The following is a 288,358-nucleotide window of genomic DNA, read 5'->3' as shown; positions in this document are numbered from 1 at the left end:
CCAGCCCTTTAGGAACCTGTTAGGAGTTTGATCGGTATACCATGCCCCAGGGGTGGACTGACAACTCATGGGTCCCCTGGGCAATAGGAGATTATGGGGCCCCCAGGCAATCCAAGATTATGGGGCCAAACAGTATACACACACACAGTATACACATACATGTACACACAGTATACACAGACATGTTTCTATTGGCTGAGAAGGTACTGGAGAGGTGGGGCAGCTATAATCTTGGGATTTTTAGACCAAAAGGATGTCGGTAAGGGACATTTCAGAGACGGATGTAAAAAAAACACAGATTTTTACATACTGTCCCTGGTTTTACTGAGGCTAGCAACCCTGACGGGGCCCCCTAGTGGCTTAGGGCCCTCAGCAGTGCCCGAGTGGCCCAATGGTCAGTCCGCCCCTGCCATGCCCACTCCTGCATCCAACTAATGGATTACACTGATGGTGTCATCAGGGCACTGGTCCTTTCAACTAGAAGAGCTGTTCCACAGAGACATTATGCAATGGGTGTCAAAGTGAGTTTAAGCAAAGAAGCAGCTGCAGAATGCTTACTGTAATTGGTATATCATTGTAATCGGTATTTCATTAAAAAAGGACTGAACACTGTTTGAAGGAATTCGTTGAGTCTAGGTCTACTTTTATAAAACTAACCAATTAGATACTTCATTTTATTCTTTATACTGTGCCAGGAAATATAACTGGAAACACACTGTATTTAAATGACAATATATACTTTAACCCTTTTTAATTTTTCTTTATGTTCCAAGTTCCAACATGGTGATGGGACATACTCATTTTGTGCTACCTGGAACATGATTGATGTGTAAGGGAGGCAATATCCGTGTTCACACATCTCAATGCCTATATGCCTTTGAAGCTGATATAACTGCACAACCAGTGAACACTGATTATCCTCCAGACCAGTGGTCATCAACCCTGTCCTCCAGGGCCCACTAACAGGTCAGGTTTTATGTATTACCTTGGGGGAGATGCAGACTAGAATACTGCAATCACTGAGCAGCAAATGATATCACCTGTGATGTACTTCAGTTATCTTGCAAACCTGGCCTGTTAGTGGGCCCTGAGGACAGGGTTGATGACCACTGCTCTAGACCAGTGTTTCTCTACTCCAGTGCTCAAGGCGCCCCAACAGGTCATGTTTTCAGGATTTCCCTCAGATGAAATGGCTGTGGTAATTACTAAGGCAGGGAAACTGATCAAATCACCTGTGCAAAATAATGGCAAACCTGAAAACATGACCTGTTGGGGCACCTCGAGAACTGGAGTTGAGAAACCCTGCTCTAGACCACATCAAACCTTGATTCACAAACTAACTGAGCATTTGCTCAACATCTCACCATATATCTTGGATCAATCCTGGATCTTAAATTATGTTGCTTGACAGAAATGCTATCTTTGGCTGGGTTCTATGAACTGTTAAATGCATGAGAACCCATTTGTGACCAGAATTTAATTCCATCTATCATTAGGATCACCAGCCCTACCCCATAAGAATATTATATATATGTATTAGAGATTATAGCTCATTTCCATAGCGGGGAAGGCATTTTTGCCAGGAGATAGAGGTGTGTATGTGTGATTTTAGGTGTGTTTGTTGGGTGTGGTACCAATTTTAATATTTTTTTTTTATATCTAATTATTTTTTAATAATAAAGTAACAATTTAATATAGTCCAGTGAGGTGCCATATATATGTTGTCTTTTCCTCTGGTGGTTGAGTTAAATCAGGTTTTTAAATTCAGTTTTTGCTAAAGAATCAGTTATGCAAAACTGTTTCAGAAAACGGCAATGAGCATGAATATATAGCAGAATAATACAAGACACACTATGAAAGCTAAATAAACATAGACTATTCACATTAATGTCTCTGTGGCTCTGGTAGGGTAACACATGGCTGCATAGCATAGTCTCTATAAGACTCTATAGCAACAGAGAGTCTCTAGATGAGAATCACTATTTCACCATGGCTAAGTTTGGACTTACGTCTAAACTACTGCACATCTGAAAAGAGATCAATGTTGGGAGGCAATGTGATGCCTCTTCACTGCCTGTTTTAACCCTCTAATTGCCACACCAAGGATTGTGTGGCAGTGCTTTGCTATTCATTCGAAAGGGTTATGTTCAGCTGACATTAAAAAATCATTCAGTTTTCATCTGCCCAATGCTGCATCTGTCCCCAGTCAAACACCTCTGATCACTCGGTTCTCAGAGATCCATGAGAAGAGAGCTAGTGAATGTTAGTCACCGCTGTCTGCTCTGGCCCCTACCCCCCCCCCCCCCCCCACGCTCACTGGAGCGAGGTGCAGGTCCAGGGTTGTGGGCGGATCCAACTTGATGTCAAGATTTATTTTCCAGCAGTGTTTTGTGTGTTATCCAGGGGCAGACTGGGTCAGGGGGCATGGTGACACCGACACATGCCCCCTGGGCCACTCCGCTGCAATGTAAAAAGGCCACCCTGGTGCCCTCAACACACACTCGCACACAGTCTAACATTGGCTGTTAAACACCCAAGCACACATGAAGAGCTCAGGTGTGTGTACTGCCAGGCGTGGGGTACCCATAGGAGGCAGAGAGCAATGAAAGATCCCTTCCCCACCTGTTCCGCCAGAAGTCACTATTCAGGCACAGCTTGCATGGCTTGCATTTCTATTGGGTGGAACTGGAGGATGGGACATGGCCGGAATCGCACACGGCACACCTTCCTTTGCTCTGGTGCATGTGTAAGGCTATATACTGAAGGCTGTGGGAACACCAGGAGAGAGCAACAGAGAGGTAATATAAGTTAGTTCTGTGTGACAGAACACAAAGGATGTCCATCATTTTTTCCAGTAGTAGCTTTTGTTCTGCTGGATGGCCAAATGTTGCATAACCTGTCATGCTCAAAAATTACTATACAGCATTAGCTTGCCATCATACTACCCTAGCCTGCCCCTATACTAACCTAGCCTGTCTATATACTACTCTAGCCTGCCCCTATACTATCTTAGCCTGTCTATGTACTACCCTAGCCTGCCCCTAATCTGCCCTAGCCTGCCTCTATACTGCCCTATGCTGTTCTAGCCTACCCCTATACAGCCGTATCCCAGTGGCATATCATCCATGGGTGCAATGTGTTCACTGCACATGGGCCCCGAGGGGTGGGGGGTCCACTGTGTTGATACACACTGCACCCATGGATGCCCTAGGGCGCCAATATGGGGGAGCAATAATATGGTGGTATGTCATATAATTTTGCACATAGACAAGGTGCTGTTGCATGTAAATCTCATTTCCTGATAAATATAATTATACTTTTAACTATTATAATCTAAAATAATGGCTGTGGGTGTCTTTTGATGGGTGTGATTTTTTTATTTTTTGGGGTGGAGGGCAGCATTTCATTCTTGGACCCAGGCAGCACAATGTTTTTGGCCAGCCCTGCAACTTGGGTACAACCAGCATGTCAAATTTTTCTATGTACATATATAAATACATACTGTACATGTATGGTTACTGCCAGTTGCTATAGCGCAATAGGAGCCATTCCGTTATCAACGCTGACTGTTTTGATGAGGGAATCAAGCGATTTTTCTTTCCTTCCACCCATGGAAACGTGTATTATCTATGACCAGCCTTAGTGAATGTGATGAAAATTTACATTGCAAAGAATTTATTGTGCAAGAAAAAAACATTATTTTTGCTTGAACATGATTGGATGTTGGAAATCAGCAGAGCTTCAGCTCATTCACTAAGCTAAGTGACAATTCCCTTTCATAAACAGCCTGTAAATCAACCCCATAGACTTTTATTATGAGAAAGAGCAGTAAAGCACAACCATTGTGCAGTAATGTAAGATGAAAAATAGGGCTTGCATACTGTACACCAATGTTTCTCAACTCCAGTCCTCAAGAACCAGGGGAGATGGCTATGTTGGAGTAAACCAGCATAAGACGCTGGACTCGTGGTTGACATCACCGGAAGTGCACCACTGCACCCGAAACTAGTGTGGAACGCACGGGCCGAAAATGACATCAGTAGTGTGGGAAGCATTTCAGAGCATCTGATAGGCTCCTTCTTCACACCAATAGCTATCCACAACAACCATTGCGGACATGATCCCCCCAGGACTATCCCTTCAGCTGGACTCTTTTTTACAATGATGAGTTTCCAAACCTTCACCTCTAGTAAGTGTTTTTAACCCTTTGGCAAATTAAAAGTTTAATGCTGCTGCACTTAGAGGTGCCTTCTCTTTTTTATCCTGTTTCTTCAGAGTTGTTGCTTTTCTCCTTGCCCTTATACACACGGTCGGACATTCCGACAACAAAATCCATCGGATTTTGTACGACGGATTTTGTCCGAAACTGGTGTTGCATACACACGGTCGAACAAAGTTATTCGTTACGACGGGACTACGTTCAGGCTAGTAGCCAATAACTTTGGTCTAGGAATTTAATCTGAGCATGCGTGGCACTTTGTCCGATCGGAATTCTCTACACACAATCGGACAAAGTCCAATCGGATCATGTTGTCGGAAAGTTTGATAGCCCAGCTCTAAAACTTTGTCCGTCGGATATTCCGACGGAAACAGTCCGATGGAGCCCACACACAGTCGGAATTTCCGACAACACGGTCCGATCGGACATTTTCTGTTGGAATGTCCGACCGTGTGTACAAGGGCTTAAAGTGCTGCCTCAGTGCCCTTACAGACATACATCAGCCAGAACTATATTAAACCTTTGAGGATATTTTCTATGGTCGGATATCTATGGTACGGCTAACCCTTCATTTTCTAAGGCCGCGTACACACGGGCGGATTGTCTGTCCAACTTAGTCCGCTGAACCGTGTTTCAGCGGACAATCCGCTCGTGTGTGGGCTTCAGCTGACTTTTTCAGCGGACTGTCTGACGAACAAAGTCTTACGGAATTTCCGTAATTTTGTCCCTTCAAACTTGGTTTTGTCCGTCCAAACTTGGTTTCAGCGGACAGTCCGCTCGTGTGTAGGCAAGTTGGACGGACTAAGTATGGCGCATGCTCAGAAAGGATTTACACGGCCGAAGGTTGCATTGCAGTGTATAGGACGTCGTTTTTCTAGTCCCGTCGTACGTGCTGTACACGTCATCACGCACGCTTTCAGCGGACTGTCTGCTCATTGTGTGTGGTCAAGTCCGTTCATTCAAATTTTGAACGGACTGTCTGTCGGATTGTCTGACGAACTTAGTTGGGCAGACAATCCGCCCGTGTGTACGCGGCCTTATCCTTCTAATCTAACAGAGACTATAAGCCTGTACAAAGGAATCACATGGAGCTGTACAGAACAATCAATCAGAGTTTTATATAGGGAGGAAGTTGTCCCTGGTTTTGTCCCTTTCAAGTTGGGCATCCCATAATTACTATCCTCACCCAAGTTATTACCCCCTAATTAAAAACACAAAAATAAAGTTCACGGACTGTTCACTGTGTCTGGGTGAAAGCGGGAAATGTTATGTGCCTGGCTGTGGAGCAGTGGGGAACTCTGTAACCTGCAACCCCAACTGGGGTAGTGCTACATGTCTGCAGGAAACCCAAGGGCCATACAAGAACTGCCAAAGAACCACATGCAACCTCTGAGTCGCAGGTTGGGCACCGGGGCTGTAGCTGCTCTAAAGGTCCTAATCCTGGCTGCATATAAGTACAATATTTTTGCAGGTAAAACAGCTCCCATATATGTAATTCAGCTGTGCATTTTTTTATTTGCCTGGAGTTCAACTTTAAATGCTGTACACAGCCTTCATTTGAAATGATATATTATTAACATAGCACTGACTGCATGAAAACGAACAGTTCAAGTAACAGTTTGTATTCCCTTTACGGATTTCTGTGGAGTTTGAGAAAAGATTGAACCCTGCAGCAGCAATGCATTCTGCAAATTACTCATTACTCCTGACTCACTTAAAGAAAAAGATGTTCAATAGCACATCAAGGTTACCAATTGTATTCAGTGCTGTTGACTCATACTGGATCACTGAGGAGATTCTCAAAGGAAACCTATGGTATATTGAAAAAAAATATGTTGGATGCTATTCCTCTCCCTTTGAAAATGATTATTTCCTAGTTGTTATGCTGATACAGTGGATATAATACTTTCCAAGTGACTGACACAGAGGGCACAGATCAAGAGACCTGACTTTATTATTTTTTATTGTTTACTTGAATTGTGCATGTATGCCACAAACGTCTGTAGTGCTCAATCTTCAGGCTAGATAAAAGTGTATCTGAACTAAAATAAAAGATATTGCAGCTTACAATGTTTTATTTGTGATGGATTCATTTGTTTTCTATCTCCAGGATTCCTTTTTTCTTATCCCAGTATTCCTGCAAATAACACAGTTTCTGTCTGTGGGTGGCTATGCTCATTGCCCCACTGTATATATAGCGGGAGCTTCAGTTGCCACTCAGACTAGGCTTTAACCAGTTCCGGACCACCCACTGTACATATACTTTGGCAGGGTGGCCAGGCTGCATGAAACAATGTACTGGTATGTTGTGTGTGCCCGTGGGTAGGGGGCATGTGTGCACACCCCCGCTGTCCCCACGGCGATTGATTTAATTTCAGAACCGATCAGTCTACAGGCTCAATGATTTCTGGCTTGTACCTGCTGATTGATTCTGGTGAATGACAGACTGTCTTCTGCCTGTGTAATGTAAACACAAGCAGAAGAAGTGATGTCACCTCCCCTCGTGAAGCCCTTTTAGGTTCCAGCAAGCAAGGAGAAGACATCTAGAGTAAGTACACCAAGCACTACACTGACACCAGTACACATAGGCACACTTCTAAGCCCCTGATCAACCCCCACCCCCAGTTAACCATTTCACTCCCTGTCACAGTGTCACCATGTGCAATTTCCAGATTTTTCACTGATTACTGTATTGGTGTCACTTGTGACACTAAACAGCGTTAGGGCAGTTAGTGGTAGGCCCAGGTAGGTTTAGGGTACCCCATATATTTCCCAATAAAGGTTTAACCTTTTGATCACCCCTATTTAACCCCTTCACTCCCTGATACAGTGTCACTAGTATAGTGTACAGATCTGTTTTCTGATTGCTGTATTAGTGTCACGGGTGTCGCTAGTTAGCTAGTTAGCTGGTCTGTGTCATTGTTAGCCTTGTACAGTGTCAGGGTACCCGCCATATATTTCCTTAAAAAGGTTTGATCCTTTAATCACTAGACATACAAACGATAACGAAAGTGCAGAATCCGAAAAATGAAAGATCCAACATAAATAAATGCTTTATTTTCATTTTCGTTGTGACAACAGTTCAATATAGATTGGAGATTCGACATGACACTGACAATAACAATCTGTGTCTATCTAACCCAGTGATTCTCAACCAGGGTTCCGTAGAACCCTAGGGTTCCTCCAGAGGTTGCTAGGGGTTCCTTCAGCATTGGGCAATTTCTGCCTCTCAGATAAGTTCCCACTCACACCATTGATCTTTTTAGTTATCTGTAAGGAGGTAATTCTTCCCAATGACCACAAGTGTAAGGACCATTTTTCCCACTGAGCATCACACTAATGTATCATGAGTTGTAGATTTCTAATTTTTAACAGGGGTTCCCTGAGCCCGGAGAACTATTTCAAGGGTTCCTCTGTGTTGAAAAGGTTGAGAAAGGCTGATCTAACCTGTGGTCAAATGTACCTAACCTTAACTCTATTAATCCAGGATTATTCTACATAGAGAGTAAAGATTCAACAGAGAGAAAAGATTCGACATAGAGAGAAAAGATTTGACAGAGAGAGAAAAAATTTGACAGAGAGAGAAAAGATTTGACAGAAAGAGAAAATATTACTGCTGAAATTTGGTGGGGGAAGTAAAATAAAAATAATGATGATGATGAATGTTATTGGCTGATTGTAACCAAATAGGAGGAGCAGTAACATAGCTAGAACTAAGTACACACATACAGCCAACTTACTTTCACTTATGATTGCTAGCAGAGAGAGACACACACACTGAATAATTTCAGAAGACAGTCAATTTTAGCTGGTCCGTTTGTCAGAGAACCTAAATTATTTAGCAATTAAGCATAAGCACAGCAGCAGAACAATAGTGAAGCAAGCTACAGTTCAACTTAACTTTTTCATAATAATCTGCTGCTATTGTGTTAGTGTTGTGAACTTGATAGTTATACTAGTGTTGCTAGTGTTGTAATAGCCTCAGAGGCTGCCTGTGTTGTGGGGAAGGGGGGGGGGGGGCATTTATTATTATAGATTCTATATTATAGATTGAGATTCTATATAGATTCTATATACCCTATCTTGTTACCTGTCTGATCAGTGATCACTATTACCAGTCCATTTTCTATTTGAACTATATATATTCAACATGAATGACAAAGATTCGACAAAGCAGCAAAAAACATACAAACATCGAATCTTTGGCTTATGGTGTGTGTCGAAAGTTCTAAGAAGATTCGATGGAGCAGCTAAACTATATGGAGTCATACAGTTTAGCTGCTCCGTTGAATCTTCTGTGAACTTTCGACAGACACCATAAGGCTTCAATGACAGATTCGACCTTAATTAATTTGTATTTTCGGACAAATGCAATTTTTTACGAAAAACTAAATAAATAAAAACGAATTTCGGGAGTAACAATATAAATGTATTTTTCGGACGAAAATGAAATTCTGAAACAAAATATTTCAGTGTGCACTGTCTAATAAAGTACAATACACCAGTGTAATATAACAGATATATTTATGTCATATGCTCAAGGGCTCCCCCTAGGTTGCACTGCAGTCCTCAGAGTGCACAGGGAAAAGTAAGAAGCGCTTTATGGTGAATAGTAAAGTCTTTGGTCTTCTTTCTTCAGCTAGCCTTTAAACTGCAGTATTTGTAATCCAGTAAAGATTATGTATAGGTAACTGGGTGCTTGATTATCTAAGGTACTGGTGGAACTCGTCTGAATACTGAAGGCATTCATTTGGCATTAGAGTTAGCCCTTGTACACACGGTCGGACATTCCGACGGAAAATGTCCGATCAGACCTTGTTGTCGGATAATCCGACCTTGCGTGGGCTCCATCGGACTGTTTCCGTCGGAATATCCGACCGACAAAGTTTTAGAGCTGGGCTATAAAATTTTCCGACAACATGATCCGATCGGACTTTGTCCGATCGTTTCAAGTGCCACACATGCTCAGATCAAATTCCTAGACCAAAACTATTGGCTACTAGCCTGAACGTAGTCCCTTCGTAACGAAATAACATCATCACCTTCTGAACGATCGGATTTTCCGACAACTTTGTCCGACCATGTGTATGCAACACCAGTTTCGGACAAAATCCGATGGATTTGGTTGTCGGAATGTCCAACCATGTGTACAAGGGCTAAAACAAACTCTGAAGCCCCACTGTACATAGTCTAATCAAGTGAAACCTCCCTTTGGGACTGCAGGTCCCACCAGCCTTCTGAATTTAATTTGTGTAGCAATCAAGTGTTATAATGATTTTGGGCAAGAGCTCGCTCACCACACACAGGGCCCAGATGTTTGTCCTGTTCCGCTTCAGGTGGTTCGGTCCTGCTCCAAGCTGGCGCTGCTCCATCAGATGACCGGCGACTGTAATGCAGACACCTTTGGTTTATGTCTGGTCCTCCGATCCATCTACACATTGATTCCAGCGCAGCTGTGCTCTGGAACTCTGTAGAGGCCTCGTGATTCCGCTGCACCAACCAGGCCGCAGTCACATACTCTCTGCTCCCTGCAGGCAGGTCCTCAATGGCGTCCAAGGAGGAAGAGAGAGAAGCATGGTCGTGCAGAGCCTTTTATTATCTCACCTAGTATGCAGTTCTTTAACATGGCCTTGTGGGTAGGTAAGTGAGCCTTGTGGGTAAGTAGTTCCTTGTCTGGTAATTTACATATGAGTCACTTTCTCATTGAACTACCCAGTCCACAATGCATTGCAGCGCTGTCTCTCAAGCATTGAAAGAAAAATGCCTTGACTGCAATAGCATAAACAAGGACACTAGACATACACTCTGCATCCAGTGTAGCCTATATCTACAGTGCATTCTGTGGTGTGCTGTTTCTAATAAACTTCAGGCAGTGTAATATATATATATATATATATATATATATATATATATATATATATATATATATAGTCTTGTGTATGTATGTGTATGTATATATATCTACAGTGCATTCCATGGTGTACTCTGTTTCTAATACACTTCAGGAGGTGTACACAGTATCTAATACAGGGTGTACAGTTTCTACTACACTTCTGGTGGTGTATACAGTATAAAATACAGTGCAGCCATTGTACAGTTTCTAATACAGTGCAGGCGGTGTACACAGTATCTAATACATTATGTACAGTTTCTATTGCACTTCTGGTGGTGTACACAGTTCACAATACAGTGCAGCCATCGTACAGCTGCTAATACAGTGCAGGCAGTGTACACAGTATCTAATACAGTGTGTACAGTTTCTACTACACTCTTCTGGTGGTATACACAGTATCTAATACAGTGTAGTGTGGTGTTGCAAAAACATAAATAAAAATACATCATGTCCGGAAGGCCACCAAGGAGAGGCTGATGCTCACAGACCACTAAAAGAAGGCAAGCAGCCTCTGTGTCTATAGTCAACAATGCTGGTCGTAGACATGGTGCATGCTCTGCAGTTGGCCATGGGGCCTGCTTGTCCTTTTTTTCTGCTGCTGACAGAAACATGCAGAAGAGTTGGGGGAGTAGATAACAAAGCCATCCTCATCCTCCTCATCCTCTGTCACCCAGGCTCAGAGTAGTTTGCCTTCCAACACAGCTGCCAAAGCAGGCTATTCCACGGCTCCTTATCCACAGTCACTCCTTCCATAGCCCCACCACCATGTATGGAGGTGTCCCCAGAATTATTCAACCACAGTGTCGGGTACATGCTGCTGGTGGATGTGCAGCGATTTGAAGGCTCTGATGTTGGTTCCCAGGTTGAGGAAGGGAGTAGCTTGAGCCTATAGAGAGTGGATGCCCAAGAAGGACAAGAAACTGGCTGTCATGTTCCTCCAGCTTATGCAATATTACCACTGAAACGGTGTCTGCACTGTGTGCACAAACCTGAAAACTAAAAAAACTGTAAAGTGCAACGTATCAATATGTCAATCTATAGTGCAAATTATCAAGTGCAAAATATCAAAAACTCCAGGACATAGGTATTTTACAATGATCCCCAAAGTCCACTTCAATTTAACATTTAAATTCCATGTGCATAGTGTGCACCAATTCACATCCGTGCTCTATAAACTCACCACTTCACCACAACACACTGCTGGAAAGACTGGTCTAAAGGCACTTTAATTGTGAGTGCACATTTTATACATTTTATACATTTTGGACATTTTGGACCGTTAAAGTCTATGGGACATTAACCTGAAAAATCAGAAGTGCCACAGTACCACAGCAAAATTACATTTCTAAAGGAAAAATTGTAATTTAAAACTGCTCGCAGGTGTAATAAATTGTCAGGACTCAGCAATATAGATAAAATTCATTTAAAAAAAGAGCATGAAATCATTTGGGGGTTTTGTGCTATCTTGGCATTTCATGGTCTCTGAAACTGATAGGTAGTGAGGACTGAAATCAAAAATATATGCCCTTGGAAATCCTGAAGGCGGTGATTGGTTTTCAGGGTCCTGTATGCGGTGAGACTCCCAAAAAGACTTAGCCCTTGTACACACGGTCGGACATTCCGACAACAAAATCCGTCGGATTTTGTCAGACGGATTTTGTCCGAAACTGGTGTTGCATACAAAGTTGTCGGAAAATCAGATCGTTCGGAACATGATGACGTTAATTCGTTACGACGGGACTACGTTCAGACTAGTAGCCAATAGCTTTGTCTAGGAATTTGATCTGAGCATGCGTGGCACTTTGTCCGATCGGAATTCTCTACAAACGATCGGACAAAGTCCGATTGGATCATGTTGTTGGAAAATTTTATAGCCCAGCTCTAAAACTTTGTCGGTCGGATATTCCATCGGAAACAGTCCGATGGAGCCCACACACAGTCGGATTATCCGGCAACGCGGTCCGATCGGACATTTTCCATCGGAATGTCCGACAGTGTGTACAAGGGCTTTCACATGTGGCATCCCCATACTCAGGAGAAGCAGCAGAATGTATTTTGGAGTGGAATCGCACATATACCCATGGCATGTGTAAGCAATATATAATTTCATTGATAACTTTGTGTTTTGTTTTTGTGACAAAATTTTTTTATATTCAATGTGCTCAACATGCCTCTTAGCAAATTCCTTGGGGAGTCTACTTTCCAAAAAGGGGTAATTTGGAAAGGGAAAATGTACCATAGTTTGTAGACACTATAACTTTTATGCAAACCAATAAATATACACTTATTTAAATTTTAACCCAAGACATGTGGCCGAATACATTTGGCCTAAATGTATTGCTAAAATTGAGTTTATTGGATTTTTTTTAATAACCAGAAGTAGAAAATATATAATTTTTTTCCCCAAATTTTTGGTCTTTTTTTGTTTATATCGCAAAAAAAAAGAAAAAGAAAAAAGAAAGCTCTATTTGTGGGTAAAAAAAGGATGAAAATGTCATTTGGTTACATCGTTGCATGCCTGTGCAATTACCGGTTAAAGCAGCACAGTGCCAAATTGGAAAAAGTGCTCTGGTCATGAACGGGGTAAACATGTAAAATCAGTCTGTATGTGCCAAATAGCATGCTGGCATGCACTGTGGAACTTAAGTGGTTAATCCTCTGCATTGTAGAGGATTATTGTCTGCATTGTATAAAAAGGCTGTTTTATCCTGTATGCATAGATCCTCCTCCTCCTGCACTGTCTATCTGGGGAAGGCCAGCTAACAGTTAACACAGGCAGGGTAGCCAACCTGCACATGTTCAGTTGTGTCTTTTATGCTGGAGAGAACATTTACTCTTTCTCTGAGCTAGCCAGGTCACATGATATTGACATCACACATGTGGGTGTCTGTACAGGCTGCAGTGGAAATCTTCTACCTGAAAAGCATGTGGGAAAGAGGAATGAGGGATTTTTACGGTGCTAAAATTCCAATTAACAAAGAAAAATATAACCACTTTAAAATAAATTATTTATTGAGATCATAATTAAAAAGGATTCACTTAAAAAAATGCTGAGGTTTTGACATAGAAGTTAACATTCGAGGTCCAAAAAAGGTGTTACACCGCATAAGGTGTCATTGCACATTATCCCGACATGTTTCGCTGATACGCTTCCTCAGGGGATGTGCAAGCTATAATGAAAGACAGTAAAAAAGAAATAAAAAAACAAAATACAAAAATGAATTAAAGAATAGATAAGTATAAATATTTATAACAGCGCATCAAATAGCCAGCATCAAAAACAGCAAGCGCTTACCCCCAACCAAATAACCAAAAAATGAGGACCTCAACTTGATGGATTACACCTGCCGATCAACACCTTAGAAACTGCGCTCAAAGGGTCATAGAGGGCAGAAAAAGCCAGCCTACAATAAAAAGAGAATATTGGGATAATATCTGTATTTAAGACAAATTTCTATAAAGTATGCTATGTAATCATATTCTGCTGAAAAAGAAATCAGCAGATACAAGGGAGATGCATTAAGCATCTCATTGAAAAAATACAATTTATATTAGATATAAGTAGAATACTATAAGATATATATATAATTAATTAAATTATAAAAAGGGATACTCTCTTAGGGTATGAAATAGCAAAGCATAAATAGGAGAGCAATTGGGAACAACTGCACGATGGAGCCAATAAGACTGTCTTAATCTAGAAATAAAATATTGAGGGGGACCGATAATTAAACCATATTAGAAAAGATGGATTCAAAAGACAAAGTGAAATATGATAAAGAAGTGATAAGGAGGGAGCCATTATAGTCAATTATAGATACAATGTCTAGTCTAGATAGAAATTGCTTAAGAAGAAAGGAGCCAGTCACAGAGTAAAAAATCTTGCTAAAGCACTGGAGAAACTGCCGTGGCATACTGATCATCTAAAAAAAAGTATATAGTGGCAGTATTTTAATGTAAAAAGAAGATTTATAAGCTGTGGGCACTGAGGCTGGGCAGATGAGCTATTTTCATATTACTGGATTTAACACTTTAAGTGGTTAAACATGTTTCCTTTGTTCCTTCATGTGCTTTCGTTTAATCTAGCACAGTGGTTCTCTACCTTCTAGTGCCATGGCCCCTTGATAAAATTTCCCAAGTTGTGGGGACCCCTAACAGTAAAATTATTTACGTAGCATGGGTTGTCAGCACCCAAGGCAAGACTAGTAATTTGCACCCCTAACCCATGGACATTTAGTGCTCCCTGAGTCATACAGTCACTCATACAGTATTAAAATCCCTTATGATACATTTTAGAAAGTGTAACACTTTGTTTTTGTTTTCCTTTCTTTCCCTTTTATCTCCCTCTATCCTAATTTCTCTCCCCCCCCCCCATCCCTCTCTCTAGCCATCTTTCTTGTTCTTTCTCTTATTCCTTCTCTTCCTTTCTCTTTGTTCCTCCCCCTCTTTTCCTCTCTGTTCCATGTATTCTCTATTTTTATTACTTCTCTTACCCTTTTACCCTTCTTACTCTTACTGGTGGGGGGGGGGGGAGACATCCCTGGACTCGGTGACCCCTGGCTAATCATCATTCGACCCCTGAGGGCAGGACTTAGGGTGGTGGGGGCCCCTGGGCTTGAGTCACTTTCAGGCCCTACCTTCTATACATGACTGTATTTATCAGAGTATAACACGCACTGGTGTATAACACGCACCCCAAGTTTAGGAGGAAATTTTAAGGAAAAAAACTTTTAGAAGGGAAGTTTAAGGAAAAAAATAAAATTTAAATGCCCATCAATGCATCCTTATCAGTGTTCATCTGCAGCCTTGCCCATCCATCTGCAGCCTTGTCCAGTGTCATTGCAGCCTTGTCAGTGTCCTTTGCAGCCTTGTCAGTGTAGCCTTGTCATTTGCAGCCTTCTCCTTACAGTCTTGAAGTTTAAAAATGGCACTGCTGAGATACAGAGTCCTGTGTATCTCGACGGCTCTCAGGTCCTCTCGGTGGCTCTCGGGTCCTCTTGAAGTCCCGAGCGGAGACGAGAGTAGCCGAGTGTACATGGCTCGGCTTACAGTCACGCTAATTCCCTGCGATTTTGACAAGTCCAAATATTGCCCATGGTATTCTTGCGTATCTGGGAGTTATAGGACAATATGCCATTGATTTACTGTATTAGTGCAGAAAACAGCAGACACCACTGTTCACAGCTTGGATTAATAAGAAATCTTTCAGTATTTTAATTTTTTAAAGTAATTTGCTGCAGAATATCTGTTTGTATGTTAGGTAAAATTTGAGTAAAATTACAAATCTCATTTAAATGGGAAATTGTTTTTAGATAAAACAAAACAAATTAAATACAATTGTGACACTATATTGCTCATAGTTTACAGCTTGCGTATAGTCCGCGCTAATCATATTTTCTAAATTAAATCATTTAGCCTACATATGTAAATGTTTAGTGTGTTTGAACACTGTACACGTGTGATAAACTACATAAACTGTGCATGTGTATGAACGGAATATTAAGACACATCTGTTGCTGCTTCTCCCATAAGTACACAGTGAAAATGCATTTGAAACCACAAACACAAATAAACACCAAGTGACCTACTAATTATTAAACCTGTGGGAAATATGTTAGGATTAACACAAATTTCCCTTTTTTCTGATTAGTATTCTACTACATGTTAATTTCTTAAATTTAGATAGCATTTTTGTAAAATACTTATTTCACCTATCCCACCATATTCTGAGTTTTTATATATATATATATATATATATATATATATATATATACCGTATCTTGTTTATGAAAAATTATGGGAATAATTTACTAAAGGGTTATCACCCCAGACATGATCACTTTTTTAGATTTAAAGTGTCCCTGTCATGACAGAGTCTGAACTAAAGTAAAGCAACTTTTGCGAAAAGATATGATGTGTATTCACTAACTACAGGATATGTGAGCCAACAGAAGAACCACAAATCATAGCAGGAGAGCAGGTATTCAACACACCTGGATATGTAGGTTCCTGCACCTGCTGGGGATCTGCTATGTGGCAGAGTTTTAAGTTATAGACCACTGAAAAGTAATGGCCCAGAGCAGAAAGTGCAACTGGGAAGAGGGCCAGCATGACTGGGGTGGACAGTGAGGCGGAGAAAAAGCTGGGGGTAGGGGGTATTATGGCACTTACCAGGATTGGTGGGTCCTGAGTGTGGGGGTGTTGTTGAGGGAGGTAGAGGGGTATTCTTGTCACCAGTGGTCAGTCGGAGCTTGTTTGCCACAGAGGAAGGAAGGTTTTTCCCCACCCACTATCCCATTTTTTGGTTTGTATCTTTTTGGGGTTCACCTTTGTACTTCTCTAAGTCTTCACGATGTAGGATGGTTCACACCTGGTAGGGCATTATGCTTTCCCTCCATAATAATAATGAAGGTTTAGGGAGGTTGGGCCTATCTGGAGGTATGGGTGTTCTTTCCCTTACTAACAATACAATGGTAACAATGGTTTGTAGTTGGTTGTAACTGGAAGGAAGTAACTGGTAATTTTCCCTGAGCTAGCGTAATACACGGCATGGGGCCTTTATGGGGTGTACAGATACAACTAGTTGGTCGAGAAAAATTACCCTTCAAAGACCTCTAGACCAGGCAGGTTTAAACTGAATTTTTATTTGGTTTATTGGTTATGTAAAAATGTATTATATGCATTAGGTTGTATGTTGAGAGTTTTTGTATTTCATTTTGTTGTAATAAAAAGGCTGCTATGGCGATTCGACTCCAAAAAGGAATGTGTCGTTTGGTCAATCATTGGGTTTAAGGAATACAGGGGTTGCTAGCTTCGTAGGAAACAATAGCCTCAGTAATCTGCACATTCCTTAGTCAAGGTAAGTATGCATAATCTCCAACTATAGGGTTGCTTTCCTTTAGTTTAAAGTGGTTGCAAACCCTTATATCCAGTAACATGACAAGCCTCAGGTAATACACAGAGAAGAAATCTTGCATAAGTTGTACCTGTTTATCTGCAGCCCTATCTGCTCTACAGCAGCCTAAACACACAGATCAAAGGCTATGTGGAAGGCACACACTGGAAAGCTATAAAACTAAAGCACAGAGCTCAGTGAAACCTGAGTGTAGGGAATGGACACACCCCCACACACAGAATCATAGGGAAATACAGTGGTGTGAAAAAGTGTTTGCCCCCTTCCTCATTTCCTGTTCCTTTGCATGTTTGTCACACTTAAGTGTTTCGGAACATCAAACCAATTTAAACAATAGTCAAGGACAACACAAGTAAACACAAAATGCAATTTGTAAATGAAGGTGTTTATTATTAAAGGTAAAAAAAAATCCAAACCATCATGGCCCTGTGTGAAAAAGTGATTGCCCCCCTTGTTAAAACATACTATAACTGTGGTTGTCCACACCTGAGTTCAATTTCTCTAGCCACACCCAGGCCTAATTATTGCCACACCTGTTCACAATCAAGGCATCACTTAAATAGGAGCTGCTTGACACAGTAAGGTCCACCAGAAGATCCTTAAAAGCTACACATCATGCCGAGACCCAAAGAAATTCAGGAACAATTGAGAAAGAAAGTAATTGAGATCTATCAGTCTGGAAAGGGTTATAAAGCCATTTCCAAAGCTTTGGGAATCCAGCGAACCACAGTGAGAGCCATTATCCACAAATGGCGAAGACATGGAACAGTGATGAACCTTCCCAGGAGTGGCCGGCCGCCCAAAATTACCCCAAGAGCGCAGCGACGACTCATCCAAGAGGTCACAAAAGACCCCACAACAACGTCCAAGGAACTGCAGGCCTCACTTGCCTCAGTTAAGGTCAGCGTTCATGCCTCCACCATCAGGAAAAGACTGGGCAAAAATGGCCTGCATGGCAGAGTTCCAAGGAGAAAACCACTGCTGAGCAAAAAGAACATCAAAGCTCATCTCAATTTCTCCACAACACATCTTGATGATCCCCAAGACTTTTGGGACAACATTCTGTGGACCGATGAGACAAAAGTGGAACTCTTTGGAAGGTGTGTGTCCAAGTATATCTGGCGTAGAAGGAACACTGCATTTCATAAAAAGAACATTATACCAACAGTAAAATATGGTGGTGGTAGTGTGATGGTCTGGGGCTGTTTTGCTGCTTCAGGACCTGGAAGACTTGCCGTGATAAAAGGAACTATGAATTCTGCTGTCTACCAAGAGATCCTGAAGGAGAATGTCCGACCATCTGTTCGTGTACTCAAGCTGAAACGAACTTGGGTTCTGCAGCAGGACAATGATCCTAAACACACCAGCAAGTCCACCACCGAATGGCTGAAGAAAAACAAAATGAAGACTTTGGAGTGGCCTAGCAAAAGTCCTGACCTGAATCCTATTGAGATGTTGTGGTATGACCTTAAAAAGGCCGTTCATGCTCGAAAACCCTCTAATGTAACTGAATTAGGACAATTCTGCAAAGATGAGTGGGCCAAAATTCCTCCAGAACGCTGTAAAAGCCTCATTGCACGTTATCGCAAACGCTTGGTTGCAGTTGTTGCTGCTAAGGGTGGCCCAACCAGTTATTAGGTTTAGGGGGCAATCACTTTTTCACACAGGGCCATGATGGTTTGGATTTTTTTTCACCTTTAATAATAAACACCTTCATTTACAAATTGCATTTTGTGTTTACTTGTGTTGTCCTTGACTATTGTTTAAATTGGTTTGATGTTCCGAAACACTTAAGTGTGACAAACATGCAAAGGAACAGGAAATGAGGAAGGGGGCAAACACTTTTTCACACCACTGTATACACAGCTGAGGCTGTCAATCAGATGCTGTATGCTGGAAGGGGGACCAGGCCGTCACCTGGGATGCTGTGACGTGCGCTTGGACTATTATCAGTGAATCATGCAGAAGGACAGGAGTTGAGAGAAAAATTACACTTTTTGGAAGTATCTTGGATTGAGGCAAGTACACACTATCGAAGGATATGCTTTATTCATTTTTCATTTTACAGGTTTACAATCACACACCCTATAGATGAGTGGGTTGGACAAAAAAAATGACTTCTTTCCCTATTCCACACAGTCGATGTGAATGGGGGAATACTCCCTGCTGAGCTATTGTATTCTGACATTGGGGAGACTTCCGTCAGAATACACTGATTCCCCTGTCATCTCTGTCAAGATCGATGGCATATGTATTAATCCATCCCTGCATGGCAAGATGCTAGGTGTTATCCTGCACTCTGAGCTCTTCTTTTGGCCCTACATCCAATCACTGCCCAAAGCTTGTCGCTCCCAACCTCCACAACATCTCCAAAATATGCTCCATCTTAACCAATGACACCACTTAGCTTCTACTTCACTCCCTGATTAACTCTTGCCTCGACTACTGCAACCCCATCCTCACTGTCTTATCTTTACATAGACTATCTCCGCTCAATCCATCATGAATGCTGCTGCCAGACTAATCCACTATACCAACTGTTCAGTGTCTGCTGCCCCTCTCTGCCAATATCTCCATTGGTTTCTGCTCACCCAATGAGTTAAATTCAAAATACTAACACCTTACAAAGCCATCCACAACTCTGCGCCCAGACACATTGCTAACCTCAAAAGTCTCAAAATACCAACCAAATTGATCTCTTCCTTAGGTTCACACTACAGCGGTGACGAGAATCGAATGTGATTCGCACCGCACTGCAGTGCAAATCACATCCGATCTCTGTGAAATGCGAGTTCAGCCATACAGATAGTATGGCTGAATTCGCATCGCACCCAGCCCAAACTCGCACAGGACCCTTTTTTTGGTCCGCAGCAGAATCGGATCGCATGGGTGTTCACACCATGCGATCCGATTCCTGTCCGAGTTTGCAGATCGCACTGCGATATGCGAACTGATCTGGGGGTGTCATTAACGTTTCACTTACACTCCCAGCAGTTCGCATAGGGCAGTGTGAACTGCCACCGGGAGGTATGCAATGCGGGAACCCGCCGCGGATTTGCGGCGTTCCCGCATCTCTGCAATATGAACCTAGCCTAAGTCCCAAGATCTCTTGCTCTTTAGCTCCCTTATCAACTCCTCCCATGCTCGTCTTCAGGACTTCTCCCTAAGCCTTTCCCATCCTATCTGTCTGGCTGTCTCCTACTCTGTCCACTTTTAGAGGATCCTTGAAAATCCTTCTCTTCAGAGAAGCCTATCTTGCCCCCACCTAATAACTATACTTTTATTTTCTCCATATGCTCATCCCCCACAGTTATTACCTTTTGTATCACTTGACCCTCCTTTTTAGATTGTAAGCTCTAATGAGCAGGGCCCCCTGATTTCTCCTGTATTGAATTGTATTGTAACTGTATGTCTGTCCTCATATTCTAAAACATTGTACAAACTGTTGGTGCTATATAAAGCCTGTATAATAATAATCAGTTTTGTTGGCACTGGTCGAGCGGACAAAATCCTGCCTGCCCACACATGGATCGAAATTCGGCCGGCTTTAAGCCTAATAGTGACAGGGTAAAGGAAACGCCTTATAGTTTTGTGTGCGTTACTGCCAGTTTAACGCCATATAGTTTTGTGTGTGTTACTGCCAGTTTAACGCCATATAGTTCGGTGTGCGTTACTGCCAGTTTAACGCCATATAGTTTTGTGTGTTACTGCAAGTTTAACGCCATTTACTTCTGTGTGCGTTACTGCCTGTTTAACGCCATATAGTTCTATGTGCATTACTGACAGTTTTACGCCATTTACTTCTGTTTACTACTTTTGTGTGCGTTACTGCCAGTTTAACGCCATATAGTTTTGTGTGTGTTACTGCCAGTTTAAAACCATATAGTTCTATGTCCATTACTGCCAGTTTAACAGCATATACCTCTGTGTGCGTTACTGCCAGTTTAACGCCATATAATTTTGTGTGTTACTGCGAGTTTAACCCAATTTACTTCCGTGTGCGTTACTTTAAGTTTAACGCCATTTACTTCCAGCCATTACTGAATTCAGATGTTGGTTCTGAGGTTGAGGATGACAGGAACATTAGCCTAGAGACAGGGGAGAATACTGGTTGACAAATTAGCATTCATGTTCCCCCAGCCGCAGCATATTGCCAAGTTGTCTCCAGGGGTAATGATGATTGTTAGGAACGTCTGGTATTGAGTCTGACTTGGTGGAAGGGGACCTCTCCTACGGCTCTGGTTCCGGTCTCTCTGGAATGGGGACAGGGAGACAGGAGCGCAGCGGGGTAGAAGAGTCCGGCCAGGTGCAGCAACCGGTGCTGGGTAGGTAAGGATCCTTGGAGCAGGAACTCTCAGTAGTATGGAAGAGACAAGGAGAAGGCTGCTGACTGTGGATCCTGGATGGATAAGGTCCGCTGGACGAGGAGGTAGCCGACTCAGGAACAGGCAGGAATCAAGCAGAGGTGTCAGGTACAAGCAGGAGGTTCGGCAACAGGAAAACAGTCCAAGAAGGGTCAAACAAGCCGGGGTCGGAGCAGGAGAGGTCAGCAAGGTCAAACGGAGCCGGGTCAGGTATCAGATGAGTAGCAGACAGGTAACAGGTAACTTCAGGCACTAGCTGCAGACGAGACAGCACAGAACCACAACAACTGTGCCCTTAAAAAGGGCCACTGGCGCCAATCAAGCTAACGTACGCCCGTGCGTGCGTGCGCTGCGCGTACATACGATCGTCGTGCACCCGCGCGCGTCGGAAGGCGCTCGTGCCTACGACGACCCGCAACACGAACGCGTGTGCGCGCACGGAGAGCCGGTCGAATGGAACGGACGGATTCCTGACATTGCCCCCCCACAAGGGGCAACCTCCGGGTGCCCCTAGAGGCTTTCTTCTCCGGGTGAGCAGCAAAGAAAGCCTGGATCAGTCTATTGGCATGTACATTAGAAGCAGGTTCCCAAGAATTACTCTCTGGGCCATAGCCCTTCCATTTAATAAGAAACTGACCTTGTCCCCGTCGTCTTCTGAAATCCAGAACGGCCTCAACTTCAAATTCTTCATTGCCATCAACTAGCACAGGGTCAGGTGGTCTTGTTTCTCTACCAGGGAAGGGATCAGGTACAGCAGGCTTAAGAAGAGCTACGTGAAAAACTGGGTGAATTCTCATGGAATCAGGCAGGAGCAGTTCATAAGACACCTCATTGATTTTTCTCTTAACGGGAAATGGACCCAGAAACTTGGGTGCCAATTTCCTGGAGGGGCATGCTAACTTTAAATTAGAGGAAGACAGCCATACCTGGTCCCCGACTTGAAGGATTAGTTCTCCCCTTCTTCCTCGATCGAAGCTCCTCTTTCTGTCAGCCTGAGCTTTGGTTATGACCTCCTGAAGCGTCCGATTATTCTGTTGCAGGAAGGATATCCTATCCTGGATCGCTGGAACCTGGGATTCTGTAGGGACATCGGGAAGAAAAGACAAATTAAAACCGTAGTTGGCAAAAAACGGGGACTGCCCAGTGGTGGCATGGCTGGCATTGTTATAGGCGAATTCCGCCAGAGGTAACAGGGGGACCCAATCATCCTGGACAAAAGAAGAGAAGCATCTAAGATATTGCTCGAGGGTCTGATTGGTGCGCTCCGTTTGCCCGTTGGTCTGTGGGTGGTAGGCGGAGGACAGAGCTAGTTCAATTCTTAAAGATTCGCAAAGGGCTCGCCAGAAGCGGGAGGTGAACTGGACCCCTCTATCGGACACAATATTGGTGGGTACCCCGTGGAGCCTGATTATTTCCTTAATAAAGACATGGGCAGTCTCGGTTGCAGAGGGGGTTCCCGCTAAGGGTAGGAAGTGGGCCATCTTGGTCAGACGGTCACAAACTACAAATATGGCAGTGCAGTTTTCAGAAGGGGGAAGTTCCACAATGAAGTCCATCGTGATCATCTGCCAAGGGCGGTCGGGTGCGGGAAGAGGTTTAAGCAGCCCCCAAGCCCGATTTCTGGGAACCTTATTCTGGCTGCATACGGGGCAGGTGTTTACATATTGCTTGCAAAATTCCCTCACGCCTGGCCACCAGAAGGAACGCTGTACTAGTTCTAAAGTCTTGCGGACACCAAAGTGCCCAGCGAGCGGGTGGTCATGACAGAGACCCAAGACCTTAATTCTCACGTCTTCAGGGACGAAGATCAAGTTGTCCTTCCAAAGCAGACCCTCCCTGGATGCTAGCGAGATTCCCGGGGGACCGGGAGAGGAGGAGGAGGCATTCTTGAGCAGAGTTACTAGATCTGGTTGGATGAGAAGAAAAGTATTAGCAGGGAGGATGGTATCCGGGGGTGTGGTGTCCTTAGGGCTGTCAAACATACGGGAAAGTGCATCAGGCTTAACGTTCTTAGATCCAGGACGATAAGTTATATGAAAACAGAACCGGGAGAAAAAGAGGGCCCAGCGAGCTTGCTGAGGTTTCAGGCGTTTTGCGGAGCGGAGGTACTCGAGGTTTTTGTGGTCCGTGTAGATGAGCACGGGGTGTACCGCCCCTTCGAGTAAATATCTCCATTCCTCCAAAGCGGACTTAATGGCAAGTAATTCCCGGTCGCCTACATCATAATTCCTTTCCGCTGGAGAGAGTTTTCGGGAAAAGAACCCTACGGGGTGCATCAGGTCGTCCACGCCAAGGCGCTGGGAGACTACCGCCCCTACAGCTATCTCAGAGGCGTCTACTTCTAGAATGTAAGGTCTGGATGGATCCGGGTGGCTGAGGATAGGAGCGGAGGTGAACAGGTCCTTAAGTCTCTTGAAGGCAGCCTGGGCTTCAGGACCCCAAAGAAAGCGTGTATTTTGCTTGGTAAGCTGGGTGATGGGGGAAATAATGGCAGAGAACCCTCTAATGAATTTTCTATAAAAATTAGCGAAGCCCACAAAGCGCTGGATGCCTTTCTTGTCAGTAGGGGCTGGCCATTCGAGGACAGCAGCGACCTTTTGCGGGTCCATCTTGATGCCTGCTGGGGAGATTTCGAGACCGAGGAATTGGATCTCCTGCTGTTCAAATTTGCACTTCTCGGCTTTAGCATAGAGTCCATGTTCCCGGAGCCGAAGCAGAACTCTGCCGACGTGCCCCCGGTGCTGCTCCAGGGACCTGGAGAAGATCAGAATGTCATCAAGGTATACGATGACAAAGATATCCAAGAAATCACGGAAGACATCATTAATTAAATGTTGGAAGGTGGCTGGGGCATTACACAACCCGAAAGGCATTACCAGATACTCGTAGTGCCCAAAACGAGTTCGGAAAGCGGTCTTCCATTCGTCGCCTGCTCGTATGCGGACCAAGTTATAGGCACCTCTTAAGTCCAATTTAGTGAAGATGGTAGCTGACCTCAGCTTCTGGAAGAGCTCAGGAATCAGAGGTAGGGGGTAGCGATTTTTGATCGTAACCTTGTTCAATTCCCGATAGTCCACACAGGGTCGAAGAGATTGATCTTTTTTGGTAACAAAGAATATTCCAGCCCCGGCAGGAGATGTGGAATGACGAATGAACCCCTTTTGGAGATTCTCGGAAATGTAAGCCTTCAGGGCCTCTTGTTCCTTTTCGGATAAAGGGTAGACACATCCAAACGGGATCTCAGCCCCAGGAAGGAGCTCAATGGGGCAATCATAGGGACGATGTGGGGGTAAGGAGTCAGCCCCCCGTTTACTGAAAATGTCCAGAAACTCATGGTAAGGTTCGGGGACAGATTGGCATAAGTCCAAGTCTGGGTCTAGGCAGAGGAGTGTTCTGGTGTGTGTAGAAGCCCCAGGCAAGCAGTGGTCCCGGCAGTAAGGGGAGAGGAACTTCACCTCCCTTGAAGTCCAGTCGATGGAGGGATTATGGGCCTGCAGCCACGGAATGCCCAGAATCACAGGGAAAAGTGGGGATGAGATGACATCCAGGATTAATAGTTCAGAATGTTGGCAGGGAGTAGAGGCGGATAGTGGAGGGGTCTCCTGGGTGACTCGGCCGGACTTAATCTGAGAACCATCGGCCAAAAAGATAGCAAGTCCATGAGTCTTTTTCTGTAGTGGAATCGAATGCAGGTCGGTGAAGGCGGAGTCGATGAAGCAGCCGCAGGCTCCGGAGTCAAGAATGGCATTAACGTGTATGGTTCTTCCCGGCAGCTGAAACGAGAGCAGAAGGACAACATGGAGAGGGTTGGAAGGTGGGTTAAAGGAACTGTGAGACACAGGTGAGAGGCACTTACGTGGCTTTACAGGACAGTTGGCCACGTAGTGTCCGGGGCCGCCACAGTATAGGCACAAGTTCATTTGACGGCGGCGGGCTCGCTCTTCAGGAAGCAGAGAGGGTCGGAGTAGTCCAAGTTGCATCGGTTCCTCAGGAGCAGGAGGCACACTGGTAGGTCCTCTTTGAGGAGGCGGAGAGAAGAAAGGTGTGGGAGACGAGGTCCTAGCCGTCATCCAGGCAGGTCTCAGTGGTTGGGAAGAGCGTTCGGCCCTACGCTCGCGAAGTCTGCGGTCTATTTGGATGGCCAGAGCAATTAAGTCCTCCAAAGCGTCAGGAGTGGAGACACGAGCTAATTCATCCTTGAGGCTTTCAGACAGGCCCATACGGAATTGGTGTCTAAGGGCCGCCTCATTCCACAGGGTATCTGCGCTCCAGCGTCTAAAGTCAGAGACGTAGTCCTCAGCCGTCCTGCGGCCTTGCTGGAGCGCAGTTAATGCAGACTCTGCGGTGGTAGCCCGTTGGGGGTCATCGTAAAGTTGCGCCATCCCCTCGAAGAAGGTGGCGAGAGTCTGTATAAGGGGGCTGTCATTCTCCAAGAGATGGTGGGCCCAGGACTGAGGCTCTCCTTGCAGGAGAGAAATGACAAACCCCACCTTGGTGGCCTCCAGAGAGAAAGTCCTGGGCTGGAGGGCAAAGTAAAGCTGGCACGCGTTGCGAAAAGCCCGGAACTTGGAGCGGTCCCCAGAAAATCTCTCAGGAGTGGGAACCCTAGGCTCAGGTGGGAGCATCATGACTGTTGAATGTGCAGCTGGCTGGACAGGAGGAGGCTGAGGTATGGCGTCAGATGATCCCGGAGTAGAGAGGTGCTGGACACGTTCCTCCAACCTGGAGTAGCCATCCTGAAGGGATTTCACGGCCTGGGTGAGGGCCGCAAGGTGGGAGCAAATCTCCTTCATGGCGGAGGTCCCTTCCGCAGACTCAGACATGGCTGTCTCGTACTGTTAGGAACGTCTGGTATTGAGTCTGACTTGGTGGAAGGGGACCTCTCCTACGGCTCTGGTTCCGGTCTCTCTGGAATGGGGACAGGGAGACAGGAGCGCAGCGGGGTAGAAGAGTCCGGCCAGGTGCAGCAACCGGTGCTGGGTAGGTAAGGATCCTTGGAGCAGGAACTCTCAGTAGTATGGAAGAGACAAGGAGAAGGCTGCTGACTGTGGATCCTGGATGGATAAGGTCCGCTGGACGAGGAGGTAGCCGACTCAGGAACAGGCAGGAATCAAGCAGAGGTGTCAGGTACAAGCAGGAGGTTCGGCAACAGGAAAACAGTCCAAGAAGGGTCAAACAAGCCGGGGTCGGAGCAGGAGAGGTCAGCAAGGTCAAACGGAGCCGGGTCAGGTATCAGATGAGTAGCAGACAGGTAACAGGTAACTTCAGGCACTAGCTGCAGACGAGACAGCACAGAACCACAACAACTGTGCCCTTAAAAAGGGCCACTGGCGCCAATCAAGCTAACGTACGCCCGTGCGTGCGTGCGCTGCGCGTACATACGATCGTCGTGCACCCGCGCGCGTCGGAAGGCGCTCGTGCCTACGACGACCCGCAACACGAACGCGTGTGCGCGCACGGAGAGCCGGTCGAATGGAACGGACGGATTCCTGACAATGATGATGGAAGAGATGGAGATGATGATGAGGTCACTGATGCAACTTGGGTGCCAGATAGAGCAGAGGAGGAAACTGAAGGTGAGGGGCCATAACCCCAAGGAGGCCGGCATTGAGAAAGAGTAAAGTGCAGCTGCCCCTATACCATCACATTCTGCATCTCCACTCCCCAAAGCTCAGCTGTCTGGACCTTTTTCAGCACATCTGCTGCAGATCGCACTGCTGCTTTCTGCAAACGGTGTCTCAGGCATATCAAACGTGGCAAAAACACCAGCCATTTGGGTACCGCATGCTTAACAAGGCATTTAACATCCAGCCACTCAGCCCGTTGGCAAGAGCACCTAAAAGCCACACAAAAGTGGCACACATCTGTCCCTCCTCCTCCTTACCCACTTCAGTCTGCCCCTGCCATACCGAGTTATTACCTCTTAGCAGCCTCCACTGACAGGGATGATGGTATAGCACAGGCTGTCCAAGGTAATAGCAGCATATCTGCCAACAGCACACCACCAGCTGCAGACTGTAGCTGGCAAATTTCTCTGCCCCATCTGCAGCAGAAAAAAATACAGTCCCTGCCACCCACAGCGTCTAAAGGCAAGCTTGTCAAAGCTGTTGGCTCTCCAACTTCTGCCTTTCAGCCTGGTGGTTTGCCTCCTGACCACCTGTTTTAATCCCTTAATGTGATTGTAAAGGTTTGCTTTTTTTTTTTTTAATAACAAACATGTTATACTTACCTTCACTGTGCAGCTCGTTTTGCACAGAGTGGCCCAGAACCTTGTATTCTGGGGTCCCTCGGTGGCTCTCGTGGCTCCTCCTCTTATCAGACAACCCCCTAGCAGAAACAATCTCCCGGGGGGGGGTTACCTTGCAGGCGCCCCCGACGCCCGCGTCATTGGATTTGATTAACAGCTGCAGGAGCCAATGGCTGAGCTGCTATCAATCTATCCAATCAGGAGCCGAGAACCCTGGGCAAAGGAAGAGCGCATCTCCACCTGGTAAAGTTACAGGGCTCAGGTAAGTAAAATGAGGGGGGGGGGGGGGGCTGGGGTTCCGGTGACTGCCAGGTGTTTTTTCACCTTAATGCATAGGATGGATTAAGGTGAAAAAACACGAGGGTTTACAACCCCTTAGATGCATCCTCACTATGCTGCAACTACATGCAATGCACACAGTTGCAGGGTGGTTGCTGTGCAGCCCCATTCACATAGGGATGTACTTAAAGGGTGCCCTGACTGGAAAAAGATTGAGAAACACCGATATAGAAGAACCCATCTCTCCATTTTCCTCATGCAGCCGCTGAATGCCTGTGGGAGGGAGAGGTGGAGAAGCGGCGGCAAATGGAGAAATTGGTTCCTTTACATGCAGCCACCCTTGCAACCGGGCCCTGGTGTTCCACCACCAAACTCGGAGTAAAGGGCCCTGTCAGGGGGGCCCTTCATGGTTTCTTGCATCGGGGCCCTGAAGGTTCTAGCTACGCCACTGGCAGGAAGCCAGAGATCAGCGTAGTGGAACAGCAAGCAGGATTTGGAGCCAGAAGGAATGTCAGCCAAGCAAGTCTTTAACAGGAATGCAGGAGATAGTCTCTGTGATGTTGACCAAGGGTGAACAGCTTAAGTAGGCAGGACTGACAAGCAGGATATCATCAACAGGTGAGTCACTGTGGAAAGATATGTAAGGTAGGTACTCCTGCGCTAAAAGGAATCTATAAGTATATAATATATTGAGTAAATAGGTGCTGCATACACCGTAAGGGCCAACTCGTGCCCAAATGTATGGGTATTCAGAAAAGTAGGTGGCATGTGACTTTGTGTGTTGTGACGTAACGTGTAGGATATGAGAGGCAAATTGACACCAGAAAAGACGTCCAGGTACGAGCTCGGTGCTAGTTTTTACATTGCTCAGCTTACACATGGAAAGTTTAGTTTTTATGGTCTTACTTAAATAAACTTCAACCTTTTTCCAAATATACTGCACCATGGTAGGCCTCTTTTATCTTTCTTATACCCTGATATATTGAGTATCTAAGCGATCTAAGTGATCCAAGTGATCAGAAAACAATCGCCCAGTGGAAGGAGAGGAAAGGAAAGGACCCCCCTGGTTTCACCCCATACACAGTGTGAACGCCCAGGAACAGACCGATCCGAAGGGATTCACCCCTCCCCCTAAACTTGCTGTTTACCTTACAGCAGTAAGGTAATCATTTATTATAACCACAGGTGTCAGTGACACTGAAGACACATTCCTTTGCACTTAAAGGCACAGTGACACTGGATGTCAATATATCAGCACACAGTGTTCCTGTGAAACACTTGCACATTTGCACTACTGTTGCACACTGGACCGGAAAGAATGTCCAATACTGCACTAGAGACTCTATACACCCAGCTTGTTTATTTTAATTGTATTTATTTATATATATATATTTCTTTATATATATATATATATATATATATATATATATATATATATATTTATTTATTTTCCTCTATGTTAAATTAGTCACATTCTTAATTATCCACACTCCCTGCGTATTTTGCACATTTTTTAGATTACACGTAGTAATACTACTTACCTTTTTGCGTAATATTGCAAATGTCGGATGTATGCTTTTTAATAGCTTTAATTTTTATTGCACAATAGCACTTTTTTATGGTGAATGCTCATGTCCCTTCTAACGTGTATGCTAATTTATTTATAATATGAATGGTAACATTTGGAATTTCTTAGTATACTCTTTCTGCACACTAGCACTTTATTTGGAGAGTTAAACTGATGAATGTTTATTACTTATGAACAAATCTCGTTAATTTTAATAACAAATTGTATATAAAAAATAACCCTTCGTAAGGAGCGCAACAACACCTACTTTTCTGAATACTGTGGAAAGATAGGAGCTGACAATTATCCGACAGATGAGCGGCCAGCTCAGAGGAAGGAAGGGCTGAGTCCAGCCCTGACAGCTGTACCACAATGGTAGGTTCCCAGGCACTACTACTTTTCAAGTAAGGCCATTCCATCTGTCTACCATCACATGGAAGAGAATGTTTTGCCATTGTTGGGCAAGGCAGTCAGCCATAAAATCCACCTTACTACTGACACATGGTCCAGCAAGCATGGACAGGGATGATATATTTAGGTTACAGCACACTGGGTAATGATGCTTGCAACTCAAAAGGATGCAGGACATGCCCTCCTCTGCAGAATTGTCCTGATGGGTACCCATCAGGTACCCCCTAAGCGTTCAAAGGGCTATTCCCAGAGTCAGGCTAAAGGGTGCCATACAGTGCTTCAGCTGGTGTGTTTAGGGGACAGGAACCACACCGGAGCAGAGATTCTTGCAGCTTTGCAGGGACACGCCCTTGTCAGCTAGAGCCAGGAATGGTGGTGTGCAATAATGGCTCAAACCTCCTGTCCTCCCTTAGACAGGGAGAGTTGACATGTGCCATGCCTGGCACATGTCCTTAATTTGATGGTGCAGTGTTTTCTAATTACGTACCCAGAGTTGCAAGATTTGCTAAAGCTGGCCAGAAGAGTCTGTAGCCATTTCAGACGGTCATACACAGCCAGTGCTCGGTTAGCTGAAATTCAATGTGAAATCCACCTTCCCGTAAACCGCCTGATATGTGACATGCCCACTAGGTGGAACTTGACTTTGTCAATGCTGCAGTGGCTATACAAGCAGCAGAGGGCCGTCAACAAGTACATGTGTGAATACGGCACAAAGACAGGCTCGGGCCACCTCTGCTTTTTTCCCCCACGCCAATGGCTGGTCATTAAGGCTGCATGCAGCATATTGTCACAATCTGAGGAGGCTACAAGTAAGGTGAGCTGTGACAGTGCATGCATCAGTGACAAAATCTCTGTTGTGTTCCTGCTGGATAGGGATGAGCCCAGTGTTTCGATTTGAACCCATGTTCGAATCGAACATCAGCCATTCATCCATTCGTTGAAACCAGAACTTTGTGGGCCATTGCATCAAATTTGTGTGATACGAACGGCCCACAATGCACTGCGCCAGTCGCAGTGCATTGCTGGCTGATGATTGGCCAAGCATGCACTGTGACCCCGCATGCTTGGCCAATCACAGCGCCGGAAGTGAGGAGAGCCATAATTGGCCACAGGTTGGATGCCTGTGGCCAATTATAGCTCAGGGGGTTTAGTACACGCCCCACACTATATAAGGCCGCCAGCGCAGTGGCCTTGTGTAGTGTGTTGCGGCGTTCATAGAGAGAAGGATAGGCAGGGACAGTGTCAGCTGTGCTTTACTTCTTTAGATAGCACTGTTACAGTGAGTATAGTGTTCAGGGAGAGAGCAGGATAGGCAGGGACAGTGTCAGCTTTGCTTTGCTTCCTAACCTAGCGCTGTTACAGTGGGTGTAGTGTGACTCCTGCACAGCATACACCTGAATCTACCCCCCCCTCATTGCTGGTGTTGTGTAGTTGATTTGTGCAACACAGGCATTTGCCTAATATTCAGTCAGTGTAGTGTGCCTCCTGCACAGCATACACCTGAATCTACCTCCTCATTGCTGGTGTTGTGTAGTTCTTTTGTGCAACACAGGCATCTGCCTAACATTAACATAACATATATTTGGGTGCGGGGTTCCCCTTAATATCCCTACAAGACCCAAAGGGGCTGGTAATGGGCTGGGGAAGGGGGGGTGATGGGGTAGCCATGCCATTTTTCTCAAAGATTTTCATCCATATTGCCAGGACAAGACATTACATTAAAGCCGCAAGCAGTTTTAAATGGCTTTAAATGGCTTTTTTTCCTTTACAAATGTCATTTTGTGCAGGGGCTGTTCTAAACATGGGAAACACATGCCACTTCACAGGCATACTTTAGACACCCCCCAGGTATGATATTTAAAGGAATATTTAACTTTTTTTTTTCATTTCATGCATAATTAAAATGACTGCTCCAGAAAAAAACATCACTTTTAAAACTTCTTTTTGCATTGATACATGTCCCCTGGGGCAGGACCCGGGTCCCCAAACCCTTTTTAGTACTTTTCGCGTCCATCGTAATTAATAGGGTTCTAGCGTTTCGGTTCGTTCGCAGGTTCTGGTGCGAACCGAACCGGGGGGGGGGGGGGGTTCGGCTCATCCCTACTGCTGGAGCAGACTCTGCAGAACAGGGCACTGGAGGCAGAGCAGCAGGAGGAAGAGGAGGACTTCCTTTCCTCTCAAAGCCCACTTTATTTAGACACCATCATTCCTATGTCACAGAACACACTTTCATAGGCTTCAAAGAAGAGGAAGACATGCGTCAATCTGTAAGTGATGGCTTTCCAACCCCAGGACCCCTGGGAGTAGTATGTGGCTGGGAAGTGGAAGTTCCAGATGCTGTCATCCTGAGTGACCCCGAGCAGTCTGCTTCGCAAGCCTCTGCAAATTTGAGGCGCATGGGCATCATGCTTTAAAGCCTGCAAAAGGAGTCAAGAATACGTGGCATAAAGGAGAAGACTTTTATAAAAATGAATCAGCCCTGGATTACCAGCTATGAAGTCGCTAATGCCAATGTGACTGATTAAATCTTTTTGGGAGGTGGAATCTCTGCAGGGCTTTGAAGCTGCCTATTTTTGAGGGTGTTCAATCATTTAATCTAGAAGAATGTTTTTGGTATAGGTTTAATGGGCACAATTAACACCCAAAGAGTAATTTTGAGTTGTTTGACAAGTGCATATCATTGCATATTTTTACAGCAAGGCCAATTCTTGCTTTCTTCAAAAGTACCTCTATAGGTTTATGGTGGGAAGGTGCCCCCGACACCCAAAGACCAATTTTTCTGCATCTGTTTGACAGGTGCATATCATTTTACAGCAAGGCCCTTTCATCAAGATTACCCTTATAGGGTTATGGTGGGAAGGCACCACTGACACTCAAAGACCAATTTTTACGCACACATTACTTCTATCCAAAGTCAAAGTGACACCAGAATGTACAGCCAAAGACACTGCTGTTTTAGCCACTGTTTGATCTACAATAGCCATGGTGCTGCACATGTGTTCAGTTATAACACCAGACATTTTATGGCCTGACAGTTTGGTTGAAAGCACAAGCAACTGTGATAAGTAGCATGCATGGCATGCCATGAATGCAACTGCTTTGGGAAGCCATTAAATCAAAGAGTTTAGTTCCTCTTTAACTGAAAAAGTCTGTACAGTAGTCAAATTCTTGCAGCTCCTTGAACAGGGTGGTTGAACATTTCCCTCTTTTATCAGGGCACCAGCTGAAAAAGGGGTTATGCAGTTAGATGATGACAGAAACCCCCACAACAGGCTGTACACAGGTATGGCTGAAGAAGTCTCTGGCAGAGCAGACCATGCATGAAAGAAACTCCACAGTGCCCACCAATGGGGCTTAGGTCAACATGGGGTGGTGTGTCTTTCTGTGGTCTGGGCACCATCTCTGATGTAGGTGGGACCTGTGCCTGGTTGCATTTAGCTAGTCTAATCACCACTAGGGATGAGCTGAACACCCCCCGGTTCGATTCGCACCAGAACCTGCGAACGGACCGAAAATTTGCGTGAACTTTAGAATCCCATTAAAGTCTATGGGACTCAAGCGTTTGAAATCAAAAGTGCTCATTTTAAAGGCTAATATGCAAGTTATTGTCCTAAAAAAACAGCAGTTTTTTCGGGAGCACTGATTTTAACCACTTTCAGACCGGACCATTTTGCTGGTAAATGACCAGAGGTCTTTTTACACTTTGGCACTGCGCTGCTTTAACTGGTAATTGCGCGGTCATGCAATGTTGTACCCAAACAAAATTTGCGTCCTTTTCTTCCCACAAATAGAGCTTTCTTTTGATGGTATTTGATTGCCTCTGCGATTTTTATTTTTTGCGATATAAACGTAAAAAGACCGCAAATTTTGAAAAAAAATGATATTTTCTACTTTTTGTTATTAGAAAAATCCAATAAACTCAATTTTAGTCATACATTTAGGCCAAAATGTATTCAGCCACATGTCTTTGGTAAAAAAAAAGTCAATAATTGTATATTTATTGGTTTGCGCAAAAGTTGTCACATCTACAAACTAAGGTACGTTTTCTGGAATTTACGCAGCTTTTAGTTTACGACTGCCTATCTCATTTCTTGAGGTGCTAAAATGACAGGGCAGTACAAAACCCCCCCAAATGACCCCATTTTGGAAAGTAGACCCCCTAAGGAAATTGATAAGAGGCATGTTGAGCCCATTGAATATTTTATTTTTTTGCCTCAAGCGATTGAATAATGACAAAAAAAAAATTTTTTTTTTTTTTTTACACAAAGTTGTCACTAAATGATATATTGCTCACACATGCTATGGGCGTATGTGAAATGACACCCCAAAATAAATTCTGCTGCTTCTCCTGAGTACGGGGATACCACATATGTGGGACTTTTTGGGAGCCTAGCCGCGTACAGGGCCCCGAAAACCAAGCACCGCCTTCAGGCTTTCTAAGGGCGTAAATTTTTGATTTCACGCCTCACTACCTATTACAGTTTTGAAGGCCATAAAATGCCAAGATGGCACAAAACCCCCACAAATGACCCCATTTTAGAAAGTAGACACCCCAAGCTATTTGCTGAGAGGCATGTTGAGTCCATGGAATATTTTATATTTTGCCACAAGTTGCGGGAAAATTACAAACTTTTTTTTTTTTTTTTTTTTTTTCACAAAGTTGTCACTAAATGATATATTGCTCATGCATGCCATGGGCATATGTGAAATGACACCCCAAAATAAATTCTGCTGCTTCTCCTGAGTACGGGGATACCACATATGTGGGACTTTTTGGGAGCCTAGCCGCGTACGGGGCCCCGAAAACCAAGCACCGCCTTCAGGCTTTCTAAGGGCGTAATTTTTTGAGTTCACTTCTCACTACCTATTACAGTTTTGAAGGCCATAAAATGCCAAGATGGCACAAAACCCCCACAAATGACCCCATTTTAGAAAGTAGACACCCCAAGCTATTTGCTGAGAGGCATGTTGAGTCCATGGAATATTTTATATTTTGCCACAAGTTGCGGGAAAATTACAAACTTTTTTTTTTTTTTTTTTTTTTTCACAAAGTTGTCACTAAATGATATATTGCTCATGCATGCCATGGGCATATGTGAAATGACACCCCAAAATAAATTCTGCTGCTTCTCCTGAGTACGGGGATACCACATATGTGGGACTTTTTGGGAGCCTAGCCGCGTACGGGGCCCCGAAAACCAAGCACCGCCTTCAGGCTTTCTAAGGGCGTAATTTTTTGAGTTCACTTCTCACTACCTATTACAGTTTTGAAGGCCATAAAATGCCAAGATGGCACAAAACCCCCACAAATGACCCCATTTTAGAAAGTAGACACCCCAAGCTATTTGCTGAGAGGCATGTTGAGTCCATGGAATATTTTATATTTTGCCACAAGTTGCGGGAAAATTACAAACTTTTTTTTTTTTTCACAAAGTTGTCACTAAATGATATATTGCTCACGCATGCCATGGGCATATGTGAAATGACACCCCAAAATAAATTCTGCTGCTTCTCCTGAGTACGGGGATACCACATATGTGGGACTTTTTGGGAGCCTAGCCGCGTACGGGGCCCCAAAAACCAAGCACCGCCTTCAGGCTTTCTAAGGGCGTTACAGTTTTGAAGGCCATAAAATGCCAAGATGGCACAAACCCCCCCCCCCCAAATGACCCCATTTTAGAAAGTAGACACCCCTAAATTTAGGGGTACACTAGTGAGACTAGGTAATAAATGGCGGGTGCCCTGAAACTATAAAAAAATAACTAACCAACCAGCGTCACCTGTAACAGTTATATGGTGATCACTGGTGAAAGGGTTAACTAGGGGGCAATCAGGGGGCTTTATGCGGTAGTATATGGGGGTCCCTGGCGCTATAAAAAGCTGCGGCGAACCTAAATACCTACCTGCCTAACTAGCGTCACCTGTGACACTAATACAGCGATCAGAAAAACGATCGCTTATTAGGCTGGGTTCACACTGGAGCGATGCGGGAACGCCACGAATGCGCGGCGGGTTCCCGCATCGCATGCCTCCCGGCGGCAGTTCACACTGCCCTATGCGAACTGCTGGGAGTGTCAGTGAAATGTTAATGACACCCCCAGATCAGTTCGCATATCGCAGTGCGATCTGCAAACTTGGATCGCATGGTGTGAACACCCATGCGATCCGATTCTGCTGCGGACCAAAAAAAGGGTCCCGTGCGAGTTTGCGGCGGGTGCGGCGGGTGCGACACGAATTCAGCCATACTATCTGTATAGCTGAACTCGAATCGCACAGAGATCGGATGTGATTTGCACTGCAGTGCGGTGCGAATCACATCCGTTCTCATAAACCGCTGCAATGTGAACCCAGCCTTAGTGACACTGGCGACGGGGGGTGATCACGGGGTTAAACCTTTATTGGGGGGGTTAGGGGGGTACCTTAGAACTAAAGGGGGCTAACCCTAACTGCCCTAACAGTTATTAGTCACAAATGACACCTGCCGGGTGATCAGGGGGTTAAACCTTTATTAGGTAATAAATGGCGGGTGCCCTGAAACTATAAAAAAATAACTAACCAACCAGCGTCACCTGTAACAGTTATATGGTGATCACTGGTGAAAGGGTTAACTAGGGGGCAATCAGGGGGCTTTATGCGGTAGTATATGGGGGTCCCTAGCGCTATAAAAAGCTGCGGCGAACCTAAATACCTACCTGCCTAACTAGCGTCACCTGTGACACTAATACGGCGATCAGAAAAATGATCGCTTATTAGGCTGGGTTCACACTGGAGCGATGCGGGAACGCCGCGAATCCGCGGCGGGTTCCCGCATCGCATGCCTCCAGGCGGCAGTTCACACTGCCCTATGCGAACTGCTGGGAGTGTCAGTGAAATGTTACTGACACCCCCAGATCAGTTCGCATATCGCAGTGCGATCTGCAAACTCGGATCGCATGGTGTGAACACCCATGCGATCCGATTCTGCTGCGGGCCAAAAAAAGGGTCCCGTGCGAATTTGCGGCGGGTGCGGCGGGTGTGGCGGGTGCGGCGGGTGCGGCGAATGGCTGAACTCGAATCGCACAGAGATCGGATGTGATTTGCACTGCAGTGCGGTGCGAATCACATTCGTTCTCATAAACCGCTGCAATGTGAACCCAGCCTTAGTGACACTGGCGACGGGGGGTGATCACGGGGTTAAACCTTTATTGGGGGGGTTAGGGGGGTACATTAGAACTAAAGGGGGCTAACCCTAACTGCCCTAACAGTTATTACAGTCACAAATGACACCAATGCAAAAAAAAAAAAAAAAAAAAAAAAAATGACATTGGTGTCACTGTGACTGGGGGGGCAGGGGTAATTGGGGGGGTGATCGGGGGGTAAAGGGGGGGTGTGAGTGTGCCTGGCATGTTCTACTGTGTGTGGGATGTGTTGGTGCAACTCACTGATCCGCTCTCCTCCGTGTCGGAACGAAAAATACCGACACGGAGGAGAGAATACATCACTTCCTCTCCTGTGTTTACATTACAGGAGAGGAAGTGATGTCACCGAGGATTTCCATTCGTCGGGAGCGATCGCGAGGGGGTGGCCATGAATGAATGGCCGTCCCCTCGTCCGGGATCGCTCCCGAACGAAAACCGACCGCCGCAGGCACCGGGCGGGGGCCCGATCGGGCCCCCGACCCGCGGGAGGCAAATCACGTACATGTACGTGCTTATGCCTGCCCGTGCCATTCTGCCGACGTACATCGGCGTGAGGCGGTCGGCAAGTGGTTAATGACATTTAAAGTGCAAAGAAAAAGTGAAATATTCCTTTAAATATCGTGCCGGGGGGGTGTCTATAGTATGCCTGTGAAGTGGCATATGTTTCCCGTGTTTAGAACAGTCCCTGCACAAAATGACATTTGTAACAGAAAAAAGTCATTTAAAACTGCTTGCGGTTTTAATATAATGTCTTGTTCTGGCAATATGGATGAAAATCATTGAGAAAAATGGCATGGGTAGCCCTCCTGCAAATTACCAGCCCCTTTGGGTCTTGTACGGATATTAAGGAAAACCCCGTACCCAAATTAAAAAAAGGAAAGGCGTGGGGCCCCCAGGCCCTATATACAGCAGTATACAGGCGGTGCAAACAAGACAGGGACTGTGTAGGTTTGTTGTGTTAAGTAGAATCTTTTTGTAACTTTGAATTGGTACATTTTTAAAGTGTAGCTCCAGTCAAAAAATCTATTTTTAAGCTTTTTGGAAAACATAGGGAAGGGTTATCACCCCTGTATAATTTTTTTTGCTGTCCATCTTTTTTCATCTCACTTCCTGTTGTCTCCTTCCATTTGCAAGTTGGAGATGTTTGTAAGTTGGGTGTTTGAAAGTAGGGGCCTGCCCTATATGCTCTGCAGAAATTTGGGCCTAAGGTGTTGGTGTTGCCACAACACTGTAAGCCCTCAATGTGACTCTTGGTGGGCGCTGGAGTGCCCTGCTGTGAACGATTATATCAAAAATTGTAATTACATGCCATTGTTGAACAGTGGTAGAAAAATTGGGCCTTTGGTGGTGGTGGTGGTGGTGCTGGTGCCACAACACTGTAAGTCCTCACAGTTACTCTCGGTGGGTGCAGGAATGGGTCCTGCTGTCAAATATTATATCAAAAATTGTAATTACATGCACCTGTTAAACAGGGGCTGAAAAATTGGGCCTTAGGCACTGGTGCCACAACACTGCAACCTCTCACAGATACTCTAGTTGGAGCGCAGGAATGAGCCCTGCTGCAAAGTATTGCATCAAAAATTGTAATTACATGCCCCTGTTAAACAGGGGCTGAAAAATTGGGCCTTAGCCACTGGTGGCGGCGCCCAGAACCAAAAATGTTTTTCCAAGCTATCAGCAGGATCATTGAGGAGGAAGGGGATAGTCAGTCAGCATAACAGGATAGTCACTCAGCATCAGCATAGGCAGTCTTGAAGGGATGTGATATTTCAAAAAAAATTATTCGGTTACATCAGCTTCAGGTGCTCGGTAGCTGGTGGTGATCCAACACTGATTCCTCTTTATGAAGGTCAGTCGATCAACCGAGTCGGTGGACAGGCGCACCCTGTGATCGGTTACAAAGCCTCCAGCAGCACTGAATGTGCGTTCCGAAAGAATGCTGGATGCAGGACAGGCCAGTAGTTCAATTGCATACTGTGCAAGCTCTGGCAAGTGATCCATCCTCAAGACCCAGTAACCCAGAGGATTTTCGGTGGGAAAGGGGTCCAAGTCTGACCTTGCCCTTAGGCACTCCTGCACCAAGTAAATCAGATGCTGACAATGGTTGCTTGAACCGATCTTACCTTGGGGCTGCGGACTAAAATATTGTCTGAATGCATCGGTCAGATTGCCACCTTCTCCACCGCTCCTTCTGTGACTGACCAAAACCTCAGCAGCACATTGTTCAGGACCAGGAATTTGTAACCTCCCAGTCTCTGGGAACGCGTTGCACAGACCTTTCTGCAAGGCCTCCCGGAGATGTCTCACCCTCTGCTCCCTCTGCGATGGCAAGATAAGGTCCGCAATCTTACCCTTGTACTGTGGATCAAGGAGAGTTGCCAGCCAGTAATCCCTCTCCTTGATCCGCTGAATAAGAGGATCCTTTCGCAGGCTTTGCAGGATCAGGGAGGCCATTTAGCATAGGTTAGCTGAGGCATTCGGTCCGGAGTCCTCTGGGTCACTAAGGACAACATGATCCGCAGCCACCTCCTCCCAGCCACGTACAAGTCCATGGGTTTTTTGGCACTGTAAATCATCCCTAAAAGCCTGCTGCTGATGCTGAGTGCCAGGCTTCACCTCCATGCTGACACAATCCTCCTCCTCCTCTTCCTGTGCGATCGACGGGCCAGCAGGAACACTGTCTGGATAAAGGGGGCCTTGAGAGGCAAGGCAATCCTCCTCTTCCTGCCTCTGTTCTGCCTCAAGTGCCCTGTCCATTATACCACGCAGCGTGTGCTCCAACAGGTGGACGAGAGGTACAGTGTCACTGATGCATGCACTGTCACTGCTCACCATCCTTGTGGCCTCCTGGTGGTGACAGGACAGTGCATGCATCCCTGATCATGGCCCACTGGCGTTTGGAAAAAAACCGAGCTCCCCTGACCCTGTCCTGGTGCCTTAGTCACACACGTACTCATTGATGGCCACCGTTGAGTTCCACCTGGTGGGCATGTCACAGATTAGGCGGTTCTTGGGCAGGTTCAATTCCTTTTGGAGCTCAGCCAGCCGAGTACTGGCATTATATGACCGGTGGAAATGCACACAGACTTTCCTGGCCTGCCTCAGGACATCCTGTAAGCCCGGGTACCTGCCCAAGAACTGCTGCACCACCAAGTTAAGGATGTGAGCCACACAGGGCACATGGGTCAGAGCTGACAGAATATCTGCCCCAGTGTGGCTCCTGCCCCCCAAGCACACTAGCGCAAGCACAGCATAGCATCTTTTTGCTTGCATATCTGTGTAGCCCCTTGAACGCCTATGGAGCACCGCTGGTTTCGAGGACAAAGCACAGGAAGAGGCCATGGAGGAAGAAGAAGAGGAGGGGTGGAGGAGAGAGGTGTGTCACAATCACTAGTAGTAGCATTTTGGAGGCGTGGTGCCGGAACAACCTCCAACACTACAGCACCTTGTCCTGCATCCTTCTCCGGTGCCAGGAGAGTCACCCAATACACTGTGAAAGATAGGTAATGTCCCTGTCGATGCCTGAGTCAGCGGTAATATGCACCTTACCACTGACCGCCCTGTCCAGCGAGGCATGGACATTGCCTTCCACATGCTGGTAGAGAGCCGGAATCGCCTTCTTTGAAAAAAAGTGTCGTTTGGGAACCTGTCACTGAGGAACCTCACATTGCACAAACTCACGGAATGGGGCCGAGTCTACCAACTGAAAAGGCAGCAGTTGAAGTGCTAGCAATTTAGCTAAGCTAGCATTCAACCGCTGGGCATGTGGATGGCTGGGAGTGAACTTCTTTTGATGGTCCAGCAGCTGGGGCAGGGAAATTTGCCTGGTACGATTGGACGTCAGTGTACCGCTAGCAGGTTGCCCGCTGTGGCACACCTAATTCTACACCTTCATTCCTCTCAGTGCAGGTTTCAGAGAGCACTGAACGTATAGTGGGGTTGGAAATCCCAGCTGATGAGGAGCAAGGAGAGGTCCGCTTTGTTCTTTGGTGTGGGTCTTTAAGGTACGCTTGCCAATGAACTGCATAGCAGGGCAACATATGTCTTGTCAAGCATGTGGTGCCCAAGTGGCCCATGTTTTGGCTACGCAAGATACTCTTGAGACATATGTTGCAAATAGCAGCAGTGCGATCTGATGCACTCGTCTCAAAAAAGACCCACACCAAAGAACTTTTGGAATAAGAGACAGGCGGAGCTCTGCAGTGTGATTCAGTCAGTGTACCGCCCTTAAGCTGGCCCCTGGAGGGCATCCTGCCTCATTGGAGATGTGCCTCCTCCTCTATCCTATCAGGCACCCAAGTGGAGTCAGTGACATTATCATCCCCTCCCTCCTCATCACTGGAGCAAACCTGGCAGTTTGCTGCAGCTGGTGGAACATGACTGCCAGATTGTTGTCCTTCTTGGGCATCTCCTCTCTCTGGGCTCACGCTACTGCCTTCCTCTAGCTGGGTATCATCATCAGAACCTTTAAAACACTGGGCATCCTCCTGGAGCATGTACCCAACACTGTGCTCAAACAGTTCAGGGGACTCCTCAGGAGGACATGGTGGGTCTAGGGAAGGAGTGACTGATGCCATTGAGATGATGGAAGAGGCCGCATTGGCAGCTGCTTTGCCAGTACCCTGAGCCTGGGTGAGAGAGGATGCGGAGGATGAGGAGGGCTTGGTAATCCACTCTACCAAGTCTTTGGCATGTTGCGGCTCAACACGTCCAGCTGCCGAAAATAAGGACAAGCGTGTCCCATGGCAACTTGCTGATGACGATGCACCGCGTCCACTACCAGCACTGTTGCCTCTAGACACAGAGCCTGCTTGCCCTCTTTTATTGGCTCATGACTGTCTGCTTCTCCTTGTTGGCCTTCCAGACATACTAATGGCCTGCAGGGAGATGAGAACACCAGCAATTGGGGTATCTTTAGGTGCACACTGAGCAGATGACACAGTACACCGACTGTAATTACTGCAGCTGCCTGCCTGTTGTATAGGATATGAAGAACACGAGCAATTGGGGTAGCTTCAGGTGTACACTGTGCAGGGGGCACAATACACAGACTGTAACTGCTGCAGCTGCCTGTGTTATAGGAACAGAACAACGACAGCAATTGGGGTAGCTTCAGGTGTACACTGTGCAGGTGGCACAATACACCGACTGTAACTGCTGCAGCTGCCTGTGGTATAGGACCAGAACAACCCCAGCAATAGGGGTAGCTTCAGGTGTACACTGTGCAGGGGGCACAATACACCGACTGTAACTGCTACAGCTGCCTGTGGTATAGGACCAGAACAACCCCAGCAATTGGGGTAACTTCCGGTGTACACTGTGCAGGGGACACAATACACCGACTGTAACTGCTGCAGCTGCCTGTGGTATAGGACCAGAACAACACCAGCAATTGGGGTAGCTTCAGGTGTACACTGTGCAGGTGGCACAATACACAGACTGCAACTGCTACAACTGCCTGTGATATAGGACCAGAACAACACCAGCAATTGGGGTAGCTTCAGGTGTACACTGTGCAGGGGCCACAAAACACTGACTGTAACTGCTGCAGCTGCCTGTGGTATAGGACCAGAACAACACCAGCAATTGGGGTAGCTTAGGTGTACACTGTGCAGGTGGCACAAAACACCAACTGTAACTGCTACAACTGCCTGTGGTATAGGACCAGAACAACACCAGCAATTGGAGTAGCTTCAGGTGTACACTGTGCAAGGGGCACAAGTCATAGTGCATGCTTGGCCAATTATCAGCCAGCAATGTACTGCAATGCCACAGTGCATTATGGGCCGTGAGCGCCACTCGAATGTGGCATGAACGGCCCATAAAGTTCTGGTTTGGCCAAATGGGCGAACACCCAGCTCATCCCTGGTCACCACTGCTCTATCAGGGATAGTCCCACTGGCCACAGGAAGAAGGGAGGAACTTCAATATATATCCCCTGGGAGAGTCCAGAAGTCCAGGGAAGACCAGGGACTGATTGGAGCCCAGGGGATTGTAGGAGCCTATGGGATCTTGGATAAAGGAATTAAAGTGGATATCCAGTCAAATCCTAACTATACTTAAACCTTTTCCCACCCTCATTCTATGCCCAATCTATCTACCCTGTAAATGAAAGATGTACTGTATATGCTTACCTATGCTGAGAGCATTCTGGACTGGTCACATGATCAGCTCCCAGTGCTGGCTTCAGTGTAGCAGAGGGACAGTCAAAAATGAATGCCCCATAGTAAGCCTATGGTCGACATCACTGCATAGGCTCTGCAGCCATTGTCGGCAATGTCTCCTCTTCACTGAAGCCGGCCGCTTGGAGGGCTATCCGCCCTCAGCATAGGTAAGTATAGTCATCTTTGGAGGGGGGGTGGGGGTGGCCAGGATGTGACAGTATATTTCTAGATATAAAATAGCGCTAATGGAAACAACTAGGTGATGATAAATTGCAGCTGCTGTACACAAGGTGCTAATCACTTGAATGGATGTAAATAGAAAAAAACAGCACTCACAGCACACAATATAAGTGAAATAAACAAAAAAAGTCCAAATAAAAGAAACTGAAGTGTTTATCCACAGTGGAGTGCAAGGAATGCTTCAAAAACTTGCAGGAGTACAGTGGTGCCCCTTTATGTGTCCCAGCTCCCAGCTTTGCAGTCCAGGGGTCACTTCAGGCTTGTAAATGATATCCCACACGCATGGATTGATGTCAAAACATCAGATGATAGATCGACATAGGAACATCAGATGATAGATTTCCAATAGAAGGCTCTCAACAGGATAAGCAGGTACCCAGAAACAAAAAGAGGATGGGCCAATAGTGAAATACTGTTATAAAAGTTGATTTAATGCGCATATGGATCGGTACTTACAAAAAACGCTTAAAAACAAACATGGATAAAAGACTGTGGATACAGGAAACGGCCGTACATAGCGTGCGTTCCACGGACCGGAAGTGACATCAATCGACACAGGAAATTATGTTAATGCATTTTGCATCATCACGGACCTCATTTGCTGCTGATTGAACTATTCTTATATGCTGGGAGAGAGAGTAACTACCCTATTGAAGACCAGTCAGAATGGCATTGCGACCATCTTGTTGGCTGGATAAAAACCGTTGCTCACATGGATGAAATATAGTCCATAGGAGAGACAAGGTCGCCATGGACTTGGTTAGAAAAAAATTTGTTTATTTTAGAAAACAACTTGGCGTCAATTCCGGTGGCATGGTGCAATGAAAAAAGTATATAAACATACAATAATAACTAATAAAAAATGAAAACATATAAAAATAAGTAAATAAACATAAAACTAAAAAAAAGTAAAAATGCATAAAAATAAAAAATAATAATAAAAATAAAAATAAATAAAAATGAAATAAAAATGGAAATAAAAATGAAAATGGAAATGAAAATTATATAAAAATGAAAATGAAATGAAATTCGAAACAGAAAGAAAAAATAAAAATAGGCGTGAAAATAAAAATAAAGGTAAAAAATGAAAAGAAGTAAAAATGAAAAATAAAAATGAAGGATAAAAACAAAAAAGGCAAAATGATAGAAATCACTAAATAAAACAGCAACGAAAAAACACCAAAAATAAAAAGAAACAATTCAGATCTAATTCGATGTTCAACTCCAGGGGGCTCATAGTCCCTAAACGATGGATCCACTGAGTTTCATTGCGAGAGATGGCTCTTTTTAGATTACCCCCTCTCCAATGCCCCTCTATTCTGTCAATGCCACATAACGCAAGCCCACTTACCGTGGACCAACCTGAATTTATTGGATAAGCTATGATGTTTAAAGCCCTTTCTGATTTTGTTGACATGTTCATGTAATCTAACTCTTAATGCTTGGGTGGTCCTGCCTATGTACTGAAGGCCACAGGGGCAGGACAAGAGATATGTGACATGGGTTGTGCCACATGTAATAAACTTGTTGATTTTAAAAGACTCCCCCCAAGGAGTGTGAAGTGAAATCCATAGTTTTATTTACCCTATGTTTAGATGTTTTGCACATCACACACCTCCCACAACTAAAAAAAACCCCACCTGATCCAAAAAGGTGCAAATATTCTTGGGCAGATCAACATTAGGTGCTAAGCTCAAACGTAAAGTGGGGGGTTTAGTATAGATATACTGTGGTTTGCTTAGTAGCACCTTAGCAAAATTAGTATCCTTTAAAAGAAGGTTCCAATGTTTATGAATGATTATATCCACTTGTTTGTGCTGACGGGTAAACTCTGTCATAAATGAAATACCAAAGTCTCTATTGCCGACCACTTTTGTCTTAAACTGATCGTCTCTATTGGTGCCTCTTACAGCTGCCAAAGTCTTATCCAGCTCACAAGAGGAGTAACCGTTTTCTAAAAAACGGTCAAACCAAACCTTGGCTTGTATGTAAAAAATCTTCAATTCTGGCACAATTCCAAAGCCATCGGGGGTGGTGACAGCTTCCTAATGGAATGTAACCATTTCTGTCCACTTCCTTAAAATAGGTTTTAGTGGACAGTTTCTGGTTCTCTTTAAGGATAACTAAATCTAAAAATGTAATACTTTGTCAGAGACTGTTGAGAAAGAATTATTTTATTATTATTTTCATTTTTATTTTATTTTTATTTATTTTTATAATTTTTTTATTTTTATGCATTTTTCCTTTTTTTTTAGTTTTATGTTTATTTACTTATTTTTATATGTTTTCATTTTTTATTAGTTATTATTGTATTTTTATATACTTTTTTCATTGCACCATGCCACCGGAATTGATGCCAAGTTGTTTTCTAAAATAAACTAATTTTTTTCTAACCAGGTCCATGGCGACCTTATCTCTCCTATTTTTCATCCATGTAAGTGACAGTTTTTATCCAACCAACAAGATGGCCGCAATGCCATTCTGATTGGTCTTCAATAGGGGAGTTACTCTCTCTCCCAGCATACAAGGATGGTTCAATCAGGGAGGGCAAAATGCATTGACATAATTTCCTGTGTCGATTGACGTCACTTCTGGTCCGTGGAACGCACACTACATACGGCTGTTTCCTGTATCCACAGCCTTTTATCCATGTTTGTTTTTAAGCGTTTTTTTGTAAGTACCGGCCCCTATGCGCATTGAACCAACTTTTATAACAGTACTTCACTATTGGTCCATCCTCTTTTTGTTTCTGGGTACCTGCTTATCCTGTTGAGAGCCTTCTATTAGAAATCTATCATCTGTTGTTCCTGCATTGATCTATCATCGGATGTTTTGACACCAATCCACGTGTGTGGGATATCATTTACAAGGCTGAAGTGACCCCTGGACTGCAAAGCCGGGGGTCGTCCTGTTCTGGTGACACATAAGGGACACATAAGGGGGCGCCACTGTACTCCTGCAAGTTTATGAAGCATTCCTTACACAGACTCCACTGCTGATCAACACTTCAATTTCTTTTATTTTGACTTTTTTTGTTTATTTCACTAATAATGTGTGTTGTGAGCGCTGTTTTTTTCTATTTACAGGATGTAAGCCTGACTGCACGCTTGGTGCTGCAGCTTCAATACTATTTTTTCCACAAAGCTCTTTACAGCCTTCTTGCATTGGGAACCATGCCTGCATCCTCCAGTGAGTCCATGGGGAAATTTGGGAGACCCTGATGCCCCCACCCAAGCTCCGTACAGCTCGGGCCCAGAGGAGCACTCCCTGCCCATCCTCTTCGTTGACCATCTTGGCCACACGTTCTCCGCCTACAGCCATGTCAGTCAGTACACAGACTTCCCCGGAAAAGGGAATGGAGGGGGACATTCTGGCTGCGATAACTGCATGTAAGGAGACGCTGACTGCCAAAATGAACTTTTTGGCCAAGGACATAAGTTTAATCTGACACGATTTACATAACTTTCGCTCCCATATATCTGAGGCAGAGGACCGTATTTCAGCAGTGAAGGACATTGTGCAGTTCTATTCCAGGGAACTATATGTCCTTCAGCTTCAGGTCAAGGTGCTACAGGCTACAGGCCGCAAGGGGTCAGTTCCTGTTTCCCTTAGTAAGAATGCTGGCGCCTGCACCCGGATACGATGGACGGGTCGGCTTCAGGTGCCGACATCGCAGGCTCCCTGGACAGGTAAGTGTCCTTATAATAAAAGTCAACAGTATTTGTAGCTGTTGACTTAATTTTTTTTCACCCAGGCTGGAACTCCTCTTTAACTAAAACTTAACTTTTATTGTAATAATAAAAGGTATGTAAATGACCATAACAGGTCTACCTATAGGGTGAGGTCAATGCCACTATATATATAACCAACGTTCTATCTCTATGTGGTAATATTAACATCTACCAAGTTTAATTGGTGACACTTCTCTTGCTATATACATATGGACAATATGATTGTTATAATCTTCTCTTACATTCAATCATTCAATATAAAGGCTCCAGGCAGTTTAGAGGATATATAAATTCAAGTCTACGCACCAACATCCAATTAACCTACCAGCATGTCTTTAGAGTGTGGGAGGAAACTGGAGTACCCGAAGTAAGTCCACGCAGGCACAAGGAGAACATGCAAACTCACTTCCATTTAATTAAATATCGCTTTGCTTGTTTTGGAGTCCCAAAGCCAGTAAAGTGCTAATCACATTTATAAAGTTTACTGCTGTGCTTTAACCACTTCAGCCCCGGAAGGATTTGCCCCCTTAATGACTATGCCATTTCTTGCGATACAACACTGCGTCAATTTAACTAACAGTTGCACGGTCGTGCAACGTTGTACCCAAATGAAATTGATGTCCTTTTTCCCCCACAAATAGAGCTTTCTTTTGGTGGTATTTGATCACCTCTGCAGTTTTTTTTTTTTTTCCTATAAACAATTTTGAAAAATTAAAATTAATTTTTTACTCTCTGCTATAATACATATCCAACAAAAATATATATATAAAAAAAAAAACAATGTGACCAACACTACATTTTCTTCCCAAACATTCCCCCCCCCTCTTTTTTTTTCCCTCTCCCACCTCTAAGGACATGGACCTCCCAACCCCAACCAGGGGAAGTGATTGGGAGATCACATGTCATCGTTATGTCTGCGTTTCTCCCGGACATTCAACGCCACCCGCACCTAATCCGACCCACCCTAACACATTTCCACACCACATCCACACGACTCTCGGCGGAGACTGAGGAGATAAACATCTTCCCCCGACTCAACTCAAACTCCCCCCCCTCAACCCCCCCCCTCCTACCCCCCGTATAATCCCCCCTCATCCCTCTTTCCTCTCTTTTTCATTACCTATTAGGAACCCGCCTTCATACCGGTTGCTGTTGGAGCCCTCGTAAAAGAGTGCCCAGTCAGTAACATCTGACCCCATAACTACTGATTTCTCATGCAAACCCACCACAACATTTATCTACCACCTGGAACTCCCACCTCAACAGCTGCTCCATAAGCCAGATCAGGAGAATATTTATCAACTTTGAGCTTTATAAACAAATACTTTAAAGTTAAGGTGCTGTTCTTTCCTCCACCTGACAGAGCAGCGAGACACCATGTGCGCACTGAACCATTTTCATTTGCGATGTTTTGTAAATGCCCAACCTTTGATATATTGGTATTGTCTTCACAATGACTGTTCCATGATTTCTGAATGTTTGTATGATGGAAAAAATATTTGTAATTTTGCTTTACTATATTTTCAATAAAATTTGTTTGAAAAAAAAAAAAATTATCAGTTTAGGCCAATATATATTCTTCTACATATTTTTGGTATAAAAAAATTGCAATAGGTGTATATTGATTGGTTTGCGAAAAAGTTACCGCGTCTACAAACATTGGGATAGATTTAGGGACTTTTTTTAAAAATAGTTTTACTGGTAATGGTGGCGATGCAGCGGACAAATCTGACCCCAAATTACATTTTCTTGGGGGACCAGTGACATTATTACATTGATCAGTGCTATGAAAATGCACTGATCAATGCATAAATGACACAGGCAGGGAAGGGGTTAACACTAGAGGGTGATTAAGAGGTTAAATGTGTTCCCTCAGGGTGTTCTAACTGTAGGGGGGATGGGCTGCCTGGGACATGACAGAGAAAGCTGTTCCCAATCACTGGGAACAGCAGATCTCTGAGATGTCCCCTGTCAGAACAGGGATCTGCCTTGTTTACAATGGCAGATCCCCATTCTGCCTCTGTATACAGCGATTGGGTGGCAGACATTGTGTCCCCGCAATCTCACATGCATGGACCGATATACAGGTACATCAGTTCCCGCAGGAGACCCAACCTGCCGCTGGATAAGTATGGCGGCTGGTCTGCAAGTGGTTAAAATATGTGACGCGTTTTTTTTTTAAAACAGTGGTAAGACTGCAGTGTTGTCATACCACTGCTTTTTAACCACTTGCCGACCGCCGCACGACGATATACGTCGACAGAATGGCACGGGCAGGCATATGGGCGTATATATACGTCCCTGCCTTCCCGCGGGTGGGGGGCCCGATCGGGCCCCCCCCCCGGTGCCTGCGGCGGTCGGTATTCGTTCGGGAGCGATCCGGGATGAGGGGGCGGCCATTCATTCATGGCCACCCCCTCGCGATCGCTCCCGACGAATAGAAATGCTCCGTGACATCACTTCCTCTCCTGTAATGTAAACACAGGAGAGGAAGTGATGTAATCTCTCCTCCGTGTCGGTATTTTTCGTTCCGGCACCGAGGAGAGAGAATCGGTGAGTTGCACCAACACGACACTACACAGTAGAACATGCCAGGCACACTCACACCCCCCCTTCACCCCCCGATCACCCCCCCAATTACCCCTGCCCCCCCAGTCACAGTGACACCAATTGCATTTTTTTTTTTGCATTGGTGTCATTTGTGACTGTAATAACTGTTAGGGCAGTTAGGGTTAGCCCCCTTTAGTTCTAATGTACCCCCCTAACCCCCCCAATAAAGGTTTAACCCCGTGATCACCCCCCGTCGCCAGTGTCACTAAGGCTGGGTTCACATTGCAGTGGTTTATGAGAACGAATGTGATTCGCACCGCACTGCAGTGCAAATCACATCCGATCTCTGTGCGATTCGAGTTCAGCCATACAGATAGTATGGCTGAATTCGCGCCGCACCCGCCGCACCCGCCGCACCCGCCGCAAATTCGCACGGGACCCTTTTTTTGGTCCGCAGCAGAATCAGATCGCATGGGTGTTCACACCATGCGATCCGAGTTTGCAGATCGCACTGCGATATGCGAACTGATCTGGGGGTGTCATTAACATTTCACTGACACTCCCAGCAGTTCGCATAGGGCAGTGTGAACTGCTGCCGGGAGGCATGCGATGCGGGAACCCGCCGCGGATTTGTGGCGTTCCCGCATCGCTCCAGTGTGAACCCAGCCTAATAAGCGATCATTTTTCTGATTGCTGTATTAGTGTCACAGGTGACGCTAGTTAGGCAGGTAGGTAGTTAGGTTCGCCGCAACTTTTTATAGCGCCAGGGACCCCCATATACTACCGCATAAAGCCCCCTGATTGCCCCCTAGTTAACCCTTTCACCAGTGATCACCATATAACTGTTACAGGTGACGCTGGTTGGTTAGTTATTTTTTTATAGTTTCAGGGCACCCGCCATTTATTACCTAATAAAGGTTTAACCCCCTGATCACCCGGCGGGTGTCATTTGTGACTGTAATAACTGTTAGGGCAGTTAGGGTTAGCCCCCTTTAGTTCTAAGGTACCCTCCTAGCCCCCCCAATAAAGGTTTAACCCCGTGATCACCCCCCGTCGCCAGTGTCACTAAGGCTGGGTTCACATTGCAGCCGTTTATGAGAACGGATGTGATTCGCACCGCACTGCAGTGCAAATCACATCCGATCTCTGTGCGATTCGAGTTCAGCCATACAGATAGTATGGCTGAATTTGTGTCGCACCCGCCGCAAACTCGCACGGGACCCTTTTTTTGGTCCGCAGCAGAATCGGATCGCATGGGTGTTCACACCATGCGATCCGAGTTTGCAGATCGCACTGCGATATGCGAACTGATCTGGGGGTGTCATTAACATTTCACTGACACTCCCAGCAGTTCGCATAGGGCAGTGTGAACTGCCGCCGGGAGGCATGCGATGCGGGAACCCGCCGCAGATTCGTGGCGTTCCCGCATCGCTCCAGTGTGAACCTAGCCTAATAAGCGATCGTTTTTCTGATCGCTGTATTAGTGTCACAGGTGATGCTAGTTAGGCAGGTAGGTATTTAGGTTCGCCGCAGCTTTTTATAGCGCCAGGGACCCCCATATACTACCGCATAAAGCCCCCTGATTGCCCCCTAGTTAACCCTTTCACGAGTGATCACCATATAACTGTTACAGGTGACGCTGGTTGGTTAGTTATTTTTTTATAGTTTCAGGGCACCCGTCATTTATTACCTAGTCTCACTAGTGTACCCCTAAATTTAGGGGTGTATACTTTCCAAAATGGGGTCATTTGGGGGGGGTTTGTGCCATCTTGGCATTTTATGGCCTTCAAAACTGTAACGCCCTTAGAAAGCCTGAAGGCGGTGCTTGGTTTTCGGGGCCCCGTACGCGGCTAGGCTCCCAAAAAGTCCCACATATGTGGTATCCCCGTACTCAGGAGAAGCAGCAGAATTTATTTTGGGGTGTCATTTCACATATGCCCATGGCATGCGTGAGCAATATATCATTTAGTGACAACTTTGTGAAAAAAATAAATAAAATAAAAAAGTTTGTAATTTTCCCGCAACTTGTGGCAAAATATAAAATATTCCATGGACTCAACATGCCTCTCAGCAAATAGCTTGGGGTGTCTACTTTCTAAAATGGGGTCATTTGTGGGGGTTTTGTGCCATCTTGGCATTTTATGGCCTTCAAAACTGTAAAGCCCCGTACACACGAGCGGACTTATGTCCGACAGACTTCCAAAGGAGTTCCGTCGGAGTTCTGCTGGAATTCCGACGGAGTTCTGACAGACTTTTCGGCCGAACGGACTTGGCCACACACAATCACACTAAACTCCGACGGATTCGAACGTGATGACGTACGACCCGACTCGAATAAGGAAGTTCATAGCCAGTAGCCAATAGCTGCCCTAGCGTCGGTTTTAGTCCGTCGGAGTAGCATACACACGAGCGGAGTTTTCGAAGGGGACTGGGTCCGGCGGAGTTCCTTCGGGAAAATTTGAAGCATGTTCCATATTCTAAAGTCCTTCGGACTTTGGCGAGTCAAAAGTCCGTTGCAGCCCACACACGATCGGATAGTCTGACGGACTCAGTCCTTCGGACTTTGGATGTTGAAAAGTCCGCTCGTGTGTACGCGGCATAATAGGTAGTGAGGAGTGAAGTCAAATATTTACGCCCTTAGAAAATCTGAAGGCGGTTCTTGGCTTTCGGGGCCCCGTACGCGGCTAGGCTCCCAAAAAATCCCACACATGTGGTATCCCCGTACTCAGGAGAAGCAGCAGAATTTATTTTGGGGTGTCATTTCACATATGCCCATGGCATGTGTGAGCAATATATCATTTAGTGACAACTTTGTGAAAAAAAAATAAAAAAAAATTAAAGTTTGTAATTTTCCCGCAACTTGTGGCAAAATATAAAATATTCCATGGACTCAACATGCCTCTCAGCAAATAGCTTGGGGTGTCTACTTTCTAAAATGGGTTCATTTGTGGGGGTTTTGTGCCATCTTGGCATTTTATGGCCTTCAAAACTGTAATAGGTAGTGAGAAGTGAAATCAAAAATTTACGCCCTTAGAAAGCCTGAAGGCGGTGCTTGGTTTTCGGGGCCCCGTACGCGGCTAGGCTCCCAAAAAGTCCCACATATGTGGTATCCCCGTACTCAGGAGAAGCAGCAGAATTTATTTTGGGGTGTCATTTTACATATGCCCATAGCATGTGTGAGCAATATATCATTTAGTGACAACTTTGTGTAAAAAAAAAAATTATAATTTTTTTTTGTCATTATTCAATCGCTTGAGGCAAATAAATAAAATATTCAATGGGCTCAACATGCCACTTATCAATTTCCTTAGGGGGTCTACTTTCCAAAATGGGGTCATTTGGGGGGTTTTGTACTGCCCTGCCATTTTAGCACCTCAAGAAATTAGATAGGCAGTCGTAAACTAAAAGCTGCGTAAATTCCAGAAAACGTACCTTAGTTTGTAGATGTGACAACTTTTGCACAAACCAATAAATATACAGTTATTGACTTTTTTTTACCAAAGACATGTGGCTGAATACATTTTGGCCTAAATGTATGACTAAAATTGAGTTTATTGGATTTTTCTAATAACAAAAAGTAGAAAATATCATTTTTTTTAAAAATTTGCGGTCTTTTTACGTTTATATCGCAAAAAATAAAAATCGCAGAGGCAATCAAATACCATCAAAAGAAAGCTCTATTTGTGGGAAGAAAAGGACGCAAATTTTGTTTGGGTACAACATTGCATGACCGCGCAATTACCAGTTAAAGCAGCGCAGTGCCAAATTGTAAAAAGACCTCTGGTCATTTACCAGCAAAATGGTCCGGTCTGAAAGTGGTTAAATATGCTCCTAATGCAAGTTTAATAGTTTTTAGCCATATTCCCATACAATATAGAAGAAATGCAATAATAAGTATTTTGTCATTATTAATTTCCCTTATTATAGAAGGTACGCTGATTATTTATACAGCAGGCTTTTGACTACAGGCTACAGCATAATTTATTTCACCTACTTTTCCTGTCAGAAACATGTTATACATTAATGGTAAAAAATATAAAAATATATTACAATACAGAATTGTTACTAAGAGTCTTTCTGCTCAGAGTAAAATTACAAAGGATTTTTTTTCTATCACATATCTATCACATATATAGATTTAAAATAGTAGATATAAATATATAAAAAAAAACTGTGACCAGCAGTGTACCAGAAAACACAATAGAGACTGTATACATATTTAAAACTGTTATGTAACTGAAATATATTTACATTGCAGTATTAAAAACTTTGTTGCAGATTCCTACCTTTTGTTGTTCTGAAGAAACTAGCTGTTTTGTTTGTTTGTGTCCATGTAGAAAGACAATCCAATGGGAGTGATTTTTAAAATGCTCAATCAGCTTCTGCCCTTGCATGGTTCTAATGAAGAAAGTTGCAAGGTCTGCATACCTTTAGATGTAATTTCCCTTTGGGAGTATTTCACCAAAAATAAAAAAAAATTGCAGAGGATACCCAAAATCAGATTTTTATCTTAGTGCAGACTTCTTCCAAAGTCAATGAGCCAATCACACAAGCATCACATTATTTTTCTCTTGGGGGGGAGAAAAGAACACCTCCAGATAGCCATACTGCATTGCATTTTACAGAAAATGACAGTGCTGCAGATTGAAAAGGAAAGTAAAATTTTAGTAACAATAACATTACATTCAATTAGAATATGACTTGTGTCTCAATTGTATATGTTGTAATTATATATTATATTATTATTATTATTTTTTCCAAGAAAGGGGAGTTACCCTTTCATTTTGTATATATAATATATTGATGCATAAATCCATGTGCTTCTATGGCTATAGTTACTATATAGATAAATAGATATGTAGCGCTACCCCCGTAGAAGACGCTGGATAATGCCTGACCTCTGGTGCTGCCTTGACCCTGTAAACTCCTCAACCCTTCTGACACTCTAGGCTCAGACATAGTTAGACAAATAATGCTCATCAATAAAGTCCATGATGATCCTGCGCAAACAAACTAATGTATAAAACAATGTGGCAGTTATAAAGTGACAAGTGCTGATAAATAAAGACGAAATGAAAATACTAATAATAATCCAAAAGATTCAGGAAAGTATGCACCATTTCGTATAACCATATGAGTGAGTCTCTTAATAGCTTAAACCACACAAAAGGCACTAAAACTCGTTCTCATGAGAAAAGAAGAACAATGAATGGAATCAAAGTATGGGCTCTCAGAACTCTCACCTCCACTCCTTGATTATAACCACATCAAGCATAAATAAATCTTCTGCAAGGGGCGGTGTCATCGGTTGATGTCACATGGGTTGATGTCACATGGTGACCCCGCCATCTTACGATGCCACAGTCCCGGATGATGCTGGGACTGTTGCCATGTGACATCAACCCATGTGACATCAACCGATGACACCGCCCCTTGTCCCTATATAAGTCCCCGCACAGCGCGTCCCTGGCATTGCAGCCGGAGAGAGCTTCGAGTCAACATCTCCAGGAGAAGAAGGAGAAGAAGAAGAAGAACGGAAGGCGGCGGCGGCGACAGAGGGTCAGGCCACCGCCTGTAAAAGAGCTATAAGAAGGTGCGGCGGCCCGGCAGAAGAACCGAAGACAGGGACAAGACCCCCGAAGTCGGAAGAAGAGGCCGCGGCGACAAAGAAGAATGCCGGACTCCTCCGCTAGCAAAAGAGCTACAAGAAGATAGCGGAGGAGTCCGGTGAGAAGACCCCCGAAGACGGAAGACCCCCGGAGCTGTGCAATAAATTATTTTATCTTGTGTGTTGGGTTTTTTTTGTACTTTTTTTCACAGGTGAATGGGTAGGGGTACATTGTACCCCATACTCATTCACATAGGGTGGGGGGCCGGTATCCGGGGGCCCCCTTATTAAAGCCCCTCGCCCGCAGACCCCGACAACCAACGGCCAGGGTTGTCGGGAAGAGGCCCTTGTCCTCATCAACATGGGGACACGGTGCTTTGGGGTGGGGGGGCCGCGCGGCCCCCCCTTCCCCAAGGCACCCCCCATGTTGAGGGCACACGGCCTGGTATGGCTCAGGAGGGGGGGGCGCTCGCTCGCCTCCTCCTTTCCTGGCCGGCCGGGTAGCGTGCTCGGACAAGGGTCTGTTGTGGACTTGGGGGGACCCCCACGCCGATTTTTTTCATTGTTGGGGTTCCCCTTTAAGTCCATACCAGGTGGCGGGGCCAGCGACGTCTCGTTTGCGGGCCCCGCCTACCTGGAGACCCGCTCGAAATGAAAGTCAGTTAATTTCAAAAGTACGGCGGACAGGCAAACACACGGCCGGATTGTCCGCCAAAATGCGAGTCCGGCGGGAAGATGGAGTGTAAAACTACTTTCTAAGTCCGCCGTACTTTCGGGTCAAAAAAGTATGCCGGAGGGTACACACGGGGGGATTGTCTGGCGGACTTCAGTTTGCCGGACTTTTCCACCCGCTTGTTTGATCGTGTGTACGCGGCATTAGTAGTCATGATCGGCGTCCTTTTAACCCCCGGCGTGACGATTTCATTTCTAAGGATAACTTTTAAAAATGCAGTCCGGCGGTTTCCATTTTCACTGTGGGCGTTTGAAGCCCACAAGCATTTACTTCCTGGATGCGATGACGCTGTGCTCCCAGGATCCACCGCTCCATCTCGCGCATGCTCATTGATAGCAGTGAGCAGCGCTGTAAAAGATTCTGGTTGCCATCGCAACGGGCAGCGTCCTCGGAAGTTCCCGTCCTGTTGTGATGGCAACGAAACGAAAGTAACAGAAGACGTCACGTCACGTGACCGGCGTCCTCCTTCCGAAATCTCACGAGATTTCAGCAAGACTGTGTCCCCCACGGATTCTTGGGAAATAGCTAAAAAAGTTCCCAGGGACCATTGCGAAGCCGATAAACACGCCTACTCCCACGGGAGGAGAGCCCGGAAGTCGGCATAAACATTACAAATACAAGGTAAATACTGCATATTATTTTATTCATCATTTATATCAATGCTCATAACTGCATCTATGTTCCAAAGCGATTTGGATAAGATGAACTTGAAATTTTCTGTACAAAACCGCTTTAAATTGATAACAATTGGACTCTCATATTGATAAAAAACAGTAACAGCTCATAAGAAAAATGACTTCCTGGCGTCTTCCAACAGTCTTACGTCACTTCCGGTATTGCATTCGACGCACGGCCACTCCCTAGGCGTTACGTCAATCACGTGACAGTGAAGCAGAGCTATGAGGATTGATGGATGACAGCGAGAGGCAGCAGTGTGGCGATCTGGGACACCGCTATGCAGATGTACTGGATCAGTGTCACTATCACAGGCTAGGCCGCTGAGTTCCGCTGTGGCTGAGTGTGGAACAACAGCCTCCAACCATCCAGTTTCAAGTCCCCGGGGCCAAGAGAGCGATCCTGACAGTAACAGTCAAATACATAGGCTCTCCCACAATCGTTTAGTTGGGCATCTTTCTGGGGTGTGTAGTTCAGAAATGGCTCTGAATTACAGTGATGATTAGCTGGAGGACTACAAATCCCAAAATCCTCTGCTCTGGTCCAGAAAGAAGAACCCCTCTTCTATGCAGGCAATTAGTGATGCAACAGTCGTGAGTGGTGGGCACTAAAAGGGAACTAGCTAGTCTATGGTTATGTTGGATTGTGTCCTCTTGATTCATCTTGCACCTGGAGATAGATAAATAGATAGATAGATAGATAGATAGATAGATAGATAGATAGATAGATAGATAGATAGATAGATAGATAGATAGATAGATAGATAGATAGATAGACTATATTACCAAAAGTATTGGGACACCTGCCTTTACATGCACATGAACTTTAATGGTATCCCAGTCTTAGCTTGTAGGGTTCAATATTGAGTTGGCCCATCCTTTGCAGCTATAACAGCTTCAACTCTTTTGGGAAGGCTGTCCACCAGGTTTAGGAATGTGTCTATCGGAATGTTTAAATATTCTTCCAGAAGCGCATTTGTGAGGTTAGGCACTGATGTGGATGAGAAGCCATGGCTCGCTGTCTCCGCTCTAATTCATCTTAAGGGTTTTCTATTGGGTTCAGGTCAGGACTCTGTGAAGACCAGTCAAGTTCCTCCACCGAAAACTCGCTCATCCATGTCTTCAACCAGAGTCGGGGCACTCTAATACAGAAGGTATATTATTGGCCAGATCACCAAACAGAGGGAGAAAAAAGCCTGAAAAAGATGGCTAATGCATCTAAGGATTGGTAAGCTGCAATATATTACATTTTTGGTTTGGGGTTTAATACCACTTTAAAGTCCATTTATAACTTAATGTCCCTATGAAAATGACTCTGTTTAGCGACTGATAATGCTGATGTGCAATTTCACAGCAGAATCAAAAATGTTATCTCACTGTTACAGGAAGTAGACAGTCAAAAGGTCTGGTGCAGAATTAGCCAATAACCAGTAATAAAACTATATCTCAGTGTGAATAAATAAAAATCAATGCTGTTGGCAGACTGCATGTTAAAGCTATTGGCTGAATACAACTTATTCTGTATCTCACAAAAGTGAGTACACCTCTTACATTTTTTTAAATATTTTGTTATATCTTTTCATGTGACAGCACTTAAGAAATAGCACTTTGCTACAATGTAAAGTAGTGAGTGTACAGCTTGTATAACAGTGTAAATTTGCTGGCCCCTCAAAATAATTCAACACACGGCCATTAATGTCTAAACCATGGGCAACAAAGTGAGTACACCCCAAAGTGAAAATGCCCAAATTGGGCCCAATTAGCCATTTTCCATTCCCAGTGTCATGTGACTCATTAGTGTTACAAGGTCTCAGGTCTTAAAGGTGTGAAAGGGGGGCAGGTGTGTTAAATGTGGTGTTATTGCTCTCACTCTCTCATACTGGTAACTGAAAGTTCAACATGGCACCTCATGGCAAAGAACTTTCTGATGATCTAAAAAAAACCTCCAAGACAATGACTACCTTGCTAAAGAAGCTGAGGGTAAAGGTGATGGACTGGCCAAGCATATCTCCAGACCTAAACCCTATTGACCATCTGTGGGGCATCCTCAAATGGAAGGTGGAGGAGCTCAAGGTCTCTAACATTCACCAGCTCCATGATGTCTTCATGGAGGAGTGGAAGAGGACTCTAGTGGCAACCTGTGAAGCTCTGGTGAACTCCATGCCCAAGAGGGTTAAGGCAGTACTGGAAAATAATGGTGGCCACATAAAATATTGACACTTTGGGCCCAATTTGGACATTTTCACTTAGGGATGTACTCACTTATGTTGCCAGCGGTTGAGACATTAATGGATGTGTGTTGAGTTATTTTGAGGGGACAGCAAATTTACACTGTTATACAACCTGTACACTCAATACTTTACACTGTAATAAAGTGTAATTTCTTCAGTGTTGTCACATGAAAAGATATAATAAAACATTTACACAAATGTGAGGGGTGTGCTCGCTTTTGTGAGATACTGTATATGATTTTTGCTTTTGCCTTTAGTTTTGCATTAAGGCTGAGTGCTTTGACCTGCTCTGACTGGGGAAATGGTGGTGGCATTATACTAAAATATTACATAATAAGAATAATGTTGATTGATGAAAGGTTTAAAGGAAGTAGCATAAGGCATGCACAGTGGGGGACACTAGGTGGATAGCAGTGAGGAACCCTGGAGTAGAATGTGAAGGGAATAGCGTGGCATAGGCCAGAAGTGTAGGTGCAATATTTTAGCCAGTGGGGTATTCTAATAGAATTGCAGCAGAAGTTTGAGCTTGGAGTGGAGGACAATTGAGAAGCCAACATGAATCCATGTTATTCAGAGGTCATAGTGACTTAAGAATTCTCACATATGAGTGGCCAGTTCCATGGCTATTTCTGCCATTAGTGCATCATAACATTGGATGGCTTTTCCATAATCTCCACAGCTCTTCTGCTCTATGTGGCTGCTAGTCAGTTGAGTGAAAGTGCATTTAATTTGTCCTGAACTGGAGGAAAATGTGGGAAATGGTAATAGTTGCTGGTAGTAGGTAGGACATTGTGCAATTTAGCATCAGTTTTAAAGTCGGAGAAAGGGAAACGTCTCCAGTAATGCTTTAAGTACATTTCAAAGACACTTATCTTACATATTTTCATGAGTAATTGTTGCATGATTCTAAATCAAATTGCAGTGCAGCATGCTTTAGCTGAAATTGCTCTGTACATATCTAAGGAGACATACAGAGAAAAAAAAAATTCTTATCTTTTTAACGTATTCCTGTACTTTTTTGACTAGTAGGCCTGTTACAACCAAAAGTGTGTTTGCTTAGCGGGCTATAATACATCATTCTTGCAGTTTGAAATGTGTTCTCTATTAGATAGCCGTCACCACCACCTTCACTGTTTGATTTTTCCAGAGGCTACAGCAAAATGACTATTGTGCTGTTACAAATAGGTTTTATTTCTCTCTCTCTCTCTCTCTCTCTCTCTCTCGCTCTCTCTTTGTCTATTTCTCTCTGTCTGTATCTCTTTCTTTTTCCCCATATACTGTATTCTAGCTGCTACAACTGTTGGGTAATCGGGAACATGGCTTCAGTCAGCCTGGTGGCTATAGTCTTGCTCTCCTCCAGCACTTCCAACCTTGTAAAGAGGTAATAAACAAGAATGTGTAGATGTGTTAAAGGTATATATATATATATTTTGTGTGTGAAGACTTGGAAGCTGTTTTGAAAGTAATATCAGTGTTGGCAAATTAAGTGATGGTACGAATGTTAATCAGTGAGATAGGGGAGGAAAAAATCTGCAGTGGGTTAGTATAGCAGGACTGACAGAAGACATACAGTTGAGAGCGAAATTAAGGGCATGCAAAGTATAGCATGGCAATGCCAAAAGGAACTTCAGTCTTGGCAGTGTAGCACCCTCTAGTGCAGTGATGGCGAACCTTGGCACTCCAGATGTTTTGGAACTACATTTCCCATGATGCCCATGCACTCTGCAGTGTACTTGAGCATCATGGGGAATGTAGTTCCAAAACATCTGGGGTGCCAAGGTTCGCCATCACTGCTCTAGTGTGTGCTAGTTGGCAGTGTAGGTTTGTAGTGTAGGTCTGTTAGTGTAGGAAAATTTAGTTTTAAGCCTGAGCTGTGAATCTGGCTCAGGGTTCGGTGGGTCAGGGCTGGAGGACTCACCCTGACAGCTCCTCTGGTGCCTCCCCCTGGTCAAGAAAGTTGTAGAAACTTCTAGAGCTAGTAAGTGGAGGTTAGGAGGAGCTGTTTGTAATATTTATAAGGGCCTTAGCAATACCCAGTAAAGGGATGGCAGGGGACAGGTTTACCTCATAAATAGTCATGAGCCATGCCAGCAGGTGCAGACGGTGGAAGATGGACATATAGTGCTGTGGAGACTGTCAGTGGCCCTCTGTGGGGCCCTCTAGTCTGGGAGGGGGGGGGGGGTTACCTGGGCCAGGGCTTGGATGCTCGAAAGGTCCTGCCACAATGCACAATGCATCCCTGGGAGATCTCCTGCAGAGTCAGCTGGGTGGGCTGGTGAAAGAGTCAGTCTGAAGGACTACTGTGAGAAGTTAACCTGGAGGGCTAGTGAAAGGTACAGCAGCAGCCAGGTGGGTTGACATTGCCTGAAGATGTGGTGCTAGGCTCAGTGACCACAGAAAGGAAGTGAAGGAGAAAGTGTAAGCTGTGTCACACCAGTGTATTGCTGTTAAGGGACTGCCAGTTTCTGCTTGTGATGGGCTGTTGCTGAGCTGGCAATCAGGCCTTGTCAGCTTCCCTAAAGGAGTGAGCCAGCATGACACCAAGTGTGTACAGGAGGCTGAAGAAGAGGAGGCTGTACAGTATCTCACAAAAGTGAGTACTCACATTAACTCACATTTTTGTAAATGTTTTATTACCGGTATATATTTTCATGTGACAACACTAAAGAAATTACACTTTCTTACAGTGTAAAGTAGTGAGTGTACAGGTTGTATTACAGTGTAAATTTGCTGCCCCCTCAAAATAACTCAACACACAGCCATTCATGTCCCAACCGCTGGTAACAAAAGAAAAAAAAATGTCCAAATTGGGCCCAAAGTGTCAATATTTTGTGTGGCCACCATTATTTTCCAGCACTGCCTTAACAGTCTTGGACATGGAGTTCACCAGAGCTTCACAGGTTGCTACTAGAGTCCTCTTCCACTCTTCCATGAAGACATCATGGAGCTGGTGGATGTTAGAGACCTTACGCTCCTCCTCCATTTGAGGATGCCCCACAGGTGCTCAATAAGGTTTAGGTCTGGAGACATGCTTGGTCACTCCATCACCTTTACCCTCAGCTTCTTTAGCAAGGCAGTGGTTGTCTTGGAGGTGTGTTTGGGTTTGTTATCATGTTGGAATACTGCCCTACCCTGCGGCCAAGTCTTCAAAGGGAGGGGATCATGCTCTGCTTCAGTATGTCAAAGTACATGTTGGCATTCATGTTTCCCTCAATGAACTGTAGCTCCCCAGTGCGGGCAGCACTCATGCAGCTCCACACCATGACACTTCCGCCACCATGCTTGACTGTAGGCAAGACACACTTGTCTATGTACTTCTCACCTGGTTGCCCCCTCACAAGCTTGACACCATCTGAACCAAATTAGTTTATCTTGGCCTCATCAGACCACAGGTTCCAGTATTCCATGTCCTTAGTCTGCTTGTCTTCAGCAAACTGCGGCTTTCTCGTGCATCATCTTTAGAAGAGGCTTCCTTCTGGGACGACAGCCATGCAGACCAATTTTATGCAGTGTGCGTGTATGGTCTGAGCACTGACAGGCTGACCGTCCACCCCTTCAACCTCTGCAGCAATGGATATGTCACTGAGCACGTACACTCTTTGGTCGACCATGGCAAGGCCTGTTCTAAGTGGATACTGTCCTGTTAAACTGTTGTATGGTCTTGGCCACCATGCTGCATCTCTGTTTCAGGGTCTTGGCAATCTCCTGATAGCCTAGGCCATCTTTATGTAGAGCAATAATTCTTTTTTTCAGCTCCTCAGAGAGCTATTTGCCACGAGGTGCCATGTTGAACTTCCAGTGACCAGTATGAGAGAGTGAAAGCAATAACACCAAATTTAACACACCTGCTCCCCATTCACACTTTTAAGACCTGAGACCTTGTAACACCAATGAGTCACATGACACTGGGAAGGGAAAATGGCTAATTGGGCCCATTGGGGGGTACTCACTTTTGTTGCCAGCGGTTTAGACATTAATGGCTGTGTGTTGAGTTATTTTGAGGGGACAGCAAATTTACAGTTATACAGGCTGTACACTCACTACTTTACATTGTAGCAAAGAGTAATTTCTTCAGTGTTGTCACATGAAAAGATGTAATAAAATATTTACAAAAATGTGAGGGGTGTAATCACTTCTTTTATGAGATCCTGTATGTAAAGAAAATCTTTTTTATTTCCCAATATCCCCCTAGGCTTCAAGTTAGAATGGAACTGAACCCATCAATTAAAAGCATAAATGAAGGGTTAATACTCACCTGTGAAATGGTCCCTCATTGGTAGAAGTATTTTCTTCTGTGTGCTGGTCTTCCGGTCTCTTCATTAGCCAGCAAGAAATAACATCACATTGCATGTCTCCTCTGCAGTAAAAGCCTGCCTGCTCGCTGTTTGCCACAGCAGAACTTCAATTCCTCTTTAACAATTTCCCAAAACAGTTATATTCAAGGCATGCTATGAATGAAAACTGTCACATTTGTTTGTGCTCTCAACTATCCTTTTAAACCATCAAATGGATGGTGCCATAACTGGTCACACGTTCAGCACCATGGCAACTGTAGATCAAACAGACGCTAAGATGGCAGCTTTCTTGCCTGTAAAGGATAAGTATTATGTTCTGTTTAACAATGCTCTTTATTCAATATGTGTTGGCAAACTAATCAATATTTTTTTCAGTGCATGCTTGATGTACTTTTGCTGTTATGGCATATTGGAATATCTGTCTACATAAATAGAAAAACAGATGTATTATTATCATGCACACTATTGTTACAATAGAAATTTCGACCATCTGCTAAAATGTTGCAGAATAGATAATCTGTGGGTTTTACATACAGTAATTGAATGCAAGTAATACATTTTTCCTTTATTATATTACACTGTATGGAGAATCATATATACAGACCTTATAGCCTGAGGCAGATATGAATAATGACACACTATTATATAGACATGTACGTAGCTGTAGTGCAACGTAAGCGTAGGACATACATGACAGGGTGCAAGGCTTACGCAGGGGAATGGTACGAGGGGTTAAGAAAGTTACAAGGCTTACCTGATTGGAGGATGGTGTAAGAGGGGGTGGAGTAGAGTTGATGTGAAGGCACGTGAGTCTAGGAGGGTCAGCAGTCTGGAGCAGCAGGTCAGGAGGAACGTTCCCGCCCGCCCGCCCTGTTAATGGGGAGGGTTGGTTGGCTATGGGGTGACCATGAGTACGAGTGGCGTTAGGGTCCTTGACGGCTGGTATGCAATTTATCTGTTCCAAATTAGGTTTTGGAAAAGTTAGGACCCATCATGGGTATGGAGTCCTCCCGGTTGGTCTGGCGGCTGGCCAGACTGACGGGCTAATAAGTTGGGGGTCTGTGGTCAATTGGTAAGTCCCCGAGGCAAGTTGGCGGCTGGGGACGAATGCCATAAAAAGTTGGGATTACAGGCTCAAGTTGAAATGGGGTCGTCAGGGATCAACAACTGTTTATCTGATGAGCTGGTTTTGGTTACAAGAAAATATATGGTAAAATAAAATGGTTACAGAAGTTTTAAAGAAAAAGTTTTAGTTTGGTTTATTGTTTAAATAAAGGCCTGGAAAGGCCATTTACATCCAGCAGGTGTCTGTGTCATTTTTTATAAGAAAAGGTATAAAAGGGGTGTACATGTATGGATTGGCGTAGTAAGGTATCTGGCTACCTTGTCAAGGTTTAGTTACATTGATACTATAAAGAAAGGAAGAAAAAAAAAGTACACGCTTGGAATCTACAGTGTTTCTGTTTTACATGTAGACCATTCACCATCCAATACAGTTTATCAGTCAAGAGCCTATAGTGCTTTAAATAGCACTTAATAGTTCTTATTGCTGACATTCAATGTCAACGAGATGTATCTCTGCTTTATTTTTTAGAGAGAAAGACAATTATCCCTCCCAAATTTTTTAAAATAAGCTTTACCGCAGTTGCTGTCCATGCATTCAAATGCTTTCCTTTGGATGGTAAGGCGGAGTATGGGTTAGATGCCATTTGTACAAAGACATTATTGTGGATCAATGATCTGAATCTTCAGCAGGAAGTAAGTACCGTACTTAACACAGCAAATTACTGCCTGCTATAGTCTCACATTTTATATTTGCTTCTAATGCCGCATACACACGACAGGACTTTCCGTCGGACAATTCGATCGTGTGTGGGCTCCAGCGGACTTTTTCTTCCCAAAAGTCCGGCGGACCTAGAAATAAAAATCAAATCTTTCCGACAGACTCGAGTCCAGTCGAAAAATCCGGTCATCTGTGTGCTAGTCCGATGGACTAAAACTGACGCTAGGGCAGCTATTGGCTACTGGCTATGAACTTCCTTATTGTACGTCATCACATTAGAATCTGTCGGACTTTTAGAGTGATTGTGTGTGGCCAAGTCCGTTCGCTTGAAAGTCCGGTGGACCTCAGCTGCAAAGTCCATCGGATTGTCCGTCGGACCAAGTCCGTCAAAAAGTCCAGTCGTGTGTACGTGGCATAAGGCTAAACACTTTTGGCCTGGGTGGAAAATGCAACCAACTGGTCTTTTCATGGTGCAGAAAGTTTCCAAAGACCGCACAAAGTGTGGCATGGTTTTGTAGTGATTAGTGGTCATGGTGATGGATGGGAATTTATTGTAACACACCTGGTAATGAGGGACTTGCAATAAATGAGATATGAGCGAGGAAGATGACTCCTGCTCTTTGAAAGTGACACGGACTCAACTAAATAAAATACTAAATAAAATATCAAGCTATCATGGCCAATAACCCTTTTCTTACAGCTTCCTTTAACAAAGGCAGAACACATTCAGGCTTTTGCATTCTTTGAAGCTCTCTGAACTTGGTCATTAGAGATGGGCTGAACACTCCCCTGTTCAGTTCCAACCAGAACTCCCAAACAGAGAAAAAGTTCAGACTCGAACAGCGATCCCTATTAAAGTCTATTGGACCCGAACTTAAAAAATCAAAAATCTCCATTTTGAAGGCTTTTATACAAGTAATTGGCCATAAAAAGGGTATGGGGGTCTGGGAACCACACAAAATATTGACACTTTGGGCCCAATTTGGACATTTCCACTTAGGGGTGTACTCACTTTTATTACCAGCGGTTTAGACATTAATGGATGTGAGTCTGTTATGCAAGCTGCACACGCTCACTACTTTACTTTGTAGCAAAAGTGTAATTTCTTCAGTGTTGTCACATGAAAAGATATAATAAAATATTTACAAAAATGTGAGGGGTGTACTCACTTTTGTGAGATACTGTGCCTATCCTCCCTAGAGTGCCAAGAAGCAACCCTTTTCAAAACTAACAGGAGTTCACATGCAGCATTGCCATTCTTTTTTTTTTTTTCATAAAAAAGACTGATCAAGACCAATTACTTCTGTAAGGACACAAGGAAATTTGGGCACTCCAATTATATACAGTAAGTGAAAGTGGTCTGAAGTCCTCATACATCATTGAACGACAAATTGTGTTTGCGTTGCCTATAAAAAAAAAAATCAACATTTTAGCTTTTATTTTAATTATAATCCAGATTGAAGGTAAACATTTTATGTTTTTATTTATATACTATATATTAAGGTTTCTTCATATTGCGACTTACCCAACAGGAGCTAACATGTAAAAAAAAAGATGTAAAATTGCTGATCCTAGCAACAATATTTTTTTAATTTATTTTAATATTTGCAGATAAAAACTGATAGGTGGAATTTCATCGCCATTCAATTTTCCTTTTGCACACTATTTTGCAAGTGTCCATCAGTATGTTATCATTCATTGTATCATTATATTATCATTATTTTTTAGCACCAACAATCTGCATAAACAGAAAAAAGTCTATTTGTCAATGGGGTTTATTCCCGCCAATATATTGCATTACAGCAGTCTTTCTCAACCTCTTTATCTTTGAAGAACCTTTGAAAAAACATTTAGGTCTCAGGAGATCCCTGAAATAATTTTCAGTTCTACACCTCAGTGTATTTTAGCATGATCGGTGTGTTGCTATAAAAACAAATAAAGGCCCTCTGATGACCAATGCTGGAAGGGACAGGCTAATGAAGTACAGAGGACATATAATGGGTTTTGGTTTCCTGTGTTTCTGGCTGCTCATCACTAGCAGACTCACCCTCCAAAGAAGTCAAGGCCTTTACTGTCAAGTATGCCAACATAGTCAGCCCCCCTACACACATTTGCCTGTGCTGCAAAAACTTTTTTGCCTCCAACAGGCTTGGCACATCAGTCCTCCTGGGCACGTCTCCTCTCCCTGCTCTGTCACCTCTAGTGGGGGAACACCTTGGGACTTCTTGTGAAGCCCCAGATAGGAAACTCCACGTACGGGTGTGTTAAGTAGAAGTCCTGCATGCTGCATTTTGTGCGTTCATCTGCAATTTGCACTTTTAAAGGGGACCCCTAGAAATGCATCATAACACAATTGAAAATGCACATCATCTCACGTTGTACATTAATGCATGCAGTCTGGCATGGAAAAGCCTTTACATAACAAGTTCTCACACAGTTCTGGTCAATACAGTCATAGCTTACCACTAAGCTCAGCTGTGCTAACATCACTAAAGACACCTGTTCAATATTTGACATGTAAATAATGGTAGATTTAATTTTCACTGACTAACCAGGTCACCAGAGTCATGTTTACTGTGTGCAGTAACAGCTGTACAGAGATAAATAGAGATAGGCATTTCACACCAGGCTACATCATAAATTGGAGGAATAATTGCATTTTCCTGCATCACAGCGTGGACAATTTAGATCTACAGGTGTAACAGTTAGAACTAAAAGCTGTAGCTAAATCAAGACAGAACATAAGCTTTTAAAATCATACAGTTACCACCCCTCTTAAAATATTAGACCTTGAAATAATAATTTAATTTACCATTATGTATATAAGGCATTTAACTGGCATTTTGTATAAATAATTTAATCACTTTAATTTGTTTGGAACAACTATACGCTGACCAGTGAAAATTACATACATTTTAATTATAATTGTAATTATATGATAACAGGCTCAAGGTTTGGTATTCTGTCCATATAACTGTATTTTTTTTATCTCTTTTTTTTAAGTCTTTTGTGCATGGTGCGCCTTTGTTGCCACTCCACAGGCTATCATCATAGTTCTTAACAATGCATTAAGCTATGAATGCGTACCTTCCTGCTAATAGGGGCACTGGTGGTGACAAGTTGCAGAAGTGTAGATAGATCAGAACTGGAGGTGAAGGAAAGCAGCTGTTAACCCTTGTACACATGGTTGGACATTCTGACAACCAAATCCGTTGGACGGATTTTGTCCGAAACTGTTGCATACACACGGTCGGACAAAGTTGTCGGAAAGTCCGATTGTACATAACGTGATGATGTTATTTTGTTACGACGGGACTAGGTTCAGGCTAGTAGCCAATAGCTTTGGTCTAGGAATTTGATCTGAGCATGCGTGGCACTTTGTCCGTCGGAGTAGGCTACACATGATCGGAGTATGTCCAATCGGAGCATTTTGTAGTAAAATTTTACGGACAAGTTGGAAAACTTGGTCCGTCGGATACTCCGATGAAAACAGTCCGATGGAGACCACACACAGTCGGATTATCCAAAAAACGGTCCAATAGGACACATTCCGTCGGAATCTCCGACCGTGTCTACAAGGGCTGAGGCTCTAGAGAACAAGGGGGCACAATGGGACACATATAGTATATAAATGATAAAACATCCATATGTAAATAATGTTAATAGCTTTTGCTAGTTATGAATTGATGAGTGGTTACCATTTTTTTTGGCTTAATATATTTGGTACTAATTAGACACACACTTGGTGTCTAGTCTTTATATGCCTTAAGCCTAGTACACACGGGCAGCATTGACCAGCCAACATACAGCCCTTGCGTACTGAAATCGGTCCAACAGAAGCCGGAACTGTCGAAGGGGCATGACCTGAAAAAAATCTGCCAATTGGTAGCCAATCAGCACTCTTCCCCAATGACTGAGAGCGCTGACTGCAGTGTTCTGGCAGGGGGAGCTGTCCCCCGTCAGAACTCAATAGCACAGCAGGGTAGATCCCTGTACTAACGTCATATAGTTGGTATAGGGCACCTCCTGAGCTGTAAGGTTTTTTTTTTTCTTCGATCAGCCCTGCTGGGTTGAACAGAAAAAACCTACTGGTGTGTACTAGGCTTTAAGTAGGTCTGTACTTATAGAGTATTGTTGACGGTAACCTCCAAGATAAGTTTTCTCTCTCAATGCAATCTAAACAACTTTGGCCAACGTTTGACGCAAAAGGCTTTATATGACCTCTGAATTGTGCAGGTTATTTTACAAAGGTAAGAGAACATCTTAATTGAAGCACTGCAGTACAGTAGGAGTGGAGTGAAGAACTGGGGATATTTGCACAGAGTGATACGAAGTGTTTTTTTTTTCCAGTACTTTGGACTGATTTAATTGCTGTTTTGGATTTTCACTTTGTACACTGTATAATTACTTGGTGGTTGTGGCACTGCACTAGTTAATGCTTGATACCATATAAGCACATACAATATATTTTTAAAAATGTTTTGGTTTTATGTATAATATATAAATAATTATATTAGGATTAGCGCTTCACAGCTGCACTTACATACAGTACATATAGTACATACTGCATCTTTGTTTGTGAAACACATGATGGCGTGAGCTGGATAAGTATAAATATTCAAGGAAGAAACAACAGCATATACGTTTAATAACTGTAAGAGAACTGCTCTGGCGCACACACCTGCACGTGCACACGCTCACGGGCAACAGCGGACTTCCAGGGAGCTGATGCCCATGCTCGTGCGCAGCGGACTGCGTGCATGCGCAGGAGCGCATCCCTGACAGGTCTTCAGCTGTGTCCTGATCTTCTGATTCCTGTTGTACTCTGCCTGATACCTGTTGCAGAACCCGGCTTTCCCTGACTTTGCCTCTGGACTCTGATACATCCCTGATTACCAGTTCCTGATCTGCCTGTTACCGTACCCGGCTATCCTTGAGACCCTGCTCCTGGCTCAAACAATGCCTGTTGTCCTGCCTGTGCCACCAAGCGTACAACTCCATCTGTAAGTTCTGCAAGCAACACCTACAGGCACTCAGGTTCCTCCTGGCCCAAGCCACCATCTGTTCCACCTTCAGTGGGGCTTGGGCTGGAAATACAAGGAAGGCCGACCTCATCATATCAGGCTCCTACAGGTACCTGACAATAACTCAATATTCTGCCCTGTCTTTGTTATTATTTCACATGCACGGTTCCAGATAGCTAGGTCTGTGCTAGCGCAGAAAAGATAGGCTGACTCTGAATCCACTACCTCAGTTCCAGCCCCACACCATAGTTCCTGCTATGAGAAGCTCTGTTCCATGCTGGTTGGACAACAGTTGAGGATCTCACTATGACAGCAGATGTTGTCTTCAGGTCTCTGACACAAAGATAGATGTCACATCATCCTCAGGGGCCCCTGCAACTTGACTTTGCTGCAACATTCATCAGAGGTAACCCTTTAATAACTATATATACAGATAAATGTGCATAATTCCACCAGGATTCCTATTGGAATGCCATAATTAATTTCTTATAAAAGCTTGTATTATTACTCTTAAATTACTAATTAATTTTCCAGGAAAGGAATCCTCTCTGTTCACAGAGGCCCTGCCCTGGGTGGAGGCACTGTCAACTTTATTGTCAAACCCACTTTTCCATTTAGCGAAGGTCCTGATTCTCTTTCACAAACAGGTTTAGTGCAATATTTTGCTTAGGCAGGGCCATTCCTCATAAACCTCCAAAAGAGGGCTACACACACATATGCAGGGAACTGAAAATAGTACGTGGACTAGGAGTTTTTTCAGGTAACACATCAACTTTAATGACCTCATGGCTAACAACAAATCTCCTAAAAAAATGTAGGGTAGGGTAAAATTTGCAAATGCCTGGAAGTTATCAAGCATACCAGGCCAATCTTTTTGATCACTAAACACAAACATAGTTTGAAATGGATGATATAGTGATGGAAAAAGGATTTAGAACAAAGGTGACTGTAGCAATTGCTATTATATAACCTCTGATGTCTAAGGCAAACACAATAATTCAGTTATTTCCCAATTTCTGATAACTGTGTCACTTAGAAAAAAACGTATACCCACAAACCCATGTAAAATTACTCCTATCTATGGATTTAAGCAGATTGAGGGGGTGGAGGCTGGAGCAGTGCAATAGCTGATTGCCATCAGTTGGTTTGACATAAAGATTGCTATCCAGTGATTCATTACCTAGAGGTCTGAGTGTCAAGAAAGGCAATCAGTTCAGCACTGTAGGGCAAACTGAATCTCAAATCATGCATTTTTATTTCAAGAAGCTGTGAAGCTGTGGGAAGACTTGATACATTAAAATGCCAAGTCTTTAAATTCCAAACAGATCATCAATAAATCTGTAACAGTTAATATGTGCAACTTAGAAATGCATACATAGAAATGCATACATATTTTTACATTCCCTTTTACCTGTTTACCATGTGTTTATCCAAAAGCTGAGCCCTGAGCACATAAGCCTCAACTAACTGCTGTTAGCCTAAGCCAGGGGTAGGCAAACTTGGCCCTCCAGCTGTTTTGAAACTACAAGTCCCATGAGACATTGCAAGACCCTGACAATCACAGGCATGACTACTAGAGGCAGAGGCACGATAGGATTTTTAGTTTTATTACAGCAGACCTGACCATCATCTCTGGCCGGTTACCCTGTGTACTAGCACCCATGTCTGTCTGCTGCCTGTGGCTGCTCGATGTGTTGCTTGTGGGCAGCCACATTTTTCATACAGACATAAGAAGAGCAGGCTTATACAGGGCACAGACCATCATAACTCTCCCCCTCAGCTCTGCCCCATCCACAGCCACCCACAGCAGTGGAGGTGGGTGAGGGTTTATTGAAGTAGGAAGAATTCACTAACTAAACAAGGAGACACTAGCACAAGAGATACATCACACTGATGGTAAGTTAAGTTCTCTGTGCTCTTTGTAAACAAAATTGAGGTTTTATCTACAGTTATGAAAACGGAAAGAAGGATTCCTCTTTGTTTCAATAATCAGCGTACGAAAGTGTTTTCAGTCATAAGCAATTCTATCTACTTTAGTCCAAAGGAGCTGCATATGAACTGGGTCCCCCACTCCTGCAGAGCCAGACATACCATTTTTTTTACAGGTACTCCAGAGACAGAGAACAGTCTGTGACTTTGTTTTTGTTATTAATTGATGGTTAATAAGTTGAAGCTGTATATACAGCTTCAACTTCTTCCTTCAGCACAAACTTGCTTGTTCCATCTATGTCACTCTGTGATAGTCTGGCAGCCTCCAGTCTGAGGTAGCAACAGCACATTACAGGCAGGGACTCGCAGCCCCTATAAGTGTAGAACTTTAGAGTGACACAGCTTGTACTATCACATCACTTCATCTCTGTGGTCACCATCTCTTCAGGCACTGCCAACACACTGTCCGCTGCTGCTCCTTTTACTAGTCCTCCATGCTAACTCTTCACCAGCCCACCCAGCTAACTTCCTATTCAGCCCACCCATGGTGACTCTCAGGAGATCTCCTGGGACAAAGGACAAAAACGTAAGAACACCGCTGTCTTCAGGGATTAGCGGCTACATGTGTCTCCCCCTTGTAAATCCCCAGTTACTTAAACCCCATACAAACTATCAGATTTTCTGCTGATTTGTTGTCTTCAGATTTACCAAAACCATGTAGTGCAAGGGCCTGCCTGATTGCATACAAATTGAAACTCCCAGGGTTTGACCTCATATTATATGGTTTTGGTAAATCTAAAGGAAAAATCTGCAGAAAATCTGATAGTGTGTATGGGGCTTTAGTCAGGCTGTCCTCTCTCTTGCATCCGTGCCTCCAGGAAGGGATTCCTCTGTGTATTGTGGCAGGATCCTTTCAGCACCAGAGTCCTGGCCCAAGGCAGGAGACTCTCCCCCAGTCTAGGAGTATCCCTGAGAGCCACCGACAGCCTCCTCAACACTATATCTCTCTCCTCCACTGACTGCCCTTGCTGGCATGGCTCATGTCTATTTATGAGATAAGCTCTACCCTCTGACAGCCCACTCCTGGAGATTGGCCTCATAAATACTCCAGGCAACTCCTTCTAACATCCTCACACTAGCTCTAGAACATTCTCCAATGTTCTAGAAACAGGGGGAGGCACCAGAAGAGCTGTCAGGATGAGTCACCCAGCCCTGAGTCAATGAACCCCGACCAGGATTCACAGCTCAGGCTTAGCCCTGAGCTAAATACATTTACCTACACTGACAGAAACCTATACTACATTTAACACACGCTGGAGGGTGCTACATAAAGAAAGAGATGGGAACCAGTGGGCCTTTCACTCATATTCCAACACACTAGACAAATTTTTGGCAAAACAAATGTTGAAATATTCATGCAGGGCTTGTTTTGTCAATGTTTTCTCTTTACTGAAGTAAAACATGTAAATAGTTAATGTTAATGCAAACCACTCAAGGACCGAAGATTTTCCCCCTTAATGACCAGGCTATTTTTTGCGATATGGCGCTTTAACTGACAATTGACGCTGTACCCAAACAAAATTTACGTCCTTTTTTCCCCCACAAATAGATTTCTTTTGGTGATATTTGATCACCGCTGTGGTTTTTATTTTTTGCGCTATAAACAAAAAAAAGAGCCACAATTTTGAAAAAAAACGAATATTTTTACTTTTTGCATTTTTATTATTTATTTATTACTAGTAATGGCGGCGATCAGTGATTTTTTGCGGGACTGCGACAGATTGGATACCTAATTGACATTTTTCACACTTTTCTGGCAACCAGTGATATTATTACAGTAATCAGTGCTCAAAATATGCACTGTTATTGTATTAATGACACTAGCAGGGAAGGGGTTAACACTAGGGGCGATCAAGGGGTTAAATGTGTTTCCTCAGTGTTTTTACTAACTGTATGGGGGACTGTGTGACTGGGGAAATAGACAGATCTGTCTTCCTGCAAAGCAGAAAGATAGGATCTGTGTGATCTCCCCTGTCAGAACAGAGATTTTTCTTGTTTACAAAGGCAAATCCCCATTCTGTCACTGCGGGGAACGATTGAGGGTGGTCGGCGGACATCAAGTCCCTCCCACCCGCTGATTGGCACCCCTGCTGGCCAGTAGGCGGCATGCGTGCCCACAAATCACTGTGTACGAACCGACGTACAATGGCGGCAATTCGCGGGAACCAGCCACATTGCGTCAGTGCAACTGCAGCAGCTGGTCCTGAAGCAGTTAATGTCCCTAAATGAGGTGTTATGAGCTCAGCAGGGCTTATTATGACATGGTGTGTACTCTGGCATGATAAGTGCTTTTCCGAAAAATCCATTATTTAACTCCAAGGTGTCCCAGTTAGGGTTGCCACCTGTCCGGTTTTGACCTGGACAGTACGCGTTTAAAATGCTGTGCCCGGGTTTCCCTCTGCCTGACACCCGGACCTCAGTGCCGCTGACAGGGGGCTATCATAAGGCCTACTGTAGGGGCCCCAGCACACAGGGGGACCCTGACATCAGGGGGATTGGAGCAGCGGGGGCGGGGAGGGGTAGCGTCAGGGGCAATTACAGAGGAGTCAAAACATAAGCAAGAGAGAGAGGCAACAGGCAGCTGCTGGTGTGGTAGTTTTTAATAAATGAAATTTTTAAAAACAATCCACTCACTCTCCATGTCAGAGCTGTAGGCATGTCTGTCTGTGAAGTCCGCTGCCCCATTCTCCCGATCCACACTGCTGTTTCACTGAATCGCTGGAGGAAGCCAAGGATACAGAGCCGCGGGGAAACTGCAGTGAGCTGTCAGCCTGGGACGCTGTGACCAATTAGAGCGTTCCGGAGGCTTAACTAAGCCTCCATCATCAGAGGCTGACAGTTCACATGAGTTTCCCGTGGTTCTCTCTTTCCTCCAGTGATTTAGTGAAACAGCAGCGTGGATTGGAGGGGAGAATGGGGCAGCGGACTTCACTGACTGACATGTCTATAGCTTTGACATGGAGAGTGAGTGGATTTTAAAAATGTAATTTATTAAAAACTACCGCACCAGCACCTACCTGGCGCCTCTCTCTCCCCCTTATGTTTTGACACCTCTGTAATTGCCCCCCACCTGCCAATACGATCCCCCTGCTGTCCGGGTCCCCCTGTGTGCTGGGGCCCCTACATGAGGCCATATGATACCCCCTGTCAGTGGCACTGGTGTGCGGGTGTCAGGCAGAGGAAAACCCTACAGGAGGCCCTGTGGTACCCCCTGTCGGTTGCCATGGGGGTATTGGGGGAGGAGGATTTGTGCTGGTAGGGTAAGAAGATTTGATAAGAAAAACCACGTAGTATGTCACTGTTAGGAAATTCCCTTGTGATCAGTAAAAACTTCAGGTGTTCTGAGAAGCAGGAAAATTTATTTCTGATGTGGCCCACAACAGAGAGACATGCTTACAACACGAAAGCTGAAGAAAAATGTCTGCCAAAAGACTGTGTCCCGCCTTCACATAACCCATAAGAATAACATCTCTATGCTTCTATTGGCTGAGGAAAACATAAATTAAGTTGTCATGGTACGAACTAGTACCTTTATTCAATGAGCTTATGTTTTCCTGTACATTCTTAGGCTATCATATTTAGTTAAATCTAATCATCCTACTTACTATGGAGTTAATTAGGACAAAACAATACAATGAGTTAATACAATAATGTGCTCAGAAGTAAGTTTTTTAACAAATCAGTCTCAGGATTATTGTTTTTCTAATAGTCACACAATAAACATTTAAAACTTTTCTAACATTCCCTCCTCTTTGTGTGACTATTTTATCTCAACACATTTTGATGATAGTCCCTGTGTTATACACTTTCGGACTGTATGTCATTAAGTTGAGCTTCAATGTCCACATAGGTATCCTCAGAGGTAGAGAGGGTTTGATACATTGTTCTTGAGACTGCAGTTTCAATGAGTTTTTGTGAAAGTCCTCGAATACAGGGAATGCAGCAGCATCCGCAAGTGACCAAAACGGCCAAAGCCACAGCGATTGAGATCAAACATGATATGATAAATCCAGTCCATTTACCGAACCATCCTTCAAGCCAAGTTGTGAATGGATCATTAATACCTGAGTTTTCCGCCAATTCATTCGATAGCGCAGTCAGTCCTTCCAAGGCTCTGGTCACTGTTCCTCCAGGAGCTGTATTGTTGGGGATAAATGTACAACACATGCTACCAAACATTTTGCATACCCCTCCTCTTTCAGCTAAGACCATATCTAAAGCCATTCGGTTCTGCCAGGCCATTAGAGATGTGGGGGCCAACTGTTCTGCTAGGCCCTTCACAGCATCCCTAGTATAGTTTACAAATCGTTGTTGGTTATAATATATATAATTAATCCAGTCAACATTTTTATTTATAGTCACCCACCAGAGAAGAGACTCAAACCCAGCTGTCACCTGATTCCTGGCTTTAAACTCGTCCGGCACCCCGCGAGAAACCCCAATCTCATCTATGTAGATCTGAGAATCAAATGACCCCAAGGGAGAGGTGTCCCTCCGATACTGTCGGTGACTCTTAGTCCACGGGTATTCTGACAGGATTCTCAGGGGCATAGCCAGCTGGACCATAGCGCAATCCCCTTGGGCATTGGCTGGTAGTCTAGCTCGCAGTTTCTTATCCCCACACATCCACCAGACATCAGCTCTCTGAATGTCATGTTCAACCCAGTCACCGTTGTCCGTGTTAATCCTCTCCACACAGTAGTCATCAGGTAGTGACCCAAGATCCACTGCGCTACGGTTCCCTGGGAGTGCAAAACAAGTAAAGTTGCCTGGATAAGCGGTAACCGCTGGAGGTATCTGAGGTCTCTGTACTGGGGGAAACAACAAACTCAATGTGTGACAAGTAGAATTTGCTTCAGGTTTATAGCTCTTATTATACAATTGCAACATACATTTTAAACCTTCTGGTTCTGTATTGTGATCTAGAGGAAAAGGAACTGTTGCTAAATGTGGTCTGGCTCCGGCACAAACTAAACAGTTTTCCTTTTTCAGAGTTATAACCGTGTACCTCAACCATTCTAACCACTCATTTTTTTCTTGGTAGCCCGTCTCCAAGGCTATGGCATCTTCTATTGTTAGGTTAGTGAATCTTATAGTTTTACTCAGAACTTCTATTTTAGTATGGCCTTCTTCTTTCCCTTCTTCTTTCCCTTCTGAGTCTACTTTTTCCTGTTGTTTAATTTTATTAGGAGGTAATACCTCAAGGAAAAATGTTCCTGAGGGGTCAGTTCCTGACACCCATGCTCCCATGGAATACAACCGCTGATCTTCCTTCCTCGGCTCCGTTAATGTTATTAATAGTTGGTTACAGTTCTTACTATTTGTGCAGGGGGAGTTGGCCGCTTTTGTGATTATGAGTCTCTCCTTTATACCACTCTTTTTAGCCCCTGGTTGATTATACCCCCAATCTTGATGCGCTGTAGTCCATAGGGCCTGATCCCATGCTTGACCTCCTGCCTTATTCCAGAGCCAGCAGATATATTTATCTGCCCATAGAAGTCCTCTAGCCCCAGTTGTATCCCCACAATCTGCAATCTGACAGAAGTCTACCAGTATAGTGCTAGTTATTCCCTCTATAAAGGTTAGATTTAATGCTTTTCCTGTTCTTTCCCAATCCAAAGGTTCCTCTACTCTTCCATAGCGCCTACCCCCTCTTATGGATGCCTCTCCTAGAGTCACCAGTAACCCAAGGATAATTACTGTCCCTTTCATGCTAACCAGCTACAGAGTTCCAGCGGATAGGATAGGGGAGTTGGAAGGGGAGGGAGACTTCACCGGTTTGAGACAAGTCCCACCTTGTGTGAGACCTCCCTTTGTAGCCGGACTTTCTGGACCTCTTGTAGCCAACTGGCCCTACTCTGCCTGTAAAACCTTCTTACAATGGGACTGGTGAATCCAGGTAGACCTCTCTGCAATCCTTATCACAGTAGGGGTAGTTAAAAGGACTTTGAAAGGACCATCCCACCTTGGGGAGTACCACTGCTTTTTTCTTATTACTTTTTATTGAGACCCAATCTCCCACATGCACCTTTTTCATCTTCTTTTGGGGGTGCGATATACATACTGGTCACAGCTACTAGTAAGCAATACATCCAATTATTTTTACCTATTTGTTCCATAACTTTTCTCAGTTTGCTTTTTAGAATGCCATTATGTCTTTCTACCAATCCAGCTGATTGGGAATGATAGGCACAATGGTATTTCCCTTTAATTCTCATCACTTCTATCAAATGTTGTATATTTTTTAATTACAAAATGGGGTCCATTATCACTGTAAATCCTTTCAGGGATTCCAAATCTAGGAATAATATCTCTTAGTAATGCTTTGGCTACAGTCTGTGCATCTGCACTTCCTGTCGGGAATATCTCCACCCATTTTGTCAGGGCGTCTATAATTACCAAACAATATTTCTTCCCTTCACATTTGTCTAATTCAATAAAATCCATGCAAATGTGTTGGAATGGATATTGTGGTGTAGGGAACTTCCCTTTCTGTGGTCTTATACCTCCCTGAGCATTGTGTCTTGCACATATAAGACATTGAGAGCAAAAAGTTTTTTTTTAATAATTTGTGAATCCATAGGCTGTACATACTTTATTTAACATCTCAGTCATCCCCCTGTTTGACACATGCGTTACTCCATGTGTCAATACTGCTGCATAACCAAATAAAGATTTTGGTAATACCGGTTTCCCTTCAGGTGATGTGTAAATGTCATCAATTATTGTGTAACCCTTTGTTTTCCAATATTGTTTTTCCCCAGGGGGGGCATTTTGCTGCATATCAGTAAGGACTGTATGATCTATCACTATGATTTCTCGTCATTATTTTATGTGCAGCTTCATCTGCCCTTTTATTTCCCTTTGAGATGGGGTCCGTATATTTTGTGTGTGCTTGACATTTACAGATTGCAAGCTTTTTTGGTAACTGTATTGCATCTAGGAGTTCTAAAATGAAGTCCGTATGTGAAATTGGTTTACCACTGGAGGTGACCATCCCCCTGTTTTTCCATTGTTGTGCGAAAACATGCACTGTTGAAAAGGCATATTGACTGTCAGTGTATATGGTTACAGATTTTCCTTCTGACAGTATACATGCTCTTGTCAATGCTACAAGTTCTGCAACTTGTGCTGAATAATGTTTTGGTAGTGGCCCCGCTTCCAAAATCTCATCCTGTGTCACTACTGCATATCCTGTTGCATTTGTGCCATCTGGATTTTTCTTACTAGAACCATCAACAAAAAGTATCATGTCAGGGTTAGATAATGGTACATCTTTCAGATCACTTCGTGGCAGTACCTTTTCAGCGATGGCAACAGTGCAGTCATGTTTATACCCGTCAGTAGGAAGTAGTAGTAGCGTGGATGGTTTTAATGTAGTACACCTCTGTATTGTTAAGTGAGGTTGTGTCAAGAGTATTGTCATACAGGAAAGGTGTCGTGCTGGGCTCAAATGTGATATCTTTTGCTGTAACAGGATAACAAACACTGCATGTGGTACCTTTTCAGTTAGTAAAGTTGAATAAAGACACCAGTCCATCCGGTTCAGCCTGAGTGAGTGTCTAGCCTCTACCCCTGTACACCCACATCGTTCTCCACCCCCAAGGATCCAACGTCCCCATTCATATACCAGGGCCAAACCAGAACAGAAGCCAATCAACCCACCTGCATGTCTCCGGAGTGCGGGAGGAAACCAGAGCACCCGGCGGAAATCCACGCAGGCACAGGGAGTACATGCAAACTCCAGGCAGGCAGCGTCATGATTAGGATTCGAACCAGTGACCCCCTTCACTGCTAGGCGAGAGTGCTAACCACTACACCGCTGATGCTACCAGTGCTTGTACACAGGGTGGAAGTACTCTCGTTGCACTGTCTATTTCTGTAGAGTAATCCTTCCTCTATGAGACCCCTCTGGTTCTGCCTCAGCAGTGTACTCTTCTGCATCCTCCTCCCTTTCATCACCTTGCATAAGAACCTTTAATTTCACATTCTTTTTTGCTTTCGCTTTCAAATACTTCTCAGAATGCTTAGCATATTGTAAAACATCTAAAACTGATGCAGTTCGGTAAGTAACCATGTTTTAAACAATGTAATCCTTATGATCCTGTTTCAATCCATTTAAAAAAAGCAATCTTTAGCTGTTGCTAATATGCACTATTCACATCTTCAGCTTCGGGGAGCCCGGAGAACACTCTAAAAATCTCTCGTAATTTATTTAGGTAGTCACTGACACTTTCTTTGTCTTCTTGTACTGTCATATTTATTTATTTATTTATTTTTATTTTTTTTCTTTTTCTGCCAATCAGTCCGTTGTACCCATCTAAGCTGGCATCTGTTCAGTAGGGCAGTCAACCTGTTTCCTAAGTCTGGGCTTTCTGGAGGCAATGGATCCCCCCATCCATGTGCATTTGCTGGGGCGCAGGGGTCCCAATCCCCCTTTACCGAAGCCCAATCTGATCCTAATACTCTCCTCAGGGCTCTCTCTACTTCCACCCCATTCAATTTATAACTGTTCCGTAATCCCTCTATGTTTTCAATGAATTCAGCTGGACCTAATTTTGGATGTTTTATGTGTTCTGTAGCCTTTTGTATATCACTGTCAGTCCATGGTCGAAAAACAGTCATAGTCAAGGGATATGGCTGGCCCAGTGCATCATTCTGTCCTCCCCTTGGGTTTGGGACCTCTATCAAGGGGTATTCCTCACCGTCCTCCACACCATACCTAATAGGAGGTTTACTTAGTCTTTTGGCTCCTGCTGGGGCACCCAGTGCATGAGTTATGGCGTCAGTTAATGTTTCAAGGATCGATCTGTTCATCTCCAGGACTGAACTACTGTCTGGAGAGATTGAGGAAGTGGAGTTGGGGTTTTGTTCAGAGGCGGTTCCTTTGACAGGGGTGGATGTCACAGGGAAGGTGTTACCCTGGGCAGTTACTTGCACCTGAGGGGGAGGACCACCATAGGGAGGTGGTCTCTGGGTACAGCAGATGAGATCATCCTCTTTGTCCACTAGGGGCAATTGGGCTTGGCATTTTTCCTTTGTCCTTTGTCCTTTTACCCTAATTTTAGCATGCTGAAGCCAATACGCCGCCATTTTTAACCCATACTTTTTTTTGAACTTTGCCTTTGACTTTATAAATGTACCCAAATATAAACAGCATTGCATCATTAACACTTCACAGTTGAAAGTCTATGAATTCTAAAAATAACTCCAATCCAATATAAATATTTACTTTAAGACTATTTTTCAAACTCTTTTTCCCACCAAAAGTCCTAATATTTTCACAGATGCACAAATTAACCTCTGTCAGGCAATCTGCATTTTCTTGTTTCTGAGAAACAGCTTCTTGACCTTCGTAGCAATGAAAAAATCCTCAGCCTTTTTTTTTTTTTTTTTTTCATTTCTTTTCACATTCATCAAGCCACCTGATAATTCTACAACATTCATTCTATTTACTCCAAAATGCCATCTACCTTCTTTTTATTTTATGCTAAGTTTCAATATATACAATATAACCCTTCTGTATTGTCATAGCTAATCAAGGGTTAACTTTACCACTTCTTAAAGAAAACATCCTTCCATGAGGGGAGGGGGAGGGGGAGTGCAGTGCTTAGGTGAAGAATGATTTCTTATCTGCTTAGAAATATGCAGCACAAAAACCATGTCAATACAAGAGAAAAAAAAACATCAACAAAGATAAAGTAAACACACACAGAAGAAAATTAGCCTTGCGATCTTTGTAGATCACTTAACTAAACAGCGCTTAAAATAAATAGTCAGGCATTTAACCTCTGACATTCGGTATACCACAAATCTTTTTGTTATCTGTCCGGACAGCGGGCGACGTAATTTTTTACCTTAGACAACGTCCCCAAGTGTCTCTGTCTACGAGCACTGGATCATCTAGATATTATACGATCAATACCAATGTCGGCAATTACAACACATTAAACCAGAAGCAAGAGAAAGAGAAGAAAAGACTCAGAAAGAATTAAGAATAATTTAAATTATCTTACCTCTCAAACACCTGGACTGGATCACACAAGGTTCGGAAACAGACAGTGGAATTCAGATCTATGGCCCCGCCCCTTTTTCACCAAATAACATTGATTGGGGGGACTTGTAAGGTTCGGTGAGCTTCAAAGTCCAATACTCACCGAAGATTTGTCGGGCCGTCTGATCTGAAAACCAGCGTGTTGCTCCCGGCTCGAAAGACCAAAAATGTTAGGAAATTCCCTTGTGATCAGTAAAAACTTCAGGTGTTCTGAGAAGCAGGAAAATTTATTTCTGATGTGGCCCACAACAGAGAGACATGCTTACAACACGAAAGCTGAAGAAAAATGTCTGCCAAAAGACTGTGTCCCGCCTTCACATAACCCATAAGAATAACATCTCTATGCTTCTATTGGCTGAGGAAAACATAAATTAAGTTGTCATGGTACGAACTAGTACCTTTATTCAATGAGCTTATGTTTTCCTGTACATTCTTAGGCTATCATATTTAGTTAAATCTAATCATCCTACTTACTATGGAGTTAATTAGGACAAAACAATACAATGAGTTAATACAATAATGTGCTCAGAAGTAAGTTTTTTAACAAATCAGTCTCAGGATTATTGTTTTTCTAATAGTCACACAATAAACATTTAAAACTTTTCTAACAGTCACTATGTTTGTGTTTGTTGGCTGACAATTGTGTGCCGCTTGTATGCAAGACAAGTTTGGCGCCAACGCCCTTTGGACAAAAGTCTAAGGCCGCGTACACACGGGCGGACTGTTCGACCAACCTTGTCCGCTGAACAGTGTTTGGGCGGACAGTCCGCTCGTGTGTGGGCTTTCAGCGGACAGTTTCAGCGGACAGTTGGACGGACAAAGTCTTTCGGAAATCCCGAAAAACTGTCCGCTGAAACTGTGTTTGAGCGAACAGTCCGCCCGTGTGTGGGCCTGTCCGCTGTAATTTCGAAATGAGCGGACTGTTCCCGCTCGGAAAGTCCGCCCATTTCGAGCGCGTGTACAGGTAGGCGGGGCCCACGAAGGAGACGTCGCGGGCTCCGCCGCCTGGAATGGGCTTAAAGGGGAACCCCAACGCCGAAAAAAATCGGCGTGGGGGTTCCCCCAAAGTCCACACCAGACCCTTGTCCGAGCACGCTACCCGGCCGGCCAGGAAAGGGGGGCGAGCGAGCGCGCCCCCCCTCCTGAGCCGTACCAGGCCGCGTGCCCTCAACATGGGGGGTGCCTTGGGGAAGGGGGGGCCGCGCGGCCCCCCCACCCCAAAGCACCTTGTCCCCATGTTGATGAGGACAAGGGCCTCTTCCCGACAACCCTGGCCGTTGGTTGTCGGGGTCTGCGGGCGGGGGGCTTATCGGAATCCGGGAGCCCCCTTTAAGAAGGGGGCCCCCGGATACCGGCCCCCCACCCTATGTGAATGAGTATGGGGTACAATGTACCCCTACCCATTCACCTGTGAAATAAAGTACAAAAAAAACACAACACAGGGGAAAAAATATTTTATTGCACAGCTCCGGGGGTCTTCCGTCTTCGGGGGTCTTCTCGCCGGACTCCTCCGCTATGTGTGTGTAGCTCTTTTACTAGCGGAGGAGTCCGGCTTTCTTCCTCCCCGCCGCCGGCCTCTTCTCCCGACTTCGGGGGTCTTGTCCCCCTCTTCGGTTCTTCTGCCGGGCCACCGCGCCTTCTTGTAGCTCTTTTACAGGCGGTGGCCCGGTCTTCTGTCGCCGCTGCCTTCCGTTCTTCTGTCGCCGCCTTTGGTTCTTCTGCCGGGCCACCGCGCCTTCTTGTAGCTCTTTTACAGGCGGTGGCCCGGTCTTCTGTCGCCGCTGTCGCTGTCGCCGCCTTCCGTTCTTGTTCTTCTTCTTGTTCTTCTTCTTCTTCTCCAGGCGATGTTGACACGTCGCTCCCTCCGGCCGGAATGCCAGGGACACGCTCCGCTGCCACTTATATAGTGACAATGGGGCGGTGTCACATGGTATATGTCACATGGGTTGGTCACATGGTGACCCCGCCCCCTTACGATGTCATAGTCCCCATGTGACATCAACCCATGTGACCAACCCATGTGACATATACCATGTGACCCCGCCCCATTGTCACTATATAAGTGACCGCACAGCGCGGCTCTGGCATTCCGGCCGGAGGGAGCGACGTGCCAACATCGCCTGGAGAAGAAGAAGAAGAACAAGAAGAAGAACAAGAACAAGAACGGAAGGCGGCGACAGCGACAGCGGCGACAGAAGACCGGGCCACCGCCTGTAAAAGAGCTACAAGAAGGCGCGGTGGCCCGGCAGAAGAACCGAAGGCGGCGACAGAAGAACGGAAGGCAGCGGCGACAGAAGACCGGGCCACCGCCTGTAAAAGAGCTATAAGAAGGCGCGGTGGCCCGGCAGAAGAACCGAAGAGGGGGACAAGACCCCCGAAGTCGGGAGAAGAGGCCGGCGGCGGGGAGGAAGAAAGCCGGACTCCTCCGCTAGTAAAAGAGCTACACACACATAGCGGAGGAGTCCGGCGAGAAGACCCCCGAAGACGGAAGACCCCCGGAGCTGTGCAATAAAATATTTTTTCCCCTGTGTTGTGTTTTTTTTTGTACTTTATTTCACAGGTGAATGGGTAGGGGTACATTGTACCCCATACTCATTCACATAGGGTGGGGGGCCGGTATCCGGGGGCCCCCTTCTTAAAGGGGGCTCCCGGATTCCGATAAGCCCCCCGCCCGCAGACCCCGACAACCAACGGCCAGGGTTGTCGGGAAGAGGCCCTTGTCCTCATCAACTTGGGGACAAGGTGCTTTGGGGTGGGGGGGCCGCGCGGCCCCCCCTTCCCCAAGGCACCCCCCCATGTTGAGGGCACGCGGCCTGGTACGGCTCAGGAGGGGGGGCGCGCTCGTTCGCCCCCCTTTCCTGGCCGGCCGGGTAGCGTGCTCGGACAAGGGTCTGGTGTGGACTTTGGGGGAACCCCCACGCCGATTTTTTTCGGCGTTGGGGTTCCCCTTTAAGCCCATTCCAGGCGGCGGAGCCCGCGACGTCTCCTTCGCGGGCCCCGCCTACCTGTACACGCGCTCGAAATGGGCGGATTTGCCTCCGCCTTACGTGGGCAAGTCCGTTCATTTCAAAAGTTGAGCGGACTGTTTGGCAAACAGTTCGTTGAAACAGTCCGCTCGTGTGTGGGCAAGTCCGCTCATGCAAATTTTGAGCGGACTGTTTGCCGAAACTGTTTGACGAACAAGGTTGGGCAAACAGTCCGCGCGTGTGTACGCGGCCTTAGGCTTTGTCTGCAGAAAATCTGATCGTGTGTGCGAGCCTTAAATCTGTAGTTGTTGCCATTCTTTCTTTTGCTGCTAGGTGGCCGGGTACCTGGTGGCATTAGATACGAAAAGTGCAATGCAAGGTCAGGTTATGGGTATCCCAGCCAATGGGCAGGAGTTTTCTTAAATCCCTTGGCCTGCTGAGAGAACCTATATATTTGGGTGGAGTCAAGTGATCGGTGTTCTGTGCCACCTGGATGGCTGTCTGGGTGGATGTGTGTTGTATTGCCTGGGCTGCTAGGCCAGAGTTTGGGCCTATCCCCGGCACATCTGACTGCTAGGCTGTCTCAGGGCCTACCCAGAAGCAAGAGAGCAGTGCAGGGTTGGGATTGCGGCTTGCAGTCCAACCAGAAGTGACGGTTCTGTCGGCTGGAGAACCTGTTGTGGTCAGAGGTAGAGGGGAAGCTGTCACCACTAAGGAACCCACCACCTTATTACCAGGGACCACAGTGAGTAGCTTAAGCATGTACTGGAGCAGAATTCTCACCAATCGGGGATGGTGAAGAATCTGTAAACTTCAGTGGGTATCAAGCCAGGGACCCATCCAGCAGAGGTGATGCTTGCAGAGCAGCTTTGTGTGTCAAGCCAGGGACCAAGCAGGCCAGTGGGGTGAAGCTTACGAAGTATCTTGAGTGCCAAGCTAGGGACCCAGCAGAGAAGCGGGGGTGATGCTTGAGGAAGATACTACAGTAAAGATTAGAGGAGCTCATGGGATTCATTGGCAGTGAATCATCTAGTCTAGTGCGAGAGACTGGGAGCTCAGTGGGCTGAAGAACTACAAAAAGTGATTGTAGTGGAAGTGAAGGAACTGTTACACCTTGTGTTAGAAACTGTTAAAGACTGTTGCCATAGGAGACAGCATTCCTACACATGCAGATATGGCATCTTGCTGGAGGCCTTTCCCTACATGGCTGTCCTCCTGTTGAAGTTTCTGAGTCTGCCAAATAACATTGCAACTACCTAAGGTTGGCCTGACTCTAACCCTCTCTCCCAAAGTTCTGTTAAGAGAAATAAAAATCTCTTTGCATTCAAGAAGTGTCTGGTGCCCAATGAATCTACCTTGCATTACACCCACTATGCCTTACAACCCACCACAGACAGAAGGATGTCAGCTATCTCTGGCCCTGCAGGTCCTCATTAGGCTGAAAGAAACCTTGCTACACACACACACACACACACACACACACACACACACACACACACACACACACCATAAAACAATAGCTTACAACACATAGAATACCCCTAAAGGACTATATTTTTCCCTTTAACCACTTCAGCCCCGGAAGATTTGGCTGCTCATTCGTGCGACTCTGTATCCAAACAAAATCAACGTCCTTTTTTTCCCCACAAATATAACTTTCTTTTGTTTGGGTTTGATAATCTCTGTGCTATAAACATATAAAAAAGGAGTGACAATTTAGAAAAAAACACAATATTTTGTACTTTTTGCTATAATAAATATCCCCATTTAAAAAAAAATGTTTTTCTCAGTTTAGGTCGATATGTATTCTTCTACATATTTTTGGTAATAAAAATTGCAATAAGCGTATATTGTTTGGTTTGCACAAAAGTTATAGCATCTACAAAATAGGGGAAAGATTTATGGCATTTTTATTTTTATAATTTTTATTTACTAGTAATGGCGGTGATCAGAGATTTTAATCGGGAGTGCGATATTATGGCGGACAAATCAGACAGTTTTGACACATTTTTGGGACCATTAACAATTATACAGCAATCAGTGCTATAAAAAATGCATTGATTACTGTCTAAATGTTTGATGGAGGCTTCTTAGCCAGAATGCGCCAGCGTAGCCTGTACCCGTGTACCCATGTAACCAAATAAAGGACTTTTATTCAAGAACATCCGAGTCACCAGCCCTTTTCTGATTCAAGTACTGTGTAAATGTCACTGGCAGGGAAGGGATTAACACTAGAGGGCGATCAAGGGGTTAACTGTGTTCCCTAGTGTGTGTTCTAACTGTAGGGGGATAGGAATGACTGGAAGAAATGACAGATCGGGGTTCCTAGCTAGTAGGAACTCCCAATCTGTCTTTCCTCTCTTCACAGAACAGAGATTTGTGTGTTTACACACACATGCCCCTGTTCTGCCTTTTATTCCCGTGATCGCACGTGACCGGCGGTCATCGTGACGGTCAGCCACACACATCAGAACCACCGCACCCCTGCTATCCCGCTTAAAAAGACTGTCTACAGCTACAACTGTTTGCGGGATCGTGCCTACTTGCTGCAGTAAATGATGGCGGCTGGTCGGCAAGCGGTTAAGCCAGAATAGTATAAAAGGTAATGGTTGGGGCTGACATTAGAAAATCTGGAAAGATTTGTCAGGTATAGCTCAGGACAGGCAGCAGATAGCAAATATATGTTCAGAAAAACCAAAGCATTTAAGATAACCATAAAAAATATTCACTCTTGACACACTTGCACATCACAAGTATGCAAAAACATAGCTTTGCTACATTTTTCAAAGTTCCCACTAGATGGCACTGAAGAATAGTATGCATGGGCCACATACTGTACATGGGCAACAGAGGTGGCCCCAAAGCAAAAGGACTGCTTATATGAGGTAAGCAAGAACTTTCAGTCCTTTACACATAATAAAGTGTTCCCCTTGCAATGGTATCGTTATCTGAATCATTATATCAATATACTGTAGTTATTCTTTACAGCATATCCAAATTTTCCATTTCCTTTACCACTAACTTTATAGAGGCAATTATAGTATTGGAATTGGCAGTCTGGATAGGTGGATCTTGTAAAAATAATTTTTTTATTTAAGAGCAGTGCTTAGCAGACTCAGCTGCTTGACCAACTATTGTTAAGGGCAGATCTTCAACGGGGAAATGCCAAGACAAAGAGAATGATTGCAGCTTTCCGCTAATCACCATCCTTATTTTAGAGCTGAACATATAATTATATTAAAGCAAGTGGTCTAATAGAGATAGGTTAATACAGAGTATGAATCTGGGGAAACAGGAAAGTCAGTTCAGTATTTCTCACCAGGCACTAACATATCTGTGGCCAAAACAACATTTACACTTTGGGGTGTATTTATTAAAAATATACATAGCAATTCACCTGGAGTGCATGTACATTCATTCTGTAAAAATGGGGCAAAAAAAACCCCCAAATGTTGCAATGCTATTTCCTGTACTGGTCAAATATTTTTCATTGATTTAAAATGGAAAATACTGTATTTGCCCACTAGACGTCGCTAGGTATCATAAGCAGTTCTTGTGTAACTTATCATCCGGTGTACAATACAGTGTTTTTAGTCAATCACCGCAGGGATACCCGTGATCCTCTCATGGGGAGGAAGAACGGGGAGATGCTAATGTAAACAAGCATCTCCCAGTTCTGCCTAGTGACAGTGTCACTGATCTCTGCACCCTGTCATCGGGAGCAGAGATCAGTGATGTGTCACACACAGCCACGCCCCCCACAGTTAGAAACACGCCCCTAGGACACACTTAACCCCTACGCTGCCACCTAGTGGTTAACCCCTTCACTGCCAGTGTCTTTTACACAGGAATCAGTGCATTTGTATAGCACTGATTGCTGTATAAGTGACAATGGTCCCAAAAATGTGTCAAAAATGTCTGATGTGTCCATGGGCGTCCGCAGAACTTTTTCCAAGGGGGGGCATCATTTTAAGGCCACTCATGCTCCGCCCCTTTTCGACAATCTCATGAAAATCTTTCCACTGGTAATACATATGTGTTATATAACAGATAATTCATCTTCACTTTGTATTGGAAGTTATTCTGGTGGCTGCGTGCCATGCCCATATAGCCAAGAGAATGTACATCTTTTTACATTGCAATACATCTGTTGTGGCCATATGTTGATCTCATACTGTCACTGTATAGGCTGTTTTCATCAAGATAAAAATATGGCAACAACAGATGTATTGCAATGTAAAAAGATGTACATTCTCTAGGCTATATGGGCATGGTATGCAGCCACCTGAGTAACCTTGCGGACACTCTGGAAAAAATGTCATACCAGCCTCGCAGCATTATTATACCAGCCCAACAGCATAACATCATTATTTTCTTGTTCATGAAAGGGAAAACCATACATTTTACCAGTTAATAGTGGTAAGTGATCAATCATCAAGGGGGACCCCAGGAACACAGAACGTGGGGGGGGGGGACCACCTTCTGCAGAAAGAATACTCGAAGGTGAGGGGGGTGGGTTACTAATATAAGGAGGAAACCCTTTATATCAGTGCCCCTTACATTATCGTATTCACTCCCCCCTTACATCAGTGACCCCCCCCCCCCCGACTGGCCTGGCGGTGCTTTCACTGACCTCCTCTCAGGTGCACTGTGCAGGGCTCAGTCAGTCGGCTCCAGCTTGGTGGCTCTGGTTATCCTACAGTCTTCTCTCCACAGTCCACACAAGTCTGACTTCTCCCATGACCCCCATCCTGGCAGTGCCCCCACTCTTGACTCCTCTCCAGACTCCCTACAGGAGATGGTCAGAGACTGCAAACTCGATGCAAGAGCTCAATGCAGCCTCACCAGTGCCCATCAAATGCAGCCTCACTGTGTCCATCAAATGCAGCCTCACCGTGCACATCAAATGCAGCTTTACTGTGCCGTGAATGCAGCCTCACTGTGTCCATCATTGCAGCCCCTCCTGTGCCCCATGTCCCAGTCTGCAGCTCCTGTCTGTGGGAAGGTGTGTTGTTGATGCTTGGTACGGTACCTTGCATGCCAGCAGGATATCCATGATGGCCAGCAGCAGGCAGGGTCTGTTCTCGTTTTGGATGGGGACGGTGATCCATCCAGAGGATCTGTCTGCTGTGAGATGGAGTGGTCCCTGGCCACCTGGACCTTCAGCTGTCCTCATTTTCCAGCCCCAGTCAGCCTGTCCTCTGGTCCTGGGGAAGTGGAGAGCACTGGGTTGGGAGTTGGAGAGAAGGGGGAGCAAAGAGTACTGGCGGGGTTGGAGAACACATGGGTGGGGGTAAAGAGCGAGGGGGAGTGGAGATCACAGGGGTGGGGAGCGGAGAGCGCTGGGGGGGAACCTGAGAGTACTAGGGGTCCAACAAGAACAGGGGTAGAGAGCACGGTAGGCTGAGAGCACTGGGGGGCTAAGAGTGTGGGGTGGTGAAGAGCACTGGGGGGGCAGAAAAACAGGGGTGGAGAGCACGGGGGCTGGAGAGTACTGGGGGGGGGCAGAAAAACAGGGGTGGAGAGCACGGGGGCTGGAGAGTACTGGGGGGTACAAAGAGCAGGGGGAGTTGAGAGCAATGGGGGGGGGGAGCTTGAGAGCACCAGTGGGGGCCAGAAAGAACAGGGGTGGAAAGCACGGGGGACTGGAGAGCACTATGGGGGGTGGAGAGCACATGGGTGGGGGCAAAATGCAGGAGGAGTGAAGAGTACAGGGTTGGGGAGTGGAGAGTGCTGGGGGGAGCCAAAAAGAACAGGGGTTGAGAGCACGGAGGGTAGAGAGCACTGGGGGGGCTGGAGAGCACCAGGGGGGCAGAAAGAACAATGCTGGGAGAATGGGGGGGCTGGAGAGTACTGGGGTGGGGGTTGGAGAGTGATGGGGAGAGCTGAAGAGCACTGGGGGGAGAAAGAATAGGTGGGAGAGCACAGGGGGGAGGGGAGAGCACTGAGGGGAGAGCACTGGGGGGGAAAGAACAGGGGGAGAGAGGAGAGCACTGGGGGGAAGAACAGGGGGGAGAGCACTGGGGGGAGAACAGGGGGGAGAGCACTGGGGAGGAGAACGGGGGAGAGCATGGAGGGGAGAGGACTGGAGGGAGTGGAGAGCACTGTGGGGGGAGAACAGGGGGGAGCACTGGGCGGAGTGGAGAGCACTGGGGGAACAGGGGGGGAGAGCACTGGGGGGGGACGGGGGGAGAGCACTGGGGGGGGGGGCAGGGGGGAAAGCACTGGAGGGGGAGAGCACTGGGATGGTGGCTAGAGAAGGATGGGGAGAGCTGGAGAGCAGCAAGAACAGGGGAGCAGAAAACTGGGGGGGGCAGGAGAGTGTGGCGGTGGAGGAGAGCACTGTGGGGGGGGCAGGAGAGTGTGGTGGAGGAGAGCACTGGAGGGGGCAGGAGAGTGTGGTGGTGGAGGAGACCACTGGGGGGGGGCAGGAGAGTGTGGCAGTGGAGGAGAGCACTGGGGGGGGGGGGGGGGCAGGAGAGTGCGGTGGTGGAGGAGAGCACTGCGGGGGGGGGGGGCAGAGAGTGTGGTGGTGGAGGAGAGCACTGGAGGTGGTGGCAGGAGAGTGCGGTGGTGGAGGAGACCACTGGGGGGGGGGTGGCAGGAGAGTGTGGCGATGGAGAGCACTGGGGGGGCAGGAGAGTGCGGTGGTGGAGGAGAGCACTGGGGGGGCGGAGAGTGCGGTGGTGGAGGAGAGCACTGAGGGGGCAGGAGAGTTAGGTGGTGGAGGGGAGCACTGGAGGCAGGAGAGTGTGGGTGGTGTTGGAGGAGAGCACTGGGGGGGGGCAGGAGAATGCGTGGTGGAGGAGAGCACTGGGGGGGGGCAGAGAGTGCGTGGTGGAGGAGAGCACTGGGGGGGGGGGGCAGGAGAGTACAGTGGTGGAGGAGAGCACTGGGGGGGAGGAGAGTGCGGTGGTGGAGAGCACTGGGGGGGAGGAGAGTGGTAGGGAGAGCACTGGGGGGGGCAGGAGAGTGCGGTGGTGGAGGAGAGCACTGGGGGGGCAGGAGAGTGCGGTGGTGGAGGGAGAGCACTGGGGGGGGGCAGGAGAGTGCGGTGGTGGAGGAGAGCACTGCAGCCGCCCCCCCCCCCCCCCGATCCTCCCATCCAGGCACTGTGGCACGGATGGGCATCTACTCCTTTGGATCACAGCGATGGGATGGCTGTGTTCGGCGGCTGCTCTGTAACACAGTCCCGCCCCCCCAGACCGGCTCATGTGATAGGCGGAACGTGATTCTCTCTACTATCACACGAGCTGGTCTGGGGGGGCGGGACTGTGTTACAGAGCAGCCGCCGAACACAGAGCCAGAGGAGAGAGCGGAGGATGGAGCATGGCGGCGGCAACACCTTGGGGATTCCAGGGGGGGGGGGCACTTGACCCCCCTTGCCCCCTGCTGCGGACGCCCATGGATGTGTCCACCATAATGTCGCAGTCATGATAAAAATTGCTGATCGCTGGCATTACTAGTAAAAAAAAAAAATATTAATAAAAATGCCATAAAAAACGATCCCCTTTTTTGTAAACGCTGTAACTTTTGAGCAAACCAATCAATAAATGCTTATTGCAATTTTTTTTACCAAAAATATGTAGAAGAATACGTATCAGCCTAAACTGAGGAAAAAAAAATGTTTTTTTTTTTAGATATTTTTGGGGGATATCTATTATAGCAAAATGTAAAACATAATTGTTTTTTTCAAAATTGTCGCTGCAAAAAATAAAAAACCGCAGTGGAGATCAAATACCACTAAAAGAAAGCTCTATTTGTGGGGAAAAAGGACCTCCGTGCAATTGTCAGTTAAAGCGATGCAGTGCCGAAAAGCAAAAGTGGTTTGGTCTGGTCTTTGGCCAGCAAAATGGTCTGGGCTTAGTGGTTAAAGTGGTTGTATACTTCTATTTTTTCCACTTTTACTTACAGGTAAGCCTATAATAAGGCTTACCTGTAGGTAAAAAAAATATCTCCTGAACCTGTATGGTTTTAGGAGATATTCCCCTGGCAATGAGCCGCTGATTGCAGTGGCGCATGCACACAGGGGTTTTGTCGGCTGGAAGCCTGGCAGACGCCGGACCCTGTCGGAAAGAAGTTACGATATCGCCGCTCCGGCCACTCTGGAGCCACGATAGCCGGAAGACACGCCGAGGGAACATGTCAGCTCCCACGGCGTGTATCGGGCGAGATGTCGGGGCCTCGTTCTAAGGTAAGTATTTCATAATGAGCTAGAAGTGCAGTTTCTGTATTTTTATGATAATGTGTTCACAAACATTGCAAGGGCCACATAAAAAAGGCAAAATTCCTTAAGTAACATGCCTGCTTATGAAGTGGTGTTTCTGTACAAGATCTACAGCCAACTGCAGGAAAACTGTCATTTACAAAGAAAAAAAATGTGTTTATTGCCAGTAAGTGACAGGAAGAGGGGAACATAATAGGCACAGAAAAGAGAGAGGAAAGCCTTCCATGGTGAAGTACTGTTTATTAGATAAAAAGTATAAAAGGGGCACAAATGAAGTCACCAGAAGCCACCGGGTAGTGTTTGTATCACATTAGATTAGAATTTTTTTTCTAATCTTTTGCTTTTCATCAGTGCGCAGGTAACAAGCCCTGTTTGGTGGGTATTCAATGGATATGCCCGGTTATGACACACATCTCTCTGTATATTGGTATTGTATTGAATGTTTACAACTGTATTTTTGCTTTGTGTAGTTATACATCCACTTTGTCTTTCAACAAATATCCCCTGAGGAAGCCCCAGTGGGGAAAACATGTCGGAACACAATTGTTGAAAGACCTCAATTCATCTATACTTTATGATGTGTAACTATACTGCGCCATTTTTTCACCATTTATAGCCACTGTGATTGGTTTTAAATGTCTGTGTTACGTTTGAATAAATTTTTCATATAAGTTATATGGTTTCTTTGTTTGTGTATTCGGCACCTGGAAAGTCCCACTAAACTACTTCCTGAAATCTCTATATTAGATTAGAATAGTGTTATAATATTATTCGAGCACCACATTTTGTACAAAATTTAGGTGGATAGCTCTGTACCTTTCAGCAGTTTATTGTTAATTCACCAAGTTGCCTAAGCACTTTACAGCAGCTAGTCAGTTTGTTACAAATGTATTTCTATTTTTTATTTTTTTTGTGCAGTGTGGTTTTTTTTTAGCATTAGAACAAACATTCTGTGGCCAGAATTATCCCCCTTTTGCTTTTGCCAGGTAGTAATACCTGCTGAATGCAACCTATTGAACTCAAGTGGTTGCAAGGGGTGGTGTGGGCTTTTAGGGGTTAAAACAGACAGTGAGTAGGTGACATAATGCCTCTTCACCGCCTGTCAAATGCCCTCTAAGACATGACCCACCACAGATAACTCTTTACAGGGATAAAGCCAGTGTAAACTAAGCCTTAGAGCCACACAGGACCACTTAGTTAAGTGTACCCCACAGGGCCCCCACCCTCACAGCTCCCCTTCCTCCTTCAGATCACTGCTTAATCAGTCCTCCTGACACCTCCTAAACAGGAACCTTTTTTTCTTTCATGTGACCCCACTAACACAGGGCTTATTTCTCTTTCCAGAGACAACACTGGCACAGAACATTTTTCTTTCCAGTGACACCATAGAAACACATGAATGACAGCCATTGTTTATTATTTTGCATGTGATTGCTGTGATTGGTCAAGGCGATCACATGGTACCAGGGCCAATCACATCTGTGATCAGCTGTGTCCAGTGGACATAATTGGTCACAGATCGTGCTACTACATGATCCTAAGGCTGCGTACACACGGGCGGACTGTCTGCCCAACTTAGTCCGCTGAACAGTGTTTCAGCGGACAATCCGCTCGTGTGTGGGCTTCAGCGGACTTTTTCAGAGGACAGTCTGACGAACAAAGTCTTACGGAATTTCCGTAAGACAGTCCGTTCAAACTTGGTTTTGTCCGTCCAAACTTGGTTTCAGCGGACAGTCAGCTTGTGTGTAGGCAAGTTGGACGGACTAAGTATGGCGCATGCTCAGAAAGGTTTTACACGGCCGAAGGTTGCATTGCAGTGTATAGGACGTCGTTTTTCTAGTCCTGTCGTACGTGCTGTACACGTCATCACGCACGCTTTCAGCGGACTGTCTGCTCATCGTGTGTGGTCAAGTCCGTTCATGCTAATTTTGAACGGACTGTCTGTCGGATTGTCTGCCGAACTTAGTTGGGCAGACAATCCGCCCGTGTGTACGCGGCCTAAGGCTGTGCATAAGTGCCACAAGTGGGAAGACTCCCAGAACGACACTTGTCCCACCCAGCCACATCTGTGCATTGGCCAGGCAGGTTAGGACTTAGGACAGGGTGGAAACAAAGGTAAGTACAGGGTGGAAACAAGGATAAGTACAAAATTCATATTTTGTTATATACAGTATATCTGTCTGGAGTTCAGCTTTAACTCAGTATTGATCATAAACCAAGGCCCGGAGTGCTGATGTTTTGCCTTTGTATCAAACATAGAACTTCAGATCGTGCAGCACTATTTGTGTCTCAAGATCAATGAATATAAATTGGTCACTGAGGGCTTACTAATTACCTCCTATGTGTAGCAGAATCCAGCGCTACAAATCAGTGTGCAATGTACATAGTGTGTGGATTTGAATAGGCCCAAAACAAAATAAAATATGTGAATAGCTCCCAACTGTCCCTGATTTCAAGGAACTGTCCCTGATTTGGAGCAATGTCCCTCTGTCCCTTGTTCCTCCTCATTTTCCCTCATTTTGGTCTTATCTATATAGATGTTTTTATAATGCACTTTTTATCTATTAAAATGTGTTTTCAGTGCTAAACCTTTCATCTGATTTCTAAAATGCTGCATTTGTAAATTCCAATAGGCAATATAAAGGAATAGTAGTGGTAAGAAACGCTTTTTTTGTACAATTCTCCTTTAAGGGGGTGTGGAAGGGTGTGTGTCCTATGCCTGATTGCTTTTGCTGATAGGTGTTCCCATCTCAAAAAGTTGGGAGGTACCTATGTGTAAAGGTTTAAAAACTAGCAGTCTATAAGGGAAACAGATTCACAATAGGTCATTTACCGTAATATCTATTAACTTCATGAAATAAGTAATGACACAACCAGAAGCATCAAATTATAAACAGCAAAAAACAACTTTCTGAACGTTTAATGTCTTAACAATTAAGCAATCTCCAAGTGTGATTTTCATGGGAATAACTATACAGAAGAGTACAATTGAGTGTCACTTGGCTGCATGTTTGAAGACATTATTATTATTTGGGCATCACATAACTTGTCCATAGCAATCAGCATTTTGCAGGCATTTGCTGTGAATTAGAATGTAGGCCTTAGTAGCTGAGGCGAGTAATCAGTCAGTAGAGAAACCATCACGCCCTAAGGAGAACAAGACAAAACACTGTTATAGAGGAGAAAAAAATGGCAAGTAATCTATAGGATGATTAAGGTCATTGATTGAGATGCCTGTCTAGACTGAGGGCTGCTTCACAACACAACTTCTGTTAACGTGTGTTTCTGCATGTACGTTTTTGATGCATTTTAGTGTGTTTCTGATACAGTGTGTTTTACCCCCCCCCCCCCCCCCCCCCCTTTTTTTTCTTCATCTCAATTGAGGACATGTGCGTTCAGGTGCATTTTTTATGTGTTTTATCATGTTCTAATGCGTTCCATACAGGAAAAAAAAAATTCTACTTTGGATTGCAATGCACTGCTGTGAAATAGGGCCATGGCAATCCATGTTAAACACTGTCCATCTTTTTTTGATGCAGAATAAAAACATACTGGACTGCAGCTGATGTGAACCAGCCCTCAAGGTTCCATCCATGGGTAGCTTGATCTTTTGTATAACTGGTCAAACTGGGCAGAATAACTGGGTCTTTAGCTGAGTCATGTAGGGAACAATGGAAGTAGTTCTACAGTGACCCCACACAAGGGCTACAGGGGCAGGTGCAGTTTTCCTAGGATTGTATATATATGTATGTGTGTATATATATATATATATATATATATATATATATATATATATATATATATCATTTTTTTTTGTTTTGTTCTAAGTCCAAGCAGATACTGATCCTCTGGAAGGATGGAGAAATAGTTGCTACCACAAAGTATTCAATATATGAGCAATTTCAGATTCAGATATATAAAATTTTACTTGGTAATAATTTTGTACAATCTGTGACACATGTCTGCAGGGCTGGTGCAAGGATTTTTGACACCCTAGGTGAAACCTCATTTTGCCGCTTCCCTGACTCCACCCCCTTTGCCCTGCCCATGTATACCCCACCTTTTTAATGAAGCGCCCATCAAATGCAGCCCTCCAGCACCCATCAATGCAGCCTACCAGCGCCCAGCAATGCAGCCTCACCAGTGCCCAGCAATGCAGCCTCACCAGCGCCCATCAAATTCAGCCTCAGTAGCGCCCATTAAATTCAGCCTCACCAGCGCCCATCAATGCAGCCTACCAGCGCCCATCATTGCAGCCTCACCAGCGCCCATCAATGAGCCCATCAAATACAGCCTCCCCAGCACCCATCAATGTAGCCTACCAGTGCCCATCAGTGAAAGTTTGCTTGCTTCCATTCATTCCAGAGTCGAGACACAGACACAGTCTGACACTATGTACGAACGGAGCGGTGGCTGCCTGCTGATGCTGAGACTTAGTTGCTTGCTGCAGAGAGAAGAGAGTAGGAACACCAGTGGCCGGGCTCCCTAGGCAGCAGTGCACCCTAAGCGGCTGCCTAGTTTGCCTAGTGGTAGCACTGGCCCTGCATGGCTGTGGCTACATGAAATGCAGAAGGGCTGGGTGATGTCACTGTTTAGAATTCAAGGAAATTCTGACTGTCATGGCTGTAGCTGGGCCTGCAGATCTTCCAAAGCCTCCAACACGATGTATTTGCATTTGTACATCATTCTACTCTTGGTCATCTCTCTGTCTTCCTGATTAATGTCCCTTGATAGAAGGGAAATCTTCCAATGGGGCCACTAGTTCTGGTGACCTGGGGAGTCCCCCAAGGGATTCCCTTAATTTTCTGAGATTTTCCCCTACTTCCTGTTTTGACTATGGGACAGGAAGTTGAAGGGAAATCTCCCCAATGGGGACAGAGGGCAAACAAATAAACCATTCTAACGCTTCCAATGTTAGTGCGGTGGTCTCCCTGAGCTGTAGTGCTCTTACAGGGGGACTGCTCCCCCCTGCTCGCCAGAAAACACAGCCATTGGCTGTGAGTACGGATGCCTGCTGAACCGACCATTTTCAGCCAATTTTCAACCAGCATGTACCCAGTCTAACCTTGAGGTAATAGTGAAGGTGTCAAAAATTGCACACCTCCAGGTTACTGTACTTAAACAATGGCCCTGCACATATATGCAAGCCAAAAGCAGTCATTTCCTGCCATGGTGTCTGCAATACCTGATAATAATCTTTTTTTGGTTTTGTAGAAGAGTTTTGAATGCATTAAAAACGTATTGCTTTAATATGCAAAATTAATGATGAGGCAACAGCATGATCTGGAACCGACTAGTCCCTTTGAGACCAACTAGCTAGTCCCAGATGTATCTGCTGGTTACAAATCATTTAGCTTGTGTAGTACAGTACCATTAAAAACCCCACAAACAGTGCTGGCATAGCACATTGCAAGAAACCTGTACACTTTCTAAAATAAGTAATGGCAGATCGGTGAATAACACATTTGGAATCTGAAAGGATTATTGAAAATCATCTCCAGCCAAATAATTTTTTTCAGTTTTGTAGTGTGGAGTGGAAAAGTGATACAGTAGATCCTCTGTCTGGTATTAACTGGTGTCGGCATTGGGTATATTTACAGTCACCTCTTGAGCAGTTGACAAGTTTAACCCAGATTAAGAAGCACATTTCTTACAGTGTGTAAGGGTTAGACGCTCTGTCTGGTTTTTATTGCACTGCGTCTTCCTGCTCTCACTCATTTCTTTTCCAGTGACAATGAAATATTAACTGTGGAGAAACGTTTCCCCATGGAGGGCACAGACATCAGAATTGCCTTGACAGAGACTCTGACTCTTACTCACTTTATTGAAAATTATAAAATGATTTTCACTATAGTTCAGCTTTAAAGTTGAATTATGGAAGTATGATATTTTTGCATACTTGCACTGGTTTAGCTTGGACCACTGAAGGTATACATATTCCATAGATTTAGGACCACTGTGGAAACAGAAAATTGCTGCTGCAGCCACCACTACTACAATGCTCCTCAATAGAGATGGATGAACTTCCGACAGGACGTTTTGCAAACGCGAATCACGAGCGCGGCCAAAAGTTCGCGAACCACAGAGTTCGCGGTGTGCCCCATTAACTTCAATGGCAGACGAACCTTAAAAACCTACAGGTCATATTTTCAGCCACAATATACTTACTAGCTGTAGTGTGCACACATAGTCCCACAACATGGGCACCTGCATAACAAAAGTATGAAGTGAATCTGGGATCGACAACAACAAGTATTCTTTTTTTATCTGTGAAATTTTGACAATTCAGGACTCAGGAGCACATGAAGGCAATGGGCGAGAGGAAAGGTCAGGGTAGGCTATGAAGTGAGTGCAGGAGATGATCACCAGCATCGTGATAGAGAGCACTGACACCAGCACCGTGATAAAGAGCACTGACACCAGCACCGAGATAGAGAGCACTGACACCATCACCGTGATAGAGAGCACTGACACCAGCACTGAGCTAGAGAGCACTGACACCCCACCAGCACCGAGATAGAGAGCACTGACACCACACCAGCACCGAGATAGAGAGCACTGACACCAGCACTGAGATAGAGAGCACTGACACCAGCACTGAGATAGAGAGCACTGACACCACACCAGCACCGTGATAGAGAGCACTGAGACCACACCAGCACCGAGATAGAGAGAGAGCACTGACACCAGCACCGAGATAGAGAGCACTGACAGCAGCACTGATACCAGCAACTCGCTGCGGGACCCAAAAATATGACACCGCTCAACCTCTTCAAACAGGAGGGTAGGGGCATTTAGTACGGTGTGCTTTTTTTGTACAAGGAAGTGAGCCAAAGGTAGGAAAAAGGTCAGTGTGCTCGATTAAATAAATTGTTTATAGAGTTATGCATATACATGGTCTACTGGTCACATGTGTTGAATTCCTCCAAGATCCATGCCTCATTCATTTTTATAAATGTGAGGTAGTCAACACTGTCGTGAGCTAGGCGAGTGTGCTTATCGGTCACGATCCCCCCTGCTGCACTGAACGCCCTTTTGGACAGGACACTGGACGAGGGGCAAGCCAACAGTTCCATTGCAAATTGGGAAAGCTCTGGCCAGAGGTCAAGCCTGCCCACCCAGTAGTCCAGGGGTTCATCACTCCTCAGAGCATCCACATCGGCCGTTAACCCGATGTAGTCGGACACCTGTTGGTATAGGCGGTCCCTGATGCTGGATCCGGATGAGACCTGTCGATGGGTCGGCTGAAAGAATGACCTCATATCAGAAGTCACCAACACATCTTCAAACCGCCCTCTTCTTGCAGGCTCTGTTGGATTGGTACCCGCAACTCTTTCTCTGGGAGTGGGAATTCCTCCTCTGCCAGCGCAGGCAAAAGCAGAATGCAGCATTTCTCTAAGCAAGGCCTGTAGGTGCTCCATTCTGACAGCCCTCTGTGACAGTGGTAACATTTCCGCCATTTTGTGTTTGTACCGGGGTCTAAGTACGTTGCCACCCAGTACTGGTCCTTGACCCTTATGCTTTTTATACGGGGGTCCCTGTTAAAACACTGGAGCATGAAGGCCCCCATTTGCACTAAACTGGTAGAGATGTGGTGGCCTGGCTCCTGCTCATCATCCAGGATAATGTCATCCTCCTTGTTCTCCTCTCCCCATCCACGCACAACAACAGGGATCCCAGAAAGGTTTAAAGCATGCTCTTCTTGCTCCTCCTCATCCGCCCGGCACCATCCTTCTCTGACTCCTCTTCAGACTCCTGTTGTTGACTTGTCTCAGATAGAGTATCCCCCCCTGGGAATTCATTCCTGCTCCTCCATGGCTTGATCAATGACACAACGCAATGCACGCTCCATAAAGAAGGCATAAGGTACCATGTCACTGATGGCGCCATGGCTGCGACTGACCAGTATGGTGATCTCATCAAATGGCCGCAGAAGTCTGCATGCGTCGCGCATGAGCAGCCACTGGCGCGGTGAAAAAAATCCAAGCTCCCCAGAACCTGTTCTGCCGCAGAGTTCATACAGGTAGACGTTAACTGCACGTTTCTGCTGGAGCAGCCTATCAAGCATATAGAAAGTTGAGTTCCATCGTGTCGGGCGATTGCAAATAAGATGTCTAACTGGCAGATTGTGTCGCCGCTGAATGTCAGCAAGGCGAGTCATGGCCGTGTAAGATCTTCTGAAATGGGCCGAGATTTTTCTTGCCTGCCGCAAGATGTCCTGGACCCCAGGGTATTTGACAACGAATCGCTGCACGACCAAGTTTAAGTCATGTGCCATGTATGGTACGTGCATAATTTTGCCCTGTTTCAATGCGCTAAACAGTTTGGCACCATTGTCACACACCACTTTACCAACTGTCAAATTGAGCGGTGTTAGCCACTGATCTGCCTGTGAACGCAAACCTGAAAGGAGTGCAGGGCCAGTGTGGCTCTTGGCTTCCAGGCCCAACAGACGCAGCACATCATGGCAACATCTCACTTGGCATGTCGAATAGGTTCTGGGGAGCTTGGGCGGCGCAGCGGAAGAGACACTAGCAGCGGAAAAGGAGGAGTCAGCCGAGGAAGAGAGGGAGGAGGATGGAGTAGGAGGAGGAGAAGAAGAGCCAGGCCTGCATGCAATCGGTGGCGGTAAAACCAAATCTACATGGGTGCCACGGGTTACATGCTTGACGGCCGTCAGAAGGTTCACCCAGTGGGCAGTAAAAGTAATATACCTTCCCTGCCCGTGTTTGCTAGACCACGCGCCTGTGGTCAGATGTATCTTGGCACCGACACTGTGTGCCAGAGATACATTCACTTGCCGCTGAACATGGCCATACAACTCTGGGATGCCCTTCTGTGAGAAATACTTCCTTCCTGGGACCTTCCATTGTTGTGTTCCAATGGCCCCAAATTTTCGAAAGGCCTCAGAGTCCACCAGTTTATATGGCTGTAGTTGGCGGGCTATCAGTTCTGACAAGCCAGCCGTCAACCGTTGGGCAAGAGGGTTATCCGGAGTCATCATATTTTTATGCTCAAACATTTGGCCCACGGAAGCCTGCCTTTTTCCAGAAAAACGTGAGGATGGCACGATGGAAGGTGGAGTGGAGGACAATTGTGAGGAGAGAGGAGAAGGAGAAGTAGAAGATGAAGCTGGACGGTGAGAGCCTGGAGTGTGGCTTTGTGTGTTCCGTTGCTCCCACTGGGCTCGGTGATGGCAGCTCATGTGCCTTCTTAAGGCGGTCGTCCCTAGGTTAGTGTTGGGCTTACCGCGACTTATGCGTTGACTGCAAAGATTGCAGATGGCAACATTATTGTCAGCAGCGAACACGTTAAAAAAAGTCCACACTGTGGAGCCATGTGCCGGTGTCCTGGGAGCGCCAGGTGTGACCGTACATGGTTGATGCCTCGCTCCTGATACATTAGCAGTCTGCTTTGTCCCTCCTGTGCAATGTAAGTTCTTCCTGCTTCTCCTCCCTATCTGCTGGTCCATATCTCCCTCTGAACTCCCCTCCTCTTCCTCTCTTGTGGGCACCCACGTGACATCACTAGGCATGTCTTCATCGACGTCACCTTCCCCACCGCTATAATTAGAGATCTCAGAGTAGGCAGCAACACCGGGGACCAACCTCCTCCTTGGGCTGATCTGGGTACTGTCGTCAGACTGCTGAGTGGTGGTTGCTGCTACCTCCTCTTCCTGATCCAATGCCAAGAGTGGCTGCGCATCGGAAATGTTTTGATATGGATCGGAAAATAATTCCTGAGACTCAAGCGGAAGGTATATGGTGGTGGTGGTGGTGGTGGTAGTGTCTTTGGGGGTGTACACAGCAGAGAGTGAAGAAGAGGGTGCAGATCGAGAGGATGAGGAGGGTGCAGAAGAGTAAGGCTGAGTGAGCCACTCAACCAAGTCTTTTTTTTTTTTTTTTTTTTTTTTTTTATTTCCACGTCAGAAGACCTGTGCTTGAGACACAATCATATTGCCTCTCATTTTTATCTCAGCATCATATCTCATCATCGTGGGTTATAATTCTTATTTTCAATGTTTTTTTTTTTTTTTTTGCTATTGCTATTACAATATCCGACAAAAAAGTTACCCGCCTTCCTGAGGCCTATCTAGACAACAACAATCTACCTAAATTTTATCCCTTACCCGCCCTACCCCTGCCCATCCCAAACCCCCCCCCCACATCCCTCCCTTGCGCCGTTTGCACATAAACAACAATATGCTACCCTTATGTCTCCTATTCATTCTAGTCTATTGGGTATCCCATCTCGGTTATCCATGGAGACCATATTCCCTTCCATACTCTATAATTTCCTCTCCTTACGAACAAAGTCTTCTCTTTCCAAACTAATTCATTAATACTTTGGGTCCATTCTCCTACTGTAGGGGCACTATCAGCTTGCCATCTTTGCGCGATCAATCTGCGTGCCTGAAACAGGCATCTTACCACTGCCACCGTGACATATTTCCCTTCTCTTGGCTCTTGCCTATATCCCAGTACGCACAAGATCGGGTCCATTCCCAATTCTAACTTAAAGATCCTATTGATACTCGCCATCACTTCTCTCCAATACCGAAAGAGCTTCGGGCAGCGCCACAGCATGTGTAAGAGATCTCCCTGTCCCCGACATCTAGGACATCTGTCATCTGTTCTTCTACCCATCTGACGTAATCTTTTAGGGGTATAATAAGCTCTGTGCACCAGCATCAATTGTGAGATCTTTTGAGAAGGAGAGAGCGAGGTCACTGGCCCTAATTCCATTATTCTCCTCCACTGCGTGTCTAAGATTTCTCCTAAGTCCTCTTCCCATTTCCTCTTCAAATTCGGGTGGTCTATTTCATCATTAGAATTCATACCTAAATGATTGTAAATACCTGAGATGGACCCCTTTACACTATCTGAGGTGAGCAACTTCTGAAGTGGAGGTATTTTGTCCCACGGTGGCATTTTTCCCCCAAACTGTGCTGCTAAAGCATGTCTTATCTGCACGTAGCTAAAGATTGAGTGTTGTGGTATATCGTAGACTTTTTTTAAGTCCGAGAATGTCCTTAAGACCCTTCCATCATAAAGGTGGATCAGTCTGGTTATACCCTTCCTTTCCCAAGATTTAATCTTACCGATACTAAATATTTCAGGTAAGTTTTTGTTGCCCCATAGGGGTGTGGTTTCTAACAGCCCTGAGAAACCCATTTTTAATTTCACCGCTTTCCAAACCTTACCTATCATTTTAGTTATCGAATTACTATACTGAAAAGAGTCAGCCTCCAGGACCTCAGCTATAAACTCATGCGGGGCTCCTATCATTCTAATCCCTTCTTTTAGCTTTCTTCCTTGCTCCGAGTCGTGACCTGCCAGGTGCTGCATCTGCGCCGCCAGGTAATAGTTCCTAGGATGGGGAACAGCCAGGCCTCCTCTATCTATTGGCATCTGCAACGTCTGGAGTCGTATCCAGGCCGTACCCTTTTTCCAAATAAGTTCCCGAAAAAGGGTGTCTACTTTCTTAAACCATTTTTTGCATATCCATACGGGCGCATTATGCAAAACATACAGCAGCTGTGGCAGCCAGATCATCTTGATCAGGCTGCAGCGGCCCATAACTGAAAGCGGAAGTTTGCTCCAGACGTCGCATTTGCACTTAAATTTATGCAGAAGAGGGATTAAATTTTTATTAATATATTGATCGGGGTTCAATGTCAAGTATATGCCGAGGTACTTCAGCACATCCACCTCTCTTACTCTTATCCCCGGGTACGGAACTGCAGCATCCTGGGGGTCAACTCGAAGCAGTTCAGATTTCTCCCAATTAATAGCCAGCCCTGAGAAGTTTCCAAAACCTTCTACTAAAGTTACTGCCTGCGTCAGAGATGGTCCGGTATCTCCCAAAAACAATAACACATCATCTGCGTATAAGGCAATCTTTTCCTGTCTCTCTCCGCTTCTTTGAAATCCCTCAATCCCAGAGTTGGCCCTAATAGCTATGGCTAATGGCTCTATGGCCAATGCAAAGAGCAGAGGGGACAGGGGACAACCTTGCCTTGTCCCTCTGCTCATTTCAATTTTTTCTGAGTACCTACCAATGGCCCTTACCCTGGCGCTAGGGGCATTATACATCTTTTTAATCCAGCCTATAAAGGTGGGGCCCATTCCTACTTTCTCCAACACCCGCCATAGGAAGTTCCATTCTAAACTGTCGAAAGCCTTTGAAACATCCAGGGACATTATGGCCCTCGCCCCTGCATTCTCTACTGGGATCTGCATATTTAGGAAGGTTCTTCTGATGTTCATACTTGTAGATCTTCCCATAATAAACCCAGTTTGATCTGGGTGCACTAGCTTTGACATGAACTGATTCAGCCTATTTGAAAGTACTTTAGCTAAGATTTTTTCATCCGCATTCAGTAATGATATTGGCCTATATGAGGCCACTTCCAACGGGTCCTTATCCGTTTTGGGGATGACTATGATCGTTGCCTCTGTCATTGAAGCCGGAAGGTGTCTCCCTTCCGCTGAGTCTGTTCAAGTTTTATGCAACTCGGGAAGTAGCAGTTCTCCATAATATTTGTAAATTTCTACCGGGAGCCCATCCGGGCCGGGAGCCTTATTGTTTGGCATCCCAGCCAATGCCTGTTGTAGCTCATTAATGGTTATCGGGGCATCTAAGATTTCCCGTTCCTCCTGAGTGAGGGTCACCATTTCTAAATTTTCCAGGAAACTATCCATTTCCCCCTCCTCCCCTGAGCCTCGTGACTGATACAACTCAACCAAGTCTGGTGCGTCCTTTGACATAATCACACGCACCTTCTGCAATTTGCCACTTTGGCTCAAGCCTGTTGCTCCTGCCCTACCCCTTCCACCTCTGCGGAAGGGCCTGCCTCTTCCTCTGCCTGTCATTTTTTAAATGACCCTGTGACAAAAGTCTCTAGAGAAGTGCAGTATGCATGTGGAAGAAGGTATATATCACCCCGCTTCAATCTGTCGTTTTTGGGGGTCACTGGTCTATCACACCAGTTATAATACTTTTTTTTTATTGCGTTTGTCACTCTTTGTAGTATCGCTGCAGAACTGCTCAGCAGTCACAATGCTGCACAGTGGAAATGCACTATACTATGCTTTCTATATGTGCAAGTATTTTATACGTGTATTACACACCTATATACTACACACCAAATAGTACACCTATACCAGTCCTTAAAAGGACCTTTGTGGACCTAGTAGCTAGTGATTTGCAGACTGTCCTTCAGTCGCTACCCTGATAAAAGACAGCTGCAGAAATTAGCAGTAATCTGCAGCACAGCAGTGCATCACAACCCTATATATTGTACACCCATACCAGTCCTTAAAAGGACCTTTGTAGACCTAGTAGCTAGTGATTTGCAGACTGTCCCTCAGTCCCTACACTGATAAAAGACAGCTGCAGAAATTAGCAGTAATCTGCAGCACAGCAGTGCACCACAACCCTATATATTGTACACCTATACCAGTCCTTAAAAGGAACTTTGTGGACCTAGTAGCTAGTGATTTGCAGACTGTCCCTCAGTCCCTACACTGATAAAAGACTGCTGCAGAAATGAGCAGTAATCTGCAGCACAGCAGTGCACCACAACCCTATATATTGTACACCTATACCAGTCCTTAAAAGGACCATTGTGGACCTAGTAGCTAGTGATTTGCAGACTGTCCCTCAGTCCCTACACTGATAAAAGACAGCTGCAGAAACTAGCAGTAATCTGCAGTACAGCAGTGCACCACAACCCTATATATTGTACACCTATACCAGTCCTTAAAAGGACCTTTGTGGACCTAGTAGCTAGTGATTTGCAGACTGTCCCTCAGTCCCTACACTGATAAAAGACAGCTGCAGAATTGGGGCAGCAGTCAGCAGCAGTGCACCAGCACCCTATATACTGTACACCTATACCAGTCCTTAAAAGGACCTTTGTGGACCTAGTAGTAATAGCTAGCTAGTGATTAAACTGACTGTCCCTGCTCCACACAGCGTTCTGTCCCTACACTGACAAAAGACAGCTGCAATCACCAGCACAGCAGTGCACTGAACCCTATATACTGTACTACACCTATACCAGTCCTTAAACGGACTTGTGTGGACCTAATAGCTAGTGATTTGTGTCACTACAGTCTCTCCCTGCTCCACACAGCGCCCTGTCCCTACACTTAAATAAGACAGAATGTAAAATGGCCGCCAGATCAGGTCTATTTATAAGTTAGGGGGAATGTCCTATTGTCCATGTGCTGAAATGTCTCAATTGGCTGTCCTGTACCCCATGATGGATGTGTCATCATGGGTCAAAGTCCTTTCACACTGTAAACACATATGTCCGCCGGGCGAACAGCGCCAATAGTCCACTGGTTTGGCGAATCACGAACACGCAAAATTCGCCGTGAACCGACCAGCGGGCGAACCACGAGGCCATCCCTACTCCTCAATAACCTTCAGGTCCCATGCACAATTCACAAAATGCCTTGTATTTTTCTTAGGAACTCTTTGCTTGGACAAGCTCCAACAGATAGATAGATACTGCAGATCTATTCTCCAAACCATTTAAACTTTCTTTATAGCAACAGTACAGTTTGTACACCTAACTTCCTAGCAGGGGTGGCTCGTCCATACTGCTCTCCTACATGTAAAAATCATAATTTTTTGCTAGGAAATTACTCAGAACCCCCAAACATTATATATGTTTTTTTAGCAAACACCCTAGGGAATAAAATGGCAGTTGTTACAAATTTTTATGTCGCACAGTAACTTTTCAAACTCGTTTTTTTGGGGAAAAAAACATTTTCATGAATTAAAAAATAACAAAACAGTAAAGTTAGCACAATTTTTTTAAAGTTAATAAAAAAAAATTGTACAATGTGAAAGATCATATTATGACGAGTAAATCAATACCCAACATGTCACACTTTAAAATTGCACACACTCATGGAATGGCACCAAACTTCGGTACTTAAAAATCTCCATAGGCGGCGCTTTACATTTTTTTTACAGATTACCAGTTTAAAGTTGCAGAGGAGGTCTAGCTCTAGAATTAAAATAAATGTAACTACCGGCGCTCAAAAAACGACCTATTTTTTTGTGTATTGGTGCGCTGCAATCCCAAGTGCCCCCTCACCTGGATGGGGAAAATATGTATAAACTGTGTTTGAGGATTGTGCCCCCTATTGCTTTTGTGTACAACACAAAACTTCTATAGTACATGTAATATAATTATATCCCAAAGAATTATTAATTTTTAGCAATCATTCCAGTGACTCACAACATATATTATTATGGGTGTGATCCTCCCGGCCGAGGACCACTCCAAGTGCTCAACAAAATCCCAAATAAAATAAATAAATAAATAAAAAAAATGAAAAAATAAATAAAAAACAATAAGTTAATCAATGATGCCACAATTGTCCTCAAATGCAATGGTCCTTATTTATGTGCCAGGGCCCCCCCACTGTTATGTGGGTTCAGTCCTATCTCCAAATTGCAATATATTGTTAAATCAAAACACAAGTCCTTCTTTGTCTATGTGCCTTATTTTCCACCGTCCAAAACTATTCGTGCCACCACCACCTTATAAAATGGCCACTCACCAGACTTTAACGTTACAATACGCCTTCGGTTCATTCAATGGATAACCACTCCTTAACTCACTTTCCCGTCAGCAATTCCTCGATTATTGTATGTTCATAAAAAAGGTATATGGAACCAACATACACAAAAGCAATAGGGGGCGCAATCGTCAAACACAGTTTACACTAGTGCTAGAATTGTTGCTCTTACTCTAACGTATGCGGCGATACCTCACATGTGTGGTTTGAACAGCGTTTACATATGTGGGTGGGACTTTTGTGTGCGTTCGCTTCTCTGCGGGGGTGCTTTAAATTTTTTACATTTTTTTATTATTGTTTATTTTACTTTATTTAATTTATTATAACAATTCTCTTACATTTTTTTATTTGATCACTTTTATTCCTATTAAAAGGAATGTAAACATCCCTTGTAATAGGAATCGTTTGTGACAGGTCCTCTTTATGGAGAGATGTGGGGTCTATTATTAGGTCTCCTTGGGCTGGAAAGCATAAGATCAAAAAAAATTTAATTACCGATCCCGTGCTTTCCAGCCACGATTGTGGATTTGTTTACAATCCCGGCCCAGATGTGAGGTCATAACATCGCGCCTGGGCCTCCAACGGTCATAGAGATGACTGGTGACCATCTGGTCACCAGTCATCTCTATGGTCGTCATCTAGTGGTGGAGGATTCTTTCTCTGGGTCCCCGATGGCATGGGAGAGCCAAGAGAAACCACCGGAGGGTGGCTATCCCCTCCCGTCACCTGTAAGAACGAACAAGCTGCAGAACTGCTGCTATTATCATTCTTATGGTGCACAGAATCGCTGGCACTCAAAGATGATATCTGGATGATGCCTGTAGCTGCATCTCATCTATTCTGTGTAGAGGTTTTTTTTAGAGAACAAACAGCTTCATGAAGGCCAAGGAACACACCAGACAGGTCAGGGATAAAGTTGTGATGAAGTTTAAAGCAGGGTTAGGTTATAAAAAAATATCCCAAGCTTTGAACATCTCAAGGAGCACTGTTCAATCCATCATCAGAAAATGGAAAGAGTATGGCAGAACTGCAAACCTACCAAGACATGCCTGTCCACCTAAACTGACAGGTTGGACAACTATTAGTAGTGCACTCCACAAATCTGTCCCATTTGCAGTTTGTGAGAAGCTAACATGTGGAAGAAGGTGCTCTGGTCAGATGAGACCAACAATGAACTTTTTGGCCAAAAACCAAAATGCTATGTGTGTCAGAAAACTGAGAGAGAGAGAGAGAGTTGTGTGGCATCTTGATATAGCGCAGTCATTTACCCCAAAGGATCTTGATGCGCTTACAAACATACACATGCTAAGGCCAATTTATAGACAGAATCTGATTAACCTGCCAGAATGTCTTTGGAGTGTGGGAGGAAACCCATGCAGCCACAGGGAGAACATGCAAACTCCAGGCCGATGGTGTCGTGGTCAGGATTTCAACCAGCGACCCTATTGCTGCTAGGTGAAATTGCTAACCACTACACCACTGTCCTGCCCATAAAACTAACACTGCACATCACCCTGAACACACCATCCCCTTGCTTTTCTTCTGCAGGGACAGGAAAGGTGGTCAGAGTCGATGGGAAGATGGATGGAGCCAAATACAGAAAAATCTTAGAAGAAAACCTGTTAGAGTCTGCAAAAGAATTGAGACTGGGCCAGAGGTTCGCCTTCCAGCAGGACAACGATCCTAAGCATACAGCAATGGTTTAGATCAAAGCATATTCATGTGTTAGAATGGCCTAGTCAAAGTCCAGACCCAAATCCAATTGATAATCTGTGGCAAGACTTGAAAATTGCTGTTCCCAGAAGCTCTCCATCCAATCTGAGCTATTTTGCAAAGAAGAATGGGCAAAAATGGCACTCTCTAGATGTTCAAAGCTGGTAGAGACATCTCTTGCAGCTGTAATTGCAGCAAAAGGTGGTTCTACAAAGTATTGTCTCAGGGGGGCTGAATACAAATGCATGCCACATACATTTATATGTAAAAAAAATGTTGAAAACAATTTTTCATTTTCCTTCCACTTCACCATTATGTGCCACTTTGTGGTGGTCTATCACATAAAATCCCAATAAAAGACATTTACGTTTTTGGTTGTAACATGACAAAATGTGCACATTTCCAAGGGGTATGAATTATTTTTCAAGGCACTGTATTATGAAAAGAGCGTTTATAAAGCCAGGAACTGATGTTGAATGAGACCGTTTCCAGTTCATTCTGAAAGTGTGATCAGAGGGTTGTGTAGGTTGCTCGGGACCCTCCACACCAATTTTAACAAACAATAAAATATGTCTTTGTACTGGAAACACCTAAGCGTGATGATTTGGAGATGTGCATGTGTCCACATATTTCTGGCCATATAATGTATTGCTTACACTTGTGGGGATGCGGAAGGTCTGGTGTCTCATTCAGTAAGTGCCTATATAGTACTTGTAATAACATACCATAAACTCTCCTTACAACTTACAGAAAAAAGGCTGTTTTTTAAATTCTGTATAGGGTGCAGATAAAGGGTCTATTGGACTGAAAAACGTTCATTTGCAGAGCCCTCAAAACATTTGCGGTAGCAATTTGAATAATCAACCTTACTCAATTAGAAACTGCAAAGTGTTAGGGTCCACTCAGAATACTGGGGGTTATTTACGAAAGGCAAATCCACTTTGCACTGCAAGTGCACTTGGAAGTGCAGTCGCTCTAAATCTAAGGGGTAGATCTGAAATGAGCCGAAGCTCTGCTGATTTTATCATCCAATCATGTGCAAGCTAAAATGCTGTTTTTTATTTTCCTTGCATGTCCCCTTCGGATCTACAGCGACTTTACTTCCAAGTGCACTTTCAGTACACTTTCAAGTGCACTTGCAGTGCAAAGTGGATTTTCCTTTAGTAAATAACCCCTACTGTATTGCTATTTTTTGCATTATCACAATGGCCATCAACCCACAGCTCTATGTATTACAGTTACACTCATTGTGAACACCACTCCAACTCACAGTACAGTAGACACTATATAACAACTGGTACCATACCACAATGTACATACCATGGATTGTTGTCCACTCTGATGAACAAAAAAGGTAATTTCTTTGTCGATCGCAGTGCATTGGAATTTTGTTAATGCAGTACATTTTAATGCACCACATATCCCACAATGAACCGGATACTTCTGATTGCACCCCCTAGGGTAGTCTTAAATATTGCTTCATTGTGTGTGGCAATAACCAATATGCAATAAAAGCCAGTTGGGTTTGGAGTCAGCCTGTCAAACCCAAAGAAACACTACAAATAGTTGTAGTACAGTATTGCATATGATATATAAGAAGAGGTGCATCATTGTAAACAATATCAGAGTAAATCTAAATAGAAATTTTCCAGCTGTGGTCATTCCACTCTGACCAATGCCAGAATAATAAAGTATCTTCTATCAGGACCCCAGTCCAACTTATCTTTTTAGTAATGGCCCAGTGAAAAATTACCCCTTACCCCTTTTCTCCCCAGCTCAGTCCTCCCCTGAACAGACCTATGAAAAATAATTTCTAATTAGGTGTGTTTACTGACTGCCTATTTTATAACGGCTTAGGTCTTATTTTCTACAACTACTGGCGCTATAATTAATATCTTGTTTGAAATGTATCAGAATTACCGCTAAACAACCACGTTAAAACCCTTACATATACCCATTGAAATGACAAGCCTTAGGTGATACACAGAGATGAACAAATCCTCCTACATACTGTAATTTGTACATGTTTTTATGCAGCCCTCTCTTCTCTACAGCCTCCTAAAGCACACAGATCAAAATCTACTTCTCAGCTCCAGCAGGCAGCAGGTGAGGATCTGATGTCACACATTACACATCACAGAGCAGGGCAGAAAAACATGCACAGCTGACAGAAATTGCACTAGGTTGAGGCAAGTACACACTATAGAGGGATGCACTTTGTTCATTTTTCATTTCAGAGGTTTACAAGCAATTTAAAGTGGAGATACGTGCCACTGTGCCAGTTTGCAAAGTATAAAGAAAAGGAAAGAAAACCAAAGTGCGACCTTTACTAGAGAACCAAATATCTGCTTGTTACAGTTTTCATCTTATGTACAGTACATACAAGCATTAAGCTGGAATAGCTAATAAGTGCATATACATTAAAAACAGAAATTGTATGTAAAATAAGCTATTGCTTGAGCAGGACGGCCTAGTGTAAACATTTTTCTTATTGATCATACCATGATAGTCCACTTTCTGTTTTCTGCTTCTTGGAAAACTAATGATTTGGGACAGTAGAAAACCTCATTATCAACTTCTTCAGGCTTTCTTGGCAAACAGTGAAGAAATATCCAGTTGGGAGCAGCTAATTTTGCAGTCTATGGAAAGAAAAGCAAGAGGAAAATATGGACTGTATAAGAAAGAAAATCAGCTGCAAAATATTATCTTTGATATATTATACCACAGATTGGTTTGGACTTGATGCCTTTCAACATAGTGTTATATCTTCTAGTATTGCCAATAAGGTATTTTATAGTATGGTATTGTAGTATTTATTTTAGCGATAGTCCAATTACAGTCATGATTATAATGTCAATAAGACCATGAAGAGCCTTACTGCTCCCAAGCTCCAAAACTATGTCCTCCACTGTGGGCATGCCAGGCATGCAGACAATATTCAAAAGGCTGCAAACTGGTTACCTAAGTTCCTTCCAAAATCTTTATTTAAGTGTAGCACTAACCCCCGAAGGAGCTGCTGGTTTTATTTGGGCTTACCGTTACCTCACCTGCTTGCCACTCCGTCACAAGGGTCCCGTTGGAAAGTAGCCCAAATGATGTTGAATCCAACACTTAGTCCTTTTTTTAACATTAATTCAGGATAAGCACAAAAATCCTTCAATAGAGGGTCAAAGAATAAAGTGGGAGTTCAGGCACCTAGTAATTGTGGGTTAGAGGTATTGGTCAGATCCAGAGGACAAACAGCTCCACAGACTGGATCCAGCAACCGCCTGATAGGGCCCTCTCACTTGATCTAGCAGCCGATGAGATGCTGCTCAACAAAGTCTCTGCCACAGACTTGTCAATTAAACGAAGAAATCTTGAGAGTTTAGAAGAACTACCATACAGTACCAGTTTCTTTCAGCCGACTCGGCGATACTGTATGGGTGTTGATCCGAGTTGCGTCCTCTATCTGAGTTTCCAGGCTCCTCCAGAGATACCAGCCTTGCGCTTGGTCCTCTACTAGGAAAGTCCTCCAATGAATCCTTCAGTTTTCTTGGCTTCTTACCGCAGGTGAGACAGCACAGGACCACCCCTGGATCAGTAGGACCCTAGACTTTTCTGGGCCTACCCTCTCAGTTGCAAAGCCTCGGGCCAGCCGGCCCCGAGGCACAGGACCATGCGACACAGACCCCAGGCCAGGAGGGCCATGAGGTCGGGATAGCGGACCCCGGAAAAACCACCACCAAAAATGGTGTCGGTACCTTAAATACCTTCTCCCAGAATGCGTAGCAGGGAAGCCACTCCCACTGAGTTATTTCCGTGCAAGAGGTAGTATTCAATACATCCAGCCTGCTGCATTTCCACACCTATCGGCGGTGACTAGGCTTGTGCAATTCGTTTCGTAACGAATCGAAATTCGGCCGAATTTAATTATTTATTTCGAATGCGGTTGAAATAATGTCGAATCATGTTGAAATAATTTCGAATGCAGTTGAAATAATGTCGAATCATGTTGAAATAATTTCGAATGCGGTTGAAATAATTTCGAATCATGTCGAATTCATTAGTTATATTTCTTTCGTAATCGTTGTAATTTGTTATTTTTTTATTCGGACATTCTGATGCATCCGAATGTCCGAATAAAAAAATAACAAATTACAACGAATACGAAAGAAATATAACGAATGAATTCGACATGATTCGAAATTATTTCAACATGATTCGACATTATTTCAACATGATTCGACATTATTTCAACTGCATTCGAAATGATTTCAACATGATTCGACATTATTTCATCCGCATTCGAAAATATTTTGTGACCCGACTTTAGGGCCATGTATCTCAGGGTCACTTGGTGCTAGACACTTCAAATTTGGATATGTTGTAGTGCTAGTACCATTGTGTTTGCATACCAAATTTGGGGTTTCTAGCTATAAGTGACCCAAATTCGGGTCGCAAAATGTTATTAGTTAATAGAGCAGAGAATGACATTTTGCGACCCGATTTTGGGGCCACATATCTCGGGGTCACTTATAGCTAGAAACCCCAAATTTGGTATGCAAACACAATGGTACTAGCACTACAACATATCCAAATCTGAAGTGTCTAGCACCAAGTGACCCCGAGATACATGGCCCTAAAATCGGGTCACAAAATATTTTCGAATGCGGTTGAAATAATGTCGAATCATGTTGAAATCATTTCGAATCCGGTAGAAATATTTTCGAGATTTTGTTGAAATATTTTCGAATGTGGACGATTTTTCGAATTCGGTAGAAAACTAAACGAAATCCGAAAATGAATTTAAGGAAGTTAACGAATATAACTAAACGAAATTAATGAATTAACGAATTAAAACGAAACGAAACTAAACAAATTTTTTCCTTTTGCACATGTCTAGCGGTGACAGCGACACCTACGATCAAATGGGAACCAGTACAACCCAGCTGGACTAACACAGAAACCAGAACTTTTTAGGAAAAATTAGCCTGAGCCTAACTGCAGCTTCAGACAACTAAATTTGAAATATAATAGCATCTGCCCTTAGGAGAAGGGCGCTACATAATATTACTACATACATTATTAGTAAAATGGTAAAATCGGACTCTCACATTATATAAGAAAAAAACACAGCAAGAGAAGTTAAAATGGTGGCATGGTGTCTTCCCCCAGTCCTACTGTACTTCCGGTACCTCCTACGGCCACTCCCTACGCGTTACGTCATACCACGTGACTGATCCCCATGAAGAAGTCACGTGGTATGACGTAACGCGTAGAGAGTGGCCGTAGGACGTACCGGAAGTACAGTAGGACTGGCGGAAGACGCCATGCCACCATTTTAACTTCTCTTGCTGTGTTTTTTTCTTATATAATGTGAGAGTCCGATTTTACCATTTTACTAATAAATTGATTATTTGATTCGCTATATACTACACCATTGGGGCCTCCTCTGTTTCTCTCTTCCCCCTCCTCCTCTTTTTTTGAGCTATCCATCACGAATCATCACGTTTTGGTCATCATTATTATACATGAGTTATCATGGCCCTCTAGTGGCTGGATATAGAAATGATCTTCTATCTGGCACAGTAAAAGGATCCCTCTGATGACTGAATATGAGGAATGAAGTGAGATATTTGCAGAATTTGTGATGAGCCTGAATTTCCTTTCTTAACCACTTGGGTACCGCGCTATTGCCGAATGACGGCATTAGCGCGGACCTAGATTGCCGGGACTACGTCTATTGACGTCGTCCCGGTTACGAGCGGCCTGCGCGCCCCCTGAGGGGCGCGCGCGGCGCGCTCTGTGATCGGCGAGTCCGTGAGACTCGCCTGATCACCGATCCGTGTAAGGGGTCGATCCCGACCCCTTATCACGTGATCAGCTGTCAGCCAGTGACAGCTGATCATGTGATAAAACGGAGCCGGTAATCGGCTAGTATTCCTCCTCGCGCTGACAGCGCGAGGAGAAAAAAAAAAAAGCCGATCGCCGGCGGCCGTGTTCGGGACATCAGTCCCGATCACGGCCAACAATTCAAGCGGACACCTGCCCCCTGCCAGTGCCCACCTGCCACCCGCAGTGCCATCCTGAAATAAAGTAAGTGCCCCCCTGTCAGTGCCACCCAGCAGTGCCCATAGTGCCCACAGTGCCACCCAGCAGTGCCCACAGTGCCACCCAGCAGTGCCCACAGTGCCACCCACAGTGCCACCCACAGTGCCACCCACAGTGCCACCCAAAATCTGCCTCAAAGGTGCTGCACCCCAGTGCCGCCCATCAGTGCCCAGCAGTGCCGCCCATCAGTGCCCAGCAGTGCCGCCCATCAGTGCCCAGCAGTGCCACCTATCAGAGCCACCTATCAGTGCCACCTATCAGTGCCCATCAGTCCCATCTATCTGTGGTACCTATCAGTGCCCATCCGTGCCACCCATCCGTGCCACTTATCCGTGCCACCCATCCGTGCCATCTTATCTGTGCCCATCTTTGCCCATCAGTGCCGCCTTATCTGTGCCCATCGGTGCCGCCTTATCTGTGCCTATTAGTGCCGCCTTAACTATGCCTATCAGTGCCCACCAGTGCAGCCTATCAGTGCCCACCAATGCAGCCCATCAGTGCCCACCAATGCAGCCCATCACTGCCCACCAATGCAGCCATCAGTGCCGCCTAATCAGCGCACTTCAATGAAGGAGAAAAATGACCCGTTTGCAAAATTTTATAACAAACTATTAAAACATGATTTTTTTTTTTTTTTTTTTTGCATCTTTTTTTGTTTGTTTAGCAAAAAATAAAACTCCGAGCTGTAACTAAATACCACCAAAAGAAAGCTCTATTTGTGGAAAAAAAAATGATAAAAATTTCATTTGGGTACAGTGTTGTATGCCCGCGCAATTGTCATTCAAAGTGCATCAGCGCTGAAAGCTGAAAATTGGTCTGGGACTGAGGGGGGTTTAAGTGCCCAGTAAGCAAGTGGTTAAGGTGAGAGTTCTGTGAGCCCTTTCCCCTGGGATTGTTTATCACCGTTTGTCCATCCATTTCTCATCGTTGGTGTTTATGAATATATGGACTATCTTGTTACACTATTAAAAAATTTTCACACAGTTTTTTGCACTTAGCAATTTCAGGACTGTATTATTTTGGCATATTTTGCGCAGGACTTCATTTTGTACTTCACTGTATTTGGTAGTTTGTGTTCACTATCTCGTCTTGCTGCATTTTTTGAATTTTTTTGCACGTGCACTTTGTAATTATTTATTAGTGTTTATTTGCTCTTATTGATTTATTTTTAGAGGTATTTATATACCCTATTTTTTCTTCTACGTAGTAGCGCGAAGGTCCTTTCTTTTATATACTACTTAATTTCTGCATTCAATTAATTATTTATTTCCTTGTGTGAATGGATTTTAATGTCTTTTCATGTGGTATTTACTGATTGAATAAGTGAAAAAAGTGAGCTGCGCTAAAAGAAAAAACCTCTACTCCAAAAATCTCTAATCACAAAAATACATCAATAATCACAAAGGAAAATAGTGACAAAAAGGGATACAAAATTTGGCTTGAAAGATTAAAAATGTAAATAGATTATATCAGTAAGTAATATCTAAACATATAAGTGACAAAAATTAATCAGTGCCCGTAATATAATTAACATTAATTATATATCCCTTATATAAAAATCACATAAATTATCAGTAATAATGAAAATAAAACACACACCACCAATTCATTATAATAAATAAGCAAAAAAATCAACCAAAAATTTTTGAGAGAATAAAATCTGAAAAAGTCCCAGAAAAATGATCCAAAGGATAGTGATGATTCTTCCAAAGTGAAAATATGGAATTGACACCCACAATGTTCTGTGTTAAAGGAAATCCAAGCAATCACCTCCACCAGTGAAAAGGGGGGCCGCTTACCAGAATTATAGATCTCAGTGTCAGTGAGTATATGTACGTCTGAATGAACACATTGGGAATATCCGTAGGGGGTATACCCAACATTCGGTTTCCAAACATTATCTCTTGGTGCACAATAGGGACCCCACTAACACCATTTTTTTGGGGATTGATAAGTTTAATCCCCATTGGAGGGGAACCCATTTGGTGAGAAGCATCTCGAAACTCGAAATGATGTGGATACACAAATTAAAAAGTTATACCCCTCATGGCCTTAATATTGAAGTGGACGTAAATGCGTTTATTGACAATGCATGATATTTCCTTTCCTTTTTGGAAAAAATTCTTTACATACAATGTTTAACTGTCTGGAATAGTTTGTCTATTTTAGGCCTTTTTTCTCTTTTTGCTGTGAACTTGGTGTGAGTTCCATGAGTCTTTGTTAAGCGATTTTTATGGGGTTCTCGTTTTTAACCAGGTTTATTATTACATTCCTTTTTTATGAGGTTGGCATCCTTGCATATACAACTGTTAATAATTTTTTGCAGTATAAGCCCCTTGCTTACCCATTTAGATGGTTTTGCTCGGGTCGATTTGTATTTAATTTTTATGCATTATTTTTTTATTATTCAAATAAATATATTTTTTAATAAAAAAAAACAATTTTTTTTGAGGGGACATTTTTTCTTCCTTTTTTAGACATATATATATGTGTGAAATTTTGATTGAACCTCTTTATGTATATGGTCTTTTTTGATTATAAGAAAGAAGTAAATAAAAAAAAATTTTTTTAGGTGAAAGAGAATTTATTTTAGCATGGTTTTTACATGCACTGTGGATTTATGCGACCCACAGCTCTAACTCGTGGCTCCCAGCTAATTTTGTTGGTTAATGATATATCAACAGGTCTAGCCTATTGTGGCAGTAGGGCATTTTCTGTCCTCTTTCCCTCATGTAATATGGCAGATTGGGAGGCAGTAGGGCATTCTTTGTCCTCTTTCCCTCATGCAATATGGTGGACTGGGAGACGATATGGAGCTCAGACCGAGGCTGCTTGTTTTTTGTTTTGGTATATAGGCGGTGCGTCAGAACGCCGTCCCGCATCCCATGAGCACGTCCGTTTGTGACGAAACGCGCGTAGGGAGGTACGGCGTGCTGACGTCACTGCGTTCTACGCCCAACCAGGAAGTGCGGACGGCACACGAGAGCCGGCCGGCTCATTTTTTCTGCTTATACGATCATATTCTTCTGTATACATGTGAGTGCAATATTGTCCACTTTTTTATTTCCATTAAAATAAGAGGTTTTACGCTATGCGAGTGCTTTTTTGATTTTTTATATGATACACAATATCCTCGTTCCGTGTCTGGAGGTTTTGCATCAAGGATAAAGGCTGTGTGGCTCATGTGACGGTTCATCCAGAACTCCTGTGCTTTTGCCTTGTTGATCTCACTGACACTGAGATCTATAATTCTGGTAAGCGGCCCCCCTTTTCACTGGTGGAGGTGATTGCTTGGATTTCCTTTAACATAGAACATTGTGGGTGTCAGTTCCATATTTTCACTTTGGAAGAATCATCACTATCATTTGGATAATTTTTCTGGGACTTTTTCTGATTTTATTCTCTCTAAAATTTTTGGTTGATTTTTTTGCTTATTTATTATAATGAATTGGTGGTGTGTGTTTTATTTTCTTTATTACTGATAATTTATGTGATTTTTATATAAGGGATATATAACTAATGTTACCGTATATACTCGAGTATAAGCCGAGATTTTCAGCCTCTTTTTTGAGGCTGAAAGTGCCCCCCTCGGCTTATACTCGAGTCATCGCTGTCTGCCCGCTCGATCAGCGTGTCGAGCAGACAGACAGCAGCCATTCTATTCAAAAGCCGCGCCTCCGGCTCCGCCTTCGCCTGTGATAGGCGGAACACTGAATTTCCCAGCAGCCTGTGTTCCGCCTATCACGGACATCGTATCATCCTCGTACTACGGACGAGGATGATACGACGTCTGTGATAGGCGGAACACAGGCTGCTGGGAAATTCAGTGTTCCGCCTATCACAGGCGAAGGCGGCGGCGCAGCTTTTGAACTTTACAATGGCCGCCGACGAAGAGGGCACGGGACGGAGGCAAGGCAAGGCACGGCACGGCACGGCACGGGACGGGACGGGACGGGACGGGACGGGGGCAAGGCAAGGCACGACACGGGACGGATGCAAGGAGGCAAGGCACGGCACGGGACGGAGGCAAGGAGGCAAGGCACGGGACGGAGGCTCGGGACAAAGGTAGGCTGGACACACACACACACACACACACACACACACACACACACACACACACACACACATGGATGGAGACACACACAGGGATGGATGGATGGATGGATGGAGACACACACACACAGGGATGGATGGATGGATGGATGGAGACACACACACACAGGGATGGATGGATGGATGGAGACACACACACACAGGGATGGATGGATGGATGGACACACACACACACAGGGATGGATGGACGGACACACAGGGATGGACGGACACACAGGGATGGACGGACACACACACAGGGATGGACAGGCATGTCTCACCCTCGGCTTATACACGAGTCAATAAGTTTGCCAGTTTTTTTGGGGGTAAATTGGGGGCCTCGGCTTATATTCGGGTCGGCCTATACTCGAGTATATACGGTAATTATATTACTGGCACTGATTAATTTTTGTCACTTATATGTTTAGATATTACTCACTGATATAATCTATTTAAATTTTTAATCTTTCAAGCCAAATTTTTTATCCCTTTTTGTCACTATTTTCCTTTGTGATTATTGATGTATTTTTGTGATTAGAGATTTTTTGAGTAGAGGTTTTTTCTTTTAGCGCAGCTCACTTTTTTCACTTATTCAGTCTATTATCGGAGTATTACGATTAGGGTTGCTACTTGTAGGGGATTTATTTACATTTTTTAATTTTTTTTGAATAGTGCGGTTTACTCTTTATATGGTATTTACTGATTGTTTTCGGCGTTTCTCTTGAAAGCGGTCTAGTTAATTGACAGTTTCAGGACTGCATGTGATATTTTGCCAAAATGTGCCCTGACACATATAACATCTGATGCGAGTTCATTCTGTGAATGCAGTCCATTATAACTTAGCATGTTTTGTAATGTTTCTAAATGCTGGATTAACCTTGAAAAGTCTTTACATACCTTATCAACACAGGAAAAAAAAGATCCATGAGTCAAGCTGTAACAGTGCTGAAAGCCTAATGTTCCATTAAGTACTATTCAAAACTCTAATAATTAGCCCAGAGCTGTGTACCTCTTGCATTCTTCCTGAAGTGTACAAACCTGTTGAGTTTAGAATTATTGCACTTATCATCTGCTGGATCATTTTCTGCATTAGGCCTTGCTCACACAGGACATACTATAGGGTGCACCCATGCAAGGGCCCATGTAGGCAGTCCTATTAATGTCAAAAGGGATGGAGCAGGTGCACGGACAAAGCTGCTGCTCCCAATCTGCCATCTGCCATCTGTGTAGGTGTACAGCCCCAAACGCAGACAGTGTGAGTTCAGGGACATGCACCTGCACCCACACAGATGTCAAGTTGAGAGCAGTGGCTGCGTTGGTGCAGCTGCTGCATCCCAATTGACATCAATGAGAATGCCTGCATGGGGATGAACAGAACACCTGTGCTTCACTGTGTGAATAAAACACAGCCTTGCATGGGCGTACACTGTAGTATGCCTCTCATGAACAAAGTTTCACTGTGTTATCATGCTTCAGGTGAACATCTGGCTTCATCAGGGCAGCTTAACCACTTTCAGACCGGACCAATTTGCTGGTTAAAGACCAGACCACTTTTTGCGATTCGGCACTGCGTCGATTTAACTGACAATAGCGCGGTCGTGCGACGTGGCTCCCAAACAAAATTTACGTCCTTTTTTCCCCACAAATAGAGCTTTCTTTTGGTGGTATTTGATCACCCCTGCGGTTTTTTTTTTTGCGCTATAAACAAAAATAGAGCGACAATTTTGAAAAAAACGCATTATTTTTTACTTTTTGTTATAATAAATATCCCCCAAAAATTCCCTCAGTTTAGGCCGATACGCATTCTTCTACATATTTTTGGTAAAAAAAAACGCAATAAGCGATTATTGATTGGTTTGCGCAAAAGTTATAGCGTTTACAAAATAGGGATAGTTTTATAGCATTTTTATTAATAATTTTTTATTATTTTTTTTTTTACTAGTAATGGCGGCGATCTGCGATTTTTATTGTGACTGCGACATTGTGGGGGACCCATCGGACATTTTTGACACATTTTTGGGACCATTGTCATTTATACAGTAATCACTGCTATATAAATGCAGTGATTCCTGTGTAAATGACACTGGCAGTGAAAGGGTTAACCAGTGGGTGGCAGTGTAGGGGTTAAGTGTTCCTAGGGGTGTGTTACTAACTGTGGGGGGGTTGGGCTTTCATTTAGTGTACACTGATCTCTGCTCCAATCACATGGAGCAGAGATCAGCGTCACTAGTTGCTAGGCAGAATGGAAAAATGTTGTTTACACAGCATTTCCTCCATTCGGCCGCTCCGTGAGACGATCGCGGGGATGCCCGCGGCGATCGAGTCCGCGGGTCCCGCGACCGGACTCACGGGGGTCCCGACCAGCGCGGGAGCACGCCGCCGGCGGCGCGCTCCCGATGGCAGGGCGGCATCGAATATTGGACGTACCTGTACGCCAATATGCCTGCCCGTGCCATTCTGTCGACGTACATCGTCATGCGCTGGTCGGGAAGTGGTTAATCTCAGATTAGTGCCTGTTTAAAGGAGTCATCTGGAGTTGCCTGGCTGACATTGTGTATTAAGACAATGGAAGATGTACAACTTGGCTTGTACTCAGCATCTGTCTCTCAGGACATCCTTGGAAAACACCCTCGTTACAACTTGAAATGTTATTCACCTTAACACTATGTGTTGGTCCTCCCTGAAATGTTGGCTATCTCCATAGCAAATTCAGAGGGTCACACTCTAGTATCTGACTGCAGCCCAACATTAGTACCAGCAGCAGCAGCTCTAGAGAAGAGAAGTCACCACAGGTACAGTCTTCTGCTGCTATCGGTGACACAGAGCAGAGACGTAACTATAGGGGTCCTAACTTCAACCTGGCCTCATGCTTTGAGGGCTTGTGAGCCCCCCGTCACATTTGTCTACATCTGGATGAGAGGGACAGCAGGGCCGGCAACATATAGCAGAACTAATTCCCTGCATTTTTCTCCTACAGCCGCTGAACACCTGCAGGAGTGAGAGGAGGAGAAGCAGGCAGTCAGTGGCTGCAGGAGCAAAATTCAGGGCATTGATTCTGCTATACGCTGCCCGTCACGCCTTCTATCCAGCTTGGTGCTAAGTGTTTCTGGCAGTCGTAAGTTTCCAGGACTGCCGGCTCCGCCTGCATGCTCCACCTCCAACTCCAGCTCTCGCTTCTTGCCTCTAGGCTTCTCCTAAGGTAGGCCCGTCATCTGAGCATACTGTGCCCCCTACCATAACAATGCCTCCTCTTATCACACTGCCCCCACCTGTTTCTCTGCCCCCACCTGTCACACTGCCCCGTCATACTGTCCCCGTCACACTCCCCCCACCTGTCACACTGCCCCCATGTCACAATACTCCCCTGTCATACTTGCCCTTCAGTTACAGTGCCCCCATCATTCTGCCCCCTCTCTGTCATACTTTCCCCTCCTCCTGTCACACCGCCCCATCAAACTTACCCCTCTTCTTACACTGCCCCCTTTCACAGTGCCACCCTCTTTACACTGCCCCTCTCTTGTCACACTTCCCATGTACCCTTCTCCTGCAACACTGCCCCCTCTTGTCACAATATCCCCCATCATACTGCCCCCCTCTTATCACACTGCCCCCATCATACTGCCCCTTCTTGTCACACTGCCCCTCCTTTCACAGTGCCCCCTCTTATCACACTCGACTCTTCTGGGGATCGATACAGCACTTACTGAGTCCATTTATAACTGAAGCATAGTAACTGTGTTTTCTGTGCTTCGATTTGGGAATGAATTGTAAGCTCTTTACAGACCTATTCCTGTCCATTCATTCTGTACAGCTGAGGCTGTGGAGATGGAGATTGAGGGCTCCGGGCTTGGAGGAAAGGACCTTTGTCAGGGTTGGGGGGTCTTTCATGGTTTCTTGCATCGGGACCCTGAAGGCTCTAGTTACCCAGCGGGCTGAATGAAAAAAAAAGAAGAGCTAGGGAGGAGCTGCTGTACAAACTATCCAGCCATTGGCTGGGAGCACTGATCAGATGTTTTTTCAGTTATGCCCCTTAGATCAGGGGTCATCAACCCCCGGGCCGCGGCCCAAAGCCGGGCCGTACCGCCTCTCTAGGTGGGCCGCAGCTCCAAGGACACTGTCAGGTCCGAGATCATCAACCCCCGTGCCGCGGCCGGCTAAGGTCAGCTTCGCAGCTGACGGAGAAAACTGTCAGCGATGCGGCCGAACAAGCAGAGACATGACCTCATCCCTCTGCGCTACGCACAGGCGCGCCGCTGTCCCGCCCTACCATAAGCTGGCTACACAGAGAAGCGGCGGCTAATGAGAGAGAGAGTGTGACCTCATCTCTCCCCGCCCACCCTCACTGAACTTACTTTCCCGCAGTCTCCAACGGCTCCTCCCCTCACTCCCATGCTGGAACAGTAAGTACAGTGCACTCTGCACTCCTAATATTTTTATAATGGGAAATTAATATTATTTCTGCAATGGGACATTAAATATTTTTTCTGCAATGGGACATTTAACATTATTTCTGCAATGGGACATCAAATATTATTTCTGCAATGGGACATCAAATATTATTTATGCAATGGGACATTAAATATTATTTCTGCAATGGGACATTTATTATTATTCATGCAATGGGACATCAAATATTATTTCTGCAACGGGACATCTAATATTATTTCTGCAATGGGACATTAAATATTATTTCTGCAATGGGACATTTAACATTATTTCTGCAATGGGACATCAAATATTATTTATGCAATGGGACATCAAATATTATTTATGCAATGGGACATTAAATATTATTTCTGCAATGGGACATTAAATATTATTTATGCAATGGTATCAGGATGATTGAACCGATAACGCACCACATCGCGATTCCCCCCCCCACCCCCCCCCCCCCCCCACCGGGCCTTGGAAAAATATTCTTCCACAAAACCGGTCCTTGGTGCCAAAAAGGTTGGGGACCACTGCCTTAGATAGAAACCGGACATTCGGACAGTTTCTGTTGGACCAGATACCATACACCTGGGCCGAATATTGGCTAATTTATATTGAGCCGGCCGACACCACCCCCCCAGGGTGACACAGAGGCTCACTCCTTGACAATGACTAAGGGAAACAACTAATATTTGCTTTGCACAATCAACACTGCAAAGGCTAATCATTATTTAAGTTACTTTCTTCCTGGAGAGAATGCACCATTGACCAGAATTAATTAGCAAGAAAGGAGGAAATTCTCTTGGTAAATATTCAATCCTGGCGGTGAGCAAAAAAAATCCAACCCATAAACATTTGCGTCAGGGCAACACAGCAAACTTATCTTAATACAATACAATCTGGTCGCTCTCATACATTCTCATTACAATCTACAGATGAAGATCTACAGATGAAGAGAATTCCAATAATTTAAATGCCTAATGCCCCCGTACACAATTTCCGTCTGAAAAATCTTGGATGGTTTTTCTGACGGAATTCCGTTTAAGCTTGGCTTGCACACACATGGTCACACAAAAGTTCACTGAACTTTCGACTCTATGACAAGCCGAGAAAATTAAGTTCAATACTTCAAATTGTTTCCAAGCATGCGTAGGAATTTTGCGCGTCGGAATTGGTACAGATGATCGGAATTTCCGTTTGGAACTTTTTGTGACTGAAAAATCGAGAACATATTCTCAATCTTTTGCTGACAGGAATTCGGCCAGCAAAAGTCTGATGGAGTATACACACGATCGCATTTTCCAACCAAAAGCTCTCATCGGACTTTTGCTGGCGGAATTTCTGATCATGTGTATGGGGCATAACAGTAAAAAAAAACCTTTAGCACCGATGACATAGTTCTTGCTGATTATATAGCTTTCTCAGTTGGTAAATTTACCTTTCCAGAGTTATAAATGATTCTGAAACAATCTATTTTTCATAGCAGAAGATATATTCTTAATGAGATACCATGTTTCACTTTTTCTTTTCCTCTGGAATATACAGACATTTAAGCCATTCATACCTAATTAAAACATTCACATTTAATTAGGACATTCACACTTGTGCACTGCGGTAATTTACATGAATGACTATTATTGAAACATCTGGCAACACACCTGCTGCATGTGTAGTGTGTTGCTATTCAATGTGGTGTGCTGCGTAACAAATAACGGGTCAGGTTTATTTTGTGTCCATTGCGGTGTGTTGGCAGCCCATTCATATTGGATGGTCTAACCTGTTGCATGTTAACTAGCAACGATAACTATATGATGTCCCAAGCCCCTTACTGCCACAAGTTATTGTACATTGGGGAGGATTTACTAAAACTGGAGCACTCAGAATGTGATGTATTTGTGAATGGTAGCCAATCAGCTCCTAATTTCAGCTTGTTCAATTGAGCTTTGATAATAAAACCTAAAAGCTGATTGGTTTCTATGCAGAGATGCACCAGATTTTGCGCTCTCCAGCTTTAGCAAATATTTCCCATTGGCAAATACCATTGGTAGCTTTTTCTCATATATTTATGAAGCTCTGTGAATTTAACAATTTTACTAAATAGTTCCATCCTTACAGATTTATTCCAAAGCCCCCTACAGAAGTAATGGCTTTCAAGTCCCGATGGCTGCCATGGACACAGCATCCCAGATAAACAGTTGACAATTACAAATACATGATCAGTTAGGGAGTGATTCAACCTTACAGCAGAGTAGTTGTGCTGTTAAGCTGGTCACAGGAGAGAAAAGTGGTCTGAACAAAAGAAAAACACTTGATTTCCCCATCCACACTAACAGAATGGATGGACAATTTTCCTGCTGCTGGCTGTTATATTCATATGTCCAGGACCTTTAGTTGTCAGAATATACCAACAGTGACTGCAGTTAACTGGCTGTAGTAATAGTTCAGCTGACTTTTTTCTCCCCCGGCTCCTTTCATTTTTCAATCAATGTCTGTAGAGCCGGGTGGTGTCTGCAGGGCCAATTCTAAATTAAGAATGAATTCTTAATTTTGAATTAGGAAGTTGTTTATTCTGCAACCCTTTTCCTCTGTTACGTATAACAAGCAGTATATAGCTTTATCTGACTGCTAAGGTTAAAAGTGGTTAAAAAGTGTTCTACTGACAAGGTCATTTACTTTTTTTTCCCAAATACCAATATCATTCATCATGTACCTTCATTGTGATCTGATAACCTTTGAAATCTAGCAGACGTTTCTTCTTTTCCTCTTCTTGGCCCATGCTCACCCACGTGTCTGTAACCAACACATTGGCTCCGTTGGCAGCTTCCAAAGGATCATTTGTCATGAGAAGCTTGGTGCCACACTAGAAGACAAAAAGTTAAGTTAAGTCTAGCTTTCTTTTTATTGGTGCACGTTAACATTATATTACACAACCCCTTGGGACATTAACGGTAAAAGCCTTGGTGTATACAACCCTACATACTTAAAGTACACTCAAAAGTGAGTATGTTTTCCGTAAATGTGTTGATTAGGGATGAGCCAAACACCCCCCGAGACACGAACATGAAAAATCAAAAGTGCTCATTTTAAAGGCTTCTATGCAATTTATTGCCATAAAAAGTGTTTGGGCACCGGGGTCCTGCCCCAGGAGACATGTATCAATGTAAAAAAAAGCTTTAAAAACGTGACCAATGATTTTAATAATGCTTAAAGTGAAACAATAAAAATGAAATATTTCTTTAAATATCGTGCCTGGGGGTGTCCTTTGTATGCCTGTAAAATAGTAATTTTTTCATGTGTTTAGAACAATACCACAGCAAAATTAAATTTCTAAAGGAAAAAATTTAATTCAAAACTACTCGTGGCTGTAATGCATTGTCGGGTCCCGGTGTTCTGCCATATAGTGTCCGGCCATCATATAGTGTCCGCGCCGTACTGCTGAACATGAGTGGAGGTGGTAGCCCCACCATCCAAGCGGACATAGGGTTCTGAATATTAGAGGGCACCTCGCGGGCGAGCTTAGCTCGGCACGCTTCGGGCTCGGCCTCGCTGCGCTCAGCTCTTTTATCTTGCTACTCTATGTCCACTTGGATAGTGGGGATAGAACCTGGACTCACGGCGCAGGCGCTGTTCATCCTCGGCAATTTTCGGAATCTGTGTTGCTGTATACTGCGCATGCGCAGTACGCAGCGGACACTATCGGATGGAGGACCTTATATGATAAGACACCGGCAATATAGATGAAAATCATTGAAAAAAAAGGCATGCACCCCTCCCCCCCCCAGTCCATTACCATGCCCTTTGGGTCTGGTATGGATATTAAGTGGAACTCTGCACCCAAATTTAAAAAAAATATGGCGTGGGAGGGGGCCCCCAGGACCTATGTACTCTGAACAGCAGTATATATACTATACAGCCTGCCCTATATACTCTGCAGAAAGTTGGGCCTTAGGTGTTGGTGGTACCAGGACACTGTAAGCCCTCACGGTTACTCTTGGTGAGTGCAGGAATGAGCCCTGTTGTGAAATACTATATCAAAAATTGCAATTACATGCCCCTCTTAAACAGGGCCAGAAACATTGGGCCTTTGGTGGTGGTGGTACCAGAACACTGTAAGCCCTCACAGTTAATCTTGTTGGGAGGAGGAACAGGCCCTCCTGGGAAATATTATATCAAGAATTGTAATTACATGCCCCTGTTAAACAGCGGCTGAAAAATTGGGCCTTGGGTGGTGGTGGTGGTGGTGCCACAACACTGTAACCCCTCACAGCTACTCTTGTTGGGTGCAAGAATGGGCCCTGCTGTGAAGCATTACATCAAGAATAGTAATTACATGCCCCTGTTAAACAGGGGCAGAAAAATTGGGCCTTGGGTGGTGTTGGTGCCACAACACTGTAACCCTTCACAGATACTCTTGTTGGGCTCAGGAACAGGCCCTGTGTTGAAATATTATATTGAAAATTGTAATTACATGCCCCTATTAAAGGGGGGCAGAAAAATTGGGCCTTGGGTGTTGGTGCCACAACACTGTAACCCCTCACAGATACTCTTGTTGAGCACAGGCAGGGGCCCTGCGTTGAAATATTATATCAAAAATTGTAATTACATGCCCCTGTTAAGGGGGGACAGAAAAATTGGGTCTTGAGTGGTGGTGGTGGTGCCACAACAATGTAACACCTCACAGATACTCTTGTTGGGCACAGGAACATGCTCTGCTGTGAAATATTATGTCAAGAATTGTAATTACATGCCCCTGTTAAACAGAGACAGAAAAATTGTGCCTTGGGTGGTGGTGCCACCACACTGTAAGCCCTCACAGGTACTCTTGTTGGGCACAGGAACAGGACCTGCATTGAAATATTATATTGAATATTGTAATTACATGCCCCTGTTAAACAGGGGAAGAAAAATTGGGCCTTAGGCAGGGGCGGATCTGGGGGAGGGGCAATGGGACAACTGCCCCCCTAGAAATCAGTGATGGCCTGGCCAGTCAGAGAATGAGTGAGTGGGCGGGTGACCGTGCGAGCTGGTTAATGAGCGGACGGACCAGTCAGCGGGGGTCGGCAGGTGAGTGTGCAGGCAGGTGGGCAGGGTAGCCATCGGGTGTGTGAGTGGGCGGGCCAGTCGGCAGGTGAGCAGATGTGCTGGCCAGTCCATGTGCAGGCATCATCTCTCACTACCCGCCTTCACTGCAGTTCCACCCTCACCGTGCAGCCGCGGGCAACAGGGAGATTACATCATCTCTCTGCTGCCTGTCTTCACTCTGGCAAGTGACAATTTGCACCTTAGCAGGCCAATGACAATCAGCAATGTGTGGCAAGTGACAGTCAGCAACATGTGGCAGGTGACATCGCAAATGACAATCTGCAACCTGTGGCAGGTGACGTATCAAGTGACAATCAGCAACGTGTGGCAGGTGACGTGGCAAGTGACAGTCCACAACCTGTGGCAGGTGATGTAGCAAGTGACAATCAGCAACATGTGGCAGGTGACGTGGCAAGTGACATTCTGCAACATGTGGCAGGTGACATGGCAAGTGGCAATCAGCAACGTGTGGCAGGTGTTGTGGTAGGTGACAATCAGCAACGTGTGTCAGGTGATGTGACAAATAGCAATCAGCAACATGTGGCAGGGGACATGGTAAGTGACATTCCGCAACATGTGGCAGGTGACATGGCAAGTGGCAATCAGCAACATGTGGCAGGTGACATGGCAAGTGACAATCAGCAGCATGTGGCAGGTGACGTGGCAAGTGGCAATCAGCAACGTGTGTCAGGTGACGTGGCATATGGCAATCGGCAACATGTGGCAGGTGGTGTGGCAAGTCACAATCCACAACGTGTGGCAGGTGACATGGCAAGTGACAATCAGCAACATGTGGCAGGTGATGTGGCAAGTGACATTCCGCAACTTGTGGCAGGGGACGTGGCACGTGAAAATCCGTCACCTGTGGCAAGTGACAATCTGCATCTGGTGGCAGGTAAGTGGGAATCCGCAACTTGTGGCAGGGACGTGGCAAGTGACAATCTGCATCTGAAGGCAGGTCGACGTGGAAAGTAACAAACTCAGGCCTCTCACTGATTCAGCAGTATGGTGAGTTGAACCATCATTTGATATTACAATGTAATAATAGAAATAATGAGCTTCAATCATCCTGACACCATAACAACCATGGTGCAGTGATGATGAAAGCGCTAACACCAGCCATTGCCCCGATAAATTGCCCGCAAAAAAATATATTTTCTGGCAGTGCCACTCCCGAGACTAGACTCTGGATCCACCCCTGGCCTTGGGTGGTGGTGGTGCCCTAAGCCAAAAATATTGTTGTAAGCTAGCATCATCAAGATTCAGGAGGAATAGGATAGTCAGCATAGGCAGTCTTCAAAGGCTCCCACATCCATAACAAATTCAATTAGTTACATCAGCATCAGGTTCTTGATAGCTGCTGATCCAAGACTGATTCATTTTTATGAATGTGAGCCTATCAACGGAGTTTGTGGACAGGCACACTCTTTGATCCATTACAAACCCTCCAGCAGCACTGAATGTGCATTCAGAATGCATGCTGTATGCAGGACAGACCAGAGCTCAATTGCATATTGAGCAAGTTCTGGCCAGTGGTCCATTCTCAAGACCCAGTAACCCAGTGGATGCTTTGTTGGAAAGGTCTCTAAAGCCCCATACACACTATCAGTTTTTCTGCTGAGTTTTTCCTTCAGATTTACCAAAACCATATAATATGAGGTCAAACCTTAGGAGTTTCAATTTGTATGCAATCAGGCAGGCCCTTGCACTACATGGTTTTGGTAAACCTGAAGGAAAAACTCAGCAGAAAAACTGATAGTGTGTATGGGGCTTTAGACTGCTCTTGCCCCTAGATATTCCTGCACCAAGTAATGCAGACACTGGCGATGGTTGCTTGAACCAATCAGACCTTGGCACTGAGGACTGAAAAAGTATTTAAAGGGCCTCGGTCAGCCAGCCACCTTCTCCACCGCTCTTCGTCTGACTGAATGAAGCCTCAGCAACACGTTGTCCAGCACCAGGAAATTTGTAACCTCCCATGGTCTGTAAATGCATTGCACAAACCTTTCTTCAAGGCCTTCTGAAGATGTTTCATCTTCTGCTTCTTCTGCAAATGCAGGATGAGTTCTGCAACCTCAGCCTTGTAACATCAAACAAGAAGGGTTGCCAGCCAGTAATGATCCCTCTCCTTGATACCACAAATCCTAGGGGCCATTTCGCAGGCTTTTGATTCCGAGTCCTCTGGGTCACTAAGGATCACATGATCCGTAACTACCTGCTCCCGTACAACTCCTTGGGTTTCTGGGGACTGAAATCCACCCCTTGAAGACTGCTGCTGAGTGTTGTCCTCTACATCCATGCTGACACAATCCTCCTCCTCTTCTTCCTGTGTGTTTGGCGGGCCTGCTGGAATGCAATCTGGGTAAAGGGGGCCTTATGAGGTAAGGAAGTCCTCCTCTTCCTCCCGCTGTTCTACCTCAAGTGCCCTGTCCATGATTCCACAAAGAAAGTGCTCCAACAGGAAGTCTAGAGGGACAGTGTCACTGATGCATGCATTGTCCCTGCTCACCATCATTGTGGCCTCCTCAAATGGAAACAGGACAGTGCATGCATGCTTGATCAGTAGCCACTGACATGGTGAAAAGAAGCCAATCTCCCCTGGCCCTTTCCTGGTGCAATACTCACACAGGTGCTCATTGATGGCCCTCTGCTGTGTGTTCAGCTGCTGCAGCATTGCCAACGTTGAGTTCTACCTGGTGGGCATATCACAAATGAGGCGGTTGGTGGGCAGGTTGCATTCCCTTTGAATGTCAGCCGAGCACTGGCATTGTATGACCGGTGGAAATGACCACAGACTTTTCTGGCCTGCCTCAGGAGATCCTGTAAGCCTGGGTCCCTGCTCAAGAACTGCTGCCCCACCAAATTCAGGTCGTGTGCCAAACATGGAAAGTGTCCCTGTTGGAGGGCAGAGAGAAGGTTGGTGCCATTGTCGCATACAACCATTCCTGGCTAAAGCTGGCATGGTGTCAACCACCTCTGAGCCTGCCCCTGCAGAGCTGACAGAAACTCTGCCCCAGTGTGGCTCCTTTCCCCTAAGCAGACCAAGCATGGCTTCTTTTTGTCTGACTGCCAGCATAGCCCCTTGAACACTTACGGAGAACCACTGATTCAGTGGACAAATCTGTAGACGAGGCCATAGAGGAAGAAGAGGAGGGGGTGGAGGAGAGAGCTGTGGCAGAATCATCACTAGCATTTTGGAGGCGTGGTGGCGGAACAAGCTCCAACAATACTGAACCAGCTGCCAGTAGACTTGCCCAGTGTGCCATGAAGGTAACGTCCCTTCCTATGCCTGCTGGACCATGAGTCAGCGGTAATATGCACCTTACTGCCCTGTATAATGAGGCCAAAACATTGCCTCCCACATGTCGGTAGAAAGCCAGAATGGCCTTCCCTGAAAAGAAATGGCGTTTTGGAATCTACCACTGAGGTAGAGCACATTTCACAAATTCATGAAAGGGGGCAGACTCTACCAGCTGAAAAGGAAGCAGTTGCAGTGCTAGCAATTTGGCCAAGCTAGCATTTAGATGCTGAGCATGTGGATAGCTGGACTGAATTTCTTTTTTAGGGTTCAGTAACTGGGGTAAGGAAATTTGCAGTGACTAAATTTGCTATGACTAAGCACCATATCTGGAGTGAAACACATCGGTAACTGTGCAGTTAGTCTGTATTGCCCTGTGATGCTTTGATATACATTTTTTAATAAAGGTGAACTTTTTTTAGGGTGCAGCTATCCAGCGTTCTATTTTTCCATTATCTCTGTTGAGCCAGCACCCAGCCTGATTGTGGAGCAGCTGTTCTTAGGAGAGGTGATCACTTTGGAGCAGTGCACTCTCATATCCCACACTGTGGTCGAATAATTCTGGGGATGCCTCCATACATGATGGTGGGGCTACGGAAGGAGTGAATGTGGACAAGGAGCTTGTGGAATAGGTCGCTTTGGCAGCTGCATGGGAAGGCAAACTACTCTGAGCCTGGGTGGCAGAGGAGGAGGAGGATAAGGATGGCTTTGTTATCCACGCCCCCAACATTTCTGTATGTTCTGGCTCAATAACATGGTCAGCAGTAGAAAAAAAGGACAAGTGTGCCCCACAGCCACCTACAGAGGATGTACGACCAGCACTGTTGACTGTAGACACAGAGGCTGCTTGCCCTCTTTTAGTGGCCTGAGAGCATCTGTCTCTCCTTGGTGGCCTTCCGGACATGATGTATGTTTTATTTTGTATATTTTGTTTTGCAACACCACACTGTATTGTGTACTGTGCACCATGTTAGCAACTGTACTATGGCTGGAATGTATTGTGTACTGTGTACAGCACCAGAAGTGTAGTAGAAACTGTACACATTGTATTAGATATTGTGTACACCGCCTGCACTGTATTAGCAACTGTACTATGGCTGGACTGTATTTTGTACTGTGTACACCACCAGAAGTGTAGTAGAAACTGTACACAATGTATTAGATACTGTGTACACCGCCTGCACTGTATAAACAGCTGTACTACGACCGCACTGTATTGTGTACACCACCAGAAGTGTAGTAGAAACTGTACAGACTGTATTAGATACTCTGTATACCGCCTGCACTGTATTAGCAACTGTAATGTATGTGTACTGTGTACACCACCAGAAGTGTAGAAGAAACTGTACACACTGTATTAGATACTGTGTACACTGCCTGCACTGTATTAGTAGTTGTACTATGGCTGCACTGTATTGTGTACTGTGTACACCACCAAAAGTGTAGTAGAAACTGTACACACTCTATTAGATACTGTGTACACCACCTGAAGTGTATTAGAAACAATACACCACAGAATGCACTGTAGATATAGGCTATACTGGATGCAGAGTATATTAATACACTGCCTGCACTGCTTGCATATTGAGTAAACACTGAATATATAGTCTATGCTAAATGCAGAGTATATATATATATATATATATATATATATATATATTAAATCAAATACACTGTCACTAACTGAATAACCTGCCCGCTTAATCTAAATCAAGCTATCTCTCTGTCCACACCAACAACACTACACACGGCCGCTGTGTAAGCAGCCTTATATAGTGTGGGTCCTGGACTTAGTCCCCCTGAGCCATGATGGGCCAAAGGACCCTGCCTTTGGCCAATTATGGCTCTCTTAGCAGAGGGTGCTGTGATTGGACAAAGCATGCAGGTCACGTGCATGCTTTGGCCAATCATCATACAGCAATGCACTGTGATTTTGCAGTGCATTATGGGTCGTACTTGCCAACAGTTTCGGATTGCCCTGGGTAGAATCCCAAAAATCCTCCTCTGTCATGGACAGCCGTGCTAGTGAGTAAGATTGGATCTCAGGCGCTGCTGGGCAGGGTGCCAAGAGACAGAGAATTAGAACCATTGATTTCTGGTCTATCCCCCCCCCCCCCCCCCTGCTGTCCCTTCAAAATAACTCAACACACCATTAATGTCTAAACTGCTGGCAACAAAAGTGAGTACACCCCTAAGTGAAAATGTCCAAATTGGGGCGAATTAGCCATTTTTCCTCCCTGCTGTCATGTGACTCGTTAGTGTTACAAGGTCTCAGGTGTGAATGGGGAGCAGGTGTGTTAAATTTGGTGTTATTGCTCTCACTTTCTCATATTGGTCACTGGAAGTTCAACATGACACCTCATAGCAAAGAACTCTCTGATTATCTGAAAAAAAGAATTGTTGCTCTACATAAATATGACCTAGGCTATAAGAAGATTGCCAATACCCTGAAACTGAGCTGCAGCACAGTGGCCAAGCCCATACAGTGGTTTAACAGGACAGGTTCCACTCAGAACAGGCCTCGCCATGGTCAACCAAAGAAGTTGAGTGTACGTGCTCAGTGTCATATCCAGAGATTATCTTTGTAAAATAGATGTACGGTATGTGTGCTGCCAGTGCCAGCATTGCTGTAGAGGTTGAAGGGGTGGGGGCTCAGCCTGTCAGTGCTCAGACCCTATACTGCACACATCATCAAAGTGGTCTGAATGGCTGTTGTCCTAGAAGGAAGCCTCTTCTAAAGATGATGCACAAGAAATAGTTTGCTGAAGGACTAAAGACATTACTGGAACCATGTCCTGTGGTCTGATGAGACCAAGATCAATTTATTTGGTTCAGATGGTGTCAAGCGTGTGCGGTGGCAACCATGTGAGGAGTACAAAGACAAATGTGTCTTGACTACAGTCAAGCATGGTGGTGGGAGTGTCATGATCTGGGGCTGCATGAGTGCTGCCAGCACTGGGGAGCTACAGCTAATTGAGGGAACCATGAATGCTATCATGTACTGTGGCATACTGAAGCAGAGCATGAGCAGCTTCTTTCAGGGACTGGGCCACAGGGCAGTATTCCAAAAGGATAACGACCCTAAACACATCTCCAAGACGATCATTGCCTTGCTAAAAAATCTGAGGGTAAAAGTGATTGACTGGCCAAGCATGTCTCCAGACCTAAACCCTATTTAGTATCTTTGGGGCATCCTCAAACGGAAGGTGGAGGAGTGGTCTCTAACATCCACCGGCACTGTGATGTTGTCATGGAGGAGTGGAAGGGGACTCCAGTGGCAACCTGTGAAGCTCTGGTGAATTCCATGCCCTAGAGGGTCAAGGCAGTGCTGGAAAATAAAGGTGGCCACACAAAATATTGACACTTTGGGCCCAATTTGGCCATTTTCACTTTAGAGGTGCACTCACTTTTGTTGCCAACGGTTTAGACATGAATGGCTGTGTGTTGAGTTATTTTGAGGGGACAGCAAATTGACACTGTTATACAAGTTGTGCACTCACTACTTTTCTTCAGTGTTGTCACATGAAAAGTTATAATAAACTATCTACAAAAATATGAGGGGTGTACTCATTTTTGTGAGATACTGTATATTACCACATTTCCCACTATGTAAGTTATCTCAGACTCTAACCACACCCCCTTTAAACAACTTTTTGCAGCGGCACGCTACACATTTTTAAAGTCCTGCTAGGTCATGCCCGCAAAGGTATGCCACGCCAATAATTTTAAATAATACTCTGCCTACATAGAGAAAAGTGTCACTACATTTTTTTTCTGAATATTGGCAACTATGACTATGCAGTGCATTGTGCCTGTCACAAGAGAAAGTCATATGCTCTGACATGAACACTAAACTTACACAGGTCTTTTTACTAGAGGATCTTGTGAAGAAGGAGGCAAGGGAATGTGAGGGGGTGTAAGTATCAGCAACAGTATAGGTGAACTATCAACAGAAACTGTTTAGTGAATTTACTGTTCAGCAGAGAGCTGGTCTTTTTAATTAGGTGTATGGAGCAAAATTAAAATTGCACAATTCCTTTAAGTAACTTGCCTGTGAATTGGCTTAAACCTGCATTTGAAGAAGTGCACCTGTAGGATGTGCTCAGCAAAAGTGACATAAAAAAAAAACTATTGCCATTAAATGACAGTTCTCATCTCCATCCTGCAAAGCAAATGTAATCAAAGCAGTCAGAAATCCTGGATGATATCATTGACCACATACTGTATGGTCAGGATCATGTCGACCATACCTCCCTTACCTGGATAAGGGTCTGGTGTGGATGTTTGCTTTTGTGTAGGGTCCGCCTTAAAAATCTATACCAGGTCCCCATTTAGGACAAGGTTCTAGCATGGATTTGGAAGGTATTCCATTCTTTTTTTTTTTGTTTGTTTGTTTTTGTGGTCCCCCTTAAAAATCCATATCAGATCCTTAGCTCCTATTCACCCCGGGTGCGACTTTTCATATCAAAGTGGCATGACTATCGCACCCTATTTGTCGCTATGGAACTATGTAAATTGGTGCAAAGTGAGTCGCAGCGATTTTGAAAAAGGTTCCCGCACTGACATCTGTATATGAAGTTACACATATGTCAGCAAGCTGCACATAAAGTCGCACTGATCGACGGCTTTGAACTAGCATGACTTCAAAGCCATCAGGCATGCAGCCTGGTTGACCAGTAAAGGAGGGGGTAGAGGGTGTGCAGCCCCTACACCTGAAACATACCAGGTCAAATGCTCTGCAGAGGAAAAAACAATGTAAGATTCCCCCTTCAATCCATACCATAACCTTAAACTAGGTTGGGGTCTAGTATAGATTTTGAAAGCAGACCCCCTTCAAGTCCATACAAGACCCTTATACTAGATAAGGATCTGATATAGATCTTTGGTAGGGGCCTCGGGCAAAAAACCCCCAAAAAACTCATGGAGTCTCCCCCAAAAATATATACCAGACCCCTATTTAGGCATGCAGGCTGGATGGCCGGAAAAGAGAGGGGCAACGATTGTGCAGTCATCCCTTCCTAAACAATACCAGGCCACATACCATCAACATTGGCAGGGTGTCTGACAAACATATTGTCCACATGTTGATGAGAACAAGGGTCTTCTCTCCACATTCCTTGCACTATTTAATGTGGGGGTCTGCAGGTAGGAGACTTACCAGGAACTGGAAACCCTCTTTTGAATAAGAGGCCCCCATATATGCACATCTTGTTGCTCATTCACAAAAAAAAACTAAGTAAATAAACACACAGACACTGTAGAAAAAGTCTTTTATTTTAAAGAAAAACACATGTTCCACAATGTAAATGCATTGTCAATCACGTCACCTATAGAAGACACGAAGAACAATGCTCTGATGACCTGCAAACACAAACATAATGACCCGTGCTGGTGATCCTCTCCTGCTGGACTCTTCACAAAAATGACAGCTCCCTGTCTGGCAGTTGAATGTCAACAAACCAACTGGGGAATGCAAGATGATGTTATTGGCTAAATTTGGTCATGACCATATCTGGCCGGGATGCTTGGAATGTAGTAATACCGTTATTAAATGAATGACTGGCTGCAGCAACTGGAGGGTGGCTGGATGGGCGAATTGGCCAAACCGGACCACTAAGCTCATCCCTTCTGCTAACTGTTAATAGTGCAGGTTTGGATAGAACAGATGGTCGTCCCCTACGTTCATCCCTGATGGATATTGATCAAGTATAGTTAGTTTTGCAAGTAGTATTATTTTCTAAAACATTTAACTCCTCTTCTAGGTTTAATCAGGAAGAAGAGATCTAGAAGAGCTCTGAATTCACCTAGTGGTACATGTACAATTACATTGAAGATAAGAACTGAAGAGTAGAAGAGAGATCAGAAACCTGGAGGGCAGGCTGCTCGTCATTTATTAATACTTCAGAGCAGCAGAACACTATGTGGTATTCTTCTGGGCTTAAATTGCTGTATTCATTTTTCTTACTGCACTGACTGTGAGGAATTGATACTTGTACAAGATTGGTCAAAGACAGGAATATTTATGTATTCATCAGGCAATATATATGTGCATTGGATTTAGACGATGTTACTTAGTAGAAATAATATATAAAAGGTCCTGTTATATAAGATTACAAACAAGGGGATCCCATCACAAGACCTAGCAATAGGACAGACAATGTAAAATATTATCTGAATGCTTTATATTCTAGGTAGACAAGGTAAAATCTGTTTTAAAGGGGAAAGTGTGAGATCTAACTTGGCCAGATGTGCTACCCATGCTGTAAAATTAGAAAAAACCTTGTGAGCTGCTATATAATTCCTAGAACCTGGAAAGAGTGGAGATCAATTACGTCCAATTGGAAGAACAAGTGCAAACCTTAGCCACCGTTGCAAACCCTTCTTCAGTCTCAACCCCTTCCACTGGTGGGGCACCAGCAGCAACTACTACCACACCCACTGTGATGATACTGCCTCCTGAACCAAGGGTCACCATTCCAGAGAGGTTCTCTGGGGATCTATGCAAATTTCAGGCGTTTCGCAACACATGTGAACTATACTTCTCATTACAACCGCTGACTTTTTCATTAGAGGTCACTAAAGTAGAATTCATCATCTCTCTGCTGCAGGGTGCACCTCAGACTTGGGCCCATCATCTGCTTGAAGAACGCCATGTAGTTCTGGACTCTTTGTCATCTTTATTCAATGCAATGGCCCAACTATAGGACAACCCCCAAAGGACTTTCACCACAGAGGCTGCCCTCCACGCACTCCAGCAAGGCCGTAGAGAGGTCGAGGACTATGTGACTGACTTCAGATGCTGGAGCGTGGATACACAGTGGAACGGTGCAGCCCTGCAGCACCAATTCCACCTTGGTCTATCCGAGGGTTTAAAGGACGGGCTAGCTTGGGTCAGTGTTCCAAATACTATTATGGCTCTAGTCACCTTGTCTATCAAAATAGACAGACGACTCTGGGAGCGCAGAACAGAAAGAGCTACCCAGCAACCCGGTCCAGCTTGGAGCTCCTGCTTACCCTGCTCCTGCCAGTCCTATTCCAGCTAAACCCATACCTGTTAACCAGATGCCTGATACCTCCGAACCAATACAGCTAGGATTGATGAAACCTTCTCTGTCTGCTGAAGAATGACTACGCCAGCGACAGCATAACTTATGCCTGTATTGTGGGGAAGCCGGCCACTATGTTCGCTCATGTTCAGCAAAACTGCGTAGGTGTTTGTCTAATTCTCCGTCCAACTACCCATCTTCTTCTGCCAACACCACTCACCTGGCTTTACCCATCTTTTTCCAGCTTCGCGGAAGAACAATACCGGTTACCGCAGTAATTGACTCTGGGGCATGTAGTTGTTTCATTGATTTGAATTTTGCAGCTCAACAACATATCCCACTCCAGCCCAACAATCAAGGACTTTCTATCTTTTTGACAGATGGGTCTCATATAAAATCCGGATTAGTGACCTAGGAAATCCCTCCTCTACCTGTAACTACCCCCACAGACCATAAAGAACTGTAAAGCTTGGATGCAATTACGTCCCCTCTGTTTCCAGTCATCCTGGGTCTACCCTGGTTACAAGCCCACAATCCACAGATTGATTGGGGCTCCAGAGACATTAAGTTCCAGTCATCTTATTGCCAGCATCATTGTCTGCCTTCCCATCCCAGCACTTATGATCTTCTGTTGTGCCTGGAATCTGATTCAGAGATACCTTCAACTGTGCCACAGCCATACCATGGATTTTTGGCTGGCTTCAATAAACGGGTTGCTGAAACTCTTGCTCCCCACCATTCATATGATTGTCCAATCAAACTACTCTCAGAGGCTGAGATATCCTTTGGATGAATCTTTCCTTTATCTGAATAAGAACTAGAGGTGCTAAAGGAACATGTGGATGAAAACCTCAAGAGGGGATTCATCTGACCTTCCACTTCTCCAGCAGGGGCAAGAATCTTTTTTGTGGAAAAAAGGACCACTCTGTTCGGCCTTGTGTGGACTACCGAGAAATAAATGAGATCACTGTCAAAAACCGGGAACCACTGCCCCTGGTGCCTAAGGACTTCTTCTGTATTTACCAAGCTAGACCTGTGGGGGGCTTACAACCTGGTCTTCATCCGCGCAGTGGATGAATGGAAGACAGATTTCCTTACCAGGTTTGGCCATTATGGATACCTGGTAATGGCCTTTGGCATATGCAATGCCCCTGCCACCTTCCAACATTCAGTCAATTACATTTTCAGAGACTGTTTGGATATCTTCGTAATTGCCTGTCTAGAAAATATTTTTTTTTTTCCACATCTCTGGAGCAGCACCGGGAACATGTCAAAAACGTACTCTGCCCGCTCCCTCAGCATGGTCTATATGCAAAACTAGAGAAATGTGAATTTGAACAGTAGAGTATTAAGTTCCTAGACCGAGTAATATCTACAGAGGGATTCCAGATGGATTTACGAAAAGTTGCAGCCATTCTGGACTGGCTTGCACCTTCAGACAAGAATTGGGTGCAGAGCTTTCTAGGCTTCACAAATTTCTACAGAAGATTCATCAAGGGGTTCTCCGCTATTATTTCCCCGATTACTCAGCTAACAAAACAGAATATTTGGTTTCACTGGACTTCTGAGGCACAGGCTGCCTTTGCAACTTTAAAGGGACTTTTAACATCTGCTCCTATCCTGAGTCACCCTGATCCTACTTTGCCTTACCTACTCTAGGTGGACGCTTCAGAGATAGTGGTAGGGACAGTTATTTCCCAACGCCAGGGTTTCAAGTAGTTGATGCACCCAATAGCCTTCTTCTCCCGCAAGCTGAGAAGAATTACGTTATGGGGGAGGAAGAGCTCCTGGACATCAAAGCTGCACTTGAGGAATGGAGGTATCTGTTGGAAGGTATCTGTATGGCGCATCCCATACTCATTTACACCGACCATAAGGATCTGGAGTACCTGAGAGCTGCCAAACATCTGAGACCATGCTAGGCATGGTGGGAATTGTTTTTTTCCAGATGCTCATTTCCCATTTCTTACTGGCCGGGCTCGAAGAACGTCAAACCAGATACCCTTTCTCGCATTTTTGATGGTCCAAAGGAAGTATCAGTTATAAATACCATTTCCTATCAGAAGGTAACTTCCTACTCTTACAAACAAACATGATTTCTGACTTGAAGCAAGCTTCAGCAAGAATGCCCGGTCCTCCAGTTACCCAAGGAAGGACAATAAGATCTTTGTGCCATAAGATATCCGGGTAACAGTGTAAGGTCTGTGCCATGACCATCCCCTGGCCATTTCGGTATAAATAACACCCTTAAATTAATACAACGTGGCCGGATCCTAAAAAAAACTGCAGGGAATATGTGAATTCATGTGCCACCTGTACCCAAAGTAAGACTGCTAGAAGCAAGGCCTGGGGTCTGCTCTGGTTCCTTACAGACCTTGGAAAATTATTGCCATGGATTTTATAACGGAACTTCCCCCATCAGAAGATTGGTCGGCTATTTTTGTAGTGGTTGACCATCGGTCTAAGATGGTTCACTTTGTGTCACTGAAGAATACACCCTTTGCCATGGAAACTGCCCAGGTCTTCATAAAGGAGATTCTAAGGCTACACGGGGTCCCAACAAACATTGTTTCGGATAGAGGGGTGCAGTTCACCTCTCCCTTCTGGAAAGCATTGTGCATGGTCCTAAAGATCGAATTGTCTATGTCCTCTGCCTATCACCCTCAGATTAATGGGCAAACCGAGAGGACGAACCAAATGCTTGAGCATTATCCTTGATGCTTTAGTACATTTTTCCAGGATGATTGGGTAACATTATTGCCCTTAGCGGAGTTCACCTTCAACAATGTCAGTCACTTGGCTAGAGGTCAATCTCCATTTTTTGCTAACTATAGATTCCACCTGGCCTTCCTACCTGATCTCGTTCCCAATTCCACAGTTCCAGCTGTTCAGAACACTGTCGATTTCTTGAATCGAAATAACAATTTAATACAGGAAGCCATGCTCAAGGTACAGGCAACTAATAAAAGAATGTTTGACAGGAAGAGGAGAGGGGAATTGTGCCTTCAACAGGGCAATCAAGTATGGTTGTCTACCTCTAACCTCAGAATGAGTTGCCCCACAAGGAAACTGGCACCCAAATTCATTGGTCTCTTCCCAGTGAAGAGGAAATTAAATTAAGTTTCATATGAACTTTCACTACCTGATTCACTGAAAATCCATTCAGCATTTCACGTGTCGCTACTAAAACCTGCAGTGCCGGATCCCTTCCCAAACAGGGATCGGGGCTACCTTAACCAAGAAATCCTGATTCTGTGCTTGTATCCTGTTCCAGTATTGACCCAGCTTCCTGAACACGCTATGATCTCCAGTCCTGACCTTCGGCTTATTTGACCCTGCTTCCTCCCCACTGTATGGTCTTGGTCACCGTGTTGCACCTCAGTTTTTACTTAGGGATGTACTCACTTTTGTTGCCAGCAGATTAGACAACAATGAATGTGTGTTGAGTTAATTTGAGGGGACAGCACATTTACACTGTTATACAAGCTGTACACTCACTACTTTACATTGTAGCAAAGTGTCATTTCTTCAGTGTTGTCACATGAAAAGATATAATAAAATATTTACAAAAATGTGGGTGAGATACTGTATATACAGTGGTGTGAAAAAGTGTTTGCCCCCTTCCTCATTTCCTGTTCCTTTGCATGTTTGTCACACTTAAGTATTTCGGAACATCAAACCAATTTAAACAATAGTCAAGGACAACACAAGTAAACACAAAATGCAATTTGTAAATGAAGGTGTTTATTATTAAAGGTGAAAAAAAATCCAAACCATCATGGCCCTGTGTGAAAAAGTGATTGCCCCCTAAACCTAATAACTGGTTGGGCCACCCTTAGCAGCAACAACTGCAACCAAGTGTTTGCGATAACGTGCAATGAGGCTTTTACAGCATCCTGGAGGAATTTTGGCCCACTCATCTTTGCAGAATTGTCCTAATTCAGTTACATTAGAGGGTTTTCGAGCATGAACGGCCTTTTTAAGGTCATACCACAACATCTCAATAGATTTCAGGTCAGGACTTTGGCTAGGCCACTCCAAAGTCTTCATTTTGTTTTTCTTCAGCCATTCGGTGGTGGACTTGCTGGTGTGTTTAGGATCATTGTCCTGCTGCAGAACCCAAGTTCGTTTCGGCTTGAGTACACGAACAGATGGTCGGACATTCTCCTTCAGGATCTCTTGGTAGACAGCAGAATTCATAGTTCCTTTTATCACGGCAAGTCTTCCAGGTCCTGAAGCAGCAAAACAGCCCCAGACCATCACACTACCACCACCATATTTTACTGTTGGTATAATGTTCTTTTTATGAAATGCAGTGTTCCTTCTACGCCAGATATACTTGGACACACACCTTCCACTTTTGTCTCATCGGTCCACAGAATGTTGTCCCAAAAGTCTTGGGGATCATCAAGATGTGTTGTGGAGAAATTGAGACAAGCTTTGATGTTCTTTTTGCTCAGCAGTGGTTTTCTCCTTGGAACTCTGCCATGCAGGCCATTTTTGCCCAGTCTTTTCCTGATGGTGGAGGCATGAACGCTGACCTTAACTGAGGCAAGTGAGGCCTGCAGTTCCTTGGACGTTGTTGTGGGGTCTTTTGTGACCTCTTGGATGAGTCGTCGCTGCGCTCTTGGGGTAATTTTGGGCGGCCGGCCACTCCTGGGAAGGTTCACCACTGTTCCATGTCTTCGCCATTTGTGGATAATGGCTCTCACTGTGGTTCGCTGGATTCCCAAAGCTTTGGAAATGGCTTTATAACCCTTTCCAGACTGATAGATCTCAATTACTTTCTTTCTCAATTGTTCCTGAATTTCTTTGGGTCTCGGCATGATGTGTAGCTTTTAAGGATCTTCTGGTGGACCTTACTGTGTCAAGCAGCTCCTATTTAAGTGATGCCTTGATTGTGAACAGGTGTGGCAATAATCAGGCCTGGGAGTGGCTAGAGAAATTGAACTCAGGTGTGGACAACCACAGTTATAGTATGTTTTAACAAGGGGGGCAATCACTTTTTCACACAGGGCCATGATGGTTTGGATTTTTTTTCACCTTTAATAATAAACACCTTCATTTACAAATTGCATTTTGTGTTTACTTGTGTTGTCCTTGACTATTGTTTAAATTGGTTTGATGTTCCGAAACACTTAAGTGTGACAAACATGCAAAGGAACAGGAAATGAGGAAGGGGCAAACACTTTTTCACACCACTGTAGTTGTAAAACACAATTTATCTTTCAAAAAGTGTTTTCTGTGCTAAACCTTTCATCCAATTTCTAAATTGCTCCATTTTTAAATTTCAAAAGTCAGTATAAAGGAATATAAGAGGTAAAAAATAATGACTTGTTGGGCTAACTAATAATTTTTTTGGCATTATTCTCCTTTAAGGGGACATGGCATGGTTGTGTGTCCTATGCCTACATACTTTTGCTAATAGGTGTCCCTCGTTCCCATCTTGAAAAGTTAGGAGGTATGCTTAAACGTCAGTAAGATATTTTTTGTAGATTGTGCTCCCCCAACTCAAGAGAATAAACCACATTATGTCCTGGAATCACATTCAGTCATGAGATGTGGTGAGCGGGAATCTTTCTCATAGGGACAAACACAACATTAAACTTAATTTTCTTTACTTTTTAAAAGAGTGGGGAAGCGTTATAATCACTGTCTCATTTTTTATTGTTGCCTGTGTCTCCTTAACCACTTGCCGCCCGCCCTATAGGCAATTGACGGTGGCAAAGTGGTTGCATAATCCTGATCAGACGTCATATGACGTGATCAGGATTATGAGCCGCTACGCGCCCCCGGGGGCGCGCATCGCGGCGATCGTTGTTGCGGAGTGTCAGTCTGTCAGACGCGAGTAGAGGAGAGCTGATCGGCTGCTCCTCTGACAGGGGGTGTCTGTGCTGATCGATAATCAGCACAGCCCCCCCGAGGATGCCCACACTGGACCACCAGGGACACCACCAGACCACCAGGGATGCCCAGCAAAAGGTAATCCTCCCTAGACCACCAGGTATGCCAGTCAGTGCCACAATGGATGCCAATCAGTGCCCATAATGGATGCCAATCAGTGCCCACAATGGGCATCACTGATTGGCATGCATTGTTTGGCACTGATTGGCATCCATTAGTACAGTATAACATAATACAATGCCACCTATGAGTGCCCACCTGTGCCGCCTATCAGTGCCCACCTGTGCCGCCTATCAGTGCCCATCCATGCCACCTATCAGTGCCCACCCATGCCCATCTGTGCCGCCTATCCATGCCCATCTGTGCCGCCTATCCATGCCCATCTGTGCAGCCCATCCATGCCAATCCGTGCCAGCTATCAGTGCCAATTTGTGCCATCTATCAGTGCCCATCCGTGTCGCCCATCAGTGCCGCCTATCAGTGCCCATCAGTGCCACCTATCAGTGCCACATATCAGTGTCCATCAATGCCACATCATCAGTGCCACTTCATTGGTGCCACATCATTGGTGCCCATCAGTGCCGCCTTATCAGTGCCCATCAGTGTAGCCCCATAAGTGCCCACCAGTGAAGGAGAAAACTTACTTATTTACAAAGTTTTGAAACTAAAACAAAAAAAAAACATATTTTTTTTCAACATTTTCGGTATTTTTTTATTTGTAGCGCAAAAAATAAAAACTGCAGAGGTGATCAAATACCACCAAAAGAAAGCTCTATTTGTGGGGAAAAAATGATAAAAAATTTCATTTGGGTACAGTGTAGCATGACCGCGCAATTGTCATTCAAAGTGCGACAGCGCTGAAAGCTCAAAATTGGTCTGGGCAGGAAGGTGTTTAAGTGTATTGAAGTGGTTAACGGAAAAATTCCCTTCACTTCTTGTCCTGTAGACAGGTAGTGTCATCTGATGTGATGGGAAAACCAAAAAGAAATACAGACAGTAATAAGTTGATAGACGATTTAACCCTATCCAAAATTAGAAAGAGGTTTTAGCACAAGGTTTATCCTAGCATAATGCTAAATAAAACGTATCAGCACACATAACATGGCTTCGATTTTTTTCATTGTTTGAGGCACAAAGATGACAATATACCATTTTATGGTTTACTTATTTACCTCTTTCGAAAACTGTTTAGCTGCCTCTGTTAATGAAGAGTTTGGTTCATATCCCTAGAAAAGAAAAAAAATAGGGCTTACTAGTAGTCTTTTTATATTCCAGATGAATTTTCCAGAAATGGGGAGAATGAGAATGTGCAGTGTCCCTCAAATTACAGATATACTGTATGTATAGATACATTTTTTACTGCAGCGTGTAATGAATAAGCATGCCAATGAAAACACTGATGACATTAAAAACAAAATCTAGATTTGTATTTTAAAGCCATTATACACTTTAATTTTTTTTGTTCTAATTAGGTATTAGTGTAGTTATAATCCCTTTGTTGGTTGTTTGCCTTACCTTGTAATGATTGGCTACCATGTCATGGCTGAATGATTCCAACATATCCATGTATTCATTCACCAAGCTTGTCCCTGTTCACGAGAGGGACAGACAACTTCTTCTTCTTAGGGGAAAAACAGCATCCACTGCATGCCTAGCCATTTCCACCTTTGTAGCTGTACAGATTTGTTTATTAAATCCATGGGAATGCTTTATGATTACAAATACTTTATAAGACTGCCATCTTATATCTTGGTGTGGTAAGACTGCTCTAAGCCTCCATTCACACTGTCATACATGGACTGCTCTAAGTATGACAAACATGGCAAAGAAGCTCAGATATCATTTCTGGGCCCTATTTACACTATGACACACAATGTCAGATGTTGTGTGTAGCCAAGTCCCAGACCCCCTTTGGTCTAATGAGAACCTCTAGAGTTAGGGATAGCTTTGTAGAGTGGGTTACATGGCATGGTGAGTGCAGTGCAAGATAGATTCATGGCGCCAGATACTTCTTGAATGCAAAGAGATGTATTGTCTCTTAAACAGAACTGAGGGGGAGAGGGTTAGGGCCAGGACACCCTTTAGTAGTTGCAATGTTAATTGGCAGACTCCAAGACTTCTATAGGTAGAGACAGCCATGCAGGGAAAGGCACTCAGCCGGACACAACATTTGTAGACATGCTGTCTCCTATGGCTACAATCTTCAACAGTTTCAAACAAAGGTTACAATGAACTCCTTCACTTCCTCTACAGTCTCCTCTTGTAGATCTTCACTCAACTGAGCTCCCAATCTCTCTCACTAGACTTGGTGATCCACTGCTACTGAATCTCCTGAGCTCTTCCAATCTTCTGAGTGTCTTCCCCAAGTGCCACCCCTGCGTCCCTGCTGGGTCCCTAGCTTGGCACTCACAGATACTCCTTAAGCTTCACCCCACTGGCCTGCTCGGTCCCTGGCTTTACACGCAAGGCTGCTCTGCAAGCATCACCTCTGCTGGCTGGGTCCCTGGCTTGACACCTTGTGAAGTCTCCCAATTCTTCACCGTCCCCGGTTGGTGAGAATACTGCTCTGGTACTTGCTTCAGCTACTCATGCTGGTCCCTGGTAACAAGGTGGATGGTCCCTTAGTGGTGTAAGCCTCCCCTCTACCTCCGACCACAACAAGATTTGTGCTGGTAGGGGGATTTGGGGGAAGGAGTTTTTGTGCTGGAGAGTATTGGGGGAGGGGAGGATTTGTGCCAGGATGGGGGGGTTGTGCTGGGAGAGGGGATTTGGGGGACAGGATTTGTGCTGGGATGGGGGATGCTGTGGTGGGAGGTGGATTTGGGGGAGAGGATTTGTACCAGAACTAGAGAGGATTTGTGCTGGGGGGATTTTAAGGGGAGAATTGGGGGGGGGGGGTTGTACTGGGGGATAATTTGAGGAATGGAAGAGAATTTATGCTCGAGAGGATGGGTGGGTGGGGGGGGGGGGGGGTGCAGGTCATCATTTTACAAGTTTTACACACTTTACACTGAATATTTATTGCAGGCCAATAGGTTGTTTAAGGAGATAGCTAATAAGGGAGGTATTCTTCGCTGCTGCTCATAGGAAGTGTGAAGGTTAACGTGTAGGCATGAACAGTTTGTATTATTATTATTATTATACAGGATTTATATAGCGCCAACAGTTTGCACAGCACTTAACAAAATGAAGGCAGACATTACAGTTACATTACAAATTGCTAAAAGAGGAATCAGAGGGCCCTGCTTGCTAGAGCGTACAATCTAGGAGGGAGGGTCAATTGATACAAAAGGTAATAGCTGTGGGGGATGAGCTGATGTTTAAGGTAAAAGAGTGTATTAGTTAGAAGCAGGATAAGCTTCTTTAAAGAGAAGGGTTTTCAGGGATCACCTAAAGATGGATAAATTAGGAGACAGTCAGACAGATTGGGGTAGGGAGTTACAAAGGATGGGAGAAGCTCTGGAGAAATCCTGTAGGCGAGTATGGGAGAAGGTGACAAGGGAGCTAGAGAGCAGGAGGTCTTGGGAGGACCAAAGAGAGCGGCTTGGTTGGTATTTTGAGACTCGGTTAGTGATGTTGCTAGGGGCAGAGTTGTGGACGGCTTTGTAAATTATTGTTAATACTTTGAATTTTATTTGTTGAGTGAGAGGAAGCCAGTGCAGGGATTGGCAGAGAGGGATGGAGGACACTGAACAGTTGGTAAGGTGGATGAGTCTTGCAGCAGCATTCATTATGGACTGAAGGGGGATAGTCTATGTAATGTTAGTCCAATGAGGAGTGAGTTGCTGTAGTTGAGGCGAGAGATGACCAGGGAGTGAATTAGAAGCTTGGTGGTTTCATTGGTTAAAAAGGGGCACATTCTAGAGATGTTGCGGAGGCTAAGTTGGCATGATTTGGACAGGGATTGGATGTGGACCTAAAAGGACAGTTCAGAGTCTAGGGTTACCGCTAGCACCCTGGCATGTGAAGATGGACTGATAGTTGTGCCATTGATCTTGACAGAGAAGTCAGGGGAAGGGGCACGTGGGGGAGGAAATGTTATAAGCTTGCTTTTAGATAGATTCAGTTTGAGGAAGTGGTGTGACATCCAGGCTGATATGTCTGTTAGAAAATCAGTGATGTGTGAGGAAACTGATGGGGTGAGCTGAGGGGTAAAGAGATAGATTTGGGTGTCATCAGCATGCATAAATGGTAGTGGAAGCCAGAGGAGGCTATCATCTGACCCAGGGAGGATGTGTAGATCCAGAATAGTAGAGGTCCAAGGACAGAACCTTGTGGAACCCCAACGGTAAGAGGGGTTGGAGAGGAGGAAGTAGCGTTGTGACACTGAAAGTGTGGTGAGATAGGTGAGATTCGAACCAACGGAGAGCACAGCCATGGATACCAAGCAAATTGAGTTTTCTGAGGAGGAGGGGGTGATCAACTGTATCAAAGGCAGCAGAGAGGTCCAAGAGTAAGGTTACAGAATAATGAAAGTTGGTTTTAGCTGTTAGTAAGTTGTTTGTGAGTTTTAGGAGAGCAGTTTCTGTGGAGTGCTGTGGACAAAATCCAGACTGAAGGGGATCAAGAAGGTTATTCTCAATGAGATGGTCGCTCGGTCGGTTGTAGACTGAACGTTCAAGGAGTTTGGAGGCAAAAGGGAGTAAGGAGGTCGGTCTTAGGTTGTTAAGATTGGTAGGGTCCAGTGAGGCCTTTTTTGGGATTCTGTATAAAGTTATTATGTGTTATGAGTCTTTAATTGTTGGCTGGTGCATGCAGGGGGTTAATGTCTTTGTCATTATGACATGTCTTCCCCCATATGTGTGTCACTTTCCTTTTTGAAGGCTATAGTGTATATATAGGGAAAGCTGCTCTTGTAGAAGCAATACAGTGAGGACCTGTGAACCATGGAAGCTGATTTACTGGCAGCGCCAACCTTTAATTGGACTGAATCATGGGCACCTTTATGAATAGACTTTCTGTGTATGGACTTTCCTAACTGTAAAGTATGAGCAACACCACTAGAGGGGTCGGCACAGCCAAATGTTAAGCAATGCACAGCCATTTAAATATAAGCAACAGTTCTGTGATGCTGAATGTCATATTTACTAGCTCAATTGTAAATTTACAAATTTGTTTAGTAAAACAAGTTCTTATTTAATGAAGATGTTGCCTGGCCTCCATTAATGATGGAGGGGAACAAGTAGGTCACAGCTACAGTGTATTCTTGGTGTATCTAAAGAACTGAAGAATTGGGAAGTAAAGCCATGGTTAACCCTCTGGATTATGAGTATACAGTGAATATTAAAGGTAACCTTTTAAGAAAAAGTAAGAAGAGAGAAGGAGAAGCAGTCAGCTGGCAGAGGAAACAGTGGCGGTGCCTGGGGACGGAGGTTTTGGTTGTGAGGGGTAAATTAATAGTTCATAGACCTTACTTCATGGCAGGGTCTCAAAGCAAGACTGAGCCTGTAAGTCATGGTGTGCAAAGCTATGGGTAGAATACAGTTAGGTGCATGTGATGAGTCATGACAAGCTGGTGACAACTCTGTGCTATTTTCTCAAAATGTCCTCTGAGTTATATGTCAGAACAGGTAGGAATAGAATATGTCACTGACTGAAGATGAGATGCAGTCCTTCCAAAATTGTATGTGAGGCCCTGAAGTGTAATGAAGCCTCTGGTGTAAGGGTGGCACCAACCCACACTGAAGTTGAGTTACCGGTCAGCGGTTATGACTTGTAGTTTTCCAGAATGCCGTTAGGAGGCGCCCTGCTAACAAAAGTTTATTTTCTGTATTTGCTAAAAATGTTCTTAGGTTTAAAGAAAAAAGAAAACAAATGCAGCCCCACCTAAGTGTTGTGAGCTGTAATATATAACATTTTTGTTCTTAGGTTTAGTTATTTAAGACATTTAACAAAAAAAAAAAAAAAGAAGGAAACATCAAGAAAACAGGACATGCCTGATTAGATGCAGCAAGGTGTTTCTGCCAAGTCTCTCCGTGTCCAGATGTAATACTAAATTGATTATTAGCATTTTGAAAAAATATTGCCAGTGTTCAGGATGAGACACCCCCCCCCCCCACTCTCAGATAATTTATGCCATAGACAGAGCCCTAACACAATTCCAGCCAAGGTATATTCTTGGTTTTGGATAGAGAGGGTAAGGGACAATTTTAAAACTTTAAATGGTTTTTGCTGTTCTTACTGTAGCCATAGGGGAGATTCTCCTTTACTGCCTTTCCTTTGACAACTCACTTCATGCTCGGTTACCTGGAGAGGAAGTGAGGAGGAAATCTCAACGGGGACAAAGATTGCAATAAAATCTGAAAGTGGTTATAAACCTTTCCCTTGCAATCCAAAACCAGAAAATATATTTTGGCTGTCCTTGGGCTTTAACACAAATACTGTTGATATTTCAGTTACTTAGCAATGGAAGCATGAATATAAATTGTAATGTGATTTCCACGTTGTTTCTGTCTGCTATTTACTGTAATCATGCTTGATTTATGACAGATCTACACAGAAAGAAAACTTTTAACTAAATGTATCTTGGCTCTAGGATAAACCATAGTCTTGGAGCTATGGGGCATGAAAATTACACTTCTGTATTGTTAAAATGTTACTATGGCACAGCAAAAGAAAACACATTGACAGAAAACATGTTTTGTCACACCAGTAATGGATATTTTCTCTTCACAGTGTTGAATAAAATAAGTCTGTGAAATAATATAAATAGTGGAATAGCAACAATCAGGCATATTATATAATGATATACAATTATATAATAATGTACATATAAAAAAAGTGCAAGGATTCCTTAGAGCAGCCTTTGTCAATCTTTTTACCATGGCGGAATCCTTGAAATAATTTTCCGGTCTCTGGGAAGCTTTGCTAATATTTACTATATCTACCAGTCACAGTACATTGGTGTGATAGTTAGAAGTAAGAATGACCCATACATGGGTAGACATTGGGAAGAATCCCTCACTTACAGATACTGTAGCTGAAAATATCATTTGCATTAGTAGTTGTTTATCTGAGAATTAGAAATTGCTTATTGCTTAGGGAACCCCTAGTAACCTCTAGAGCAGGGGTCTAAAACTCAATTTCATCACAAACTGCATTAGCAGTTGGTTGCCCACAAAGGGCCAGTTGTATCTGGGGTGCACTATGTACAGAGTGCAGGGTTCAGGAGTGCATTACATACAGAGTGCAGGGTTCAGGGGTGCCCTATACACAGAGTGCAGCATTCAGGGATGCAGCATGTACAGAGTGCAGGGTTTAGGGGTATGCTACCTAGTTCAGGGGTGTGCTGTGTACAGAGTTCATGGTGTAGGGTTGGGCTATGCACAGTGTGGAATCCCAACCCCCTCCCCCAAAGCTTCCTCACATCTCTATTTCCTCCTATCTGGCTCTAGTACCTTCCTGTGAAGGCGGCTTTAGTACCACCCTGTGTAGGCAGCTCTGCCTCACCTCAGAGTGCAGTTCTACCACATTCTGAATTACTGGTTGTGAGGGCCACATGACAAGACCTGGGGAGCCGAATTTGGCCCTCGGGCCTTGTGTTTGACATATATTCTCTACAGGAACCATGCTTGAGAAAGGTTTATGCTCCTAAAACCAGAAAAGTGTAGTATTTACTACTCCTAACTAATAATTAAGAGCGCACAGACGTTGCCAGCCAGCTGCCTCCTATCCGGTTTTCCACCTGACTGGAAAAAAAAAGCTGGAAAATGCAAAATCAGGCTCACTTCTGCATAGAAACCAATGAGCTTCTAACTTCAGCTTGTTCAATTAAGCTTTGGTAATAAAAAAAAAAGTGTAGTATTTACTACTCCTAACTAATAATTACGAGCGCACAGACGTTGCCAGCCAGCTGCCTCCTATCCGGTTTTCCACCTGACAGGTAAATGTGTGATTTGTTATCAATAGGAAAAGGATGATAAAGCCAGTATTTTTACCCTGAAGTGTTGGAAATTCTACCCCCTACAGTGCTTTCGAGACCTGGTAACTGTAAAGGTCTGATGCACTAATTAAATAAAATTGTGATTGTATAATACAGAACAGTGGTCTTCAAACTGTGGCCCATGGTCCGAATGCGGCTCTTTGTTTGCCTTTATACGGCCCTTGGCACGCCGTTTCTCCCACTGATACGAACAACAGTGGGGCACTAGTCAACCCACTGACACAAACTATGGGGCATAATTCCTTCCACTGATACCAATGATGGGCCACTATTCTTTGTATTGACACTAATGGTGGGGGGTAATTGTTCCCATTTATATAAATAACTGGGCATTCATTCTTCCACTAATACCAATGATGAGCCTCCATTCTTACTGACTATAGTTTCTATTTTATTTTTTTACTTCCACTGACCACCAAGCCTGAGACATTGTCTACTCCCATTCCCGCTTGGTATTTTCTACTCCCACTGGCCACAGTCCAACTCCCTTTAAGTCTGAATGACATGAAACCACCCTTTGTTTAGAAAGTTTATAGATCCTAATATGGAATAAATTACTCTGATGTTGAGCTCAATGTTACATAAATCCACTGTCAGTTGCTGAAAGTATTCCTTCTAACAATATACAGGCATACCCCACTTTTAAGTACACAATGGAGTTTATTTACTAAAGCTGAAAAATGCAAAATCAGGCTCACTTCTGCATAGAAACCAATGAGCGTCTAACTTCAGCTTGTTCAATTAAGCTTTGGTAATAAAACCTGGAAGCTCATTGTTTCTACCCTGTTTCCCCTAAAATAAGACCTAGTGTGATTGTCGGTGATAGCTGCAATAAAAGCCCTACCCCCCAAATAAGCCCTAGTTAAAGTCCTTGTAGGTCTTCTTTTCAGGGTAGGGCTTATTTTTGAGGAAACAGAGTAGGGCTTATTTGGGTGGTAGGGCTTATATTGCAGCCAACACCGACAATCACGCTAGGTCTTATTTTAGGGGAAACAGGGTATGCAGAAGTGAGACTGATTTTGCCCTTTCCAGCTTTAGTAAATAAACCCCATTGTGTACTTAAAAGTGGGGTATGCCTGTATGCTCAAGTAATATATGGGACCCACAAGGAACAGAAACAGCAATAAAAATCTAGCAAACCTAAAAACCTTGCCTTTCCATACTCGAGTTTAAAGTTAATTATTCATATTACAGATGTTTTGCTATAAATCCTCTCTTCCCTAAATTATATTTAAAATATTAGAACTGTTAGTATATATTGTACAAGCTGCAAGCATCTGATCACTTATAGTACAAGGCACTGAAAGACATGTGTCATTACCTTTGGTGTTGCAATATGTAGGTGCATTCCAAATTTTGCAGCACTCATCATGATGGAGTGCAGGACATTGTTTCCATCACCAATCCAGGATATGGTCAGTCCTTTCAAATGGCCATAGTGTTCCTGATTAGAAAATTAAAAATGTGAGCAGGAGGGGTAACAATAAAACTCCTATAATAGTACAATAATGCAGGGCAGATTTCCACCATTGGAGACCATAGGCAAATCCGTTTTGGCTCCCTAAGTAACTTTCATTTTCTAGTGTCCCTTCATTTACAAAGAACATTTCCTGGTCCTGACTTGGCATACAATATGGTGATAACATGCAAATAAGCCTATATGAGATTTCTATTTCCACTAATAAATAGGGAAAAGTCACCTAATCTTGTCTGTTGACTATGGGGGGTGATACTTTCTGTTCCTAATATTAAATCCAGCCCTTATAATATACAATATATCCGCTATTGCATGAGACCTCTGAGAAAAGAGGTCTAAAAAACACATTTTTTATGGCTTATGTAGCACAGGGGTTGTCAAGATCAGCAGCTAGGGAGACCAGACACGTAGCTACACAAGGGAACTGAGACCAAACAAAGGATATATATATATTAAAGTGATATTTATTTATAGTGAAACACAGCAAACCATTAACACAGCAAACACAGCACACAGTAAAATGTGAACATAAACAAACCCCAAAAGACAAATAACAAAGGAACCTAACTACTAACTATATACAAAAACCATCTAAAGGATAAGAGAATGCAATGTTGCACGGAAGGGGGATCTCAACAGGGTACTCAAATAGAAGCAAGGCAGGAACACGGCAGAGCGGTACAGACTGGATCAAGCTAGACACAGCCAGCAAGGAAGGGACCAGAATCATGACACGCCAGGGGAAGGGAGGAAAAGCCTTAAGTAGCCCCCAGGCAGCTGAACATTAATTAGCCTGATTACACCAGGCTGCTGGCTCCTGGGTGACACCTTCTGGTGGACACTGGAACTGCAGCAAATAGCCCAGAGCAGGATAGTGCCACCAGCAGGTGAACTTAATCCTAACAGGGGTGTTTGCCATCTAAGTTACTATGTAAATATGCAATGTTCTTTAAACAATAGCTTGGCACCCTCTAGTGTCCATTCTAATTAATGTTACTAAGACTTTTGTTTGTGTTTCATTAAGTCATAATACAAAGCATTGTGGGAGATATAGTGAATAAGGAAGTGACTCATATGTTTAAAACTATTCAAGGAACTACCTACCCACAATACCCCACTTACCTACCCACAAGGCCAAGCCACCAAACAGTCTGGTGGGTAAGGAGATATAAGGGACAGGCGTGGCACGTTTCTGTCTCTGGCTGGGATGCCATTAAAGACCTGCCTGCAGGGAGCTGTGGGGTGTGATTGAAAGACTGCGGCCTGTGTGGCGCGGAGCGGAATTGTGTGGCCTCCAAGGAATTCCGGAAGACTGTGTGCTGGATCAGCGTGTTGACGGATCGGAGAGCTCAAGATAACCCTAAAGTTTCCTGCATTGCAGTCACCAACCATCAGAAGAAGGGTGTGGTTTGATGCCGCCAGCTTGGAGAGGGACTGAGATATCAGAAGCGGAGCAGTACAAGCATCTGGGCCTTGTGTGGTCAGTGGGCACTTGCCCAGATTGATTTAATGCTTTGTTACTGTGCAAATAGGTCTCAGATGGCTGGTGAGACCTGTAGTCCCACAGAAGTGGTTTCACTTATTCAAAGACTGTGTGAAAACTTCAGAGTTCATTTTCCCTGTACTACAGAGCTAATTTTGAGTTGCATGTTTCAGCAAGGAAGAAGTTCTACAGGTGATTTATATAACTGAGCACACAGTTATCTACACATCAGGTGTAGCTACTATGTAACTATCACCTTTGCGTGCTATGATTTGCTACTCACTTGTTTCCTGGATTACAAATACTGCAGTTTAATAAGCTAGCTGAAGAGGAAGAAGACAAGAGACTTTACTATTCACTATAAAGCATTCTTACATTGTTATACATATCCTGAAAACTGCATTACAATCTAGGGGGAGCCCTTGGACACATGACATAAATATATGTACTGTATTACACTGCTGCATTGTATCTGATAGTGTACTGCCTATTCAATGTGTATATGCTCTGAGGAGGGAGTGGGACTGTGTTCAATATAAGGAATTTATCATATTGGCCTGTCTGCATATTCTTCTCAAGTGACTATTGAGATTTGGGTTTCACCTACACTTTGATTGTTATTACTTTTATTCTTTATATTGGGATTATCGTTGTGTCTAATGTATTGAACAAATTTCTCTCAGTAAACTGTTTATGTGGTTAATTTACAATTGGTGTAAGATTCTATCTGTTGCTACAGCTGGTGGAGTGACGGATACCTGGGGGACGGTAAATATACAATATATTGTGTCATTATTGTGTTGCTCTTTATCATTGGGTTTTACACTAACATTACTACACAGTTGTGCCAAAGGGGTCAAGTTAATTTTCTGTTCCTTAGGGGGTTAGTGCTACACTTACAATACCAACACTGCCAAGTCAATTTCTAGGAAGGTTTAATCTATTACAAAAATTTGCAAAATATAATTGACTTTTTATATTGTCAGAAATGATGTTGATGAGTTATTGGTACACTTATACTGATCATTATCTGTTGTATTCTATTGTATTCCTTGTGTTGCAAATATCAATAAAACAGTTTAAAACAAAAAGTCAGTTTCCAGGCCACAAGTGAAATATATATTTTTAAATAATAACATGAGCTAGAAAAGCTGGGGATTGTCATGTTGACCTTCTTCTGGAAATAAAATCATGCCAATTCAGTGGCTTTAGTATTTTGACTCATTGATCCAGAATAGAAGTGTTTTAATAATGTCAATCTTCCTAAGCTGCTAGGCCCAGGCCATTACACACCACTGTATGTTTACAAAGAGTGGTTTGAAAAAAAAACAATATTTGCACATTCGATCGCTGCGTGTCTCAAAGTCCAGTTGCAAGTGCTTACATGCAAGAAATACTGCTGGTATTATAATGATACATGTTATATTTTATTTATTATGCATGCACTATATTGTGACGCTAGTAAATTATGTGTTTATAGTATTAGTATGAATGAATTATGCAGCATTCATTTGCAGGTGCGCAGCTACAATTATAAAAACATGTAAACATATTATTTATATACTGCATAATTTGTGTTTAATAATGTTATTTTATTGAACGGTATACTTGATATATTCCTAACTTTTGTACTGCTAGGACTAATGTTCAGCGTCTGAGAGTGTTTGAATCAGAATGTTGAGCAAAAACTGTTCTCAGCTATTTTTTAAGTACATCCTCATAGGGGTGTATTTTTTTTTTAATAGGGCAGAAAAAAAAATTGAATTTGTGTTGATCGAATGTTTTAATCCACTTAACATGGAAAATTCAGCATTTGACCACTAGATAGCACTATAGCAGTAACTATCATAGGAAATAAGGAGACAGCTGCAGGGTTCAGTAGTCGTCCTGACCTTAAGACCCCTTTCACACCACACCGCCCTTTGCGTCGGCGGTAAAACGCCGCTATTTTTAGCGCATTTTACCACCAGATTTGCGGCGCATTTCGACCGCTAGCGAGGCGCTTTTACACCCCGCTAGCAGGCGCAAAAGGGTTAAAACCGCCGGAAATATGCCGCAATAGCGGCGTTTTGCCGGCGGCATTAGAGTGCTGCCCCATTGATTTCAATGGGGAGCAACGGTGGAGGAGCGGTAAACACACCGATCCTTCACCGCTCCAAAGAAGCTGCTGGCAGGACTTTTTTCTGACGTCCTGCCAGCGCACCGCTGTAGTGTGAAAGCCCTCGGGGCTTTCACACTACACACAATGGTGCAGCTTCTTTAGGGCGGATTGCAGGCGCTATTTCTAACACTATAGCGCCTGCAAAATGCCCTGGTGTGAAAGGGGTGTTAGATCTTCTAAGGAAAGGTGGGGGGGAGTGGGAGCAGAGGGGGTCTCCGTTAGCTGGGTTGCCCAATAACCATTATCATTCTGACAAAACAGTAGGACCAGGGAAGTACTGAAATATGTATACTGATATTCATCCCATAATCATTGATACCCTAAAATATCCTGTCCTTTCCAGCCAAAGAAGCTGCCATCTTAGCCTCTGTTTGATCTGCAATTGCCATGGTGCTGCACATGCTGTGAATTATGGCACCATTTGATGGCTTGACAGGTTGAGAGCACAAGCAACTGTGATAGCATTCACGGCATGCCTTGAATGTAACTGTTTCTGAGAAACAATAAAGTTGACAGGTTTGTTTCCACTTTAAAAGTGTTTTTGTAGGCTGCTATTATTGTATCAACATATCAAACCTAAAGAATGCAGGCAGTGAGCATCTGCAGTGGATATCTTTTCTGGGGCAGTTAAAAGATGGTTTCAAGGGTTCAGGGGGTGATATTGCCACCTCTAAATGCCTTTTCTTTTTTATTGCGATTCAAAGGGGGATATTTACACTGAATTACCAGGCAGCAATCCTATGCCAACCATTTGGTACACATTTGGAGCGTGGCCCTATTGACTTCAATGGGTGAATTATGCCACCAACTGCCAAACGTGATGTGTGGAGTTACAAATTTTCCACACTGTGAAGCATTGCAGCTGCAGCAATGTGTATGGACCTGAATGGCCATCATGTTATTTGTAGAGGGAGAGGTAAAGATGTTGATCATCTACTTATTTTTACTGGCCCCTTGCCATAGTGTGTGCCACTGCTCTATACATACATCAGTGATCAAGGGAAGTGTTTAAATATGGAGATGAGGACACTGTTCACTGTTGGCAAAAAGTCATCTGCACATCAGTAACAAGAAGAGCATTTAAAGCTGAATTCCTTTAAAGCTGTAAAAGCAAAGGCACACTATGAATTAAGCCCAAGGAGGTGCATGATATCTCCTAGGCTTATCACTGTTATTTACATCTGTGAGTTTCATTGCACTCCTACTGATTTTCCAGGTCTAGAAATCTTTAACATTAGAGTCGGTGCAGCTGCTATGCCTGCCCTACCCTTCTTCCTGCCTAATCAAAGAAGCCTTTGTATTATGTGAAATCGCTCACAAAGGCTTCCCCTGAATGGGCAGCAGAGCGGTGGACATAGCTGCTCTGTGTGCCTCTCTCTCTCTCCTCTCTCACAGCCCCTAGTGTCAGTATATGTTCTGACAGAGCCATAAACCTGTCAGTTATAAATAATAGAGATTAGTTCAGGCGATAGCATGCAACTTCTTGGACTTAACTCATCATGTGCTTGCATTTTTTACAAAGTGGCTGAATTCCTGGAATATGGCTTTAGCATAGCTTATTGAATAGATTATGAGGACAGAGTGCTAATAGAAATCTAATTTAATGAATGCAGGACCTTCCTAATTTATACAACACACAAATTACATACAGCACAAATGAAAATTGCTATTTCTAATAGGAACAAGGGTGCAGGAATTGATGTGCTTGCAGAGGATATTAGTCACAGTATAGAATTGCTTAGCAACAGAGAGCTGCAACCTAACTCCCACTGAGAGAAAGTCTGATTTTAATGCACACCACACCATATGCACTGACTCTGCTAAGGAATTCCCAGGATTGTGTGCTTTGTGTTAGACAGAGAGGTTTTAAAGGAATAAGGACAAAAATACATGTTCTGTCATAGCTACTCACCTGGATTGTGAGATAATCTGCCAAGATCTGAATAGGATGATAGTCATCAGACAGTCCATTCACAATTGGAATTGATGCTTCTTCAGCCAAAACCTCCAAGTCAGATTGGTGATAAACTCGAGCTAGAACAGCATCAGTCATGCCAGACAGCACCCTGATAGAACGATAAGACAATAAATGTGGTGCTAAATTGAGTTATAATGCTTAGTATGCCAACATGAAAGGATATACTACAGATTATATCCTGCAGCATAGGCGTGTGCAAAGAGTGTGCTGAATGTGCCTGGGCACACCATAATCACCCCATGCGCATTAGCATTACCGCTCTGTGTGCTGACAGGAAGATGGTAAAGCCCAACTTCTTACTTCTCTTTTATCAAGATCAATGAGTCAGGGTCATGTATATGTAGACACACACACGTGTTTTTGAGCTTTAGGGTGCACACCCTAAAGCGATAGGCTGCACACACCTATGTCCTGTAGTTTGTAACTTACCATTAACAAAGGTGGAGATTATTTTTACTGGAATATGTTAGACTGACTCTAAATATAAGGTTTGAAGGCACTCTTGGGTGTCCACAGAAGAAGAATCGGGACAATGTATGCACTGTCTGCCTTGGTAAATTGTTGGTCTGGGAAAATTGTGCTAACACTGGGAGGCACTTAAAACTTGAGCCTACATACAAGGTGCAGGGGCCAGAAGTATGTAATGTACAGAGTGCAACTGTCAGGAGTATGTAACATACAGAAAGCATGGATCAGGAGTGGATAACAAACATATAACAGTGGCCAGAGGTATGTAATGTACATAATACAGAGGTCATGAGCACAAAATGTAAATGGTGCAGGAGTCAGGTGTTTGTAATGTACTGTACATAGTGCTAGGGTCAAGTGTATAATGTACAGTATCTCACAAAAGTGAGTACACCCATCACATTTTTGTAAATGTTTTATTATATCTTTTCATGTGACAACACTGAAGAAATGACACTTTGTGACAGTGTAAAGTATTGAGTGTACATGTTGTATAACAGTGTAAATTTGCTGTCCCCTCAAAATAACTCAACACACAGCCATTAATGTCTCAACTGCTGGCAACAAAACTGAGTACACCCCTAAGTGAAAATGTCCAAATTGGACCCAAAGTGTCAATATTTTGTGTGGCCACCATTATTTCCAGCACTGCCTTAACCTTCTTGGGCATGGAGTTCACCAGAACTTCACAGGTTGCCACTGGAGTCCTCTTCCACTCCTCCATGAAGACATCATGGAGCTGGTGGAGGTTAGAGACCTTGCGCTCCTCAATCTTCCGTTTGAGGATACTCCACAGATGCTCAATAGGCTTTAGGTCTGAAGACATGCTTGACCAGTCCATCACCTTTACCCTCAGCTTCTTTAGCAAGGCAGTGGTTGTCTTGGAGATGTGTTTGGGGTTGTTATCATGATGGAATAGTGCCCTGCAGCCCAGTCTTTGAAGGGAGGGAATTATGCTCTGCTTCAGTATGTCAAAGTACATGTTGGCATTCATGGTTCCCTCAATGAACTGTAGCTCCCCAGGGCTGGCAGTACTCATGCAGTCCCACACCATGACACTCCCACCACCATGCTTGACTGTAGGCAAGACACACTTGTCTATGTATTTCTCACCTGGTTGCCCCCACACACACTTGACACCATCTGAACCAAATAAATTTATCTTAGCCTCCTCAGAAAACAGGACATGCTTCCAGTATTCCATGTCCTTAATCTGCTTGTCTTCAACAAACTGTTTGCAGCTTTCTTGTGCATCATCTTTAGAAGAGGCTTCCTTCTGCAGACCAATTTGATGCAGTATGCGGCGTATGGTCTGAGCACTGACAGGCTGATCCCCCACCCCTTCAACCTCTGCAGCATTACTGCCAGCACTCATAGGTCACTAATAGGTTTTCCCAAAGACAACCTCTGGCTATGACGATGAGCATGTGCACTCAACTTCTTTGGTCGACCATGGCGAGACCTATTCTGAGTGAATCCTGTCCTGTTAAACCACTGTATGGTCTTGGCCATCATGCTGCAGCTCAGTTTCAGGGGCTTGGCAATCTTCTTATAGCCTAGGTCATCTTTATATAGAGCAACAATTCTTTTTTTCATATCCTCTGAGTGGTCTTTGCCATGAGGTGCCATGTTGAACTTCCAGTGACCAGTATGAGAAAGTGAGAGCAATAACATCAAATTTAACACACCCGCTCCCCTTTCACACCTTTAAGACCCGAGACCTTGTAACACTAATGAGTCACATGACAATGGGAAGGGAAAATGGTTAATTCGGTCCAATTTGGACATTTTCATTTAGGGGTGTACTCACTTTTGTTGCCAGCAGTTTAGATATTAATGGCTGGCTGTGTTTAATTATTTTTGCAGGGACAGCACATTTAAACTGTTATACAAGCTGTACACTCACTACTTTATATTGTAGCAAAGCGTCATTTCTTCAGTGTTGTCACATGAAAAGATATAACAAGATATTTACAAAAATGTGATTGTTGCACTATTTTTTGTGAGATACTGTATATAGTGCAGGGGTCATATACAGAGTGTTGGGGTCTAGAGTAGGTAATGTACCAAGTGTAGGGTTCAGGAGTGGGTAATGTACAGATTAAAGCGGTCAGGTGAAGGTAAAATGCACAGTGCAAGTGTAAAGAGTATATATTGTTTTTGTCACCACCACCCCCTCATTCATAGCACAACAGTACCACCTCTGAAAACACAATGTATACATATATACACACTGTAAGCACACACACACACACACACACACACACACACACACACTGTGTACACATACTGTATGTACACTGTATACACATGTGCTGTCCAGCCACAGGCAATAAAGAAACATGGCTTGTGGCAGCATTGGGACTGAAGGCATCAAGCAAGAGATGCAGGGCCTGGGTGCCTATGCCACAGATACTCTGGAAAGGGGGGTTCGGACAGTGGCCTATCATGGAGCATCAGAAAACTACTATTTAAGCTGAACTGCAGGCAGATTTCATTTCAAGCTGTTTAGTCCTTTAAAAATATTGTAATGTACTGAATTTATCTGGGCATACATCTAGCATAACTAGCTGATCCTGCCTTTATATTAGCCTCCTGTCACTCCTCGCACAGTAGCCTATATGTGGGGCCTCAGTTAGGCTACCTGCTCAGAAAGAATCAGACACACAGGACTTTTAACATCATCGAAGTTGTATAGGGTACGTTCAAAGTTATGACGGTCATGGTAGAATAATGTCACTCGCTCAAAGCATGCCTGAATGGCGCTGGATTCCCTATTTAATGGCTCCCTTGTTAAGATTGCCACCTGAGCTCTCAGAGGAATTTGACATCAAATCAGATACCTACCTTCCCACAGAGGACTGATGAAGTTCATAAAGGGATAGGTTCCCTTCACAGACTCCTCTTTTACTGTAGTAAGTGCCCTTTACAGACAAGAAGAATGCCCGCACCTGCCTACAACACCTCACACTGGGAGGACCAGCACTAGTAGCCTCGGCTGCATACCTATGTATTGAGAGGGGGAAAGTGCAGACTGGCAGTGCAGATGACTTATCAGGGTGCTGCTGCTTAGTCATCAGGCTGAGTGCAGAAAAGCGATGCCACTTTATTTTTTAATGTCAAGAAAGATAAAGGTAAAAGTGATGTTGCCCGTCTGGCAGAAATATATTAATCACAAAGTGGCTGGGCAGAATTACAAATCTCACTTAAGGCACATATGTGTAAATAAATGCTTGCCTGGAGCTCCAATTTATGGCTGGAAAATTGAATTGCCTTGTAAAATTGCTGTTGCACATGCTTTGCATGAAAAAAAAAAAAGCTGTAGAATCCTAAAATAATGTGGCCAGTCAATCAGTCAATAGGGAATATATTGTATATTTTAAAATATCTGTCTAGTACCAATGCAAAAGCTCACAGAAACACAGTGAACATTTTGTGAGCTAGAAATTTAGCTTTTTATGTTCATTAATACCCATAAATCTTAATTCATTCCTGGATTATTACAACTTTATATCATTGAAAATTTGGGAACATAAAAAATAAACATGCAGCTGCAAGAAAAATGTTGTGAGCTCTTTATCAGGATTTCTTAAAGTGGTTGTAAACCCAGTTTTTGGACTTCAACCTATAGGTAAGCCTAGGACAGGGGTCTTCAAACTACGACCAAACTACAATTCCTAATGGGATGAGTAGTTCTGCAACAGCTGGAGAGCCATTGTTTGAAGATTCCTGGCCTAGAATAAGGCTTACCTATAGGTAGTGGAAATATCTCCTAAACATGCGCAGTTTAGGAGATATTTCACTTGTAGTCTGCCGAAAATCCCTACGGTGCATGCGTGGGGAAGAAAGGAAACTAAGTGGCATTTCTTCCATAACCTTATGCTGTTTGTCGCGGCTCCCATGCGCATGCACAGGAGTGACGTCACGTGGCTCCGGAAAATCACAGAGCCGGAGTCCACAGCCCAGAAGGAAGAGGGCCAGAAGATGGACGGTGCCAAACAGGGGACATCGTTGGATTCTTTTGCGATGTATACTAACCCATTATGCTTTTAATTTGCAGGCTGCAGCAGTGAGCAAAAGAGGAAGTAAAACCCATCAGGTTTTTTTTTCCAATAGTTTTGGATAGAGTTAGACCAGCTGTCAGGTTTTTATTGCTGTCTGTGCCCCCCCCCCCCACACACACTCTCTCAATTCACCCTGCTACTGTTTTTACCAAGAGTGAAAGTGAAAGAAAATCCAAAATTGTCATTTATCACAAGTTTATAATGCAGGTGACCCTGGTGACAAAAAAAGGAATCCCTCAACTTTTAGCTATGGGACAGAAGTGGAATAGAAATATCCCCAATGGGCCCTTCTCTCCCTTACAATTGTAAACATTCCAACCCAATTCAGGAGCATAGTAATTCATGTACTAATAGCTGCCAGATTGACAATCACTTCCAAATGGAAATCTAATTTAGTACCTAATACTAAGGAGGCAATTCAAAGGGTAAATTTGCAGCACTCTTATGAAAAACATTTCGATACTCGGTCTCAGTCGTTATTAACTTTTGATAAACAATGGGGACTCTGGACTGGACATCCAGATTCTCCAATACAGGCTAATCTTCTCCTTGAAAGTGACCTATCAAATGGTATTAGTGCTCTAGTTTCCACCCAGGTTCAGCTAAGTTTCTTTATTCTTTATATTGTTATTTCCCTTTGTTTATTGAATACTTAAGTTAAATACACAATCAACCTATCATATACGATAATACTATGCTAATCAGAAGCATGATCATTTATTGATTTCTCTTTTTATGATAAGTGTATCCCTTCCTGCTCCGTACCTATTAGGGGGCGGTAGCATCCACATTGAGAAGTATTGCGCATTGTGCAATAATAAAGAAGTAGGCAGGTATGTCAAGTTACAATGTATATGTAATTTTTGTATCGAAATGCATATTGCACTCTGTACATCAAACCATATTAATGTATGTATTTTTTCTATTGAAAACTAATAAAAATAATTGAAAAGAAATGGGACAAAGATAGTAGAAAAAAAAAAACTAAAAATAAAACAATTGACAGGTGACCCTCCCTTCATCTATCCAAAATGAACATTTTGAAGACATTCTTTAAACATCGACAGTGCTGGTTGGAAAAATGTATGTGAATACATATATTTGCTAATTGTTAGTAAATATAACAGCTATAGCCTCCACTGATGGAGAAACATTGTAACCTTACCACTTAATATTTTTGGGATCCCATGTATTAACTTCAGATCATGCCACAGCATCTTATTTAGGTCAAGGTCAGATCTCGAACCATTTTAAGATGCAAATGTGCTTGCCTTTTTTTTTTTCAAATATTTGTGCTTCAGGGTCTTTTTTGATCATTCAGTCTTTATAATGGTACTCTTGTTACATTGCACATGTTACTAAGCTGGCCCCAGAAATCAAAAGCATACACTCACACATTTTCAGAGCTTGATAATTAACTAAAGTGCCCTGAATTCCAGAAAGTGCTGATATTTAAATGATGGCACTTTGTAGCGTTGTTGACAGCTGGATCACCCACGCCACGTTTTGACCAACAGGCTGCCTAACATAGTGATAGGCCAGTAGGACAGTGTGGGAGTTGGAATGGCCAGGCCAGCTATTTATACTCTACGGAAACATTCAAATTTGTATATTAGAAAAGTAGGATCCCAAGGGCATTTTTGAAACTCTACTTAGGTATGTGTAGTGAGCTGAGGATACATTGTTTCATTTCTATGGCCAGTTAAGGTGTCACAGATCAGCTGCGGAGCTGACCTGTGTCTCACCTTTACTGCAGTGGGTCGGCTGGCATCTGTTGTCCACTGTCAGGTGTTCAGCTCTGTGCACTCTGCAGCTATGGGCGTCGATGCCCTTCACCTGTTGCCTGATACAGTGGTGTGAAAAAGTGTTTGCCCCCTTCCTCATTTCCTGTTCCTTTGCATGTTTGTCACACTTAAGTGTTTCGGAACATCAAACCAATTTAAACAATAGTCAAGGACAACACAAGTAAACACAAAATGCAATTTGTAAATGAAGGTGTTTATTATTAAAGGTGAAAAAAAATCCAAACCATCATGGCCCTGTGTGAAAAAGTGATTGCCCCCCTTGTTAAAACATACTATAACTGTGGTTGTCCACACCTGAGTTCAATTTCTCTAGCCACACCCAGGCCTGATTATTGCCACACCTGTTCACAATCAAGGCATCACTTAAATAGGAGCTGCTTGACACAGTAAGGTCCACCAGAAGATCCTTAAAAGCTACACATCATGCCGAGACCCAAAGAAATTCAGGAACAATTGAGAAAGAAAGTAATTGAGATCTATCAGTCTGGAAAGGGTTATAAAGCCATTTCCAAAGCTTTGGGAATCCAGCGAACCACAGTGAGAGCCATTATCCACAAATGGCGAAGACATGGAACAGTGGTGAACCTTCCCAGGAGTGGCCGGCCACCCAAAATTACCCCAAGAGCGCAGCGACGACTCATCCAAGAGGTCACAAAAGACCCCACAACAACGTCCAAGGAACTGCAGGCCTCACTTGCCTCAGTTAAGGTCAGCGTTCATGCCTCCACCATCAGGAAAAGACTGGGCAAAAATGACCTGCATGGCAGAGTTCCAAGGAGAAAACCACTGCTGAGCAAAAAGAACATCAAAGCTCGTCTCAATTTCTCCACAACACATCTTGATGATCCCCAAGACTTTTGGGACAACATTCTGTGGACCGATGAGACAAAAGTGGAACTCTTTGGAAGGTGTGTGTCCAAGTATATCTGACGTAGAAGGAACACTGCATTTCATAAAAAGAACATTATACCAACAGTAAAATATGGTGGTGGTAGTGTGATGGTCTGGGGCTGTTTTGCTGCTTCAGGACCTGGAAGACTTGCCGTGATAAAAGGAACTATGAATTCTGCTGTCTACCAAGAGATCCTGAAGGAGAATGTCCGACCATCTGTTCGTGTACTCAAGCTGAAACGAACTTGGGTTCTGCAGCAGGACAATGATCCTAAACACGCCAGCAAGTCCACCACCGAATGGCTGAAGAAAAACAAAATGAAGACTTTGGAGTGGCCTAGCCAAAGTCCTGACCTGAATCCTATTGAGATGTTGTGGTATGACCTTAAAAAGGCCGTTCATGCTCGAAAACCCTCTAATGTAACTGAATTAGGACAATTCTGCAAAGATGAGTGGGCCAAAATTCCTCCAGGACGCTGTAAAAGCCTCATTGCACGTTATCGCAAACGCTTGGTTGCAGTTGTTGCTGCTAAGGGTGGCCCAACCAGTTATTAGGTTTAGGGGGCAATCACTTTTTCACACAGGGCCATGATGGTTTGGATTTTTTTTCACCTTTAATAATAAACACCTTCATTTACAAATTGCATTTTGTGTTTACTTGTGTTGTCCTTGACTATTGTTTAAATTGGTTTGATGTTCCGAAACACTTAAGTGTGACAAACATGCAAAGGAACAGGAAATGAGGAAGGGGGCAAACACTTTTTCACACCACTGTATATGTTTCCTTCCTGCTACTTCCCGTCCAGCCCCTCATGTGCTTCTCTATTTAAATCCCTAACTTGCTGCCATTGCTTGAGCAACACTTGTTTCTGAAGCTCTCCTGTGTAACCTGTTTTACCTGACTTCTCGTGAACTGATCTTCTGTGTACCGACCCGGCTTGTTCTGATTACGTTGTCTGCAGCCCGCCCTGACCTTGGCTCACTACCTGGCTTTCCTTGTTTCATCTATCCATCCTTGTCTACAGTGTAAATAATGCTGGTTGTCCAGGATCTGGCCTCTCGTCTGGATCGTCTGCAACTCGCTGCAACTTCAGCTCCTCCCGTTCCTGCTCCTGCTTCAGTTGCTTCGGTCTTACCTGCTGCACCTGGCAATCCCTGCCTGCATCTGCCGTCACCTCCTCGGTTCTCCGGTGATTCTAAGGCTTGTCGGGGCTTCATTAATCAGTGTTCCATCCACTTCGAACTTTCCAGCCACCATTTTCCAACTGATCGCACCAAAGTCGCATATATCATCTCTCTCCTCTCCTATAGAGTTACGCATTGGGGCTTTGCATAGTGAGGAGATCTCTTTCCTAATATTGCCTAAATCCTCCAGTCCCATCATCCTGGGCCTTCCATGGTTGCAGAAACACTCTCCACATCTTGACTGGAATTCTGGACAAGTATTGGCTTGGAACCCTCCATGCCAACAACGGTGTATTTCCAGGGTGCTACCTCCTCCTTCCATTCATCTTGCTGAGACCTCCACAACTCCCATGTTGCCTGCCCAATATCAATCCTTCCAAGATGTTTTCTTCAAAAAGGCCGCCGATCGCCTTCCTCCTCATAGAGACTTTGCTCCATTGAGCTTTTACCTGGGACCTCTCCTCCCCGTGGCCGAGTCTACCCTCTATCTATCCCCGAGACACAAGCCATGTCTGAATACATTTGGGAAAACCTGAAAAAGAGTTTCATCAGGAAATCTAACTCACCTGCTGGTTCTTCTTTGTAGCGAAAAAAGATGGTTCACTCCGTCCATGCATTGACTACAGGGGTCTTAACGCCATCACCGTGAAGAACCGATACCCTCTTTCTTTAATTTCCGAACTCTTTGACAGACTGCGAGGTTCTCATATCTTTACTAAATTGGATCTTAGAGGGGTCTTCAATTTAATAAGAATCTGGGAAGGAGACGAATGGATGACCGCCTCTAACACCAGGGATGGGCATTATGTGTATCTTGCGATGCCCTTCGGCTTATGCAATGCCCCAGCGGTCTTCCAAAATTTTGTTAACGAGATCTTTCTCGACCTTCTGTATGTCTGTGTTATTGTATATCTGGATAATAGTCTAATTTTCTCGCCAGTTTTACCTACCCATCATCTTCATGTAAAAACTGTGCTACAGCGTCTACGGGACAATTGTCTATATGCAAAATTGGAGAAGTGTCTATTTGAACAAACACAAGTTCCATTCCTGGGCTATATAATCTCGTCACAAGGTCTCCTCATGGACCCAGCCAAACTTCGGGCCATCTCCGAGTGGCCTCAGCCCTCTGGTCTTAAAGCCACCCAATGCTTTTTGGGCTTCACCAATTATTACCGCCAATTCATTCGTAACTACCCCACCTTGGTGGCTCCTATTACATCGCTCACCCGCAAAGGTGTAAATGCTCGGCTCTGGTCCCCTGAAGCCATTGAAGCTTTCTGCAAACTCAAGGCATCCTTCCTCTCCTCCCCTATTCTTCTACGTCCAGACATTACTAAATCCTTTTCTTTGGAGGTAGATGCCTCTTCTGTAGGAGTCGGGCCGTCCTACTCCAAGCTCAGCATGGCAAGTCTCAACCTTGCGGATTCTTTTCCAAGAAGGTTTCTGATGCTGAGAAAAACTATACCATTGGGGACCGTGAGCTACTCGCCATTAAACTAGCTCTTCAAGAATGGCGACATCTTCTAGAGGGTTCTCCCCATTGTATTACCATCTATACTGATCATAAAAATCTGCAGTATTTACAATCCGCGAAACGCTTGAACCCACGTCAAGCTCGCTGAGCCCTCTTTTTCGCCCACTTCAATTTTAACATTACTTTCCGTCCAGGTACCAAGAACCTTCGAGCCGATGCCTTGTCCAGGTCGTTTGATGTCAATGATTCTGAGAATCACCTAGATCCTGGTCCCATCATCCCTCCGCATCGTATTCTAGCCACCACTCAGCTCCAGTCTACGCAGCCTCCTCCTGGTAAAACTTTTGTAGCTCCTGCACTTCGTTCCAAACTCCTTGCTTGGGCACATGACTCCAAGTTCTCTGGACATCCTGGCATACCTCGTACTTGTGACCTTCTTCAACGTCATTATTTGTGGCCCTCTCTTCATAAGGATGTCAAGGAATACATTCAAGCTTGTTCGGTTTGTGTACTTTCCAAATCTTCCACGTCCGCCTCTGCTGGGTTGCTTTTGCCCTTACCAGTGCCCGATGTACCTTGGCGTTGTATTGCCATGGACTTTATCTCAGATCTGCCTCCCTCAACAGGTTCTACAGTCATCTGGGTAGTGGTGGATCGGTTCTCCAAAATGTGTCACTTGATTCCTCTCCCAGGTCTACCTTCTGCTCCCAGTCTTGCCACAACTTTCATTAAGGAGATCTTTCGCCTTCATGGGATGCCTTCCCATATCGTCTCTGACAGAGGAGTTCAATTTACTGCCCGGTTTTGGAGAGCCTTGTCCAGCTCCTTTTGGGATTAAATTGGATTTTTCATCTGCCTTTCATCCCCAGTCCAATGGGCAAATGGAACGTGTCAATCAAAATGTAGAACGTTTTCTCCGTGCCTTTATTTCTGCTCACCAAGATGACTGGGTGGACCTTTTGCCCTGGGCAGAGTTTGGCTTAAACCATCACGCCAATGCCAGTTCTGGGAAATCTCTTTTCTTCACAGTTTATGGGCAGCATCCATCTGTTCCCTTTCCTGTTCCCATTTCTCCTGTGGTACCAGCAGCAGCTGAGACCCAAAGGTCCTTCAACTCAATCTGGAAAGAAGTCTCTGGGAATCTTCATCTAGCTGCTTCCAGGCATAAAACGGCGGCAGATCGTCATCGCCATCCGGCTCCTAAGTTCCTGCCTGGCGATAGAGTTTGGCTCTCTACCAAGCACATCTGACTCCGGGTACCCTCGATGAAATTTGCCCCTCGCTTCATTGGTCCATTTCCTATTCTCCGCCAGATCAATCCAGTGGCCTTCAAGCTCCGTCTACCTTCTCATCTCAGGATACCCAACACCTTCCATGTCTCCCTGCTCAGGCCACTGGTCCTCAATCGCTTTTCTCGCCCTTCTTCTCACCCCACTCCTGTGGCTGATACCTCGGATCAGTATGAGATTAAAGTAATATTGGACTCCAAGTACTCCCGGGGGAAGTTATTCTATCTCATTGATTGGAAGGGCTATGGTCCGGAGGAGAGGTCTTGGGTCCCTGCCACTGATGTCTCTGCCCCACGTCTGGTGACCAGATTCCATCAGAAATTTCCCTCCAAGCCAGCCCCCAGACGTGTAGGGAGGCCTCGTAAGAGGAGGGGTACTGTCACAGATCAGCTGCGGAGCTGATCTGTGTCTCACCTTTACTGCAGTGGGTCAGCTGGCATCTGTTGTCCACTGTCAGGTGTTCAGCTCTGTGCACTCTGCAGCTATGGGCGTCGATGCCCTTCACCTGTTGCCTGATATATGTTTCCTTCCTGCTACTTCCCGTCCAGCCCCTCATGTGCTTCTCTATTTAAATCCCTTCCTAACTTGCTACCATTGCTTGAGCAACATTTGTTTCTGAAGCTCCCCTGTGCAACCTGTTTTACCTGACTTTTCGTGAACTGATCTTCTGTGTACCGACCTGGCTTGTTCTGATTACGTTGTCTGCAGCCCGCCCTGACCTTGGCTCACTACCTGGCTTTCCTTGCTTCATCCATCCATCCTTGTCTACAGTGTCTTCTGGTACTTCCCTAGCGAGCAGGGTGAACCCGGACCTGGGGTCAGCACGCAACTAAGTCCAAACCTTCATGAGAGGGTCCCTGGCGGAACACCGGCTGACTCTTAGATTCCACGCCCTGGGAAATCCCGTGTCACCTGCTCGCCTGTGGTTTCGCTGTAAGTAGTACTGTGACATAAGGTACTGTGACATGGTTAAATGAGAGCCAATCGCACTGACATTCTCCAGTTTCTTAAACTATATCTTAACCAAAAAAACACAAAAGGTTATATATAAAATCCCATTATTCCTCTATTTGTGGTGGCTGCATTTGTGTTCTTTGTTCAGCTCCTCTTGTTTTTATTTTTACCTGGTAATTCCTATCCCTGAGTGACCACTCAAGCTACTCACTCACTCCACTGATACTTAAAGTTATTGTAAATGATCACCTTGTAAAGCATGTTAGTTGATGTAAAACTTGATCCTCGTGATTAAGCTCAGAGGGGGGAGTGAAATGTGTTTTGGGCATGGCCTGGCGGGAGTCCAGGCTGAGGTTGCCACTTGCCACCCTTACATCGATTCTAGGGACTACATGGATGTGCGACTACAGGGATCCTTCCCTTTTGTACAAACCTTGCAAAACAACCCACTCAGTTTAAAAAATAAATGAGTCAAAACATTTTTGCATAGATATAAAAATACATTGTAAATATGTTTTTTTCCCTTTGTTATAAGTGATCACATTCTCTCTGCTCTCAGTTGCATAAGAGCTGGAGGGGAGGAGATGCAGCAGCCCACTGAGCTTCTCAGTGACAGGTATCAGGACATGTCTCAACATGGCTAGAGAACTAGACGTGCACTGTTTCATTTGTTATCTTTTTGTTTTTCAGGTCATTTGTTATGAATTTGTAAATTCATAAGTTTGTTAATTTGTAAATTCGCAAATTTGTAAAGTCCAAAATTTGTTAATTCGTAAATTTGAAAATTCGTAAATTTGAAAAATCAGAAAATTTGACAGAATAACTAACTAATAAATAACTAACTAATAATAACTAACTATTAAATTATAGGTATTGGAAATTCTTTTCAAATTTGGCTGTTAGTGAATGTAACGAATACGAATTTATGAATATACGAATGCCGCATCTAAACAAATGGAATGTAACAAATTAATAATAAATAATAATAATAAAAAGTTATTAATGTTATTTATTATTATTAATTTGTTATGTTCCATTAGTTTAGATACAGCATTTGTTATTTCGGATAATTCGTAACTTTGGTATTCGTATTATTATTTTTTTATCGTATTATTCGTATTCGTTATGTTCACTAGCAGCCAAATTTGAAAGGAAATTCCAATACCTATAATTTAATACTTATTAATAGTTAAGGTATTATTAGTTAGTTATCATTTAAGATTTTAGAATTTTCGGGTTTTCGGATTTTCTAATTTACGAATTTTCTAATTTAGGAATATTAGGAAAAATTTGTTAAACGGGTTTAACTAATTTGTCAATATTCGTTAAAAAACTAATTCGGAATGAAACGAATTCCACATGTCTATAGAGAACTGACCACGGTGTATTCCCCTGCATAGTGTGGTCAGTTTTTAATCGGAAAGCATGAGGATTAGCGGGAACACCAGGGTTTTCACACAAGCAATACAAAGAGAACAGGATACTTTCTCATACAAGTACATGGTACAGCAGGCACATATCAAGAATATGAAATATTTGGGTAACAAACGCTTTAAGCCAGCCATACATGAATCAAAATTTGCCTGGTTCAGCCGACTGGTTGTCCCCAAATCGAAATTTGCTTGAATAGTTTATTCTGAATAACATGCAACCTATAAATGAATACATTCTTATTTCTACAGTTAGTAAATGAATTAAACATGAAATCATGTATGGTAGGTAGCTACAATAGCGGCTTTGAGTATTTTTTATGTTCTGACATTATTTTAATTACAAGAAGCGCCCAGTGGATTCAACTCTGGTAATGTAGATTGGGTTAATAGAAAACTGCATTTCTTTCACACAAACAGAAGAATCTACAGGGAACATAAAACATGAAAGAGACCTTGCTGTGTCCTTCAGGCTTTCATTGACTCCCAAATGAATATCCTGCGTGGTGAGAAAAGAAGGATGTCCTCCCAATAAAGCAAATCCTGTAAGTACAAAATATTACATAAGGAGCAGCAAAACAAAAGACAAAAGTTCACATTGTTGAAGACTTTCTATACACAATGAAATTTCATTAAGGTGATTGTTTAGGTTAGAAGAGTCATGTACCTGTGAAGCTGAACCTTCAAAAATAACACAAATAATCTTGTTAAAGCAGAAATATACATTTGTGTACTGTCAAAGGAAGCAATTGTAATTCTGTCCAGTCTCTATTTAATTAATACCGACAGCACAACCAGGCGGGTGACACCACTTGTTAGAGTTTAAGAATATTGTTTTGTAATCGCTCCACCTGCAGCTGGCTGTTCGGACTATTACTAAAGCTGGCCATACACTCTAATGGACCATACATGCGATCAGACTTTGCGACTGGAAATGTTCGATGACAGGCTGTTGGCGGTATATCCGACCGTGTGTATGCTCCATCGGACAATTGTTGTCGGACTTTCCGCCAACAAATTTTTCAAATTTTTCACGGACAAATGTGTGTTGTGGGATTTTCGGAGCGTGTGTACACAAGTCCGTCGGACAAAAGTCCAAAGTACTCGGAAGCGGTCAGTCTTGTAAACTAGCGTACATAATAAAGAATTAACATTCGTGATGTGGCAAATTATGAAATCTCCAAATGCAGCACACATTCCCTTCTTCTTTAACCACTTCCCGACCAGCGCACGACGATGTACGTTGACAGAATGGTACGGGCAGGCATATTGGCGTACATGTACGTCCAATATTCGTTGCCGCCGTGCCATCGGGAGCGCGCCGCCGGCGGCGCCCTCCCGCGCTGGTCGGGACCCCCGTGAGTCCGGTCGCGGGACCCGCGGACTCGATCGCCGCGGGCATCCCTGCGATCGTCTCACGGAGCGGCCGAATGGAGGAAATGCTGTATAAACAACATTTTTCCATTCTGCCTAGCAACTAGTGACGCTGATCTCTGCTCCATGTGATTGGAGCAGAGATCAGTGTACACTAAATGAAAGCCCAACCCCCCCACAGTTAGTAACACACCCCTAGGAACACTTAACCCCTACACTGCCACCCACTGGTTAACCCTTTCACTGCCAGTGTCATTTACACAGGAATCACTGCATTTATATAGCAGTGATTACTGTATAAATGACAATGGTCCCAAAAATGTGTCAAAAATGTCCGATGGGTCCCCCACAATGTCGCAGTCACAATAAAAATCGCAGATCGCCGCCATTACTAGTAAAAAAAAAAATAATAAAAAATTATTAATAAAAATGCTATAAAACTATCCCTATTTTGTAAACGCTATAACTTTTGCGCAAACCAATCAATAATCGCTTATTGCAATTTTTTTTACCAAAAATATGTAGAAGAATACGTATCGGCCTAAACTGAGGGAAAAAAATGTTTTTTTATATATTTTTGGGGGATGTTTATTATTACAAAAAGTAAAAAATAATGTGTTTTTTTCAAAATTATCGCTCTATTTTTGTTTATAGCGCAAAAAATAAAAACCGCAGGGGTGATCAAATACCACCAAAAGAAAGCTCTATTTGTGGGAAAAAAAGGACGTTAATTTTGTTTGGGAGCCACGTCGCATGACCGCGCAATTGTCAGTTAAAGCGACGCAGTGCCGAATCGCAAAAAGTGGTCTGGTCTTTGACCAGCAAATTGGTCCGGTCTGAAAGTGGTTAATGGGATAATAATGAAGCTGCTTTGCTGGTGATACTGATGGAGTTATTGCAAATTAATTTTAAAAGGCTTTTTTTTTCTAGTGATATCAAGAATAATATTATTATGCTTTTTTTCTTTATTTGGGCAAGTTAAAACAACACCATTATCCTGTAGTTTTTAAGATCAAAGGTACAACTACAGTGGTGTGAAAAAGTGTTTGCCCCCTTCCTCATTTCCTGTTCCTTTGCATGTTTGTCACACTTAAGTGTTTCGGAACATCAAACCAATTTAAACAATAGTCAAGGACAACACAAGTAAACACAAAATGCAATTTGTAAATGAAGGTGTTTATTATTAAAGGTGAAAAAAAATCCAAACCATCATGGCCCTGTGTGAAAAAGTGATTGCCCCCTAAACCTAATAACTGGTTGGGCCACCCTTAGCAGCAACAACTGCAACCAAGCGTTTGCGATAACGTGCAATGAGGCTTTTACAGAGTCCTGGAGGAATTTTGGCCCACTCATCTTTGCAGAATTGTCCTAATTCAGTTACATTAGAGGGTTTTCGAGCAAGAACGGCCTTTTTAAGGTCATACCACAACATCTCAATAGGATTCAGGTCAGGACTTTGGCTAGGCCACTCCAAAGTCTTCATTTTGTTTTTCTTCAGCCATTCGGTGGTGGACTTGCTGGTGTGTTTAGGATCATTGTCCTGCTGCAGAACCCAAGTTCGTTTCAGCTTGAGTACACGAACAGATGGTCGGACATTCTCCTTCAGGATCTCTTGGTAGACAGCAGAATTCATAGTTCCTTTTATCTCGGCAAGTCTTCCAGGTCCTGAAGCAGCAAAACAGCCCCAGACCATCACACTACCACCACCATATTTTACTGTTGGTATAATGTTCTTTTTATGAAATGCAGTGTTCCTTCTACGCCAGATATACTTGGACACACACCTTCCAAAGAGTTCCACTTTTGTATCATCGTTCCACAGAATGTTGTCCCAAAAGTCTTGGGGATCATCAAGATGTGTTGTGGAGAAATTGAGACAAGCTTTGATGTTCTTTTTGCTCAGCAGTGGTTTTCTCCTTGGAACTCTGCCATGCAGGCCATTTTTGCCCAGTCTTTTCCTGATGGTGGAGGCATGAACGCTGACCTTAACTGAGGCAAGTGAGGCCTGCAGTTCCTTGGACGTTGTTGTGGGGTCTTTTGTGACCTCTTGGATGAGTCGTCGCTGCGCTCTTGGGGTAATTTTGGGCGGCCGGCCACTCCTGGGAAGGTTCACCACTGTTCCATGTCTTCGCCATTTGTGGATAATGGCTCTCACTGTGGTTCGCTGGATTCCCAAAGCTTTGGAAATGGCTTTATAACCCTTTCCAGACTGATAGATCTCAATTACTTTCTTTCTCAATTGTTCCTGAATTTCTTTGGGTCATGATGTGTAGCTTTTAAGAATCTTCTGGTGGACCTTACTGTGTCAAGCAGCTCCTATTTAAGTGATGCCTTGATTGTGAACAGGTGTGGCAATAATCAGGCCTGGGTGTGGCTAGAGAAATTGAACTCAGGTGTGGACAACCACAGTTATAGTATGTTTTAACAAGGGGGGAGGAAGGGGGCAAACACTTTCTCACACCACTGTATGTTGGTGTCCCTTGTCAATTTTACATTGTATTTTTTTTTAAATGTAACTGCCTACTCCAAAACTGTCATTTGAAGTAAAACACATAGCCAAGTATCATTCTCCACAATTTTTTTTATGGTGCATTAAAAAAGAAAACAAAAAAAAATTAGACATGCTATCTGCCCATAGAACTTAACCAAAAAGTGTATTCTATGCATCCAAAAATATTAAAAAATATACCAAATCAAATAATTATTCAACCAAAACAATAATGCCAAAGCAATAACTCCAAGGCCAATAATAAATAACACGTTATCTTCTCTGATTCCGCAACATGTCTGGTTGACAAACGCCCATTCAGAAACAAACTGAAAGCCACGAAATGAAAAGTGCAAAATAAAAAGTGCGAAATGAAAAGCACGAAATGAAAAGCGTGAAAAGAAAAGCATGAATCAACACTCATCAAACTCATTCCAGACCCAAACCCTTCAGGTCTGGTATGGATTTTAATGGGAACCCCACACTAATTTTTTTAAAAAAATGGGATGGGTCCCCCCAAAAATCCATACCAGACCCTTATCCGAGCACGCAACCTGGCAGGCCGCAGGAAAAGAGGGGGGACGAGAGAGCATCCCCCCCTCCTGAACCGTACCAGGCCACATGCCCTCAACATTGGGAGGTTGCTTTGGGGTAGCCCCCCAAAGCACCTTGTCCCCATGTTGATGGGGAGAAGGGACTCATCCCCACGACCCTTGCCCGGTGGTTGTGGGGGTCTGCGGGTGGGGGCTTATCGGAATCTGGAAGCCCCCTTTTACAAGGGGACCCCCAGATCCTGGCCCCCCTGTGTGAATTGGTAATGGGTACAAATGTACCCCTACCATTTCACAAAAAAGTGTCAAAAATTTTAAAAAAGAAAATAGATGGTTTTTGACAATTCCTTTATTAATGTCTTCTTCTTTCCCTGCTTCTTCCATCTTTTTCTGGTCTTCCTTCGATGTTCTTCTTCTTCCTCCATTTTGTTCTTCCCCCGCTTCTTCCTTTATCTTTCTCCACTTCTTCCTCCAGTCTTCTCGTCCGGCATCTTCCTCTGGCTTCTTCTTCTCCGCTTCGTCCTCTGGACGATCCGCCTCAATGGGAGTCTCCCGCTTTGTGATGTTTCTGTTCAGGTGACAGCTCTTATATTCCCTATGGCTTCCCCCATAGTGTCAGAGGGGGCGGGGTCACCAGTTTACCTTTTTTTTTTTTTGGTGCGGGGTTCCCGTTAAAATCCATACCAGACCTTAATGGTCTGGTATGGATTTTGAGGGGGACCGCCACGTCATTTAAAAAAAAAAATTGGCACAGTGTTCTCCTTAATATCCATACCAGACCTGAAGGGCCTGCTATGGAATCTGGGGGGTCCCCCACGCATTTTTTAAAAAATTTGGGTTCGTGATTCCCCTGTGGGGGAATCCCATGCCATTTTTATCAATGAACTTTTATGTGTATTGCCGGGACCGACAATTCATTATAGCCGCGAGTAGTTTTAAATTACTTTTTTTTCCATTAGAAATTTAATTTTGCTCTCAGACTGTTCTAAACATGGCAAACATACACCATTTTATAGGCATACTATAGACACCCCCCAGGTACGAAATTGAAAGGAATATTATACTTTTATTGTTTCACTTTAAGCATTATTAAAATCACTGCTCCCGAAAAAACTGCCACTTTTAAATTTAAACTTTTGCATTGATATATGTCCCCTGGGGCAGGACCCAGGTCCCCAAACACTTTAAGACAATACCATGCATATAAGCCTTTAAAATTATCACTTTTGATTTTTCATGTTCCTGTCCCATAGACTTTAACAGTGTTCGCCTTCTTGAACAAATTTTGTTGCCTGTTCGCATGTTCTGGTGCAAACCGAACGGGGGGGGGGTGTGTCCAGCCCCTCCCTAGTTGAGACTGAACCAGCTGATATTAATTTACACTGAAAAGGGGCAGGGTTGATTTATAATTACTGATATATTTCAGCTGGTGTCTTGGTTTTTCATGTCTTTCATGCACCTCCCCTTCATGTGATCAATACTTTTTCCTTGTGCCATTTTATTACACATAATTTAATTTCTGAACTTATTTGTTTTGGTTTCTTTGTATGTAGGTATGTATGTATTGCGTGGGTTGTTAACGACATGTGGTGAAAATTTCATGTAAACAACACCTTTAGAAATATATTTACCTAGATAAATGGTGATGTGTTCAATACTTATTTTACCCATTGTATAACAACTGTCATGATTGACCGGTAGATGTAGACTAACATATGACCAGCTGAAGGCCAGATTAGGCATATGTTCTGATTTAATCAGTAGATACGTACTAACATATGACCAGATAATGGCATTACAAGAACATAAAATGAAGGTCATCTATTTCAACTGTATAGCAGGTGTCCACGAAAGGAGAAAGGACGTGACAGTCTTCAGGTTAGATAATATGGTCTTTAGCAAAATGGCAGTTATTATTATTATTATTATTATTTTTATTATTATAATACAGGATTTATATAGCACCAACAGTATACGCAGCGCTTTACAACATTAGGGTAGACAGTACAATTACAATACAATTCAATACAGGGGGGAATCAGAGGACCCTGCTCGTTAGAGCTTACAATCTAGGAGATAGTTTGAGCAGGTCAGTCTTTCTTATGCTGAGAAAAAAAAGACCTGCAAATGTCCATCATTTTTCTGCAAAATTAACATCAAGGGTTTGTTCTGTTGCCAAAAACCAGTAACCTCAAGCCTAATGGTAGCCATAGTTAAAGTAGTATTAAACCGCCAAACCAAATGTAATATATTGCAGTTTATCAGTCTTTTGATGTGGTGGCTGCATTAACTTTCTTTTTTTTTGCTATTTCCTTTTGTTTTCATCTAATGATCTAGCCAGTAACATACTCCTGTATTAGAGTGCCCCCACTCTGGATGAAGGAGCACAGAGGCACCTTTGGACAACAGCATTGTTGGTCTGGGGGTAAAGGAGTGTTAGATGGACTAAAGCCTTGTACACATGGTCCGATTGTTGGCTAACTGAACAACAGATTTTTGTCAAAAGGGTGTGCACCAGGAACTTGTCTTGCATACTAACGGTACACAATTGTTGTGCAACCCTCTACATTGAGTGCCACCCTTTGGGCCCCTACTGCTAATTTCCTGTTTGGTGAGCATTGATTCTGATCATGCATGTTTGTACTTTCGTACTTTTGTGTGACGGATTTGTGTACTGACATACAAAAATCTGACGTCAAACCGTTGTCCGCTGAAAATTTACTAGCCTGTCATCCAACATTTGTTAGCCAAAAGTTGGACAACAATTGTCAAACAGAGGGTACTAACGATAAGATTTTAGGACAACGGTCTGTCAACAGATAATCCCCTGCCAACAATCGTACCATGTGTGCGAGGCTTAACAGATTTAGAGACACAAACAAATTGATGCCAACTCCAGCTCACACTGCAATTACATAAGCAGTTGCAGCAACAGTTTTTATTCTCTTTTGGGAATAAGGTTACACATTTATAAAGAGAAACTGACCAACTGACCACCACAGTCAGTAGTAAATGGTTAGCCTCGACACTCTACTGCATTTGCAGGAGAGCTTGTTCTGTTGAAAAACAACACTTACTGGCTGGATCACCAGATGAAAAGAAAAGGAATGCATGCTTAACCACTTCAGCCACGGAAGGTTTTACCCTCTTCCTGACCAGAGCACTTTTTACAATTTGGTACTACGTCGCTTTAACTGGTAATTGTGTAGTTATGTAATGCTGTACCCAAACAAAATTTGTGTCCTTTTTTTGTCACAAATAGAGCTTTATTTTGGTGCTATTTGATCACCTCCTGTGGTTTTTATTTTTTGCGCTATAAACAAAAGAAGAGCAACAATTTTGAAAAAAAAGCTATATTTTTTACTTTTTGCTATAATAAATATCCCCAAAAATGTTTTAAAAAAACAAATTTCTTCATCAGTTTAGGCTTATAAATATTCTTCTACATATATTTGGTAAAAAAAAAATAGAAATTTGCACAAAAGTTATAGCGTCTACAAACTATAGGAAAGATTTATGGCATTTTTATGGTATTCTTCTTCTTATTATTTTTTTTACTAGTAATGGCGGTGATCTGTGATTTTTAGCGGTATTGCGACATTGTGACAGACAGATTGAACACTTTTAACACATTTTTGGGACCATTGATAATTATACAGCGATGAGTGCTGTAAAAATGCACTGATTACTATGTAAATGTCACTGGAAGGGAAGAGGTTAATGCTAGGGGGCGATCAAGGGGTTAAATGTGTGTTCCCTCAGTGTGTTCTAACTGTATGGGGATTGGACTGAGTAGGTGAGGAGACATATTGATGCTCCTACTTACTAGGAACAAACGACATATCTCCTCTCCTCTGACAGTAGCTGGTGCTCGTGCATGTAATCGCGTGTGGCCGGCAGCAATCGCATTTGCCAGCCATGTGCATCGAGTCCCCCGCCGTGCAGCGGGCATGTGCGTGCCCTCTGGTGGCCCATAAAGGAAACCCCATAAGGGTATGGGGTTTAGCACAGGGATGCCGTTCTGCCCCAGTAAATAGACATGAGCCGGTCGGAAAACAGTTAAAAAGAAAACAGAACGCAGCGAATTACATCTAGGAACTAGTAAGCTACATTAAAATAAATGTTTGCACTTTGGGTTTAATATTGCTTTAAACCCTATTGCTAATACTACACCTAACCCAAACCCTTTACCTTTATTTTGTTATGTGATCTTCAAGACATTAAAGTCATAAACAATAAGCCTAGGTTTATCCTGACAGGCGATAGGGCAAAAAAGCACAGCCAGCCAACACAAGAGGTTCCATACAAATAATTCAAACTGTACAACTTCTTGGAAGTAGGGATGAGCTTCGTGTTCGAGTCGAACGTACGTTCGACTCGAACATTGGCCGTTCGGCCGTTCGGCGAATTCCGAACGTTTTGGCCGTTCGCGTCAAAATTCGAGTGACGCGCGCGCGGACCACAATGCACTGCGTTGGCGCAGTGCATTGCTGCCCGATGATTGGCCAAGCATGCACTGTGACCCCGCATGCTTGGCCAATCGCAGCGCCGGCAGCGAGGAGAGCCATGATTGGCCACAGGCATCCTGCCTGTGGCCAATCATAGCTCAGGCTGTGTAGTGCACGCCCCACACTATATAAGGCCGCCTTTAAGGCGGCCTCCTGTAGTGTGTTACTTTGCATCTGAAGCAGTGGGTGTTCTGTGTACCTTCAACACAGTACACACCAATCGTTTTTGGCTGATTTCCTATCTTGCTGCTGTGTAGTGGTTGTTGTCTGTGCCCTGACTGCAGTATACACCACTATATTCACCTCACCTATATAGCTAGTGATCTAGCTTTAACCACTTAACAACTGCCCATTGCCGATTAACGGCTTCAGGGCGGTTGTTTAACTCAGAGAGGCCGTTAATTAACGGCCTCCCAGAATTCTGCTCTCGCGTGCCCCGAGGTGTGCGCACTCGAGAGCATCCGTGACCGCCGGGTCCATAGGACCCGGCGCATCACGGTAAACGGCCGCTCATAGCGGCCGTTTACCACGTGATTGCTCCGTCAAATGACGGAGTGATCACTTGGAAACAAACCGGCGTCATGTTATGACGCCTGTTCCTCCCTCCCCTTTCTGTACCGATCGGTACAGCGGAGGGGAAAGAGATCGGTGTCAGCAGCGATGTGGGCTGCATCTGCAGTGCCCACATCGCTGCTCACTGAATTTAACCCCTCAATTCCCTGCCAATACTCTGCAATACCAGTGCATACTCTGCAGTACCCTGCCATTACTCTGCAGTACCCCGCCATTACTCTGCAGTACCCCGCCATTACTCTGCAGTACCCCGCCATTACTCTGCAGTGCAGTACCCTGCCATTACTCTGCAGTGCAGTACCCTGCCATTACTCTGTAGTACCCCGCCATTACTCTGCAGTGCAGTACCCCGCCATTACTCTGCAGTGCAGTACCCCGCCATTACTCTGCAGTGCAGTACCCTGCCATTACTCTGCAGTGCAGTACCCCGCCATTACTCTGCAGTGCAGTACCCTGCCATTACTCTGCAGTGCAGTACCCCGCCATTACTCTGCAGTACCCCGCCATTACTCTGCAGTGCAGTACCCCGCCATTACTCTGCAGTGCAGTACCCCGCCATTACTCTGCAGTGCAGTACCCTGCCATTACTCTGCAGTGCAGTACCCCGCCATTACTCTGCAGTACCCCGCCATTACTCTGCAGTGCAGTACCCTGCCATTACTCTGCAGTGCAGTACCCCGCCATTACTCTGCAGTGCAGTACCCTGCCATTACTCTGCAGTGCAGTACCCTGCTATTACTCTGTAGCACCCCGCCAATACTCTGTAATACCCTGCCATAAATTGCCATACCCAGCCATACTCAGAGATACCCAGCCATACTCGGTGATACCCTGAAATACCCAGCCATAGACGCCCCCCACCCCTCACCGCCCTCCGGTGCTTCTACCAACTCGCCAGTACGATCAAAGCCAGAATCTTTTTTTTATTTTTTATTTCAGGCTTCCCAGCCTAGAGGTGAGATGTGGGGTCATATTGACCCCCCAGATTTCACTGTAAAGAGGACCTGTCACCCCATATTCCTATTACAAGGGATGTTTACATTTCTTGTAATAGGAATAAAAGTGATCAAAAATATATTTTTGGGAAAAAAAATGTCAAACTAAAATAAATAAAGTAAAATGAACAATAAAAAAATAAAATAAAAATTAAAGCGCCCATGTCCCCATGTGCTCGCATGTGCCACAATGTGAGGTATCGCCGAGAATGTTAGAGCGAGAGCAATAATTCTAGTCCTAGACCTCCTCTGCAACTCAAAACATGTAACCAGTAAAAAAATATTTAAAGCGTCGCCTATGGGGATTTTTTAAGTAGCGACGTTTGGCGCCATTCCACGGGCATGTGCAATTTTGAAGAGTGACATGTTTGATATCTATTTACTCAGCATAACTTCATCTTTCACTTTATGCAAACATTGGGCTAACAAGTGGTTAATAATAGAGCTTGCAGTCAGTAGTGTTAGGAGATAGTGCGTGCTGTCTGCGTGCTCTGTACCCAGTACATACCGCTATAATATAGGGCAGGCCCCTACTTTCAAACATCCAACTTACAAACATCTCCTACTTGCAAACGCAAGGAGACAGCAGCAAGTGAGATGAAAAAAGATGGACGACAAAACAAATTATACAGGGGTGATAACCCTTCCCTATGTTTTCCAAAAAGCTTAAAGATAGTTTTTTTGACTGGAGCTACACTTTAAAATGTACCGGTTGAAAATGACAAACAGATTCAACTTAACACAACAAACCTACACAGTCCCTGTCTTGTTTGCACCGCCTGTATACTGCTGTTCTGAGTATATAGGGCCTGGGGGCCACACGCATTTCCTTTTTTTAATATGGGTACGGGGTTCCCCTTAATATGCGTACAAGACCCAAATAGGCTGGTAATGGGCAGGGAGGGCTACCCATGCCATGTTTCTCAATGATTTTCAACCATATTGCAGGAACCAGATATAACATTAAAACCGCAAGCAGTTTTAAATGGTGTTATTTCCGTTTAATGTCATTTTGTGCAGGGACTGTTCTAAACACGGGAAACACGTGGCACTTCACAGGCATACTACAGACACCCCGCAGGCACCATATTTAAAGGAATATTTCACTTTTTTTTTTTCACTTTAATCGTCATTAAAATCAGTGCTCCCGCCAAAACGGTAGTTTTTAAAACTTTTTTTTGCAGTGACCCATGTCCCCTGAGGCAGGAGGCAGGTCGCCAAACCCTTTTTAGGACACTATCTTGCATATTAGCCGTTAAAATGAGCACTTTCCAATTCGAACGTTCGAGTCCCATAGACTTCAATGGGGTTCTAACGTTCGTACCGAACGCGGGGGTCGTTCGCAAGTTCTGGTGCGAACCGAACCGGGGGGTGTTCGGCTCATCCCTACTTGGAAGTAAAATTAGTGCTGAAGAGCCAGCGGGGTTTATTTACTAAAACCGGAGAGTGCAAAATCTGGTGCAGCTCTGCATAGAAGCTTCCAGGTTTTTTTTTTTTGCCAAAGCTTAAAGTGGGTGTAAAGGCAGAAGTTTTTTTATATTAATGCATTCTATGCATTCCTGGTGGTATTCCCGTGTGTGGCTCAAGGTTAAACTTCAGTACCATTAGCGGTAACCCAGAGCCACACTTGGGATTGCATTGCAGAATCCTGGTACAGCATACTTACCTTGTCACCAGGATCCTGCAATGTCGTCCCCCCCCCCCGCTGTGTCCTCCGTCGGATCAGCCGCCTAATGCTCTGTGTTCCATGCTCTGTTTGCTGTGAGCATTGGGACGCATGGGGCAGAGTCCAGCGGCAAATTCAAAAAGTACAAAAAACAGAACACATACAGTACACTTAATCTTACAGAGTGCATTACTGTATAAAATCATTTCACCTCCCTTTTGTCCCTAGTGCTTTGTCCAGTGCCCTGCATGCACTTTTATATTATATATATACTGTTATTTCTGCCTAGACACTTGAGATTGTCTATGGCAACCAAAAAGTGTCCATTTATGCCAAAAGTGGTTTTAGACCAGCTAGAAAATAGCGATAGTAAATTAGAACACTTGCAGAATTGAGCGATAGTGAATCGTGGGGAAATTAATTTTATTATTATTATTATATTTTTTTATAATTATTTATATTTATGTATTATATTTTAATTTATGATTTCATGTTTCAAACTTTATCATACACTGGATGTCTAGGACAGATTTAAGTGTGTTATTCCTAAGAATTACAGGCCAACAATATATAAACACCAAATTTCTATGCAAAAAAAGTACCACCTTGAGATTCAAAAATCTCACATAATCATACCGCCAGGGAGGCTACGATTTATTGCTTGAAAAACTTGAAACAGAAGAGGGATCAGGGCATGAGATACTCAAAAAACAATTAGCAAATAATAGAGGACAATCTTCTCCCAAAGTAAATGTGAATACAAAACAGTCTACTCCCAAACAGCTGAAGACTATAGGGGGTGGCAAAATACACTGGCATCTGGTTACCTTTCTCCAATGTATACTTGTTGGTACACAGTGATATCTTGAAGACACTACACAATCACAGGGATCACTTAGAGTCTCTACTCACAAGTCCCCAGGGCCGCTGCCTCCTTCCAGCCTCCTCCAGACACCATTTAGTGACAGTAACAATCCTTCTCCAGACCAAATACCTTGAAGAATGCTTGCAGTCAGATCCAAGCTGCTTCTAGGTCCCAGCTGCCTCAGGGGCAACAGGTCCCTCTGAGGCTGGGAACTCGAGTTCCTGAGAAAAGACAAGCTCTCCAGGACTTCAGACTATTTATCAGCTGCCCAGCCACCATTTGGGTGCACCTTCCCTGGGATTGGCTAGGCCCTAATCAATATTCAGGCTTGTTATTTCAATTCTAACTCCCTAAGCTCTGGAAGCTTTTTCTAGAGGCAGGGGGAAGCAATCAAACCCCTAGCCCGTGAAACCCTGAACAGACAAACCAAATAATCTCTGCTCACTTGATTACACAAGTAGCCCAAAAAGGAATTTTACCTGGTAACCTAACTAGGAGGGTTCTACAGCAGTAACGATAGCATTTGAGATAGATAATCCGAAGAAAGAGTATATCAGAATAAATCAGTCCCAGAAATCAAAGGATAGAAGTTATGGAAGTATAAGCTGATCTCTGAAAATGACACTATATGATATGTGCAATATTTGTAATGAAATAAATTCACATAATAACATTTACATGTCATTTGGGTTTGATGTGTGAAATAGTGGAGTTTATTACATCCGCAGTGGAGCTCATAAATATAAACATTGGAAAATTCAATTGTAAGCTAATTAACATATATGTTTTTGGATTGTAAAAGGAAACTGCACAAAAGCACAGGTTTGGGAAAAGGGGGACAGATTACAAACTGCATTGAACAGTAACCACAAGACTGCACAGCCACAATACTGACCAAAAATTCATGATATAATATATAATTAAATAAGGTTGGCATATTGCCTGAATAATACAGATGTTCTAAAAGACAGCTGTTAAGCACATGCTAGGAGGCTATGGCATATGTTGCTGTAAAAAATATAAATGCATTAAGCCACTGGCTAAAGATAATTGAAACATCTGCGTTAGAGATAAAGTAACAACTCTTACCAGTTTCTGTAGAAAGTCTAGTTCTGGTACTTCTCTTTTCAAATATCATAGCAAGAGATTTTCCTTGTAGCAGCGGCAAATACTAGAAACAAAAGGTACATTGGGAGTTTAGCTGTTCTAGAGTTAGAAAAGATGACATGTTGCAAATACATTGTATACATAGACTATGAATACAGTGGTGTGAAAAAGTGTTTGCCCCCTTCCTCATTTCCTGTTCCTTTGCATGTTTGTCACACTTAAGTGTTTCGGAACATCAAACCAATTTAAACAATAGTCAAGGACAACACAAGTAAACACAAAATGCAATTTGTAAATGAAGGTGTTTATTATTAAAGGTGAAAAAAAATCCAAACCATCATGGCCCTGTGTGAAAAAGTGATTGCCCCCTAAACCTAATAACTGGTTGGGCCACCCTTAGCAGCAACAACTGCAACCAAGCGTTTGCGATAACGTGCAATGAGGCTTTTACAGCGTCCTGGAGGAATTTTGGCCCACTCATCTTTGCAGAATTGTCCTAATTCAGTTACATTAGAGGGTTTTCGAGCATGAATGGCCTTTTTAAGGTCATACCACAACATCTCAATAGGATTCAGGTCAGGACTTTGGCTAGGCCACTCCAAAGTCTGCATTTTGTTTTTCTTCAGCCATTCGGTGGTGGACTTGCTGGTGTGTTTAGGATCATTGTCCTGCTGCAGAACCCAAGTTCGTTTCAGCTTGAGTACACGAACAGATGGTCGGACATTCTCCTTCAGGATCTCTTGGTAGACAGCAGAATTCAAAGTTCCTTTTATCACGGCAAGTCTTCCAGGTCCTGAAGCAGCAAAACAGCCCCAGACCATCACACTACCACCACCATATTTTACTGTTGGTATAATGTTCTTTTTATGAAATGCAGTGTTCCTTCTACGCCAGATATACTTGGACACCCACCTTCCAAAGAGTTCCACTTTTGTCTCATCGGTCCACAGAATGTTGTCCCAAAAGTCTTGGGGATCTTGGGTGGAGTTAGTGGCCCTTTATAGGCAAGTTGTGGATGGAGCCCAGTGAGAGTAGGGTATGGGAACAGGATAAATTGGGTGTGTCAAGATGTAAACTTGAGTTATAGCTGCTGTAAAGCTTGAGTGGTACAGAACATGTTGGGACTATCTTGAGTCACCTTGTCTATCCCTGACCTCATTCTGCAGGTTCTGTAGATTGGTGTGTTTGGCTTTGGGCCTGTGCAAGAGTCCTCTAATGTGTGTGGTAGCAGATAACATCAGGGAATGTGCCTGGCCAGGCAGGACTAGCGAGTGAACATTGTCAGAGTAACAGTATGCTGATGGAAGGACCATGCCACCTCTAATGGTGTACGATGACCTTGAGTTCAAGGACTATCATACTATTGAGAAGTTGTCCCATTTCTGTTGTGTTTCCTAGAAGAGGGATAAAGGGAAGATGGATTATGTTGTATAATTGTGCTCTGCTCTGATAAGACTGCTGCATGATAATGTGATTGCTGTTAATATTCTGCACTAGAGGTCTGCCAATATGTCAATGTTTTTATTGAAGAAGAAATAATTGCAGTAAAGTGGTGAAAATGTATGTGGGAGTGAACATTCCTTTATTTCTATGTGGGCCTGTGGTTGGTGATGTTGTGAGCGAGTCTATGGCCAGGAGATGTGTCAAAGATGGTGGACCCAAGGCAGGTATGTCGAGGTTCTTTCAAAAAAGAGGGGCAGGACCTGTGACAGCTTAGAATATAAATAATCAGGAGAGTTTGGCCCAAGAAGTGAGTTGATATGGGTTCTAGTTAAAATGGGTTATCAAACCTTTGGGGAAAAATGTCCTCCAATTGGAAGCTAGAGTTATCTGAGTTTAGAAGCAACCCTTAAGAGAGACTAAGTGAGCTCCTGAGTCACCCAGAAAGGTGGAAAATATTTGCTTTGTTGAATGATCCTTGTTTAACCTCTATGATGGAGATTGTTTTTCTTAAATGGAAAGACTGTAAAGTTTAATATCTTCTGGAGTAAAGCTTAATGTTTCTTTCAAGAAAATGTGACTATACCCTCTTCTTGCCGAGGGTGAGGAGGGCACTTAGCACTAAAGTGGTCTCTGTCTGTAAAGTGAGGGGTGGTGTGCCTGGTGTCTGTCATCTCCATGGAAGGCATATAAGTAAGTGCTGTATCTTCCACTCATAGCCTCTGCCTGGATAACTTATTGATAGGGTCCCTGTAACGAGACTGTAGGTGGAACCTAAAGAATACAGCCTGTGGACTTTGTGGCCTGTCTTGGAGGAAGGAGCTCCTCCAGAACTTGGTGTCACAAGTTGAGGTTCTGAGCACTTGCAAATCAGAGGACCCCTGAGGTCAATAGAAATGTGGTTGGCATAAGCTAACATCTTACAGGCCTAATAACCTTGACAAGTTAATATGTTATGCAAGCAGCAGATTTTTCCCTATGTGCCAGTGGACTTAAGAGGCAATAAAGAATATGTATTTTGCAAGTAATAAGCTTATTATTGTATACGTATACAATAATAAACTCAGATAACTCTAGCTTCCAATTGGAGGACATTTTTCCCCAAAGGTTTGATAACCCATTTTAACTAGAACCCATATCAACTCACTTCTTGGGCCAAACTATCCTGATTATTTATATTCTAAGCTGTCACAGGTCCTGCCCCTCTTTTTTGAAAGAACCTCGACATACCTGCCTTGGGTCCACCATCTTTGACACATCTCCTGGCCATAGACTCGCTCACAACATCACCAACCACAGGCCCACATAGAAATAAAGGAATGTTCACTCCCACATACATTTTCACCACTTTACTGCAATTATTTCTTCTTCAATAAAAACATTGACATATTGGCAGACCTCTAGTGCAGAATATTAACAGCAATCACATTATCATGCAGCAGTCTTATCAGAGCAGAGCACAATTATACAACATAATCCATCTTCCCTTTATCCCTCTTCTAGGAAACACAACAGAAATGGGACAACTTCTCAATAGTATGATAGTCCTTGAACTCAAGGTCATCGTACACCATTAGAGGTGGCATGGTCCTTCCATCAGCATACTGTTACTCTGACAATGTTCACTCACTAGTCCTGCCTGGCCAGGCACATTCCCTGATGTTATCTGCTACCACACACATTAGAGGACTCTTGCACAGGCCCAAAGCCAAACACACCAATCTACAGAACCTGCAGAATGAGGTCAGGGATAGACAAGGTGACTCAAGATAGTCCCAACATGTTCTGTACCACTCAAGCTTTACAGCAGCTATAACTCAAGTTTACATCTTGACACACCCAATTTATCCTGTTCCCATACCCTACTCTCACTGGGCTCCATCCACAACTTGCCTATAAAGGGCCACTAACTGCACCCACAACATCACTACAGAAGGAGTTCCTCTAAAAGGGAAGCAAATACCTGCTTATGATCTTCCCCTTCCAATGCATAATAGCAACAGAGCCATCTACTGGCAGGCAAGCACCTGCCTACATTCTTACTGGTCTGTTAAAGGGATCATGTAGATGTCAATCGATGACAATTCTATAACTGTATTTGACCTGATTTGTGTTGTGTGCTTTTGGACGCAGCCAGTCCTATTGAGATGCAAAGCAAATTAAACACAGCCGTTTGCTCCATTTTAACTTCAAAGGAACAAGGCTTCATTTAATAACTCCTTGAGGGGAGAGAAGCAGCAAGATTGTGGGGGAGCCAAGCGACAAAATGTGAATGTCAGGAGAGAAAACAACAGGACTAGATTGTGGAGTAGAGAAAAAAAGGTGGAGTGAGACCAATGAGTGGAGATGGGGAAAAAAGAGAAAGTTAGACCAGAGTGTAGAGCAGGGCATTGGAAAAAAGACAGTGATACTGGAATTTGGCAAAAAGGGAAATAAAGGGGGCCATTAACCTAGATTGTAGAATGGGGCAAAAGGAGACAGCAGAACTGGAGTATGGAGGGGAAGAGAGTGTAGCAAGAACTGCTTTTCATATGTAGTTCCACAAAGGATATTCATAATACTATAAAAATTGTGCCTTATCTGTTTAAGTAGATGAAATACCTGATTTCTACTGCCATGGCTGTGGAATGTAATGTGTAGCACAATGTACATAGTGCAATAGTCTGTGGTACATCATATATTGTTACATTGGAATAAATAGAAACGTGTCTGTACAGTTGTGGTTTGTTTAGAAGTGTGTCAGTACAGTGGTTGTCTATTCTATAGTGTGTTGTTGTTGCCTGGGGTGAAATGTGTCAGTGCAGTGGCTAATTGGGAGAAATGTGTCAGTACAGCAATCTGTAAAGAAGTGCTTCAGTACAGTGGCTGTCTTTGGAGAAGTATATCAGTATAGAAGCTGTCTGTGAAAAAGGGCATCAGTACAGTGGTGGACTATAGAGAACCGTGTTAGTACAATGGTGGTCTGTGGATGAGTGATTTGGTACAGTGGAGGTTGAGGTATGAAAAAATGTGCCTCAGTGCAGTAGTGGTCAGTGGAGACACATGTGTCAGTGCCATGGATTATGGAGGGGAAGATTAATGCAGTGTAGCAGAGCTCCCACCATGCTCAGATGCAAGCAAAGGCCCCATTAACACCGTTTTCCACAACCCCCTGGGTTCCTAGACACGCCCAAGGATAATAAGTATCTCTGCTTCCCTTCCTTAGCAGTTCAGAGAGGCTACAGCAGAAGAGGTAGGTAGAAGGTGGCTGAGCAAGTGATTTTCAGCCAGGTGACTGGACCTCCATTGTCATAATTGTAGTGGGGTCAGTCAGACGGGGCCCAATAGCAAACAGCTTCTCCAGAAGACCCAGTTACCATGGGAAGCATCTTCTCATTTGCTACCAAAGTACAGTAGTAATAGTGAGGGGGTAACCCCCTGTGCCCTTCGGCCTTAGATCCCTCCAGCTATTCACCTGTATTAACACAGCTACCCTGGACTTCACTGAGAGGGATGCTGTTTATGAGGATAAAAGCAAGTAGTGATTTGTGTTCTGAACTGTTTTAATGAATAGTAATTGTCAGGTAGACTCTCTGTTGCTATAGAGTCTAGTAATTAAAAATAGTCTATGCTATGCAGCCACATTACCCTGATCGAGCCACACAGACACTTCCGTGAAGAGTCCATGGGGTTGATTTACTAAAGGCAAATAGCCTATTCACATTAAGAGGGAAGTTGCACTTTGCAATGGAATTCACCTCAGAACTTAATGAATGTGGTTAAGTTTCACTTTTCAAAGGATACCAATCACGTGTATGTAAAATAAACAAAACAGTATTTTTGCTAGCACATGATTGGATGATGAAAGTCAGCAGAGCTTTACCTCATTCACCAAGTTCTAGGAAAAATTCCCTTGCAAAGTGCCAATTCCCTTGCAAAATTAACAGCCTATTTGCTCATAGTAAATCATCCCCTATGTTTATGCAGCTCTCGCAATCTGTTTTGTATCATTCTAAAGAAGCTTATTCTAACTGCTAATTTTTGTACTTATCATAAGATCTTTTTGTTGGAGTCCATGAAGGACCCAGAAATAGTAAATATTCTTAGACCACTTAGCCCTTGTACACACGGTCGGACATTTCGACAACCAAATCCGGCGGATTTTGTCTGACGGATTTTGTCCGAAACTGTTGCATACACACAGTCGGACAAAGTTGTCAGAAAATCCGATCGTACTTAACGTGATGACGTTATTTGGTTAGGACGGGACTACTTTCAGGCTAGTAGCCAATAGCTTTGGTTTAGGAATTTGATCTGAGCATGCGTGGCACTTTGTCCGATCGGAATTCTCTACACATGATCGGACAAAGTCCGATCGGATCATGTTGTCGGAAAATTTTATAGCCCAGTTGGAAAACTTGGTCCGTCGGATACTCCGACGGAAACATTCCAATGGAGCCCACACACTGTCGGATTATCCGACAACACGGTCCTATCGGACATTGTCCATCGGAATGTCCGACCGTGTGTACAAGGCCTAAGACATACTACTGCCTTTAGGGGGTTTGGACACTGGCAAACAACAAACATTAAGTCAGCCCCCTATATAACCCCACCTCCAATCATCATGTCCCAGTTTTGTGAATAAGCAGGTCATAAGGCCAAACACACAGAGAAGCAGGACCTCTGTCCTTCAACGGAGAAAAAGATTTTATGGTACAGTAAGTGCAAAAAAAAATCATAATTTCCTTTTTGTCCACTTATGGACACAGAAACAGTAGATAATCTTAGAATGACGGGATATCAGAAAGGAGGCGATATCTGCTAAGAAATTCAGCAAACTGGAAATCATACCATACATAGTATAGAAGAATTCAATAACTTAAAGTGGTTGTAAACCCTTAAAGACCACTTTGACCTCATGCCGTTAGCAGCGGCTCCCGCGTCATCGTGGCTCCGGTCAATCACAGCGCCGGAGCCGCAATACCCGGAAGGAAGATGGACACTTTGTGGAAGAGGGCACAGCGGTGGCATCACTGGCTCCTGTGTCAGGTAAGTGGCACATAATGGGCTACTATGCATTACCTTTGCAGGGAAACAAAGAGGAAGTAAAACCCATCAGGGTTTACTTCCTCTTTAAAAAGAGAGGGCAGAACCTGTGTCACAGACTATGACACAATCAACCCGGGAGGAGGGGAGGGAGGGTAAGACTGTACCTAAGAACTATAGGCCTCTAAAGAAGATAAAAAGAACAGTTCACTGATATAGAGGTGAAAACTGAAACCTGAAAAAGTAGGAGAATTAAACCAAGTAGCAAAGTGGTCAAAGGAGAAAGGCTTGCGCCTAGCGTACCTTTCCTCTTTGACTTCAGGGAAACTTGGATATACAAGACATGTTTAGATGGAAAACAAATGTAATGATCTGCTAAGGCTCAGTAGACAATCCTAACTCTAAACTTTAGGGAGAGGAAGATCCATCTCAAGGTAATGAAAATGATATTTAATATTTAGACTGCAATACTATGTTCAGAGAGCAGACTGGTTAAAAGGATCATGGGGAAAGTTCCTGCCTCTTCCACAAAGTGCAAATCTCCAGTAACTGACTGAACTTAGACCTCAGTTCATTCAGAAATAGAATTTTGAACTGAATCAGCTGAAATTCAAATGTGGGTGGTGCTGTCCGTTTCAATGTCAGTTTAAAAACTGCTGAGCTAGGTGGAAAATTGTCAGCTGAACAGTGACTTCAACTTTTTAGATGCATTCACTGTTCAGGAATTCAGGTAGTTGTAGGTGCTTATTGAATGCAATAGCCAGAAATGGAGATTTCCCCCTTATCGCTGTTTAGCTTAGCCATACACACACACTATATTACCAAAGTTTTTGGGATGTCTGCCTTTACATGCACATGAACTTTAATGGCATCCCTGTATTAGTCCATAGGGTTCAATATTGAGTTGGCCCACCCTTTGCAGCTATAACAGCTTCAGCTCTTCTAGGAAGGCTGTCCACAAGGTTTAGGAGTGTGTCTATGGGAATGTTTGATCATTCTTCCATTTGTAAGGTCAGGCACTGATGTGGACGAGAAGGCCTGGCTCGTAGACTCAGCTCTAATTCATCCAAAAGGTGTTCTATTGGGTTGAGGTCAGGACTCTGTACAGGCCAGTCAAGTTGCTCCACCTCAAACTCACTCATCCATGTCTTTATAAACCTTGTTTGTGCACTGGTGCGCAGTCATGTTGGAACAGGAAAGAGCCACCCCCAAACTGTTCTCACAAAGTTGGGAGCATGAAATTGTCTAAAATGTCTTGGTATGGTAATGCCTTAAGAGTTCCTTTCACTGAAACTAAGGGGCCAAGCCCAACCCCCCAAAAGACAACCCCACACCATAATCCCCCATCCACCAAATGATTTGGATCAGTGCACAAAGCAAGGTCAATGAAGACATGGATGAGCGAGTTTGGGAGAAACCCAGGGAAACCACATGAGAGAGCTGCATGTGGTAATTGCTCTTTAAGAGAAAGACAGTTTGCAAAAAGCTTGTTTTGTTGGTGACTGCGAGAAGCCAATCACCTGCCAGAGAGGGATCTGTATGGTTTAGTTAGTAACTGGATGATAAGAATTTTTTTTTTCTGTTTTGTTCTGTTTGTTTCTATTTCAACCCTTTAAAAATAAAACTGACTACAAGTCAATATTTTAAGAAAACTTGTCACCTGGACTGCCTTTTTCAACGGGGAAGTTGATTCCTCATTTGTGCTAACTTTGTGTAGCTAGCTGTGAAAGGGTCCTTTCACACGGGGCGGATCAGTGCTGATCCACCCCGTGGATATCCACTTGCTCAGCGGGGATCACCGGAGCGTTCTCCGCTGAGCAGGAAGATGACAGGTCCGTCTCTGCACACTGCGCAGGGACGGACCTGTCACAGCGCCGCTCTCCCCTATGGGGGAGAGCGGGTGACGACGGACCGCAGTGGCCGTTGTCACCCGATCCGATCCGATGACGGATGGAAAAATTGCTTTTTCCTCCGTCACACTTTTTCGGATCGGAGCGGGTCGGATGTCAGCGGACTTGTCACCGCTGACATCCGACGCTCCATAGACCTCTATGGAGCATCCATTCAGGTCCACCTGAAAAACTGACAGGCGGACCTGAACGGATCATCCGTGTGAAAGGGGCCTAATTGTGTGGAGTGGAGTTCAGCTTGACTGGTCTTCATTAAAATGAAAAGTATTTTTTTGGACTGGGCTATCGCACTTTATTAAAGTTAACTGCTTTTTTTGAGAATTTGCCAACTCAGGTGTTAAAGTAACACAGCTTGACACTGTTCAATCATCCTTTTTAGACACTTGTCACCAGGGCCAGCCCTACCATGGGACCTGATGGAGCGAAGGCTCCAGGTGGCACTTTCAGGGGGGTGGCAAATTGTCGCCCGCCAGCCAGCTAGGGTTGCCACCTGTCTTGTTTTGACCCCATCTAGAGGGGCTGTGCGCATGATCCTGGGCCCACCGCTATCACTGTCACATAGCGGTGGGCTCTGAGCCAGCGGGTGCCCTGTGATTGGCCGAATGGGCTGTCACTGTGAACAATATCAAAATTCACTGCTATTGTGAATGAAGAGCATGCGCTATGTTTTTTGAAATTTAATGTTACACCTGAACTGCAGTTTGGTTTGGGTATAATTATTCCAAATTTTGACCTCAGCATCAGTCTGACTGGACTATACTGTGCCTGGCCATAGGGGGCACTGTCTCTTCTGGCAAGCATGGAAACACAGTCTGGTTGGGTGCTTTAAGGTTACTTTCTCTCGGAGCCAGACCAGTGGGAATGTCACTCTTGCTTTGCTTTCTGGGAGAGGTTACTTAAGATGTGGATGTCGCATGGTTCGGGGTTCCGGTCCAGAAGTATGTTCAGACTCCATGGACCTGGTCCTCCTGACCAGCCCCCAGGAAGGCTATGGCCTGGGGTGTGGATCCACCCGACTTTATGTCTTGGGGCTGGCTAAGGAAACTAAGGAAAGAATTTAGAGGTGGTCCGGTACTGTCTCAGGTTGTGGAGAGGCCCAGCAACTTCGTAGCTATCCAGGGGAGGACTCTTCAGAAGAAGGCTACGCACAGGTTGGCTTCTTAGTAAGAGCCTGGTAAGGCTGAAGGACCTAAGTGAATCCAGTCTCATGGGTATTGCCGAACCGGCTGAAAGATACTGGTACCGCATGAGTGTTCTACAAGTCCTAGTTTCCTACATGTTCTACTACAAAGTCTGTGGCAGAGATTTATTCCTACGTGTTCTACAACAAAGTCTGTGCCAGAGACTTATTCATAATTTAAGCACCCTGTTGACTGCTAGGCCTTGTGAGAGAGGGACTATCCAACTAGAGTGAACATCCAGCTGTGAATGGCTATTCTCTGGATTTAGTCAAAGCAATAAAGTTCTTTATTGTTGACTTTGATACTAAGAGTACCTGGACTTTTCTCCTAACCCTCTGATCCCATACTAAGAGACTGTTCGTTAATTAAGTTTTTGCAAATAAAAATCCCTTTAAGCGAATCTGTCATCAGTCTCTAAAGTTTGTGGGCCATCTACCACGGGAAACCCCTGGAAGTAAATCGAGGTGAAGAAGGTAACGGTAAGCCCAATCAAACCTGCAGCTCCTTCGGGGGTTAGTGCTACACATATATACACAAAGATTTATAGCTGGGATATGCTTTTAGCCACAGGGGAGCAATTTTAGTTCAGTTTTGCTCTGAATGCATATGACAACAACCACTGTTGATCAAAGAGGTTAACATAGGTTCTCTTGAGTTTGGCAACATTTTATCATGAGTGTACTAGGTGTTAACCTGCATGGTATTGATGCCTACACACACATGATGTTTTTCTCAAATAATACTGACACAGACATTCATATAATCTCTTGATCCTTCACTCTGTCAAGGAGTTAATTTACTTGAAAACTATTCACAACCTGAACAGATATATGAGGAGGATACTGGACAGCAAGTACTGAAATCTCTATGACAGACTCAATTATTGAAAACAGATTGTGGTACTTCCAGCTGTAAAAACCAGAGACATGCATTCAAATGTCAAAACGACTACATTATTTTACACTTATTAGATTTCATCATGACAAAATATGATTTTGGCATCTGTAATGAAAACCATGCACAGGTTCAGACAACGTAGTCCTAATCTTGAAATGTTTAATAGACAATATATTTATGCTTTTCTCGGTAACAGTACCATGGCCATACCTCCCAACTGCCCCTGATTTCGAAGGACTGTCCGAGATTAGGGGCAATGTCCCTCTTTCCTCCTCATTTGTCCCTCATTTTGGTCTGATCTATATAGTTGTATATAAAATACATTTTTATCTTTCAAAACATGTTTCCAAGTGCAAATCCTTTCATCCAATTTCTAAATTGCTGCATTTTTACATGTAAAAAGCCAATATAAAGGAATAGTAGTGGTTAAAAAAAAGCACTTGTGGGTTTAATCTTTTTTTTGGGGGTTAATTCTCCTTTAAGGGGGTGTGACAGGGGGCGTGTCCTATGTCTACATACATTTGCTAGTAGGTGTCTCTCATTCCCATTTCAAAATGTTGGGAGGTATGCCATGGCTTAGGGGTAACAAAGTGCATTCTCACCTCTCCCTTTTCTTTTATCCTGTATTTCAAATCAGCTGCAACCCAAAGAAGATACTTGATTTCTTCAGCACTGTAGTTTTTAAGGGTTAATAGATCACGTCCTTTCAACTGTGAATGAGTTTGGAAAAATCTGTAATAAAAAATTTATATTTATTGCAAACAAACTGTAGAGCTTATATGGTTTTACTTCACTTTCTGACATGTTCATTTCTTAAGACTGCTTTTAGCACCTTAGTACTGGCTTTGAAATTCAGAAAGAAAACACACAAAACTAGTGTGCAGCTAGGACCTGGAATTATGTTGGGCACTATTGTGTACCTTGGATCCTAAAATATTACAGTATGCTACACCGTCCTTAGAAAATTTTGATATTCCACACAAGAGAGTGGCTATATGTTCAAGTACAGTGAGATGTGCTAATGCTCAATGTTCTTTGTGAGGCATAAACCTATCCATGCTCAATCCTACTTCCAGAATACCCCAAAACCACTGGAGTAGCATGAAGTGGTGCAGGAGATGCCATAGCGACCCTGTACTCCCTGCTCTCTTTGTACATGCTGTTTTTTTTCAAACACAAAATCCTGGAAACAGAATCCAGGTCTGATCCGCCTTGTGTCTCCCTGGGCCCCAGCTAAGCTCTGTAATCCAGTCCAGAGCTTCTAGTTTGCCTTCTTCCCAGACCCCAGACCACACCCCTCCCCTGCTCTCATTGGCTGTAGGCGAGAAGTCTGAGTTAATTAGCAGCCTGGGAGAGGAGCTTCTGTAACCCTGGTAAGAGACACGCTGCTGTGCAGGAGAGTTCTCTCATGTGGGCACAGACTAGAACAGCCACACTGACATAGCACCTGGCCTGCCAGTACAGATACAAGACAGACTCACAGACAGAAACGTTTTGTAATGTAATGATCTTAACACCTCCTGAGGGGCCCCCTCCCTCCACCAACCCTAAATGGGGACTGATGTTGAGAGGTACTATGATGTGATGGAGGGGGCTCTAATGTGATAATGGGGGCTCTGATGTGATGGAGAGGGCTCTGATGTGAATGGGGGCTATGATGTGAAATGGGGGCTCTGATGTGATAATGGTGGCTCTGATGTGAAATGGGGCTCTGATGTGATAATGGGGGCTCTGATATGATGATGGGGGCTCTGATGTGAAATGAGGGCTCTGATGTGAGAATGGGGACCCTGTCCATTGCTCTACTGACTGCCAATATCCAATAAGGTGGGCTAAGTTTAGATTTTTGCAGCGTCATTTGTTTTATTCTTTCTCTCAGACCCCTTTAACACTGAGGCAGTTTTCAGGTGTTTTAGCGCTAAAAATAGCGCCTGTAAAGCTCACTGCCTCTTATGCCTCCCCAGACTTAGACCGTGCGCTTGTGGGACATTGAAAAAAGTCCTGCAAGCAGCATCTTTGGGGCAGCTTGGGAGCGGTGTATACAGCACTCCCGAACCGCCTCTGCCCATTGTATTAAATAGGCAGCGATTCCGAAGTGCCTGAAAAGTGCGTTGGATGCGCCGCAACACAGCCATTTTAACCTCTTCTTGTTTAAACAATCAGTGCTTTACTGCTAATGCAGAACGGCACTTTACTGATAACGCAGAGCGTCCTCAGTGTGAAAGTAATTTCCTCAGTGTGAAAGTAGCATAAGTTTTCCCTAATATTAATTTTGCCTTGCTGATTAATTTCTTAAATAAGGATGCTGAACCCCAGAGATCTGTGATAACTTTCATATTATTAAGGTAGGTCTCCACTCCTCAGAGGTTGTCTGCTCTGGATTACACCATGTCAGTGGGGAAAAGTGCTTGCTACGTCACCTTGTGTAGGTAATTCAGTAAACGCAGGGGCCCACCAAGGCCGATCCTGGGCACTCCGAGTGTCCAGTTTCACCGAGACAGAGTGACGGGGCAAGAACGCTGTAAAAGCAGCAGATGGTAATGGGGGGGGGGGGCCGGGTCAGCTTTTGCATCAAGGCCCACAAGCTTCAAGCTACACCTCTGCCCAAGGCTATACCCTAGGGCCCAATACATTGCATCATGTCTAGATAGATGCTATAAATGTACCATGCCATGCAATATGGGGACAACGTGAATAGCTATATACATGTAATTGGGGCAACAGCAGTACTGACTTGAGGAAGAGCAACTGAATTAAACAATATTAATTTACAACAAAAGTCTTAAGAAAAAAACATATTCTTCATATATAATATGTTAATCTTGGCCCCCACTAGACTAGGTCAAAAAATGTATATACCGTATTTGTTTTAAATACAGTAAAGCCCATATTGAGAATATTTGTTTGCATTAAATGGTCAAATTGTATGACTTTTTTTCAGGTACAGAAGTTTCCTCTAGTGATGGTGGTAGAGCACCTTTTATTATTTCACCATGGTTTGTTACCACCACAGCAAAGCATCCTGAACCTCCAAAACTGGGCCAAGCTGGAAGGTTTTAATAGACCTTTTGTATGTATTGTGGCAATACCACAACAATATCAGTACCTCAGAAGAGGCAGACGAATGGATGACAATTAGTGATGGACGAACTTCCGACAGGATGTTTTGCGAATGCGGACCGCGAACGCGGCCGATAGTTCGCGAACCGTAACGTTCGTGGCGGGCCCCATTGACTTCAATGAGAGGCGAACTTTGCAAACCTACAGGTCAAATTTGCAGCCACAAAATAATTACTAGCTGTGCAAACATAGTCCCACCACATGACCAATGACATAACACATGTATGAGGCGAATCTGGGATCGACAACTACAAGCATTCTTTTTTTATATGTGAAATTCTGACAATTCAGGACTGTGGAGCGCATGAAGACAATGGAGGAGAGGGAAGGTCAGGGTAGGCAAAGAAGAGGGTGCAGGAGATGATCACCAGCAGCGTGACATACAGCAATGACACCTGCACTGTGATAGAGTCATCTGACACCAGCACCGTGATAGAGAGCACTGACATCAGCAGCGTGACATACAGCAATGACACCTGCACCGTGATAGAGTGATCTGACACCAGCTCCGTGATAGAGAGCACTGACATCAGCAGCGTGACATAAGGCAATGACACCTGTACCGTGATAGACTGATCTGACACCAGCACCGTGATAGAGAGCACTGACATCAGCAGTGTGACATACAGCAATGACACCTGCACCGTGATAGAGTGATCTGACACCAGCACCGTGATAGAGAGCACTGACATCAGCAGCGTGACATAAAGCACTGACACCAGCACCGTGATAGAGTGATCTGACACCAGCACCGTGATAGAGAGCACTGACATCAGCAGCGTGACATACAGCAATGACACCTGCACCGTGATAGAGTGATCTGACACCAGCACCATGATAGAGAGCACTGACATCAGCAGCGTGACATAAAGCACTGAGACCAGCACCGTGATACACAGCACTGACACCTGCACCGTAAGCAGCCCCAGGAGTAAGTCAGCATAGCACAGGGATGGTGGGAGCCCCTCATAATGAGCATAGCACAGGGATGGTGGGAGCCCCTCATAATGAGCATAGCACAGGGATGGTGGGAGCCCATCATAATAAGCATAGCACAGGGATGGTGGGAGCCCCTCATAATGAACATAGCACAGGGATGGTGGGAGCCCCTCATAATATGCACAGCAGAGGTACAGCCCCAGGAGTAAGTCAGCATAGCACAGGGATGGTGGGAGCCCCTCATAGTAAGCAGCCCCAGAAGGAAGTCAGCACAGCACAGGGATGGTGGGAGCCCCTCATAATGAGCATAGCACAAGGATGGTGGGAGCCCCTCATAATATGCACAGCAGAGGTACAGCCCCAGGAGGAAGTCAGCATAGCACAGGGATGGTGGGAGCCCCTCATAAAAAGCAGCCCCAGGAGGAATTCAGCATAGCACAGGGATGGTGGGAGCCCCTCATAATAAGCAGCCCCAGGAGGAAGTCAGCATAGCACAGGGATGGTGGGAGCCCCTCTTAATGAGCAAAGCACAGGGATGGTGGGAGCCCCTCATAATGAGCATAGCACAGGGATGGTGGGAGCCCCTCATAATGAGCATAGCACAGGAATGGTGGGAGCCCCTCATAATAAGCAGCCCCAGGAGGAAGTCAGCACAGCACAGGGATGGTGGGAGCCCCTCATAATGAACATAGCACAAGGATGGTGGGAGCCCCTCATAATATGCACAGCAGAGGTACAGCCCCAGGAGGAAGTCAGCATAGCACAGGGATGGTGGGAGCCCCTCATAATAAGCAGCCCCAGGAGGAAGTCAGCATAGCACAGGGATGGTGGGAGCCCCTCATAATGAGCAAAGCACAGGGATGGTGGGAGCCCCTCATAATGAGCATAGCACAGGGATGGTGGGAGCCCCTCATAATGAGCATAGCACAGGGATGTTGGAAGCCCCTCATAATATGCACAGCAGAGGTACAGCCCCAGGAGGAAGTCAGCATAGCACAGGGATGGTGGGAGCCCCTCATAATAAGCAGCCCCAGGAGGAAGTCAGCATAGCACAGGGATGGTGGGAGCCCCTCATAATGAGCATAGCACAGGGATGGTGGGAGCCCCTCATAATGAGCATAGCACAGGGATGGTGGGAGCCCCTCATAATGAGCATAGCACAGGGATGGTGGGAGCCCCTAATAATATGCACAGCAGAGGTACAGCCCCAGGAGGAAGTCAGCACAGCACAGGGATGGTGAACTTTACAAACCTACAGGTCATATTTACAGCCACAAAATAATTACTAGCTGTGCACACATAGTCCCACCACATGGCCAATGACATAACACATGTATGAGGTGAATCTGGGATCGACAACTACAAGCATTCTTTTTTTATATGTGAAATTCTGACAATTCAGGACTCTTGAGACAATGGAGGCAAGGGAAGGTCAGGGTAGGTAAAGAAGAGGGTGCAAGAGATGATCACCAGCACCAGCACCGTGATATACAGCACTGACACCTTAGGTTGTGATTAGCAGACTGTACCTCACTCAACCCTATATACTGTAGTACACTATACCTTACCAGTCCTTAGAAGGACCTTTGTGGAACTAGTAGGTTGTGATTAGCAGACTGTACCTCAGTCCCTATACTGATAAAGGACTGCTGCAGAATAGGGCAGCAGTCAGCAGTAGTGCACCTCAACCCTATATATTGTGGACCTATACCAGTCCTTAACCACTTGACCACTGGGCACTTAAACACCCTTAATAACCAGACCAATTTTCAGCTTTTGGTGCTCTCACATTTTGAATGACAATTACTCAGTCATGCAACACTGTACCCTTATGAAATTTTTGTCCTTTTTTTTCCACACAAATGGAGCTTTCTTTTGGTGGTATTTAATCACCGCTGGGTTTTTTATTTTTTGTGCTATAAAAGAAAAAATACAGAAAATTCTGTAAAAAAATGAATTTTTCTTCGTTTCTGTTATAAAATTTAGAGTAAAAAGAAAGGGGAAAACACAGCGCTATACCAAATAAACAGAAAAACCAGTGAGAAAAACAGCTGCCAACACTTCAAACAAACAAAGTCAAACAATTAAAACAGAAAATAGTGTAGCGCTTCTTTTAAGTGAATGTGTAGTCCCATGAGGAAGATCCAAATGTGATCACAAAAAATCAAATTAATCGATAATCACAAGGGAAAAATCAATAATCACATGGGGAAAGTCCATATACAATCACAAATAATAATAAATAAAGTCCTCTATAGTGTGACTGGTGCACAAAAGGTGTGATGAAAGTTCTTCAGAAAAAATAGGCGTTTCACTAGTCAAGTGCAACCCGATATGTCAGCTTGTCTGGAGATATCAAAAGAGTGAATAAAATACTCTTACCGAATATGGTGGACTCACACAGTCTTACGACAGTTGAGTCGGAAACGCTTAAAGTCCAGACCTAGGACCAGGAGGTAGATTGGTGGGGGTCCAGCCAAGTGTTGAGAAGACTCCAAACGGTTAAAGGCCCTGGGAGGTGTCTCACGGGAACTTCTCCGGAACATTCCTCAGGGTGTCCAATTCGGATGTGACTCAGATGGATTTGTAACTAGGGCTCGCTTTTGGCACCCCACATTGCTTTTACTTAATTTTTTTGTGATCACCAGTCATAATAATTGTTACTTAATTATATGACCTTTTAATAAAAACCGGATGGTTAATATTTTTTTGACCCACACCATGTGGAGCTTTCTTTTTTCTTTTTCGTTTGAAATCCTACAAACTCACATCCGAATTGGACACCCCGAGGAACGTTCCGGAGAAGTTCCCGTGAGACACCTCCCAGGGCCTTTAACTGTTTGGAGTCTTCTCAACACTTGGCTGGACCCCCACCAATCTACCTCCTGGTCCTAGGTCTGGACTTTAAGCGTTTCCGACTCAACTGTCGTAAGACTGTGTGAGTCCACCATATTCGGTAAGAGTATTTTATTCACTCTTTTGATATCTCCAGACAAGCTGACATATCGGGTTGCACTTGACTAGTGAAACGCCTATTTTTTCTGAAGAACTTTCATCACACCTTTTGTGCACCAGTCACACTATAGAGGACTTTATTTATTATTATTTGTGATTGTATATGGACTTTCCCCATGTGATTATTGATTTTTCCCTTGTGATTATCGATTAATTTGATTTTTTGTGATCACATTTGGATCTTCCTCATGGGACTAAACATTCACTTAAAAGAAGCGCTACACTATTTTCTGTTTTAATTGTTATAAAATTTAGCAGATTAGTAATTTTTTCTTCATAAATTTTGGCCAAAATTTATACCACTACATATCTTTGGTAAAAATAAGTACAAATTGGTGGATATTATTTGGTCTTTGTGAAAGTTATAGAGTCCACAAGCTATGGTGCCAATATCTAAAAATTGATCACACCTGAAGTACTGACGGCCTATTTCAATTCTTGAGACCCTAACATGCCAGAAAAGTACAAATACCCCCCAAATGACCCCTTTTTGGAAAGAAGACATTCCAAGGTATTTAGTAAGAGGCATGATGAGTTTTTTGAAGTTGTCATTTTTTCCCACAATTCTTTGCAAAATCAAGATTTTTTTTACTTTTTTTTTCTTTTTCACAAAATTGTCATATTATCAGTTTATTTCTCACACAGCATATGCATATGCATATGCACAAATTACACCCCAAAACACATTCTGCTATTACTCCCGAGTACGGCGATACCACATGTGTGAGACTTTTACACAGTGTGGCCACATACAGAGGCCCAACATGCATGGAGCGCCATCAGGCGTTCTGGAGCACCCAGGACAATTCTGACATTTCTCTCCTACATGTAAAAATCATCATTTATTTGCTAGAAAATTACATCGAATCCCAAAACATTATATATGTTTTTTTAGCAAACACCCTGGAGAATACAATGGTGGTCGTTGCAACTTTTTATCTCGCACGGTATTTGCGCAGCAATTTTTCGAATGCTTTTTTTTGGAAAAAAAACTGTTTTGTGCTTAAAAAAAAAAAAAAAAAACATAGTAAAGTTAGCCCAATTTTTGCATAATGTGAAAGATGAAGTTACACCGAGTAAATCGATACCTAACATGTCACTCTTCAAAATTGCACAGGCTCGTGGAATGGCGCCAAACGTCGCTACTTAAAAATCCCCATAGGCGACAATTTAATTTTTTTTTTACTGGTTATATGTTTTGAGTTACAGAGGAGGTTTAGGGCTAGAATTATTGCTCTCACTCTAACGTTCGCAGCGATACCTCACATGTGTGGTTTGAACACCATTTTCATATGTGGGCGGGACTTACGTATGCGTTCGCTTCTGCATGCGAGCACATGGGGACAGGGGCGCTTTAAAAAAAAAAAAAAAATTATTGTTCATTTTACTTTATTTATTTTAGTTTGACATTTTTTTCCCCAAAAATAATTTTTTTGATCACTTTTATTCCTATTACAAGGAATGTAAACATCCCTTGTAATAGGAATATGGCATGACAGGTCCTCTTTACAGTGAGATATGGGGTCAATAAGACCCCGCATCTCATCTCTAAGCTGGGAAGCCTGAAAAAAAAAAAAAAGATTCTGGATTTGATCATATTGGCGAGTCGGTAGAAGCACCGGAGGGTGGCGGGAGGGGGGGTGTCTATGGCTGGGTATTGCAGGGTATCACCGACTATGGCTGGGTATGGCTGGGTATCTCAGAGTATGGCGTTGCAGAGTATTGTGTTGCAGAGCATTGCAGGATATTGGAGGGTGTTGCAGAGCATTGCAGAGTGTTGCACGGTATTGGCGGGTGTTGCAGAGCATTGCAGAGTGTTGCAGGGTATTGGTGGGTGTTGCAGAGCATTGCAGAGTGTTGCAGAGCATTGCAGAGTGTTGCATGGTATTGGCGGGTGTTGCAGAGCGTTGCAGGGTATTGCAGAGTGTTGCAGAGTATTGCAGAGTATTGCAGAGTATTGCAGGGTATTGCAGAGTATTGCAGGGTATTGCAGAGTAATGCAGGGTATTGCAGAGTAATGCAGGGTAACGCAGAGTATTGCAGGGTAACGCAGAGTATTGCAGGGTAACGCAGAGTATTGCAGGGTAACGCAGAGTATTGCAGGGTAATGCAGAGTATTGCAGGGTAATGCAAAGTATTGCAGGGTATTGCACAGTAATGCAGGGTATTGCACAGTAATGCAGAGTATTGCACAGTAATGCAGAGTAATGGCAGGGTATTGCAGAGTATTTGCAGGGAATTGAGGGGTTAATTTTCGGTGAGCAGCGATGTGGGCACTGCAGATGCAGCCCACATCGCTGCTGACACCGATCTCTTCCCCCTCCGCTGTTCCGACCGGTACAGAGAGGGGGAGGGAGGAACCGGCGTCATAACATGACGCCAGTTTGTTTACAAGTGATCACTCCGTCATTTGACGGAGCGATCACGTGGTAAACGGCCGGTTTGAGCGGCCGTTTACCGTGATCCGTGATGGACCCGGCGGTCGCGGATGCTCTCGAGTGCGCGCCCCAGGGGGCGCGCGAGAGCGGAATTCTGGGAGGACGTCATATGACGGCCTCCCAGAGTTAAGAAACCGCCCTGTAGCCGTCATTCGGCTATAGGGCGGTTGTTAAGTGGTTAAGGATTAGCAGACTGTACCTCACTCAACCCTATATACTCTAGAATGCTATACCTTACCAGTCCTTAGAAGGACCTTTGTGCAAGGTTGTGATTAGCAGACTGTACCTCAGTCCCTATACTGATAAAGTGACCTCTCCCTATAGTGACATATGAAAGAATGTAAAATGGCTGCCGGATCGGGTCTATTTATAAGTTAGGGGGAATGTCCAAGTGTCCATGTGCTGTAATGTCTCAATTGGCTGTCCTGTACCACATGATGGTAGTGTCATCATAGGTCAAAGTTCTTTTACACAGTAAACACGCAAGTCCGCCGGGCGAACAGCGGCAATAGTCCGCCGATCGGGCGGACCGCGAACAGCCAAAATTGGCCGCGAACCGACCACCGGGCGAACAGTTCGGCCATCCCTAATGACAATGAAGATTTATTTTTTCTTAGGAAAAGAACAAAGCATCCTGAACTTTCAAACTGGACCAAGCTGGAATGTTTAAATTGAAGAAAATTTGGAAAATTAAAAAATGTTTTAAAAAAAAAAATCAGATTTATACATGTTCTCTTTCTTTGTTATCATGAGGATTAAAAAAATTGCCTTTCTTTTTAGTCTTGTAAATATGAAATATTGCATATTAAAATAATGCAGTCAGCTTTTAAAAAGTCTTGAACTTTTAGAACATGGGGAGGGGGGGTTTAACAACGTATTAATTAATTTCTTAGCTGCACAGTTGTTAACAGAACTCGGTGAATCATCATAGATGTGACATCCATTCTCAGCCAGCTTAGTCAAAGATTTTAAACAGACAAACGGAGCTGCAAAGCAAGCTCCTTTTGCTAGTTCTTTGGGAATTGTTTGTCGTATACTGCTTATTTGTAAAACATGAATTTTATGTTGATTAACTCAAAGGTGACATACATTTCAGTTTTCTCCAGAGTTCCAACGCAGCAGATAGTAGCTTGCATTGCAGTGTGTGTGTAATTTAGGCCCCATGCACATATAGGCCATCTGTGTTAAACCCAAGAGTAAGTATCTGGTAAGTAAAAACATTTACGGTATATGCTCCTGCATTTAGATGTTTCTAGGTTTGGATGTCTTTCGCTATGTAAATCCAGGCTAAACAGTCTTGAGATGCAAAAAATGTATACTTGTACAAACGCAGCTGAAAAACTAGGTGGGCATTCAGTCACAGCAAAGCATCTACATGCTTCCAGATGCTTTAGAAATGAGCTCCAGTTGCACTCGGACACCTGTATTTTAATTCCACTGAGCATGGAGCCTAATATGTTGTTTTCCCTGGCCATAAATATTATAAATCAGTGCCTAAAAAGGTTTTGTCCCTAACTTTGACCCTAGACATGTATGATTTTTTTAGTTATGATTCGGAATAAAAAGTAAAATAAGATGTTGATTCCTACTTATAGAATAGAAACAAAAAATAGGATGGAATAGAACGTATAAAGTAAAACAGAATAGAATATAAAATAAAATAAACAAATAGAATAGAACAGAATATAAAATAATAGAATAGAACATAATATAGAATAGACCATCATGAAGAAAGGCATCAGGAGGCATGCAGTTAATTAAGAACGGAGATAGGTAAACAAGTTGGTCTTTGATTGGTAAGGTTTTAGTGAAGAAAGATGACCAATTGAGCTTTAGGCGTGATGGAGTGCCGCTGGTGGACAGGTTGGTGTCAAGTTTTTCCTTGTGCATTAGGCTTGTGAGGTCTTTTTTGACATCTGAGATTGTGGGTGGGTTGCCAGAGGACCACATTTTGAGGATGGTACATTTGGCCAACATAAAGCATGTTCATAACTAAGCTTTGTTGTGGTGTGTGATAGTCAGTTGAGCTTTCAAATTATTGTGGAAACAGTTTCTAGGTTGCCAAAGAGCAAAGAGAAAATGTATTTTGTCGGGGAGCGGCCTGTGACCGTTGTGGCTAAGTTTTCAACTTGGTCACAGAAGAAGGCAATGTGGGAGCAGAGCCAGAGTCTGTGGAGCAAAGTTGGCCTGTCCTACCCACAGAGGGGGCATTGACATTTGAGTGTTTTTTGTGATGACCTGTATAGTATGTAAGCCTGGTGAATTATTTTAAACTGTTGTTCACACCAAAATTTGTTGAGAACAAGAAAACAAGTGGAGTTGTACCCAGCCAGGATCCAGTCCACGGCCTCCGGGGAGTTTAGTTCTTTATTCAAGCATGCTGCCAAGGTGGCTTGTAGAGGTTTGCTAAGGCATATATTTAAAGGCTTGTACATATCCAATATTTTGAATTGTTGCTTTTCCAGTAAGGTGTCCAAAATAGTGGGATGAAATCTTTGGAGTTTGTTTGGACATAGACTCGAGATACGGTGAACTGCTTAGGTAATATAAAGGAAATGATGATGTGGTAGATTGAAGAAGGATAACATTTGAGGAATTGGTATGGCAGAGCCTGTGGTTGGGTCAAAGAGTTGTATAAAATGCAAAAGTCTCTGGGAAACCCACACAGTGTAGCCCATGTGCAGTTTAGTGCTCAGGAAAGATGGGTAAAATTAGCCTTTTTAATGTGTGCCTATGTATGTCTCATATGACATGAGAATTATTAACAATTATTAGTGAACACTAAGCACTAACAAATAGCAAATGCACTGTCTGTGATTGACACTTGCAAAGATCATCAGGAACCAAACTGACACAAGCTAAATAGGACATATCCAATGAGGAAATATGTGTTATTTGGGTCAAAATCAGGTTTAGCCACATCTGTTTCTTCATCTGTAAAGTGTAAATTGAATGTACCCTTGCTTAAAAGAAAAAAAAAGACAAATAAACATTTATAAAGCACAGAAATAGAAAATGCAAACACAATAAAGTGAATAGGAGTTTGAAAATAAGCCAGGAGGTGAGCCAAGTGACGTGACCTTTCAAAGTCATTTGACCGTCTCTCCTCCAATAACAGGGTTTTCTTCTCTGCTGCAGACAGAGGTAGCATTGAGTAAGACAGCCCTCCCTTAACCACTTGCTTACTGGGCACTTAAACCCCCCTCAGTCCCAGACCAATTTTCAGCTTTCAGCGCTGATGCACTTTGAATGACAATTGCGCGGGCATACAACACTGTACCCAAATGAAATTTTTATAATTTTTTTCCCACAAATAGAGCTTTCTTTTGGTGGTATTTAATCACAGCTGGGAGTTTTATTTTTTGCTAAACAAACAAAAAAAGATGCAAAAAAAAAAAAAATCATGTTTAATAGTTTGTTATAAAATTTTGCAAATAGGTAATTTTTCTCCTTCATTGAAGTGCGCTGATGAGGCGGCACTAATAGGCTGCACTGGTGGGCACTGATAGGCTGCATTGGTGGGCACTGATAGGCTGCATTGGTGGGCACTGATAGGCTGCACTGGTGGGCACTGATAGGCATAGTTAAGGCGGCACTAATAGGCACAGATAAGGCGGCACCGATGGGCACAGATAAGGCGGCACTGATGGGCAAAGACGGGCACAGATAAGATGGCATGGATGGGTGGCACAGATGGGTGGCACGGATGGGTGGCACTAAGGGGCACTGATAGGTACCACTGATAGATGGGACTGCTGGGCACTGATAGGTGGCACTGATAGGTGGCTCTGATAGTGGGCACTGCTGGGCACTGATGGGCGGCACTGCTGGGCACTGATGGGCGGCACTGCTGGGCACGGATATGTGGCACTGGGGTGCAGCACCTTTGTTTAGGCAGACTGTGGGCACTGCTGGGTGGCACTGTGGGCACTGCTGGGTGACACTGTGGGCACTGCTGGGTGGCACTATGGGCACTGCTGGGTGTCACTATTGGCACTGCTGGGTGGCACTGACAGGGGGGACACATTGTTTATTTAGGCAGGCAAAGCAGGGGGCAGGTGGGCACTGGCAGGGGGCAGGTGGGCACTGGCAGGGCTGGCCGTGATCGGGACTGATGTCCTGATCACGGCCGACGGTGATCGGCTTTTTTTTTTCTCCTCGCGCTGACAGGAATAATAGCCGATTACCGGCTCCGTTATATCACATGATCAGCTGTCATTGGCTGACAGCTGATCACGTGATAAGGGGTCGGGATCGACCCCTTGCACGGATCGGTGATCAGGCGAATCTCGTAGACTCGTCGATCACAGAGCGCGCCGTGCGCGCCCCTCAGGGGGCGCGCAGGGCGCTCGTGCACGGGACTACGTCTATTGACGTCGTCCCGGAAAAGGAGATCCGCGCTGTAGCCGTCATTTGGCTATAGCGCGGATCTCAAGTGGTTAAAGCAGAGTTCCACCCAAAAATTTAACTTCTGCTTTAAGGGAGGTGACGCCCTGACATGCCACATTTGGCATGACTTTTTTTGGGGGGAGCGGATACCCTCTTTTTAGAGGGTCCCAGCTCCCATTTCCTCCCTGTGCACCACGGCCCTGGAAGGGATATCACCTCTCCCCCCTCCCTCTCGGCAATCATCTGGGACACATTAAAGGTCCCAGAAGGTGCCTGGCTAGTCACGGCGCGCACAGCCGGGCTCCCACAGTTACAATGTCGGTGCCGCAGAGAGGAGGGTGAGACGAGCAGGGCATTGTTCGCCCGCATCGCTGTACTCTGGGACAAGTAAGTGTCCGATTATTAAAGGTCAGCAGCTGCAGTATTTGTAGCTGCTGACTTAAATTTTTCTTTTTTTTTTAAGCAGAACTTAGCTTTAATGAATAAGCACCATAATGAAACTAAATTAAACATCTCTTTCTACACTGTTCATTTGGCTGGGTATTATATACAAGCAAATTGCATAGTCCAACATTGCTATATATATATATATAACATCTATAAATCATTTTTACATGTTTGTATTAACCACTTGCTTACTGGGCACTTAAACCCCCCTCAGTCCCAGACCAATTTTCAGCTTTCAGTGCTGATGCACTTTGAGTGACAATTGCGCGGTCATACAACACTGTACCCAAATGAAATTTTTATCATTTTTTTCCCACAAATAGAGCTTTCTTTTGGTGGTATTTAGTCACAGCTCGGAGTTTTATTTTTTGCTAAACAAACAAAAAAAGATGCAAAAAAAATAAATAAAAAAATCATGTTTTAATAGTTTGTTATAAAATTTTGCAAACGGGTCATTTTTCTCCTTCATTGAAGTGCGCTGATTAGGCGGCACTGATAGGCTGCATTGGTGGGCACTGATGGGCTGCATTGGTGGGCACTGATGGGCTGCATTGGTGGGCACTGATAGGCTGCACTGGTGGGCACTGATAGGCATAGTTAAGGCGGCACTAATAGGCACAGATAAGGCGGCACCGATGGGCACAGATAAGGCGGCACTGATGGGCAAAGATGGGCACAGATAAGATGGCACGGATGGGTGGCACGGATAAGTGGCACGGATGGGTGGCACGGATGGGCACTGATAGGTACCACAGATAGATGGGACTGATGGGCACTGATAGGTGGCACTGATAGGTGGCTCTGATAGGTGGCACTGCTGGGCACTGATGGGCGGCACTGCTGGGCACTGATGGGCGGCACTGCTGGGCACTGATGGGCGGCACTGGGGTGCAGCACCTGAGGCAGATTTTGGGTGGCACTGTGGGTGGCACTGCTGGGTGGCACTGTGGGTGGCACTGTGGGCACTGCTGGGTGGCACTGTGGGCACTGCTGGGTGGCACTGTGGGCACTATGGGCACTGCTGGGTGGCACTGACAGGGGGGCACTTACTTTATTCAGGATGGCACTGCGGGTGGCAGGTGGGCACTGGCAGGGGGCAGGTGTCCTTTTATATTGCTGGCCGTGATCGGGACTGATGTCCCGAACACGGCCGCCGGCGATCGGCTTTTTTTTTTTCTCCTCGCGCTGTCAGCGCGAGGAGGAATACTAGCCGATTACCGGCTCCGTTTTATCACATGATCAGCTGTCATTGGCTGACAGCTGATCACGTGATAAGGGGTCGGGATCGACCCCTTACACGGATCGGTGATCAGGCGAGTCTCACGGACTCGCCGATCACAGAGCGCGCCGCGCGCGCCCCTCAGGGGGCGCGCAGGCCGCTCGTAACCGGGACTACGTCAATAGACGTAGTCCCGAAAATGTGGGTCCGCGCTATTGCCGTCATTTTGCAATAGCGCGGATCCCAAGTGGTTAAAAGAGGGCAGCACCATGTCTGAGTGGTTAGCACTTCCTCCTAGCAGCAATAGGGTCATCAGTTCGACAATCCCGATTACAACACTACCTGCCTGGAGTTTGCATGTTCTCTCTGTACCTGTGTGGGTTTCCTCCAGGTACTCTGATTTCCCCCCACACTCCAAAGACATGCTGGTAGGTTAATTGTCCCCTGTCTAAATTGTCCCTAGTATATATTGTAAATTAATGAGAGTTAGGGACCTTAGATTGTAAGCTCCTTGAGGGCAGAGACTGACAGTGCTACATAAGTATCTATATAAATAAATAAAAGGTATGTGCATCTACTGAGAATGTTTGCATTTTTAGACTGCTGTGCAAAAACTCTGTTGGGTAAAAACTGATATGTGTGCTGCCCTTACATGAAAAAGAAAATAATACAATGTTAAATAAAAGGACATTATACACTGAAAACCTTTAGGGAGCAAGTTGTGTATGCTGCTGTTGCTATAGGCCAGAGATGAAGACTACTTTGATTATTGACATATAGTAATGTTCTGTTGACTCTTATGACGCATGGCAAGAATAACAAGACTATGGCAGATTTTTTTTTTTTTAAACACAGATGTCCTGATATTGACCAATTTTACAAATAATCTCTGGCTCCACAAACACAATTAACTACAATTAAAGTATAGCTTAAAGCACTACTAACTCTAAAACTTCAAATGAGGCAGTCTTTGCAACTCATTTTATTACTCGACAATTCTCTGCCAAAACGATAGACTTTGTTTATCTGCTTGAGTGAAAGAATCTGTTATTCATACCCAAAGCAGGTACAGTAGCTGCAGAAACAAAGCGGCGTAAGTTTATGTAGACCTCTACATACCTGTGACTGCTAGTGCATGTAACTGTGTCGAAGTCACTGGGATCATTTACCCACACAAATTATCAGCACTTGTCATCTAAGCATATTTAAGGTAGACTTAAAGTAAGCTCCAAAAATAAAACAGACCTGTGCTTTGCCCATGCAGGCAAAGCATACTTACTTTAACCCCGTTCCCAGCAGCACATACTCAACGCTCCCTCACTCCCTTGTTGTTCTATTCAACTGCTGGAAGTGAAAGTTCAAGAAAAAGCCCAACTTAAGCCTTGTACACACGATCGGATTTTCCGTAGACAAAACCTTGGACTTTTGTCCGAAGGCATGTGCCTGGATTTTGTCTTACATATACATACATACAACAGCATACATACATACAGCCGAAAAAGGAAGTTCAAAAGTAAGGCACCACCCTTTGTGCTCCTTCTGCTAATTTCATGTTAGTAGAAGTTTGGTGAGTGTTGATTTGCGTTTTTCAGTTCGCACTTTTCAGTTTGTTTCAGTTTGTTTCTGAATGGCTGTTCATCAACCAGCCATGTTGCGGAATCGGAGGAGATAACGTGTTATTTATTATTGGCCTTGGAGTCATTGCTTTGACCCAAGTCCAGTCCAGGAACAGGAGGAGGATTTCTTGGACAAAAAAATGGTTGCTTTATTAATCGTGACCAATTATCATATGCCTTTGATGCGGGAGCTCCAGGAGAATAATCCGGATGATTTTTGGAATTATCTCCGGATGACGGACCCCTGCTTTCACCAACTCTTGGCATTGTTGACCCCTTATGTTAAGAAGCAAGACACATGCATAAGGCTTTTATTAAAATTTTGGGTTGAATAATGATTTGATTTGGTATATTTTCTATATTTTTGGATGCATAGAATGTACTTTTTGGTTAAGTTCTGTTGGCAGATAATATGTATAATTTTATTTGTTTTCTTTTTTTATTGCACAGTAAAAAAATTGTGTAGAATACTTGGCTATGTGTTTTACTTCAAATGACAGTTTGGGAGTAGGCAGTTCCATTAAAAAAAATACAATGTAAAATGAACAAGGGACACAAACATAGTTGTATCTTTAATCTTAAAAAAATACAGGATAATGGTGTTGTGGTAACTTGCACCAAAAAAAATAAATAAGAAGAAGCATAATAATATTATTCTTGATATCATTAGAAAAAAAAACCTTTGAAAATTTGTTTGCAATAACTCCATCAGTATCACCAGCAAAGCAGCTTCATTATTATCCCATTAAAGAAGAAGAGAATGTGCGCTGCATTTCAAGATTTCATAATTTGCAGAGTCACGAATGTTAATTTGTGTCTCTGCAAATTACGCTAGTTTACAAGACTGACCGCTTCTGGCTCATCCTTGTTTCTGAGTATGTGTGTTTGTACTTTGGACTTTTGTCCAACGGACTTGTATACACATGCTCGTAAAATACGACAACAGACAGTTGTCCACAGAAAATTTTAAAGCCTGCTATCCAACATTTGTCAGAGGAAAATCCGACAACAATTGTCCGATGGAGCATACAAACAGTAGGTTTTTCCGCCAACAGCCTGTAATCACACAATTCCCGTCAGAAAATCACATTTTGTGTACGAGGCTTTAGTAAGAATTTATAGCCCTGTGTAAGCTATGACTTGAGCAACAATTAGTTTACATAGGGCGGAATCCCTGCTTCCTTAGATGGATGGAATGGAAGGGGAGCAAAGAAAAGACAAGTATATGTTACTGGGTGGGAGGAGAGAATTGCAATGAACCCGTTGCTTTTCCCTTAAATGGAGTATTCGTGAAGTACACTTTAGGTAGTGTTTAAGGTCAGTTTTGCTTAGATTACAATGGGGGTGATTTACGAAAGTGAGGCGCAACGCACATTTCCATGTTTAAAAAATGGTGAGCTGGTAACAGAGCTTGAATCCCCCATTTACTATAGCGATCTCGGCGCACAGGAGAATGCAATCTGTGTGCCAATATGGACATGGCGCACGGCATCTCCAATTTAATATTGACAGAAGATGGAGGTGCCAATATTATGGGGTGATAGGAAGTTTGGCAACAATTGTGCAAGTAACAAATGTGCCCAAAATAGAATGAGGAAGTAACTTTTTCAGAGAAAGCTTGCTGTGCCTGCAAGTATGTTTAAAACTGCGTGAGATGTAAGCAGTGCACATGCGCAAGCGGCTCTTGCGCTCATTCACATGAGTTTGGTCCCTGCATGGCCAAAATCTTAGAAATGTTAAGCAACGTACATGCAATTGTATAAGTTTAATGGGATCACCTCTAATCTGGAAATTTTTTTTTTTTACGCTCATTTACCTTTTATGTATTTTTTTAAGGAGATTTGTACACAGGTCATGTTAGCATGATACGTTGCCAACATGTGACATGCACCTTGTTAAAATTATGTAAAAAGACTCTTGCTCCTCTGGCCCCTCCTAAAAGGGCATTTAACCTTCTCCCTCTAATGCAAATGATTTCCTTGGGCTAGCTTTTGCTTTTAAAGAGGAAATCCATACTCCATTCTCTAATGTTCTTGTCTCCCCCCTGTAACCCCTTGGATTTCCATTGGCTAGCTTTTGCTCTTAAAGGAGAACTCCACACTCCATTCTCCAATGCTCCTGTCTACCCCCTGTAATCCCTTCGATTTTCATGGGCTAACTTTTGCTTTTTAACGGGAACTCCATTCTCAAAAGGCTGTGATCTTTTTTCACCCATCTAAACCACATGCTTTTTCAGAGCATACAACAGGGCCAGCTAGGAAAAGGGCACGAAGAGCGATCACCCAATCCCCTCCTGAACCATACAAGGCCACATGCACTCAACATAACTGGCTGCCTTTGGGGCATGTTGGGCTCAGCCCAATACCAACCACAAAGCACCTTGTACCCACTAGTTTAAAGGGGTTTTACACATTCCGTAAAGCCTCTTGTCTGCAGCCCCCCACAACCCCAGCCTAGAGTTTTGTGGAAGAGGCCCTTGTCCCCCTGAATATGGGAACAAGGTGGTTGACTTTTAGAGTGCCTGAGCCCCTCCTGACCCTAAGCATCCACTCCCCTTCATGGGCTGGCTTGCTGTGTGTTTGGCTAGGGGTTTGTTAGTGTGTGGGAGGGGCACAATATTTTTTTAGTTTGGGATGGTATTGTTCACGTGGGGGTTCTCATTTTAAGCCTTAACAGACCCAATTGGCCTTGTATGTAATGGGGGGCAGGCTATTTTTTGTGGGGGGTAAAAATCAGCTGCAATGTGGATTTGTATGTTTTCTCTAAAGGCGTAAATCTTTGAAGCTGAATTTTGGATACATTCTACAGATGCACCACTTTACAGGCATAGTAAGCTCCCCCTCCCTCAGTTACTAGCTTTTAAACAATTTTGCATTTTTAAAGGCATTTCTCACTGTTTCATTTTTGGGTTAGTCCAAATTGGTGACATTGATATATGTCCCTCAGGTTGGGACCTGGGCCCCCATACCCATTTTAAGGCCAATAACTAGAATATAAGTAAGCTAAGTGGGGACTAGCAAAATCAACACTTAGCACTTGGATTTTTATGTGCATGCTCAGAGAGTGTGTTTTTTGGATTAGTAATTTAACATCCTTAAAGTGGTTGTAAACCCTTACAAACCACTTTGACCTACAGGTAAGACTAGATTAAGGCTTACCTGTAGGTCCAAGAGATATTTACTAAAAGACAGTCACCGCTGTCTATGGCACATGTGCCGTAGACAGTGGCGCGCAGGTGCACTATCGCCGTTAGCAGCATGCCGCTGCTAACAACGATATGCCATTAGTGGAGGCTCCCGAGCGCATGCGCGGGAGTGACATCATCGCTGCTCCGGCGCTGTGAGTGGCCGAGCGGAGATATCCGGAAGAAGATGGGCGCTCCTTACTACAGGGGACAGCGGTGACATTGCTGGCTCATGTGTCAGGTAAGTGACACATAATGGGCTACTATGCAGGGAGACAAAGAAGAAGTAAACCCATCAGGGTTTACTTCCTCTTTAACAGGTGTACCCACTTTGAAGTAATGTCTCTACTCTCGGTGAACTTGCATTTTGTGTGTTTCATAGACTGTGCATGTGTTTTCAATTGCCTCATTAGAACGCAAATCTATGTTATATAAAGTGTGTGTGTGTGTGTTTTCTTTTAGAGCAAGCATTTTTTACTTTTGTTTCTTTATTTTTCCCTGAAATATTTTTGATGTTGTCAATGTGTGTCATTTGTAGGGTGTTAGTTTCACTCTGATTTACTTGTCTGTGCTGCATTATTTTGCAAAATCTTCCTCAAGATGTTGTGACTAATAAATGTTTAAATTCTTAAGATACTGACCTTTCAACCAAAAAGTCCTTTTAACTCCTGTCTGCAAAATAGTCAGACCTCAAAACCATATTCTGTTAGTGTCTCAAATTAACATACATGTTTTTTTCTGCTTTCCTTGCTCTTTTCCAATTCTAATTTGACCAATAAAATCTGAAGCAAATTTTCATATTTTATGTGTTTTGTTAAGAATTTTTTTGCAGATGCATGCTCAATCCAAGTAATGCATCTTACACTCCCCCCCCCCCCCCCCCCAACAATTTTCATGCAACAGATTTCCCAGCTGCAGCTTAACTAGGCTGATTGGCATGGCAAAACAAAAAAGGTGTGATTTGTCTAAAAGCTACTTTCCTGGTGCCTTCATGGAAGCATATGCATGGATTGTGTGTTAGCTGCCATGGATAGGCACCAGGAAAGGAAAATTACAGGGAGGTAAGTATTCAGTTTTCCATTTTAGAGCAGTGGTTCTCAGCCTCAGTCCTCAAGTACCCCCGACAGGACATGTTTTGGAAATTCTTTGTGTCCCTTTTCTGAAAATTATCTTCACTTCCTGTCACAGGAAGTGAGGGTAAAACTCTACCAATGTCTTTCCTTGGGGACACAGAGGTCAATCTAACTAGTATCCCCATTAGGAAAATTGCACTCTAGCACTTTGTTGTGTACAATACAACTCTGCAATACAAGTGTACTCGCTGTAAATCTGAGGGGAAGCACTGGTGATTTTTATCATCCAATTGTGTAGAAGCAAAGATGCTGTTTTTTTTATTTTCCTCTGCCCCCAGCAACTGCACTTCCAAGTGCACTTGTAGTGCAAAGTGGATTTGCCTTTAGTAAATAAACCCCAAAGTCCAAGATACCTAATAATTTGGGGTGTACACAGCAAAATGCTAGAGTACAATTTACCTAATGGGGGAACAATTTAGAATGACCTGTGCGTCCCCAAGGAAAGACATTGGTAGGGTTTTACCTTCACTTCCTGTTTGGCTATATGACAGGAATTGAATAAATTGAAGGAGAAACTGGCAAAATTGGGGAGGTGTCCCCAAAAACGAACAAGACTTCGAATCCCTCTGCACTCTATCCCCAAGAAAAAATAAGAAAGGATTTAATTTAGCTTAACTTTGCAGACACATTCCTAATTTCAACTGTGATACATGTCAATGGCCAATTTAGACCTTGTTTAATAGAAAACACCAGTTGCCTTTCACTAGAAACATTTGTTAGTCCAGTCCTGAATCTGCATCTGCTTTACTATTAATTTCCATAAAAATTGGGTTCCTGCAGCTAGATGCGCCAAATGCATCTAGATAGGCAACTGCTGTGTGCAAGGTGGTATGTACCCGTGGCGCATATCTGGTTCTGAAAGAGGCTGAATGACATCACATCCCTCCAGGAAGCTGCTTGTCCTGCTGCTAATTTCTTCCCACCACAATACCCCGCTCACTGTTCTCTGAAGAAGAATTAATATCATTTTTAAGGTATTTTTACATGGGGTGGTGTTTGTATGGGTCATGTGTGTATGTAATAATTTGGCCTCAAAACACTCACCTACTTCTTGTGTACAGATTCACTTCTGGGCCAATGTATATTGCTTCCTGCTTCAGTGTTTGTGTGTATATATAGCTATAGCTATATATATCAATAGATGTAGGATCTTGTGTCCACCAGCAGAGAGAAGTTGGGTAGATGCCACACTCCTAATTCTGGAAGTATAATAATGGTCAAACACAGGGGTCTTCAAACTACGGCCCTCCAATTGTTCAGGAAATACAATTCCCATCATGCCTAGTCATTAGTGATGGACGAACTTCCGCGGGACGTTTCGCGAACGCGGCCAATAGTTCACGAACCGGAACGTTCGCAGGGGGCCCCATTGACTTCAATGGGAGGCAAACTTCGCAAACCTACAGGTCAAATTTGCAGCCACAAAATAATTAATAGCTGTGCAAACATAGTCCCACCACATGGCCAATGACATAACACATGTATGAGGTGAATCTGGGATCGACAACTACAAGCATTCTTTTTTTATATGGGAAATTGTTGTGACAATTCAGGACTGTGGAGCGCATGAAGGCAATGGAGGAGAGGGAAGGTCAGGGTAGGCAAAGAAGAGGGTGCAGGAGATGATCACCAGCAGCGTGACATACAGCAATGACACCTGCACCGTGATAGAGTCATCTGACACCAGCACCGTGATAGAGAGCACTGACATCAGCAGCGTGACATAAAGCACTAACACCAGCACCGTGAAATGCAGCACTGACAGCAGCACCGTGATAGAGAGCACTGACATCAGCAGCGTGACATACAGCAATGACACCTGCACCGTGATAGAGTTATCTGACAACAGCACTGTGATAGAGAGCACTGACATCAGCAGCGTGACATAAAGCACTAACACCAGCACCGTGATATACAGCACTGACAGCAGCACCGTGATAGAGAGTACTGACATCAGCACCGTGATATACAGCACTGACACCTGCACCGTAAGCAGCCCCAGGAGGAAGTCAGCATAGCACAGGGATGGTGGGAGCCCCTCATAATGAGCATAGCACAGGGATGGTGGGAGCCCCTCATAAGGAGCATAGCACAGGGATGGTGGGAGCCCCTCATAATGAGCATAGCACAGGGATGGTGGGAGCCCCTCATAATAAGCAGCCCCATGAGGATGTCAGCATAGCACAGGGATATTGGGAGCCCCCCATAATAAGCAGCCCCAGGAGGAAGTCAGCACAGCACAGGGATGGTGGGAGCCCCTCATAATGAGCATAGCACAGGGATGGTGGGAGCACCTCAAAATATGCACAGCAGAGGTACAGCCCCAGGAGGAAGTCAGCACAGCACAGGGATGGTGGGAGCCCCTCATAATATGCACAGCAGAGGTACAGCCCCAGGAGGATGTCAGCACAGCACAGGGATGGTGGGAGCCCCTCATAATAAGCAGCCCCAGTAGAAAGATGACACCGCTCAACCTCTTCAAAGAGGAGGGTACGGGCATATAGTACGGTGTGCTTTTTTTGGACAAGGAAGTGAGCCAAATGAAGAAAGAAGGTCTGTGTGCTCGTTTAAAAAAATTGTTTATAGACATATATATGGTCTACTGGTCACATGTGTTAAATTCCTCCGAGATCCATGCCTCATTCATTTTTAGAAATGTGAGGTAGTTAACACTGTCGTGAGCTAGGTGAGTACGCTTTCGGACAGGACACTGGATGAGGGGCAAGCCAACAGTTCGATTGCAAATTGGGCAAGCTCTGGCCAGAGGTCAAACCTGCCCACCCAGTAGTCCAGGGGTTCATCACTCCTCAGAGCGTCCACATCGGCCGTTAACCCGATGTAGTCGGACATCTGACGGTCTAGGCGTTCCCTGATGCTGGATCCGGATGACACCTGTCGATGGGTCGGCTGAAAGAATGACCTCATATCCGAAGTCACCAACACATCTTCAAACCGGCCTCTTCTTGCAGGCGCTGTTGGATTGGTACCCGCAACTCCTTCTCTGGGAGTGGGAATTGCTCCTCTGCCAGTGCACGCAAAGGCAGAATGCAGCATTTCTCAAAGCAAGGCCTGGAAGTGCTCCATTCTGCCAGCCCACTGTGACGGAGGTAACATTTCCGCCATTTTGTGTTTGTACCGGGGGGGTCTAAGTACGTTGCCACCCAGTACTGGTCCTTGACCCTTATGCTTTTTATACGGGGGTCCCTATTAAAACACTGGAGCATAAAGGCCCCCATTTGCACTAAAGTGGAAGCGGTGTGTTGGTCTGGCTCCTGCTCATCATCCAGGATAATGTCGTCCTCTTCATTCTCCTCTCCCCATCCACGCACAACAGGGATCCCAGAAAGGTTTAAAGCATGCTCTTCTTGCTCCTCCTCATCCGCCCCGGCACCATGCTCCTCTGACTCCTCTTCAGACTCCTGTTGTTGACTTGTCTCAGATAGAGTAGCCCCCCCTGGGAATTCATCCAGCATTGAGACTTCCTCATCTTCCCGCTCCTGCTCCTCCACAGCTTGATCAATGGCATGACGCAATGCACGCTCCATAAAGAAGGCATAAGGTACCATGTCACTGATGGCGCCATGGCTGCGACTGACCAGTTTGGTGATCTCCTCAAATGGGCGCAGAAGTCTGCATGCATCGCGCATGAGCAGCCACTGGCGCGGTGAAAAAACCCCCAGCTCCCCAGAACCTGTTCTGCCGCAGAGTTCATACAGGTAGACGTTAACTGCACGTTTCTGCTGGAGCAGCCTATCAAGCATATAGAAGGTTGAGTTCCATCGCGTCGGGCAATTGCAAATAAGACGCCTGACCGGCAGATTGTGTCGCCGCTGAATGTCAGCAAGACGAGCCATGGCCGTGTAAGATCTTCTGAAATGGGCCGAGATTTTCCTTGCCTGCCGCAAGATGTCCTGGACCCCAGGGTATTTGACAAGGAATCGCTGCACGACCAAGTTTAAGACGTGTGCCATGCATGGCACGTGCGTGATTTTGCCCTGTTTCAATGCGCTAAGCAGATTGGCACCGTTGTCACACACCACTTTACCAACTGTCAAATTGAGCGGTGTTAGCCACTGATCTGCCTGTGAAAGCAAAGCTGAAAGGAGTGCCGGGCCAGTGTGGCTCTTGGCTTCCAGGCACAACAGACGCAGCATGGCATGGCAACGTCTCACCTGGCATGTCGAATAGGTTCTGGGGAGCTTGGGCGGCACAGCGGAAGAGACGCTAGCAGCGGAAAAGGAGGAGTCAGCCGAGGAGGAGAGGGAGGAGGATGGAGTAGGAGGAGGAGGAGAAGAAGAGTCAGGCCTGCATGCAATCCGTGGCGGTAAAACCAAATCTACACGAGTGCCACGGGTTACATGCTTGACGGCCGTCAGAAGGTTCACCCAGTGGGCAGTAAAAGTGATATACCTTCCCTGCCCGTGTTTGCTAGACCACGTGTCTGTGGTCAGATGTATCTTGGCACCGACACTGTGTGCCAGAGATACATTCACTTGCCGCTGAACATAGCCATATAGCTCTGGGATGCCCTTCTGTGAGAAATACTTCCTTCCTGGGACCTTCCATTGTGGTGTTCCAATGGCCACAAATTTGCGAAAGGCCTCCGAGTCCACCAGTTTATATGGCAGTAGTTGGCGGGCTATGAGTTCTGACAAGCCAGCCGCCAACTGCTGGGCAAGAGGGTTATCCGGCGTCATCATTTTTTTACGCTCGAACATTAGACCCACGGAAGCCTGCCTTTTTGCAGAAAAACGTGAGCTTGGCGTGATGGAAGGTGGAGTGGAGGACAATTGTGAGGAGAGAGGAGAAGGAGAAGTAGAAGACGAGGCTGGACGGTGAGAGCCTGGAGTGTGGCTTTGTGTGTTCCGTTGCTCCCACTGGGCTCGGTGATGGCTGCTCATGTGCCTTCTTAAGGTGGTCATCCCTAGGTAAGTGTTGGGCTTACCGCGACTAATGCGTTGACTGCAAAGATTGCAGATAGCAACACTATTGTCAGCAGCGGACACGTTAAAAAAAGCACACACTGCGGAGCCATGTGCCGGTGTCCTGGGAGCGCCAGATGTGACCGTACATGGTCGATGACTCGCTCCTGATACATTTGCAGTCTGCTTTGTCCCTCCTGTGCAATGTAAGTTATTGCTGCTTCTCCTCCCTATCTGCTGGTCCATATCTCCCTCTGAACTCCCCTCCTCTTCCTCTCTTGTGGGCACCCACGTGACATCCCTAGACACGTCATCATCGACGTCACCTTCCCCACCGCTATAAGTAGAGATCTCGGAGTAGGCAGCAACACCGGGGACCAACCTCCTCCTTGGGCTGATCTGGGTACTGTCGTCAGACTGCTGAGTAGCGGTTGTTGCTACCTCCTCTTCCTGATCCAATACCAAGAGTGGCTGCGCATCAGAAATGTCTTGATATGGATCGGAAAATAATTCCTGTGACTCAAGCGGAAGGTATGTGGTGGTGGTGTTGTTGGTGGTAGTGTCTTTGGGGGTGCACATAGCAGAGAGTGAAGAAGAGGGAGCAGATCGAGAGGATGAGGAGGGTGCAGAAGAGTAAGGCTGAGTGAGCCACTGAACCAAGTCTGGTGTGTCCTTTAACCACTTGCTTACTGGGCACTTAAACCCCCCTCAGTCCCAGACCAATTTTCAGCTTTCAGCGCTGATGCACTTTGAATGACAATTGCGCGGGCATACAACACTGTACCCAAATTAAATTTTTATCATTTTTTTCCCACAAATAGAGCTTTCTTTTGGTGGTATTTAGTTACAGCTCGGAGTTTTATTTTTTGCTAAACAAACAAAAAAAGATGCAAAAAAAAAAAAAAAAAAGATCATGTTTTAATAGTTTGTTATAAAATTTTGCAAACGGGTCATTTTTCTCCTTCATTGAAGTGCGCTGATAAGGCGGCACTGATAGGCTGCATTGGTGGGCACTGATGGGCTGCATTGGTGGGCACTGATAGGCTGCATTGGTGGGCACTGATAGGCTGCACTGGTGGGCACTGATAGGCATAGTTAAGGCGGCACTAATAGGCACAGATAAGGCGGCACCGATGGGCACAGATAAGGCGGCACTGATGGGCAAAGATGGGCACAGATAAGATGGCACGGATGGGTGGCACAGATAAGTGGCACGGATGGGTGGCACGGATGGGCACTGATAGGTACCACAGATAGATGGGACTGATGGGCACTGATAGGTGGCACTGATAGGTGGCTCTGATAGGTGGCACTGCTGGGCACTGATGGGCGGAACTGCTGGGCACTGATGGGCGGCACTGCTGGGCACTGATGGGCGGCACTGGGGTGCAGCACCTTTGAGGCAGATTGGGTGGCACTGTGGGTGGCACTGTGGGGTGGCACTGTGGGGTGGCACTGTGGGTGGCACTGTGGGTGGCACTGTGGGCACTATGGGCACAGACGGGGGGCACTTACTTTTACTTTTAGTTCTACTTCAGGATGGCACTGCGGGAGGCAGGTGGGCACTGGCAGGTGGCATGTGGTGCCTTGCATTGCTGGCCGTGATCGGGACTGATGTCCCGATCACGGCCGCCGGTGATCGGCTTTTTTTTTTTCTCCTCGCGCTGTCAGCGCGAGGAGGAATAATAGCCGATTACCGGCTCCGTTCTATCACATGATCAGCTGTCATTGGCTGACAGCTGATCACGTGATAAGGGGTCGGGATCGACCCCTTACACGGATCGGTGATCAGGCGAGTCTCACGGACTCGCCGATCACAGAGCGCGCCGCGCGCGCCCCTCAGGGGGCGCGCAGGCCGCTCGTAACCGGGACGACGTCAATAGACGTAGTCCCGGAAATCTAGGTCCGCGCTAATGCCGTCATTCGGCAATAGCGCGGATCCCAAGTGGTTAAAGTAATTGAACGCACCTTCTGCAACTTCCCACTTTGGCTCAAGCCTGTTGCTCCTGCCCTACCCCTACCACCCCTGCAGAAGGGCCTGCCTCTTCCTCTGCCTGTCATTTTTTAAATGATCCTGTGACAAAACTCTCAGTCCCTATACCGATGAAGGACTGCAGCAACCCTATGTATTGTGGACCTATACCAGTCCTTATAGAATGGCAGACTGTACCTCACTCAACCCTATGTACTGTAGCACCCTAGACAGACCAAGTTACCAGTCCTTATAAGGACCTTTGTGGAACAAGTAGGTTGTGTGTGACTGATTAGCAGACTGTACGTCAGTCCCTATACCGATGAAGGACTGCTGCAGTATAGGGCAGGGGTCAGCAGTAGTGCACCTCAACCCTATGTATTGTGGACCTATATCAGTCCTTATAGAATAGCAGACTGTACCTCACTCAACCCTATGTACTGTAGTACCCTATACCTTACCAGGCCTTATAAGGACCTTTGTGGAACAAGTAGGTTGTGTGTGACTGATTAGCAGACTGTACGTCAGTCCCTATACCGATAAAGGACTGCTGCAGTATAGGGCAGCGGTCAGCAGTAGTGCACCTCAACCCTATGTTTTGTGGACCTATACCAGTCCTTATAGAATAGCAGACTGTACCTCACTCAACCCTATGTACTATAGCACCCTACACCAGGTTATTACCAGTCCTTATAAGGACCTTTGTGGAACAAGAAGGTTGTGAATGATTAGCAGACTGCAGCAGAAGGGCAGCAGTCAAGTATAATATTCTTTCCATATTTGGAAGAAAGAATATTGTACGTGTACAAGCCTATTACCATACCACTGATACCAGTCCTGAAAAGAACCTTTGTGGACCTAATATAGTAACAGCTACTGATTAAACTGACCCTCACTGCCTCACACACTGCTTCCTGCCTGTTCCTATATAAACTGACAAAACAGAGGCTACTGGAACAATAACTGGAATAGCACTTTTGTGGACCTGATAGTAACAGCTAATCACTAAACTGACTGTCCCTACAGCAGACACACCGTCCTGTCCCTTTCTCTAAACTGACAAAAGACACTCAGGCTGCTGCAACAATCAGTAGCACAGCAAACCTATATCCTGAACTACACCTAACACCTATACCAGTCCTGAAAACAACTTTTGTGTACCAAATAGCTAGCGATTTGGGTCACTGCAATCTCTCCCTGCTCCACACAGCAACCTCTCCCTATAGTGACAGAAGAAAGAATGTAAAATGGCCGCCGGATTGGATCTATTTATAAGTTAGGGGGAATGTCCAAGTGTCCATGTGCTGTAATGTCTCAATTGGCTGTCCTGTACCCCATGATGGATGTGTCATCATAGGTCAAAGTTCTTTTACACAGTAAACACGGAAGTCCGCCGGGCGAACAGCAGCAATAGTCCGCCGAACGGGCAGACCGCGAACAGCCGAAATTCGCTGCAAAACGACCGCCGGGCGAACCGTTCGGCCATCACTACTAGTCATGTCTGTGAATGTCAGAGTTTTAAAATGCCTCATGGGATGTGTAGTTCCACAACAGCTGGAGAGCCATAGTTTGAAGATTCCTGATCACTCTAGCATGTTTTGAAAAAAGGTGGTTTCTCATATGCCTTGTATAATGCCCAAGAAATATTGTTTGGAAAATAAAAGGGAGTCATGGCATATCTACATTCCAAATTGGCACTTAAGATGGGCATGCCCTGTGCAATCTAATCGGCCAATCTCTGTGCAACTCAATATTCAGGCAAAATAGGTAATAGGAAGATGCACTTGAACAATTAATTCAAATTATAGGAAATCAAACAGGCTCTTACAATAAATCTAATTTATTTTAGATCTGATTGCAGTATATGGTCACCTTTAAAGATCAAGATCTGAAAATATTAATTTATTGGGTTTAGAAACTCGTCTCTGTTCTTTGTAATGTATTGAAAGATTTGGGTAAAAAAATAAAAAAAATAATTTCAAAGATATATTAGAAGTGATATGAATGAGATTGGCAAGGGTTCATTGACTGAAAACACCTACTAATTGCCTACCAAGACACATCGAATGAGATGAAATGAACCAATTGTACTGGGTGTGTGCAATTATCAATGAGAAAACTGAAGTTACCCTAGTGACAGTTGCAGTTTACATATGCGGGTACATATGCGGGTGCTCTATTGGATTACGATCTGGTGACTGTGGAGGCCATTTGATTATAGTGACCTCATTGTCATGTTAAAGAAACCAGTTTGAGATGATTTGAGCTTTGTGACATGGTGCATTATCCTGCTGGAAGTAGCCATCAGAAGAAGGGTACACTTTAGTCATAAAGGAATGGACATGGTCAGCAACAATTCTCAGGTAGGCTGTGGCATTTAAACAATGTTCAATTGGTACTAAGGGGCCCAAATGTGGCAAGAAAATACCCTGCACACTATTATACTACCATCACCAGCCTGAACCATTGATACAAGGCAGGATGGATCCACGCTTTTGTGTTATTTGTGCCAAATTCTGACCCTACTATCTGAATAACGCAGCTGAAATCGAGACTCCTCAGACCAGGCAATGTTTTTCTAATCTTCTATTGTCCAATTTTGGTGAGCCTATGAGAATTGTATCCTTAGTTTCCTGTTCTAGGCTGACAGGAGTGGCACCTGGTGTGGTCTTTGGCTGCTGTTACCTATCTGTTTCAAGGTTCGATGTGTTGTGCATTCCGAGATGGTATCCTGCATACCTTGGTTGTAGCAAGTGGTTATTTGAGTTACTGTTGCCTTTCTGTCACCTCAAACCAGTCTGCCCATTCTCCTCTGATCTCTGACAGCAACACGCCATTTTTGTCCACACAACTGCCACTTACTGGATATTTTCTCTTTTTGGACCAATCTCTGTAAACCCTAGAGATGGGTGTGTGTGAATGAAAATCCCAGTAGATCAACAGTTTTTGAAATACTCAGACCAGCCTGTCTGGCACCAACAACCATGCCACATTCAAAGTCCCCCCCCCCCCCCGTTTTACTTACCTGAACCCTCAAACTTGTCCCACGGGGACATGCCTTCTCTCTGCTAGGGGGTTCTCGGCTGTTGATTGGATAGATTTATCGCAGCGCAGCCATTGGTTCCTGCTGCTGTCAATCAAATCCAATGAAGTGGAGCGTGCCCGCAAGGTAGCCCCCCCAGGAGATCGCTTCTCCCAGGGGGTTATCTCATGCAGGGAGGAGCCGAGACAGCTGCAGAGAGAACCCAGAAGACCAGGATCGGGGGCCACTGTGTGCAAAACGAGCTGCACATTGGAGGTAAGTATGACATGTTTGTTATTTAAAAAAAAATAATAATTACCTTTAGTGTCACTTTAAGTACATTTTACACATCCCACAATAAAAACAAATAGCACAAATTCTATGAAAATGTTGGCGTACTGTATACTAAAGGTTTTTAGGTTTGTGTCCTTCTTCAAATTTTAGGCCTAATCAGAATATGACAAGGGGACCTTTGTATCACTAGAACCTTTCCGTTTTGACTAAGTAAGGGTTAAAACCCCTGTCATTTTTATTTTTTAGTTCCTTTTGTACAGTTAAAATAGAGAGAAAATCTTCCAATTGGGATACTAATTCAATTAAAGCTTTCCATTAGGGGATTTGCCCTTACTCCCAACATCCCCAATAGATTAGTGTCATGTCTAACCATTCCCTACACTATCCAAAACTAAAAAAAAGAAAAGTTTTGTCTTTAGGTACATTTTGCAGACTGAAAAAGGTGTCTACTAATTCAGAAATGTATCTGCACAGTTAAATGTTTTGCAATCCTGGCTGGCCTTAAAGGTCAGTCCGGAGACAATATGCTTATGTCACCTGCATCGCTTACTCTCTTCATTTCCACATGACCTTAACATTAAGAGTAAGTCAACAGATGGGCAGGAAAAATCAGGTTATGAAATTTCCACAAAAAAGGAGCAAAAAGCAATTGATATAAGAAAATCATTGAATTTCTTTTTCTACCATAAACCACATGTATTCAAAAGCCTCTTAGTTTTAGCTTTTAATTTACTGCAACTTGTTAAAAACAAATAAAGTAAAAGAAATAAAGCAGGAGAAAGTAGTAAGAGCAAAAAAAATTGGAAACACCAGTGGTCTGGACTAGGCAGTGATGTGCAGTAAAAACTGAGCCAGAGGCTATTCGTTGAATATTTTTTGTTAAAGAATAACTTGACAAATTGAAGATCTGGGAAAATTAATGTGTGTTATTAAAACTCCTATGTGCATAACTTTCTGAATTGCAGCATCAAAGGGCCGCTGCCGGAGCAACACTTTGGGTGGTCTTTTTTAAATGTGCTTTTCTATATACCACAAATAAGATAAATAAACAGATCCTACAGATAAAATATTAAGCGGGCCATAGATGGTTGAAATCCCTGCTGATTTGGCCGAGATGCAATCCCTTTATGGGCAGGCTGATTGTACCCAAGTCGATCCATCGATCAACTTGGGTACAACTAGCATGTCGGGTTTCTTGCATGCGATTATTGCCCTCGGGTTTAGCCACTATCAACAATCAATGTGATCTCCCGGGAGGGATGGCTCCCCCTGCCCCACTCCCCAGCTGGGAGAACACAATAGCTCTGCGGAATCAATTCAGTCAGTGTTGATGGGGGAATCTAGTGATTTTCTTTCCTGCAACTCGTGTTTACAGGAAAGAAAATCGCATCATCTACAGTATGGCCTGCCTTAATTTCCTCATTTTATTTTCTTAAAAGTTCTAAGTAACACATTGTGGGGTAGTAGGTAAGAAGGTGAGGTAGTAAAAAAGGATCAGTGATTAAACTTGTTTAATACTGCCCATCTCACATTATAACCACACAAATACTACCACTTTTAGGCTTCAAAAGAAGATTACTTCCATACAGAAATATGTAACTGTGCTTAATGAAGGACCAAGTCCTTACACACATCACAATGAACTGTGCTTACTGAAACACCAAATCTCAGTATACACAGGACCGCTTTCAAGGCAGGGCAAAAGGGGCAGCTGCTCTGGGCCCCATCATACTTGCCAACTATCCCAGTTTAAATTCCCTTATCCCTTGAAGTTTTAGTCCCATGCCGTGTCCCGATATCTCTGTGAAAACTTCTGCTGCTGCTGCCCAGCTCTGCCCTATTGCCATGTGCAGATGACTCACCTGCAGACCCTGTGTTTACATGAAAATAACCTGCATTGATATGTAAATAGTTACAGCATTAATATGTAAATAATTGTGGAATATGGCATTGATATGTAAATAGAGGCGGCATTCATATGTACATCATGTCCCCCTGAGGTCACATCCACCATTACTTCTGCTGAATGCTGCCCACTGGGGAGGTAAAGGGGCATGCTTGAAAGTCCTGCCTACAACTGTGGTCATTAAGCCTAAAATCAGCCTGTTCTGCAAAAGTAAGCAAATTGGAGGTGGAACCCTTCTTCAAAATAGCATTTTGGTGCATGCGAATACGCAGGGAGGCAGTGAGGAGATTATGTGCTGTAATCTTTAGCAACCAATCAGTGAGCAGTAATGATGTACACTAACCTCTTGCAACCAATCAATGAGCAGCAATAATGTGCAGTAACCTCTAGCAACCAATTAGTGAGTAGTATAGATGTTCAGTAACCTCCAGTAATCAATCAGTGAGCAGTATTGATGTACAGTAATATCTAGCAACCTATCAACAAGCAGAAGTCATGTTCTGTAACCTCTAGAAAATAACAGTGAGCCATAATGTGTGCTGTAACCTCTAGCAGCTAGTCAGTGAGTGGTAATGATACACTGTAACCTCTGGCAACCAATCACAATCACTGCCTGATCTGAATCAGTAAACCGATTTTGAGTCTAGCTGCTATTTATTCTATGTCTCAAAGCATGTGGATAGCGAAATTGCGTGGAAGAGGGGGCCCAAAAAATGTTTGCCCAGGGTCCAGTCAATATTAAATAAATGTATGCTGGCCCTGAGTATACATCACAGAGAACTGTGTCTATTGAAAGACCCAGTCCCAGCATACATTGTAGTGAACTGTGCTTATTAAATGACCTAGGCCTAATATACTACAAGGTGAACTGTGCTTATTAAAAGACCCAGGCAAAGTATACATCACTCTTGCTATACATACAGCTTACTGAAAAAATCTGTCCCAATATATTTTGAAGGTGATCTGTGCTTAGTAAAAGAGCCAGCTGTACAGTATACTGTACAGTTAATTGTGATTACCGAAAGACCCAGTTCCAGTATATATCACAATAAAGGAAACTTATAAAAACATTCAGTACCAGTTTACAGTACCTCATCAATATTTCTGTCTTCAGTACATTCTGAGCAATTGATCCAAAATAAAACAAACAACAGTAGAGTCAGACTCATGTCAGAACTACCGATCTGAATACTTGTTCCAGCAGAGTGAAGAAAGTATTTAAGACATTGGAGAGAATATACTAAAACTGGAGCAGACATAAACTGGAGTAACTTTTCACAGCAACCATTCATCTCCTATCCTCAGTTTGTTCAGTTAAACTTTGAAAATTAAAGATAGTTGATTGGTTTCCATACCTACAGTATCTGCTCTAGATTCTAGTTGCTCCAGTTTTTATAAATACCCATTGGCGGACACTCCAATAGGGGCACAGGGGCACCACCCCCGCCCCCCAATCCATGCGCACGGCCCCTAATCTGCATGCATGGCGCCGAACGCATGGATTTCAGTGTTTTTTTTCTAAGCACATGATTTAAGCCTGAGGCTCTAATTGGCTTCAGAAAGGTTGGGCTCGGGGTGCAGATATTCACAATATTCACTATTGTCTTCCTGCTTCTCTTTTCTTTCCTGGCAATCAGGAAGTGGGTCTTTACCCGACTGGCTGAGAGGAGAAGCGATCACATTGGCCCGGCCGGGAACAGAAGCAAAGAGAAGCTTCTGAGGAGGAGACGCATGGGGTAGCAGCAGAAAACAAAGAGAAGCACACCGTTCCGGGCAAAATCACAGGTGAGGACCTCGGCTCACCCCCGTGGAAGACGAACAAGACAAGGAATTGGTCACACATTGGAACTCCAAATTATCTTGATGTTATCTCTATTGACAGATACAGGCAATGGTAGACCTTTCACAAGCGATAGCTTGCTTGTTCACAACCCAAGTCAATGAAGCTGCACGTCACCTGGATGGGGTAAGTGCGGGGCCTTTTGGGGGCAGATGAGTGAGCAACAGGGTGGGGGGGGGGTTGTTGGCTGAGCAACCCATTGATGGGGCGGTCGGGTGGTTTGTTTGATGCCCCCCAACAAAAATATGGAGCACCAGCTGCCACTGTAAATACCCCTCACAGACACAACACGACAGCCAGACAGCATTTTTAGAAACAAGTCAGCAATGATAGAAATAAATATATATAGTTGAGATGATTAAAAATAAAACTCACCCAAACTGACGAACAATGCACTTATTACCATATCTCCATGAAGCATTAATGATAGTTCTCATATGATGTAGCATTTTGAGCTGCTTGCAGATTTTTCCACTAGTAAGCACACGTTTGTAGTTTATTGTAAACGTTTTTCAGTTCTGTCCAGAATCACTTAAAGCTCAGCTTTTCACATGTGTATGAACAATTATAGTGATTTCCCAATTGATCAAAGTGCCAGATCTGTACTGGACAAGGGAAAAAAATCTCTTTGCACAGTCAGTTGTCTTGTGTAATATTTACCTTATCTGTGGAAATACAGATTGCTGTTTAAGCTAACTGATTAATTTTTGTCTCATAAAAATAACAGAACATTCAGCCTCCTTTTTAAATTGGTAAAGAGATTACATCAACTGCACATTAGGATTGTAGGGAGGCACTGTCACAATGACAGTGTCTTTTAAAAGTAAATCTGTATTTCAGTTAAATGTTTCAAAAGAGAAAGTGTTGCTAAGAGCAGATACTACGGGATGTCTGGTATTACTTGTACTGGCCATGAAAGCTGCATTAGAATCCCATTCTGATTTAATTTCAGTCAAAGTCTGAAATTCTCTGGCTTCAATATAAATCTAAGCTCTACCTTGTATAATCTGCCTCATCTCTACCACTTTTACTGTGACCTAACCAAGCTGTTTACATACTTGCCAGCCACTGAATGATATTTGTGGCTATTGTCTCTCAACTAAGAAATGTAAATGTTTATTGTAAGATAAAAATTCCCTGGTCTCTTGTTATTTGCTGCCAATTTAGGTTGTTTGCATACTGTCCTGATGTATGTCACTTTCTAACAAACACATACCTAATTTAGATAATCTGAATATTTTGGAATAATGTGAGATACAGGGATGAGAGGGGGTTTGGAAAATGTGGGGTTGTGGTTGTGAAGTGCTTTTTTGCCCTCTGTCTGGACACTTTATTAAACGCTTAAAGTGGAGGGCCACCCTGAAAAAAAAAATACATTAAAATTTAGAAAAAAATCAGAAAAAAAAATGAAAAAAAATGTTTTTTTTTAACTTACCAGAAATGCCTGTTGCTAGGCACATCGTCCTAATCTGCCTCTTCCTCCTCCGCAGTGATCTTCTGTCTTCTCTCTTCTGTGCGGCGTCTTCTGGGTAATGGGTCGCGCTGTGTTCTGGGAACTGTGTGTCCCAGAACACAGTGCGCCCCATTCACAAAGAGCTGCACAACTCGAAAGGCTCCACTGCCTGTTTCCCTTAGCCAAAATGGCGGCGCCGGGACCCGAGAGCCGAGGGACGGCTCAGCCTCGGGCGGCCGACATCGCGGGCGCCCTGGACAGGTAAGTGTGCTTATTAAAAGTCAGCAGCTACAGTGTTTGCAGCTGCTGACTTTTAAAAAAAAAAATTTAAAACCGGCCCTCCTCTTTAAGAAATTAATTATTAACACCTCATCAATCTGCTATCGGCCAGACGGGACTTTCCTAATTCTGAGTGGATGTGATATGATGTCCTCTCAGAAGGCTCTGTTCGCACAACTGTGCAGTAGCTCAATCTGTCACCGGCTGTGTCCAATGGACACAGCCGATGACTGATCACTAGCCTGCTGCCAATGCCATGAGATCTGTGACCAATCATAGCAGATCACATGACAATTGTAAACAATAGATGGCTTTCTTTAATACCATCCATTGTATAAAATTGTGTCACTAGCTGTGATTGTTCACAGTGATCACATGGTACAGACAGGGCCAATCACAGCCCATCTGTGTCATGTGATTAGCTTTGGCCAATCACAGCTAATCACAACAAAAGATACTGAATGAATCAGTTTTATTCAGGAAAAATGGTTTCTTATACCAATTAAACTCACTGGTATAAGTAATCATAAAGTCTTAAAAAAAAAATCCTGACCACTTCCCTAGAATAGTACAGTAAAAAAATGTTTAAATTTTTAAAAATTAATAAAAAAAAGGAAAAAGAAACTTTGGAAAAAATAAATAAATAATATATATATATATATATATATATATATATATATATATATATATATATATTTTTTTTTTTTTAAATTTTATTTTTTTTCAAAAAACTTGCCATGCCTCTTAATAAATACTTTGGACTGTGTACTTTCCAAAAATGGGTAGTTTGAGGGATATTTTTGTCTGTCCTGCCATTTTTGGGACTCAAAAAATGAGGTAGGCCGTCAGTACATAAGGATTGATAAATTGTCAAATATTCAGTATATACCATAGTTTGTGAACTATAATTTCCTACAGACTAAATGTCTATAATATATAATAAATAAAAATAATATATACTGATTTGGGTTATTTTCATCAAAGAATCATAGCAGAATACATTTTGACATAAATATATGAAGAATGGTTATTTATTTCTTAAATTTCATACCAGAAACAAAGAAAATTGGTTTTTGTTAACATTTTTGATCTTTTTTTTGTTTATTTAGCAAAAATAAAAAACCCAGTGGTACTTAAATACCAACAAAAGAAAGCTACACTTGTGTGAAAAAAATTATTAAAATATATATTCAGGTTTTATGGAATTCCAACAAAAAGTATAACAATTGGCATGTACATTGTAGGTATATTTGCAGACTGGAGGACGTCACATCTTAAATTCTTAACAACTTGCCTACCGCCCTCCACAAATATACTGCTGCAAGGCGGCTCAGCTGCGCAAACCGGTCCATGCTTGTGGTATTGTGGGGTCCGGCTGACTTGATTGCTGTACAGAGAGGCAGAACGGGGATCTGCCTATGTAAACAGGGTGGATCCCTGTTCTGACAGGGGAAAACTCAGAGATCTGCTGTTCCTAGTGATCAGGAACAGCGATCTCTGTGTTGTTCTAGTAAGCCCATCCCCCACAAAGTTAGAAAACACCCAGGGAACACAGTTAATCCCTTGATCATCCCCTAGTGTTAACTCCTTCTCTGCCAGTGTCATTTATACATTGATCAGTGCATTTTTTTTAGCACTGATCACTGTAATAATGTCACTGGTCCCCAAAAAGTGTCTCTTGGGGTCAAATGTGTCCGCTGCAGTCCTGCTGAAAATCACAGATCGCCGCCATTACTAGTAAAAACAATTTTAAAAAATTAAACGTCCCTAAATCTATCCCCTATTTTGTAGACACTATAACTTTTGCGCAAACCAATCAATATATGCTTATTGCTAATTATTTTTTACCAAAAATATGCAGCAGAATACATATTGACCTAAACTGATGAATAAATGTGTTTTTCTATATATTTATTTTTTGGATATGTATTATAGCAGAAAGTAAAAAATATAGTTTTTTTTATTTTTTATTTCAAAAATTTAATTTTTTTTGTTTATAGTGCAAAAAATAAAAACCGCAGAGGTGATCAAATACCACCAAAAGAAAGTTCTATTTGTGGGAAAAAAAGAAATACATTTTGTTTTGGTACAGCGTCACACAGTGTCACAGTAAATCACGCAGTAATGCGACGCTGTACCGAAACAAAATGTATGTCTTTTTTTCCCACAAATAGAGCTTTCTTTTGGTGGTATTTGATCACCTCTGCGGTTTTTATTTTTGGTGCTATAAACAAAAAAAAAGACACGACCGTCAGTTAAAGCGACGCAGTGCCGTATCGCAAAAAATTACCTAGTCATTAAGGGGGTAAATTCTTCAGAGGCTGAAGTGGTTAACCAAGGAAACACATCAAATGCGAAGAAATAAATGAGCTAAAACACTCTTGGGTAGGTCAGTAGGTTATTCTCATCAGAAGCCGTGAAAACCTCACATGGGTGTATGTTCCCAAAACAGTGTTTACTTGTAAGCAGTGGCTGCTGGTGCTAAATATTTTTGGCGGCGGCAAACAAACCCCCCCAGGTCCGCACTCAACCCTGTAGTGGTTACTGTGCCACAGCTTCCCCGGCTTCTTCTCCCAGCCAACCCAGTCTTCTTTAGTTTTGCCTGCTGTCTTGATTGACAAGGAGGAGAAGCTGGAAACCAATAGAAAATATTGATTCGCTAGTATCATAAGTGGGAGGGTTCAGGGCGCAGGGCACTGCCCAAGCCCAACCCTTTTCAAGCCAATTAGAGCCTCAGGCTCTACTCATGTGCTTAAAAAAAAAAGACCTAATAGAAAGGTGCCCTTTATGAACTGTCCGCCGCTTGTAAATCTCGATCAGCCTTACAAACGTAGGTGTAAAGAAAGAAAAGGTGGGAATGGGGGAATATATGGTGTATAGCATCTAAACTGGGGGAAATAGCATGGGCATGAATAATGGCCTAAATGTGGAGCAAGGTACAGGGCCTGAGGACTGGAAGTCTGAGGTCCCATATGTTCGCTCAGCCTGGTATAAAGACTCTGTGGGTGTTATGTATCTGCAGTAATGTTTCATGCCCTGTGTGTCTGCTTACCTCTGGTCTGTGTATCAGCTTAGGGACCGCGCTCTCACATCTGCATGTTTAAGTAATCTTTTCTCAGAATGGCTGCACCCAAGCCTCTAACAGGAAACACTATTTAACACTGTGCACGGCAAGCCACCCTTGCCTGAGTAATAATGTGTTTAGGCCCCCCTGTGTGTTTCTTGCCATGTGCTCTATGTTTGATTCCGTGAACCGATATTGGCTTGTTCTCCTGACTATCCCTGTCTGCTTGTTCCCCCGACCTTTGGCGTGTTCTCCTGACCATCCCTGTCTGCTTGTTACCCCGACCCTTGGCTTGTCCTTCTGACTATTCCTTGTTGCCCTGCACTGCTGTTTGCTCTTCAACCACCAGAGCCTGCCATAAGCCTCAGGGCTGCAACTTGGAGTCAGCTGCAGTGAAGTCCATCCTCACACTCAGAGGCTCTAGTGAAAACCTGCTGGCTCTTATACCCTGCGCCCTGGGGAATCTATGCTCTAGCTCCCTGTTGGATCTGTGTCGGTGCTCAGATGGAGCTCCTTTCCCAAACCACCCAGAGTTCCCTTCGCAGCACTCAGCCGAAGGGTCCACAAGCTTAGCGGTGCGCTCCTGACCCCAGCTGTGTGCATCTGGCACCTAGCCTCAGGTGACCTGACAGTGGGATTGTCTAGTGCGAAGTCCACCTAACAGGGTGGTGGAAGAAAGGAGAGAGAGAGAGAGAGAGAAAGAGAGAGAAGAAGAAGGTTGGGGAATGGGGAGACTAGGGAAAAGATTAAGGTGGAAGGAAAAGGAAGAGAGGGGGCAGGAGTTGTAGTATTAAAGTGGAAGGCAGGGGATCAGATATACCCAGTTGTGAGGACAAAACAAAGAGAAAAAAAAGGGGGGGGGGAGGAGGGGTATATAAAACTTAATAATGAAATTAATCATATTGGGCTGGTGATTCTATATCTAAGCCAAGTAAAGTTAAAAAAATCATTTACACATCCACAATATGTAATGCTTGAATATGGTGCCAGAATATGGAATTGGTCGTGCTGTCTATAAAGTTTGCACTGTTCAATAGCACCATAAACAGTTGAAGACACCTTCCATGTAATTTAAAGGATTGTTTTTTCAAAGTCTCATTAACCACTTGACCTCCGGAAGGTTTTACCCCTTTATGACCAGGGCATTTTTTGCTATTCAGCACTGTGCTACTTTAATTGGCAATCAGGTGGTCATGCAACACTGTATGCACATGACATTTATATAATATATTGGGGGAAATAGAACCTCATAAACTCTGTAACAGTTGCACCCTTTTAGTGTAGCACCTGCCAGCAGCCTCTTTAAGCTGCTTGGAAGGATGTTCTGCTGAAGACCGTTGCTCTCCCTGGCCTTGAAGGACAGCACAGAAGAAGGGGAGTCATAATGAAGGACTGTATTTGGCTACTGCTGCAACCTAGAACTGTTTGACTGTTGCTGCAGCCTAATGAAAGCCCCCCTCCTTTCGCTTTGCTGGAAGGAACTGTATTGACCACCATTTTAGCCCCACCCACCAAACAACAAAGCACAGTTTGTCTGGGACTTACGTGGAGAGTGGGGTGCCTGGATCAGTGTGTGTGCCTGAACTATAATTCATTTAGCTTGGCAATCTGTGTACAGGCAGTCCCTAAGTTACAAACATACGACTTACAAACGACTCATACTTACAAACGGAAGGAGACAACAGGAAGTGAGAGGAAATCTACCCCTAGGAATGGAGATTCACTCCTATAAGTGTTATCATGGGAAAAGGTGTCTCCACTGAAGATTATCACCAATCCTTGTTTCCTCGACAACACAACATTTTCGAAATCCAATTGTCACAGGGACAGAAAGTGAGGTGACATTTTCTGAACAGGGGCACAGACAGCAAAACAAATGTTACAGGGGTGCTAACCCTTTCTTATGCTATCCAAAAAACTCAAACATTATTTTTAGCTAGAGTTCTATTTAAAAAAAATGTACCTGTTCTGACTTACATACAAATTCAACTTAACCACTTACAGACCGGACCATTTTGCTGGTCAAAGACCAGACCACTTTTTGCGATTCGACACTGCGTCGCTTTAACTGACAATTGCACGGTCGTGCGACGTAGCTCCCAAACAAAATTGACGTCCTATTTTTCCCACAAATAGAGCTTTCTTTTGGTGGTATTTGATCACCTCTGTGGTTTTTATTTTTTGCGCTATAAACAAGAATAGAGTGACCTCTTTTAAAAAAAACGCATTATTTTTTACTTTTTGTTATAATAAATATCCCCCAAAAATATATAAAAAAACATTTTTTTCCCTCAGTTTAGGCCGATACGTATTCTTCTACATATTTTTGGTAAGAAAAAATTGCAATGAGCGATTATTGATTGCTTTGCGCAAAAGTTATAGCGTTTACAAAATAGGGATAGTTTTATGGCATTTTTATTAATAATTTTGTATTATTTTTTTTTTACTAGTAATGGCGGCGATCAGCGATTTTTATTGTGACTGTGACATTGTGGCGGACACATCGGACATTTTTGACACATTTATGGGACCATTGTCATTTATACAGTAATCACTGCTATATAAATGCAGTGATTCCTGTGTAAATGACACTGGCAGTGACACTGGCAGTGGGTGGCAGTGTAGGGGTTAAGTGACACTGGCAGTGGGTGGCAGTGTAGGGGTTAAGTGTTCCTAGGGGTGTGTTACTAACTGTGGGGGGGTTGGGCTTTAATTTAGTGAACACTGATCTCTGCTCCAATCACATGGAGCAGAGATCAGCGTCACTAGTTGCTAGGCAGAATGGAGAAATGCTGTTTACAACGACATTTCTTCATTCGGCCGCTCCGTGAGACGATCGCGGGTATGCCCGCGGCGATCGAGTCTGCGGGTCCCGCGACCGGACTCACGGGGGTCCCGACCAGCGCGGGAGCGTGCCGCCGGCGGCGCACTCCCAATGACAGGGCGGCAAATTTAAAGGGACGTACAGGTACGCTCATTTGCCTGCCCGTGCCATTCTGCCGACGTACATCGGTGTGCGCTGGTCGGCAAGTGGTTAAAGTGGTGTTGCCATCAAAAAATTAAAAAAAAAAATTAAATTCTTATAAAAAAAATTGGTAAAAAAAAGATTTTTTCTACTCACCTCTAAATACCTGTTGCTAGGGGGTCCCTCGTAGTCTGCCTTCTTCCTTGCCCGGGCTGGTGACATCACTTCCCCTCACGCCGCACAGTCACCTGGGACCTGTCACGTGTCCCAGGTGACTGCGCAGCATATAACGGCGCCCTGGGCCGCTCGTGCTTGCGCAGTGGGTGCTTGACTGTGAAGCCACAGCTGGGTGCCCACAGTACGAATGACGGCGCCGCGAGCGGAGCGGGGAATGAGGGGGGGCTTCGTTCCCCCACATCGCTGGACCCTGGGACAGGTAAGTGTTCGATTATTAAAAGTCAGCAGCTGCAGTATTTGTAGCTGCTGACTTATAATTTATTTATTTTTTGTTAGGGGGTACCCCACTTTAAGAACAACCCGGGGACTGCCTGTGCAGGGTTCAGGGGTTTAAGTGTTGGTAGGCTAGCCATAGATTATGCCATGTTTTTTCTTTTAAACACAGGTTGAAGGAAAGATAATTGCTTGATTCTGCAATCAACACAGTCAGTAATGAGGGACAGTGGGAGGTTTTCCCGCCATCAGAATACAGTGAACACTGCTGCCAGCTATCGCTGCCGGCAGTGATTGTATGGACAAAAAAAAATCCCTAACAATCTGGTTGTACTGAAATCCATCAACAGATCGATTTCAGTACAACCAGCCTTCCCTCAGGTGGATCAAAATTTTAATCTGTCTATGGTCGGCTTTATTGCATGTGCCCCGAGGTGCTAGATGTGCCAAGTTCAAGTACTGAAGCTGGTGTTCCTGGAGAGCTTCCAGTGTACTGTTGTCCCCTGATCCAGAGAAAGAAGACCATATTATGCTTTTATTGGATGCTGGCTTCAGAGGGCTGTTCTATTGACCATCCAAAATTTTAGATTTTATTGACAGGTGTTCTAATGCCTATCACTATAAAAGTTTTGACTTTAGTTATACTTTAAATTAACTAAATAAATGGATGTAATGCGTGTTCTGTAAATTCATTTATATTTTACAAACTCTACTGTGCAGGAACTGAGGTTCCATTGGAGGTCATACAGTGTTTCTCTTGATTCCAGCTACTATGTTTCTAATACCCTTCACTCAGTCCCTGAAGAGACTGCTTACGTGATATGTCATTCTTGTTCTCCGCATAAATAATGTATATAGGTTGATTTTCAGAGATAACACTGTCTGTTACTTGAACCTATGTGGCTGTAAATATTCCCTGCCCTGTGCTCATCAAAATCTATCTTTCCTATTTCAGAACTTCAGGAAAAAAACTGTGACAGATAAATAAAAAACATATTGATCAAAGTCATTGGTAAACAATTCCCACTGCTGACTAAGGCTCCATGCACACTGAAGCTCAAAAAAGCTATTTCTGGACGCCAGATTGCTGTCAGAAAACGCTGGTTGAAAAACCTGCTTTTAACAGCGTTTTATACTAGCGTTAATGAGCGTTAATGAGCGTTTTACAGCGTTAGCGTTAATGGGCGTTTTTTATAAAAATACACAGAGGACACTCCAAAAATCCCACAATGCATTGAAAAATAGAATGCCGAACACTAATGAACGAGCGTTAATGAGCGTTAATGAGCGTTAATGAGCGTTAATGAGCGTTTGTCGTTTTTTGCCGCTGAAAAACGGCACTTTGAACGCGAATTTCTGGCGTTCAGAAAAAAGCCCATAAACTCCACTGCTCATTAAAGCTGAAAAACGTCCATGTGTGCATGGACACATAGGCTAACATAGAGTGGAGTTTATGGGCTTTTACAAAAAACGCCCAAACTCCAATAAACTGCAGTTTATCAGCTTCAGTGTGCATGGAGCCTAAAAGTAAGAAAAGACAAAAAGCTGACTAGTAGTTGCTTAAAAATTAAATATAATATTAATGATTCAGTTATATTATGTAACATATCTGTCTGTCATATAGTATACTATATGTTGGCAGTCGTCACAGTGCATAAAAGCTTGTAGATATTAAATAGAAATTTGAGTAAGGAACAATTTGAGATGAAGAAAAAGTCATAGATCGGATGTTATTTTCTAAATAATAGTGTTGTTGTATTTTTTTGGTTAAGAGTTAAAATATAGGGGCTTGTTTAAAATTCATACATACTGGTGCATCTCATAAAATTAGAATATCATCAAAAAGTTAATTAATTTCAGTAATTCAATTTAAAAAGTGAAACATATATATTTTATTGAGTGATATATCTTAAGCATTTCTTTCTTTTAATTTTAATGATTATGGCTTAGGCCGCGTACACACGCGCGGACTGTTCACCCAACCTTGTTCGGCAAACAGTTTGTCAAACAGTCCGCTCAAAATTTGCATGAGCGGACTTGCCCACACACGAGCGGACTGTTTGACGAACAAGGTTGGGCAAACAGTTCGCTCAACTTTTGAAATGAACGGACTCGCCCACGTAAGGAGGAGGCAAATCCGCCCATTTCGAGCGCGTGTACAGGTAGGCGGGGCCCGCGAAGGAGACGTCGCGGGCTCCGCCGCCTGGAATGGGCTTAAAGGGGAACCCCAACGCCGAAAAAAATCGGCGTGGGGGTTCCCCCAAAGTCCACACCAGACCCTTGTCCGAGCACGCTACCCGGCCGGCCAGGAAAGGGGGGCGAGCGAGCGCGCCCCCCCTCCTGAGCCGTACCAGGCCGCGTGCCCTCAACATGGGGGGTGCCTTGGGGAAGGGGGGGGCCGCGCGGCCCCCCCACCCCAAAGCACCTTGTCCCCATGTTGATGAGGACAAGGGCCTCTTCCCGACAACCCTGGCCGTTGGTTGTCGGGGTCTGCGGGCGGGGGGCTTATCGGAATCCGGGAGCCCCCTTTAAGAAGGGGGCCCCCGGATACCGGCCCCCCACCCTATGTGAATGAGTATGGGGTACAATGTACCCCTACCCATTCACCTGTGAAATAAAGTACAAATAAAAACACAACACAGGGGGAAAAAATATTTTATTGCACAGCCGGGGGTCTTCCGTCTTCGGGGGTCTTCTCGCCGGACTCCTCCGCTATGTGTGTGTAGCTCTTTTGCCAGCGGAGGAGTCCGGCTTTCTTCCTCCCCGCCGCCGGCCTCTTCTCCCGACTTCGGGGGTCTTGTCCCCCTCTTCGGTTCTTCTGCCGGGCCACCGCGCCTGGTCCGGTGGCCCGGTCTTCTGTCGCCGTCTTCCGTTCTTCTGTCGCCGCCTTCGGTTCTTCTGCCGGGCCACCGCGCCTTCTTGTAGCTCTTTTACAGGCGGTGGCCCGGTCTTCTGTCGCCGTCGCCGCCTTCCGTTCGTGTTCTTCTTCTTGTTCTTCTTGTTCTTCTCCAGGCGATGTTGACACGTCGCTCCCTCCGGCCGGAATGCCAGAGCCGCCCTGCGCTGTGACTTATATAGTGACAATGGGGCGGGGTCACATGGTATATGTCACATGGGTTGATGTCACATGGTGACCCCGCCCCCTTACGATGTCATAGTCCCCATGTGACATCAACCCATGTGACATATACCATGTGACCCCGCCCCATTGTCACTATATAAGTGACCGCACAGCGCGTCCCCGGCATTCCGGCCGGAGAGCTCGTCGAGTCAACATCTCCAGGAGAAGAACAAGAAGAACAAGAAGAAGAACACGAACGGAAGGCGGCGACGGCGACAGAAGACCGGGCCACCGCCTGTAAAAGAGCTACAAGAAGGCGCGGTGGCCCGGCAGAAGAACCGAAGGCGGCGACAGAAGAACGGAAGACGGCGACAGAAGACCGGGCCACCGGACCAGGCGCGGTGGCCCGGCAGAAGAACCGAAGAGGGGGACAAGACCCCCGAAGTCGGGAGAAGAGGCCGGCGGCGGGGAGGAAGAAAGCCGGACTCCTCCGCTGGCAAAAGAGCTACACACACATAGCGGAGGAGTCCGGCGAGAAGACCCCCGAAGACGGAAGACCCCCGGCTGTGCAATAAAATATTTTTTCCCCCTGTGTTGTGTTTTTATTTGTACTTTATTTCACAGGTGAATGGGTAGGGGTACATTGTACCCCATACTCATTCACATAGGGTGGGGGGCCGGTATCCGGGGGCCCCCTTCTTAAAGGGGGCTCCCGGATTCCGATAAGCCCCCCGCCCGCAGACCCCGACAACCAACGGCCAGGGTTGTCGGGAAGAGGCCCTTGTCCTCATCAACATGGGGACAAGGTGCTTTGGGGTGGGGGGGCCGCGCGGCCCCCCCCTTCCCCAAGGCACCCCCCATGTTGAGGGCACGCGGCCTGGTACGGCTCAGGAGGGGGGGCGCGCTCGCTCGCCCCCCTTTCCTGGCCGGCCGGGTAGCGTGCTCGGACAAGGGTCTGGTGTGGACTTGGGGGGAACCCCCACGCCGATTTTTTTCGGCGTTGGGGTTCCCCTTTAAGCCCATTCCAGGCGGCGGAGCCCGCGACGTCTCCTTCGCGGGCCCCGCCTACCTGTACACGCGCTCGAAATGGGCGGACTTTCCGAGCGGGAACAGTCCGCTCATTTCGAAAGTACAGCGGACAAGCCCACACACGGGCGGACTGTTCGCTCAAACACAGTTTCAGCGGACAGTTTTTCGGAATTTCCGAAAGACATTGTCCGTCCAACTGTCTGCTGAAACTGTCCGCTGAAAGCCCACACACGAGCGGACTGTCCGCCCAAACACTGTTCAGCGGACAAGGTTGGGCGAACAGTCCGCCCGTGTGTACGCGGCCTCACAGCTAGCGAAAACCCAAAATTCAGAAAAACTGAAAATTCCCTATCAAATACTTGTCATTTTCCTTCCTGCCATGGAGTCCATCAGGAAAGGAAAATTAGGATAAGTATTTCACAGGAAATTTTCAGTTTTCCTGACAGACTCCATGGCAGCATACATGGTGGGCAGATTGCTGAACAAATAAAAATTTAATTAGCATCGCCAACCGACAGTACTTGTAAGCCAAAAGTAACAGAAGATAAATCAGCTGTTTTAACACAGTAATGGGACATAAGTGTGTTGATCGAAGACCAAGAGGCAGCTATGCAGATCACTTTGGGGGCAACACGTCGCGAGGCCGCCCTTGATGTTAAGACACTTCTGGTTGAATGTGCTGTCACCGCCTCTGGAGGCGCCAAGCCCTTCACTTTGTAGGCCCATTGGATAGACTGTACAATCCAAGCAGCGATGGATCTGATCGAGGCATGCAACCCCTTGTTCTGCGGAAGAAGACAAAGAGATACTTGAACTGTCAAAAGGGAGCCATGGCCTTCAGGTATTATCTCAAGGTATCCCCCACATCGAGGGGATGCACCTCCAAGCTTTCAGCTAATCTAAAGGTGGGAAGCATGATTTCCTGATTCTCATGGAAGATTGAGGTAACTTTGGGGTTAGCCCCCAGCATTGGAATTAGCAACATTCTGTCTGGGGAAAAAGGTTAGGAAAGGCTCTTTTGAACCCAAGGCTTTCGGATATTCTCTTAGCTGATGCGCTGGCTAGCAAAAAGGTAGCTTTGAAAACAAGTTCCTTGATCAAGAGTGGCTTGTCAAGCTGTGAGAAGAAATCAAGGACTTCCTGTGGGGCCTAAGTCTGACTGCCCTTTTGAATTGACAAACAATTGCCTGCCTGGCCCATGGCCCTCCAGTGAAAGCAGAAATAGCCGATACCTGTCATGGCTAGCCCAACTGCAGGAATCCTAGGACATCCTGGACCGCTGGGGCACTACATGGGTTGGCTCTGGAAGACATATGGTTTTTAAATTTTGCCCATATCTGCTCATAGGCCTGGTTGGTGCTTCTTCTCACACTCAGGAGTGTAGGAATGACCTTTTTCAGTCAGCCTAACACCTCCAGCCTTCCCCTCTCAAGAACCAGGCCTTCAGGGGGCAGGTGAGCCGGGCAGGGGTGTAGGGCCATGCCCTGAGACAACAGGTCTGGTCTGGTCTGAAGGGCAGGGGAACTGGATCCGATAGCTGAGAAGTGTTCTGAGTCTCTGTAGGAACTGGAGGATAATTGGGACTGGAGGAAAAGCAAAGGCCCTGCGGAACCTTTTGATATTGATCCGTGAGGGCATCCATCCTGTAGGCCTGAGGGTCTTGGAACCTGGAATAATATTTTGTTGTTGCATAGGGACATGAAGAGGTCAACTTCCAGAGAAATCCTCAGGGTTAAGACCCACTCGAACACTTCCTTGTGGAGAGCCCACTCGTTGTTGTCCAGCCTGACTCGTGAGAGAAAATCCACCTAAACATTCTGGACCCCTAGCACATACGCTGCCGATATGTTGACCAAGTTCTTCTGCGCCCAGTTCATAATCGATTCTACCTCCTGCAGCAGGGACAGGCTGCGAGTTCCCCCTGTCTCCTTATGTAAGCCACTGCTGTTGTGTTGTCCAATCTGAGCATCACAGAGGAACCTGCTATTAAATGGTGGAACCCTGGAGAACCTGGAGCGCTGCCCAGAGCTCTAGAATGTTTGACACTATCCCTCGAGAGGGTAAATCCCAGGAGCCCTGCACCACCTCCATTAGACAATGAGCACCCCAGCCCTTGTTGCTGGCATCCGTCGTTATTGTAATCCACATAATGGGGACAATGGAGTGACAGTTGCATAGATTCTTCCGCTTGAGCCACCAGAGGAGCAAAGCCCTCATGGCCGGTGTCAGATAGAAGCGCTGGTCCTTGCTGTCTGATCACCATTGTTGGAGGATCCTTTCGGGAAGGTTTGCATCCTCCACTGTGTCCACTTCACCATGGGTATCGTGGCACCCATGGTGCCGATAACTTTCAGACACTGAAGGGCACGAAGATGGGCTGATGATTGATAGATACTAGCTAGTCTCCTGTTTGGACCGACTGCTGGATCATGGCCAGTATATCCATCTTGAACCTCTTTTTTTTTGATGAAGCAGTTCAGGTGGGACACATTTATGACAGTCCTCAATTCGCCATTCTTCTTTTGAACCAAGAAGAGAGGAGAGTAAATCCCCTAGCCCCGTCCATTGCCTGGAATGGAAATTACAGCCCCTTGTTCTATCAGGGAGCATTGCTGAAAGATCAGGCGTGGCCTGATGATACTGTTCTGACGGTCCAGAAGTCCTGGATTGAGACCGCCCAGACATGACGATAGTGGAGAAGATGAGCCCCCACCTGGCCTGTCTGAGCACTGGTGTAGCCAACCTGGGTTTCTTGAAAGAAGACTGCCTTGACTTCCAGGGTCTAACAAATTCGCATCAAGGCTTATAGCTATGGGCCTCTCTAACACGATCTGCATTCTGCCTTCTTGGGAATGCTCGTCTCTGATTCTGACGACATTGGTACCGTGGGAGGAACCCTAGCTTACCTCCCGTGGCTTGTGTTGCCTAAGAGGGAGGAGCATTCAAAAGTAATTCAGCACCATATCTGTTTAGATTTCGGGTTGGCTGACCACGCGCAAAGCCACAGAGCGCACTTGGCCATGACAGATGAAAGCATAACCCAGGCCACCAGGCGGATGATGTCAATGGAAGTCCTCCCCAGGAAAGTAGACACCAGTCTCATTTCCTGAATGGGTTAACTTCTGGCCAATTCTTCCAAGACACTTCTGAGCGTCTCATGTCCGTCCAGATCTCCATGGCATTTGACATTGCGGCTAGAGCTAGCGCTGGCTTGCAAGCCATACCTGCCATTAGGTAGATCCTCCTAAGGTTTAAGTCCATCCGCCTATCCAAGGCATCTTTAGAAGAGACCGTGTCTTCCAGAGGAAGGGTCACATGTTTGACCAGTCTTATCACAGCTGCATCCAACAGGGGGATTGATTCCAGATGCTTAACCTCTTCTTTGCTGAAGGAATAAAGCTTTAAAATTTTGGAAAGCATGGAGTTCTTCTTCTCTACTTTGCTCCACTCGCCTGTACATACTTCCCCCAGCTCACTAAGAAAGGGAAAATTCAAACGCTCCTTACTTAGCTGTTTAAATAACTTCCTCTGTTTAGGAGGGGAGACCACAGGTTCTTCCCAATTTAAGGCTTTTCTTACTGCCCTCACCAGACTAAAAAGCAGGGCAAAATTGAAACCCACACATGGATCTTCCACCTCTGAGTCACTGTCCAAAAGGACGGCAGATGGGAGACTTGTCTGATAGTGTTCCCATGTTTCCTGTGCTTATCTCCCTTGCTGGTGAACATAAAAGTTCTGCAGGAGGTTTATGAGTCTGGCAGGGCCTCATCTCTTTCAGGGAATCCTAAATGACCCACTTGACAAGGGACTCCAAGTGTTGGTCCGTACCACCTCTCTCACCCGCTGTCCTGGTGTAGCAGGGGTCACAGAGGGATCTACCACCGGTACTTGGGACCTACCTACACCTCCAGTAGGAATTTTCATCTGAACGGCTGGAGTGAACCGTGGGAGGGCGAGCCAGGTCTGTACTATGGTGCCTTGACCCAGAGGGTGAACTGTGGTGGCCAGATCTGGAAGAGGAGTGCTGGTGATGAGATTTAGAAGATTCGCTTCCCTTGCGTGTGCGCTGAGGATCAGACCTAGAAGGGCTATAGGATGGAGAATGGAGAGGAAGAGAGAGAGCCAGTCAAGACATTTTAGGAGAGACAAAGTACCACTGACCGTCATCTCCCCCCACCCCCATGCAGGCCATACCCAGGGGAGACCCTCACAACCTAAGTACCTGTTGCGAGAGGGCTGGCCACAGGCAAGCAGTGACACATCCGTGGTCCTGGAGGACTCCATCAGGGGCTTCAAAGACAACATCATGTCAGCACCACACACAGACTGTGTGAGGGGGAGAGGAAACATCACCCTACCTTATAACAGAAGGCTGAGGCCTGGGAAAAGTTGCCGCATAAGCCCACAAGCATTCCCAAGGCTTGCAGGCTCTTTGCCCTATTTAAAACTGGCGCCTCCGTGACGTCTCATGCGCGACCACCACCATTTTGAGGCAATGCGCATGCATAAACCAAGCCTTGCTTCCATTCCGCGACCGTCTGCGGAAGTGAACCCAGAAGAGAGCGGTGGGAGAGGGAACCAGACGTCGGCTAAGGACACGAAAAAAAAACTCAGAAAAAACACAAACTGCTGCCAAAAATAAGAAGAACATAATACATCTCACCACTCTTGTCATGATCACACCAGGTTAAAGTAGGATACTCATGCCGGACTTTTGGGGGCAGACAGGTCCACCTGCTAGTGGCTAGGCTATCTGGCCAATGCGCTGCTTGCCTGCCAATGGCCAGGCTTCAGCTCTTCCAGTGCCTCTTCCACTTGCCCACACCATACCCCGCTAGTAGCTAGGGCTTATCGGAGTATTGCGACTCTTCTACCTCGGGTCGCAGCTTGGCCGGTCTTGACCGTAGAAGGAGAAAAACCTCAGGTAGGAGGACAACCATCTCAGTCCTTCAGAGGAAGACATGAAAGGAACATGGCCGCTGGCTCGGAGCAAAGATTTATGGAAGTAGGGTCCTATAGGGTAGGAATGGAGAAGGGGCGGGGCTACATGTATGCTGCCATGGAGTCTGTCGGGAAATTAGAATATTACTGTACATAAGACCAATGAAATAAAGAATTTTTAATACAGAAATGTTGGCTTACTTGATCAGGGCTCCTTTTGTACAAATTACTGCATCAATGAGGTGTGGCATGGAGGCGATTAGTCTATAGCACTGCTGATATGTTATGGAAGCCCAGATGCTTTGATAGCAGCCTTCAACTCATTTGCATTGTTGGGTCTGGTGTCTCTCATCATCCTCTTGACAATACCTCACAGATTCTCTATGGTGTTTAGGTCAGGCGAGTTTTCAGGCCAATCAAGTACAGTGATACCATGATCAGTAAACCAGGTATTGGTACTTTTGTCAGTTTAAACAGGGGCCAAGTAGACATGTGCAATTCGTTTTGTTCCAAATTAGTTTTTTGATGAAATTTGACAAATTCGTCAATTTGGAAATATTCAAAAATTAGTAAATTTGTAAATTCAAAAATTCGAAAATCAGAAATAAGAATGAAAATCTGAAAATTCAAAAGAACAACAATCCGAAAATAAGAACAAAAATCCGAAAATTAGAAAATTCCAAAATCCGAAATAATAACTAACTGACTAATAATAATAACTATGACTAACTATTAAATTATAGGTATTAGAATTTCCTTTCAAATTTGGCTGTTAGTGAACAAATTTAGGAATTATCCGAAATGATGAATGCCGCATCTAAACGAATGGAACGTAACAAATAATAATAATAAACAATAATAATAATAATAATAATAAAAACATGTCACTATTATTATTATCTATTATTATTAATTTGTTACGTTTCATTAGTAACTTTGATAAATTTGCATTTGTTACATTCATAAACAGCCACATTTGAAAGGAAATTCCAATACCTATAATTTAATAGTTAGTTATTATTAGTTAGGTATTATTTCGGATTTTTGAATTTTTGGATATTCAAATTTTAGACTTTTCATATTTTCACATTCTCACATTTTTAGAATTTTAGAATTTTAGAATTTAAGAATACCGCATCTAAACGAATGGAGCATAATGAATTCAATTTTTTATGAAATTTTCAATTTATTTGAAATAACTAATTTAACATTGTCTAGTGCCAAGTCCTGCTGGAAAATTAGCTCTAGAATTGCTCTAGAATTTCCTGGTAGAGGGCTGCGCAGACTTTGGACTTGATCAAACACAATGGACCAACACCAGCAGATGACATGACTCCCCAAATCATCATGGACTGTGGAAAATTTAGCATTTCATTTGGAAATCAAGGTCCCAAAGTCTGGAGGAAGAGTATAGAGACACAGAATCCATGTGTACAAATAAGTTGCACTTTTATCATGAATAATCCTGTGTAAACCAATGAAAGACACACGGAAAAAATGCACCGTTGCAATAAAACAAATTCTGAATAAACAAACAGTGAATAAAAATCTGTATGTGAAAGTCTGTATGAAAAACTCTTTATGAAAATAATAATAGCAATTGAGTTTGTGAATAAACTTTGAAAAAAACAATAATCCCCAAAAAAGTTAGTAATAAAGTCCAAAATCCTTTCACCTTCACCGACAAAGAAAAAAGGGGGGAGAGACAAGGAGAAGGAGAGGAAGATCCTCAAGTCAAAGGACAAAAAACCCCACTCCATGTGTAGGTATCTTTAGTGGAACCAGTCGACCCCCTAAAGAGCAGGTCTTCTCTTTTGCGCAAGAAGATTTAGCCCTCTGAAGAGTCTAAAGAACAAACCTCTATCCATCTAGGTCATGCTGAACACAGCGAGAAGTCCTTCATGGTATCCTGATTGGGAATGAAGAGTCCGGTCTGTGGAGTGCACTCCTCATTGGAGGGAGCTCCATCCTCTCACCCAGCAGAAGCACCACACTAGGGACTGCCACTGCAGCGTTGAGCTGTGGAGGGGCGGGGAGCGTCTGTCTCAGGCTCTCAGTGGCTCGCTGAGAAGCTGGGATGGGTGTCAGTCCAGACATTGGTGGCGTCAGCAGAGAGTGGACTTCAGCCAGCTCTCTGCTGAAAACGGGTCACAGGAGTGCAAAACTCCTTTGGCTATACTTCTCCTTTCAATTTTAGATTATGCGACCTCAAGCCCCACCCAATTTGCACCCTGAAGGGTGAGAAAGAGTTAACATGACTACAACTTTAAAATAGCTGACAGACAAATGTCTTTATTTTATGAGATGGTTTGTTGCAATGACCACAGGATAGATAAGGTCTGGTAAGAACTGGTTTTGAAATTATGTCTTCAGAAAAAGTTCAACGTCAGCATTACTGATTTAAACTATGTCTGCAATGTTATGTCTCATGTGATGAACTTTGTCCTTCCTCCCTCCCTTCCCTATAAGTTGAGCAACTTTTTCTTTGTCTTTATTTTGTATAGGTACAGCCCATACAGCCCATACTGCCATTAAAGCAAACATTCTTTGATAACCATTCTGTGTTGTATGTGTATGTGCATTGCATGCTTCTGAAGCTGCTCCTATAGATTCTCACTGATTGTCCAGGAACTAAGCAGAATTGGCCCTTTAAGCGCTGGTGGCAGTGAGTGGAATGCGATGATCATCTGAGGTAAGTGGAATCCGTCTATTTTGTTGATGCTGTTCTTCTTGCCTTGGCTCTGACAATGCCACATCCTTGTATAGTGCAAAATTGTAGAGAGGTTAATTGTAAACTGCCGTTGTTTTGGGAAGCAAATTAAAGTAATAGTCTTTGGGAGACTGATTTGAAAATAGTAAAATAGAGGCTCTTAAGGAAAGAGCCAGAAGGACAATCAGAGGGATTCTACCAAATCTTTTTGCTTCTCTTTCTTTTGCGGTATAAAGTATAAGAATATTGTTTAGAGCTTATATCATTGTTGTACATTGCAAGAGGGTCTTGTAAGGTGAGACAACGACCCTCTGTAAGTTTGTATAAGTTGTTTGTAACCAAATTAAGAATGGGTAAGGGAGGAAGTAAAGAATACCCCCCATCTAATCCCGGAGACACATGTAAAGACTATTTGGCCAGAGTATGTGGAATGGATTATCTTTTGATAAATCCTATTTGACAATCTGGCCAGATGGACTGAAAGTATGTGCAGTAGCTCACCCTTCCCATGCACAGGCCAAATGACCAATTCTCTATGGATATGGTGAGGGGACTCTGTTTGGGGGATAAGAAAGCTTTCCCATGGTACACAGGAGACCCAGAGTGGGACATAAAGTACATGAAGGAGGTAGGAGAAAACTGACTTTGTCACTAGAACTGTATTCTTACATCATTCATTCAGCATAATACCTTCATGCCAGGTAAACCTTTTAGGAAGAGATTTAATTGGAGTCTCAGAAATTAAAAATTTCATGACTCGAAGAGGGGGAGTGTCCATAGCATCACCACTGTTCTTTCAAACTGAAGTCCCTCCCCCATTTTCACAGGACAACCCCCTCTGGGCTAAAGACAGTCTTGATGTAGGATACATTTCATGTACCCCTTACAATGCCAGACTAAAACAAGGAGTATCCCCAGTTTACCACAAGCAGTACCATCTTTCCAAAGAGAAGGAGAAAGGCATCAGACCCATTATTGAGCAATTCCTGAAACAAGGAATTTTAAGATCCATAGATCATACAGGTTTGTCCAGGATCTCTGAGCCATAAATAACCTGGTGATTCCAATTGCCCCTATCGTACCTGATGTACCATCTCTCATTATCGCGATACCTGCCTTTAGGCAGTGTGTTTTACAGTTATTGATTTAAGTAATGCTTTTTTTTTTCCCTCCCTGTCGACGAAGAGACACAGCTACTACAAGCTTTTTCTTATAGATGGCACCAGATAACCTAGAATCACTTGCCATGGCTATATAGACTCACCTGCAGTCTACTCAATAGCTCTCCAGGCCACCTTACAGTCTTGGGTAACTAGTCATGGTTCCGTCCTTCTTCAGTATGTCAATGACCTACTGTTGTGTAGTCCCTCCCAGGAAGCCCATCAGAAAGACTCTGTTTTACTGTTAGAACATTTTAGCATACACGGGTCACAAAGTGTCTAAGAAAAAAAAAAGCTGCAATGGTGTCAGGTTTTAGTGTTGAGTGTCTTGGTTTTACTCTGTCTCATGGTGAAAGGAGAATCAGTCACAAGCGCTGCGGCTCTCGTGGGTCTGCCCCGCCCACATACAAAGAAGGGAGTGTGAACCTTCTTAGATATAATTGGTTAACCAAAAAATTAGAAATAATCAAACACCAGATTGATACCTCTCCCTCAGCGCTCATAGAACAACACTATTTCAAATAACATAAGCATCTATTATAATAATAAAACAATGAACCAGAAATATTTCACCGCAAAAAAAACAAAACAGTAGTAGCACTAATCAATCATATTATTTTTAAGATTGTGATAAAAAGTCCACTTTATAGATGAATGTGGATAAATATGACTAGTAAATTGTCCAACAAGGAAAATCCATGCAGGGTTAACTCCAGTCAATCACTTTCACCACATCGTGTGTGCAACACTCCCCCAAGGTAATGAACTTACCAGATGGCACTAGGTCATATGCTTGTGTTTGGGTAATCACTGACAGCAATCACTGCACCACTCCATCTAAGTTGTTGCTCATCACAAGCAAAAAAAAGGGTGCACAGAGCATATTGTAATTACTTGTAATTTTTATTTAAAAATAATCCCCATACAGATGTGCACTTACAATTTTTAAAAGGTAAAAAAGCATGTATCAAGTATTGAATACATCAAAGGTCACCATGCAGCAACCCACGTCGTTGAATCCTTGGTTCACCTTATCCGGGAACACCGCTGTATGAGAGACCAGTCGAGCAGTGAAAGGTAGGCGGGAGATAGCGACATGATTCTTTGATGTATTCAATATTTGATACATGCTTTTTTACCTTTTAAAAATTGTAAGTGCACATCTGTATAGGGATTATTTTTAAATAAAAACTACAAGTATATGGATAATGCTATGTGCACCCTTTTTTTTTTTTTTGCTTGTGATAAGCAACAACTTAGATGGAGTGATGCAGTGATTGCTGACAGTGGTTACCCAAACACAAGCGTATGACAAGTGCCATCTGGCAAGTTCATTACCTTGGGGGAGTGTTGCACACACGGTGTGATGAAGGTGATCGACTGGAGTTAACCCTGCATGGATTTTCCTTGTTGGATAATTTACTAGTCATATTCATCCACATTCATCTATAAAGTGGACTTTTTATCACAATCTTAAAAATAATATGATTAATTAGCGCTACTAATATTTAGTTTTTTTTGTTGTGACTTATTTCAGGTATGATTGGTTACTTACCACCAATGCATACCTAATTGCTCCTACTATGATAACTTGCTGAGACAAGCTGCTCTACCTGTCAGTCCTGACCTTGTGAAATGGAATGATGAAATGGTTAATGCTTTTGTGTGTCTTAAAACTGCAATGGTAATGGCTCCTGGTTTGGGATTACCTAAATTTGGTAAAGTATTTAATTTGTTTGCAAGGGACAACTGTAAAACCATGGCTGAGCTCTTTGCACAAAAGCATGGAGGAAAGCTGAGACCTGTAGCCTTTTTTTCTAGAGGTGTCCCAGTTCTGGTACAAGGGGTGTCTGAGGGCTTTGGCCTCTTGTGCCATGGCTGTAAAAATGGCTACATCATGTACATTAGGTCACTCTGTGGAACTACACACCACACACCAGATTGTGTATCTGCTAAAAAATCTTAATACCTAACACATGTCTACACAACGATTAACTGGGTATGAAGTTATCCTCATGAGCAACCCCTCCCTGCAGATCAGGTACAGTGCCGGGTCCTGCCCCCATCTTGAATGCCCTGCTTGGGATAAAAGGTGAAACAGATGAATTAGTCCCCTCCCATGACTGTATAGACATTGTACATCAGGACACATCACCTTGAGCTGATCTACTTTTAAGCCCCATAGACGGAGCACACACTGTGTTTGTGGATGGGTCTTGCTCCCGCCCCAATGATTACACTTATTCAGGCTATGCAGTGGTAACACTACACTGACATAGTAATAGAGGCAAAACCCATCCCTTATCAATCAGCTCAAACAGCAGAGCTTATTGCTCTCACTAGAGCGTGTCAGCTTTTTAAAGGACAAGAAGTGAACATTTACAGAGATTCCAAATATGCTTTCGGAATCGTACACAACTGCGGAGTAATTTGGCAGAGGCATGGTCACATTACAGCCGATGGAAAATCCGTCCCATTCTTCCCTAGTCACCAACCTCCTTGATGCTATTACATTACCTAGTAAGATAGCAATCATTCACTGTAAAGTGCACATACACAGTACTGATGACATTACAAAGGGAAATGCACTGGCCATCGCCACTGCTAAAAAAAGCTGCTTTTACAGTCCCAGCTTTTATCCAATTGCCCCCCCCCCCCCCCCCTTACACCTCCAACTTTGCCCTGGGAACAGGTTTTGCAGGACCTACAGGCTATGGCTTCACCAGAAGATCTGGCCTATTGGCATACACATGGTCTGACAATGAGTCCTGAGACTGAACTCATTGCCAAAGAGGGGAAACCAGGCATACCAAAAACAAGTGCACCATTATTCATCTCACAGTACCGTGGCATAGGACATAAAGGATGGGAAAGCTACAGCTGAAATGTTAACACAAGACTTCCACATTTTACATTTATTACCCCTATGTAAATGTTTTGTGCCCAGATGCATTGAATGTATCAGAAATAACCCAAATATACCTGTAGCGGCGGCTCCTGAAGAGCAAGTGCTATGCGTTTTTCAAAGTTAAACTTTGCCTAAACTGCAGTTTGATTTGGGTTTATTTGTCTAAATTGGACCTCTGCATCAGTCTGACTGGACTGTGAGATTTTCAGCCTGGCCACAGGGGGCACTGTCTCTTGTGGCAGGCGTGGAACTACGGTCTGGTTGGGTGCTTAAGTTACTCTCTTTCAGAGCCAGGTCAGTGGGAGTGGCCCTCTCGCTGTACCCTCTGAGAGAGGGTATTTAAGATGCGGACATCATGTGCTTTGGGGTTCCCGTCCAGTATGAAGTGCTGATTACCTGGTCCTCCTGACCAGCCCCCAGGAAGGCTATGGCCTGGGGTGCGACTTTGATGCCTCAGGGCTGGCTAGCCAGAGCCAGCAAACTAAAGGAGGATTCTGAGGTGGTTGGGTGCCGTCTCCGGTTCGGGAGAGACCCAGTGTACTTCAAGCATTCCAGGGGAGGACTCTTTAGAAGAACACCATGTACGGGTTGGTTTTCTTAACAAGAGCCTGGAAGGGCTGAAGTAACCGAGAGAATTCGGTCTTGTGGATATCGCCAAGCAGGCTGAAAGATCCAGGTATCCTACAAGTGTTCTGAAGCTTAGTTTCCCTACATGTTCTGCAACAATGTCTGTCACAAAGACTTTGTTCCTGAGTAAGCACCTTGTTGGCTGCTAGGCCTTGTGAGAGAAGGACTGTCCAACTTGAGTGATCATCCAGCTGCGAATGGCTATTCTCTGGATGCAGTCAAAGTAAGCAAGTTCTTTAACGTTTTTGGACTTTGAAATTAAGAGTACCTGAACTTCCTTTTCCAATACTCTGATCCCAAGTTTAAAGACTGTTCAATGATTTGAGTTTTGCAAATAAAATCCATTCAAGTGGAACAAGGAGAATGGAGGGTAAAAAATTATGGCAATTATACAACAGATGAAGACTCTGAAAAAGATGACTTCACTTCTCTCACTATAGACTTCTGGGAAAGCCTTGTGCCTATTCTGTATGCTGAATAGGGGAACTTGTATTAACCCTGTGAGTTTTGTTTTGAACCAGTTGACTATGGCCGCTGTTTCTGAAAGTTTTCAGAAATACCATAAGCCAGTGACCATTTTCCCTAGGGGATAGTGTATATGTATGTTGCAGCAAGGAATTCTATCCATGGATACCGGGGTGGTGTTATTTGGCCTCATGGATTCCAGTAATGGGAATCATAGGGGATAAAAAAGGAAAGCACCAACATCTTTTGAAAGCTAGCGCATACGCAAATACCCCCTTAAAAACATAGAGAAAAGAGACCTATTTCTTGAAAAGGACCAAGCCTGGGCATGGTTTCCCCCCGTGGACCGGATGGAGAATAGAAATAATGAAAAGACTAAATGACTACTCCAAAATTATGGATGAAATTATGGAAAATAATTCTGTAGACATCAAACTGTTAAGTATCAAACAAAGGGTTTTTCGTAAACAACTAGATATGCAGGAAGCAGCTATCAAATCCATAAGTGCTGCTCTGACTGGACTCTTTATATATACTGTGAATTAACGGAGGACTATGAGTGCTGTACATGGATTCATAATACCAGTATTGAAATACCCGATTATAATGATATAATTGATAAACACCGAAAGGCAGTGTCAAACCTCTAAACTGAAGCCAGAGATATTGCCAAAGGTCCCTTTAAGGGACTAGGAAGTTTTGGTGATTTTTTTGGTTCCATTTTCTCTTGGTTCTGACAGGCAGGAATGCTAATTTTAATGTGCCTGGTTTTCATCATTTTTATATATATATTGTTCAAGCTTATTCAATGTATCTGTAATTTTACAAGGCAATGAGAGGATCCCACACAGAGGATATTGAGTGACCATGGTGAAATCACTTTGTGATTTAAGAGGGGATTGAATGGTAAACTATAAAATGGTTGACAGACAAATATCTTTTTTTAGGGTCTTGTTTGTCACAATGACCACAGTATAGATAAGGTCTGGTAAGAACTGGTTTTGAAATTATGTCTTCAGAAATAGTCAAACGTCAGTATTTAAACTATGCCTGAGATGTCTCATGTGATGAACTTTGTCCTTCCTCCTTCCCTTCCCTGTAAGTTGAGTAACGTTTTCTTTGTCTTTACTTTATATAAAAGGTACAGCCCATACTGCAATTAAAGGCAGGCATCCTTTGAAAACCATTCTGTGTGTGCATTCAATGCTTCCTGAGATGCTCCAACAAAAACTCTCACTGATTGTCCAGGAATTGAGCAGAATTGACCCTTTCACAACCCATGTTATTAAAATGTGATAACAAAGATGGCATTATTGTGCTGCAAAAATGAATGTTTGTGACATTTGGTTTTAGAGATATTACTCATAATAGTTGAAGAAACCCCGCCCACTTTGAGATATTGGAATTCTAATTTAGATTATGTAACATCAAGCCCACCCACTTTGCACCCAATGTTATTAAAATTTCAAAACAAAGATAGCATTCATTTGCACTGCATCTGTGCTGCAAAATGAACCCATGTGCTGGTTTGGTTTCAGAGATGTTGCGCAGTTGATGAAACGTTTCCCACTTTGTACCACGTTTTTACATTTTAAAAACAAATATACCTATAAGAGCCTAGACTTGAACCTGGGACCTCAGCTATGTCTGTGTGCTGAGCCACTTGGAACGCTGGACAGCTTACTGGACAATTCCTTGAATGATACTGGTGTGAATCTTATTTGCCTTGAACCTTGAACTCTTTGCTCCTCCCATGAACTTCCTGATTTAAGCCATGTTTCTGCATGTCCTGGTTGCCAGAATAATGTGCCTTCTCTAGACAATATCTCTCTTTTATCTCTCCTGCGGCCGTCTGTATCTTCACTATTATTCATTACCAACATTTAGTTTGCTCCTCGACTACGTTTATGCTTAATCCCAACCTGCAACTTATCGTTACCAACCTTTGGCTTGTTCCTCGACTATGCTTCTGCTTGATCCCAACCTGCAACTATTCGTTACCAACCTTTGGCTTGTTCCTCGACTATGCTTCTGCTTGATCCCAACCTGCAACAATTCATGACCGACCTTTGGCTTGTTCCTTGACTACACTTCTGCTTGATCCCTATCTGCTACTGGACCCCGGCTTGCTCACCTCCTGATTGGGCAATCCTGAGGACCAATATCTGGTGCTAACACGCAGCAAAATCCCTCTCCACCATCAGGAGCTCTGGTGAACACCTGTTAGTACCTGGTGAACACTGTTTAGTACTTAGATTCCACACCTCAAGTAAGCCTGTGGCATCTGCCAGGGTGACCAACCTGTGTTCCTATCCTGCTGGTTTCTGTGTGAACTTCCACTGCTATACCAACTGGTCTTTGCAAGCCTGACCCCTTGATCGTTACAATACCATTTATTTGTGCTGCATTTGTGCTGATTTGCACCACATAAACAAACTTTCTGTTTGTTCGGTTTTTGAGATATTTCACATTCAACGTTCACACTTTAAAGTGCAAATTACTTACCTAAAAGGCTTAAAAAAAAGTTAATACATTCTGTGTTCTATGTTCTTTACAGATATACTGTATGTTGCATGTGTGTGTTTCAGTTTGATTTCTTAGCTTTTTCTTTTTTTTTAACCACTTGCTTACTGGGCACTTAAACCCCCCTCAGTCCCAGACCAATTTTCAGCTTTCAGCGCTGATGCACTTTGAGTGACAATTACGCGGTCATACAACACTGTACCCAAATGAAATTTTTATCATTTTTTTCCCACAAATAGAGCTTTCTTTTGGTGGTATTTAGTTACAGCTCGGAGTTTTATTTTTTGGTAAACAAACAAAAAAAGATGCAAAAAAAAAAAAAAAAAAAATCATGTTTTAATAGTTTGTTATAAAATTTTGCAAACGGGTCATTTTTCTCCTTCATTGAAGTGCGCTGATTAGGCGGCACTGATAGGCTGCATTGGTGGGCACTGATGGGCTGCATTGGTGGGCACTGATGGGCTGCATTGGTGGGCACTGATAGGCTGCACCGGTGGGCACTGATAGGCATAGTTAAGGCGGCACTAATAGGCACAGATAAGGCGGCACCGATGGGCACAGATAAGGCGGCACTGATGGGCAAAGATGGGCACAGATAAGATGGCACGGATGGGTGGCACGGATAAGTGGCACGGATGGGTGGCACGGATGGGCACTGATAGGTACCACAGATAGATGGGACTGATGGGCACTGATAGGTGGCACTGATAGGTGGCTCTGATAGGTGGCACTGCTGGGCACTGATGGGCGGCACTGCTGGGCACAGATGGGCGGCACTGCTGGGCACTGATGGGCGGCACTGGGGTGCAGCACCTTTGAGGCAGATTGGGTGGCACTGTGGGTGGCACTGTGGGGTGGCACTGTGGGTGGCACTGTGGGTGGCACTGTGGGTGGCACTGTGGGTGGCACTGTGGGCACTATGGGCACTGACGGGGGGCACTTACTTTTGCTTTTATTTTACTTCAGGATGGCACTGCGGGAGGCAGGTGGGCACAGGCAGGTGGCAGGTGGTCCCTTGTATTGATGGCCGTGATCGGGACTGATGTCCCGATCACGGCCGCCGGTGATCGGCTTTTTTTTTCTCTCCTCGCGCTGTCAGCGCGAGGAGGAATAATAGCCGATTACCGGCTCCGTTCTATCACATGATCAGCTGTCATTGGCTGACAGCTGATCACGTGATAAGGGGTCGGGATCGACCCCTTACACGGATCGGTGATCAGGCGAGTCTCACGGACTCGCCGATCACAGAGCGCGCCGTCATTTGGCAATAGCGCGGATCTGTAGTGGTTAAAGATGTTTAAATTTACATTTGATGCTGCTTTAATAATGTTAAATATGGAATACTTTATAAATAATAATTGTTAGTTTATTTTAAAAGCCTGTTTCATGAGACTATTCCTTTTTTTTTAAGATATTATTGTATTATTATTATTATATAAAAACCTTCAAACATATATCAAATACATTTGGAAAATAAGTTTAACCAACTTAAAAAAATTAAGTTACAAGAAAAAATAAGTTAATATCACTTAAAACTCTGGTTCCAGACAAGTTAATGCACTTTTATACAGTGTGTAAATGTATACTCATGTTACTTTTTGGCTGTTAGACGAAAATTGTCTCCCCTAACATCCAACCACCTGCAAGGGCATATACAGTAGGTTCTTTCCTTTGAGTAATACTTGGGAACATTTGCATGAGAGTAAGGGCTGTTTTCAGTGTAGTACTACCCCGTAGGAGCTGCTGGATAGGATTGACCCTCTGTTCTTTGCCTTGACTTTCTCAAGAACTTCAACGCCTCTGACATACCAGGTTGAATGTACAAACATACTGAAAGTAATACTTACAGTAGTAAATCATTTATAAGTGCTACAGTGTATACAGTGCTCCCAAACCACCCCAAAGATGCTGCTTGCAGGACTTTTACTAACGTCCAGCAAGCGTTCTGCCCCTTTGTGAAAAGTCACACTGAAATGAATGGAAGGGGATTTTTAAGGCTTTATTTAGAGGCTATTTCTAGTGCTAAAACGATTGAAAACCACCTCAATGTGAAACTTGCCCCAGTTGTAACATGACAAAATGTGGAAAATGTCAAGGGGTATGGATACTTTTTCAAGGCACTGTATATATTATTCATTTGGTTTTCTTTATATATGATCTAATTTGTATTGTTCATCTTTTTGCACATATGGCATGTTAGCACTTTATATATATATTTTCTGTATTTTTTGTGTTTATACACAAGTCCATTTTTGAGAGGATATATTTGTGCACTTTATAGCGAAAGGGTTTTTCTTTTCTTTTCTTTAAGCCCTTTGCTTTTTCTCTTTATATTTTCTGACTTTTTGGTTTAACATAGGTGGCACATAGGTTAGTGAGAACCTTTTCTTTTGCTATAAGGACTTAAAGGGGAAGTATTTATGTTATTCTTTCTTAAAAGGATACCACATTATTTTTTTAAATAAATAGAACACACTCATATCACATTATTTAAAGTGACAGTACACAATTTCTGAAAATCATTACACACTAACAGTAGGCATCCACACCTCTCTTCTTATATATTTTTTGCTTATCCAACCGATTGTGGAAGTTCTGAGGTAAGCAGCAGCCACAATATATAACCACGAAATGCAAAACTTTGAATACTTACAGTAGTACCAGTAGTAGTATATATAAAAAAAACAGGCACCAAACCAGGTTGTAATAACCAAATTTGGTAATAGCCAAATTTAGCATACAAAGTGATTAACAGTAAGGACTAGGCATAAGCTGACATTTGGTGTCTAGATCAGCATAAACAGTATCAAGGCCACTTCAAGTGCAGAAGTGAGCAGTAGTAAATCTAGCAAGTGCTAGAATTATACTGCCAGAGTGCATTTATGGTGGCAATGCTAGTCCTAGACTGACTGGGCATGCACTATCCGAAAGAAAAGGAGGATAATAGCAGAGGGGGCAAGAGAACAAAGGGAGCTTACTGACTAATTGTTATGGGAGGGGCAATCTTTTGAGATGCTCTTCTGACAGCTATCGCAGGGGCCCTTTCAGGGCGTCTTTGCACTTAACGACAGTCCTAGTTAACCTGCATATAGTATAGGTACGGTATAATACAAATACAGGTGCAAGGTAGATGTGGTTCAGATGCAGTAAAGGTCGGCATAATGCCATATAGGGTTTGTATCGGTGCAGTATGGATGCGGAATGGATTGGGTACACTTGGTGTCCTGCTCTCAGCTCTTATTTTTGTCATCCCTGTTTCATGGTTTTCTTTTTTTATTTTTTTATCTCTGATCTGCTCTTTCTTCCTCACACACTATTTCCCTTACACTCACTTGTTCACCTGCACCTTGGTGTTGGGCTCTAGCAACTTGCCACAATATAGAGTATTTACAGTATATCCAATATATATTTTTAGATATGATGCCCACTCACACCACTATCTGAATCTTTGTCCTTCATTTTCTTGGGGATCATGTTTATGCACCTGGTCCCTCTTCTGCAGCTTCCTATACAGACAATTTGGACAGCCTCTGACGCCTCATCCCCCATTTTCCAGACTTATTACGATGTAAGTACTCATAGGGATGAGTAACTCTCTCCCTTTCTTTTTGTACATATCCTTCCCATTGAGGGGTACAACATTGGATCATACTGGTCTCATGTTTTTTTTTGTTTTTTGTTTTTTTATAGATTTGCGTGCACCTGCCCCCGAAGAGTGATATTGTCCACAAAACGTGCCAGTCTAATTTGGAGGCACTTATTCTCATGCAGACGTCTACCATGTAATTTTAAGTGTTTTTACTACATCCAGGATCTGTTCCATACCACACAGTGGTTGACTGGTTGCTACTAATGTTTGTTTTTATATATGGTCTGTAATATGTGAGTGCCAATTTTATTCATTGTTGCATGTATCATGGAATTTTGCCATGTTCCTTGTTTCCCAAATACAAAGATGTTTTTGATATCTACTGATCTTCTAGCCATGTGTACTCACCTCATTTAAAGTCCCAAAAATCCCCCCTTTCTTTTTTCTCTCAGCAGCTCAGTCCCTGCTAGCAGTATCAGCCCCCTGGGATGCTGCCGTGACCTCTCCCTGTAGAAGGAGGAACCCTCAGTCTCTGCCCAAAAGCCTCTAGTGATCATTGGTGGGAAGCAGATGGTGAGTGGACATTCCAGTCACCCTGCTGCAGCAGTGCAGGTGCTGTAATGTAGGCAGTGCGTGTCTGAGTGTGTCCTGACTTCCAGTCCCAGGCTCGAGTCACAACTGACAGAGGTGCTCTCCCTCTAACTCCCTCGGTAGTAAGAGGAAGAACTTTCCTGGGCAGTTTAATAAAAATCCTCTCTCCACTCCTCTTACTGCACAGTCCATATTCAGCTGTGTAGTGTAACCATTACAGTATAGCCATTACATGGATGCAGTTCCAAACTACAACCCCAGCATTCTCAGTGCTCTGCATAGATGTCTATAAGCTTGCTTGGCTTTAGTTCTCCCCTGGCTGGCCAGAGGAGAATGGTGCAGCATAACATCACTATCATAGTAGGGGGAGAGAGGCAAATAAAGAGCAATGTCTCCTTCTCCATGTTGTTGTAGACCAGCACCTAGCTACCTCAGTCATGGAGCTTCTTTAAAGAACTTAAATCTGTGGTTCTCCATTATCAAATTCAAAACGGAACAGTGACTTCAGTAGTAGGATTGCTTCCAAATATGTCCTGGGAATTTTAGCACCTAGCTATTCCAGACCAACAGAACATCTCTAAGGTCCATACAAAAAGTTTTATGATGCTTTTCAGGGTAAGACGTCATAAACAAGCAAATCATTCCTATCTCTTCTACAACATTTTAGCTGAAACTAAAGCCTTGTACACACGATCGGACTTCTATCAGACTTTTCCATGGATTTTTGTCCAAAGGGGCATTGGCCGTGAACTTGTTCTGCATATACACAACAGAACTTTTTCAGCCAGCATTCCTCAAATCACGTGGTTTTCAGCTCTTTACCGCCACCCTTTGGGCAACTTCTGCTATTGTTGTCTGATCTTTAGCATTGGTTCTGAGCATGCGTGTTTGTACTTTGGACTTTAGTCCAATGGACTTGTGTACACACAATCGGATTATCCTTCAACGGACATTTGTTGCCAGAAAGTTTGAAAGCATTCACAGTGAACATTTGCCGTATGAAAAACCTAAAACAATTGTGCAATGGAGCATACACACAGTCAGATTGTTCGATAAAATACATCCGTCGGACCATTTGTCTCAAAAAGTCTGATCACGTGTATAGGCCTTTAGAGTATGTTTAAAATTGAATGCTTTTTTTTGTCCGGATAAAACTGCCAGGGTTATTTTGGGCATCTCAGTTCTGGTATCTTTGAATTCAGCATAGTTAAAAAATAAACTTATCACTTCCAAAAAACTAATACTAAGCAAATATGTTCTTCTTTATTTCTCTCTGTTAAAAAAAATATGTTCTTCTTGATTTTAATTAAACCTCTAACCTTTAATTTAAAATTAACCACTATACATAACCCTTAAAGTGAAACTATACTCACCACGGCTCCAGTGAGGCGGTGTCCCCAAGCTCCCTGCCCGGCCACTGACACATAACATAAGGAAGGTGTTCTGTAGTCCACAAGGAGAACTAAAAGCAATGGTAACTAATAACAGCATAGGCACAGTGCACATGGACTTGCAAGCTCACTAGATCTCTGGAAGGATCTGTTTTTGCTCTTACGGCAAAGATCTAACAAAACACTTTTAACTGTATTTTTAACCACCTCTCATCCAACCACTGTGTATAAAGGCCTTTATGGGAGCAGCGCTGATGCAAGATCTGTATGTGGATTATGGATCCGGGCCGCTGTGAGCTGGTCATATTGATCACAGGCACAGTAGTAAACAATGTTCTCATTGTTTACTACTGTATGAGCTCTGTGATTGGTCACAGCGATCACATTGTACCAGGGCCAATCACAGCGGCTCTGTACAATGTGATAGCTGTGACCAATCACAGCAACATAGTAGTAAAGAAGGTTTGAATGAAACTTTTAGAAAGTCTTACCAATTGGTTATTACAGTGATCATCACATAACAATTTTCAAATATGCCGTATATACCGTAGTTTGCTGACTCTAGAACTTTCTAACAGACAAAATAATTTACACTGATTTGGATTATTTTTTTACCAAAGAAATGTAGCAGAATACATTTGACCTAAATTTATGAAGAAAGATTATTTATTTGCAAAATTTTAAAATAGAAACATAGAAAAAGAGGGAGAAGGGAATGCCGGCTTTCAGCTGCTGCAGGCAGAGACACGCAGAAGATCAGTTCCAGTAATTTCCTCCACCCGCCACACTGATCACCCGCTCTCGCCAATTACAATTCCTCCTGCCGGGATGGGGGGACCTAAAGGGGCAAAGGTTGTAGCTTAAAATGTGGCATGCAGTTTTTTATTTCTGGTTTTCAGAAATCACCCACTTTATGGTTTTCAGTGGTTTAGCATGAAAAAACATATGCAAATTAGAGGCTAAACACATGGAAACCAGAAGCCCTGGAAATCTGCAACTGTACCTTTGAAACTAGGTAATAATACGATCGGACTTTCCGACAACAAAACCGTGGATTTTTGTTTGAAGGATGTTGGCTCCAACTTGTCTTCCATACACATGGTCACACAAATGTTGCGTACATGATATCTCCATTAAAAACGCTAGTTATATATTCTGGATCGTACTTGATTCTGAGCATGCATGGACTTTTGGCCAAAGGACTTGTGTACATACGAACGGAAAGTCCGACAACAAAAATTTGTTGGCGGAAAATTTGAGAACCTGACAACAAATGTTTGATGGAGCATACGCATGGTCAGACTTTCCGCCAACAAGCTCACATCCAACATTTGTTGTCGGAAAATCAGACCGTGCGTACGGGGCATAAGATATTATGGGTAATCGCCAATGAGACATTGTCCAGTATACTTCAGGATACCAGCTGTTACCTGTAAGTTATATTTGAGATTTATTATCGCTCAGGTATGATTTGGGTTTAGTGAGCGTTCTTTGACAATGAGTGAAAGCTGTAACGCAATAACAAAAATGTATTGGTAAGTAGTAAGAAGGTCTAAACTAAAACAGCAATATATCTATTGTACAAGAAAAGGGTAAAAATCATGGATTACATGAAGAAATACAAGTATATTCAGTAAAACATTAATCTACAAACAGTAGGACATCAAAGACATAAGACAAACATTTAGATAAGTACAAGGCAGATGTTCCATAGTTAGCATACTACTATCCACAAAAGGTTCCATTCTGGTGACTGCCCTGCCAGAGAGTGTGCACTCTCCCCTCCTATCCAGTCTGTTTATATCATTACAGGCTGATGCCTCATTTGTTGGCCTGGTGTGGCTCTGATTGGTGGGCCTCCCTATTCCTGGTTAAGGATTGGCTAAATCTCCCATCACTATACTTTACATAAGTCCGCCTCCTTTAATGCAAATCCTTGGCACCGACTATTTTGAGTGGGAGATTTAGCTTGTAGGTACATGCCCTTTTCAGGAAAGTTAAGTATTGATAATGGGCTGGCCACCTTTATTACATATCTAAATGAGGGATCCTTTGAAGTGTAGGCACCGAATCATCTGGGAAGCAATGATACACCCCCACATAGACACCACTCTAAATTAAATATATTCATAATTACAATTATTTTACAGCTATTAATGGAGATTTCACATAAACTCATGAGACAACACAGCAATGGTACTGCTGGTATACATTCCTAACATTATTGGTGTTGTTATTTTTCCTGTTTTCCCAATCTTAGTGCATTACAGTTTTTGAAAAAAATGTATAGTTCTGGATAAACATAAATTATTAGTGCCTACAAAATAGGTTATTGATTTATGACATTTTTATTCTTTTTTTATGAATGCAGTATGTTTTTTTTTTTTGTTGCAAAGATTTTATTAGGTTTTTATAATAACAAAAACAGAAATATAAGTTGCATGGATACAGCAGTACCCGTTATAAAAGTCAGAATTGTACAGTAGGGCAATAATAAAAATAACACGTCTTTTGTAAGCAGATAATCACTTGGCTATTGTATTTTGCGCATTCTAGGTAGGTCCATGCGTATCCTGCATGCCAGTTATAAGTTCATATGGTGAGGACTGCAAAAAGAAAAAACGAACATAAAAGAACATCTCATAGGCTATCGTGATGTAAAGGGTATCAAGAATTCTTATGCCCCGAAGGGGTACCGTATGTAGGGTAATAAATAGACAAACTTCGGCAGGCCCTCCCAACATCTGCACACCCCTAAGGGGAAATAACTGTGCACAGGTGGGGGGCAGAAAGAGGTGTTTGGTATTTAGTTTGCATGTGGTTTGTCTGCAGTCAGGTAGTGCATGAATGCAGTATGTTATAAAAAAATACTGGAGGAACATTTGCATTCATCATCCTGAAAGCTGCTCATGGGACGTACTTGGACATTCTAACATGACAATGATCCAAAACACAAGGCCAAGTCGACCTGTCATTGGCTACAGCAGAATAACGTGAGAGTGGCCATCTCAGTCTCCTGATCTCATTATCATTGAGCCACTCTGGGGAGATCTCGAACGTGCAGTTCATGCAAAACAGTCCAAGAATTTACAGGAAGCGGAGGCTTTTTGCCAAGTGGAATGGGCAGCTTTACTATCTGAGAAGATAAAGAGCATCCACAAATACCACAAAAGACTTCAAGCTGTCATTGATGTTAAAGGGGGCAATACACGGTATGTAAACTTTTCAGTTTCTGTTGCCATGAATGGCAGTCCGTCCATAGGGGGCGCATGGGTGCGGCCCCCTCCAGACAGCCACAAGCACAATGGAAATTTTTTTTTTTACCTGCCACTTTAAAAAAATGCAAAAAAAGTTCCTTAAGTGCACTGTGTTCGTACACCGGACACAGTGCTCTTATGGGAAGCACCACGTCTATGCAATCACGAGATTGCAGAGGTGGCACTTCATTTGCAGGCGTTTAGCCCACCTTGCAGCGCTTTCTGAAGCGCCAAGTAGCTTCCACCCGGCGCTCGTAGTATATATTACTGCGGCCGGGCGGTTTGATTGACATCTGAGTTAGATGTCATTTCCTGTTTTCTCTCTCTCCCATTGGGCCTGGGAGAGAGGAAACAGGAAGTATGCCGCTGCCAGTGGAAGGAGACACCGCTGGAGAGGACAACAGCAAGGTAAGTACCGCTGTGTGGAGAATGGGACGGGGGTTTGAAGTGACAGAGGCTGCATTTAATGGGACACAGGTAGGCTTCATTTGGGGGCACTGAGGCTGCATTGGGGGGACACATGCTGCATTTGGGGGGACAGAGGCTGCATTTGGTGGGACAGAGGCTGCATTTGGTGGGACGCAGGCTGCATTTGGGGGGACAGAGGCTGCATTTGGGGGGACAGAGGCTGCATTTGGGGGGACAGAAGCTTCATTGGACAGAGGCTGCATTTGGTGGGAGAGAGGCTTCATTGGACACAGGCTGCATTTGGTGGGACACAGGCTGCATTTGGGGGGGTCAGAGGCTGCATTAGGGGGACACAGGCTGCATTTGAGCGGGCAGAGGCTGCATTGGGGGGCATAGGCTGCATTTGGTGGGACAGAGGCTGCATTTGGGGGGCAGAGGCTGCATTTGGTGGGACAGAGGCTGCATTTAGGGGACAGAGGCTGAATTTGGTGGGACAGAGGCTGCATTTAGTGGGATGCAGGCTGCATTTGGGGGGACAGAGGCTGCATTAGGGGGGACAGGGGCTGCATTAGGGGGGACAGAGGCTGCATTAGGGGGGACAGAGGCTGCATTTGGTGGGACAGAGGCTACATTTGGGGGGACAGAGGCTGCATTTGGTGGGACAGAGGCTGTATTAGGGGGGACAGAGACTGCATTTGGTGGGACAGAGGCTGCATTTGGTGGGACACAGGCTGCATTTGATGTGTCCGCATTTGATGTGACACAGGCTGCATTTGATGTGGCGGCATTTGATGTGACACAAGCTGCATTTGATGGAACATAGGCTGCATGTAAGGAGGGACTCTGCTGGGGGCACCTGATGTAAGGATGGACTCTGTTGGGTCGCCTGATGGCATCTGGTGGCAGGCGAAATGGCTAGTGACACGCTCAGGGCTCCCACTGATTCTGCATTATGGTGAGTTGAATGATTTAATTTTATATTACAATGTAATAATAGAAATAATGAGCTTAATCATGACACCATAACAACCATGGTCCGGGATGAGTGAAGTGCTAACACCAGGTGTTTAGAATATCTTTATCTGCTGATAAACTTTCTAGAATGCACATTTCTATTGTTGTGTAGGATCTGGGCCTGCTGTCCTCTCTCCCTCTCTCCCTCTCCCTCCATCCCTCGTTCATCTCAGATGCTACACCACCTTAGAGCCACGCCCACTATTTTGCTCAAACCACACCCGTTTTCACCAAGTGGGAGGGGTCAAAAAGGAAGGGCGGGGTCTGGAGCCCCCCATCCTAAAACTTCACCAGCCACCACTGGTTGTCATTATGATTTAAAAAGAGTAAACACAGTTGATTGGTAATAAATGGCTTCAGCCAAACACTAACCATGAGTGAAAGAAAAGTTTTTGTGTTATTCATATTCTCTGATAAATGGGCAAGAAATCATAAATTCTGTAAATGTATGAGCACAACTGTATATATATATATATATATATATATATATATATATATATACACACACTAAATTTCTTCAAGGCTGTATTTTAATGCCATGTACACACGATCGGACTTTCCGCCAACAAAAATGTGAATTTTGTTTGATGGTTGTTGGCTCAAACTTGCATACACACGGTCACACAAATGTTGGCCAACAATTACGAATGTGGGAACGCAGTGACCTACAAGACGTACGACGAGCCAAGAAAAAGGAAGTTCAATAACCAGTGTGGCTCCTTCTGCTTGATTCCGAGCATGTGGGAAGTTTTGTTAGACGGACTTGTGTAGACACGATCAGACTTTCCGACAACAAAGTTTTGTTGGCGGAAAATTTGAGAACCTGCTATCAAACATTTGTTAATGGAAAGTGCGACAGCAAATGTTAGACGGAGCATACACAAGGTCAGACTTTCTCACATCCAACATTTCCCATCTGAAAATTTTACCGCGTGTACGCGGCATTAGACTATTTTATTGGACCATACAAAATCTGATTCTTATCACAATAGTAATATGTGCACAATAAAAGTCACCAAAATGTAAATACTTTGTTATCTCACCAGTCTTGAAAACAGAAGGAAATGATTAAAAAGAAAACCAGAAGCAAAACAAATGTCTTTTTAAATACAACTGTGGAAATGGGCCTTAAGGCTTTTTCCCTTACATTCTCAGAAATAAGTGACAGAGCTATCCCATTAAAGTGCTGCTATTAATGAACTGAACGTTAGATTATGTAAATTAGTTTCCTTGCTAACAACTTGTTTTTGTATATACTGAATCTGAAACAAGGGTGTTGTAGCAGGGAACCATATATGTTTTATCACACAGTTGATTTGTGCCCAGAAGAATACTCATAACAGTCATTTTCAAATGTCCAGTAGGCTGGCTTCACACCTTTCCATTGCACCATTACCAAACAATGAATGCAATAGTATATATGAATGGCACCCCAGTGCACTAAAGCAATGAAACTAAAGTTGCAGCTCACTACAACACATGGTAAAACACTACTATGACCAGTGGTGCCCTACATTGCTAAAAAAAAAAATGGTCAGATGTGGTTTCCTGTTTGCTAGGATTATGGAAGAGCCCTGGGGCCATCATAAAAAAAAACAGAATTATGATTTTGAAAAATTATTATTATATTTTTTTTTACAGAATTCTCAGTTTGAAAGTCAGAATTCTGATTTTCAAACTCAGAATTCTGAGACTGAAAGTCAGAATTGCAAATTTAAAAAAATTCTACAGAATTCTGAGTTTTAAAGTCAGAATTCTGAGATTAAAAGCCAGAAGTCTGAGATTCAAAAGTCAGAATTCTAAAAGTTTAAAAGTCAGAATTCTGAGTTTAAAAGTCAGAATTTTGAGATTCAAAGTCAGAATTCTAAGTTTAAAAGTCAGAATTCTGAGATTCAAATTCAAAATTCTGAGTGTCTAAATATAGTAGTTTTAGGACCAATGAACTATAATGTAGTAACATTATGTAACATTATGTAAATCTATCTTAATTACAGAATGCAGTATAGGCAAGCAGGCAGCGCTGGGTTCTCTGGTTCCTCTACTGTATTAATAGTTCCTAGGTTTGCTGTCTTATCCTTCTTCTCTGCCATCTGCTCCAACATAAAGAGCCATGCTGAAAACGTGTGCATTGTGTGTGAGTGGGGGGGACACAGCTTCCATATACAATGGCTAGTACAGCTCTGCACCCCAACTTGTAGGAAACATTGCACTATTGCCCCTACAAGAGGGAATTGTGAATGGCTAGAAGACAGCAGGACAATCTGTGGCTATGGTCATAACGGTTTGATCATAGCAATTACTTGTCTGGACTAATAAAGTTGTTTCACAAACAATTAACCTCATATTAAGCATGAATAACTGATGTGAGTTTGCATAGTGGCTAGAGTAGCAGGCTTATATTGGTGAAACGCTTGGGTTATAATCAAGGTGAGAGTACATTTTTTTTAAACACATATATTTTAAAATATGAGATTGTGAGGGCCTAAATTGTATTTTATCAATATCACCAAACTGATTTGAAGGTATGTTAACAAAGACACAGTGATATACTGAGCACACAAAACTGTTGCATATGCTGACTAGTATTAATTAGAGTGTAGAGATTTAAAAGAAAAAGCTGTGTGTATATTAGGGTGATCAGACTGGATCATTAGGGTGTCATCTTCAGTTTCCTCGGGACAGTTCACAATTTCAGGAGACTGGTCATAACATATCGATCATAGCAATTACTTGTCTGGACTAATACAGTTGTTTCACAGAGAATTTATCTCATATCAAACATAAAAAGCAGTTATTGAGAGCCCTTAAGGGATAGCATAGTGGTTAGAGTAAAAGGCTTATAGTGTCAAAGATGAACAAAAAACGATACAGCGCTACTAAATCAACTACTAAAAAGGCTGCAACTAGAAAGTGAGCTATACACCAAATAAAATCATTCAAAAATAAAGCTGGACTGTGAAAACCTAAAAATAACATATTACTAATAACACATGTGATAATAAGACCTATATATGTGATAGATATAGGCAAATAATTCAATAATTGTCACTCGGCAACTAAATATCTGAGTAACATGTGAGTGTAGTATAGAAGGTACATAGAGGAAAAAGTCCATGAGTGAGAAAAAGAGTTTGAAAAATATCAATCCACTAGTCCCCAGGAAGTATGTAAAACGATCCAATAACACACCAAGTACACCTCCACCATATACATTGAAGCCTTACCAGAGGCAAGCTATAGCAAGCCTGTGGCTATAACCCAGCCAGGACCCTTGGTCCAAGAATGTGACAGCAACACATCAAATGGTCCAGGAGCATAAGCCACAACAAATCAACTGATGGATGTTTCATGGATGCTCATGGTCCAGATTAATCAGTGAGTTACCAAAAAGTGAAAAAAGGAACTCGCATAGTATAAAACCGTAACACATTCCAGTTTATTTAAAACAAATATTTCACTTATATGTTATCAAGCATCATAGGATAAAAAAGAAAGCCGGCAAACAGGCGAACACCCCTCCACATATGAGGGCAGCGTGAAGGCATCAGTACGTCCAACCTCCCGACGCGCGTTTCGTCATACAATGACGTTGTCTTGGGGCATCACCTAACACCACCTAGCCTCTGCTGTTGTAGAATGATATTCTGCCTCTGTTGAAAATAAGCACCCCTCTGCAATGTGTGCATGTGCTGCTTCCAGATCGCCCTGCAACTTGTAGTAATCTTTTGGGACCTGTGGGGGGATGGGGACATTTTACCCAGTGACAGTCTACTGAAATTGGTAACTGCCTCCAGGGAACTATAGATGTCACACTAATCACCCTAATATATACACGGATTTGTAAAAAAAATCCTACTCTCTAATTAATACTAGTCAGCATATACAATAGTTTTGTGTGTTCAATATATCAGCGTATCTTTGTTAATATACCTTGAAATTAATTTGGATATATTGATAAAATACAATTTAAGCCCTCACTATCTCATATTTTAAAATATATATATAAAAAAATGTACTCTTACCTGGATTAGAACTCACAACTATTACCAATAGAAGCCTGAAACTCTAACCACTATGCTAACTCTCACCAGTCATCTAGACTTGCTTGTATGTTTAATATGAGATTAATTGTTTGTGAAACAACTGAATTAGTCCAGACAAGTAATTGCTATGATCAATCCGTTATGACCATAGACACACATTGTCCTGCTGCCTTCTAGCCATTCACAATTCTCTCACGGTGGGAGCAATAGTGAAATGTTTCCTACAAGTTGGGGTGCAGAGCTGTGCTGGCCATTGTGTTCTGTGGAGGCTGTGTCCCCCCCCACTCAGACACAATACACACATTTTCAGCATGGCTCTTTATGTTGGAGCAGATGGCAGAGAAGAAGGATAAGACAGCAAACCGAGGAACTATTAATACAGTAGAGGAACCGGAGAACCCAGCGCTGCCTGCTTGCCTATACTGCATGCTGTAACCAAGATACTGTAGATTTACATATCCATATAAAGAGCAGAAGACATGTATGTCTGCAGAATGAGGGTCTGTGGGTGTTACTACATTATTGTTCATTGGTCCTAAAATCTTCCTAATAGAGACTACTATATTTAGAAACTCAGAATTCTGATTTTGAATCTCAGAATTCTGACTTTTAAACTGAGAATTCTGACTTTAAATCTCAGAATTCTGACCTTCAATCTCAGAATTCTGAAATTGAAGCTCAGAAAACTGACTTTTGAATCTCAGAATTCTGACTTTTAATTATCAGAATTCTGACTTTGATACTCAGAATTCTAACTTTTAATCTCAGAATTTTGTAGATTTTTTTTTAAATTTGCAATTCTGACTTTCAATCTCAGAATTCTGACTTCCAAACTCAGAATTTTGTAAAAAAATAAATAAAATTAAACTCAGAATTCTGTAAAAAATTCAAAATCGTTAATGTTTTATTTTTATTTATTTTTTTATGATGGCCCCGGGCTCTTTCATAGCACATAATCTGTGCAATATAGATATTTATCCACACATAGATAAGTGAAAGAATATATATATTTTAAGTAGTATAAGTTCAAATCATTAAGCTCACCAATCATTACTTACTACAAGTTTCTTCTGTAATACAGTAAGTGCCAAAGACAGCTGAAAATAATAGTCACATGGTTAAAAAAAGCAAAACATACCGTAATTGCAAATAACATGCATCACTGCTTAGTTTATTGAGCCTCATGTAATAGTGGAGGGAATTTGCTTTTATTATTTGGTGTGAATGTATCCTTTATGTCTTGTCAGGCTAGGATAATATTTATAACAATATATCTAGGCACTGCAGTAACAACATTTCTTGTTTAATAACATGTTCCTCAAGATTTGTGGTCCAATTTGTGAATTAAGAGTTCCTTAATAACTTTCGGTGTCTACAAGTATGGTATTATGTCCAATACATTTAATGCTGTGATTCATGCAGTACGCTACAGCAGACATAATAATGTTGCTTTGTGTTTCCTTACTGCACCACTTCATATTTAACTGAGGCCAAGCTGTCCTCCTAAATAAAAAAGTGGATTTTCTACTTTAGTGTTATGTAACATCCCAGTAAATTACCGCCTCCCACTGAATTATGAGAGAGCTGCAGTTGGCTGTGTGCTGCAATTCCTTACACTGATGCCAATTTTTCTTTCATTTCTATTAAAAATGTATAAATGCTTTTTTACTGTATGATGCTATGAGCCTTCTGTAGCACATTCCTTCTATGAGTGACATAATACATTTCATTGTTGCGCAGTTCCTTAAAAACAGTTTTATTTTTTTAAATGGACATTGAAAGCAAAAAGCTCCCAGATGACTGGTTTGACCTTAGAGCTTGCCAGTTCAGTCAGTGTATGAATGCAATACAAGACAGGAGTCATCTGACCATTTAACGTCACTATGCCTGGATAATGGTTTTACCAAGTAATTGATTCCAGCCTGAATGGATGTGTACAACTGTTATATCAGTCTCGTAAATGATTACCCCCTCCCACCTTCCTCCTAGACCATCTAGAAAGCAATATTTCCTCTGTATTAATGTAGATGTTTCATCAATAATTTACACTTGATCCACATTATATATTTTACACATAAGGCACAGGGCTGGGAAAGCAGGGGCGGACTGACCATTGAGCCACTCGGGCACTGCCCGAGGGCCCCGGGCCACTAGGGGGCCCCATCAGGGTTGCTAGCCTCAGTAAAACCAGGGACAGTATGTAAAAATCTGTGTTTTTTTACATCTGCCTCTGAAATGTCCCTTACCGATATCCTTTTGGTCTAAAAATCTAGAGATTATAGCTGCCCCACCTCTCCAGTACCTTCTAAGCCAATAGAAACATGTCTGTGTATACTGTGCCATTGTATACTGTGTGTGTGTATACTGTGTGGCCCCATAATCTCGGATTGCCTGGGGGCCCCATAATCTCATATTTCCTGGGGGCCCCATGAGTTGTCAGTCCACCCCTGTGGGAAAGTGTCCTTACCCAAATGTATTGACTATTTATCAAACCATACTTTAGTGGTTCTTAATAATATGTATGCTAAACCATAGGTTTGTGGTTTATGCAGATTGTCCTCAAAATCAATATATGTTAGGGGCACTGAACAGTTAAAGACATGACATAGCTTGTCATACCTGAGTTAAGGGACACAATATGAACCAGGGCCCTTGAGCTTCAATCTCAGTCTTAGAGCTAAATCGACACTGATGTTCCAAAAAAAAAAAAAATTAAACCACTTGAGGAACTTAGACATAAGGGATATGGCCTAAAAACTTAAATGTATCCCCAAACTCCTGCTCCTCTCCCCTTGCTGTAAATATGGGCAAATTTCTGTTTTTAAAACGCAGCCAGATAGACACTCCTCTGTAAAATGATACTTGTGTATAGTCTAATAAATACAATATATTGTTTCATTGTATGTTTCATTATATTTACTATTATATTCATATGTAGATCAATGTTTTGACATTTAATCTACATATGACACGAGTTAAAGTCCATTTTGGACAAAATCTACTCTTGCAGTGGGCCCCTCGCTGACTACTAGGGTTTAAAGTTAATTAGGAATAGGGAAGAGGTTGCATTACTTACTTTTTTTTTAGGTATAAAGGCTTATTGAATATGGCACTTGACAATAGACATAAAAGCTACATTCAGTAATAATATAATAATCAAAGGATACAATTCTATCAGAGTCCAATCTTACAAGTAAGGAAGGGCATACACAATGCAAATTTCTTTCCTGCAATCACGGGTTGCAGGAAAGAAATTCACACGATTCCCCCATCAACACAGACAGTGTTGACAAAAGCATCCCTCCTGATGAGCAAATATCTGCTCCCTGCAGGGGGAAGGGGGCAAGGGCAGGCACAGGAGAAAACTGTTATTATCGTTAGTGGATAAAGCAGCTGCTAGCAGTAAGCACAAGAGAACCGGACTGGCTGATCGATCGATCAACGTGGTACATTCAGCCTGCCCATTAACGGTTCAAATCCTGGCCAAGATTTGAACTATGTATGGCTAGTCCAAGGCACAGTCATCATACCATTAATAGTGCAACATGTACAGATCAAGTATCGTCATTTCCCAATTCAAGAAATGGACATGCACTAAGGCTTCCACAGTCGTAGACCTTTTAAAATACCAGCATATCCTAGAGAAAGGGTCTCCAAACTTTCTAAGCAAAGGGCTAGTATACTGTCCTTTAGACTCTAATAGAGGCAGACTGTGGCCAGTGGAAGTAGAAAATGCCCCAGTATCAATGGAAGTGAACAATTCCTCAGGCTTGGTGGTCAGTAGGAGTAAAAAACATACAAAGAGCATGTGGTTAGAAGGAGAAGAGATAATGCCCCATCATTGCTATGGGAGGAATAGTGCCTTATCATTGGGGTCAATGGAAAGAATATTGCCCCACTACTGGTGTCAGTGGAAGGAATAGTGCCTCAACATTGTTGACAGTGGAAGCAATAGTGACCCAAGGGCCATATAAAGGCAAGCAAAGGATCACTTTTGGCGAGTGGGCTGCAGTTTCGAGGCCACTGTCCTAGAGTATGGAATTGTATCAGTACTCATCCTTTTGTATATTTATGACAGCATGTTAAGGAAGAAAGAGGGAGGGTTGGTAGGAGTAGGAAGGAATGAGAAGAGCTCCCAGCCAACCCCTACCACCTCCAATACAATAAACTCTACCATGGTAGAATCCCCAATCACCCCCGTACAAATAAACCACAACCCAGAAACCATACCTCCCCCCCCCCCATAGTAAACCAGATTATATCATCGCCTTTTTTAGTGAAAAGTCCTCCTCCAACCCCAAACCCCAGAAAAAGAAAACTCACAGAAGAGGCTGTAGAGGAGGACGAAAGAACAACATACGCAAACATATTAAAACACCAAAAACTGTAAAAATCTTTAATCTATCCTCATACAACCCATCACCCGCTGATATCTCATTACTCAGTCGGGGCTTAAATTTCGCACCTATAAATAGACCCAACCCTTTCACCATCTTTAAAGATCTGAACAATTACGTACGTACGTTGACTCTAAAAAGACACTTCCACATAAAACAAGAAAAAAACTCAAAAGAGACTAAAGAACTACCCGCCCCACTGATCACATCCCCACTCCATGACCATACAGGATCCATCTCCAACTCATCTCTTATCGACATCGACACTCTAGAAATCTCTAATGACGATGAAATGACGTCACAATTACTCACCCAACATCTTATCTCATCCCCCCCCATTATCCATACATCACTGAAACCTAAATCAATATTTTTTCCCACTCATTCTAAAGGCCCATACATTGAAAGTTTTTATCGAGTAGTCTATGCGGACATAATCAAACTATGTACCACCACTTCAAAATCCCAAAAAAATCTAAAATATAAAAACAATCTAACCCGCTCTGAAATTTTAGCCTTAAACAAGCTAATACATAAAGAAGACCTAGTAATCAAGCCTGCCGACAAAGGGGGCGGAATAGTCCTCCTAGACCGATCCGACTATGTGGCGGAGTCTCTCCGCCTCCTTGCTGATGATTCTACCTACAAAAAATTGACCTATGACCCAACCAATATTTTTGCAAATGAAGCCGAGGCTTTAACCAAATTTGCCCTCCAAGAAGGGATCCTTACAAAAACAGAAGCCGCCTTCCTACAAAAAAATTTCTACCAAATCCCCTACTTCTACCATCTACCCAAAGTACACAAAAATCTCCACCACCCTCCTGGCCGACCAATTGTGGCTGCTATGGATAGTGTCACCACAGGCTTCAGTTTATACATTGATCAATTCCTACAGCCCTTGGTGACACAACTGCAATCCTATATCCGCGATGGTCGTCACCTCCTAGAACTCCTGGCCCCTTACAGATGGGAAACGTCATATACCTGGCTCTCCCTGGATGTCAGTTCACTATATACCTCCATCCCACATGACTTTGGCCTAAAAGCGATTGAAAACTCCTTAATCAATGACCCCCTAATGAATATGAGGCAAGCGGACTTTGTGCTAAAGGCCGTTAATTTTTGTTTGACACATAATTATTTTACCTTCAACGGTGACTTTTACCAACAGATCCAAGGTACAGCTATGGGCGCCAATTTTGCGCCCTCATATGCGAACCTTGCGATGGGCTTCTGGGAGTCCCACTACATCTACAAAAATAATCCTTTTTCAGAAAACATAATCTTTTTCGGTAGATACATAGACGACCTTATCCTCATCTGGGATGGAGCAGCTGACTTAATCCCCCCCTTTGTTCAACATTGTAACAATAACCCCTATGGCCTATCCTTCACGTCTAATACCAACTGCGAGACCATAGCATTCTTAGACCTAGAACTGGGACACGAAGGTCATGCTATTATCTCAAAAAATTATACAAAACCAACCGTGGGCAACTCCTACCTTCACTTTAATAGCTGTCACTATCCAAAATGGATTAAAAACATCCCAAAGGGACAATTTTGGCGCCTAAGGCAAAACTGCACCAAACAAATCGACTATATCGAATCCAGTAACACCTTGAAAACTAAATTTAAAGAAAAAAACTATCCTGCACCCCTTATAGAAAACGCTTTCAAACAGTGTCTTTCAGAAAAAACTGCAACAAAAACAGACCGCCCCCCACAGAATTTCTCTAGTAGATTCATCACCACTTTTCACAATGAACATAAAACTATGGAAAGAATTTTAAAAAAACACTGGAATATCCTACAGCAGGACCCCCACCTAAAAACTGAACTCCCAGCCCGACCATCTGTCACTTACCGCAGGGCCCCAAACTTGAGGAACAAAATCGCACCCAGCAAATTAAAAACTCAATCCATTTTTCCCAAAACCCTCCAACTGATACCTCTAACTGGGATGTATCAATGCCACAAAGCACTTTGCAAAACATGCAAATTTGTCAAACACGGACAAAAAGAATTTACCACCAAAGGCAAAACCTATGAACTAAAAGAATTTTACAACTGCTCATCCGATTTCGTAATATATGGTCTGAGTTGTCCCTGTGGTCTCATATATGTAGGGAGAACCATTAGGACTCTCAGACAACGTTTCGGTGAGCATCGTAGACTAATAGAAGGAGGCACAGACCCCCATAGCGTGCCCAGACACTTCGCCCTCTGTCATAAGGGGTCCACATCAGGTCTCAAAGTCTGGGTTATCGAGCAGATCCCCAACCATCTCCCTCCAGCGGAAAGGTTTAAAAAATTATGCTCCCGCGAAACCTTCTGGATCTACACTCTCGACGCACTCTCCCCAGGGGGAATCAACGAGTGTATCGAAATTGCCACCATCCTCTGATATAACCAACCCGTTATCATCTGTTGTAGAGCTCAAACTGCCCCATACCAGACACCCCTTGTCCATAGTGCGGTCTCTATCATACAACATGATTCCACAAAAAAATATCCTTCTATCTATATAGATATCCTCTCAATCTATCCGCTTGCTCTAGCTACCGATATTTATGGAAAATATATTAGTATACATATTGTTTCCAACGTTACTGCATCTCTCAAGCGATTATACTCTGTCTTCTCCTTGCAAAGAATCATGCACTGATATTGGCTTGTATATGTACCCATGCATTTCTTTTAGAAAATTATTGTTATGATTTTGTATTTGTGTAATACTCCCCCCCCCGTCCACCCCCCCTCTTTTTGCTGCCCCCCCCCCCCCTCTCCCCAGGCCCCCCTCCCTCTCCCTTTCCCTTTTCCCCCCCCTTTTTTCCCCCTTTCCCCCCCCCCCTTTTTTCCCTTTCCCCCTCCCCCCCATTTTTATTTCCTCCCCTCCCCCCCCCCCGTAATCCACTCCCTCGTACCCCTTTTTTTCCTATCTCCGCGCCCCACACTCATGTATGTGCTCACACACATACACACATGTGTCCATGTAGGCATATATGTGTGCTTTCCTGATTATACTTCTGTTTTTTAATTCTCATTTTATTGTATACAATACGCTTAGAATAACATTATTAATTACATTAAAACACTGATAAGCGTACGGATCTACACGTGTATGTGTGTATGTGTCTATACACATACACTATTTTTTATTTTTATTCCCTTATAACACATATGTCCTGCACGTCCAATCTCCAATATAATTATATCTATACACTCCATGTATGCTCCTCTCTTTTTACCTTCCTTTCTAAGTTTTTTAAGCCTTTTTACCCATTTTTAATATAAATTTTTTATCTTCCTTCCATCCCCCTTTGTTTACTCATTCTTCCATCCATTCTTTGATTTTTTCCAAATAGGATTTTATCCCATAGATATCTTTACCGATATGTACATAAGATTTCACCATAGACGTTGACTTCCTCCTTATACTAAGCCGCTCCAGCTCCCTCTCTCTCCCACTTCCCTCTCCCCTCATTACTCATCCCACTTCCCTCTCCCCTCATTACTCATTGTTTTCCTTCTCATACTCGATTGTAGCCCCGCCCACTGCCCTTAGCCTGCCCCTATTTATATCCTGAGTCCCCTGCATTTTTTTCTGATTCTGCCTGATGAAAGAGCGCGGTCGTCCGACAATCTCGACCCGCACGCTCAAGAAACGCGTCGCATACCCGCTGACGTCACAGCCCCGCGCCCTGGTCGTCTCTGCCTCCCAAGCCTCGTTTTGAAGACCGCACATCTCGTGTCCACCACAAGCCGGCTGCTTCATACAAAACACCTGCAGTGGACAGCATGTGAGAGGAACAGGAACAACGCGATGAGATGACAGATGTGGACCGGACCACTGGCTGACGTCCCAAAAATCAGATATACCAGATGACCCCTGGTGTTTAATGCTTACTTTTTGCCTACTAAATGTGAGTGCAAAATTTTATGTTTTTTACACTGAAAAATAAAACCTTTTAAAAAAATCTGCACCCAGAGGCGCCCCTTTCTCTCCTTTTTCTCCTTTATCTACAGCAATCCAGGAGCTCAAGTTTCAGCTCTTTTAAGGTGGCAGCCCTGCATGCGGATCCACCCCCCCCCCTCCCCATCCCTTTTCCCCTCCCCCTCTCCATGAACTAAAGAACATTTATTCCCTCCTTTTTTTGGTCTGGACAAAGTAGTGCATTCCCTGCACTCATCATATGTAACCTTATAGACTCCTTTTTTTCAAGTGGGAACCTAATATCTTTGATTTGCGCCAAATACTTGTCTTAGGAGTAGGAAGGGGAGGAGAGAAGGAGAGAAAATGAACAACGTCAAAGGTTTCCATCTCCATATGTATCCAAGCCAAACATACCTTGTCCAATTTTGTGGGACAATTTCTACTTCTATAGGTTAACTTGTTTAACACCTTATTAATTGAAACACTCCATGTACTTAGAGTAGTAGAGGTAGGAAGAGTCCAACCCAACAGTATTTCCCACCTTGCAAAAAAAACAATTAGAACAGGAATAGCTTAACTGTAGTCTTCTAACTACCATATCCTATATTACACATAGTAGGAGATGTGTCGGCTCTGGTCACAGGGTAAGATCGCAGATGTAATTTAGACCATCAATCACTGACTCCCAGAAAGTACCGTAAAGAGGGCATGACCGTGCTATATATATATGAACGTACCAGTAGAAGAATTACACCTAGTGCACACAGAACTCACCATAGGATAAATCTTAGATAGCCTTTGAGGAGTATAATAGGCTCTGTATAGGAATTTCAATGGTATAAATCTGTCTTTAGGTGATATCAAAAGTGTAATATATGTAATTATACTGTCACCCCAGTCCTCTTCAAAAAGGTCAGGAATATCGCCTCTCCACCTCGCATAGGTCTGGGTCAAATTAGAGGCATGAGCTATGGAGAGGCAGAGGGAAGATAACAGCTTCTCATCACACTTTAAGCAGGCAGGCGTTCAATAGGATCAGACTGCAGAGTAACAAACTCAGGAGGTTGGGCATTAACAGCTTGCCGCAGCAGTAAATATCGAACGTTTATCTTATTGGATAGAGAATATTTAGACTTTAATGTCAAGAACGAGGAAATTGTACCTTCTGATATAATATGCTTTTAGGGATGTAATCTCTCGGACAGCACACAGCCGCAGGTCAGAGAGCTGACAGAGATGGAGAGAGATGGAATCACACATAGGGGGAAATAGGGGGAAAAGATGGGGTCCGCACCATAAACTCCCTAGCCTGGTTCCACGCTCAAATCATTATTCTTATAAGGCAGGTAGGGATGAGCCAAACACCCCCCAGTTCAGTTCGCACCAGAATCTGTGAACGGACCAAAAGTTCACACAAACGTTAGAACCATATTAACTACAATGGACGCGAACGTTCAAAATCTAAAGTGCTAATTATAACAGCCAATATGCATGTTATTGTCCTAAAAAGGGTTTGGGCACCCAGGTCCTGCCCCAGGGGACATGTATCAATGCAAAAAGAAGTTTTAAAAACTGACGTTTTTTTCTGGAGCAGTCATTTTAATGATGCATAAAGTGGGAAAAAAAAGTGAAATATTCCTTTAAATATCGTACCTGGGGGGTGTCCAAAGTATGCCTGTGAAGTGGCATGTGTTTCCCATGTTTAGAACAGTCCCTGCACAAAATGACATTTGTAAAGGAAAAAAAGCCATTTAAAACTGCTTGCGGCTTTAATATAATGTCTTGTCCTTGCAATATGGATGAAAATCTTTGAGAAAAATGGCATGGCTACCCCATCAGCCCCCCTACCCCTGCCAATTACCAGCCCCTTTGAGTCTTGTATGGATATTAAGGGGAACCCCGCACCCAAAATATGTTATGTTAATGTTAGGCAGATGCCTGTGTTGCACAAATGAACTACACAACACCAGCAACGAGGGGGTAGATTCAGGTGCATGCTGTGCAGGAGGCACACTACACTGATTGAATATTAGGCTGATGCCTGTGTTGCACAAATCAGCTACACAACACCAGCAATGAGAGGGGGTAGATTCAGGTGTATGCTGTGCAGGAGGCACACTACACCCACTGTAACAGCGCTAGGTTAGGAAGCAAAGCAAAGCTGACACTGTCCCTGCCTATCCTGCTCTCTCCCTGAACACTACACTCACTGTAACAGAGCTATCTAAAGAAGTAAAGCACAGCTGACACTGTCCCTGCCTATCCTGCTCTCTCCCTGAACACTATACTCACGGTAACAGAGCTATCTAAAGAAGTAAAGCACAGCTGACACTGTCCCTGCCTATCCTTCTATTTATGAATGCCGCAACACACCACACAAGGCTGCCGCGCTGGCAGCCTTATATAGTGTGGGGCATGTACTAAACCCCCCGAGTTATAACTGGCCACAGGCATCCAACCCGTGGCCAATTATGGCTCTCCTCACTGCCGGCGCTGTGATTGGCCAAGCATGCGGGGTCACAGTGCATGCTTCGCCAATCATCAGCCAGCAATACACTGCGACTGGCACAGTGCATTGTAAGCTGTTCGTATCACACCAATTTGATGCGAGCGGCCAACAAAGTTCTGGTTTTGAGGAACAGACGAACGGCCGATGTTCGATTTGAACATGGGTTTGAATTGAACACCGGGCTCATCCCTAAAAGCAGGTAACAAACGGATGGGCTTGGGGCCCCCGGAACACTAAAGTACTGAGGGCCATGTAGGAGTCCAAGCAGACTGGAAGAATAAACTACGTACTGTGACTAGCACTGGTGCCCAATAATAAAGTTATAAATTTGGACAAGCTA

General features: G+C 44.0%; 1 protein-coding gene and 1 long non-coding RNA gene across 2 annotated transcripts; one reads left to right on the top strand and one right to left on the bottom strand.

Annotated features, from left to right (window-relative positions):
* Window positions 1-96,244: 96,244 nt before the first annotated feature.
* Window positions 96,245-235,849, bottom strand: OTC (ornithine transcarbamylase). The gene is made up of 10 exons (XM_077480865.1): window positions 235,620-235,849; window positions 200,391-200,520; window positions 189,315-189,396; window positions 175,661-175,748; window positions 161,577-161,730; window positions 155,865-155,987; window positions 147,774-147,827; window positions 127,982-128,131; window positions 113,157-113,294; window positions 96,245-96,487 (listed from the first exon to the last, which is right to left on the bottom strand). Exons 1-10 carry the CDS (start codon window positions 235,691-235,693, stop codon window positions 96,428-96,430), a joined length of 1,053 nt encoding a protein of 350 aa, XP_077336991.1. The 5' UTR covers window positions 235,694-235,849; the 3' UTR covers window positions 96,245-96,427.
* Window positions 235,019-268,300, top strand: LOC143982284 (uncharacterized). Its single transcript, XR_013274426.1, has 5 exons — window positions 235,019-235,189; window positions 235,287-235,370; window positions 254,991-255,178; window positions 266,382-266,447; window positions 266,570-268,300. It is a non-coding gene; the product is annotated as an uncharacterized LOC143982284 (long non-coding RNA).
* Window positions 268,301-288,358: the final 20,058 nt, after the last annotated feature.

The sequence above is a fragment of the Lithobates pipiens genome, unplaced genomic scaffold (assembly GCF_037356315.1).
Source record: "Lithobates pipiens isolate NorthernLeopardFrog02 unplaced genomic scaffold, aLitPip1_a1.2 Scaffold_16, whole genome shotgun sequence".
Classification (NCBI taxonomy): Eukaryota; Metazoa; Chordata; class Amphibia; order Anura; family Ranidae; genus Lithobates; species Lithobates pipiens.
Note: the sequence above shows the minus strand (reverse complement) of the source record. Positions and strands in the feature narration are given on the sequence as shown.

Excerpts from the sequence above, each read along its gene's own strand:
- OTC (XM_077480865.1), bottom strand. The coding sequence starts at position 235,693 with ATGCTACATCATATGAGAACTATCATTAATGCTTCATGGAGATATGGT. Across the intron at positions 155,988-161,576 it reads CAGATTATCTCACAATCCAG|GAACACTATGGCCATTTGAA; the intron begins GTGAGTAGCTAT and ends TTTTCTAATCAG. Across the intron at positions 96,488-113,156 it reads ACAGAAAGTGGACTATCATG|GGCGTGATGGTTTCTCTACT; the intron begins GTATGATCAATA and ends TGTTCTCCTTAG.